Source organism: Psittacula echo (assembly GCF_963264785.1).
Source record: "Psittacula echo genome assembly, chromosome: 11".
In the NCBI taxonomy this organism is placed as follows: Eukaryota; Metazoa; Chordata; class Aves; order Psittaciformes; family Psittacidae; genus Psittacula; species Psittacula echo.
Window position 1 is genome coordinate 4,731,974 of NC_137746.1, and position 248,778 is coordinate 4,980,751.

At 44.1% G+C, this 248,778-nt stretch overlaps 5 protein-coding genes across 21 annotated transcripts; 1 reads left to right on the forward strand and 4 right to left on the reverse strand.

Moving 5' to 3' along the window:
• Positions 1–4,677: 4,677 nt before the first annotated feature.
• NME5 (NME/NM23 family member 5) lies at positions 4,678–11,491 on the reverse strand. Of its 2 annotated transcripts, none has more exons than XM_080627173.1 (6): positions 11,470–11,491; positions 10,295–10,461; positions 8,469–8,674; positions 8,037–8,137; positions 6,898–7,016; positions 4,678–4,846 (listed from the first exon to the last, which is right to left on the reverse strand). In XM_080627173.1, exons 2-6 carry the CDS (start codon positions 10,421–10,423, stop codon positions 4,760–4,762), a joined length of 642 nt encoding a protein of 213 aa, XP_080483299.1. In that variant the 5' UTR covers positions 10,424–10,461; positions 11,470–11,491; the 3' UTR covers positions 4,678–4,759. The 2 variants fall into 2 exon arrangements, with proteins under 2 accessions (XP_080483299.1, XP_080483298.1); XM_080627172.1 differs by having other exon boundaries at positions 11,284–11,470.
• A 7,315-nt stretch (positions 11,492–18,806) lies between these two features.
• On the forward strand, positions 18,807–49,799 carry HNRNPAB (heterogeneous nuclear ribonucleoprotein A/B). Of its 8 annotated transcripts, none has more exons than XM_080627204.1 (9): positions 18,807–19,812; positions 19,928–20,219; positions 23,246–23,414; positions 23,499–23,657; positions 24,023–24,154; positions 26,059–26,167; positions 26,261–26,413; positions 26,492–26,576; positions 49,516–49,799. In XM_080627204.1, exons 2-8 carry the CDS (start codon positions 19,966–19,968, stop codon positions 26,560–26,562), a joined length of 1,047 nt encoding a protein of 348 aa, XP_080483330.1. In that variant the 5' UTR covers positions 18,807–19,812; positions 19,928–19,965; the 3' UTR covers positions 26,563–26,576; positions 49,516–49,799. The 8 variants fall into 8 exon arrangements, with proteins under 8 accessions (XP_080483330.1, XP_080483328.1, XP_080483329.1 ...); XM_080627202.1 differs by lacking the exon at positions 49,516–49,799 and adding an exon at positions 45,232–45,675; XM_080627203.1 differs by lacking the exon at positions 49,516–49,799 and adding an exon at positions 26,832–29,045.
• Positions 29,184–44,956, reverse strand: LOC308225954 (5-phosphohydroxy-L-lysine phospho-lyase-like). Of its 4 annotated transcripts, XM_080627197.1 has the most exons (13): positions 37,823–44,954; positions 36,117–36,235; positions 35,139–35,298; positions 34,452–34,526; positions 33,561–33,648; positions 33,350–33,466; positions 33,056–33,138; positions 32,537–32,762; positions 32,130–32,284; positions 31,541–31,630; positions 31,199–31,329; positions 30,792–30,848; positions 29,184–29,370 (listed from the first exon to the last, which is right to left on the reverse strand). In XM_080627197.1, the coding sequence occupies exons 1-12, from the start codon at positions 37,879–37,881 to the stop codon at positions 30,796–30,798; spliced, it is 1,356 nt and encodes a 451-aa protein (XP_080483323.1). In that variant the 5' UTR covers positions 37,882–44,954; the 3' UTR covers positions 29,184–29,370; positions 30,792–30,795. The 4 variants fall into 4 exon arrangements, 3 of the variants coding, with proteins under 3 accessions (XP_080483323.1, XP_080483324.1, XP_080483325.1); XM_080627198.1 differs by lacking the exons at positions 29,184–29,370; positions 30,792–30,848 and having other exon boundaries at positions 31,196–31,329; positions 31,504–31,630; positions 37,823–44,955; XM_080627199.1 differs by lacking the exons at positions 29,184–29,370; positions 30,792–30,848; positions 31,199–31,329 and having other exon boundaries at positions 31,488–32,041; positions 37,823–44,956.
• LOC308226022 (uncharacterized protein) lies at positions 45,832–223,914 on the reverse strand (the record flags this gene model as incomplete). Its single annotated transcript, XM_080627309.1, is given in 35 exon segments — positions 45,832–48,749; positions 51,136–51,213; positions 52,724–52,810; positions 53,441–53,494; positions 53,995–54,021; positions 54,267–54,320; positions 54,410–54,481; positions 54,898–54,924; positions 55,675–55,716; positions 56,448–56,510; positions 56,861–56,950; positions 57,448–57,492; positions 57,744–57,797; positions 58,243–58,266; positions 58,757–58,834; positions 59,308–59,352; positions 60,519–60,581; positions 61,360–61,404; positions 62,547–62,573; positions 62,952–62,978; positions 63,458–63,493; positions 63,946–64,062; positions 65,247–65,318; positions 68,956–68,982; positions 69,685–69,711; positions 71,563–71,589; positions 89,111–89,154; positions 96,982–97,026; positions 218,769–218,838; positions 222,643–222,915; positions 222,918–222,979; positions 222,982–223,030; positions 223,033–223,079; positions 223,082–223,326; positions 223,856–223,914. Coding segments are annotated over 35 exon segments (2,253 nt in total). The 3' UTR covers positions 45,832–48,698.
• Positions 223,915–225,964: 2,050 nt separating this feature from the next.
• CLK4 (CDC like kinase 4) lies at positions 225,965–236,929 on the reverse strand. Of its 6 annotated transcripts, XM_080627439.1 has the most exons (15): positions 236,815–236,924; positions 235,426–235,634; positions 234,701–234,760; positions 233,883–234,040; positions 232,679–232,904; positions 231,422–231,512; positions 230,959–231,025; positions 229,505–229,621; positions 229,249–229,415; positions 229,045–229,139; positions 227,919–228,048; positions 227,506–227,588; positions 226,936–227,015; positions 226,396–226,483; positions 225,965–226,312 (listed from the first exon to the last, which is right to left on the reverse strand). In XM_080627439.1, exons 2-15 carry the CDS (start codon positions 235,462–235,464, stop codon positions 226,175–226,177), a joined length of 1,539 nt encoding a protein of 512 aa, XP_080483565.1. In that variant the 5' UTR covers positions 235,465–235,634; positions 236,815–236,924; the 3' UTR covers positions 225,965–226,174. The 6 variants fall into 6 exon arrangements, with proteins under 6 accessions (XP_080483565.1, XP_080483566.1, XP_080483567.1 ...); XM_080627440.1 differs by lacking the exon at positions 235,426–235,634 and having other exon boundaries at positions 236,815–236,929; XM_080627441.1 differs by lacking the exon at positions 235,426–235,634 and having other exon boundaries at positions 236,802–236,922.
• Positions 236,930–248,778: the final 11,849 nt, after the last annotated feature.

Below are 248,778 nucleotides of genomic sequence, written 5' to 3' on the forward strand. Positions count from 1 at the left end.
GCAATAAAAGGCTTCAGAACAGTCACAGATCCTGACTACATGAAGCTAATAATCATCACGATAAACTATCATTTACATGAATAGGAAACCGAATGGACATTTCATTTCCTACGCCTTTGTTGCTCCCATTCAGTTGCACCGATGGTGCTATTCAGGGGAACCAGCGTGGTGCCTGTTTACAAGAGAACTTTGCAAAACAAAGACAGTCACGGTCAAAACTTTGCTGGTCAATGCAGTATATTTACATGGAAGACCTCTGAAGAAATAGCAGGATTCTGAAATAGCCTCCTGGGACAGTTTAGTTGGAAGTAGAAAGCAGGAGGGAATGATCCCAGGGCTATCTGGGTGGGTGGTGGCCACAGAATAAAGCATCTGGTTTTCAAACAGAGGCTTGATCAAACTTTCCTCATCCAGGCAAAAAATACCATTGCAACTGCCTTAGAAAATGACAAGTAACAAAGTGCTCTGCATGCAGAACGTAGGATTGGCCCAGAGGAATCTGACACAGACTCTGTGCTTTCAATAGGAGCAGAGAATGTGCCATGCCAACATCCAACAATACATTTCAGACTATCTATAACATACCATGTGCGCAGCTCCCAGAGATGATCTGGTTTTACTTCTTTCTTTTAACCAGAGAATGAAATTGCTCTGAATTTACAATGAAGCAAACTGAAGGCCCAGTTGGAAGCACTGTTTCTAAGAAGATGCTGCTATGCCAGAGCTCTCCATGGCTCAGCTGCTAAATTACACATTATAAAAACAAGTAAGTGCAATTGAGAGACTGTGTTAATCTCAGAAGTTTAAACATCGCCCTGTAATGACTGCTTTATACTGCCCATAGTAAAGTACTTTATGGGGCATGCAGGAGGTTTATCCGCACGCGTGCGTTAAATACTGCTGGGAATTTTCCCACATGGAGGGACGAGGTCTGACACACAACTAACTGGTACAAGACATTGCAGTCATTCACACTGCAGCAGGAATGCCACCCAGTAAGGAAAGACTTTACAACACCTAAAAGAGATAAGAACCGACAGTCAGCATGGCAATAAGATGTTGCTTTTGGAAGTGCAGAATTCCCTACCCTGCCAATCAGCATGGATTCTGGGAAGGTAACAGAAAACCAACTGTCCCCTTGCAAGGAAATGAGAGCTTAGGTGTCAACTATAAATAGATGATAAAGAAGCATGGGTGATTTCAGAGTAGTTTACTAATGCCAAGAGTATTTAGAGCCAAATTAGGCTCTTGCACATAAAAATTCCCTGGGATTTAGAGTGAGTTCATATGTGATTTCTCTGACAGACTGCACTCAACTGGCTCTTGCCATTCTCTCTAACAATACAGAAGATACATCCAGGCTGGCTCAGAGACCCCAGGTGAGAAGACTCAAATAAAGTCTTAAATAAAGATGGCAAAGAAGTTACAGATGTGGTATCAGTGTCTTACTTTTTAAACAATGATGCCTCAGAAGAATGAATCAGGTGTCTCAGGGGACATATGATGCCACACAAGACAAATGCAAGCACCCAGCAAGGCACTACATGAAGTACTTTGTGTGAAAGCATCGCCTCCCTTGGCTGTAAAACACATGCAGTAAATTGAAGAGAATTCTTAATCCTTCAGTGTTATCATTATTACAGTATCATTCACTCACTTGTCTGGGAGCTGCCTTCTTCTCCCACCAACTGCTTTGCCTCACAACAATGCCTGGCTTCTGACTCAGAGGACCAACAATAGGCTCTCCCCTGAGCTTATGGCATCTCTTCCACCATGCCCTGGCAGGAGGCAGCATAACAATAATTTGATAGGCATCCTCCCAATGGGACTCAACACATCAGTCATGCTGCTGACACACTCCACACCCAGAGGAGCTCATCCAGACTGTGCGTGATTTCTAGGTACAGGCAGCTGCTCTTGATTTACCATCCAAAAGATATCAAGTTTTTCTATTTCACTAACAGCAGAACAAGAAAGTACCTGTTTTCTGTGAAAGCCCTTGTGACATTGCCACGCCGGTCTGAGCTCAGTCTGCTGGAGTAAAGCAAAGCAGAAGGTAATCAGCAGAGAGGACTGAAGTCCTATTTCTAATCCAGGAACAAACCCACTCACTGGCATGTAAAAGGAAAGGGTAATGTAAAAGCAATTGCACGTTACCTTTTTAAGATGTGTAAAGAGTCTCTTTCCAACACAATAATTACTCTTCAGGTTCTTTTTAGAAAGAAAATTGGAAAACCACAGCAGTTTCACAGGATCCACTGCTGTTGGGTAGCACCAACACCAAGCAACATATTCTGTCCAGAATTACACAAGTTATCTTAATCTGAGTGCTCTGATTTGATGAACTAAAATTAATGATGACCCTTGTGTCTCTGTAGAATCTGTCACTATAATGCAGCACTGAAAAAGAGAGTTTGAGTTACTCCTTCCCCTTATGTAGTGCCATGAGACAAACACCCATCAGTTTGTCACCAATGGACCAATTTGGTTAGGTAACTGTTGTTTAAAAATACCCAATAAAACTCAACAGCAAGGGAATTATTTTGACTCAACAGAGGCAGAAGACAGGTCACTCGTTCCCACAGGGAGCACCTTACCTTGCTGACACACCAAGTAGTAAGACAGCTTTGGAAACACAGATGAACTGAAAGCTGTGTTTTCTGTGATATGGATTTATAACACCAGCCAAGTTCATACCACTCTGGGCCAAATAAAAACCTAAAGACCAAAAGGAGTGTAAGCAGCATATCCTTCACCAGCCTCTCCACCGGTGCCACAGCTCCCCCAGGGGACCAGGCTGGTGTCCACTCTACATTCTCAGCACTGACCTGCTACATCCTACTTATTAGTGCAGGTTCCTCAGATCTCAGTTGTGAGATTTGCTGGATCAATACTTGTCCAGTGTACAGAGACAGGGAGTCTGGATGGCACCCAAGGGATGAAGGGATCTTCTCTCTTTCTACCCTCCCCTTGGAAAAATGGAAGTGAACACCAGTCAGCAACTGAAGGTGTCACCTCTAATATTGATCAAATCGACGACAGACATACACTTGAATGACTGAAACTTTATATTGTGAGGGTTATAAAGCTGCAACATCAGCTGCTTTTCCCTTTCTCCTACCCCTCCTGGTAAGGACACATACTCTCTGTGGAAGTTATGATCCTCTACCAATACAATATACTACAGGACTGTCACAAAAGCAAAACTGAAAACTCCAGCAGTAGCATAAAGGAGGTATTTATTGTTATCAGAATAAGAAAGCAAATGCCAAAGTAACTAACAAAGTACAGGAGAGTGTCTTGTGAATTCAACACATTTTAGTTTCTGGCATCTTCAAAAAAGAAATAAATGTCTTAGTTTGGCTGAAGGAAACCACAAAGTGCAACTGCCCTGGAATTGGGGCAATCAGATCCATACAGGGGCAATAATTACAGGCAAATTACTTCTAAACAGATCTGTTCACTGTATTTCTAGCCACCTCATATTGTTCTTTGTATCTGAGTGCTTGGGCTTTCTTTCTCCTTGTTAGGGCTTGGTACTGTAGGGACCAGTTTTCTGAGGTTTATTCTCTGGGCTGGCAATAGTGGTTTATTCTGCTGAGAAGATAAGCAATTAAGCACAGTTTAATGTTACAAATGATACATGTTTCTGGTAATTTCTCCAGCTGAGGAAGGATTTTTTGATGAAACAAATTATGGAAGTGCTTGTTTGTTTGGTATTAACCCAGCACACTGATGTTTCACATTTCAGAGCTGTGAAAATGACATTCTCCTCAGCCAAACCACAAGATGCAAAGCTTGAAGTTAACAGCAAAAATTAAAGCCCTACAAACCTTCCCCCAAAACACAGTCCAGTTACTTCAGAAAAGGTAATAGTGTGGGATTAACCCATTGCTGTTCAACAGCATGGCCTCTAACCCATTCCCTTGAAATTCTTAAAACGGAACGCACTAAAGTCAAGTGTGTGAACAACACAAGGAACACAACCGGAATCAGCAAAGCAAAAAGCACCATTCAGGTGAGATGTTCCAATTAAGCACCTTTCTTTCAGACAAATATTGGAAGACAGCATTAGTCCTTGACTAAAATACACCTTCATGTGGCTTCAAATGGAAATCAAAGACTGATTTATAATCACTATGCCTCTTGTCACCAAGATGGGAAAGGTACATTGAGTGGACCTTCAAATTACATTCTGACAAAATACATGAGGCTCAAGTGAATCCCCTTCAAGAGTGACCTTAGCTCCGTGATGCAATCAGCAATTAAGATACTAAAGCTGCTAATACACCTCCAGTAATTGTTTTCCAAGTCACATCCAAGCACCTCCCTTCACCATGGAATTGGTGTCTGCTAAAATAATGCCCAAACACAACTCCCAGTTTCCCAAAGCATGGGCCAGCTCTATGTAATTTGGGAATCTGCACTGGTGCAAGTGATTTTTGTTCTCCCCAAACAGCCAAACCAAGATAAATGGGGAGAATAGCCCCTAAGTCACACCTATTGAGATACCTGTCTTTTTCTAATCACCCCAAACCATAAATTTACCCTGTGATTCTACATTCACTTTGTCAATAGAAAAGAAACTACAACTGTTTACACCCTGGTTAAGTGTAAGGTTATTTATTCCAAGAAGACATGAGTAGTTGTGACAGCAACATTCACTTCAGATAATATTGATTACATAGCCAAGGGATACACTGAAAATTATAATATAGATCTGAAACTTGGAATGCTTAAGGTGGTTTCCACTGAGCTCTCATCCCTGATGCTTCTTCTCAGTGCCATGATGCTGTATCCTGGGTTTGTTAGGATTGTGTTCAATCAGCCAGTCAGCAAGCCAGATCTGTGGAACAAAACCCCAAACACTTTCAGTGTTCTGTTAAGTGTATGGGAGAATATTAAAAGCATTATTTGAAACCTGATCCAGAGACTCTCCTGCCATGCTGTGAAAGTGAGATTTTTCAGGAAAAATGGACACGAAAAATGGACACAAAAAATAACCTGGTTTTTCAAAGTGTTCTTTTAAATCCTCACAGCTTATATTGCTTTTGAACAATTCACACTGACCTTTAGAAAACTTCTCCTGGCAATGTCTATCTTTGTGTATGCATAAGAACACGTGATCCATACTTCAAATAACCTGGTAAACTCTATTTTGGACTGAGGCTGTACAATAGGCATGAAACTGCTTAATGAAATACTACTCCTGACAACACTTAGATACTTTAGCTAAGAATTAATAAATTAAAAGTGACAGCCTTTTGCACTGAAATCACCTTATAGTACCTAAAACATTAACCCCAAACATGGTTACTTCTTGAAAGTCATCTTTTAAGTTTTCCAGCACATTGTACTTACATAAGAATGTGCAAGGGAGGAATGGCCTAATTTCATCTGCCACTCCTGGCCTAGCTTTAGGCAAGATAACCCTTCACCTCCATTTCTCCACTTGTAAAGAGACGTTTTTAACACTTCCTTATTTACTTCACAAGGCTGTTGATGATTAGTTTCTGGAATGCTACTTCATAGCTTACTGTGAAGTGGAAGAACTGATAGGATAGTAGACCAGTAAGGTAAGCAATGCTCTCCTTTTATTACCAGGTACAAACACATAAGCCCAAAAGCCGTTAGAAGGACTATTTGGTGGTAAAAAAAAAAATCACCCCAAATTCAGCTACAATTGGTGTGGCCTTTGGGCAAATGGATGAATGAAAAGACTTCTTCATCTCTGCTTTCTAGATTTCTATGGTAACAGTGCCAGACATCCAGATCAAATGAACAGGTTATAAAGCTGGAACAATCGAAGTACATTTAATCTGACCTCATGTATATCACAAAGAAACACCCCTGAATTTCAGGCCTTTCTTCTGAAATGTATCTTGTAAAAAATGCAATGTTGATTAAAAACCTGATAATGAACTAGAATCCACCACAACTGCCAGTAAGTTGTCACACTGATGAGTTATCTACATTCTTAAAGAAGCATGAGTGTGAACGACTTGAACTTTAAGATGACAAAAAACCATTTACCATATTTTTCCAGATGAAAGAAAGCTAATTTTGTTTAGGGACTGATAAAAACACCAAACACCACCAAAACAACAGGAAATTAACTCTAGTCTTTCCACTAAGAACTGTAATTTGAATTACATCCATGGTTAAAAGGAATAATGTGTCAGAGGAGGGCAAGATGCATCAGTTTGATAACTGGAAAGGGGTCACAAAAAGACTGAAGAGTTTTCTGCACATCAGGTTGACTACATGAGATGGGTTTTACTTCAAAGAATCATAACTCATTTTCCTGTGGAACTGTGGAGCAACTCAAGTGAATGCTAATCAATGCTGCATATAATATATGAATATAAGTTATACATAGTCAAAATAATAGGTTATTCTAATGAAGGATTAATATAAAATAAGCACAATGATGCAATATAGACAGCCTTGCTAAGAACTCTATCGTATTTTACCCAACTGTGTAACTACTACCAGCGTGATTAGCATCTAGTCTCACTTAGCATCTACTGTATGAGAGTTATTTCATTTCAAACTCACCTCAGAAACAGCAAATTAAGTAAAAACTTCTACGTAACATCATATACATGCTTACCTTTCCAGCCATCTGTAACAACTACATGTTAGAAAGAGTTTTACAGAAACCACCCAAACCCCCTCTCCCCATCACTTCATAAGGCTGATTTCTTTTAGTGCTGGCCCTCATTTCATCTGTTAACAAACCAATCAATGTCTTGAAAGGCAAATCTTATTTGATCAGCTCATTAGCAGGTAGCTAAACCAGCATAAAAGAGTAGCTTTCCTATATACAGGGACTTTCCTAACACGAAGTAGGTGTATCAAAAAGCATACAGCACAACACTGATTTACTGTACATACCATTGGGTCTGCTGGTTTCTCTTTACACAGTGCAGTGAGCCCAGCTAGTAATGTGGGCTTTACATAAAAGTCCAAGTAATCCCTGGCTCTCTGTCCAGTTGGAACCGGCTCCACAATCACTGTAAGGAGCAACCACAGGTGTTGGGAAGCAGCTTGTAGAGCGATTAAAAAAGTCATTCTTTCAAAGGTTGTTTATATGCATGCTTCTGTTTTCCTTAATAAGTTAATAATACATAATGGTTTTTATAGCTTCTCCCACAACAAACTGCAAAGAAACTACCTAAACCCCTTTACAATGTTCCTGAGGTAATCTTACTAATTATAGCCAATTAGGAAAGAGAAGGAAATCAGATCATCAGGGGAAAACCTATATCCTTGAAGATGCACTGGGGGCAGGAGAGAAACAGTATATCCCGTGTTTAGTACTTCCTTCTTGCAGTATAAAGCTGGTTTCTGAAGACTCCTAAAAATCTCACCTGAAGTCCTGCTTTGTTGTTAGGGTGAGGAGAAGAGACACGGTTTATAATGGGTAAGGTTTGTAGGGAAGTGCAACATCTTATTAAGCTGATACACTTGACAAAACCCCAAGTTTTTTCTAGCAGTTTCCCCTGTATGATTCTGCCAAAGAGAAAAGGCATCATTCAACTCCCACATTACAAACAAGAGATCCTCTCCCAGCCCTTTAAGGTTTTATGACACATTTCTCTGGCAATTCCATATTAACTTTGGAATTGCACTATGAGGGCATCCAGGTTCTGTTGAACATGAATTACTCAGCCTGAGCCCAAAAAGAGTCAGTCTTCTCAAGCCAATAGATATCCCTGGGGGGATTGCCACAAGCATGTGCTAGAGTGTAACAGATTCCCCTTTCTTCTCATTTACCAGCTTTGCTCCAATTCCCAGACCACAGTTCAAAAAGTAGAAGCAATTCCTGTAACTACAATGGCTCTTCAGATATGTTTTGGTATGTCTTTCCTTAGCAGAAAAGCTTGTGCATAAAGACTCACGCATTCTCATAAACCAAACAAGCCCAACCTCTTCTAAATCCAATTGTATCTAGAGTCTAGGCAGAGACAAGTTGTAACAGGGAAGGACACTATCCTCCAAAAACTGGCAGTGTATCATTTGTACCATTTTACCTTCTGGAAACATGAATCTGATTTCTCTTTCTGCTGTGGCAATGCTGCGACTGCCATGAAGCCCATTCCTCAGGTCATCGGTCCCATAGATTGCTCTTAAGCTAAGAACAAGAAAAGTAACTGCTTGGTAGGCAACTGCAAATCCCTGCCAGGAGCATATAAAATCAATGTATATGGACTAATTGACAAGGCATAGGCTTGATCTTGGCTTTAAACAAAATAAGTAGCTATCTAAAATATATGTTTATGCACTCAGCATTCCCCATTAAATGGGGGAACTTTGCATACCAAAGAACAAAGGTGAAAAGCTTTGAGTCTGAAGTCACTTCAAATCTGTAACTCTAACATAAAAACAAAAAGGAGAGGAATTCTAGTCTCAACTGAGAGAATTACAAGATCCTGCTGGCTTCCCAAGGCCAATGCATGAGTTACCTGTGAGGGTGAGTTATCTTAGCTCTTATGCTGTTTGACGGTCCAAGCAGTTCTTTCCAGTATGAGACTGCACGATATCTGGCAAGAACCATAACAACTATTGGTCCAGAACTCATATAGGCTGTTAAATTAGGAAAAAACATTTTTCCATACTGGTCTGCATAAAAGTTGCTACATTGCTCTGGGCTTAGCTGCAGCTTTCGTTTCTAGAAAGTGGAGAAGAGAAACAAAGAATTAACACAGCCTTGCTAAATGAAGAGAGCTTGCTACCTCAGGTACAGTCCTGTACTGTGTCACATCTTCAAGCGCAGGAAAACAGGCACAGAACCATTTCCCAGCCTAATTTGATTCTCCAAGATCTGATCCTCATCAAGGCATAGAGTAACAAAGAGCAAGAGTTTTCCAAGTTAATTAAGCAGACAAACAGGCCGTTTGAATAAGGTGTGTTTTTAGCCTACGCAAACTACAGCATTTTATAACTGTTGGATGACTTAAAGCACAGTAAGGGCACCGTACAGAGAAAGTAAAGAGCATTACAAGGGCAGGATTTAATTATTTGCCTGCTCCAGCGTAATGTTCTACTTTTAAACCATTTTCGCTTCTGCCCACACTGGTAATTATGCAATTGTTCTATTTTTCAGGCTTTCTGAGTCTCACAATTGCTGCCTACCCACATGTGGCCAGGATTAGGACCAGGACTAGGTTTGGGAGGTTATCAGAAGGCACAGGGCAGTCAAGAAGAGAGAATTAAGAGAATTATTGTGAAGTTCATTCTTTGAGCCTGAACTTGTACAGCACAAGAGCACCACAAATTCTGATTCCTAATGACTTTGGTGCCAAAAGTCACTGCAGACGTCAGAAAATGCTATAAACACCTTGTCATTGAAAAAGAAAAAAATCCAAAAAGATCTCTGTTCTCTTATGTTTTGCAAAAATAAAAAAGGGAAGAAATTAAAAAAGAGGAATATGGAAAAAGGGAATTTGCAAGAATAAGAAAAAATACTGCATTTCCAGGTAAAAGAAAGGAAGGTGGAAAAGGAGGAGGGAAAAGGAAAAGGGGGGGTGAGAAGGGAGGAAAAAGGAGGGGGAGAAGGAAGGAAGGAAAGGGAGGGGGAAAAAAAGTGGAAAAAATGGAAGAAATGAAAGAATATGAAGTAATAAAAAAATGGTGAAAAATGGGAAAAGGGGTGCAAGAAAAAGGAAAAAGAAAGGAACATGGAAGAAAAAGAAGGAGGGGGAAAAGGAGGGGGAAAAGGAGGGGGAAAAGGAGGGGGAAAAGGAGGGGGAAAAGGAGGGGGAAAAGGAGGGGGAAAAGGAAAGACGGTGCTGCTGTGGGCAGTTACGGGCGAGGCCGGCGGCAGGCGCGGGGGCACAGCGCCCTCCAGCGGCCCGCCCGAGCAGGCAGTGCCCGAGCTCGGCACTGCCGAGCCCCGCCGAGCAGCGGGGAGCGCGTCCTGGCTGGCATCGGGCAGCGCAGGCGGGGCTTGGCCATACAGGACATATACACCGGAACAGTGACACAGAGTGGTCACAGCGCACCCGGCCAGCGGCTACGTCTATCAGGGCTCCAAGTGCCCACTTGCAAACCCACCATAGAGTCCACATCTCTGCTGCGTGTGTTTGCTAAAGCCGAGTTTGGTGACAAAGTCTGTGTTTTCTGTGTCAGCAAAAACATGGGTCTGGTCTGTCCCATTCCATGCGCCAGTAAAATGGAATCTGGCAGCAGTGGTTGATGATGTGAAAAACGTAAGTTCATTTTTAATTACTTGCTTAACTGCTATTGTTCTGACTTACAAAGCACAGTTATTTTCTCTAGAGCCTGTTACCTGAAGGATCATGAATCCCGACCTGAGAATGAGATCCTCTATTTCCTCTTCTTGATGAACAACATCTGGTTTGATGATGGCCAGAGTTCTTTCCACAAAAATCTGAGGTTCGGGCATTAACATCTGCATCTCGGCTTCTAAACGGGACTTTGTGTGCCCCTTTCACACTGCAACGACACCAGGTCAGGAGATTGGGAGTTTCACTGTGTAAGAGCACAGAGGGTCACTCCCACACCACAAAAGCCATGTGAGGTTTACTCTGTATTAGTTAGCTCTGTAGTTCCCACTCCCATTTCTCAGTGCAGAAGCACTTTGTGGAAAAGAAGCCAAAAGTTCAGTATTATTATAGTTATAATATATATTATATATTCAGTGTAAATTATAAGATGTAAACTGTTCCAACGTTTCACTAGGACAATACATGAGATAGATAGTGTTATCACTTCACCCTTGCTGTGCACATCCCCATCCACCAACTGTGTGTTCCAACCCCAAATCTGTGTTCTCTTGCATGCAGGTTGTGGTGTGGGATGTACTACCGAGAGCTAGTCCATCTGTAAGCCCCAGGGGACTTCTTAATTGCTATTTAATTCCTGTATTTATGGACTCAAATTCCAGTTTTCTGAGGCCATTAAGAAGCTATTGGAACACAGAATTGTTCTGTGACCAGCAGAACTAGCGCAGATGGGCTCCCTACGGACCTGCGAGCGCCTGTGACCTTCTCTTCCCCTCGTCTCTTTGCCTCCATGCTCCCGGCCCCACATCTCTCCCCACCTGCACCCCACAAGACACGGTACACAGCCATCCGCTGGCTCCCTGCTGCAGAAATCGATGTAATTACTCAGTTAAACCTCTCTGCCGGGTCGATCTTTCCTGTACCTGTACTTTGGAGACTCCCCGTTCTCTTTCAAATCTGGCTGAACAGACTGCAGCCTCCATCAGGGAGGAAAGATACAGAGAGGAACACAGCACCGCGTGGCTGCCTTTACCTGCGAACCGGGCTGAAGGCACCCACACCCGGAGCGCTGGGAGCACACGGACACCGGCGGCACACACAGCAGCAGAGACCCCAAGGAGCAGCTTCCTCTGCCCCGCTAGACCCCTCCCCGCCTGCCCTGAGGGAGCGCCGCCCGCTCGGTCCCCCCGCCCGGCCTAACCCGGGCCATGCCACGCACCTTCTCGCTCCGCCGCCGTTGCTAGGTGACGGCGGGGCCGGCGCCGGAGCGGCCACAAGATGGCCTCCGCGCCCCTCGCCTGTGCGCTGGGCAGGGGGAGGACCCAAGATGGCGGCTGGGGAGCTCCCGGCAGGAGGTTGCCGCGCTCGGGCAGATAACCGCGGGTCACATCTACGTGTTCATGGGCACCTTGTGGGTCACGGGAATAAGGAAGGGGGCAGCGGGAGAGCTATAAAGGCCATATTTCTCTATTTTGACAAAGCTTTATGTTGGTTTTACCTCACAGGGCTGCTGAGGGAGTCTCACAGCATATGTTCATAAGCTGAGGTAGTGCTATGTGTTGGAGAAAAGAATACGCACACAAGGCCTTCTTCGGGGCATTTAAATATTAATATTTATTGCAGCAGCGTGCCTGAGGTTTCCTGTTTAAGTGCTTGATTGACACCAGCAGGATCAGCATACAGCACACAGCCTTCTGGCACAGCAGACACACTAACAATCTACAGCTCTCCAATGTTGTTTTTCAGTGTTTTTTATTGATTTCTCTGTGTGTGTGTCTATCCAGAGCTACTTACCACAAAAACAAACATAATAAGTAAGAAACAGTTGCTGTTTTCCAGGTTAAACCATAATGAGGTGAACCACGGAGCTGGGGAAGCTTGGTTCCTGTGGATCTTCACCAGCCTCCACCACCATTGTGCCAATGTTTGCTCCCAGAACACTCCCTATTTCCCCAGCTTTCCAGGGCTGCTTCTACTTGGAGCAATTACAGTGAAGTCACCACACACCCTATGTGCTCATCCATGCCATAGCCGAGCCCGTGGCCTGTAATCCCAAGTGCTGGGTGCTCAGGTATGCCCAGCCCCGCTGCTGTCTGCTCTGTTTGCCGGGGCTGAACACGGGCCAGCTGGCCCTGCGCTATCGGGTGTGCAGCGGCACCGATAACTGCGCCACGCTCCTCCTCATCCCCTCCTAGTGCCCGTTTATCACAAGTCGAGGGATCCGAGGTGCTCCCGACACCTCTGGCCTGCTGCTGAACTCAAGTTCACCAATAAAACACAAGTTCACCAATAAACACAAGTATATCGGCTTCAAGTTTTACTGAACTCAGACTGAAAGTAAAGGAGAAAACCCCAAAACCCCCTCACTTTAAGAGCCACAGATGCTGACACTGTACCCTGGTTAGCAGAGGAAACAGCAAATGCTGTTTATAGTGTAAGAAGAATCCACTTTGCCTTTATCTTCTTCATGAGTAATGTAAATAATGTAAAAATAGAAACGAGAAAAGTATTTCCTTGCAGCCAGTTTGGAAAAAAATGGAAAACACTATTTCCTTGCATATTCCAGTTTGGAATATGTTTGAAATGCAAAGGCTGAAGTCTTTATTCGCATACCTTAAAGAACAACATAAAGGTCCTGAGTGCACAAGATGGAGTAATTCAGATGCAGACTTTGTTCACTGATACAGGCACTTGGTGTTTCTTCCAGCATTCTAAACACTGCAAGGACACAGAGATAATGGATAATATTTAAAAGTATTAAACAGAAAGGCTGATGGAAAGAGTTCACCATTTTGTTTTAGTTCAGTTCAGAGTTCATTTAGGAAGATGGTTTCATTTCAAGTCGATGAGCACCAGTCTGACAGCTTGGATTTTAATTCAAAGGCTTCCTCAGCCTGGATGAACGCTTCAGAATTGTGATTACATAAGAAATGCTCAATTTAATATCCGTGTAAAACACTGCTACCATTAATCTCCTGCATGTCTTTATAGTGGGCACGCTTTATTCAGCTAACCAAGCTAAGAAATCAATCTCTGCGTGCCCTCGGACACTGTAGCTTGGCCAAGAGCAGGGTCCTGTGCGCTGTGCCCCCACCACACGCCCTCGCTCTGTGTCAGAGTTTCTGCTCCTCGCTGTTTCCAGAAGCATTCCTGGAAGGCGGAGATTGTCTAATTTTAGTACCTCGGAGAATCCTGTGCTCTCCAATGAGCGGGCGGCTGCATCTGGAGCTGCAGCCAATTACACCGGGCTTCCTCCTGCTTCGCTTCCCACGATGGTTTAATAATGCAGCCTTGCAAATTTAAAGTGGCCCCGCACGTTAAGAGAAAATACCCTCATGTGTTCCCTAACAACGACACATCTTTTTACAGTTGTTGGATCTCAGAGGGTTCTTCTAAAGCCTCGGATTCCATAAACCTGACTTTACCACCCTATGTTAGCATCATTATCTTGGTTTTATTATCTTTATAGTGCTTGAAAAAACGTTTGTGTAACTCAAATGCTGGCCTGAGGCATCTTCCCTAACATCTGTAGGCCAGGGGTGTGCTTTTAAGAAAAGAAAGAATTAAAAAAAGGGTAAAATTATACTGACAATGAAAAGAACCATTACTGTTCTGAATACTTCTTAGGGCATAGCTTCGCTGCTGTATCTTATCTGTTAAGCTGTTTAACCAGCCTTGGTTGTCTCGCTTATTTTTAGCTGGCATGGAATATAACAACACTGAAAGACTGTGGCTGCAGGTGCATTTGCAGTCAAGTAACAGATAAGTAACTTTTGAAGGAGAAATATTACTCCAGAGCTTTGTACTCCAACACTGCAACAAGGAGGATAAACTAATGTCTGGTAGACTGGTCAAAAAAGGACAGAAAAACAGAATGATGAAAATAAGACTGAAGAAAAGCTAAAGAAGCAGTGCAAACTGGTTGCATTGATTAAAAATGCAGCTTGCACATCCTTTAGCTTTACTTGCATTTTGACATTAAGCACAGAAGAATGTATGTGCTTCAGCAGGAATTTATTAGCTATACATTTACCACACGCAACTTTAATCCACCACTGACTTCTTTGCTTCTGTCTCTGTGATAAACCATCACACCCACAGCATCAGCTTACCTTCAGCACTTGCTTCATCCATGCTTGCTTTTGCAGTGCAAAGTGTCTCTGGCGGAAACCCTGTCATCAAGCAAACTTCCTCTCCTGCAAGCCAGCTCACTCTTCCATTTCTGCCTTCTTACAGCTAAGCAATTCTACTGCAGCTCATCTTGCCCTCCTGTACTCCTAGCTAGCTTTGCATTGCTGCTGACTAACCCTTGGCAAGCCTCCCTTTCTGCTCCCCTCTGCTTCCTATTGCACCATTTTCTTTAAAGTTAAAATTAAACTACTCTCTTGATGGCTCCCCTTTCTACAAGTCTCTAAGTGGCAATAACAATAATATTATCTACACATCTTCTGTAACTCCATCACTTGCCTTATCAACCTCACTCTGTTTCATTTCCTGATTTTCCTCACACCCAGTCTTCCATTTGTTCACAGCTTTAGTCATTGAGTCTGCTCTGACTCCCCAGAACCCACACAGATATGCTGGTCTCTTTTACATATTAAGAAGAAAAAGCCAACAGAAACCAAATGCAGGCCTTCGGTAGAAGTGCCTCCTCTCAGCTTACTTTTACAAGTCTTCGAATTGTGTCTCGTCTGGTTCTGCACTAAATCCCCTTAAACTTCGTGTTGCTTCCTCCTGTCATTGGAAAGCTTCTCAACCCATCTTAAACAATCTCTTCTTTGGCGTTCAGTCACGTGTAGCATAGCCAGCTCATGTCTGATCTTCGCTTTTACAGTTATTCTTACCTATTGCTTCTCCAGTGACTGTTTCAGCTTGGCTTGTCAGTGCTTTCCCCTATGTTTTCTCCCGTTTTCTGCAAGAGCAGTGGTGAGCACTGATCCTGACTCTCCTCTCTTCCCTTCTAGCTCACAGCTCAACATCCTGATGCACAAATACAGGTGTTACTGCCTCCATTCAGGTGTCTCCATCGCAATTTAAAGTTCTGGCAGTGAGCATGTGTGAAACAAACCCTCTGCCTGTAAACCAACTACTATTCTACTGAGCTATTTTACAGCCCACTGTGCAAAGGAGCAGGTGGAACCTGACAGCCAGGAATGTGTTGTTTGAGCTCAGATTGCTCTGAACTGCTGTGGGAATCATAACCAGGGCGCGATCTTCGTTATTTATTGATGTGACTGGGAATCTTACTCAAGCTCTCCTCATCTCAGTTATTCTTGACATCCTTTTCTCTGGCCTCAACAGATAAAGAATTTGCTTCTGCTCACAAAGCTCTGCAACACCATTTTCTTATTTTTCCAGTGTTAGTTCACACCTTTCCAGAGCCAGTCCTCTCTATCACACACAAAACTGTTGCTCTTCAATTGCAAGCCCATTCACACGCTGTTCTGGTCCCAGGTACCTTTTGTTTCACACTGAAAGGCTATTTCCCACCAGCCTGTACAACTGAATCCCACTACTGCACTTTCAAATAGACTCTCCTGCTTTATCCCGCCTCACTGCACAGGCTCAGCTCTTGCTGAACACCTATAGAGGTTAGCATTTCAAACTGATTTTCTATAAAGCTCCTCCTCATCTGTATATAGGCATTCTGTATAGATACTGCATGTAGATATTAGGGGTTTACCTAACCTTTTGGAACAGCAACCATTGCACGCATTGGCTCTTTCATTGTTCCACATAATGTTTAACATAATACTAGCTTGGATTATCCCTGAGGCCACTAAGCTCAGAGATAAGTATTCAGTGTGATACTATCCACAATGAATAAATGAATGTGTGAATAAACCAATAACACCCTTTTATTTGGCAAATTGCAAGAGGCAATCAATTAAATAAGATTATTTGCTTTGTAAGTTATATTGTCAATGCTTCCTTAAATGCATCTTCTCATCATCTTAATTCCATGTAGCAAAAAGCATCCTTTTTACCATTCTTAGTTTCAGCTGTACCATTAAAATCAATGGGCTTACTTGCATAGTTATTAATAACATTTACTTATACTGTGCATAAAGACTATCTCAGCCAGAAGCTTCCTATAGCATGGCATTTTGTATATGGTCAGCAGCCTGTGACCTGACCATATGCAAGTAAAATTCAATTGAATTTCAGTCAACACCATGAATAATCATAGTAATTACAGGATTAAAAAAACGGCAGAATGATAGCTTTTTTTCTCAGCAGTAAATGTGTCACGTAAGGAGAATTACCACCCAAGCTGGTATGTGTATATTTTGCTTTGATTAACCACAGGCTTTGAGTAGGAAGTGAAATGCAAGGCCAGAACCCAAGTCACAATGCAGAGGAATTCTTTCGTTACCAGTGGCATGATGGGGCCTGGAGAGACAAATACTAATCCTAACAACACATATTCTCGTGTTTCTCAGTCTTCCATGTCTACCTTGTCACTCACGCCAGTCACAGTTTTCAAACCAGGCTGTTCAGCTAGTCTACAACTACTCTGATATCCTGCTGTTGGCTATGGGACATAGAAGGCATGAAACAGCTATTGTAATGGGACTGCTGGGAATCACAGAGAGCCCTAGGAACTGCTGTTTGGAATTGCCAAGATGAGAGATTGAGATGGACCTGACCAGGAGAAATGAGCAGCTGGAAAGAAGTACATCTTTAAAGAAAGCAGGAAAAGGATAACATGCTAAACGACCAATGCAAGGGCTCTGAAAGGGGAGACAGGTTGAAGAAATACAAGGGAGCTGTTTGGGGCTGTGAATCTTGCAGGGGAATTAAGTAATAAAGAGATCATCAAAAGCACATGGGTTACACCCATCAGCAGAGCCTAGTCTTACATGACAGACTCATACCAACTGCTGCCAAGTTTACTCTCAGGTGCTGGTCTATAAGCTTGTAACTTCATTGCAGATGTGTTTTGCAGTCATCTGACTCTGCTGCATACATAAAAACCTGCAGGAGGGTGGACAGAGCACAAGAGCAGTAGCATTTACTGCTTCAGCCAGCCCAGTTAGAGCAACCTGCAAATATCAGTTTGACCTTAGACTCCCTGTAGTGACTTAAGTGAAAGCGTGGCATTTTCCAACTGAAGCAGCTAACAGCACTGTGTAAATGAATACAGCTAGCTGACAGTAGCTTAGTTGTTTTTCATCACAAACTTTACCTTTTTGGTACAGACCTGAGAGGTTTACAGTTTCAGCCAAAGCTGCCTAAAAAATCAGAAGTTCTCTCACTGGATGCGGGGTAAGTTCCTCTGAGATGGTATAAATTAGGCTAAAGACTACCTTAGAAAAAAATCTTTGCCTTTAACATTTTATTTAAAGTTCAATGCAAGAAAAACAATTTAAAATACATCCTCATAAAGATGAGTATCTTTATCAGTAACAAATATACCTCATCCTGCAGACATTACAATTATCAGGTGTACTGGTTAGGTATTCTTTGTACTGTCTTTACTAGACCTGACCTCATACATTAGCCTGAAGAGCTGGTTGTAGAGCTTGTCCATAGCATGCCCTGTCCCTGTCAGCAGACCAGGCTGAGAAAAGCGTCTCTAAAGATAAAGTTCTGCACTATTGTAGCTTGGGCTGAAAGTGTGCAGGATTATTTTCAAATTAATATCCATTATCGATAGAGCATCTGATTGATACATCACGTGTCACACCAGGCTCACGTATTGTTGGGCACTTAAATTGCTATAATAGTTTTTCACTTCTGAGCAGTAAAAAGGTGGTGTGGGGGGGAAGATTTACAGAAGCAAATAGCCCTTATGGATGGGGATTTAAAATCCAGGTATTGTAAGAGAATCAGTTGTAATTCCAGTAACAAAAACAATGCAAGTCTTGGTGCTCATGTGCATGGGTCAAAGCAGAAAGCTCTGCTTGGACCAGATAAAGTGATGCTTGTGGCAAGCACTAAGTGAGAGTGGTTTGAAATTGGCTATTGTATTGAGGGGCTATTTTTTATACCACCTCCCAATAGTAAGAATAATTTCTGGTTTTCTCCCCACTTCCCCTTCACAGTTCTAGCTTAGGGTCTGAAGCAATGGAATGTTTTATTAAAGAAAGAAGGGAGGTTCAGACCTCTATCCTGTTGTTTTTAATGCTCATCTTTAATGCTCTGCTTATTGTAGTGCTACAAAGCTTACAAAACCAAACCTCATGTTCCCTGTTTGACCAAGTTCCTACTTCAGCAAATGAATCCTGGACAGGATAGAGCGTTCTAAAGGCGGTTCACTGAAGGACAGCCTGGATCCTAGGCCTAGACTTAACAACAAAATGTATTGCCACTTTATTTTTATTCACAAGTAGCTATGTGCACCCTTTCTAACTTGTAATAGCGATGAAATACATAAGTTGAGCCAGAGGAGATATCTGACAGAGTGTAGCAAGCAAGTAATGATGCATATATTCGTATGCTTCATTACCACATGTATTCATTACCACACAAAGTCAGGTAATAATGGTTACTTTTTGCCCACAAGCAAAAGGCTGAACTTTTTTTTTAAGGCTGTGTCAGTGAGCTTTGGCTGTCTATCTGTCCAAAACCCAAACTCTGTGCCTTTTACATGGACAAACAGGGTATTAGGAACACATACTGTATGAGGATTCAAAGTATGATTGCAAGCAGTCGCTTTCTGCACTCTTCATGCACAACTTTGCCAACAAGGCTGATACATCTGTGGGCAAAAGGAATTTAAGGCCTCGGCACACTCAGGGCACCAGCTCCGGAGTTATGTAATATCCAAACCTAAGTTTCCATTAAAAAAGAACAAAATTCTGGCCCTCTCAGTTGCAAAACCAGCAGAGCTGGAAACATTAAGTAAACCTCTCACACTGGAGTAACTGACTCAGTGTACATACCACACCTTGAGCTGAACCACTGTAAGTAAACACCGCGCTCAGCTCACTGCCGTGTTTCCACAACTTCACCGCACGGGACCGAACCGCGGTAGCGCGGCAGACTCCGGCTACAGCCCAGGCGCTGCACCTCACCGGTTGTGCTTCCCCCCTGTCACGGGTGTGGTGTTCGTGAAGCGCCTCATAGGCACGGTAACGTTCAGCGCGGCGATGCGGCGCCCGCCACACAGGGACAAGGCACGGCAGCTGCCGAGCCGGAGCTGCCCGGCGGCAAGAGCCCGACGGCCGGGCTGCTTCTCCCTATAACGGCCGGTACCGCCACCTCAGCGCCGGTGAACAGCCAACGCGCACCTCGCTTTCCCTCAGCCCAGTCCCGCGGGCCGCCATTCGCCTCATCCCGCCCGCCTCCCTCGGCAGAGCCAGTAGGAAGCGCCGAACGACGTGACAGATAGGCAACGGTCACCAACGAGGAAGCAGCTTATTGCTGTGTGGCTGAGGCTCCGGCGGTATAAAGGCGGCCACGCGTTAAGGCTCCGGGCTGGAGAGTACGTGTCTGAGGGGAGGAGGCGGCGGTGGGGAGCAACCGAGCGCCGCGGGGACGGGTGTCAGCCCCAGTGCGAGAGGGGGTTTTAAACCGATCCCGGCCGGACCGGATTTTACTGCGAGCGGGTTTTAAAGTGAGTACGGACGGGATGGCAGCGGAAAGGGGAGGGGCGGGACCGGACCGGATTAGACCGGCGCGGTGGGGGGGGAGCTCTTGGCTGACCCGCGGGCCGCGCTCCTCTCTTGCAGGCGCTTGTCGTCCCTCTCGCCTCTCCGGACGGGGCAACATGTCCGAAGCGGAGCAGCAGTTGGCGGCTGGTGCCACCCAGAACGGGCACGAAGCGGCCGAGAACGCCGGAGAGCAGCAGGCCGAAACCGGCGGGGCTCCGGCAGCGGCGGCGAGCACGGCGGTGGCGGCAGCGACAGCAGGAACGGCGGCAGCGGGAGCCGGGCCGGCAGCGGGAACAGCGGGAACGGCCGCCAGCCAGAATGGAGCGGAAGGCGACCAGATCAACGCCAGCAAGAACGAGGAGGATGCGGGGTAAGCGCCGCGCCGCCCTCGGCGCGCTGAGGCGGGAGCAGGCCGCGCCTCCCCGCTTCCCCCCCGGGCGCCATGTGCGGCTGCGGAGCGCGGCCGCTAGGCCCCGGCGGGGCCCTTGGTTGCGAGCGGAAGCGAAGCGGGCGGCTGGCGCAGCCCTGGGCCCTGCTCCGCCCGGCGGGGGAGGGCGGCGGGCGGCCCCGCTGCGGAGGGATCGGCGGGCGGTGAGCCGGCATCCTTGCAGCACCAGCGCTTCCTTTGTTCTGGAGCTGCCTTTTGTTGGCGCCATGTGGTGGCTGGGGGAGGGGCGGGGAGCGGGTTTGTTGCCGTCTCACGCTGTAAAATGGAAGGGGATTTACCTCCGCTCGCGTCGCCTCCTGCGTTTTCCTCCGCCTTTCCCTTTTTAACCAGAGGAGCGGATGGAAGGAGTTGCTTTCTGTCGGGGGAGGGATGGTGGTGTATGCTGGTTCAAACTTTATGAAGATTGCATGGCCGATCGCTACCGGCGTCGGTGTGAATGTGGTGTGTAATACGTATAAAACCCCAGTCCTGGCTTTGGAAGCCGGGGATGAGCTGAGTATTTTTGGAGGGAGTAAAGGGGATAATTACATGATTGAGACGATGCGAGGTGTATTTAAACCAGCAAGGGCTATTTTGGTGTACTTCTTTGCAGCGTTGTCAGAAAACGGCTTATCTCTTGCAGGCAATTCCTGGAGGAGTCAGTGTAGCTTTGCTGTGTTTTGGTAGAGGCATCCTTGTGTATTCTTTCCTGCTGTAGTTGGTCTGTTTGTGAGTGTATGTGCTTGTCTTTAAAATCACCTGCCTGTTTGTCAAGGAGGTCTTTGTTATTCAAGCTACCTCACGTATTTAATTGGAACTGCCTTTGTTATCTCAGGGCTATGAACCAGTGTGTCAGATCCCTCAGGTTCAACAGAGAGCTGAAGCCACAGTAGGGTAATAGATTTTGGCTGTAAGGGAAGGAATAAAGCTTGCACACGCTTTCTGTAAGCTAGAGCCGGATGTACCGTTTGCAGACACTAAAAGGATTGAGAAACAAATCTTTAAGCTCTGTGCCAATTTTGTTTACTTTTTTTGTGTTCTGCCCTGAAAAGTGGGCAGTACCGTTTCTTGAACAGGAGGCGACCATTTCAACTGCAGATCCATGTGCTAAAACAAGAGCTATCCAAGGCTAATGTCAGCACCCTGAACTCCGAGCATTTTGTTAAGAGCTGAAACGTGTGTTGATTTAGCTGCACTAATATGCTCTGGAAGAAAAGAGAAACTACACGTTAAGAGTGCAGATGTCCAGTCTGCATGGCCCCTGAAGGCCAAACCAAATGCTAGGAATTTGGCCTTAATTTTTAAAGGTCTGTGTTGTGTTATTTAAATATATGTAGGTGTCAGTCATTCCAATTACAAAACAAAGGACTGTAAATTATGAAGTGTCATATTTACCGCTGTGTTAAGAGGTGAATTTTGCATGTGGCAGTATCTGTGTGTACACAAGCCCAACCTGATGGTGTAAAGCTGCTAAAGCTGCTTCCAGACAAATTCCTGTCACCCCACAACCATTGTATTTCTGTTGATCATTCTGTAAGTGTAGTCAATAATGACAGGGGATGGAAAACCACTGTTGGGCTGTACAGATTATAGCAGCAGTGCTTGGTCAGAAAGCAAGCTGGTGTGATGAGACTGAATCTGTCAAGTTACCTTTCTTTCAGCTGTTATGGAAAGGTTTAGTGTATGGCGTTTCTCTGTTGTAACAGCTCAAGAAGCACACAGACTTAACTTGCACCTTACGTTTCATGCTGCACTTGACAGTTAAGCATGCACAGTTTGATTAGCCTACAAAGTGTATGGTGATATGGTTTCATTCAGTTTGAGGGGAAAAAAGGCAGAGAAACCCCAGGCAACCACATAGGTGTTTTTCTGATGTTGCCTTTTGAACATAAATGGATACTGGTTCTAGGAAATCAGTTACACATAAACACCAAACCCCCCCCTTCTTTTTTCTTTTTTTTAAACATAGACTAGCTTCTAAAATGCTGCTGGCTTCTAATGCCAAATCTAGGTTGCTTCTAAGCGGAGTAATGACAAACTGCTTTAGTCTATAAGTGTATAGTTAGGTAAAAAGGCTGGAATGCTTTTAAAAGCTTAGTTTGTTACCTTGGAAACTCTGAAAATAGAAAATACAGCTATGTTATTAATGTTTTAATTTGAAGTGAAGCATTTGAAAAGTGCCTTGCTGACTGATCTAAGTTTTGTTAACTTCACTTCTGTATTGCACTTCACTAGTGTTTAGTTATTTGAGCTGCTTTAGAGGATATGTGGGGGGAGAAAGTGGGCAGGGAAGTACTGTATTGGCCCCTCATGAGAGTAAAGACTAATAATTGAGATACTTCTGTAATACTGATGATGATAGAACTAGATTCATAAAGAAGCAGGAAGAAGTGCACAACAAGTAGTTCAGGCAGGTCCAAAGTCCCATCTGTTGTATGTGGCTGTTCCTGGAGACCATAGATACCTGGTTTAAATCTTGCAGGTGGTTGTTAGGACTAAAACTTTTACCACTATTTGTAAAAATCCTAGAAGAGCTCAAATATTTTGCTTTTGATGCCTTATTCTATTGTGAATGCTTTCAAAATAGTAGGAATGATCCTAGGTCCTTTCAGAAACTGAGTTGGCAGTACTTGATAATCAATACTGCTTTGATGCAAGTAACAGAATACTGGTGAAAGAATGTAAGTTATTGGCAAGGAATATTTTGAGTAATTTTTACTGTTCCTTGTAGCCTGCAACAAGCCTCGGTGCATTGTGTCATTTTCTCGTAAAGGAGGACACACACCCACCTTTGTGCACTCTCATAGTATCACTAGTTTTTGGCAAGATACAGAAGTGCTTAACTTTCAACAGCTGGTCCTGTTTCTGACAAGGCTGCTGAGGCGTGTACCACTGTGAGCATCTTGCTGCATGTGCTTTTTTGTAGTACTTCCTGAATCTAAACAGCTTTTCTCTCTTTGAAATTTCAGGAAGATGTTTGTTGGTGGCCTCAGCTGGGATACAAGCAAAAAAGACTTGAAAGATTACTTCACCAAATTTGGTGAGGTGACTGACTGTACAATAAAGATGGACCCTAACACAGGAAGATCCAGAGGGTTTGGATTTATTCTCTTCAAAGAACCTGGGAGTGTCGAAAAGGTGAATTAAAGCTTCTTATTTCAGATTCTTAACTTTTAGGGGAAGCTTTTCAACTTGAGTTAATCATACCAAACTATCTTTCAGGTTCTGGAACAGAAAGAACACAGGCTAGATGGACGACTAATTGACCCCAAGAAGGCCATGGCAATGAAAAAGGATCCAGTGAAGAAAATATTTGTTGGTGGACTGAACCCAGAAGCCACAGAAGAAAAAATCAGGGAATACTTTGGAGAGTTCGGAGAGGTGTGTAAGGTCATCTTACTAAACACTGAAACATCCAGTCTCCAGTTGCTGTTCAGTTTACTGGTAATTTGCAAGTGGCAGATTAACTTCAAATGTATTAAGGCTTCTGTAAGTGATCCAGATGTTTACCATCTTGAGAGCAAGGAATCTGGATGCTTCCATTGCTTATTAGATACACTTGTCTTAAAACATTTTATCAGAAACCTCTGATCTGAAAATAAATGTTAGTGTAGACAGACCATTGCAACTTTGGTGTTGCATAATATGCATAGATATGAAACTTAAAGAGTTTTACTGTCCCAAATGCTATGTACTTAACTGTTGTGCTAAAATACAAGTCTGAAAACAGTATTTCCTGTCTTCAGATTGAAGCAATTGAACTTCCAATGGATCCAAAGACCAACAAGAGGAGGGGGTTTGTCTTCATCACTTTCAAGGAAGAAGATCCAGTGAAGAAGGTTTTGGAGAAGAAATTTCATAACGTCAGTGGAAGCAAGGTAGAAACCTTGACTTGTAAATTTTTGCCCAAGTTATGAAGTGTAAATACGACGGCATCTGTAATCTGAAAAGGATTTTGTAGACCCCTGATCTCAAGGTACCAAAATTATGATCAGGACTGTTTGCCACAAACGGGTATTTTGCCCTAAATTCAGTCGCAGAGGCTATCAAGGTTCTTTGCCAGTGCTTGTGGCTTTAATACTTGCTATGTTCTAGGGGCTTTTGTACGTAAAGTATCTAATTACATTCATTAAGTACATGTGGAAAAAGTGGCTTATTTATATATCAGTCTAGCAGTGTAAGCTATTTGAACAGATGTATACCTGTGCATAAAGCACTTGCTTAAATTCAAGGCTTACAGACACTAACTTTGTAAGCAGCTGGCTGAAACAGGCTCTGTCCAACATGGGAGCACGTTCTCGTGTCTTCTCTCAGAAGCCCCCCACTGCAACCAAAACCGTGTCATATAAACCAGATACAAGGATGCAGAGTAAACATGTCTATGGCACTTTGTACCTGGTCAGCTGGTTATGTGAACTACAGTAAATGTGGTGGGAGATGCTCTGAACAGCTGACTTCTGTGGGACTAGCTAATAGAGACTCATGTGTCAGGCTAATAAGAGGACTAGAGGCAGATGATGTGTGCTGGCTGGAGGTGTCCTTTTTCCCTTGCTCCATAGTCAGTGACCATACACGAACTTGAAAACCCTACTAGAGCTGGTCATACTGACACAGTGACTTAGACTGCACTTAATGGTCTTGACGCAGCACAGAATAAACTTTGGCAAACTTAATGCACTGCTAGCTGTCAAGACACACAAAAAAGCAGCTTGTTTTCAGGACAGATGAATGCTCATGTGCCAAGAGAGTGGAAAACACATCTGTGTCTCATAACTGTGGCTTGTTTGTGTTATAGTGATAATGGAAAGAGCAGGTTACCTTAAAGCTGCGGTGAAGAACTCCAAGCCAGGCTTACTAGGGTGCTGCTGTCACAGGGAGTTGTTTGTTTCACAGCAGCAGTAGCATTCATCTCAGCCTGGGCAGATTCAGGAGCTAGGAAGCTTGCTGACAGTTTGAACTGCAGCTTGGGAACCTGTCTTGGAAATGTCATCATAAATCGCAGAATGAGTTGGGTTGGAAAGGACCTTAAAGCTCATCCAGTTCTAACCCCCTGCCACAGGCAGGGACATCTTCCACTAGAGCAGGTTGCTCCAAGCCCCATCCAACCTGGCCTTGAGCACTGCCAGGGATGGGGCAGCCACAGCTTCTCTGAGCAACCATTCTGTGTCAATTCTGTTCTTAGTATTTGATAAGTAATGATTTCAAGTGTTTGGTAGATGTACTGTAGTCCAGCACAGATGCTCAGTACATACAAAGGCTGCCAGGAAAACTGTTCTTGTGCATTTCTCGGAGCCTGGTTTATTCAGTGCAGCTCGGGTGGAGTGGTCCAACAGCAACAACCTTGTCTTGGAGGTTGTGCCAGGATAGTGGGCTTCTACAGGAGCAGTAGCAGTGCTGAGGTGGCCTTAGCACCTCTTCCATGGGGGACCTGATAGAAGAGAATAGGCAATACTAAAATACTCTGAAAGCAATGGCCTGCTTTGTATGGCCAGTGATGACGTACCTTTCTCTTCCATGGGGAAGCTGATGGTAGGAAATAGGTGGTATGAAATACTCTGAAAGGAGTTGCCTGCTTTGACTGGCTGACAGTGACTTACCTTTGCCCAGGTGGCACAATAGATCAGATGCTTCTGGGTTTGTGTTAGTCCTGCTCATGTGATGGGAAGCACAGCAAACATACCTCCTTTGCCTCCAGGGTAATCTCTGGCTTTCCTAGCTGGTTAGGTTGAGTACTGCTGCTATAAGAACAGCATACACACTCATCCCTGTTTCTTCTTTTCAGTGCGAGATTAAGGTAGCACAGCCAAAAGAAGTTTACCAGCAGCAACAGTTCAGTAGTGGTGGAGGAAGAGGTAGCTATGGAGGAAGAGGCAGAGGCGGAAGAGGCGGCGGTAAGTACCACACGCACTACTTTAGTATGGACACATTCTAAATAAGTTGTGTGTACTAAAATGGGATTTTGTGGATGGTTTTCCTTTCTATAGCTCAAAGTCAAAATTGGAATCAAGGTTATGGCAATTACTGGAACCAGGGTTATGGGAATCAAGGATACGGCTATCAGCAAGGTTATGGTGGCTATGGAGGCTATGATTATTCAGGATATGGGTATTATGGATATGGACCAGGCTATGATTACAGTAAGTAAAGAGAACTGTATTGGGTATAAGCAAGCATAACTAATTAGCAGTTTAATGCATTTGTTCTCTTGTTCATAGGTCAAGGCAGTGCAAATTATGGGAAGACACCAAGACGTGGTGGTCATCAGAATAACTACAAGCCATATTGATCAAACTTATTCAGGTATGCAGTGGCATGGTCTCTTTTGGAAAATGACTGCATAGGTTTTGTATACAATGCTGTAGATGGATACTTCAGTTCTGTACCAAATTTAACTTTACAATAAATTTCTATGGCCTGTTAAATGTGCATCTTACTTGGAAGAGCTCCCTGGAAATGTTTTACATGTTTAATACTTAAAGATAACTAGTTGTCTAGACAGTGTGGTGTGTAAATTTCAGCCTTGCTGAAGATATTAATTAATGATTTTATTAATAGGTTAAACTGAAACTGATTTTGAGGGTCTGCTTAAAGCTGCAGCTCTGCATCTAGGGACTGCCTCTTGGAGTTAACTATGGACTCTGCATTACTCCAGTTGTACAGAATGAGATGCATCTTAGGGAACCAGTGTCACTTTACACCTTTTTATTTTGTATTGTTTTTGTGTCATACATTTCCTGTAATGGAAGTGTTAATTTTACTGTACTTTTTGGTACCTTTTTGGAATCTAATGTATTGTAAGGTATTTTACATGTGTTCTGATTCACCATGACATGGATATTGAAGCTATCCTAGCTTTTGAAATAAAAAAGGCGTAATCTAGTGTCTTGTGCCATTCTTCAGCTTATGTATTAGTAAAACGCCAGCATCCTGTTCCCAGAACTTAGTTCATGGCAGTACCTTGATGGAGAGTTGTGGTTAAATGTTTTTAATCTTAAAACTAGAAGGCTGTATTGGTAGTTGTGCTCACTTGCAGTTAAGTGGCAGCTAAAAACTGCGGTCACTTCTGCCTGGAGGTTATAGAAGAGAGCTGAGGTGGAAAGCCCTAGCTGTTGTGGAGGCTGTGCTGGCAGCTTATGCTTTAGACAGGCACAGAGGCTCAGCATAACTGTGTTTAGTGTCTGCATTGTAGGCCTCTACTAGGAGGAGCCAGAGCTGTAGGTTTCAGGTAGGGCTTGAGAGTCCAGACAGCACTGCAGGAGGAAGTTGAGCTGTGCTAGCAGCTGGCTGCACTTCCTTCATGTTCACTGCCTTGAGTCCGAGACTTCTACAAGTTCTTAATTCTATGTTATACATTAACCTGCCTTGAAAGACAGGTTAGACATTAAATTACCAATGCAAAGTCTGAGTATCTGCAGCCTTTTTCTGTATCATAAAATGCTAAAAGAACTTCCACTAAAGTTGTGGGTAGAAAAACAACAAGATGTCTCTCAGAAAGAGATGAGTGACCAGCTCTAAATATGCATTCCTTTTTTGATTAGTTTACCACTATTTTAAGGCAATAACTATGATGTGATTTGCCCTTCTGGCTGCAGAATACTCCTAATCTCAGATTTATAAGTAAATAGCAAGTGCTGCTGCACAAAGTAAACTGCTGATCTTTAAGTAATCAATTTGATCTTTCTTTTTAAAGCTAAAACTGACAAATTTTTTTGCCATATGTTCTATTTGAATAAATGAGAACCAGAAGTGGAATCAAACCAAGACACTAAGACAAGGCACAAACAGATGTTACTAGTGACCTTTTCAGGTTTTTTTTTTAAACAGGGATGCAGCTATTCCTGCAGGGACTATAATATGCTGCTCCCTGCTGGCTGTCCTTAGAAGGAAAAACTTGCTGTATAGTTAAAAGTCCTTAAGACTCTTACAAGTCTATAAGACTTTTCTGGTGTTAAGTGGAAATCTGGAATATAAAACAGATGAATCAGATGTTAAATCTGACAGTTGGTATGACACCTTTACAGCTGGAGTATGCAACCAAATGCCCAACTAGCAAATAAAATTGCATACAACTGAAAGAAATGAGTACAGTATTTAAAAGTATTACTGTCTTAGGATGTAAAATTGAAATGCTTTACTCTATTGCATACTTTAACTTGTTTTCTTATGAAATAAGGGGTAGCAGAGTATTTTTCTAGCAAACAGTTTGCCCTCCAATGGGGAATGTGTACAGTATCAGGCCCATACTGCTGCAGTGTATTACCAATAGTCTGTCAGCTGACTGTTACTCTGGTGTTGTTGGAAGGAAGTATGTTCTCAAGTGATGCTTCCTTGGCAGGTGATGTGGCCTTAAGCAGAAATTGAGGATACTGGTACTTAAATGCAGAGCTGGCTTTCCCTATATCCTTGGCCTGAAAAGTTTGTGACACAACATGTAATTGCCTGGTGAAAGCAAGGGCTTGTACACAAGGTTGTTGCTTATGGCTGTAATGAACTCTTAATTTACTAATCTTGGAGATTTCTTGAGGGCAGAGTATTTTGTAAGAACCGGTTTGGGAGCCATGGCCCTCAGTCTGTTCCTCGTGCATTTGATGTTACGGATTTGAGTCTGAAGTTTGTGACTTAATCTGGTCACTGAGACTGTTGAATATTGTGTTGTTAGGGACCTTGTTCTGAAACTGGTTAGAGGAGCCTGGGCAGGACTGGGTGTACTGGCAGCTAGAATGGTGTTCGCTTAGGTAGCAGCAGATTTAAAGAGAGAACCCATTGGCTCATCTTCGTTTGCAAAACTCATAACCTGAGAGAGCATGAATTTAGAATATATAGTTTATAGCAGCTACTAGAAATACTTTCCTTTGTAATCACTTTTAGATATGCTGTTTTAAATAAAAGCCAATTCCACACTTCTGCCAGAGTTGAAACAAGCTCTTGCAAAATTTATTTCTCATAAAGCTTTTACTAATAACAAGATAACTGAAAATAACAAAGTTAAAGGTAACTTATCTGGTTTAAGACATGCTAGGATGAAGGTTAAATGTGAATATAGTTACAGTAGAATAGTGTTTCTTAGTAGATGATCTTGAACATTGTTTGAAACCTATGGAAAAAAATAAAGTTACGGGGTTTTGTTTTGGTAAAAGCATCATTAAATAACTTGGTCATTGCCTCATCTCGCTTACATTATATGTAAGTGTCCTACTAGTACTGTACTTAAGTAAGTAGGCTTTTTGTTTTCTTGGTTTCCTGTAGAAAATAAAGGCATTTTTTTTTGTGCTTAGTTTAGACTGCGGACAAGTACATAAAGTCATAGGTTTCTTAAGTTAAACTGGCACTGTTAAGTAATCTTTCTGTTCTCAAGAATAAGTAGTACCATCAGCTGTATGTCTTTCCATTAACTTGCTAAATAAAATATTAACACATTTTTTTTGTGCCTGCTATACTAATATTATAATGAACTAAAACCATGTTTCTCCATAGCTCAGGGTCTTGGCACTGTGAATCTAGTGTGGTGGTTGAGGCCACCAATGATAACATTGATTACAATCATTACATGAGGGTACATTCTCATCTAGGTGCCTAGAGTTTTGCTGGGCGCTTGGTTTAAGCACTGTTGGTTGCCTTTTAGTCAGAGTAGGTTGAAGTACTTCTACTACAGTGTGTTGTTATTGAGGTGTTAACTGTGCAAATGTGTACACTGTGCTCATGAGTGCGTGGCAGAATGAACTGCAGGTAGATGTTCTCTGTAAGCAAGCTATAGAGGGACCTCAACAGGTACTAAGACCTATGGGGCTTGGAAGATTTAACAGGACTCATGTCTTGCTGATACCCACAGACTTCTGAGTATAGGGGTAAAATGATGCTTAAGCAAGAGGTAACAGCCACGTATGTGAAATGATCCTATGAAGTAGTCAGAAATGCTCAAGAGAACAGAAGGCAATACTATTTCAAGTCACATGTTAAGTAAAACAGGAGCTGTAGTATTAAAAATACTGTTTATATTGCTCTTCATAGAGCTGTTAGCATAAGTAGAGGTTCCCAAATTGTGTCATGCAGAATGTACAGTGCTCCTGATGTCAAGGGCAGTTAAGGGGAGACTTGCTGAGAAGTAACTATGCAGCTGGAACAGCTTCTGTCTAGAGACTTGAGGAACTGAACAGCATAAAAGCTGTTTTTCATTTTGATGTGCATGTCATTTGCATGCCGGGGTTAAACCCAGTCACTCTTAAAGCTCCCCAGACAAGCAGAGCATGCTCTGGTTGTAGGCTTTTCTGGGACATGGTGGACCTAGCTCACAAACAAGTGAGTATGAACTATGTGTGTAGAAGTGTCAGAATGAGTTCCAGGTGTACACAAGTCTGCTCTGTGCTTCTGGATTGCCAGAAATTCCTGCAAACTTAAGTTCAAGTAAAAGCATTTCTAAGGATGCTTGTTCTTGCTCAGCTGCCAGTGACAATGCTTGTAAAGTTATATCTAGGAACCTTGGCTTTTAAATAGTGAAAGATAAATGTAGGTAAATACCTGCTCAGGTAGCACCAGTGGATGTTTTCTGTTGGTTCAGTTCTTCTTTTTCCATAGCTGGAGAGAGAAGAAGTAACAATTTAGCAAACTCATGACTGCAAAAACTTGTTTCTAACTTAGTTAATACTGAGTGTGCAGAAGTTGTATAAAACCCCAAGTGTCAAATGCGCAGAGGCAAAGCTATTTTAAAAGGCATGTGCATCTGTAGAGTGAATAGTTTTGACAAAGAACTTTAAACCAGAATAATTCAGAAGTGAAGGCTACGCTTGGATTGACCCAGATTAATTTTCCTATGTGGTCAGTATCTACCATCTTGGCTATTTTAGCATCTCTGAAAAGCAGGCTCAGCACTGACTTCAAGGCAGTCCAACAGCAACCCTCTATAAGGCGGTTTTGATCTGTATTACCTGTTAGTAGCTTGTCAATTGTGTCCACAACAAATCTTGCATCCTCCTTATTGAAGCACATTGGGGGCTTGAATTTAAGCACGTTTCTTCCTGGTCCATCTGTACTCAGTAGAATATATTCTTCCTTAAGTCTGGAAGGAAAATAGCAAGGAATTATGTTTGCCTTTGCATGTAGTTCAGAAAAACTCAGCATCAGCATGTGGCTGTCCAGACAATGCCGTTCTGCACTGACTGGTTTCTTTTTCAGCCAGTTGGCTATATGGTAACCATTGAGTGGCAAGATGACTTTATTACTGTGCGCTTGCCTTGCACATGGCAGAACTACACCATTGTCCTTTGCACCTTGTTATTAGATACTCTGCTTCGGCTGTGGCCGGGGTCCTTTCTGCTTGATCCTTGATTAAGTCCACTCCAATGAATAAGCCAGAGCCCCTTTAAAGGAAACAAAAATAGTCAAATCTGTGTCAAAGGAAGGGAAATGTATGTGAACTAAAAAAGGTTCTTGTGAGACCGGACCTTTACTGCATGAGAATTACCTGATGTTTGGCTAGTGATAGAAAGGATATTGCTGTTTTGAAGAAATGTAGTGATACAGCACAGACTTGTATCTGCTTAGAGTGGCAGTGCAGGATATGATGTTGAGCATATTTTCCATCCAGCTCATTAATTTTGTTCTTTGTGCACTTGAAGTAAGAGTTCAAACAGGGAAGTGAGTTCCTTTAGCAACTAATACATCAATAAAGCAGTACTGGCCCAGAGTGGTAGAGTAGATCAGGCTTTTGATAAGCTTCAGGTTGGTTTTAATCTCATGTACAGCAGGCTGTTGGATTTTTTCTGAAAACACTGATTTAATGAATATCTTAAAACCACATCAGTTTGAGTGTGAACCAAAGAAAAAAGCAGCCAAAAACTGTAAATAAGGTGCTGATACCTGACATCACCAATGATGGGATGCTTCATTTTCTGCTCCTTGAGTAGCTCCATCAGGAAGTTGCCTACTTCTGTGGCATGAGCCTGAAGGTGCTCCTTCTCAATCACATCTAACACAGCTAATCCAATCGCACATGAAACAGGGTTTCCTCCAAACTGAGCTCAGGAAAGGAATGGGCATAGCATGGAATGGGAAAAAAGATGCAAGTGTCACTGAGAGTGTGGCCTCAGTGATGTATGAGCATACTGCCATTTTTAGCAGATGGAGCCAGTAAATAGAAGGCTATGTACTAGACAGATAAAAATGATATGAACAGAAACCGAGTGATAAAGATTAATAAAAACTGCATGATTATCCCATTTTAATACTTAAGACTGCTGTAGCAAAGGAGAGTTTGAGCAACTTACTGTATTAAAATACTCAACTCCTGTGGCTGCAAATGCTTCTGCAATTTCTGTTGTTGTTGCTATGCAGGCAATAGGGTGCCCATTTCCTATTGGTTTCCCCATAGTGACAATATCAGGTACAAAGTCTTCTCCCTGCAGCTGGAATGCCCAAAAGTGCTTGCCAACCCTGCCAAAGCCCACTTGAATTTCATCAGCAATAAATATACCTCCTGCCTTGTGCACATGCCTGTAACATAAGAGATTTTGTTGTCTCTTAGAGCAAACAGAACATAGTATTTGCTGTTTAAAAACATACAGACAGCATAACTTTGCAAACTTAGAAGGAAACAAACTTGTACAGGCTTATATTCTATATTATGTATTTAAAAGCAGATTGTTGCCATACAAAGTTTACCTTCTAACATGAAGGCACAGACCATTTCCTGCCTATCAAGCTGTATGCTACAGCAGGCAGAGAAATTCTCTTATCTATAGGTCACAAGTATGTTAAATTTCAAAAGATAATGAATGACCACTTACTCTGCAGCCTTCTGAAAATACCCTGCTGGTGGAATAATTTGACCACCCACACTTGGCAGAGACTCAGCAAAAAATGCAGCAATCTGAAATGAGAAGTAGCATAGCCACAATACAGAAAGTTGTGGAAACTGTGTTAACAGCAAGCTCTTTGGCATTAGATGGTTCTTGCATTATTACGTGATCTTTCCTCTTTGACAAGTCTGTGCCACTTGGCTCAATAATCCTGAATGGCACTGGCAGGCAGCTGTGCTCAGTTCTAAGGCAAGACAAATGGTTAAGGAAATCACTTCTTACCTTTCTGCCTCTCTTCTGTGCTTGCTCAATAATATTTTTCACTTCATTAGCATAGGCTGTTACTGAATCTTCATGGTCTTCTCTGTAAAGTCCTCTGTATGTGTCTGGAACAGGAGCCTGTGCAAAGGAACAGTATCCTGTATTCAATATATCATAAATAAGACTTCATTAAATTGACAAGTAGTTGGTAATTATAGTGTGAAGTACATACCACGTGGACCCATTCCTTCTGTCCTTCTAGATTTCTGAATTTATATGGGCTTATGTCAATCAAGGATGTCAGATGTCCATGGTAAGCACTTAAAAAACAATTAGCAGAACTAAAGAGTAATTTCCTCAGTATCAAAGTGTTCTTTAGGATTAGCATTCCTGATAGCTCAAGAGTAGCTAGGCTCTCAGCTGGTGGGAGTACAATCACTGAAGATGAGAACACCTCTGCAGTTTCTATCAGTAAGCTTTAGTACTAGTTGGATTTCTTTGTGTACTGAATACAAGGGATGCAGAGGCACAGTACCCCTTAGCAGTGGTTTGCCAGGACCAGTGACTAGAATCACAGCAGTCATAAGTACTATTACAGGATTGCAGGACTGGAAGGGACATGTCTGTCCTACTTCTGAGTATCCTCCAAGAATGGAGTTTCCGGTGTCCCTTTGCATTCTGTTCTCGTGTTTGACTACCTCCATGGTAAAGGATTTTATTCCACTGTCTCATCATTAGAATGCCTTCAGATATCAACTTATATCAGTTGGGTTTTTTTCCTGTCACCATGTGTCTTCAGGTCTGGCTTCATTTTTCTGCTCCTTCCCACCAGGGAGTTGTAGCAGCAGTAAGATCTCTCTCTAAACATCTCTTGCAGCTGCACAAACCCTGTTTTCTTAACCTCTCAAGGCTGTGGCTCCCTACCCATTGTGGCAGGCCACTGCTGGCCACCTTCCAGTATGTCAGTGTCTGTCATGGACTGGAGAACCCAACCTCAGGGCTGGTCTTGCCCTTAACTTCCTGGTGACAGTCTTCCTACTACAGCAGGTTTCAGAAATGCTGTGACCACAGACCAGAACTGAGCTTTGTACCCCACAGTAGATAAAACTGTCAATATACTTACTGGTCTAAAACTATAACATCCTCATGTTTTGTGTACTGTCGTGCCAGTCTTAGAGCAAGATCATTGGCTTCAGACCTACAATTGAAAAAGTCAGTAAGTGTCTTATTGTGGTTGTCTGAGTTTGGAAATTCTAACCCCCCCGCGCAATGCTGTTTGTGTCTGCAAAGAACAGAACTCTATGCATGTTGCTCACAGATCTCCTAGTAGTCAGCACTAATTAGATAGGACTGTTCACCAGAACAGAATCCATCTTAAAAAGCTGGAGTACAGGAACTATGGAAAAAGACTTGTTTTAGCTGTAGGTCGCTTGGGAATATCTGCCCCCCAGCAGAAATATGCATTGCTACTAGAAGTAATTTCCAGTTCAGAAGACAAGTCAGACCAGAAGGTAATACAGTAAACATTTACATTATAAGGCATTGGATTATAAAACATTCTTAAATGAAGCACTAGTTTAGTTTCCTGATTGATAGACAGCTTACTAAATGTAAACTTTAGAGTCACTGATGTTCTCAAAAGGACCAACCACAGTTTCTGTGAACACAAAACCCCCAGACCATGGCTTTTGTCAGTATCTAGTCATCCCTATCAGATAGTGCAATTGGCTGTGGATAAGTGAGTGTTGTACTTGTCTGTATACACCTGGGGAGAACAAGGGATCAATTCTGACATAGCCAACTTACTTACCCAGAATTCAGAAAATAGAAGGTGCATAACTTCCCAGGCAGTGTTTTTGAAAGTCTCTCTGCATAATCGACCAAGTTGTCATGAAGATAACGGGAATTGGTATTTAACAGTTGACTTTGTTCATGTGCTGCTTTCACTATAGCAGGGTGACAATGTCCAACTGCAAGAGAGTGTGTTAGAATGATTTGAGACTTATTCCGTGTCACCCATGATGTTCATTCCCATATTAACTTAATGCTTATATTTCTGTAATAGTACAGAGGTATCAGTGAGGCATTAATAATGCTGTCAGCAGAAGCCAGTGGTAGCACACCTTGTAAGCTTCCTCTAAAAGGGCTTTTTCCCCCCCCTCAGAATGTTTGAAGTTGCCTGATAACTTTAAGGTTTGTAGTTGATACTGGAAATTGATATACTAGAACAAATAGTGTCTAATTTTGATATTTGGATCTAGGAATTTACACAATGTAGGGGTTTGGGAGTGTGTAGGTGAGCTTTACCATCAAAGGATTGTTAGCCCTGCTATGGCATTAGTGACAGCACTGACCCATTAGATATTTCAAATACAGTTGTGAAGTAGCAGCTACTTCCTAATGCACAGTTAAGGTCCCACACTGAGCAGTGGTCCTGTGACTGTTTGCTTAGCAGTAACTTTTACCAACCCAACAGAACAACAAGCTGTTCGTTAGCTTTACAGTTGGGGTGCTTTGCTTGAGCTTTCATGGAAAAACGCTGTAACTTTTGGCCAAGCACGTCTCTAGGAAGACAGAACAGGAAGTGAGTCTGGAAAGCACATTTGCACACTCAGAAAGTCAAATGTGAGCTGTGATTTCCCAGACTACAGGCTCTGGAAAGGTTTCTCCCACTTTTCCTATTTAAACAGACCTTCCCCCAACACAATGCAGTATTGGTAAAAAGTACTGATTGTGCCTTGCTGTGCTTAGAAAAACATGGTTTTAAATAACATGACTTTGAACTTACCATGAGCAACGTTGTTGATGCAGTCAAGGTATTGTCTTCCATTCTCATCATACATATACTGGCCTTTTGCCTTGACGATCTTCACAGGATTGTTAGAGAAGAACAGCTTGCAGGAAGAGCTGTGGCATTAGAAAGGAAAATAAATCTTAGTGAAGTCCAGAAGTTGCATAGTTTATTCCACTGGTAATATCTGCAGTTCAGTCAGTTAATGAAGGGAGAGATGTTGCCCCAGTTTGCCATCCTGATTCTGGCTCCTAAAGTTACATTGTGTTAGACTTACAGGGAAAAAACATGCTCCAGAACTGAAAAACCTTCACTAGGAATCTAGCCACAGCACTTGGCACCTACCTCTGTAGTTTTATCCAGTCTTAACTGTGGTTCCTTATGCTCTACGCTGTTTGCCCTTCATGTCTTGAAACCCTCTTGGCGTCTCTTTACCTTGTGATTGTTTATTATGTACTTGCCCAGGACCTGATTTCCTGGGTAGTGTGTTGCTGAGATTGTTGCATCTGTATAAAGCTTCACTAACCTTAGCTGAAACCTTGAGTGATTTTATAAGATTGGGTTTATTCAGTGTGTGTTTGTTTTGTTTCACTTCTTAGATAAGTTGCCAGATGAAATTGAGCCACGTGTCTGTCCAAGTCTGAGTTGCAGAGATTTGACTCTTAAAGGAGCAATGCCAAATGTTCATGCTTTGTTTAGTAAAAGATTGCTTATACAAAAATACAATAATTTGACCATAAATACAAAATCATGGTCAAATGAACACCAAAAGACAAGGATAAAATGAGAAACTGCTTCCCTGTCCCTCCTGTACAGGGATTCCTGTGCTTTCTGTGTGAGCTGGTAGTGGAATGGTGAAACAGTTGGGTTTTTGTGAGCTTGTCCTGACTCTTGAGAAGATGCTAAGGAAGCACATAGAGAGGCTGGGGCTTTCTTCCTGGTGCCAGGGCAAACCGGTGAGGAAAAGATGAAATACACAGAGTGGTGTTCTTCAGGTTTGTGCAATTGGCACAATTCTAATTCCAGCATTTACTTGCGGGCCAACTTCTGGATTCATAAAATACATAGAGATTAAAATAGCCCTGGTTTGGAATGCGTAAGGCACAATACGAAAGCATTCCCAGTTACATACAACAGTTCTGCTGCCGCTCCTGGTAGCAGTTCACACAACTAAATTCTTGAGGTCAGCTGAAGCAATACAAGCAATTAGAAGCTTGGAAAAGAGTCTTGTGCTTCATTCCATCACATGAGGCAGACACGTTGTTAATGTATCGCAGTTTTGGTGTAACAAAGTTTTCCGGAGTTCAGGGTGTAGCGCTGGGTAGGTTCAGCCCCATGTCTGCTCCCAGGAGCTGCTTTCTCAGCAGGTTAACGTTTAACCAGGCACGTTAGATAGCACACCAGTGTTCTCCTTCAGTTCCGTAACCCCCCCCTCCTTAAGAAGTGCTAATCGCTGTTAATTACACCAGTACCATCAGCCTTTGCACGCTAACAGCGCCGGCTGCCCCCGCCATGCTGCTGGGTTAACCTTAACCGGAGCTCGGTCGCTTCTCCCGGGGCGCAGTCCCGGTGAGCTCGGAGCAGCCGGGCTCGCCGCCACCGTGCGGGGGGCCGGGAGCAGCGGACCAGACCGGGCCCTGCAGCCCCGTCAGGCGGCGAGGCCCCTCACCCGGCGGTGCCGCGCTGCCCCCGGCAGCACTTACCCGATGAGCCGCCGCCGCAGGGCCAGGGTCTCGTCCCGGGGGCGCGGCTCCGGCCTCATGACGGCGATCGAGGCCTCGGCGGGGCCCGGACCAGACCGGAGCGGAGCCGCCTCCCTCGGCGGCGCCCGGGCTGGGGCGGAGCTCGGCGCGCCCCGCTGCGCCCCCTGCGGGCCGCGCTGAGCGCTGCCGTGAGAGGGCGTCAGTGCTGGGGCCGTGCGCTCCCTTATCGCAGCGGCCAGCCTTGGCCGCCCAGCCGCGCCCCGGTGACATCCCAGCCGCAGCTTGGGGCAGGCTGATTGCACAGGGAGGAGAGCAGGGGCTCGGTCACTCACCAGGCATTCAGGCTCCGCCGGCTGCGAGGCTGGACTCTTCGCTTATAGCATCAGGTCTCGTGACTTCACCTCCGAGATCCCATAGCACAAACAGGGGAGAAGCTGCGACCACTGAGGTCCTGGCATGGCAGTTTGCGTAGAAACTGGACCACAGGGTGTTGCACCACTGGGTGGTGATTGCAGCCCCAGCTCCCAAGCACCTCAGAGGAAGTAACATTTCTCTGGGCTCTTAAGGATCATTATTACAGCTGTATCATAACATTCTCTCCCTAGAAATACAGAATGATAACGTTTCGTTTACAGTTGAAAATAATTTGAGGTTGTAGCTGAGGTGTTACAACTGTAGGAATTTTTCAACGCCTACTTGTGTTGAAGTAAACTAAGTAAAAGTGAAACCAAATCATTGACAGCGTTGTAGAATCAAAGAATAATTAGGGTTGGAAAGGACCTTAAGATTATCTAGTTCCAACCCCCCTGCCATGGGCACATGTCACCCATGTACTCTGTGACATACAGGTAAGACTTGACTGACTACTTTCGAGCCAGTCCTAGGGCAGGAAATAGTTAGGATTAAAAGAGGAAACGCTATCAGAAGATTAGAATAATCATTTCCCTGTTCCTGTTTGTTTGGGAAATAGGAATAAAGAACCAGAACTGACATTCTGGGATGGGTTGAGTCCTCTGCCGCTGAGGGTCTTGTATCCCGTAACTGAGTTTATAAACTTAACAAGCTCCATTTTAAGAGATGCCGGATTTCTTTTTTCCTTCCAAGTACATGTTCACATTCCTTTGTTTTAAACTGACAACATCTGTTAACAAGACTCCAGAAAATGAAGCAAACCCTTTAAAACTACACACTTGGCAGACTGTGTTGCTGACTAAGTATAGCCACCAGTAATTATCTCTAGTTGCAGTTATTTGATAAACACAGGAGCAATTTAAACTTAGTGTAATATGAAGAACCCAGACCCAAATTGCTGGGCATTTAAAGTTAGATTGAACTCAGGAAGTTAAACAGTCTTTGCTTAAAAGTCAGGTTTTAAGTCACAAAAGACAGTGGAGCAAGAGTTAAGAATGACTGTTAATCTTTATTTTGAACTCTTGCCTGGTTAAGATACTTAGTAGCTATTTATAATAACAACCTGAACATTTACAATTTGGAAGTGTACTCTTGGTTACAAATGCAGAGTTCATTATACATATTCACAAATGGAAAAGCAATCTGTACAGAGAGACCATTCTTTAAAACCTAGTCTTTGCTTTCATTACAGAAAGTACAAAACATTTTTGGAGGTCTCAAGCTAATTCATGTACTGTCCATTACAGCTTTAAACTAGAAATACACAATGCAGTACTAACTAATACCATTTTAACATGTTAAAACAATGGCTAAGAAATACTGTTGTTAATGCCTTCATTTTTAAAGTAGTTGTTCCCCAAAGAAATGAGTAAATAGAATACTTCTCATGGCACATAACACGATTAAAAAAATCACAGGAGAGTTTGCAAATAGAGATGTTAAGTACATTTTCTGTATTCTTAATTTCTATATATATTTCTTCTCTTAAAGGTGATATATTTTACGGAGATTTAGTCAGCTTTATATAAAATACCATGTAAATACATTCAAAACAAAACCAATTTTCACAAGGTGTCCAAACTGCACACACACAAATAGCCTGTTCTCCTCTGAACAGCCTTACTGGAGTGATGCAACCATTCCCATAAATAAGGGACACTTGCATAACGTGGTAGAGGATTAAGCCCTATCAGCATCGTTTAGAAACAAATACAGATAAAAGCACACATTGCATGTATTTCTCTAAGCTGTATACAAACAAGTGAGATTTTCATTTAGGTTTTAGATACCAGCAGGTACAGTTTCATTATGTTGTTACAGAAATGCTAGTTTTAAAACATCCAAAGGAATTTAATGCAACAGAACAAATGATTGTCAGTTTTGAATGCAGTGTTTTGTGCTGAACATTCATCATATTGAGTGGGTTTTTTTTTTAAGATACAAGAAAAGAACCCCAAACAGTAACACAAAGAGTTGCTAGGTTATTAAATGGTCCATAAAGCTGCATTCTCCCTATGGAGCTCAACAGCAAACACAACAGAACTACAACCCTCATTCTAGCTGATGGCAGCTTACTACCGTTCCTGCTTAATTTGGCAGTTCAGTGGGTAACGTGGGTGCTTTGCAAAAGCAGGTCCTAGTTCTTTAATGTAGATGCAGAAATGCAAGTTTGATGTGCCCTCCTCACCAATACTTAATGAATTCGTGTAAAATGCACTTTTCAAAGTGAAGCATACAACACAGTGCTTAACAGCATATAAAAAAACCAGCAAGTGGTATTAGTGCTATTTACAGATACTTGGGACATCTCCATTGTAACTTTCTGTTCATTACAATGTAGGTTCCATAAGAAATCCCACACTGACACACAAGTGAACTGCCTGTTCCACAAAACCACACAACTATGAAGCAACTTCTACAGAATTCAGTGAACAGGGACAGATTGTTGTCCTGAGATGTAGGAAAACCACAAATGTTCATAATGCATTTCTTACTCCACTCTGTTATTAGTAATGCCACTTCTTATGCATTGAAAACTCATGTTTCCCAGCTTTCCTGTGGTTTTCCCCCCAGGCTCTCTACAGCACTATAGAGTCACACAATCTATTAAGTCCTTCTCCCATTCTTTTCTAAGTGACAGGTTTTCAGCACTTACTTTAGCTGCAGATTACACAACAGACATGTCTTTTTGTTGTGCCATCTAATGATACCACAACCATATGGAAAAGCTGCAGCAGTTCACCTGGGGACGTGACAATACTAGGAAGTAATTTTTAGCTTAAAATATGAGTAATAATAACGGAAAATGAAGTTTAGGAAATGGATTTTTTGCTCACTGGTTTGCTTCAGTCTGCAATAGGTTTCCCAGAGTGGAGCTGTGAAGTATTTCAAACTGTGTTAATTACAGGATTACAGTGAGGGACACAATTAAAAGGCAGGTAAATGACAGACTGGACTGTCCTGTAAGATTGCCAGGGTCAGTCAGTATAGAGATTGCCTTGGCAGGTTACAGTGTCTCAGGCCTCTTGACATATGTCCAGATACTTCACCCCTCACTTGAAAAGCTTCTCAGTTAAACAACTGGAAGGTTGTCTGTGCTATTAAGTATGTCAGCAGATACTGAACAGGTAAAACTTAGGAGCTTCAAATGAACTGAAGCAGTCCTGAGGTTTTTATTCCACCCTTGAACACCTATTGAAGATGCTCCTTGCTATGTTAGTGCGAGCTGGAACCAAATTCACTGATTTGAATTCAGCCAGATGCCTACAGTGTTTGTTCAGGATAAGTGGTTTGGGGACATGTCAGTGTTTATATTTTTATCATTTGTTATTATATTTTTGCATATCTTAAATACGTATCTGTTGTCTTTAAAGAACATAATTCAGAGCTTCCATACTTTGAAATGTAAAAGTGGAAACTTGACAGGTAACCTACTACAGATAGACTTTATTTGTATAACGCTTGTTATTGCAACAGTGGGACTAAGAAAACGCCACAGACGTGAGAATATGATGATACTTCCCAAGAAAGAAATACCAGATTTAGAAAAATACATTAAAGTTCTATCTATGCACTCCTGTTTTACAGATACCTTTTCAAACCAGGTAGTTCTGCAAAAGGTGTGACCACCGCTGTGTGTGCTGTCCATTAAGGGACAGTGTCACAACATTAAATCTGCATTAAATTTGTCCTGTAGTATAAAATGCGTTTGTCTCTTAAAAAAAGATCTCCTGCAGAGGGCAGCATTAAATCAGTATTCAGCGGCCAGGAAACCTAAGCTCTAACACTCCTTTATAACGCATATTAAACGTACAGGCTAATAAGGCACAGTTACAGTGGCCAAGGATGGTTATTTACTCTTATGATAAAGCTGGAAATTTCTGGCATCTTACTATTTTAATTAAGCTATGCATTACGGATGGGTGAGTTCTTTATTGTGGCCCAAGAGTCTGCTCTGTTTTGCTGACTGCAGAACCATATGCTACATATAAAAATTCATGGGTTCACTCTGAGCTGTGGGCTGGTGCAATAGTAAACACTGCAGACTGAAATCTCTGCTGGTGTAAATCTAGTTCACTGCTGCAGCCAACACATTTGTGCTTGGTTACAGCAGCTGAAACGGAACACTGAGATTTGCACATCGGGGGAGAGAAGAAAGGAGGCAAACTAGAACACAGGCTTTCTGGTGTGAAAGCCTTGGTCATCACAAACAGGCTTCCTGGGTTGTGGGTTGCTCTGACAACCTCCAAACCGCGAGTAATGACCTGCGTCATTCTCCATGGGTTGCTTTTTGTCATTGATTGGTAGCATGTCTTCAACTGCTGAAACCTCCAATGTGTTTTCACTGCTTTGCTCAAGGATTTTATATGCTGAATTACATGAAAATTGAAATTCTGTAATTATGAAATTACGGAAGACAAAAGCTCCCCTAAACATTTCACCTATTGGTTTCCTAAAAAGAAAACACATCGGGAAGTCTCTTATCATTAGAAGAAACAGTCTCATTTTTAAATACACAGGAGAAAAATCCATTTGGAAATAAATTCATCACCATTATATACACAGCAGGTGTAGAAGCAGTGTGTACAAAACAGCACCCCCGGAGAATAAAACAAAGCATATGGCAATATCTTGATTTGTTTTTTAACTAAAATCCCAGTACATTAAGGCTTGGAAACAGGTTCAGCTTGGAGTCAGACTGTGTTTTCTCTACCACCTGTTTCATAGCCCAGAGAAATATTCCTGAACTCCCTGGCCAAGCCCACCATTCAGCTGCAGATCTCCCCTGCCCCATCAGCCCAGGCCATATCAAGCTGCCAGCACATTTTCAGCACTGGAGTTACAGACATGGGAGTTATTTTCCCATGTTCCCTTCCCCACAAAAGCTTTGGGGAGCATTCCCGAAGCTGACATTTGGGAGCAGCATCACCTCTCCCACAGCACCGGAACCAGCCAGCAGCAGCCCTGGCGTAATGCATTTGCCTTGTACACAGAGCTTTGTAAATCAGAACCTTTTTGGAGGTTTCAAGTGAGTTCTTGTGCCCTCAGGATTCAAGCTTGGGCACTCTGCTTCCAAAATTGATTAGGTTGCAGGATGTTAGAGGATGTTGGTAGTAACTGGAAGGATGGTTGTTAGCTACAGTTTTAAATAGAACAAGCCTTAGAGAAAGCTGCTTGTCCTCTGCTCCTGGGCACAGGCAGACATGGTTATCTTTAACATAATGGCAACCACCGTGCTTTCATGGTCAGTTAAATTAGACTGAGGAATTTGGGTTTGTAAACTAGAAAACAAAGATAAAACACAAGTTTGGCTAGGCTTCACATTCTAAGATCAGTGACTTAAAGTGTGTTACCCAAAATGTCTATTGTTATGAAGGTAACATATACTTTAGTGACAAAGATAAATCAATTGCTCAGTCTCAGACTGACCTATATTTCACAAGCATTATTAGCAGCCTCCCTGTCTATCATCTTTACTGCTGCTGACATCTAGTGGCAACACTCCGCTGTATTTCTGAATTCCTGTAAAACAAGCTTACATTCTTTCAAACCAGAGCAGGGGGAGTAAAGCTTTCGTGGGGGGGAAAAAGGCTTTTAAGAGGCTGAGATAATCACTGAGTGTGACTGAGCCTGCCAGTACTACCTACGAGTAAAATTTATCTTTGTGAGCTATTTGCAAACTCAAAAGTATTCAGAAAGACCCACATAAACATTTTCATATGGAAGGAAAAAAGTGATCAACTGCTCTGGCGTGGATTTGCTGAGCAAAGCACATCTTCTTTTAACTCTTCCCAATAAGATCATCACTGAACAAACTACTCTTCTAAATACGCGTGTGTGGAAGGCACATGAAGTCTAAACAGATTTCCTTTTAGACTGCAATCGGTACAGAAGTCAACAGTGCCTCTAATGCAGTCTGTTGATGTGCACGGTACAATTCGTAAGGAACGCTCAGAAGAGTCAGAATATAAAGGCCAAACGCACCGGTCTCAGCTGAGAGATGGGAAGGACTTTGAGTGCAGATCACAGCAAAACTCCTTGTACCTTCTTGTGTTCCCAGGAGCTCTGCTTTCCACAGGTCTCAGCTGCATTGGCAATGGAAGGGGTTGCTGGAGTAGAAATATCATCAGCAGATCCTCAGAGATCTTCTGGTTAGTCCCTCGTAGCTGGAGTGGCAGTGGGTGTTTTGTACAGCAGGATCCATACCTGCCAGCATTTATGATGGAAATGACAGTGGCAGAAGTCCCGAGAAGCTACTGCACGCAGGCTGCAATGTGTGTGTGCAGGCAGACATCCTGAACACCAGAGTTGCTGCAGGTGTATAGATGGATCTCCTCTGTGCTGGACTCACCACGTGTGGGATGCAGAACAAACCAATGCAGAGAGGGCATTTTCCTGGGAATTTTGTAGGATAGTCACTAAAAGGTTTGGCAGCTGAGGTGATAGCACTGATGGGTATGGGCACCACAGGCAGTCCTGTACTAGGAAGTGAATTCCAGCCTTCCTCCTTGACCGGCATGGAAACGCTGTGAGTGGTCAGGCTGCAACCCCTTAACCCCCCAGTTAGGTTCAGTTGATGCAAAACGGGTTTTCTTCCTCCATCACAAACAAATGTCTTGGGTTCTGTGGCCGCAGAGGAGGCTCTGTGCTGGGAGGGGGACGGCTGCCGTGCAGAGCGGTGACAGCAATAGGTAAAGCACTACTCTGGTATTCTGTATCAATGTTTTGCAGGCCTGGCAGTGGTCACAGTTGATGCCTACAAGCACTGGATATTCCACAAGTTGAAGACGGAGTACTGACTTGTTTACCTGAAGATAATAGGACTTCGGGGTATTTCCTCAGAGAAAATATAAATTTTAATATAATTTCATAAGCTTTGGAGGTTAGCTTGTCTTGTAGCTTCAGTGATATCAAACTTCTTCAAGTAGGAGCTAGATAGAAAGCTGTTTAGTTTTTGCCAGCGTATGTAAAACAAGACTTTTCTATCTGCATTGTAGATTGTTTGTGGACACTTCCAGATTCTTGTGCTTTCTGCAGTCATTCTGGGGACTGAACTCTCATTGATACCCATAGAGGTTCCATCAACAGGACACGTGCAGGCATTTGAGTGTAGAAGCCCACAGCGTGGTTTGGAATAGTGAATTGCTTTTAGTTTGGAGGTGACTGGGGGAAGATGGGAAGAGCAACTGTACAGTAAGGGAACAATTACAGATCTTCTTCCCCGTGACATCAATGAGAGATTTGCCTTCAACCTTCCACAGAAGAAGATTTTTAGCTTTAATTTGGGACAGTAAAGGGGTTTTTCAAAAGCACTAAAAGACAGTGGGAGCTCGTTCAACTGCTCCTGATGCCTTTAAAAACCCCGCCACCAAAAGTGATAGCTGACAACATGAAATGGAAGTAAATAAAATGCATTTTCATTGCTGTTTTGAGTTACATAATTCTTGTTTCTTGATTTGTTAGTTGATCTGAATTTACATGGATTTCATCTACATGGTGGCCAAGAAAATGGTCAGTAACTGGTAAAGATGCAGAGTACAGCCACAAAGCAAGCAATGTGTAGGTGTAGGCACTAAGAGGGTAAAAAGACAGGTAAGAGAAGTTCACTGCCTACAGCCATAAGTCTTTTGTGTCCACATCTACCAATTTAGATGGCCTTTTCAGCATTTACCAGCAGATAACAGATGTTCCCAGATGACTTAAAGGCATTCAAAGACACATAGGACCCAGGCACAGATAAGAGCTCACAGACATCAGTCAAACGTCACTGCATGGAGCACTGAGCATGTTCCTGCTGCTCTTCACAACACAGAGCAAGAACTCCCTTAGCGCTAGGTCAGCTTGTGCAGACCCTGGATGAGTGCATCCTTCAAGTCCTTTCTGGCAGCAGCTCCGTAAGAGATGCAGCAGAAAAGGATCTGACAGAGGGTTCGGCTCTACTCAATGCGCCAGAAATTACTCCATTCTGTATTCTCTAAAACTCAGGCCACAGAGAGCCCTGATATCGTGATTGGGCCCTTAATTTCACCCCAAAACTCCCACACAGAGCCTAGCAACTTGTATTGGGCTAAAGTATTTCCTCCAGAAATGGGCTGTTAAATCAAAAAAGCATTAAAGTGATGGGGATTACATCACTGGTCTGGTGAGGATTAACCAGTCTCACCATTAAAAAGCCACGTCTGTCTGTATTTGATTTTTGTGTAGCTTTAGCTTCTATCCGTTGGATGGATATTTGTACATCTTTCCCTATTAAGTTTAAAAACTCATTAATAGAAAGCGTCTCCTCCCTTTAAAGGAATCTGGTTGCTTCTTGATCTTCGTTGTAAGCTGAACAGACTCTGCTGTCAGCTATTTTCCTCCCTGAAATAACTTTTTACAGCTCTTCACTGCACAATCTCTATTTTTTACAACATCTTTAAAAATGAACAGTGGAATAGTTGGCACATTTTTAATTGGATCTTATTTATGCCATATGCAGATACCAAAATCATAATCCTCTCTTCATTCATTACCCTGCTCTGCATGGGATGTGCCTGAGACAAGGTAACCTAAAGACAGAGGCTGAAAAAGGGGAGAAGAAAGAGGACAAGGGGGGGATTGCAGAGTTACTGAGTTTACAATTAAAACCATGTGAACCAAGAAAAAGCCAATGCAAATGAACCCTACAAACCAAACCAGTTAAATACTCCAAATTGCCATGTTTGGGGAGCCCCAAAAGCAACATTGTGTGCTCTGTTGTCTAAGAACAGAATAAAACAGAGCCCTCCCTGTCCTGCAGCTCCCTACACTGAAAGTACCACTGGGTTTTTGTGGTTTGGAATCCTGCGGTGAAGGGTTCTTGAGGAATTCAGGCTCTGCAGTAACCAAGCGCTGGCACATCTTCAGGCACAGATCCAGGATAGGACCCAGAGGTGCTTCCTCTTAATAAAAGCAAGCTTTTCTTGATAGTAGTGGAAGTAACCACAGGTAGTCGAGGTGGTTCCGTTTAGCCAAAGAATTGCTATTTCCATCCCACCAACAGCAGGTAGCAATGAGTGGAGCTTGGCTTTGTTTCCTCTGCAAGTTGCAAGTCCTTTTGGTTGACCAGGTGATACACAGCAGCTTCTCTTGCATTTTTAGGGCTGCAGCCTTTTTTTCTTCTTTGTTTTCAGCCAGGTTTTTTCACCCTTTTAATGTGCATGTGCAGTGCAAGTACAGAGTTGAGAGGCAAAAGAGGACAGGGATCTCTCCCTCTTTCATGTGATAAGGCACACGAGGCAACACACTGTCCAGTAGTATTAGTTCACACAGCAACACAGCAGTGAACACTGTTCATTCCCAGCTACTGTCAGTGGTACCTGTATCAAATCCTGATGTTATCATGTGTTATCTTATGGGTTTGGGAACTTTACAATATTTTCAGAGTCCAGCAATGACAGAATCCAGTATAAAAAAAGGTCAATATATTACTGTTGAAAGGTTTTTTTTTTCCTTTTTTTATACAAAAATTAAAAAGATCCAAATATATCACATTATTTACATACTGTGCTTCATGCTTAGAGATCACTGAAAAAGAACACACAGACAAACATTCTAATCAGAGGAACGCTCCAGTCATTACACTTAGGGATCTCATCGTTAGTATTATGAGGATTGGCATTCAGATTTCTTTTAATATTAACTTGACATCCACGTGGCTTACCACAGAAGTAAAACTTTTACATGGTAAGGGTGTGCTCAATTCTAACCAAGGGTTTGCATCCAGTTAGTAACATGCTTGCTGTTAATTCGAACTGTGCCCATATACTGCATGTTTGAAACTGGGTTAGTGTTTCCACTCAGCTTCACTGCCCTACCTTTGCTGGAGAATGAGGATACAGCCTCCTACAAGTCTGGATCAAGCCCTCATCTTACAGGGGGACGTGTCTCCTCATTCTGCCTTTATACTTGCAACCTCTGGCTGTTGTGGCTGTGTGAAATGGTAGGAACTCCCTGACCACCTGCACCCAGCTTCACTGAGTTGAGTACTGAAGCCATGTAGTGATGGTGGATTATAATTACAATGGCAGAAAAGTCTTTGTTTGGAAATAAATGTTTTGTAACCCTGCAACAAAGAGTTAATCCACTGTAAAAGTCTCAGCTAGAGGGTTTGGGCTAAGTCACACCAGCACATTTTGCGGAGTGATGCAGTCTTTGCATAAGTTTTTAAACTGCCTGGCCCATAATAAAAGCCTAACCTGAGCAAGCCTGGAAAAAAGGCATTGCTACCCGCAGTATCAACAAGAATGGATGTAATTTCTGGTTCCTAACACCAGCCTACAGCTGTGGGGAACAAGACATGAAGCTAGATGGAACCTTGCCTCTTCCAAGGCATGACATATGTCTGCCAAGCATGCAACGTGGTGCTTAAAGGATGTGCAGCAGTGCAAACAATCGCCATGCAGCAAACAAAATTACTCAGGACCTGCTCAAGGCTTTACAATTATTAGTACTGTACCTTATGCCAACATCCTGCTACTGGCAGTCCGTCTGGTCCCTGCAAAATTGAGAGTAGAGACTGAGTTTCCATTGACAGTGACTCAGGTGTCAGGACCCCAAAACCTGAAGCTCAGTCTTCCCCATGAAAGGTTTAGCAACACCATTAATTACCATGCAAAACCCATTTACTTATATGCACAGAAATAACTATGCAGGCAGCGTAACCCATGTATCACCACACAAAACCAAATACACCCCAGGGTAAGAAAAAAACAACCTACACTTGTTTTTTCCTTCAAACAGAAAGGAATATGTGAACAAATACAGAACTTTGGAAGCACAGTAAATTACCTTCATAATCTGCTTTATAAAATAGTGGGTTTTGCAATCAGACATATATGGAAAGCATGATGTGGAAATGTGGTTTTTTTGTTAATATGAGCTTTTTAGTTTGGGGCACTGATGTAATTTCTTTTCTGGATGATAGCCTTATTGTGTTAAATTCAATCCTGCAGTACTTAGTTCCTTTAAGAAATCTTGCTGAACTGATTGAGATGCCTATGGAAATGGTCATGGCTATGACCATTGACTATGGAAACTATTGAAATAAGTGGACTATGCAAAAGGATCCAAACTATTTGTGTTGTTCTGATGGAGATACAAGAAACATACAGAAATCAAAGCCAGAAGAGCTTACTTACCAGGAGGGAAACACTGAAAAGGAAGGAGCCCCTTAGAAGAGGAGCGGACTGTGTGTGACCAACTCTTTCAAGATACTTTAGCTGACTTGAGCTGCCTTTTCTGATGCTGGATTTTTTTTTAAGGCTCTTGGATCTCTGGTTGCATGAATTTCTGCATGTAGAGCTACAGAGAGCACACATGCACTGACCCTGCCCTCAGAGCCACCTCCAAGTTACCCAGGGGTGGAAGCCACGAGGGTGCGTGCGCAGCGGAGAGAACTGCCAGTGCAAATACAGGTCAAAACTGCATTTTTACATTTTTTACTGTAAATGTCAGTCATCACATTTTTTGTATTCTGTATTGATTTTATATGTAAAATAGCCTATGCCCAATAAAACAGATGCAGTGAGTAAGGTTACCCTCTCGATGCTCGGAGTGTAACAGGTCAAGTTATTTGCACATGCTTTCCTATAATGTTAGTAACACACGCACACATTTTTCTGCTGATACCAGTCATATTTGGGGTTGTAAGTAGTGCAACTTGTACATTTGTCAGAGGTGTCCGGGGTGAAGGGGACAAGGTGCAGAGCAGTAATTTGACCTAGAAAGGTCCTGACCTGTTAAAGCGTATCCTGATGCCAGTGGGCACAGGGCTGATTTCTGCCCTGGGCTTTTTCTGCCTCCCTTGCACTCAAAATGCTTGTGGCCATCACAGAAGTCCGCACTTTTCTACCATGCTGCACTTGAGTGATTCCAGAATGACTTGTCAACTTCAAAAGAGTTTTGCAACCTGTGTGTAAGGCTCATGCTCCTGGACTAAAAGCCATCACTGAGAACCCAGCAAGCCTCCACGCTACAGTGGGGTGGAGAATGAAGATGACACTCCCAGAGCCAACATGCAACTAATCCTCATGTGCATAAGCAGAAAGACATGCAAGTGCTTTACTAACTAATCATATAGTGGGCTGCATATTGGAGAAACCACCTACTGCAGTTTACAATGCCTTCAGCACTGATAGTTTTCTATATAGCTAAGATGGGAGATACTTGGTAAATAGAACATCTCTGGGGAGTAAATCCAAAGAGTTGAAGCAGGCCTGCTGCTAGTAATTGGGTTTCTTTGACACATACGAAAGTAATTTAACTTCTTGAAAGAGAGACAGCTTACTGCCCTTTTGTTTCTCTGAAGCCAACTGCAAATCATTGAACATGCAGCATTTTCCGTGGTCAATAAAATGAAACTAAAACAATGACCTCTTCTAACTCGTTGTGCAGAGCTCTCATGGGGAGCAGAGCATGAACTTCACTGCCTAACCACTGCCCTTCAACCTGAGCTACATGCTGACACCACAAATGCCCTTTAATGCTAGAGCAGTGACCCCTTTCTCTGCAGAATTAGCCATTCATTTCAGGAAAGCTTTTCAAAACCCAGCTGGGAGTCAGATTCCCAGCAGCACAGACACAAGGCAACCAAACTGGGCCATAGGTGCCAAGGGAAGTCAGAACTAACCGTTACCATAAAGGGCAAACATCCCCTAACGTGATCTCCCATTGCTTATATTCCTTATCTAAAGTAATCTTAGCTAAAAGGGAGAAGGCACATTGGCATCCTTCCCTGAATGCCCAAGTGAAACATCTTGGTCCAGCCCTGCTGCCTTACGTCCTTCCTCTCCCTGGAGGGATTCACTGTTTGGAACAGGGCTTGGCCACAGCAGAAACACACACGAGCCATGCAAGAAGAGGAAAGAGAGCAGATACTGTACCAAAGGGCAGGGCATGCTCACCCCATCCAGGCCTGGTAAACCTGGGTCCCTTGTGCAGCCTGCAATGCTGCGATCTGCCTGTTTGAAAACATAACTGCTTGTTGAGAGGGAGAAGGGACACGGGAGTTACTCAGACTCCAGTACTTTACACCTCTATTTCTGATGACACAGCAAGTCAGCAGAGGGGTTTATGGCAGGGAGTTCACAGACACGCAGAGCCTGTCATCTGGGAAAGATCTTCCATACACAAACCAGAGATTCACGTTTGTAACAGCGCAGTGAAAAGGATGAGGGTTAAATCATCCAACATGTTGAGGGAGGAAGGGTGATCCATCAGGAACAATAAGATTAATTGTAGTTCACATTCAATCTCAGAGCAAAATAAAGCATAGTGGCTGGAGGAGCTTTTTGCTGGGATAGTGGAGCTGTACAACAGCTTTGATGGACAAAACTGTGCTGACAGCGTGAGAAAAAGTCACTTTTAGACAAGAAATGGGGTTTTGGAGCCTGTTGGAGCAGGTATCTGGCACTACGAATTACGTGCCTCTGAACTAAGGTCCAACAGCCATATTTAAGGCCAGGTTGGATGAGGCTTGGAGCAACCTGCTTTAGTGGAAGGTGACCCTGCCCATTGCAGGGGGTTGGACCTGGATGAGCTGTAAGGTCCCTTCCAATGCAAACCATATGATTCCATGATTTAAGTAGTTTCCAGTTGATAAAAATCACTCTTTTCATCCTGCAGCCTCAAAGCATTTTAGGGAAAGGATCTCTCTGGTTTTAGTCATCCTATGAAAAGCAGTGATGGAGGAGGTAGATTTTACCAGGCCAAGTAACTTGTTACAAACTAGTACAGGCTTTTTTCTGGGCCCTGTCAAAGGAATGAGAGGTTCTGGAAGTGGACGTGAGAGATCCACCTTCCTTAGGCTCAAACACACAGGAGTTTCCTGGAAGGCCTCCCTGTGAACATGCTGCTTGGTGGTGCACCGGGATGTGTTCAGGAAGGGACAGGTCTGAGCCAGTCTCTTCTCCCAGAGGTACTTTCTGGCATCCTGGGGAGCTCCAGCCCATCCATCACTTGCCTTTGGCAGCACCAAGATGCCACCAACTCCGAACCGCATCCCCACACAGAACAGCGAGAGCCAGGCTCACCCCTCGCTTGGTTTTTGGAGACGAAGGGATGGAGCTGACCTTGCTTTCAAATTCCATCCACTGCACTGAGTTATTGCTTGCTTTCCAACGTACTCAAAAGCCAGGCCAGCAGCTTCACCAGGGCACACTATCTCCCGAAGAGCATTACTGAAGCCCATTGTTCCTGACTACAATAAGAAGGTCTTTATACAAAGATTCTTTCTTTTTACTGCTGTGGCTTGCTCCCATCTGGCCAGTGAGGAGCCCTTAGAGCGAGCAGGGAGCTTCCAGCAGTGCAGATAAACCATTAGGAAAAGTGAGAAAACAATAACCATCTGCTCTGATTTACTGCAGAATAAAGAACTAACCGAGCCCTCCCTCCCTTTCCCTGGCTGCAAACCCGCGCCTCCTTTCCCATCCCGGCAATGCGTGCTTAGGATGAGTGAAATAAAGGACGTACCACGGGGCAAGGCTGATCCAGTCCGGGGGGGCCTGGTTCCCCCTTCTGCCCTTTGGCTCCTTTTCTGCCCGGTATTCCTCGCTCACCCTGTTGGCACAGCAGGGAGGTATCAGGAGCAGGAAGGGAAACACCTTGGCTGCGAGTCACACAGCACTTGCAGAATCCCACCCCTCACCCGGAGTAGGGATGTTTGCACCCAGGTCACCACACCTGAGCAGTTAAATCACTGTGAACACCTGCAGTTAAAGCTAGGTGGAGATATTTTAATGGATAATTTGATAACAGAATGATTAAATGACTAGTTTCTGCTATCTGACAGTGGGAGCATCAGCTTCCAGCGCTGCCCTGTGCTCAGATGAGTTCCTGCCTCTGGCTGGGCATCTCTTTATTTGAGGATCCCTGGAACAAAGCCTTTGGCTGTGGTCCATTTTCAAGGTCTATAAACCCAAACTAGCAATTCTTTACAACCTGGAGCTGTCAGCGTGCTCCATTTCCCCACAATGGTTGTGCTGGAGGGGGACAGGATTGCAGAAAGCATTTCCTAATGGGTGGGAATTAACTGGATGCCCTGCCCTACAGTGGGACCATGCAAATACTTGTGCACAGAGAAGGCCTTACAGGGATGACCAAACACAGCCAGGCTGGAGAGGGAACCAGCACCCAGGGCAAGAGCATCATCCTGCCCCATGAGCATCTCTACAGCCAGAGCCCACTCACCTTCTCGCCTCTTTCACTTCGCTCTCCTTTCTCTCCTCTGAGACCTGGGAAACCCTGTCACAACCATTTTTAGGCAAAGAAGGGGAAGAAAAGAGGTTGCTGTGTTTAGTGTGTGAAACTAAACTTCCTCAGTTCAACATAAGCAATCTCCAGCAGCCAACCCGTCCTCCCATGGTGAAGAATATGATACTTTCTTCCTGATGACTTGATATGCCAGCAATTTCTAATGAAAGCTGGTGCTTTACCATATCCCAGTAACATTGCAGCTATTAGAGGGTCTCACTTCACTGAATCCAGTACAAGTATTCTCAATTGGAAAGGGAAGCCCCCACAGCATCTTTAGCTGAGCAGTTACTGCTGTGCAATGGAATAATCCATCAACTGCCCTCAAATAAGCCCTTTCCTACAGACATCATTCCGTAGGCACCATGTTTCAGGGATAGCAGCCTATAAAGGGTTAGATACATACTTGTCTAATAATCTCAAGCAGTTTGATGGCCTTTACCCATGTGTTCATGTTTCTACATAGCACAATGAATGTTTTCCATACTCACATCCAATCCTGGCTCCCCCGGCTTTCCCTGCAGTGGTAAAAATACAAGTTAAGACATGCTGTATCCAGTTTGGTTTTGCAGCAAGCTTATACCCAGTTAGTGAAATACAGTGCTCCTCAACAGCCCTTGGGGTTGAAGGGGAGCCCCTCACCACACATTGGGGTAGTGCTGGTAATCCCAGCTCTGGTGGGACCCAATATGGAAGGAATTTACAGCCCCTCTTTTAAGCTTACACCACAGCATCACTATTCCTTTCCCACACTGATAGTTACCTTCTCTCCTTTGGTACCGGGTAAACCGATGAGCCCTGGAGCACCCGGGAGACCCTTGGAGAAAGGAGATAACACAGCATTGGGATAGCTGCTTTACAGGGTTCTGTTGATGGCCAGGAAGGAGACACAGAAAAACAACTCACAGCGGGTCCAGTGTGGCCGTGGTCGCCCTTCTCACCACTGTCACCTTTTTCTCCCTTTGCACCATCCAAGCCCTGCAGAAATGAATTGGCATCAACCAAGATGACCTGGCAGCTCTGCCTCCCCATGCATCCACCACCTCCTGCCACATCTCGGGGGTGCTTACACCCGTGCTGCTGTTAATGCCTTCCTCTTGACTGCATCGTATAAGAAAACAGTTGTAAATACAGGTTTATGCTGTGGGTTTTGGAAGCCCTGACTTGCGTGTGCCAGTGGCTCCCAGGACTGTGCTGGAAGGAGGTTTAGGATTGTAAATGTGTTTGGAAGGAGAAGTGGCTTGTTTGCTGCAACGCCAAACTGCTCAACAGCGTAACCAAGGGATGTGTTGTCACAGAAACGTCAGTCCCCAGAGCTGACAGCCCTTTGTGAGCCTGTAAATAATGCACTGGCAGCCGGGAAACAGTGGGTGACATTTCATTTATTGACTTACTTTAGGCCCCTGGATTCCTGGAGGACCCTGCAGGAAAGACAATGGCGCATTTGAGCTAAAGACAATTTCAGAACCGAGCCCCAAAGGTTGCCTCCCAAACCATTTCTTGCTCAAATCATGGGCTGACAATGGCCAAATATTTCTTTTCAAGACAGGTGGCAAAAGACTCTGACGTCAAATCAGGGGGAAAGGGAGCTGGAAAAGAGCACTTTATGACAATAAAGCTCTGCAACATGAGCTGTGCTGAATGAAGTGACAGCAAGCTCTGGAGGGTGGCATCCTGCCACCATGGTCCTCCAAGCCTGGCACATCCTGGACTTCCCAATGCCCTTGACAGCTCCTCAGCCTTTTGGAGCATCATAGGTACCAAACACCTTAGATCTCTGCACCAAAACTGCTCCGCGTGTTCGTCACCACCCGCATCCTCTCCCACTGCAGTCGATGCCACAAAACTTAATGACTTGGGTAAATTTCTGGGAATACAGACACTATTGTGGCAGGGAACAGGGCTTCCCAGCACATAATGTTTTCTCTTTTCCCCATTCCAAGGAACAACTTGGTTATTTGCAAAATGTGCCCTAAACACGGATGTACTCTCCTAAATCAGGCGCTTCCAAAGACAACACATAATGCTGCAGCTCCTCCCTGATTTGATCCCGGACCTGCAGCAGCCCACAGTGATTAAACAGAGCAAAACACCCTCCTCCTTAACTAATCACTTGTGATAACACATCTGCAGCGATGCTCAATTGCACAAGGTGCTTCCCAGAGTCCTACCATAGGGCCAGGTAATCCAGGGGGTCCGGGCTCAGGTATGATCTGCAGAAGGGAATTAAACAGCGTGTGAATGGGACACAGAGACAAGATAGTTTGGGAATGCAAACCTCACGTGGCCCAGCATCGTGATTATTGCCCTCTGATTTAATAGCTTTAATCAAAATATCTGCTAATCACAGCTGCTTGTAGCACTAATAAATAAAGGAATCTTAATAAGCACATGGATCAAGCTGGCCTCTGGAATGAGAAGTGTGAGCCATGATACTCAGTGTATCTGCCAGCCACAGAATGGATGCAATGGAAAATGATGCCATTTTGTGCATGGACCAGAGGGAACCAGACTTTTTGGTTAAACCCCCAGAAAGCAGAACAAAATTGGAGCTCTTATGTCACTAAAATCTATCAAACCCCACCAGTCTGGCTTAAAAGGCATTAATAAGGGAAAAAGGATGCTGAAGTGCTGTAAAACTGCAAGGAACCCCGTTTGTTTTCAGAACAAAATGGAATTCCAACAGCAGCATCCAGTATCTCAACCATTAATTCAAAACCTGAAGTATCTTTGCAGTGCCAAGCGTGCAAAGTGTTCTTCCCACACAGATAAACCTCATTTAGACACATCTGGAAGTTCTTGTAGCAAAGTACAAGTTCTTGCAGTTGGGTTTTGCTCCCCTTCATTATGGGGATAGATGTGGGACTGGCATCTCCAGCCTGTACCCCCCCAACCTCCCCATACCCCACATTGTGGAATAGGCTTTAAGTTGCCCAGATCTTACATGATTGTTCTGCAAACACGGTGACCCGGTGTCCCCTTTGTCTCCTTTTGGTCCTTCTGCTCCCTAAAGGGTAGAAACGGAACACTGATGTGGCTTATCCCCCAGGAACACAAAAACAGGAGAGAAAATCACACTTGTCTTCCTCTAAACTCCAGCAAAGCTCATGTTCATCCCCAGCAGGCTTTAAGAAAGCATTTTCTTCTTACTACTTAGATAGGCTTAGATTCCCTTCTGAACAAGCTGTTACCACCATTAGCAAAGGAAATGCAAAGTTCCCGCATCCTCCAGTGCAGCAGTAATGTATGGACAGGCCACTGCATAACCCAGCAAACCCTGCCTTACCCTGAGCGCTTGCAGACATCAATACATAGAAGAACCAAGCAGAAGATACAGAGGGGCAGAGAGGGACGTACCGGTGGACCCGCTAAGCCTATTTCTCCCGTCTCTCCTTTCTGTCCCGTGATGCCCGCGCTGCCCTGGTCACCCTTCGCTCCTTTGGGACCCTGGAAGTTTACAGAAAACAACTCACTTAAAGGAAAACCATTTAGAAACCATTTAGAAACAGCCTTTCTGCTGCTTCTCCCCATATTGCAGCACCAGCTCACGAAAACATACTTCAACATTAAAACTTACATATGCCACTTCTGCAGGCGCAGCAGAATTTGGCTGGGCCATAGCAAGGACTGCAGCTGCTTAGGGTTGGGAGGGTTTACAACAGAGTTTGATGTGTCTGATGAACCACTCATAACAGGAGCCCCTCTAGCTTGGCAGATGTGGCCATGAGCAGCATCTGCATGCTCATAGCTGAGCACGGGGCCATAGGCAAAGGGTGGTTAATGTAAGGAGATGCAGCTGAACATTACGGGGCAGAGTTTGCTCTCGACAGGCTGAGATTTGCTTTTCATGCAACAGCTCTCACAGACACACAATAAACTCCTTTCTAACTCAGTTCCTTCAGTGAAACTTCAGGTTTCACTTGATCCGGCCATGCCCCACGCACCTTCTCACCATCCAGCCCAGGCGGACCCGGCAAGCCCAGCTCTCCCTGCAGAGACACAAAGAAAGGAGAGGCCGTGGTAAATGGAATCAGGGAATCATCTCGGGGAAGCATTTTGCAAGGAAACGAGCTGTTCACTTGTATCAGCAGTTGCGGGTTTGCCATTGCCAGGCTGGGGAGCAGAGGTAAGAATGCTTCATAGAATGGTTTGGCTTGGGAGACACTTGCTCCATGGAGAACCACTGATGACCGCATCCCTCTGTAGGAAACACTGCGTGCATGGCAGAGATTGGGCTCACCTTTGGACCTGGAGCGCCTTGGGGGCCCGGTGGCCCTGGGGGACCTGGCGAGCCCTGAAACACAGCAAACAAAATGGGGATGAGCACGATGAACATGGCACATTATCCTTGGATGAGCTGGGAGCATAACTTGGAACTTGTGAATTATCTCAAGCAGCAAAACCTCATGTTGTTGCTCACTGAAAACCAAACCAGCATCATCTCCTCAAGCACCTTTCCCGTGGCTGCACACTCCAATGACGTTTAATCACAGCAGAAGCCTTTGCAAAGCTGTGCCCATGAGACAGGTCAGTGCACAAACACTGCAAACAGCAGGAAAACGGGCATGTTAGTGAGCATCAGTGACGTGCCCTTTGGCAATCCCCACATGCAGAACACGGGAGAGGGGCTGGGCCCAGCACGTGAAGTCTCCAGACGTTTGATGGAGCCTCTCCAACCACTGCAATTCACAATGCCCACTCACAAAGCTGCATGCAGACACCTGGCAAACTGTAGTTACCATCACTTTGTGTATCCCTGCAGCCTGTTGTGAAACAATGAGAATGGGTCTCTAACATAACTGCATTGATTCTATTCAGCCTCTTCCATCATAATGAAAATAGCAGGGTGCTGCTGGGTCAGGCAGGTTAGGGCTCAGGCATCATTTCTCTTCCTCCCGCATCCCAACCACTGCTTGCAAACAAAACCACTCCAGAGGATGCTGAGGGAAAACCACAGCTCCACAATGTGCCATGGGAATAACAGCCCAGCCCCTGCAGTATTTGAGCTGTAATTTGGCTGCTCACATGCAGTGCATCAGTTGCTCACATGTCACAGGCTGTCAGGGGCTGCTTTTACCTGTAGAATATTAACTCACATCCCACAGCTGGATCCCACCATCCTGGTACCCAGCCTTGAGTTCCGTCACTGTTTTTCCTGGGACATCCTAAATATCCTCAGCCCCCAGATGAAATAAACTCCCGTCCTTCCCTATTAATCCACAGGAATCAGCATGGCCTTGGAGCAGGGCTTACCTTAAGAGCATCCAGGATTCGGCCATCGTAGTCGATCACTACAGTGTCACCCTGTTCCCCTTTCAGGCCGGGGGGACCCTGCAACCAGGACAAAGCCTATTTAGTTTTGCAGCATCTGGGAAGCGGGTGGAATGAAAGCAGAGACCTGATCCCCAGGGGTTGGGGATCACCTTAAAACACCATTGATTTAATCCATTCCTAGTCTGACAGCTCTAACTGCCATCCAACCAAACCTCACAAGGGCTTAATTCACTTAATGAAGACTTATGCTTGAACACTGCCAGGGATGGGGCAGCCACAGCCTCTCTGGGCACCTTGTGCCAGCGCCTCAGCACCTTCACAAGGAAAACTACTTCCTAATGTCTCCCATGGCAGTGTTCAGTACCTACAGATGGGGTGGTTTAAATAAGCACCATCTCTGTTTTCTAGCACTGAACTGATCCTGGAGCGATCCAGCCACAGACTAAGCAGAAAGAGGTGGTGGGGAACAGCTCAGGTCAAGGCAAATACACAATTCCAGACTGAAAAAGCAAAACCCTGAACATCCATACCCGGGGTCCGATGGAGCCAACTCCTCCCTTCTCACCAGGCTCACCCTGAAAAGCAAAATCACATTTTTGGGTCAAAGAGACCAAGGAAAACAGAGGAGATTTATCTTTAAAACACTGCAGCCACACGAGATGCCAAGGTATGTTTTAGATTAGGAAACGGAATGGCACCAACAGGGAGCCGCTTCGAGAAACAAAACCCAGATTTGAATTCAGAGCAATTCTATTTTGCATGAAACAACGCTGGTTTGAGCTACTTGACAGCAAGAAAACATCTCATTGCGGATGAGATGGAGAAGAGTGGCCTGCTCGGGGCTGAGCATCCTGTATCCCCATAAGGGTGATGTGCGGTGCTGCTCCCCAGCTCCGCTGTTTGCTCCGAGCGTGCCAAGCTCCAGCTCTTCTTGCTGAAGCTTCACACGGCTCCACCTTTGCTTTAGGCTGAATTCTGCATGTATGGAAAGTTTTAGCCAACACATTTAAACCATTTCTGAGGGTGAGTTTAAGGAAAAGGCTGTGCCAAATTCCCTCCCCCCCATTTGCTGGTCAAATTAAAGCACTCTTAAAAGTAGAGAATGGTATAAACAGAAAGATTCTCCATAGGAAAACTCCATTCAGCAAATACCATGAGGAACAAGCACTGCTAATGTGATTTTAGTGAAAACTCAATGGCTAAGGGTCACCTGAGCCCATGTTTCCTCATCATACACAGTTTCTTGCCCAACAAGGAGCCATGACTGATATAGAAACACATCCTGCTAAATAAGAAGCAGCTGAGGAGGGAACTAACAGCCCACAAACTCTGTCCAGGTCTCATCATCCCCACTTAACATACCAACATCTCCTATTGCATTGCTTGGCAGTAATGAAAGTCAATAGAACAGGATGGCATGTAAGCGCACTGGGCTTTGAAGTGATGCCGCAGCCATGAGTGCATTCGCATCCACATGTGAGCAGAGATTTAGCTCTCTTGGGGAAACCCAGGCAACTTAATGAAAAACAACTTAAAACCCCTGACACTGATCTCTGCTTGAATGCAGCTTTCATTGGATTGCCAGAAAAAGCTAAAATACTTCTTGACATCCCCCAGATTTCCTTCAGTTTGGGCACTTTGTGAGCCTTTCAGAGGCAAAGGCCTAAAATACCCCCCCATCTGAAACCCTGTGCCTCATCAGTGCTGTGCCCAGCTTCCTAGCTCATGGGCTTTTATTTACCTTGGGACCTGGCAAGCCATCTGTGCCATTCTCTCCTTTGGAACCAATGCTTCCTTTTTCTCCCTGAAAACAAGACAATTTGGACAAATGCTATAATGGGTAGGATGGAGAACAGATTTATTCAGGTCACAATTGTCTTGCTTTACCTTTACTTTCACATACATGGGTGAGCAAAGCTCTCCTTTTAGCCTGAAATACCTCACCTTGCCTGGGTGCAAAAGGGGAGGCTTTGAGATATAAATGAAGCTTTCAGCCTTAATGGCTATAGGTGGGATGTTCAGCCATAAAGTTAGCCCCAAAACCACACCCCACTGCACACACATCCCAAACCGCAGCTCCAGGCCAGCCCCAGCAACACTCCCCCATTTACTTCTGCAAGAGGAGCCTCTAAATGGCCATTCTCTGCCATAGCCAACAAGTTGCATTTACAGACTTCTTCTAGGAAGAGCTACAGTGGCAGAGGGTGCGTTATGCTTCTCTTTCTCACTTTCTTTTGTTCTTTCTTCATGTCACAGGATGGGTTGGGTTGGGAGAAACGTGTTCCTCAACCTGCCCCAGCTGTGACACTGTGCCAAGAAAACACATAGCAAAAGATGCTGTGAGGGTGGTGAAGCACTGGAATGGGTTGCCCAGGGAAGTTGTGAATGCTCCATCCCTGATGGTGTTCAAGGCCAGGTTGGATGAGGCCTTGGGTGCCATGGTTTAGTGTGAGGTGTCCCTGCCCATGGCAGGGGGTTGGAACTGGATGATCTTAAGGTCCTTTCCAGCCCTAACTATTCTATGATTCTATGATGCTATGCTGCCAAGCACATACATTAGATGGGCACAGTGCAGAACATACCTTAGGGCCCATAAGTCCTGGTTCCCCAGGGATCCCATCGTCACCCTGATGAAACAAAAAGTGAAACACAAAGAGCTTGTACACACTCATCATAGGATCCAACATCATTTGACCCCTCTTGGTGTTGCATGGACCTGAGACCCACTCAGGTCTGCAGGAGAAAGCTACAAGAAGGAGCCCAGGAAGCTCCAAGTGTGGTCCCCTGCTCCCACCCAGCTCTGTCTCCCCTGCTTCCATGGAGATGGATGGGATCTCCCAGAATTTCCTTACAGGCCCTGGGGAAGGTGCAATCCCATTTTTAATAGAAATCCGATATTTAATCCATTTAGGCTTTTTTTTGGTCCCAAAGACCTCCTGCAAGCTGCCACCCATCCTCATGGCCTTCATCAGCACGCCCATCTGCCAGGTTTCCTTGTTCCTCTCATCAACGCTTTATTGTTCTCTTGGAGTAAAACCGCTCCATAGGTGCTGAAGAGGTTAATTTTACTGTCCAGTTATGAATTTTTTTAGGCCAAATTCTAGCCTGGAAATCACCTATGGCCACATCTGTTTTGGGGCAAAGCAGTAAGAGGGAAAGGCTGGGCCCTGTCAGCGCTTCGCTTCAGTTAAAGGCAGTGATTTATCCATTGCTTGATGGCACCACCAGAAGAAAACGTGGAGAACTGGGGCATGCAAACCTCCTGCAGTCTTCAACACCCGACCCAAGCAGTGTGCCTGTCCTTAACAGAGCGCCAATCCTCATAAGGCTGAGGTGCTGTGTGATGATGTCTGCCCCAGGAACCTCAAACCCATCCAGGGAGCCCTGGGCAGAAAACAGTCCCCAGGCGCTTCGTGGTTCAGCTTGAGTTATTGGAGAGAAAGGGCTCAAGACCTACTGCTTTGTTTGGCATTTCTTGCTTCATTCTTTGTCTATTGGGCAGATGTGATTGCAGCTTCTGGCTGGCTTGTAATGAAAACCAGGCTGCAGGCACAGCCATGCCCATGCTTTGGGGTTGCTTAGGAGAGAAACCCCAGGGAACATAAGAAAAGGCTTGGTACGGACAGCCACAACCATGGATCTGTTGGTCTCTGGCAGCGGTTTCCTTAGTTGAGCACAGAGCAGAGCAAAAGGAAATAACAACAATTATATATGTAAATATATATATATAAAGCCAACAATTATATATATATATAAATCAGTATTTTACCTTTTTCCCTTGGACACCAGGCTCACCCTTCAACAGCAACACGCACAGAGGAGAAAAGTTTAGGGACATAACAGAAAATAAGCCAAATTGCACGGACAGTCAAAATCAATTATAGCACTAAAATACTTGGCTTGTGTTGATCACCTTGATCCCCCTCAAAATGCAACAAAGCACACTCCCACAGCACACCAGCTTCCAGCCCCCCCGCCTCCCTCCACTCGAGGTTTTAGCACAGGCAATGGTTGTGACACAGAGTAGGTGACGCATTAAGGCTCTGGCAGCTCAAAGACAATGGCTGATGCAGTACCTTAGAAGTTTTTGTATCTGATACATACTGATGAGTATGTTCAATATGTCAAGAATGCCTGTTAAAATCAGGCAGATGAGAAATTACTCATTACCCACCTTTGGTCCTGGAGGTCCCCTGGCACCCTGTTGAAAAGAAGAGCAGCTGTTTGACAATACAGTATACAGGATAAAAACATTCCCAACAGATGCCAACTTCTCATCTTCCCTTACAAATCCAGCCCTAAGTTCTCTGTCCTCCCAATAAATAACATATATTCTTTGCATCTTGTGTATTTTATGTATAATGGGCACATCTTTATCCAACTTAGACTGTAGTGAGGTGGAGTCACAATGCCAAGGTGCTGCAGAGGGGGAGAAGTGAGGATACAGGAGCAGCACATCCCTCCAGATGAGCCAAGGGGACAAAGACTGGTCTCTCTTCTCCCCACGGCACAGGTGCCCTTGGGCGTGCATCCATTTTAGTGCACCTGTAATTCCCCATGGGGTTTCTTTGTCCTCCTTCGGCAATGACACAAACCCACCTGCTGCAGTGAGCTGAAGAGGGATGTAAAGGGAGGGGGACAAGGGACATGCACACAAGGATGCTCCTGGGCAATACTAACCACAATGCCTTCCTCTCCTGGCTCGCCTTTGAGACCCTGCAAAATAGAAAGGCCAACACTGAAGCTGTTTTCCCAGCTCTCCAGAATGCGCATCCACAGTCGGAATGTTCAGCAACTTTATGTTTCAGCCTACTTTCTTTTATTAAACTGATTGCCAGTGATCAGGAGACTTGCAACAGGTCGTCCAATGGCTACAGATTGGGGAAAGAGATCTCTGGGCTCTCCCAGTTACAACCAACACCTGCAAATACATGCTCCAGGTCCAGCTCTTTGCTCCAAAACCAAAGATGGAATGACAGAATACCACCTCCTGCTCCCTTGGCCCCATGCCCCAAGGCTTTGTGGTATGAGCAGCATCAGCATGGCTCAGTCTGGGGACCCAGGGGTTGGGGTGGCATCACTGGGATAGGGGACACCCTTCACCCTCCTCTTCCTCACTGGGGCGGGCGCTGCCCGGCATGTGTTCACTGCGCATCTCCCGTCCTTACAAGGGGGCCTGGAGGTCCTCTTGGGCCATCTTTTCCCGTGTCACCAGGAGGCCCCCGGGCCCCTGGGGGTCCTGGCGGACCAGGGGGACCAGTGGCTCCATCTCGGCCTTGATCACCCTGGAAGAAGTTCACACAGACACGGTGAGGTGAAGCAGCGCCGGGAAGCGATGGTGGCAACACATGCACTGCATCCCTGGGCCATCAGCACTCTGACCAACGCTGTCATGGAGTTATAGCTTCCAATTGGGAAGGCTGGAAGTGAGCTCATGGCCAATTCGCACCCTTTGGGTCTGGCTTCTTAACCAGGATTTTGCTCAATGCCTTCCAGTGAGGTTTTAGCTCATTAAGTGCTTGCCCAGTGATTGTCTGCGTGGAAACTACTAGAAATAACCAGACTCAACAACATGCTGGCAGGGGGCATGCACACACTCCCACGGCTCAGTGCACCACACCAGAACACCCACAAGAATAAGTAGCACTTCAGTTGCATCCTTTAAATACAGCCAAGGTCATTTATGAACACTCAGCAAGGGTCACGCTCTGCATTGCCGGGGTGCAAAGCAAACAGCAGCTCATGTATCCATGTGTGATGGTGAAGGTTTAGTGGGTCTGGAGGGGTGCCCCCCATGGGGCTTCCACCACCCAGTTATCAGTTCCCAACCCACCCAGAGCTCTGGCTGGTTGCATCCATGCGGATGCACAATGGAAAGCCTCATGGAAAGGCCACCTCATAAATCTTCCAGCAACATCTGGAAGAGTCACCGCTGAGGCAGTAAGAGGACTGGGTTCAATATGTGGTCTGCCCTCAAACCGGGGACAAGTGTGGGACTTTTCACAAGTCCTTAAGTGACTTAGCAGCACAGATCCCACGGCCTTTCAACAGGATCCGTGCTCCTAAATCACTTGCTTAGTGGGGAAAAACAAAGCCCATTGCAAATGCTGAACACTGCATCCAATTATGTCAAGAGTCACTGAATTTTGCCTAATTATAACGTCACACTTAGAGTATGGAGATTCAGAGAACTCTAGTTTTAAGGCATTTTATTTTACCAGCACTGTTTGTATTAACATCCATAGGACATTGCTGCTTGATTCCCAATTCTCAAAGGACCAATACATCACTTTCATGTCTCTGCTTTGACAAAACTCCCCTTAAACTCCAATAGGGTTTCACTCGGGCACACTCCCAACAAGCGCTTCTGAACATCGCAGTAACAATAGTGCATTAGCAGCCAGAAAGAAGCAACGAAAGCAGCTCAAAGAATCACAGCAAACCAGCAGAGCACATTTGATAGGTCTACCTTAAGCACTCGCCGGCTAAAGACAAGCTGATCATTAGCCAGAAATCCATGACTGAGGTGAGGAAACACCATCTAACCGGGTAAAGTGGGAGGCAGAGGAGGAAAGAGCAAGAATGTAAGATGAAAGCACAAAAGAAAAGTGAGTTTTAAAGGCTGTAATAATAATATAACATTTTTTTCTCTGATAATTAATTGCTGCATGAGGAAAAATAGTGTAGGCAGCCAAGAGTGGCTGCTTTAACGTTCTGGATACACTGGAGCTTGGTAGTTAGTAAACAGAGGGGAAACAAGTATCTTTTCATTAGTTTACTGCACAATAGGACATTCAAAGCAGCTGGGGTACAGAGGATTCCCCTACCGCAGGGCTTGCTGCAGAATAAAGAGCATTATTCCAGTGGACCCCATAGGGATATATCCCAGCATTTCTCCTGAGACCAAATACTATCTTTTTTTTTCAGAGGCTAAAATGAATACTAATGTAATCCCCAGCCTGTAAAACGCAGATAAATCTCTCAGACTTATATGATGCAAAAACAATGCATTCTGACCATGTCAGTAGTCATTGCTATTGTTTTTTAGCCTTTCCACTTCTCTGTCTAGGGAGGAGGGACATTTCCTTTCTCAGGACACTGCTTGCATCTCCCTTTCCCCCCATCCATCCCTGCACACATCCACAGGAGGACCAAAGGGATGGTGCAAAGCCACAAGCAGCTCTGTGGGAACACAGAGCACATCCCCCATGAAGATTTTGGAAGGTTTCTAAGGAACAAACCTCTTATCCATTCATCCATGGACCTTTTAAACAGATACTCCTACACCTGAGTTTTGGGGTCCATATTGCACAGGCAAACCCACCTCCTGCCCAGCTCCCAGCACAAGCTCAGTAGCAGGCGTGCACAGGTACGTTGAGCATGGATGTTCTAACACAGCCATCTCAGAAAGGGAGGGGAAAAGCAGTCGCATGTTAAAAACTGATGAGCCCTGGCAAATAAACCCCTCCCAGTGATTTCTTTCAAGCCATTCTGGGAAGGAACAATGCTGAAATGCTCAGATTTAAAAGCCCAAGTTGATGGCACGCTGAAATGAATGGGGACACAGAGTCCTGGTGCTTGGCCAGATCTTCCAGATACAACAGAAACCAAAAAGGCTCTACTGGGAGCAAAGGGGTTTGTGGTAGACTCAAAGGACCGAGTTTTATGGCTTCTTATGTGCACAAAGATACACAAGAGCATTAAGTGGGATTTGCAGAAAAGACCAAGAAGTAAGACATGAGCTGAAGCCTTTTTCTTACCCCTCAGATTGCTGAACACCATCCAAGTAAACACTTTCCAAGCTCAGGGAGCAAGTCTGGTTTATAAACCAGTCCTTTTCATTAGCATAGCAATGTATTTGATTTCAGGAGAGGAGTACAAGCACAAGAGTCAGGGTACAGCCCCAGCCTTGGCAGCATCCTGCTTCAACTCCCTCTTTCCAACCTAGAGCAGAGGGAAGCTGTTCTTGGTGCCTCCTTTTGAACCCACTCACATGCACTTTGTCAGTGTCTGGTTGTGTTTATGGCCCATCCTGCCGAGGTGAGGCTGCACAACAGCTCTGCTGATGCCATTTGCAAGAGCTAGGGCTCAGTGCCTAAGACAACCCAATGTGAACTCTTCATTCAGCTCCCCAGAATCACCCTCCAACAAGCGCCATCAGGCCCACTCAACACGTGCAATGGTCTCTTTTTTGCCCATCCTGGTAGCAGGTCTTCATTAGGGACAGAAAGAGAAGCAGCGCAGACATGAGCACATTCAGTAGCTAGTCCCTGATTGCCTTCATCTCACTTCCACTGCGAGAAATCTGCCTCTGGCATCGTTCTCTTTTAATCCATCATTCCTAATGATAATATTTTTGTGCTCACTGACACACGTTATCCCCACTCCGCTGCCCATAGACACACATTTATGAGGGAGAGGGCGCTGGGTGTATCCCTGGTTATTTATCCTCCCATTGATGCGATGACTTGCTGCAACACATCCTTCAAAATCAGCTGAACAAAGCCAGCACTGAAACTTGAGGAAGAAGATAGATTACATTAAGAAATAAACCCCAATCTGGGCCAGATGGTATTAAGAAGTTTTGTATCCAATCCACAACCCTGTCGGCAGACATAAAGGATGCTATTTTCAAAGCCAGGCAGCAGTTTTCACACCTACTTGTGCATGGCCCTGCCAAGCTTGTGTCTTTCCCTTTCCTCCCAAGTTGTTTGAGCTTTCGTATTGCACTTGTGCAAAATGGCTTAAATAAACCTAAAAGTAATAAAGATCAGGAAGAAAACAAACCTGTATGTTTGTATTGGTAGGTTAACACATAGGACAAGTGTTACCTTGGGAGCTGGCACTTGCCCCTGTGTGTCCAGATGGAACCTGTCCCCCGAGCATCTCCTCCATCAGGAGGTGGGTTCCCACATCATCCAGCAGCACAGAGCACAGCAGCCTTGAGCAGCATCTCCTTTGGCAGCTCCTGAGTCACCAGCCCCAAAGTCATCCACAGCCCCAGCCAGGGAGTGAAAGCTCACACTGCTGTGCTGCTGAATCACCTCTTAAAGCCTTTTCTGAGTATGGGGTGGGCACTTGGGCAAGGTGGGGACTTTACACCAAGCCCCTCCTTAGCCATGCAGGGAATAAATCTATTGAGTTTTAGGGGCTCTCGGAGCCCAAGGGTGATGTTTCCAATTGTACCCAAGGCCGTTGGGAGCCGCTTCAGAAGTGACACCAACTTCAAACACTGACTTAGGAGCCCTTAGGGGAGAAAAGGAAAAGGACTCCAAGGCATCTCTGCCCGCATTAACCCCTGAGGTCCTGGCTGTGCTGCCAGAAAACGCATCCAAACCTTCCAACCGACCCTTGCGTGCCAACTCCAAATCTGGACTCTCCACGGGGACCATAGACCAGCATCTCAGCACATCCCCACTGTGGGGCTCCCAGCAGGAGCCCATAACTCACCTCCATTACTGTGACAGAGCCCACCTTGGAAATACCATGTACCTCATAGTGAGCCTTCTGTTTCATCCCCAGCATGGGAGACCTTGTGCTACTGCTGCCATCACCAGCACCACAGTGGGACCACAGGATAGCCATGTTTCTGTTGCGCCCCATGGGGATATATCCTGATACACTGCAGTAAATCTCAACTTCATGCAGCCCCAAGAGAGCCATTTCCACAAAGCTCCATTAATTTCCATATGTTATAGCCAAAACCCTTTTCCCTCATCATATAGTTACTTTAAACCCTTTCTTTTCCAAGGCAGCCTTTGGAATGCCACCACACTTCCAGGCGGGTAACTCATCCTACACAACACCATGCCGGGCCTTTCCTTGGGACACCAGGTCTTACCACCATGTCCTGGTGCTCTAACACCAACAAATGAGGAGCACAGATTCAAGAGGAACACGGAGCTTGTCTCTGACACTGGAAGGGGTAATTGGAGATACAGGAAAGTCCAGGAAAAGCAAAAACCTTCATGAAGTACCCAAAAGTCTTCAACTCTTGTTTCCCCCATGGTCAACGATAGGAAAACCACCAGAAAGAGCTCCAATGGCAAAATTAAACGTTTCCAGAACTCTCACCCTACCTCATTTTGCAGCGACAAAGCTGCACAAAGCCTTGTTTCGTGCAGTGACCAAACTCAACCAGATCTTGGTACAAATCAATGTGCTGTGTCACTACTTACCCTCGGGCCGATGTCCCCTGCTTCACCCTGTGCATCAGGCAAAACAGCAAGGGTCAGCTATTAGAGTTCAAATTGCAACCACAAAGGACCAAGCACAGGGTCAGCTGGATGCGGGAACAGCACAGAAAGGAAGTGGCAAGAGTCCTATTGCTTAATGCATTCAAAACCAGGGAGGAGAAGGGCTTGAGACAACACAATAGGAACGATTCTGGCCTGGCAGGCGATGAAACATAATAGATGAAAGATAATAAATCAGAAATAGCAGATGGCTTCCAACTCTAAGGCTCCCCTAGCAACTGCTTATGTCCTACACATGCGAGGATTAACTTCACTTTCAGTGCAGTAAGGACCTTCTTCGGCTGGTCTAGTTTCATGGGGATGACATGCAAACACAGAGCGATGGAGCCCACAGCCTTGCTCCTGGAGGAAGGCAAGAAGAGAGCTGTTTGCCACTCTCCTAACCCTTAAGGGGTTACCAGGAGCCCTACAGCACGGATGAGCTTTAAGGATATATTTATTCCTCCTACATTTCTGCAGTTCTTTCTGCCCTCCCCTTCCCGGGGTTTTTCCAAGACCAACCCGAGAACCCACTGCTGTGGCTGCACATCCCAACAAAACGCAGTGGTAATGTCATGCTGGTTTATTGGGGTAACCTGAACGGAAGGAATTACAGCAGGAGGAGGATCTAGAGCTGCTTCTGCAAAAGCCACACGTTAACGCAGTCTTTACCTTTTCCCCTTTTGGTCCTGGAGGTCCCTGGAAATACACGAGAGGGATCCAAGTTAAGCAATGGCAGAATAATCAATGCGCATAACATCGCTGCACTTATCAATGCACAAACTTGAGCCATGTTCGCTATCATTAGGTTATAGACGCTATGATTTCAAGCTATACACTGCTTCACATGAGTACCACACCACCAAAAAGCACCAGTGAGGTCCTGCCTGCTCTTGCCAGGACAGGGGACTGGAGAAGGACCAGGGCAGGGCAGGCAGCGTGACAGCCGCTCACAAACACATGACCCTAAATAGATGCAAGAGATTTCTTGAAGTATTAAATCACTTCTAGAAAAACACATGCTCAGCATATCATTACAACGATTATACATCTGTTTGAAATAAACAGGGAGGATGGGCTGCTTTCTTTGGCCTGTTGGTTGAAGACATAAGTCATCTTACCCCTAAGCAGCTTTCTGTAAGGCAGGCAGGCAGGCAGAGACACACTGCAGCCCCTAAGAGAAGCCACAGAGCAACGCTTTGATGTGCCTGCTCTGCATCCTCCTTCCAGCACAGAAAAACACCGAATCTTTGGGGTCAGCCCAATTCATGGTGTTTGCTGAAGCTAGACCTGGTGGGATGCAGTGGGGGAAAGTGAGCAGAGAGGCCGGCGGTGGCAGCATCTGCAACCCTGTGCAGCATCCCTCCCGCTGCTCGTTTGGCTCAGAGGCAAGGCTGCTGGCCCCTTACTGTCGTGGAAGAGATCACAAACAGTCTCGTCTGAGTTTGCTTTCTCGATGAGATGTTCCCTGCCTCTCACCCAGAGTCCCAGCGTGCACACACAACTCACAGCAGTCCACGTCTATGTGCCTGCCAAGGGCAGTGGGCACAGGAGCCTGCTGCTGCTGCTGGGGTTTGTGCTGCTCTCCCATCATGGGGCTTTGCTAATTCGAAGCCAAACCCTGAGCTCAGCAGCCTGAGCTGGACTTTTTGCCTTTCTAATGCTTTATTTCTAGGATTCTTCTCATTCATGTTTGTCACCTTCACAGATAGGATATAAAACCACCACAGCAATGTACAGCTACAGCAAAACACTCTGGAACTGGCTAGAAATAAGCACCTGCAGTAACTTTTTGATGGCAAAGCCTAAATGACTCCTGCCCCTGTGAAAATCACAGCTGGTTTAGGACCAGAGCTTGAAAAGATTTCATATGGTGCCCTCTAGTGAACGTGGTGGAAGAGTGGGATTTTGGCACAAAATAGAGATGTGACCTCCTGTAGCAACCATCCACCTGAAGGAATGGGAGCTGACAGGGGTAAAACGGGCATAAAACCAGAAAAGTCTGTGTTTCTTTAAAATAAGCCAGAAGAAAGAGTGGGGAACCCGAGTAACTGAAGGGCTTCTGAGCAAAAACGAAGTCAAGAAAACAGCTCATAAAGCAAAGTCTAGGCTGTTCCATGAAGTATTAGATGGACACGGAGCACTCCCAAGCAGTTCCCACCTGGGCTTCTCTGGGGGTGAATGGACCCAACTTGGGAACAATTACCTTTACGATAGTCCTTTGTAGTGCCAACGCATGCAACCATGATCACCGCCTGCTTCTTCCAAGGTGCTACTGGAGCTGATTTGCCCAATTTGGCCTGCTGCAAAGCCTCCACAAGCCAGGATGAACTGACAGGTAAAGCAAAGCTCACCTTGGGTTGTGCCAGCCCTGGCTCACGATATAAACTTGCTTGTGTTACAGACCATGGAATAATCTTCCTAAACACAATCTCGCCTCCTAAACAGTTACATGTGTAGTAACGAACAAGCAATAGCTGAGATTCAGCCTATGTATTGCACAGCAGTGTGAATAAAGACATGCTACATTTGGCACTCGGTGCTACTTACTGGTTTGCCATCCAAACCAAGAGGCCCCTGGAAAAGGAAGCAAAAGACAGTGTTATTAAAAACCAGAAACAGTAAAAAACCCCCACCATATTACAGACATAGCAATCAGTCATGCTCTGAAAGACGCTCTACTTGCTTATAGGACTATCTTTGGTTATATTACTTGTTACCTAATCCTTCATCCATGCAATCCAGCAGGAAGGTTTCACAGAAGTACAGTAAGAGGCGTCAATTTGCAGAGGATGAGGGAACGTGAAAGGAAGCGACAGGATTAGTGACAGGGACAAGGTGACACTGCTATGGCAATGAAATATGCCTGATTTGGTTAAACTGAGCCCATCCTGGGACTGACTCACATCAACCTCACACCTGAACTATTTGTGTTTTGCTAAAGGACCTGCTGAAACACTACCATTTTACCCAAGATATGGAGATCAGCCATCTCCCTCGGTTCATAGAGGTAAATCTCATTGATGGGTGTCTTGCTGCAGAGGAAGGAAGGGTGCATCTGCCCCTTAGGATGATACCCATGGGCTTGGCTCTCCTGCAGCGATACAAAGCTGGAAGCACACTTGTATCTGCAGGACCAAGCGCTTAGTTACTCAAGTTCTTACCCATGGCTCCCTTTCTAGGGCTGCTGCAGGGGTGCATGGCAAATCAACATGAAAAGTGGTTATTTCCCTACTATTTCCAGTATGTAAGCCCTTAACTAACATGAAGTCACTGAACCTGTTTGGCCATAGGAAACTTTGCTTTTGAGAAAGGATGCATGTGAGAAGAAGAAGCACAAGTGCTCTAAGGCCCATGGATGAGCCCAAAGCTACAGCTGGCACATGGGCACTTGGGGATGAAGAGGAGCACAAAACAGTGTAAATCCCAGAACTGCCCTTCCACCAACCCACAAACTGCCACCAGGAGCTTAAAACCTTTCCTCATTTAAATCCAAAGGCTCAGCCCTGCAAACCATTCCTGAAGAGACATGGCACGATGGTTGTGAGCCAGCAAAGCCCTCGGACAACTGCTTCCACCTCCACAACATATGCTCATGTGCAGATGTGCTGGGCTGAGACATCTTCCAACGTTACAGCCCCATAAACCAGGAGGACCCACCAAAGCAAATGTAGTTTGGACCATAGTATAACACAATGATAAAGCATCAGTGTTCTGTGTTTCTTAGGGAACTGATTAGGGTGAACCTTTTATAGTGTAGCTTAAATCTGGGATGGTAAAATCGAGCAAAAAGAAAAAGATGGGTAAGAGAAGCCCAATGACAGCATGAAAAATAACATCCTTCCAGCTTACAGTTCTGCCCATTGATAAGGAATAAAACAGTGTGCAGGGGCTGTGGTGACCAGGCTTAGGATACGAAACCCTGAGACACAGGGTTAGGAAAAACAGGTAAATCCAGGCAGCGGACTGCTGGGCAGGGCATCGGTACCTGTGTTACAGGGGCTGGGGGACCTGCATAAGAGATGTTCACCTGAAAATAAATAGGTATTTCTTCACACCCCCCAAGGTTTCTGAAGTGGCAGACATCAGTTATACTGTTCACATGGTGCGCGTTGTTTCTTATAAGGGACTGGCAATACACAACTGCTATGGAGCAGTAATGAATAACTGAATGAAGGCACATCCGTTAATGTGAAGTGTTACAGGTCATAACCAAGCTACTACTACTTCCCCTAACACCCTCTTGTACTTTATCTCACCCAAGTTCCTTATGCTATAACACCTGGGAAATGCAGCAGGCCCATGGAGCTTCTTCCTGAAACCATGATGGTTTGAGGCAATTCACCTGACGCAAGTCTCTGACCTCCAGAGGACAAGATGTGGGCCCTGAGCACAGAAATTAAGCACATTCGACTTCTCAAAGGAGTAGAATCCAGACTTTTTTAAATTTACAATGCCAATTCCTCAGCTTTTAGCTATTCTTGTATGGGTCCACAAAGGCACATCCAGAAGGAAAAACAATGGCCTATTCAAAGGATGTTTGTTTGAGGGAAAGCATTTAATGCTTGAGAGAAACAATACCCATTGGGCTTTCAAAGAGGCCCTTGGCTAGCTGTGCTGCTGAATGGACAAGACTAATTCAGACTTTTAAATGCCCTGTTAGTCTGGGCTGGAGATTTAATTGACTGAGCTCTACCTGCCCAGCCAAATGTCTACATGAGCAAAGGGAGGGTTTCCAGCCAAAGGACTGCACATGTAACATAGAAGAGAGCATCTGAAATCTGGGCTTCTGACTGCCTGCGACTGTCAGGAGTACGCATGTGTTGAGACTGTCATTGTCTTTCATTTGACTTCTGCTCCATGTCATTTTAATTAAAGATGAAGCAATCTTTAGTTTACTTGATAACTAAGAAACAGGAAAACAACGAGTAACCCCCTATTCCCCAAGTTAAAAACCTCCTCTAGAGAAGTTTGCATTTTGGGGGGCAGACAAAAATCACTTGCACAGAGTGTAAGAAAAAGGTGAGTTTTCTGGCCACCCCATTCCAGCATCACTGCGGCTTCACTCTGTGCTTTTTTGGCCAGGGATAAACTTCACTCATGCCTTAACCCCTTCTCAGTTACAAGCCTTTCGCTCCAAATCACACATAGTGACCACACTTGACATAATTAAATGCTTACTACATAGAGAGGGGATGAACTTTCTATTTAGAACAAACTTGATGCTTGAAGACAAGGCAGAGAGAAAATTCAATGAACTTCCCCCAAAACATGGTTCTGACTAAAGCCATCAGTGCACTCCAAGCAGGACAGAAATCCATCGATCCTGGGTGCTGTCAGGAAGATGACCCTGATATGGTCCCAGCCGACATCCTTCGGCGGTCATCAGAGCCCATTCCCAACTGGTAACCAACTCGGATCTCATTTTCTGACCATGCCAGAGCAGGAGGAACTGCGCTGAGTGGTAACTGCAATTACTCACCTTGGCTTTACACCTTACAAACTGTAACACAGGCAACATGGTGTTCCTGCAGGCAAAATGACCCAAACCATGGTGCATCCCCACTGCCATCGCCTGGGTGAGGACATTATTTATATAATGATATGTATTCTGATATACATTAATGGTGTATTATTTAACAATATATAGTTATATAATGTTGCTGAGAATACAGACACAGGTTGGATAAGACACTGGGGATAAGTGACATGCTCTTGCTGCACTCCTTGGTTTGGCCAAGCAACATTTCAGCTTCAGAGGAAGGGGTCACATTCAGATACGTTTCAAAACAGATTCTGATTTTGTTTCACAGTAGAAGCTCAGAAATCTTGGATCTAGCACCAAAATGTCACCTCTCATTCACCCAACACCAAGATCAGCTGAAGGCTTGGGAACAGTTCGAGTTCACCAAAATTGCAAGCTCCAATTCACATGCAAAAGCTCTTCTAATAAGTAATAAGCATTTTCCCTATACATCCCTCAGAGCAAGCTGGGGCAAGCCCAGCTAACTGGCCCTCTGCCTTCTTCTTCCAGTGCCATTACTGCTGCTGGCAGGGAGGTTCTTGCTTTAGCAGCATTACAGGAGTTTAAAGGGGAGGGAAACAGACATCATTAGGACAATCCCGAGTTGGGAAATCTTCCCTCATGGTTATTTTTAATGTTTCCTGCTCTGCTAAAAATTAGCGCAGGCGTCAGAAGGAGCCCTGCAGTCAAACTTGAACAGATTCAAAGGGCTGCCTTCAATCTCTGCCTCTGTGGTTTCAAGGGATGGTAAAATCTTACACTGGAGAAAGAGGAAAGCGTCAGAACAAAAGAGCATGGCGATATTCTATCATCCGGGCTGGAGGCAGGGAGCAGGGACTACCCTTTCCTATCGGCTACGCTGTAAATCATGGCCAGCGGGGCAGTGTCTGCTGGCCATGAGGCTCCTCAGCCTCTCCTTGTTATAGGAGAGAAAAGCTCTGGTGAAAGCTGTGGCCAAGCACGCGCTGCCAGAGCCATCACAAGGGAAGTGGAGAGAGGCAGCCAGGTTGCTGTGGCTCCTCCGAGCTTCCAAGAGGAAGGAAAAGGAGAGAAGAGGGATTGAGAAATGAAATGTGATTCCTCTGAACAGCAGCTGAGAGCCACTGGTGTGAACTGCAAATGAACTGAGTGCAAGAGATGTTCTGGATGTGACCTTGTCCCCAGCTACTGCTATCCCTTCCTCAAGTCGTCAATAGAAAAGGACCAGAAACCCTTATAAGTTTCCACTCCATTCAATAACACCTCTGCTACAGTCATCATCCACCCTCCCAAATAATAGCATTTAACTATCTGTGAAGAGACAGACTCCACGTATTAAATCAGTTATAGGAGGCATTATCCTGCACACACACTGACTGCAATGGCCCTGAGCCTGGACAAGTCTGTGGTGAGGGGTTCCACCAGCATCTGCCCTGAGCTCTGGGCTCCCCAAAGTGAGACCTCAAAATCGTGTCAGTCTGTGGCATGACACAGCATTGGAAATATTCCTACCAGAAGCTGTCTTATTTAAGCATTAAGATCATTATAATCACGATAGCTTCATGCTTAACTTTATATTGCATGGATGGTTTCACTGGACTGGGATTGCTGCACAGGAGAACAGCCATGCACTTAAAAGTATACATTTATTTTCCAGCATGAACATGATTAATAACAATCTTTTGTTCAGAATTTTCTGTTTCTTTGTTTGAAAAAAGTTATTTCAGTATTGTCCAACATAAATCCCCCTTCGGTCCATGACTGCATCCAAACCTGAAACCACGTTCTCATCACTGGGTGATGGGCTTTTCTTCATTAAACAAAAAAATCAGATCGCTCTCCAGTTCTATTATAGGCACAAAGCAGCCATGACTTTTTTTTAATGTTTGTAAGACTAATGGTTTTAATTTCAAAAATAATTTACATTTGTCATCAGTGGGTTTTCCTTCCATATGGAATTAGAGAATATTTGAAGAGGGAAGCTTGGCTAGCCTGGCTGTCGCGCAAGGGATACAGGTCTTTTAAACCTATTTTCTGGGTAAATCAGTAAAATGCCTTTTATTCCTCTTATTACTTTTCTTCTTTTCAAAACCACTAAAGAGCACAGAGCCCCAAAGCGAGCCCTGATAAATACCCAGTGGCCAGATTTGACAAGAAACCATTGACAAAACATTCACCAGTTTTCCATGGATTAAGCTTTAAATACATCCAACCTTTGTGATTTAGCTCATACCAGTTCACAATCACAAGCACCTCCAGCAGGTCAGGTCCCCCCCAGCCATGGCAGGAGGTAGCTCAGGGGCTGCTGCCACCCTGCATCCTAACAGAGGCTGACAGCAATGCACTGAGACCACATCACTCTGCACACAAGCACCAACTGATTTACAGTCTTCTCTGAGACAGCAGCAAGACATCATAGAAGTAAAGATAAGCCAGACATAGGTATTTATTTAGCCACTAAGTTGTATTCCTGGATCAAAAGCTACTTTAAATGTCAGTCATCACTAGCACATTTAGCATGAGGTAACAGAAATGAGTACTACCAATGGCAGCTCCTATTTGGGACAGCTCTGGATTCACAGCACAGCAGGAGGCACTTGTGTGACAAAAGATGTTGCTCATTGTTTTCATTCAGCTTCCCTCAATACACCAAACCCTACACATGGTATAGGCACAAGATGCAAGAGGGCTCTGAAACCCAGGCACAACCAATTCTGCCTGTATATGTGCATTACCCCATGTGCTGGGTATACACCACTTTGGGCACAATTCACTGCCATCGAGTTTTGGCAGTTTAATGAGAAACCATCATCTGGTTTGGTTTTCTATCCCCTCTAATCCATTTGCTGCCGCCATCCTGCACAGCCTCAGAGCTGGGGTAGAAAACCCTATTTCATTTTACAGGGGAGAACAATTACGTGTTCTCCAAAACCCATTCCCCTGCAAATCATAGCTCCATGAGTAACATCCAACCCCAGCCTTGTGGGGCATCCTGATGGGGCTGCTCTGGCCAGTGGGGTGAGCTGAGCTCCCCTTGCCCATGGCTGTGGTAGCTCTAAGCCCTCACCCATATTTCTTTCCAGAAAGGCCACCTAAGCACTCCCAAGGCATTACCCACAGCATCCTGTGGGGCTCAGCATCACCAAACTCCTATAGGTTCCTCTGAAGCATTTCTTTGGGGGGAACCATGTCCCCCAGCCTGAGCTGGCAGCAATAAACCCCCAGACAGAGGTGCCAGGCAAACAGCAGCAGCCTGATAAGAGCCAAGTGTTAATAAACCAGCCCAAACCCACAGATCTGTGCTCTGTTCAGGACAACGAGCTGTGCTCAGCCTGCTGGGCAGCCCTTGCCCATTCTCTGGTGGAAACGGAGCAGAAAGGAGCAGTAGTTTGCTAAAAGCTTCACCCATAATGCAAGCCAGACTGCGGGGCTCTGCAAGGAAGCAGCCACCTCGGAGGCTGGGCTGGTCCATGCCTGGCATCCAGTGGCCAAGCAGAGCCCATCTCCCTTCCATAGGGTACAAAAACTTGCAAGGATATCCGAAATCCTTGGGAAACAGAAACAAAGCCAGGAAAAGAGCCCGAAACCTTATCCTCACGGAAGAGCACTGGGCCCTGCTTATAATGCAGCCCCTCCTTTGCATCACCAGCATGGGCTTACCAGAGCTCTTCAGTTCTGAACCGCCTTCCTAGATGTATACATCCATCAGGGTTTCATTGTTGAGATAAGGGAGCTTTTCCCCTGCAGGAGCTGCCTCTTAACCAGAAGATGTGCCTTCTTCCATCTGTTCACAGAGCTCTCTCCTTGCTTTGCTGGATGACTTCCCAAAGATGCTCAAGGAAAGCACCTGGAAGCAAATCCAACACTGGTCCAAAGCAAATGCTGGGCTGGAGCTGTACGGATGCTGCTTGGGTTTGTGAGCAAGTTGACTTGGATATGCCACAACAGAGATGGTTTGTTCCTTCCTCCCAATGGAAACTGCTGAGATTCCTGGTCAGGCATGCCCGACCAGCTTATCTGCTGCTGAGCATCATTTCAGTAGCAGGAGCTCGCTCATCTGTGCATCACATTGCTCCAGCTTTCTTCCAAAACAACAAAGTGCTTTTACGGAAGAAAGAGTCCCCTGACTTGCCCCAAATTTCTGAGGTTTAAATGAGTTCCATGTGTTCTGAGCAATGGCTTGTTTCAAGCATTTGGTGCCCAATTGGGTTTTGGATTCTTATTTTTGACGTCCATCTATGCGAAAGAAGAAGGGCTCTGTGGTGGGGATGCAAGTTTGTAGTCAGTAAGCAATTGTTTTGGAAGAATATTGACATTTCAAGCAAAGACTTCAGCCTTTTATTGCCTTTATATTCATTCCCCACCAGTGCCATCCGCAGCTGATGGCTGCTGTTCTGATTACCTCTCTTTTGTGGTCAATGAGCAAACTCCTTGGTTTTTCTCAGTTTTCCCCTGCCTACAAGCCAAGCCTCAGCACCACGTGGCTGTGCCCAAATGCACTGGAAAGACAGATGCAGATCCACCAGCACTTGCACTCCAAGTGGGAAACTAGAAGGGAAGCAGCCAAGAAGCCAGAAACTAAATCTCTGCTTCAACCAGGCGTTGGACGGTCAAGGAGGTTTTCCATATTCCATCCTCACAGCCATCCTCATGGCCAAGCCTCCTCCCGCACGAGCCAGCTTGGGACAAGGTGGTAACTGAGCCCAAGTCACCCCTGAAAAGCCATACACAGCCCATAGTGTAAATCTGCCTGTGCAATATAGGCAGAGAAGTTCTTGCTGTTGTCATCAGCACCTTCACCAGACCCCTCTGCTCTCCCTGGCCAGCGACACTGGAACTGCAGCAGATACACAAATGCATCTGCAATTCCTCTACTGGGTGGGATATAAAAGACAACTTTTTATTTTCCCTGTGGAAGAATTACCTCTGAGTCAAGAGGAAAAAGTCAACTGCTGCCACGGAGAGCTGGTCTTTACAAAGTCATTGTTGTCTCCACATCAGAGAGCCAGTAAAACGGATGCAGCAGGAAAATACGCTGGGTCTGCTTTCCCTGATTAAGAGAGGTTTTCCCCTCTAGGCAAATAATTACGTGGATTGGCCACAAAACTGATATTAAAATAAAAGGAAAAAAGACTGGAACTACGAAGTTGGCCTTGTAAAATGAATGTTTTACTTCTGCCTTTTGGGCTCTTACTGGGAGAAGTATGCGTGCAAATGACTTCATTCACAGGAGATGCTCCTTGAAGTCTGAGTGTTTATGAGTAAAGATACTCACAAGAACAAAGGACTGGGCCCTAAACTACAGCCATGACCCTGATGAACGCACCTAAGGAAGCTCAATAGCCAGCTTACCAACAGAAGCCTTCCTTTTGAGGATGGATACCAATCACACGACACAGCATCTGAAAAGATCCAAGTCTAGCGATGCCAGACGTTAAATATGAGATATTCTTATTCTGTGCATGCACAACCAGCCAAAACACCCATGCAGCACACAGGCACTCCGTGTCCATGCATCAGCTACCACCCAGGGTCTGGAAAGCATCTGCCTGCTGTGAGAAAACAGAAGTTTGAGACCCACACGCTCTTCCCTACAGCCCATGGGATCTGACTCCATAGCATGGTTTCCCATATCTCACTTGGGATTTCTGGCAGCTTTCCTGAAGAGCTAAACCACTGCCTGTTGCTCTGGTTTGAGCATGGAATGATCTTGAGCTACCCATGGCTCCCTTCTGCACCCTTCCCAAGCTGCACTCAGTGTGCCCAAGCAGGACTTAGAGATTATTCCATAGATGGAGGCATCATCAAGGCCAATTCCAAGCTACTTCTACAGTTCTCCTGTAAAAGCTGTTTGTCATTAACATCGCATCTGTTTTTCTGCCGTTGCTGTTTCTCAAATGCTCAAGTGCTCTTCTTGGAGCTTTTTGGTAAACTCTGAAGGACCACAATGGGATGGAGGAACTGCCACCAGGAACAACAACCCTGGGCACGTGTTCCTTGTTTCCCATACATCGGCCGGACTGCACTCATAATATGTTTATGGATCACACACAAAAAGCTTGCACAGGCTTTCCTTTGCTGAGTTATCTGCACTCACTGAGATTCTGAACTGCTGAGGGGAGAAACCCCCAAACTCTGTTAGTTATGGCCAAGCTCTGGAGCTGCAACCAAAGTCACCGTTGCAGCGTGACTGTGACAGGGCTGTGAGTCAAGGAACCAACTTCCCTTCTGCATGTGGTCCCCTCCATTCCATCTCCAGACATCAGCTCAGAAAGAGACATTTGGCTTCACTTTACATCTTGAAAACTAATTAAAAGCAGAGTTTATGATCCTTACAAGTCAATTTCCAGCTATATGTATTACAGTGGATAACTGGATTTACAACACTGCAGCCAAAGGAAGATACCAGCTCACTGTGCAGGGCTGCCAGAATAAAGCTTCTGAAGATGCTGAGTTGCTTTGATCCAACAGCTCCTTAGCATGAGATGGACTCCATAACGTAACAGGCTGCACAAGAGTATTTCAATTTTGACTGAGCAATTATTCCCCCAAGGGCATGCCAGCACTAAGCAAAACCTGTGTTGTGCCTCTCCTTGACCATAATTCCATCAATTGATTAAATTGGTGTAGCTACCTATCATTAGAAAAGGATGCTATTACTCACTATTGAATTGTCTCGGGTAACAAGCCGCATTACTTCTAAGCAGGAAGAACTTAAAGCCTTTTCTCCCCACCTTCCCTAAAGGTTCCCATCATTGCAAGTGACTGTCAGGACCATGCCTGGGCTCTTTCAGGCAACACACGAGTGATTTGCAGAATTCAGAAGGCAAACATTGTACACCAGAGGAACAAAATGAACACCACTCTGCTCAGCTAAAAATAGATGCTAATATTCAAAGGAAAATGTATAAAATAGGAAACTACTCTGTTTCATATCATACTTCTTTTGCCTGCAAAGACTCTTCCCTGCTCTGCTTTTTATTAATGAAGACATGCACATGAAGTAATTCCTCTCATTAATCAACTTCATTCCTTAGGTTTCTTCCCACTTGAAGTGACAGTCCTGCATTCGGGATGTCACGTAGCGGAGTAGCAGAGGCAGATGAAACTCTCAAGAAACAGAGACTTTGGCTTCAAAAGGCATCTCCATGTAGATGGGAAGAGGGAAGAGAATGGGTTCTGGTGAACCGCAAATGCAGCATCTCAATGGGAAAGAGAAGAAATACGATGTAGGACAGCTGAGGAGTTGGAAGGCAAGGATAAACCATCCCCACATGGGGCAGGGGAAGGGACAGGGGCAAGGCTGCTACAAGCACCACCCAACCTTTGCTTCTCCCCTCCATTAAACAGCCACATAACATGAAGATCCTCCTGCACTGAAAGGTCAGCTGCAAAGCTTGGCTCTTCCATCTGCTCCTCATTTGCTCTTTTCCCCTCCAGCCCTGCTAACGTAAGCAGCTGAAAGCCCCGCTGCATCAGCCCTGTGCATTGCCAATCCCTCTGCTCCCCTCCTGGCTTTACGAGGACAAATGCCCCCCGACACGCTGACGCACTGACAGCACATCAAGTCAATGTGCTGCTGGTGCTGCCTGCCTCAGAAAGCACGGTTCGGGATAAATCCCAGGGGATCCCGGCCCCAGCGCCTGGCTCTGCCCAACAACAAACACATTTCCATCATTGCAGCGGCCACACATCTGCTTCTCCTCTGCTCCAGCTCGTGCAAAGCCGAGCTCAAGCTTTAGGGCTTTGGTTTGGTGATGGGTCGGGTGGTCTTTTGGCACAGGTTAAAGGTGTCATCCGGATTTTCCTCGTCAACCCCATCTAAAGGCCGCTGTCATCTCTTTGGGAAAGCTGGTGATGGGAAGCCACCAGCAGGGCACGAGCAGGGCATTGCAGACACAGCAACACCACCAGGCAGGGTGAACCAAAGGCAGATCAATTGCTCAGGATCTTGCCTGGAGAATTGTCATTTTCTCTCCTGAACTGCTCATTTTACAGCATTTTTACCACTGGTTTTTCCTTAGAGACCACTGCATCTCTAAGGGATCAGTAGAACCCTGTAACCAATCTGCAATTACCAATTATTCTGGGATGTCTGTATAAAGGAATTACTTACCCTGTGTTTTTCACTCACCAATGCTGCTGGTTCATCCCAGAACATTACACACCTATGTGTTAGTCCAGCCCATCACTGCCAACATAAAGAGCCAGAGGAACATCTGGCATGGCAAAGACTTGTGTATGGCAGCATGAGCTTAGGACTCATCATGGACATCAAAAAGCCTTTTCCCTTAAGCTGCCCCTGCTGTCAAAGAGTTCACACTAAACTGTCTCTGCAGTCTTTCTCCATCTATCAAATCTGGCTGAAATGGGCCAAGTTCAAAAGTTACTGGAAAGGAGGAGAGAAGACAGAGCCATGCAGCCCTTAGCCCATAGGAACCTAAACTGAAACTCCAGATGAGGTTTATGCCATGATCTGTGCCCAATGGGACGTCAAAACTAAGCCAAACAAGGCTGGAAAAGCAACAAACCCCAATATTCTTTATAGCTGTTACCATAATGTTTGTAGGATATGCCACAGGCCTAAAAATAGCAACTAAATCCTCTCTGGGGTTTAAAAAATAGTAATAAACCTGCAGAACTTCAAAAAGAAGAAACTGTTTCTGCTGTAAAGTTTTATTGTAGGGCACAACCCCCTCCTTTTAAGAAGTTAAGTATCGAAGTATTGAAAGCATCTTATAAAAGCCCTTTTCTCTTTGGGCCCCGTCTGCATAACTCTGGTTCACTTCATCCCTTTAAAGCTTCCACTGCTTGCAGTGCGGTTATACACCAGCAGCTCACAAATAAACTCAAAGGGCTGTTAGCCAAGCGATGTCCGTCTATCCCTGACACCAAACACCACTTAATATCCCCTTGCTGCTTCTGCATTTGCACCACATCCACCTCCTGAAACAGCTCAGAGTTTATCTGATCACCCTGAAGGGATCTAGGTAATTAAATTGATGTGAATACACAACTGGATGTAATAAAGCCTGTCCATATATATATATATATATATATAAAAAAGTATGGGTGTATATATATATATAAAATAAAGCCTGTCCACATACTCCTGCTCCGTAGGACTCTCAAGCCTGCTTTATGTTTAGTTACCCCCTCCTTCAGGTACACATATTGCTTTGGAATGCAGTTATCACCCTCCCGGTTAGATAAAGCTAATTAGAGTAGGCATAACCACGTAGATGCAGTAATTCAGTGTTTGCTGGGTTTGGCTCAGCCAGTTTTGCTCAGTCAGGAGTAAGACTGCAGGTCCTGGGGGAAGGAGAGAGGAGGTGACATTAAAGTCATCATCCCAGTGCGGATGTGGAAGCATCACTGCGAGTCCCTGACAGCATCCAGAAGAGCTGGAGCAGCACCAGAATCCTTCGTCAGGAGCTGGGCATGGTGCTGGTGGGTGATGCTCCATCCTAAGGAAGAGTCACTGTTTCCTCCCAGCAGAGCTCTAAAAGCCAGAAATGCAGCTAAACCACATGCACAAGCTTTGCCAGAGACCCAGAAAAGAAGGGGACAAACCTGTCACGGGCACTGCTAACCCAGCAGTGGTTAGCCACATCCTGCAGAAGAGGAAAGCTGCCCTAAAACTGCTATTAAAGAGCCCAATTGGAGCAAAGCCTTCCATCTTAATTCCTAATAAATCAAGCTTCTAATCTCCAGCAGACCACTCGCACAGGTACCGCCTGAGGGAGACAAACCCCCTGGAAACCAGCAGCCCTGCTCCCTCTCAGGCTTCCCGAGCTCTCCCTCACACTCAGCTGAATTTATTCACCTCAATTGATGGAGATCCAAGTACTTTTGTGTTACAGATGCAGCAGCAGCAGTGCCAGCTTGTTCTGCAAAATTAACCCCCTTCTGGGACTAGGGAAATGCTGCTGTTCTCCCCAGGGAGGCTCACAGGGATCAAGGGAAAGGAAAACTGAGAACAGGTCTATTTCCCTTCCAATCCTCATCCCTCAAGCTCAATCACACACAAAACCTCAATTGATGATTCTCTGGTTTATTCAATATTTTACCCAATATTATAATATTGGGTATTCAGGGGGACCAGGGCCTGAGGTGGCAGAGACAAGGAGTGAGTTTTCCTAACATTGCTCTTTTGGGGAAAAAGAAGAAAAAAGGGGGGGGGGCGGTGGTGGGAAAAGGCATTAACCACAAGAAGGAGGTGGCTAACTACTTCACTTTATAAATGGAATGAATGCCCCTTCCAGAGCATCAGGCAGCACAGGACTCACTGCACCCATTCAAAAAGCAGGAGGAGAGCTCAAAACGTGCTGTGAACACGGAGAATCTACACAGTGATTTTTTACCAACTCATTACACCAAGCTCATGCACAGGAGTTGCTCCCTGATGAGCCATTGAGCCCCTCAGAGCTGGAGCATCATGGCCATCCAAGGGCATTCATGGGGACTTTGGGAGTTGCCCATAGTTGCCCAGTTGGGATCTGGCCAGAACAAGGTCTCCCTCCTCCTCAGAGGCTTTAACAGCCCCAAGTTACCAGCTTTATTCACCTCCTCCTAACACAGTAACATCCCAGTGATGCCCATGGGCATGGGAAGGGCAGTGACTCCTGAATTACCCTTCCTGCTTGCCTCCCCAAAACCTCTCCTTGCCAACAGGTTCAGCAGGACACCTCTGCTCCCAAGGAAACATCTTTGGAGATGGGCAAATGAGCCGCTCTCTCAACACCCTTTCACCAGCATCCCCAAATTTGGCCACCTACTGCTATGAGTGCAACAAACCCCAAAGCCTTCGCTAACCTTGCAGTCAAGTGAACTCTTAGGCTAGAGTGTGAATAACACCATGAAAGGGCTCAAGTATTTCACCCCATAAACATTAATGGAGAATACTGCACAGGCTCCTATGTTTTAGGGCTAAATCCCTCAAAAGCTATCACTAATGAAGAGGGAGGGGAACAAAGAATCAAGAAAGGCAAAGAAAATCAAGTGTCATGGAAAAGATGGAGAGGACTGCAGAGTGCAGAGCAGGAGAGAATTAACATAAAAGGAATGGCAGAGTTACCGGGTAACCATCACGTCCTGACTGCCCCTGTGGTGGGGGAACAAGGGAGATAACAAGTCAGTCAATGCACCCGTAGCAGCATGACAACACATAGCAGGCAGGAGATAGGGCCATTGGCCATCTCTCCAGGGAGACCTTTTGGGGCAAATTTCCTACCAGGAAGGTCATGCCTATGGCATATTCCCCCCAGATTTCCATCAGTTACTTACCGAGGCTTCTGCCAGCTCACCCCATCCCTGCTGCCTGTGCTCAGTCCCTGCTGGCCCTGAAGCTATGGATGTGCACGGTATACGCTAGATCCTGGCCATAAACCTGCCCTGGGATGAGGTTCCAAGAGGTATGGGAACACCCAGGGGCTGGGAAGAGGCCGGGGAGGTGATGGTGCTGCTGAGCCAGCAGCCAGGGCAGCCCTTCTGCCCAGGAGCAATCACTGAGCTTCAAACTCCTATCCCAGCACTTGACTCAGTGAAGGCTTCCCGCACTCACATCCGTTAATTTCCTCACGGACGCAGCTCTCCCAGCTCACCTCTAAGCTTTGCTTTAGTTTGCAATGAGAAGCTGATGCTACGGGGAAAGACCTGACTGAAGTTGCTACTAACACCTGCAAGACCAGTGGAATAAACCACAACCCATTCAGGATATTTCACCTTTCCTGCTCTCCTCGGGGGGGGGGGGTCCCAGAGGCGTTTACAGCTCGAGCTGCCATTAAACATTCCGTGAGCTACAGCAGAGGAGCCTGCTGCAAGCCAGATTCCCGGGAAGGAGCTGTTAAGCATTAGTTGGTACACAAGTAGGCAGTAAAGCATGTATCTGGTACAGCAATGTCATCTGCTACCATAAACATAGGTTATGTCAGCATGCTGTGGATATACAGTCAGATTCATGCATCTCTTATGGCATGACATGGCTCTGGCAGCCCCCTTCCTACCACGCACAGGGGTTCTCCCTCTTGCTAAGTGCCCCTGCAGCTTTTAATGCCTCCTGCAGCACTACCGATTCAGCCAGAAACAACACTGCCTTCAACAACCACCTATTTAACAAATTACAGTCTTGGGATAAAGTGTACAGTGAGATTTTTATGGAGACGTATGGCACTGGAGCACACACAGATAAATAGGAAACACTTGTAACTCCCAGCCCTCGCTCGCTGGTGAGTTCCCCAGCCAGCATGCTAATACATAAAGTGTTAGTTAATATCTGGGACTGTAAATGTTTAATTACAGTCTGTGGTATGTCTATCCTCCAATTGTAGAAATTTTCTACCCAGCATGTGATTTTAATACCCTCCAAAACAGAGGGTTTATAGCACATCTGAGCAGAATACCCCTTCCCCACAGACAGGACCATCAATCATCCAACAGCCACAAATCCTGTCCCACAAATTCCAATAATTTCATACACACAACTAGCTTATGACAGCCAAAAAACCAAAATACCAGAACAACTGCTACTAGGGAACAAGGGAATTGAGGATAGAGCTTTAGCAGAGTGCAATGCTATACATGTAAGATGTAATCGATTCCTTATGGCCAAAATCAAGGCACAGAAGAAACTAATAGAGTTAAATACAGTCCTGTTGAAATAAAATAATATTGCGGTTCTGTGGGCTCTAGGAGTTGTATTATTATATATTATGTTAAAAGAAGTCTCTGGCAAACGCTGCTTCTGCTAAAAATGCAGGACTTAAATCAGGCTAAAGCAGGAGTTATCTTTTAAAGATGGGCAAGGGGAGAGGAGGCAAATCAAAAAGGTCTTGTTTATGTTAAACCTCCCCTGTGCTCCTGTTGCAACTCAACAGTGCCGTGGGAACCAGGAAATGAAACCAAGCAGAGTCAAAGAAATATGAATAGTGCACCATATGCTGCCGATGCCAAATCGCATCCAATAAAAGTGAGCAGGGAGCACACGTGAGGAAGCAGAACCCAGCCGGCTGCGGGTGGGCTGGAAACAGCCTCTGAGCGCGAGCAGAACCGAAATGGTTAAATAAAGACATTTGAAATAAGCCAAAGGGCTTTAATCAAGAGCAAAACGTCCCTTAAATGATGTGTATTTGGGGTTTTAAATAGGCAGTGTCCTCTTCACTTGTAACCTGCCACGGGCAATGGGAAGTCACCTCGCAATGGTGCTCCCGCAGTTATTCCCAAGTAATCACTGTTCGAAACCCCATGGAGTCACTTTTTCTCTGGGTTGGAGAGGCTGTGCTGCGGTTTTTAACTACAGAATATTTACAGGAAAATGAATTTATTGACAGGCACCATTTCTGAACAGTGATGAGCAAGAAAAATCCATTTGTCTGCATTTCTTGAGCCAGGGTCTTGGATTTATTGCTAACGCTGGGCACAACTTTTAGAGCAAAATTCACTCAAACCTCCTCAAAGGATGGTTGAGCCAAAGCTGTTAAATCTCAAAGTTTCCCCATTTGCTCCTTCAAAACCTGACAAAATAATTATTCTGCTTAAACTCCTCTTAGGTCTTTACATTAAAAAATGAACTTGCAATAGAAGCAAAAATTCTAAGGGCTGAAAGCCATTGACTAAACCCACAGGCAGAGCTGCCAACCCAAAAGAATCAAAGCCACTGCACTGCGAGAGCCCCTGTGCTTCACATGTCTTTCGTTGTCCCGCTTCGGATTTTAATGTGATTTCAGAACTGGAAAGGAATTAGCCCAGGCATAGTTAGGAAATTTATGTTTCCTGAAATGATCCCTTTTCAACCCAGGAAGAGAATGACATGAAGAAACATCTTAGTGCAATGATGGAGGACACATGTGGCTGCAAACAGCCTGCACCTCTCCTCATCCTCTGTGGGAAGGAAGGTAGAAAACCAGAAGCACATAATGCCCATAACTTCATATTTAACAATCTCTCAGCAGCTCATAGGGCACAAATGAATCTCTGCATTCTCAATCCAAAACCAGCAGGAGAACATCAGACTGGGACGTGGTGGTGGCACAGCCAAAGGCACGGCTGAACATTTGGAAGGAGGAGTTGACACATTTTCAACTATTACCCTTTCAAACAATGAATTCCCCATAAACTTTCTCATTGCATTGGTTGGAATGCTCGTTATTCTCCCCAAGACTTCAAAGAGAAATAAGCAAGCTATGGCTTTCCCTCTAGCCCCCTTTGTGAGCCTACTGAATCCAAACTGAATGATGGAAACACAACAGATAAGAAAAGCAAGAGAAAGCTTTAGAACCAATAAACCCGCTAACATGTTAAAGTATTAGTAAAGCACTTTCTGCTAACTGGAAGAGAGCTAAAGAACTCTTTAAAGGGAAAACTCTTATAACTGAGTATTTTCTGGGTTTAAGATTAGTGGAAGTCCCTCGGGGCAGCAAGTGAAACATTTTAAACCTTTTTTAACCCCTTTATTTGTCTACAAACATGAAAAGACAGCAACAAAAAGCCCAGCGGCATCTGGTACCAATTTTGCTTCCTGACACACCTCTACCAAATTATGCTGTGCTTTTGCAACGACACCGAAAGGCTGGGAAGGGGTGGAAGGGGAAGGCTTAGCTTTGTTGATCCAACAGTAAAATCCACGATACTTACTGCAGGTCCTGGAAAACAAAAGAAGAAACAAAGAAAACAAAAGTCACTTCATTACAAAGAAAAAGTATCACTTGATAAGACAGCACAAAGCAGGAACCAAAATCAGAACAATTCAGTACGTTTCAGTTCAATTCCAATGGGATGACTCCCCAGACAGACTTAACACCATCTGCATCCTCCCATTATGGGACCATCCCACCCGTGCTGCTGGCACAGCAGTACTTACAAGGGGTATAAAACACTCTTTTCCCCAGTGTGACTGTTCCCTTTCCGTACATGAAACCCTGGGCATGTCACAAGGCATCACCCATGTTCAGGGCCCAAGGCTTCATGTGCAGCCACAGAGCAGTGCCAGCAAGAAGCAAACACAGCTGGAATTTTACGAGCAAAAAGTGCATTTTCACCATGGAGCTTCTTCTTCAGTTTATGCAAGGGAAGCTGGAAATACACTTGCAAAAGCCAAAGGAGCAGTGCAGTGCCAGGGGCACCCAGCAAGGATGTTGCTACAGCTGCCACAGATCCCAGACATCACTGTCATTTGGTCCCCATCCCTCCCCTGACCTCAAAAGAAGTCACACAACCCCACAGTCCTGCTTCACCTCCATGTGGCCCCTGCTCAAGTGCTCTGCTGTGCTCAGAGAAGCACGCTGCCAGGGGGAAAAACCCATCACATCTACAATAGGCTTAGGGTACTGCTGCCACAGCCTGAAACCATGATTAATAGTAGTAATGAAAATAGTAAATCCCCCTGTATTCCCCTGTGGTGCAGGGATCTTCATTGCCTGCCACACTGATTTCTGCAATGTTCCCACCGCTCACCCAGGCTGGTGCTACACAGAGGTGAACACTGAGCCCCTAATCTAATGCAATCCACATTTCACTCCCGTTTGCAAGGCAGCCTATAGCTCTCTGTTTAGGGCTTCTTCATGCTCCATTTCCTGCCTGATCAAAACCAGAAACTAATCACAATTAGAAAAGAAAAAATGTGGGAAAAATTAAAATGGGGAGGGGGGAATAAATATCAGCTTGGTTCATCTTGTGTTATTCAAGAATATAAACCAAGAAGCATATTTCAAGCTAATGTCTTTTTGAGGTTTTCAAGATTTGTTTAAAAATTAAGACATTGAAAAGTTGAATAACAAAACCCAAGAAAAGCCTAAGAATAAAAACTGAAAGCAAGAAGCAAGTAACAACAGGCAGCGCCTGCAGCCAAGAATTAGCCCATTAACCTGCCTTCGTCAGCTTAACGTGGTCAGCTCTGCACACAACCACGGCCAAGCACCCAGCCAGCGTGCAGGGGAGGAGACAACCTCCAACTCTCCCTCCATGCCCAAAAGCCTGTTTTCCTTAGCACTAGAATTCACACGGGCTCTTAGCTCGCTTTCCTTCGTTTAATTTCTTATGAATGCAGAAGTCGGTGGCTCAACGCCGATTTATTAACTGAGAATCATAAACCTGATTTATTAACTCACTTATGGCAAGCCACCAACAAAACCCCTTTTGTACAAAAGTCAGAACTAAGTCTTAAATAAGAAGTGGTCAGGAAATTATTTTAATATGGGATTTCAATCATATACCAATTATAATCTCCTTGGAATTCAATGCCTTTTCTTATTCTCAGCTACTGCTTTCTCCCAGCACGTGCAGGCAAGTGCTCTTTTAAAACGCTTTCCTCTCACATACAGGAATCAAAGTTGGATGAGGGGGTTCTATATATATGCAACATAGGATGCTCTCCATCCACATCAGTGGAGTTACGTTCATCTTTAGCTGTGTCGTTGGCCAAATGGGGCTAAAGATATCCTCATCAAGGCATAAAGTTAGACCTTCTGAACTGATCTTTTCTCCTTCTGAGCACAACATGACTTTCTGGCTTGCTGAACATGTTTTTTCACAAGCCAAGCCACGAGACACTTGTTTCCTATGGAAGAAAGTCAAAGATTTTGCAAGCCAGTGATAAATCCCAAAGTTAATCACATACCAGGGGCTGCCCCTATGTGGCCATCTCCTTGATGTGGGCACATTGCACAAACAGACATGCTCTTCACAGAGAAATCTGACAGAATTTATTGCTAATAATTCTGACCAGTGAGAATCAGTTTGACAGCTTGAAAGGAACAATGAAACCACTTGGAAATTCTTATGGCAATGAGTAAAAGTTGGAAACAGCCTGTGTGCATTTAAAACTCCATCACGAATTAACTTGGGGGCTTTATTTCAGAAGGGAGAGGACAAAGGCAAAATAACCTGTAAACATTTTGGTCTATGACTGGTTTGCTCTAAACAAGGGAAACACGCTGTGCTTTTCCATGACCTGCAGCGTAAGTCACTGCTCTACTGTTATGAGTGAACCTCATACTTGAACCTTCAAGGGCATGGAGGTATTTGGAAACACCTAAAGATTCCTTAAGAACATGAACAGTTGTGCTAGCAGGAGATGAAAACCAAAACTCATTAAAAACAAATGACCCAGATTTCCCCATTGACTAGCTGGTGTTATTTCATACATCCAAAGATCTAGCAGGTCACAGTGGCATCATCCCCAGCAGCACACAAACAGATGGGAAATGACAAGTCACAGTCATCTATTTCCAGTACTTTTGCAGCTTGGGAATGTTGGAATAAGCTACCATTCCTCTTTAATCTGCAAATCATTTATCATGCAACCTTGCCATGACAGGAGAGAGCGTGGCCAGGCAGGAGAAACAAAACCAGCCCTTCCAACGGCTCAGGAGGAGTCAAAGGGGACTTTACTGCTGCCCTTATTGGGCAAAGGATCCATCCCTAAGGCAGCTACACACATATATGGCCAGATGAATACTTCAGAAAATGATGATTTAAAAACCACATGTAGATATACACATACACAATACATATATACATAGAGAGTTATTAATACAGGATGCTATATGGGGAATAACGTGGGCAATAAGGAAGGAGGACAACTGCTACCGTCATAAGAAGTCACAGAGATCAGTTCCGCGTTGGTCTGAATAAGAGTATTTGTCACTGGGGGCTGACCTTAATAATTCCTATCTGTGCCTCACCACTGGTGTGCACAGGGAACACTCTCTCCTAGCAGAGAGGCTCATTATTGAGAGCAAATGTGGGACAGATTAGCTCTTCCCCCCCCCAAAGTCAGTAGAAGCCAAAGCAATCTTGGGTATGAGGGTACAGAAGTACAATTCATCATGAGAAATACAGGAAACAATGAAAATCCCCAAATAAATACAAAGTTCTGCCTGATTTACCCACATATACACACACTTACTGAATAACTACAACTGTATATTTACACAGTCTCGTGGCTAAGGGGTTTGGAAGGGTCTTCATGTGTAAAATGCAGGGTTTAAGTATGTGCAGGGCTGGAAGAGAAATAACATTTCTCTGCATAGAAAATGCTTTGCTTTTTTCCTCAAAAAGAGTTTTAGATTCTTCCCTGTTCCAAACTTGGGCATTTCTATAAACAGAATAGCTATAAGAAAAAAACCAAAACCCCACAAACAATCAGAGCAAACCCAAACCCAACCAAAACCCAATCACACCCCACACAAAGCCCTCTTTGAATCACAAGTCTTAGAAGTTCAAACTAAAGGAACAGTTGTAGCGTAATCTAAGTTTGGAAACCAATATCAGGGGTGCAGAGCAGACGACTTTAATCCCATCTCAACCACCTCAAAACCTTTCCCGTGCAAGCGTTTTTGAGATGGAAAAGTTTTGTAAACAAAATCTTTTCTGCCAGAAAGAGCAATTTTGCCAAGTCAACATTTCCCAGTGAAAATGTCATCAAAATAAGCCCTCCTGGGACCACCTGTAAGGGTCCTTTTGTGCTTATTCCCTTCTGCTAATGCAGACAAGTGCTACCCAGCACTGGAGCCATCAGCTTTGGGTGTCTAGAACAAGCTGTGGCTTCATGTGGGGAGAGCAGGGACATACTCAGACTTCCTAAACTTCACATTTCAGGTGTATTTACTCCTGGTTTTTCTTTTTCCTTGAGGGATTTTGAAGTTCAGGTAGGTTTCTGGATCGATCTTCAAACCAGAAGAAGAAAGCAGCATGCCATTATGAGAGACATGAGCATCATCTCCCACTATCTAGTTGTGCAGAGACTTTAAACCAATACTTCAACTAAACACCCAAATCCTGGATCCCATTCATCCATCCTTCAGGAACACCCTGGTACGGATGGATCTTGGGAAACAGAAAAACATAAAGCCCTGGGAGGGCTGCATGGCCGTACCCTATCCTGCTCACCCAGCACCAGCTGGCAGCAAGACAGGAAGCAAAACCTCCCAGGTTCCTTGCTAAAAATCAGTGTTATTTCACAGACGCTCACTCCAGCAGTTGAACTGTGTCCTCACTGGGACAAATCACGTTGAATAAATAAGCTAACATGACATCACACATGATTTTGCCTTTGGCATGGGGAGAGAACTGTATCTGAGATGTGCAGGCTGGCTGTCGGGACCAACCACAACTGCTAGTGTTGCAAAACCTCCCAGCTTCATGCTCCGAAAAGGCTGCAAACCCCACATAAGGTTGTCTTAAAACGTAATTTTCTTTCTATATACCAGCTGCTTACATGGGTGAGTTCATCAGCGTGCTTGTAGTAAGCGTGGGTAAAGCCCTTCCCAAATCTTCATTCACAAAGTCAAGCTATGATGATGATGACATGGGTGAGCCCGAGTGGGTCTTCAGGGCTGTGCTTGCTTTCCAGCTGTGCGAGAAACCACTGATGCTCACAAGCAGGAATAAGAATGATGTGACTTGTGCATTGGTCCTGGCAGAAAGGGATGGAGCTGAAGCGAGTCCCGTGAGTGACAGCTCACCAAGGATGCTGCTAGTGTGAGTTTCCTCTCCTCATGATAGCAACAACAGAATAAATTGGTTCTTAAAAGTAATTTCTTCCACGCTGGTGGCACTCACTGACTGTCACTGCACTGGCTGAATCCCTGTGACCAGCTCTAGGACACATGTGCTGTTGTTTCTCTGACAGAGGAAGCAATTTCCATGGGACGAGATGATGACAAGAGCAAATAAAATGGGTCAGATGGAGCCTTTTGACTCAATTGCTCTCTGGTTTGTTTAGCTGGGCTGACAGCAGCAGAAATGCTCTCAAGGTACCTGGCCTAAGATCAAGGAAGAGATGACGGTGACATCCGTGCCACCACGGAAAGCTCAAGCTGCTACCAGAGCTATGGAGCCCAAGCAAAGACCGGGGTTTGAGGCAGCCCCCCCTGCCCACAGGCTCCCTGGGGAGGGGGAAAAGTTGCTGTATTTATCCTTCTCTACAACAAAATAAACCAAGCCAAGCCCAGAGGCAGGGCCCCGATGGGACTCACTGCTTGCCTTGTGGTGGTGGGGGGGATGAGGAGGCAGCAATGGTGGTTTAGCCCCACGTTTTAGGCAAGTGCTTTTTGAAGGACATAGAGCCAGGCTTTCCCCCTTTCCAAACAGCCTGAATAGTTGGTTTTCCCCTAAGAAATAGTTTAAAAACAAATCTTCTTTGGTACGGTGTCTTTCTACAGTAGAGAGCTGTTGTCTCAGCAGGCGTTCAGGATGATGAATTCTTAGTTTAGAGAAACAGAGCTGTTGGATTCATCTTTACTTTATCTGAATCCATCACAGCAAAAGAAAAAACAGTAAAATTCAGCCTTGGCTTCAATCAAGAGGAGGGTGTGATTTAAAAGGATCTCTTCAAAGCTTCTCTGCTTGCTTCTAAGAGCTCGCTATTGAAAGTCCCAATACGAATCAGAACAAAGTTTTTCAACATGACCATATCAACAACTGCCAGAAGAAACGCTCCCTTTGGCAGGGCTGAGACCAGCACTGAGCCTCTGGCTCTACAACAGCATTTGTCTGGAGGCTGTAAAGCAATAACCACGCAGAGTCCCTAGGGATGGACACTATGGTGTTATGCAAGCAAAGTTTTATTCACGTTTATCAGCTGCAGAGAAGGAACAAGGACCTGGTTTATGTGCGGTCAGGTTCTCAAACAAATACAGGAATATATATTCAAGCTATCTGAGAAAACAAACATCTGGCAGCTTGGCCAAAACCAATATACAGAGGGACGTCTGCTCTCCCCGTTCCTATCAGCAATGCAGCAGAGCAATCCGTGGGGCTGCATTGCGCTAGATGGATTTAACTGATGTGCCCCATTGAGAGTGCCTGTGTGTGCTCTTTGCATCTGCTGCAGTGCCCTTGATTTTCCTCTACAATTACAGAGAAGTTCAAAAAGATCATCAGTTGTTATTAATGATTGAGCTTTTTCTTCTTATAGTGCCTGTTTTCCTGCTGGGCCTGCATTGATTCCCTGGCAGCTTCCCTCTTTGTCAGAGGGATGCTCACGTCGCACTTGGTCACAAGAAAACATTGCTTTGCAGAAGCTCTTGCATAAAATAGGGAGAAGGGAGTGAAGGGCAAGGGCATACCCAAACTCAGCGCTACCTCCCAAAGTTTTGTATGGACCAGAGACACATCTTGGACAAAGTTTATGTAAACGTCTGCATATAAATCCCAGATTCCTTGGCTGACCTCACCAGCTGCCCTTGGTTGAATGCTGAACTCCACTGTGCTCCTTAAAGCCCTCAGAGACACTTGAAAGACAACAAACAAAAGAGAATCAAAGCTACCTGATGGCTATTCCTACAGCCCAGCTGCCAGGGAAAGGGGTTTAATGAAGCTGGCTGGGAAGCCATTAGCATCCCAAGTGCAATACTCATCCCTTGGCCATGAGTAATTCCTGATGCTTCAAGAGCTAAAGTATCTCAGAGAACACATAATGCACTGTGAAATACCATCAGTGGAAGAGAGGAGGGAAAGCCCTCCCTTCCACAGGGACCAGCCTGTGGTCCACAGCACAACCCCCTGATGACCCCAGAGTTAAAAGGAGTGTTTAAAGTACTGGTGATGAGAAAGTTATGGAGCCCTTTCTGAAAACCCAGCCATGTATTTGCTACAGTGACAGGCAGCAGAGAACAGCCTCCTCGCTAAGTAAAGATCTACATGGTCCCCATTCATTCTTTCAACATTCAAGAACCAAGGATCCAAGGAGTGTAAAATCCCATCTGCTGCTTTCCAACATGCAGGGGCGGCTGCAAAATCCATGTGGCTTTCTAGGTACATTCCTGCCTGTTTTCCTTAGAAAGAGCAATGCCGACCACATCTCTCCCCTCTCCAACAGCACTTCAGCCCTAACAGCAGAATGTAAACAGCACTTCTGCCCAGCTGAAATGGGATCTGTGCTTTCCCATTTCACAAGACAGGAAAAACAACAAAACCACCAGATACCAAAATGAGAGAGGCATAAAATTAAACAGCTCAAATAAAGATTCCCAGTGAGGTCTATCTGTGGTTTCACCTAGTTTGAGGGCACATCGAGCGCTCACGGGATGTGCCCAGGGCTGGTGGCTGAGGTCTGGTTATCCCCAGCTCTTAAACACCATCCATCACACACATGGGACCATCAGGCATTACATAGGCACATCCCACATGCAGGGAACAAGACAGACACGGCTGGGGGGTTTCTATGTTTGCATGCTAATTCACAGTCCCACCTCACTGTTGGATGGGATAACATGGGTCTGAATGCTAAGAGGGAGCAATAGGATAGATAAAATATGAAGCATCAGTGAATGTTCTGAGTTGGATTCTATTTGGGGTTTTTTTTGTGCTATAAAAACCTCTGTATCCAGCATGCAGGGCTGTGGGAAGCCCCTATTCCATGGCCCATCAGATGAAGGTGATCAGCATCATTACCAAAAGGCTCCCAACACAGCCCATTGACACCCATGGGGTACCCAGTGTCACCACTGGGGCAAGGTGATGCTTACCTGGTTCTCCACGCCGGCCGGGCTTCCCTCGCCTCCCCGGAGGGCCTGTGGAAAGCAGAGAGCAGAGGGTCAGTGATGCTCCATGGCAAGGGACCTGCCACGTGTCCTTCCCTTAGGATTCAGGTCGCTTTGCGCCCTCCACCCTTTCCCAACTCTCCCAAAATAGCAGCCTGTGCATTTAAATACCACTTTTTTCCCCCCCACAAAATGCATCATTTTGGTGAGAAAGCTGAGGCCCAAGCTCCGAAACAGGTTTTGAAGTTATTGGTGTTGCCCACTCACTAAAGGAAACCAGGTCTTCAATCCTCCAAAACGCCAGGAAAACCTATGCAGAGTGGCTGGCAGTGCATGCATGGTGCATACAGCAGCTACAGTCTTGCAAATCACAATGTTTAAAGTATTAAAATGAGGAACAGAAACATTTTGCTACCACTCCTTGAGCCAAGAAAAGTTTCTGTGCAGACTGCTAACACAGCAGAGATCTGATCATACAGTTTTAGACCTAGATCTTGGATATAAAACCTTCTTGCATTCCTACCTTTCTGGGTAGCAATGGCTAAGTGATCGACAAAAGACCACAAATGACAAAACACCTTCAATTAAGAAAAGGGCACTCAAGCAATGAACACAGACGCAGAACACTGCTCCAGCACATGTACAGCATCCTGGTCCCCAATAAAGCCATAACACCTTCATGCTGTCAGCTAACATATTGTAACCTCTCTGCCACTTTCTGTAGCAGGTCAGCCAGCTCCGGAGGAGTATTTGGTGGGTGACAGCAGTGTTAACAAAAAGCAGGAGCTCACTTTTCATCTGTGAAACTACAACTGCTCCCTCTCGTTTCTGCTGCCTTTTCTTTTTTAAAGCTTTAAGGGAAAAGGATGATAAACCAAGTGCATTCACTATTTCTGCACTCCTATCAAAGTTTCCCCTGCTTCATAAACATTCCTGTGCCCAAACGCGGAACTACATCTCCAGCCATGGCCTGGAGTTCTCCTCTGTCCAGTTACTGCACAGCACTGCCTCTCACTAGCACACCCATAGATCTCAAGCTCCAAGCCTCACTTGCTGCTCTTGCTATGAGGTTAGCAACATTTACTCCCTCCAACCTCAATTCAAGCTACTCTGGAGAGAAATCACAGCACCAACGAAGCACCCTGGAAGCCAGACTGAGCAATTAAAGCTAATCTACCTGTACCACCCTCTTGGCTAATTGTAATGGTCTGACCCCCAGACAGAGCCTGAGCCTCAGCAGTCTTCAGGCTCAGGGTGCAAGGGTCTGCTTTAAACACCAGCCTTGCCTAATCCTCTGGTGTCTTTTGATGGACCCCTCCTGGATGTGTTTAAGCTAGAGTGATGGTTTTGCTTTACCTCTTCTGCTAGCAGCAGTGAGAAAGCAAAGGGTTTCTTAGGGAGGAGGAAATGTCTTAATGAAGGTGTGGGAGAGAGAGGCCAAGTTTTTAGCTGAGTGACTGATGAGTTGGTAGCGATGCTCTTAGGCAATCTAGAGGAGGGCTGATATTGAAGGGCGAATGCACAGAGCTCCCACTTAAAGCTCAGGTTGGAGCCTTTCAAGTAAGAATGTGAGAAAGTAAAGATTCTGTATAAAAAGGAATTCAAACCTGATATATTAGTTTTTAATATTTAAGGGATTTCTTAACATTTCACACTAGAAAGGAAAAAAATACTATTGCCTACACTGGAACAAGTTGCCTGGAGCAGTTTGTGTATGTTTCATCCCTGGAAACACAAGATCAGGTTGGATGGGACTTTGAGCAACGTGATCTAGTTGAAGATGCCCCTGCTCATGGAAGGGGGTCTGGACTAGAAGAGCTTTAGAGGTCCCTTCCAACCGAAACCATTCTGTGGGTCTATTTTAATTCTTTCCCTACAGTCTTTAAGGAAATCTGCGAGATCAACGCTGAACATGGCATTACAAGCACAGCACTCCTGTGGCAAGTGTGAGACAAACCTAAGTTGAGAGAGGGAAATAATTAAAACCCCTTCTCATCTGTTTTATTTGTTGTTTTTATCTGAAAGCAACGGTATTTTGGAAACAGCATCACAAATCCTGCTGCCATTCAGCAGCTGAAAATGGAAACATCTCCAAGGAGAGAAAATTCTAGTGAGTGGGGATTCAAAGGAAGAACATCGCACCCAGTTATCCACTTCGGGCAGGACTTGCACATCACAGTCCTGCGATGCAGATGCGAGTGAGTAGGACAGAGACCTCCTGGCTTCTCATAGCAAGAGGACAGCATGCAGGAGTAACACAGGAGCTGTTAACACCATCTGCAACCTTGTTCTGTGCAGATGTGGTTAAGTCCATGGTCTGCACAATAGGAAATTATTATTGCAGCAATTTCTAGCCCATGTTAACTTTGGATGCTGCTAAAAGAGCCAGGCATAAAGTGAATCCATATTACACATCTTGTTTCCAACCCCCTTCCAACTACAAAGGAAATTAAGGAGGCCTGGGAATTCGTTTGAAGATAAATGCTCACTACTCTGTTATCTAATGACTCCATCTCCTAAAACCTTGCAGTTTGTTGCTTGTTCAATATAATTAAGATTTATGTTGCATTAATGTCAATTGAGTAATAGCTGAGCCTTTACCATGCCAGCTCTGCTGTATCAGTTCTGGGAGTTCTTTATTTACATTGTTATGGAAGACAGTTTTGGAGGGGGGAATTAATACAAAGCATAAACCAGTCTGTCTTTAAACAACTTGTCACGTTCAAGCTAAACAGCCTTAATCCAGGGCATAATGTGCAATTTGTGACAACACCGAAAGCTTTCCAGTAAGATGATAGATTTAGTAACCCAAAGACAAAGGAAGAGAATGAAATATATTGCTATTTGGAAGCATTATGAGGAAGAGCTGATGGGTGCATCTAAAGAATAGCTACTTAGAAACAAGGTAAAAAGTTCACAGTAAATAGACTCATTTGACTTCAGTGGCTGCTACCCAGAACAGCTCTGTCACCTACTGTGGGCAAACAAATGAAACATTAAAAATCAACATCACTTTATAGTTCACATGAAATATTGTCAAAACCCAATCCCATGTACTTGTCTACAGTATAGTAAGCTGCCCTTGTTTCAAGTAATTTACCCATTGCAAATTGAGTAGCTGCAAATCGGGTTGCTTGGTGAACACCATAATCCATCAATACCAGGAAAACAGGTCTATACCACTACGTATTGTGTGCTTAACATCTTCCTACCCCTTGTAATTAGATCAAATCTGGTCCTTGACTCATGTTCCCAGCCCTAGGAGGCTATGTTGCTGTCTCCTGTCCCTTCAGCTTGATGGGCAAATTGCTGCCTGCTTTACTGTTGGGCATAAGAATCAATGATCATCAAGGTTAAAGTGAGTTTAAAATGCCAGTAAGGAGTGCCTGATACCACAGCCCAGCAAAACCCCACTGAAGACAGCCAATGCTTTTTAACTGTTAAGCTAGTGAAGCACGTTTTCACCCAAGTACTTGTGGTACCAGGCTTGTGTTATCTTTTCACTTACACTTCTCCTACACATCACCCTTTTCCACCAAGAACACACATCCAGACATATTAACCATAAACCTCTTTATTCAAGCCATGTGCTGCTGAGGCTCTCAAGGACTCTTTTTCAAGTACATTGATACAAAAAAGTAGTTGGGAACAACATTCAAGTAAAACCCCTTTGCAAAGTGAGATGAAGACCTATCTTACCAGATATCTTTAAAGATTTCTTCTCCTCGCAAGCATGGCACATTGAGCTGATCATGTTATGACCTCAATCGTTATGGTTGAGCTTACTTTTAGGGCCTTGTTTTCTAGATGAACTCATATCTAACTCATCGTGGGATTAAGTTTTACACCATTATGGAGGGTCTCTCTGCTCACATGCTTGCACTCTTTTTTTTGTGATCTTGAAATGGTTTAGATACTGTTTCCCCTTCTTCCCTTTCAGTGTTTTTCAAGTTGCCTTCAATACATCGGTGTTCTTTCAGTTGAAAGCGAATCAACCAGAAGAATAGCTTGAACAAATTGGTTAGTTCAGCCGCTCTCAGAAAAGGGGAATTGTTTTGTTTCATATGGCTTCACTTAGAAGGCAGAGAACTTTGCAGCAGTGTACCACAGGGTCTGGTATTGAGCACGAGGAAACCACGGCCTCGGTCTAGCCGGCTGTTCCTGCACAAAGGCCAATTTACTTTCTTGTTCCCTAGGGAAAAGGTTTATGGTTCATGGGCAGAAGTCAGTTTCTGCGATGCTTGCTCAGCTGATACTCATCAGGTATTCAAGTTGGGCTGCAGGCTCCGAGACCACAGATCTAAGATTAAACAGTTTTGGGTCACAACACTTTGCGTGAACCTTTTTGGCTTTGGATTCCAATGGACCCAAAGATTCAAAGCACATACCAGATGCAGATTGGAAACACGCAGCACCTACAGCCTACAGAAGTTTTCCAAATAAAACAAAAAAATGTTATCTAGATTCATTTCAAATTTGGACCAAGTGCTCCAAAAGCTCTCTGAAATCCAGGGCTATGTTTTATGTTAGCAAAAAAACCACCCAGAATGCAACCCTCTGGTTGTTAGCTGGGGAAAGCTCTTTGCAGTTCAATACGTGATCGAGTTGCTTTCAAGTTACAGAACAAGCAATAAACTGTTTTCCTTATACCACACAGCCTTTCTGAGCAGGGATGCACACAAGCATCCTCCTCGCCATGTGCTGGGGAGATGTGCTCAACTGTGGGGAAGAAAACTCCTGCTGCAGGAACCAAACGAGAATATTATTATTGGAATAATGAAGGATGGTATTCAAGTTATCTTTTGGTTAAAGAACCTCAGGACCTCAGTGCTAAAAGTCCACAGCCTCAAATTCTTTACCTACAGCTGAGCTAAAATGAGGGGATTCAGTGAGGGAATGGGTTGAGGTGCACAAGTCTTAAACTGTCCTAACAGGATGCAGCAGAGCAAATCAGGTCCCACATCTTAACATCCACCAGCAACAATGAAACCTGCACACAAAGTATGTTGCCTTGAGATGACATGGTGTTTCAAGACCAGAGACAAATTTTGGGTGTTTTAAGTGTTCTTCCTAATGGTAGCAAGCTAAGACCCCTGTTCCCAAGGGTGGATGCTTGTTGCAAAGGAAAAACTAAGTATTCAAGATCATCCAGACAGTGAAATACATGCTGAATCCAAAGCACAGATTACATCCCATTTAAAACAACTGAGATGGTGCTGCTCACTCAATGCTCTCGATTTCCCTCCCACATCCCTAAATCATTTTTCCTCTTGTTTCCCACACCCAGAGACAGTTTGTTCAAACAGTCAAGTGCATACAGCTCTTTTGTTTAGTCACCAGGGCACGAAGATAAACTGAATTTGAGATATAAATTAAGAAGTGACTGGAATAAAGCCACAATTGCACTTACATCAAACATAGGATTCTTTTCCCCCCCCCTCTTGTTATGGCTGGTCTTACTCAGGCCATTTCCAGATAATACACCGGCACAGCTGCAGCACAGTGCAGGGCAGGAGCAGATGGATGCAGTATAGCCCCCTTCGTGTTTAAAACAAGAGGATGCATATTTTGGCTGCTGTGGGGCTGCTATATGCAAGGTAGAAAGGTTTTCATGGCAGATTTCAGTTTCCCACATCTGCATTGAGGCAGCTGCTTCAGTTTGAGCCCTGAATAGAGATAGTGAAGTGCCTGTGCACAGACACGCACACGTATTCGGCTTTGTGTTTCTTTATGAGAACAACAACCATTGCTCTGCTTTCTACCCATATGTTCCTACACACTTAAAACACTCAGGAAAGTTAAAAACACAGAAGCAAGTCACAGTTTCTTCTTTTCAAACTTACTGCTTAGGTAAATCAGGCATAGTTTTAACAGTGTGAATCTGGAAAATGAACAGAGACTCCTTTTTCTGCTACGGATATCTAGATATGCTAGTGATAGAGCTGAGGAACGGAAGTGATGCCAGACTGACACCAGTGACCTGTGATAGCAACTGACTACAAATTCATCGCCCTTATAGTACCTTCAGCACTAGATAACTTAAAGCATCACTGCCTGGATCAGACAAGTAAAAGGATACCCTCAAGGTCAAAGCATTTGCAAATGAGGCTTTTCCTGCTTAAATAATTGCTAACACAAAGCCATCTCCAGGAAGAAGTCACCAGTGACCAGGCTGCACAGTTATTCAGCAGAGGGAGAGAAGCATTGCTCTACTTGAGTCACTACATTTGCCCCTATGAAACACCAGCCTTTTTATAAGCAGAAGGAGCACATGCACACATTGGGAGTGCCTCTACAGCATGAGATAGTTCTACAGTCCTTGCAGAAATAAGACAATTTTCATTATTCCAAGAACTGCAGGACACTTCCATAAGGCAAGCAAGATAATGAAGCACTTATTGCTTCCTTTGGCCTTCAGTTACAATCTCACATTTAAACAAGTTTGACATGCTGGATTACAAAATCTCTCGTGAAACATTCAGATCTGACACAAAGCACTTGGGTTTTGATGAACTGCATTTTTGGAGCACGGAAGTACTCAAAGCTAATGGGTATTATCTACAATTAGAATTAGCCATTCCCGAGCCAGGATCCCACAGCAAAACCATAAGTTGTTCTTTGTCATTCAGTATTTAATATGCATAAAAAGAGAAGAGAAACCAGCAAGTCAAGACACTGAGAGCAGCTAAATAGTGGTTTCTTGTAGAACCAGAGAAGATCTCAGTAACTGTAGAGATGTGTATACATTAGAGACTTTAAGCAAAGAATCACATACTTTGTATTTATGTTATTCTTACACAAAGACATTTGTGGACATAGTCTACAGTTAATGCCCGTTTTGGCAGGATTTTCCACACTCATTGTTTCTCAGCTTCCTAAAAAGGAGCACGCAAGCATGTGCAAACCATAAAGCATAAGAGGGACTGGGCCAAGCCCATGCTAAGAGCAAGCCCACAGCCATCACACTAATATCACCAAGAGATTTCACTTCCATGTTACAAATGCAGTTTAATCAAAGATTTCCTGTTTCAAACCTCATCCAACACTGCACTATTACATGTCACAATTTCAGCAGCTTTAAAAAAGCTGTTGAATTCTTCCTCCTGTGATCTTCAAAAGACACATTTTTTTCTTGTTTCATCCTCTCTCCTCCCCAAGTTTTCTGCATACAGCAGGCGTTTCCTCCATCTCTTTTAGAGCTACCTTGTTTTCTATACGTTGCCCCAGAAGCAATGTCATCTTTATAAAGACAGAAGACCAGGAATAGCCTGTCAAATAAATACAAGCTTCTAGAGCTGTTTCTATTTCCATTACCTGCATTAACCCTTGAGCAAGGCTCCATGATGCTGTAGGCTTCAAAAGTCAGCAAAAGCACATCATAGTGACAAAACTCAAGCAAAACCCAAAATCCCTTCCATATGGGTTATATATGGGGACATAGTGCCATATCTAGGGATATTTTGCTCTACACAATGGTACCAGCAAACTACAACCAGCACACACACATCCAAGCAGATGTTGGTGATGGAAGAGAAACTGGAGAATACAGCATTAAGGATTTAAGTTTTGCTCCAAACCAAGCACAGCACCATTTGGTGTCTGTGTGCTCCTGGCCAAGTTCCACATAAACAAACAACGACTGGTTTTGCAAACCTAGTGATATTATGTTGGTTTAGCTTCCAAAAAGCTGCAGCCTCCAGTAATCGAGTTGGTGAGTGACAAACGAGCACTGATGAAGCCTTGCAAAATATAAGTAAAAGCTGTACAAACGAAGGAAGAATAAATCATATTTTATCACAATGACAGCAGTGTCATGCAAATAAACTGAAAGGGTAGATTTATATTAGATATAAGGAAGAAGTTCTTCCCTGTGAGGGTGCTGAGGCGCTGGCACAGGGTGCCCAGAGAAGCTGTGGCTGCCCCATCCCTGGCAGTGTTCAAGGCCAGGTTGGATGGGGCTTGGAGCAACCTGCTCTAGTGGAAGGACCATCTGCAAACCGCCAGTTGCTGACACAAGAGAAAATAAAGTCTCTTCTCCATGGAAAAGGACTTCCCCATTCCTCTCTTCTTCCTCTTGGCATAGCTGCTTAATGAGTTCCTTGAGCACGAATGGGGCATATGGCTTCAGGACTTACCTAATCACTCAGCATCACGTAGGACCTGGAAGCATGAACATGCACAGCTATCTCTGAAGCCAGGCAACCCCAGCTGGTGGTTTTGGGAGAGGACTTTGCGAGATGAGCTATGCTACAGCACAGACTAGTACATGAGGTGATTAGTGATTGTGTGTTACCCAATGTAATGTTTGTGCCATTCACAACACAAGATACATGATCTTTTTGACAGCATATTTTAAAGGAGACATGATTCAGCCATCAGGAACTTCATCCGCTCTCCCAGTAAATACGTCAGTGGAACAACATCAGGAGAGGTGCTCCGAGCAGTGCTGTTAAAATGCCACTCTGCGCACAGGAAAGGGCTATTACTAACGTCACTGTCACCTTGCAGAGATGGGGATTTGTCCCAGGATGGTGGCAACAGCTGCAAGATGATGCTTTTCACTGCCAGGAAAATATCTTCTAACTGGCCATTAGTGGGATATAAGAGCAACCGGCAGAAACACAGGTAAAAGCACTTTGTGAATTGAGTGGATGATTGAATAGATTCAAGGAGACAGACCAGGTAACCGCAGGGATTTTCCAGTTTTCTCTGCACACAGATTTTCATGCTGTGCTTATCCCATCAGTGCACCACCAACACTCAGCTCTGAAGGAGGGTCTCCTGCTCAGGCCGTGGTGGTCTCACAGCCAGCCCTTGGGAAGGAGGTTTCACATGGCAGAAAGGTATCCAGGGGAAAGCCTGGAGATCAGCTGATGGAGAGCGCAGTAGGAGGAGAAAAGAATGAGAATAGAAGATTTAAGGAAGAAAAGCAAAGTCAATCAAAAGCCAATTACACTAATGGCAAAAAAGAGTTTTCAGGTATAATAAAATACACAAATACACCCATATATCATGCTGGACTAGCCTTGCAAGGCGGTATTTTCCTACTTAAGATATAACCCGGAGAACTGGAGGTGAGAAATAAAGTCACAACCTTGTGGGGGCTTCCCATATCAGGATTGAAATTATAATGGAAAAAAAGGTCAAATAAAATTATTTCACTCCCAGAGCAGCAGAAACAATGTACTTTGTTCTCACAAATTGGGACCAGGTAGATTGGCACAAGGTCTTTGGCAAAGGAACAATTTAGCCTCAAATTTGAGACCAAAGCAATAGCATTAGATCACTTACTCAGACTTAAGTTGTGAGCAGCTGTTTGGCTTTTATTTCACACAAAAGCTTATACAGTAAAAGGAATTCCTGGCCCATATTCAAATGCTATATTTGCTCGTAGGCAGTGTTTCTCATTTTAGTCCTGATAATGCAATGAAATCAGTGATGAAAAATTTTTTACAGGAGAGATGCAGAGGAGAATAAAAAGTATTCTTTTTTTGAAGACTGAGGCTTTGTTGTTTCTTGAAATGTAATATTTAGACCTCGACTTTTCACCATGTTGAAGATTTAATCGCTGAGCTTCACCTCATTTTAACTGAGCATATAATTATAGGTACAATCATCATCTTTCCCTGATGACCTGGGGCAAACACCAGATTTGCTGTGTGTAACCAGTTTGTTTTCCCACCCATCACGATCCTTCCAACAAAGGAATATACGAAACCTTTATGAAAAATACAGTTTCCATTATATAGACAGAGCCAGTACGTGCTGCACTCATATTCACTCCATAGAAAGAATATGGTGTTTCCTGTAACAAGTGTGAATGATCAGAACAATCCTTTTTTACTGCCGTGCATCTGACCTACATCACACAGCTTCCAGCAGGAATAGGCTGAGGCAGTCGCAGTTATAATTGCTAGCTGAGGTTTAAATGGTCATTCTTCAGAGGTCTGATAAATAAAAGCAATTAATGACTAACTTAAGAGCAGCAATTGTGCCTCTAGTTAAAGAATTAGGCTTCCAACTACAATGTTAATCCATGTCAGGTCTGAAACCAATTAAGAAGCAGAAACACAACAGCTAATACAAAGCATCGATAAAAAAGAAATTAAAAGTAGAATAAAATCAAAGAACACCAGTACTTTCAGGCGGAGCCTCATGAAATATAAAAGGCTACCCTAGAGATTAATTACAACTGCCATCAGAAGGGCAAGACAACTCAAATCTAAGGTACTCAGTCAAAACTTCCCCCTTTGATCATGCCCAGTCCTAGGTGACCAGGCTGCAGAGATCACTGTCAGGGTCAAGGAGAGTTTGGTCTAGGCTTAGAACATGGTTACCAAGTATATGGTTAGCAATGAGACTCACTGTAAAACAGCTGTAGGAAAACCAGGGGGAAAAAAGCCCTGAAAAGGTATATTGGCATATATAGAAACACAGTTGAGATAGCAGAAAGCATGCTGATGTTTCTTTGGCATGCCGTGCCTCAGGGGTGGTTGGCACAAGGTGAGGAACAAGCGCAATTAATGCAATAGCACAAGCCAATACTCAGAAAAGTTGCAAAGAAAAACCCTTTCTACCATGTTTTGGGCCTGTTCTGGCCCAGAATTCAGTGGCAATGGTTGTTTTTTATTCAGGTGAGAAGAGGGGATGATATACTGCTCACACATCTGGGGAATGCTTCTTTAACAGCTTCATTTAAGACCAAAGTCTCCTCCTGGGCCAATGCGTTGCACCAAGCTGCTTACAAGCACGTGGCTTTCCAAGATGTGAGGTATACTGCAGAGCTCTGCAAGTGCACATTCAACTTACCAACTATCAAAATGACACCAAAATTTGTTTAACACTGTTCATTTGCTTACTCGATGCATCTTATTTGATGAATAGTTTGTTTTATTTGGCTGCGTCAGGATCACCAGCCTTGCAAACAGCTCAAAAAGCTGTAATAATGCGACTGACTTTGCTCAGCTGCTTCTTCCAGATGCTTAATTCGTTACCAAACAGCCAAATGCATCTTTCAGAGATACTTAGAGCCTTTTCAGCTCCAAAGTTTCAGTTGTGTATAAAGCAGTAGGTCTATAAATCTTCGGACATGACAGCTAAACACATTCATTCCCATTTTAAAGTAGAAAAAGGCAGGATTGATAGGACAGAAAGGCAGCAGTAAGAGATGCACAGTGATTGATCTTCTTTAATAGTGAAAAGCATCTCAAAGATGAAACACGAAGTTGAAATTATTTCTGACAATCCTGAAGGTGCAACTTTTTACCTCCAGATTTGTGAATTCCCATCGTCTGTGCATCGCAGAGATCAGCTGAACAACTGCTGCATTGCCAGTTTAACTTACCAAACAATATCCAGGAAAGGTTCAAAGGTTTAGCGGAGATGAGATATTGTTGTTCTTTAAACACTGAGATGAGATGAAAAGAAGGAGGCAATTACTCTGAGCAAAGCTATCCAATATGTTCCTAAGTTTGGATACTACCATCCATCGGTTTCCACTTGCATTTTAAAGTGTTCGAGAAAAACAGTGCAAAAGATGGTGGAAGGAGCAAACAGCCCAGAGAAATACAAAAGGGAAATACAAAGAGCATCCGACTTTCTTCTTGTTTGGTGTTAAAGACAAGTGCAACGGTGGGGTTGCATGGACTGAAACTGCAGATGTGCTGGCATGGGAGAGATGGTGCATCCTTTTGTCACAGTGAGGGACGAAAGGTTTGCAAAACAGAATTAACACGCAAGATTTCACTTCACAAATATGTCAATTTGCGACTTGATTGAACCATTTTATGAGCTATTTTGTCCATGGACCACGATTTTCCCAATTATATGCTCCAGGTACTGCATGAAGACTTTTGCTAACTCTCCAAGTCTATCTGGTTCTTGAAAGAGTAAAAAAAGGCAAGTCTCTCCCCAAAGCAGGGCAGCAGGGTTGGCCTTCATCTTTCATTGATTAATATACGATGCCTATTCCTCTATCTTGCCAAGTTTCTAACTAAAATCAGACCTGGATTTAAGATGCAACACAATAAGATGAATTCTGCTTTCAATTTTGCTTTCTGGAGTCCAGGATACACTTTTAAACTATTGATAGACTGGATGTAATTTCACCTGAGGATCTAAGAGTACTTCAAGTAGAAACCTTGAGAGTCCTGTCTGATTATAGATATATTGCCACTGATTTCTGAAATGGAGATAAATGAAGCCTTTGGAAGGGCACTTAGCCACATACCGAAGTGCAATGGATAGAAATTAACACTGAAAGCAGAATAAATGCTGGTCAGTCTACAGGATTATATTTTCCTCCCCACAGACACATATTTCCTAGCACATCTGACTCATTCCTCCACAAATTGGAGGAATTAAATTATTAATCAATATTCATAATCAGCCTTTTAACATTTAGTGCATCCACAGCTAAACACACAAGCAGTTTGTGTTACGGGATTTGGCGAGTACCAAGCAACGATGCCCTGTCTGAAAGCAAACGCAGATCCCAACATTTCTACTCATTGCGTGTTTTAAAACACATTTAAGGAATTCCCAGTCTTGGAGCACAAACACTTATAGCTCAAACAGGGTTTTATAGAAACTAAATACAGGTCTGTAGAATTAAACTAAGAACCTGTATAAAATAACATAAAAGGGTATTTCCTCCCTCGTCTAAATTTTTCAGCAGCCTCAGGATTCAGGAAGATCAGTTCTTGATATGGACTTTCCAGAGAATTATCGAGACCACAAAGCCAACGTAAATTCCATAAGCAGGGAACCCACTACAACCATGGCTAAAATTCATCCTAGACCAGGCTTCTGGCCAGGAGGGAGATGTTCCCTTGCCCTGAGGCAGAGCGGCAATAACCCGTGTTACCCAGGTGAAAGCAAGCTATGAAGAATGACATCTGGTTTCTGCACAACTTGGCTGTCAAACCTCCCTTTTGCTGATGTTTCTGTTTCTTATCTTTTTTGCTCATGTTTGGAGCTCAAACAAGTTCCAGCTGAGTGAAGGAGCCGGCTGCTGCGGGTGTCAGCCCCAATGGGCTCCCTGTGCCCCAGGTCCCAAGCAGGGAGAGGAACCCACCAAGCACCTTCCCCATGGGCTGATCTGGTGCCAGCACCCATTCCATGTAGGATGAGGCTCCCCTAACACTTGGCATCACTTCACCTCTGTTTTCCTCAAAAGTGACCCATAATTTTCCTCTTGGAGATGAAAAATATCTGATTATCAATCACAACTCTGTCTCTTCTTTCCTTCCCACAGCTCCCTAAACCCCTTCTGCTGCTGACAAAGGCCATTTCCCACCTTCATTTTTTTCTGGCAACTGTTGAATTATATATGTTTACGTTTGCTGCAAATTCCATGGAGTAAATTTTGCAAGCACCCTGCCTGAAATCCATATAATAATAAATCAGATCCTCCAAGAAACTGTGTCACTTGTATAAAACTGGAAAGGCTAAAAAGCCCTCGAATTATTACAGCTGCTCCCCTCCCCAGCAACTCCTCAGGCACCTTGGAAAACCGCTATTGCTCTGATTGACAGGGATACATTAAGAGCCCAATGCAAGCCAGCTGATTGACAAGCCCCTTTCCTTTTGTGTCTGATTGTGCTTGGTAAACCATTTAAAACATGTCAAACAAATACTGCAGTTCACCAGTTCCTTATGAAACTTCTGGCAGCTCCGATCCCTCCAGAGAAGGCAATTACCTTATTCATAGGGGCTGGGGAACAAACGCCAGATTTCTTTTCCATAATCATTTATTAAGTGTTCTCATATTGAAGGACTGACTTTGGTAAAAGAAATAAGATCCAGCCCTTGCTTGGATTGCTGCAAGAAAAAGTCACTTTGCAAAAGTAGGGCTCCCCAGGCCAGGCGCGAGCCAGCTCTTACTGAGCCTGTGTCCACTTGCTCAGGATCTGGTGGGAAACATTGAGGAAAAGTACCTTTACATTGGGGAAAAAAAGGAAAATGAAGTTCTGGGTCGTGGATATTCAGCATTTGACTCTGAGCATTTATTGTGCTATTACTGTTACAGCAACCAGGAGACTTATATGCTTTGTGAAGCACACGCATACAAGACTCACATTCCAAAGGCACTGCTGTTCCATATACATACAACAAAAATGAGCTTGAATACGAAACGGATGGGCGAAAGAAGAGGATAAACCCGAACGAGGGTATGACCAGAAATTTCACTTAACTCCAGCAGCAGTGACTCACTGGGGTGTAATTGTACCATTTTACAACCATGGAGGAGAAGTCACTCCAGTCATGTAGATGCCACCTTTTCATTTTTCAGATCACAAAAAGCACCTTTAACATTTCAGAGGCAGGAGTTTTGCCTGAAAAAGCCCATTTTGATGCTTACAGGAATGGTGATTTTCTGCCTTTTTTAATTGTTATTCTTTTTTTAAACTACAGCAGGAAATAACAAGAAACTCAAGTAAACTGGACACTTGACAATGCCTAGAAAATATTTACATTAATATAACTGCCCAAAGCAAACAAACAATTGCCAGAAACGCAACTTAAGTTGATGGAATAAGAAATAAACACAAGAATAATGGATGGGTTCAGCCTGGAACCTTCGTGCACATAGATCAAGCAGTCCCTTCTCCTCCAGCACCACTCCCTGGTCCTGCCTGATGGGCTCCACTGCAGATATGGCCCAGGGCCTATGTCAATGCCTTCATTTAAAACTTCAACACCTTAAAGCATTTACTCCTTCTTCCACTGGTTAGAGGAAGCAGTGATGGAGCTCATGGGGACACTGTAGGAGATTTGGTGCCCTAGACAATGTTATGGAAGTTATAAGCATTTCTAACTCCACAAAACTTTCTAATGGTTGGACTTGATGATCTTAAAGGTCTTTTCAAACCTACCTGATCCTATGAAAAATCTCAATTTTGAGCAGCTGCAAAAGCTTTGTTTCCTCATTTCCATGCAGCTGCACCAATGGCACTGGGGAAGATGCACCTTTTGTAGGGCCATGATGACCTGCAGCACAGGTCACCACTGAACTGACCTGCACAAAACCCAAAGGATTCATCCTCAACACACAAACCTGAACCTGTTTTAATGGATGCAGGACCACTGTGACAACCTGAGAAATGGCTGAGACACACTTTATTCATGAAGAAGCACCACTGGCAGCAGCCCTTGCCCAGCAGTTAGAGGCAATTAACACCCACACTGAGTGTAGCACAGACCAGCATCATCTCCGGTTTTAGCTTTTGTTGACAGTGGATGAGATCCAAATTTGTAGCTATGCATCCAGAACTTGCAGTTTGCATTTTGAGCCCGGGTGACTGCACCCTGCATTTAGGTTTAAACCCTGTTATTGGCACGTAGAGCAGCATGGCAAGAAGGAGAAGACCACCGAGCCACCACTCCGGATCCATCCCACATCCCAGCACTGAGCCCCCTGGCACAGTCCATCCAACAAACCAGAGAAACCCAAACACGAGGCCAAGGCCAGCTTTGTTTTGCTTGTGGTAGCTTCATACCACAAACTCATTCCACTTTTTGGTTTCGGTTTGCTGTCTTGTTCTGGAAGCTTTGAAGAAGCGGTGACATCTCAGATATGTGCTCTGCAAAACAGAGGAATTTCCACCTTGCTCAGGGTAAAAGCAGAGCCCTTTCAGCAAGTCACTCAGATTCTGTTGCCATGTGGAAGGAGCAAGAGCCGGCAGAAGAAATTAATTCAGCACATAAGGAACAAAGGATATCAGAACTGCCAAGAGAAACATTAACTTAGCTCAAATGTAAGCCTGTTTGACATTGGTTTAACCATATTCATTTGCATACAATGCACATGTTGCACAAAAGCAGGCGAACTCATGACACGGGGGATAATTTCACAAAGCAAACAACATCAGGGCACAAAAGTCAAGTTTTTTGTCGTTGGACTTCAGGTATTTGAGTCCCCCCCCGAAGCAAACACAACAGCATCAGGCAAGCCTGGAGCACTCTTGCCTTCCCGCCCAGCCCCAGTCAGAACCCCACGCTGAGCACAGACAGTAGCTTTGCCATCCATCTCTCCCCAGCTCCACAGGCTCCAAGCTCCTGAAAATACCACATCCCATTTGGAAGTGCCTAGGATGAAAGATACTTGACATATTTCCACTTGCACCCTTGTTTACAACAGTCCCAGACTCTCCGTTGTGCCACACTAATCCCTGGTTCAGCCATCCCCAACCTCTGCCTTTGCCGACTACCCCAACCCTGACCTGCTGAGCAACGAGGTTTAATCCTCCTCTGAAACACTTCCAAGCCAGACTGGAGCTGCCAAGAAAGCATCCACATTCCTCAGTTTCTATCACCCTTGACTATACACTTTGTTGGCTGAATTACCTTCACAGAAACATGTAAGTGTTCAAATACAACCGCATGTTCACCCTCACCTCCAGAGAAACCTGCTTTGCCCTACAGCCATCACTCCAGGGAGGCCTTTTCTCACCATGCATGAGAGATCTACACATTAATCCCACTAAACCAGCCCTTTTTAGCCAGACTAGAAGCAGAGACCATCCAAAACATGTTTTCCTGCATAAAAACAAAGACCTGTTTCTGCACATGGTCCACCACTTCCGTACAGGTCACTCCACATTTGCTCTAGATATTTCTAGAAGGGAGGGAAGCTTTTTTCAGCCCAATTGGAATTTGAACACATTGAGCATCCCATTTCATGCCCAGAAAAGAATTTTCAGTAGCTCAAGGCCAAATGAGTTCCCATTTTGACCAAACATTGGCAATAGTCCTCTATCTCTCCTTCTTTACACTCCTTAGACAAAGATGCTGAAGGAAAAGAGCCTGAATCTTCAAGGGATGCACAGCAACCCTCCGTACCTCCAAACAAGGATGGTTCCGAAGAAAGTCACATACAAACAACATCAGCAAAACTACCATAAGATTTAGCCTTCCACAGCATCCTAAACAGCTCTCTGCAGCAGAGTAAACAACTGTTCTGCTTGTTTTATGTCTAGTGACACATTTTATCCAAGAGATCTACAGTGGTGCTTCGTGGGAGGGAGGAGTAGTAGTGGGGAAGATGGGGAGAGGGCTGGGACCATGTTCTGCTAGAAAAAGCAGGGCCCCCGCTGTGCCCCAAATTGTGTATTTGGGTCTAAATGAAAGTTTGCCTTTTAAAGGTGGAAAAAGCTAGTTATTACTTAATACAAAAAAAGGCTGGGGACCATCATAGCGGTTTAAAATAACTTCGGAATCTTCAGGCTGCCTAGTGAAGAATGATGCCATTTCCAAACTCTGCCCTTAAAATTTCACTCTCTCCAAAAGAAAATACCTATTTTTTTCCCCTCAAACATCCAAGCCCTCCACATAAGGATCCCAACCTCACTAACTTGAGGGAGCACAGGTCGCTGCAGCCACGGGGTGCTCCGCACAACAGGAATTTATTCATGGCTCCAACAAGGGGTTCATCCCAACTGAACTGTCAGCATCTCCAGTCACCATTAAAATGAAATGTGCTCCTTCCTTTCTTGTGCCACACGCAACCTCTCCCACTAAGTTTCAAATTGCTTTTTAATCTAGTTATTAAACGAAGTGTCTTTTTTTATCTTCGAAGTTTTATTTGTTTATTTGTTTATGATTTCTTTTAGAGCCCATGTAAGAGGTCAAATACATTCCAGATGACATCCAGACTGTTCTGTATTCCAATTCTTGAAGTCTTTTCTTTAGGAATTAACTGAAAGGAGCACAGGATCATGGGAAAACCAAGATTTTAAAGCGCTCGAAGAAGTGGCATTAGTTTCAGCTTCCACTTCCAACAGCAGCACTGTCATGGCAGGATCTGTGCTGCACAATACCAATTTCTGTTGCTCAGCTTCATAAGCATCTTAAGTACGAGATTTAATGTTGGCTTTACCTTTATTTTTCAATGTGTCTTATAATACTCCCTTGTTCTTACAATGCCACAGACTAGAAATCATATGGGAACAGTAATTATATCCATCACAGCCAAAGGTATTTCCTGTTCAGCAGTGTGGACATGAGGTTGAGAACTCAAGCACTAACAAGCTACAACACACAAATGGCAACCACAAAGAGTACACATTTTATTGCTTAGTTTTAATGCTTACAATTCCTAATTTTTAAACTCCACCTTAGTCACTGGAAGTGATGCTTATGTTTTAGTCAGGGCTAGATTCCTGCTATTAGTCCTAATTAACCAATGTAACTGCCCAGAGGAGGCAAGATGTCTTATCTTGAAGCCAGTCAAGTTTCAGCCCATGACTTGTTATCTTTAACCTAAACCATTTGGCAATACGGGAGCATGGAGAGAAACACTCTTCCCATCAGGTCTCCTTGACCAGGAAGCTCAGTGGCCGACTGACCTTTAAGATTGCACCATGCATTTCAATACAACCCAGCTGAAGCTGATGGCCAAATGCTGGAGGCTTGGAAATAAACTATTAATTAAGAAAATGCCTTTTGCCTACTCCACTGCTCTGCCTGTGAACAGAGTACAAAGGTTTTTCCTTGTTCAGAACTGCTGGTTTCCCAGCATTCACAAATCCTGGCCTCAGCTGTAGTTACTTCAAAGGCAATAGATATGGTTCAGAGAGAAAACAAACTTGGAACGAAAGAAGATGCTGGCATTTCAGCAAAACACTGGCCACTGAGTGGGATCTCTGAATTAATGGTAATGGCTTCAAATTTATCTCCTTGCATCTTTTTGATGCATCCCATTATCTGCTGTGAATCTCTCCCCATGATAGCTGTCTCCACAGTCCTTGAAAATATAAAAACCAAATCAAACTGCTTTTTCCCTAGTCATGCAAATTATTAGACAAACAATTTGGATTTACAAGCTTTCATTTTAAGCAAAGAGTCATCATAAAATTAACACTGGCCTAAATTGGGTATATCAGAGATTCAAGGTGAACTCCTTCCAGTGCAAGGACACAGTGAGATACTGGAACACTGCAATGAGAGTCGCAGTGAGGCTTTGGCAGGGCAGCACCTCCTGACCTTACCAGGATGCACACAAGGCTTGGGCTTACCTTCATAGTGAAAATGGGTTTTTTTTAACCTAAACAGAGCTTGGGCTCATGCCTGGGTTTGTATTAGTGAACTCTATATTAAAGGAAATTTTTTACTGAATGTCCTTTCCAGTTCCTATTTGCTTTTTGATCCCTCAGGAGTGACAAATGTAACAGCACAGTGCAATCACCATATGAGCTTTGGACTTGCCTTTTGGTAAAGCATCTGTATGAACACAAGGGTAAAAGCACGCATTTTGGGTAATGTCTCCTCCTCTCTTGACTGCTGAAGTTTCAGCCTAATTGCATCCATATCTTATACCAGGGACATAACCAAGCAGCTAAGCTGGTGCCCTCCAAGTCTTTCATATCTCCAATAGCCCTAAGTTACTAAAGCCAACATTACAAGATTTAAGATAAGTCTTCAGATCACCCCAGCCAAGTATTTACAGTCTACTCATGAGATGAGTTCCAGCAATCTCAAATACTCCCTCCTGGGTTGTACAAATGACACAACCAAACCCTCCCTCTCCTGGGCTTTGGGTGGTCTGGTTCCATCCAGATGGGTGGGAGAAGAGATGATGCCCTGCAGGCCATGGTTCAGGAAAGGAAGGGGAGGATTACTGAGTGCTGTAACACCATTTGAGGATGTAGCTGTCACAGAAAGTTTGCCAAATTGCTCCACAATTGTATGTGGCAGATAGGAAAACTGATGGAGTCAAATATCTGCAAAGATTCATTTCCTGCTCTGTGGCACAGACGGTGCTGACTGGCCAGGTTCAGTGAAACAATGAGCACGTCAGCTAGATCATAAATTGCTTTAAATGCAAGAAAAATTACCTGTTGGCTGTTAAGGATTAATGCACGACGAGCTGTCTGGTGTGGAAACAAATTAATCACACACTGAAACGGATAGAGAGCTCAGAGCTTAGCGACGTGTCTGTATACACGCAGGCGCGAGGCGAAACTGAATTTCATCAAACTGGATGAATAGCCTGGAGCACAAGGCATCATTCTTGAGCCTTTCCCTGCTGAGCATTTTAAATAGGTAAATGGTATTTTCACTGCCGTCATGATGGAAGCCATTAACTTCAGCTTGCAGTTCCTAAGATGAAGGCTGATGGTGGGAAATCAAGATGCTATTACGTATAAGTTGAACTGAGATAATTTAGGGGTCAAAGCCTGAATTGCAGTATCCTCTTTGACTCATTTTATTCCTGTCAAACTAGCAATAACCAGTCAATTCCCCATTTGACTTGGAGAAGTACTATTTCAACTCATTTCAGTCATGACAACTACCTCTCTTCAAGCACTATGCAGTCACAGCCACAATTCTTGGCTCAGTTACCTCGATAATTCACAAAGCCCATAGTAGTGCATTACTCATTGCTTTGTGGCATTTTTAATCTGCCTCTGAACATATGATAGGTGCAGATATTAAACTGTTGTTTAATCACTGCTATTAAAAACTTATTCTATAGTTGTCAGCCACCTATAGAATAGTTGTAATAATACATAGAATAATATGCAATATTATATAGAATAATATATACAATAACTTGTAAGCCAGCAATAAGTTGTAAGCCAACTTATTCTACAGTTGTCAGTCACTTGTGTTTGACTGCAGTAAAAAGCATTACCTGTGCCAAATAAACATTTTACTTTAAAAATAAATATTTATAAACAACTTTTATTTTCAAGAAAGATTGAATCCAGCATTTAATGTTGAATTCTTGGAATTTCCATAGAGGTTTTCATGGAAAGAGATCAAAGAACATTTATGCAATATTCCTATTTTACAGGTGGGGAACACAACTCCTCAACATTTAAGACGCCAACCCAATAATAGCAGTTATGGCCAGAAATAAAGTTTTCTGGTTTCCAGGTCAAAAGGCAACACTCACCCTGGGTACAGTTGGAGTCTGAATACAGCTGGAGTGCTAGTACCGCTGTGTTCACACACATATTGGGTGCTCTGCTGCTGGCTAACTTTAAGAATCACTTAGATATTCCCTACCAATTAAATTCCAGGTACAACACATCTTGAAAGCAAGCAAATTACTCCTGTGGGTTGTGTTTTCTGCAACTACCTTTGCTTTTTATACTCTGATTGCTGAAAGCTAAGAGCAATAGTTTACAGGGAAAGAAAGTCTAACCTTCTTATATTTCATTCCCATCTATGTGAAAGAACTCTGTATCATTCTGCTGATTTGCAAGTGTCACGATGCCACTTCTGAAATTCAGAGCCTCTATAAGAGGCCAATATTGTTTTAGGCTGCACTTCTGCCATAAGAAACTGAGATGAGACAACCATCGCCTTGTCCAAAATACCAAGACCCAGACACTGGAGGAGAAAAGTGAGGGTGTTTTCCAGTGAATATTTTGACTTAGGAAGTAAAAAGCCAGGAATCCAACACAACTGTTTACTTTGTGATTGAAAACAGTACTAAACCGGTATTATGATGATAAAAACAGCTGAAAATGTTCCGAATTAAAAAATTAGTTTTCCCTTTTTTCTTTCAAATACAAAGTGTCCAAGGCAGAGAACGTTTTTATACAGACATCCTGCCCTAGTGGCTTCACTAGGTGGATGTGAAAGATTCCAGCAATTATCAACAGTATTCCAGGTATCCTAAGAGATAAGAGTCAAATGGAGCCACTGTTCAACGTCCTACCAGCAGAGACCCAGCCAGGCCCTTGCATTTGGCCATGCATCATGACAGACAGCACAGATCCCTGTTCCTACCATCATGGGTCATCCTTCCTCCAGCAAATCTAAGTTACTTTATGGAGCCATTTCTTGGGTCCACTGAACACCCTTAAAAAAAGCAGTCTTCAGAGAGAAAACTGAATTTGCTGTATCCCATCTTAGAGTACTGCTTATGAAGGAAAGTCATCCTTTCAACTAAAAACCAGAGCAGCACATGGGCTCTTTAGAGCTTTTTCATAAGATGACCACATTGAATTGATTTCAAGTATTAAGGCCCCAAATGCTTGGGCAGCAACATGCTTCCACATTTTTTCCTCCCTAGTAACAAAGATGGACGGTGACAAACATCCATTCTGCATGAGGGGCACGTTAAAAGAAAGAATATATCTGGAGTTAATTGAAACTTGTCTTCATACCAACGTGAAGCGATGCCTTGAGAACAGGACTCTTTACTACGAACAGTCTTTTTACCTTCAACTGATTATGGTTCCTTTGCTTTTTAAACACTAGCTTCAAGCCATATGTGTCTCCACATCAGCTTATCTGCTGCTTTCAACTTCTATCAGCCCTGGTTTTACTCAAAAGGGAAAGAATACAGAATGTTCTAGTTAAAGCCTATGTTTGAATATAATAAAACTATGCAAGCCCATTTCCATTTTCTGGTGTTTCCAACAAAAAGACCATCTGAGTTCATTAGGATGACAGTTTCTTGGCAATCAAGTCATTTTTCATTGTGTCTATAGGAACTTATTTCATTAATCCTTTGGCTCACTTACAGAACCCTGCACTTCGCACCAAACAAAAGGACCCACATTCTGTCATCAGGTCCACACCTTGGGCATCTTATTTTCACTTGTGTTGCTAGGGATGGTGGGACAAGGGAAAAAGTCAAGCAAGGGAAGATCTAAAAGCCAGCTTAAATAGGTCTTCAGCCTCACCTTCCCCTCTGCTTTCAAACTATTGACCCTACAAGGGCTGTATTTCCCCTCTGCTTTGGGTTTGGGTATTTTTGAGGTATTCAGGAATTACACATATACTTTCGCATTTACCCCTTTCTCCAATCATCCACCTTACAGTTATTTCAGAAAATTAAGCTGTAATCTTCTGCTAAGTGATAAGGAAAACTTTCTGGAGCCATCTCAAACAATTTACTTCATGAGCAGCTCTCTATGATTGTACAACTGCACATTTTGATGCTATTGCACATCCCTACCTATGCGAAGGGTCTATATCTTGGTGTAGTTTGGGAAAGGCTCAGTGCAGATATTAATGCATACATGTGCTCATTGTAGAACCAAGCCTTGCAGAAAGGAGGACTCCCCCTCCCAGCACCTAATTTGGACATTGAGGCAGCTCAAGGGCTCACACCACCTCCAGCATCCTCATCCAGAGATTTCCACTCAGCAGGATTCTGTAAGCAGCGCCCCTCTGCTTTTCCTGAGGCTCTAAACTTACGTTAACTTACACTCAAAACTGGAAAATCAAACACTCTGGATCCCTCCATCCTTTGGAAGCACACCCTGTCCTTGCCTTCCCGTCCTGGCCAGCAGCACAGCTCTGCCCCCCAGCAAAACTTACCAGCCCAGCCCACCCTGCTCGCCTCGCTGGAGTCACCTCTATTATTGTTCAGAGCTAATTAATTCATTTCCAGCCACAAAGAGCATAAAATCCAACAAAAGTGTTCAACTTCTGGTTTCTTTTGGTACCCTTTGAGAACCCCCATGGCCGTTTTGCCAGCCCTGAGGACAGCCCTGAACAGAGCAGGTCTGGGCTGCAAGGCTTGGTGACTCTGTTTTGCTGTGGCCCCTGGCTCACCCCCATTACTCCTTACCACCAAGTAAGTATTAAACCAGTAGGATGCCTTTGGAAACACATTTCAGCACAACATCTAACTTTAGCATGAGATCTAAGTAACTTCACAGCCTAACCTCCGGACTCTTCCTATATATGTGGGAATTCCTCCTTTCAGAAGAAAGGATGAAAATAATGGCTAAAACATTGAAAACTGATCTTGCTTTCACATCAGTGCCCATTCCCATCTGAACAAGGAATGCTACACATAGGAAAACCTGGTCTTAATGGCAACTGTCAACCCCCTGTCTCTGACACACCAAGCTAGGGATGAACTAATCCAACACAGAAGGACAGCAGCAAAACAAGGTCCTGCTACACGTTTGCTCAACAGAACATATGCCAGGAGCAACTTCAAAGTAAAACTCTCCTTGCACAACGCAGGCAGAGCCCAACCAACATCGTGATGACTCAAAATCCCAAGTGGCACCGTCTGAGTGCTCTCCCCAGGCTGGGAGGCTGGAAAGCCCTGCCCAGGACGTGGTGCCAGGCACGCATCGTACAAGACAGGCACAGCAAGGCTGGCCATGACAATGCAAGAGAGTTTGTGCATGTCCCCATCATCAATATGGAACAGCAAAGCTCAGTGCTTTTTCCATCAGCTGGTATAAATTCATCTCTAATTTATAATTTCATAAGCCAGGGGATCTCTGGGAAAAACAAAACTGACTTTTTGCATTATAAATACATTACCTGCTGCTCCTTGCTAGAGGGTACATCAGCACAGAACCAGGCAGCAGAAACCTCCTCAGATTTATTGGAAGAAAGCCTTTATATTCATAACTAATCTTGCACATTGAGCAAAATATACTCATAAAACTGCTCTTTGCCAAGCGTATCTGCTGAGACAGACATGTCCTGTCCGCTCCCTGACCACTAGACATGTGGGCACAGGCAATGAACCCTCTTCGGATGAGGTCTGAGCACATCACTTTTAGTCCCATGGCCATAAGACAACAGAAAAGGGATTCAATTTTCTTCCCTCGAGCTGGGAGGGAAACATCCCTTTCAAATTGTTATTGAAATAATAAAACATTTCAATAACCGTGCAGCTGCAGAGCAGCGCTGCTACAAGTACGCACCACGTTAAAAACCCTGGTAGAATTTTATGAGTCTGCTAAAAAACAGAACCCCAAATCCTCTGCAATTCCCAAACACGCAGACACGCATGCAGAGCCCCCCCAGCAGCAGCTGGCTTAAAAGAAGGAAAATCATACGGGTGGAAAAACTCCAGTCAATACCACCAGGACAGCTGAACACCCCTTTGCACTGATGTGCAACAGGCATTAGCGAACAGGGATGCCCATGGCCACTTTCAGTGTAAGAGGCACAAAATCTCTCAATTCCAAGTGCAGAGGGATGGCTTTTTTGGTTTTCTATAGGTGCATCCTAAAAGGAACAGCCCCAGCTTTGAGCATCAGGATACTCGGTGCTGCAGGAACCCACGAACAAAGACAGTCTTTGCCCCAGAGCCTTACACAGCTCCTTGTTTCATGAGACCTGTGCAAAGATGGAGGGGGGAGCAACCCTTCCTCCTCTATTTTAAAGACATACAAAATGAAATCCTCATTAGGACCAAGCGAGAATGGATTATTTATGCAGGAAACTGCCGGTGCCTCGGGACTCCTGCTGCAGGGAAGAGCTTTTCCAGCAGCTTTGCTTGGCCAGGATTTTGGATGCAGTTACTGTGGCAGGTCCTGACATCTGCTGTGCCTCCTCAGGGGAGCCTGCCCAGGAGGCAAGGAGCTGCAGATGCCCCTGCATCCTTCTACCAACTGGAAGATTTGAAACAAAAGAGAAAGGGTGGTCTCACCCTAGGGATTAACTGCAGCAGGGAGGTTTCCCCTACCCTGGTGTCAGAGGCGGGTGAAAGCGGGTAGATAACATTAACTCAATTGCAGTGATTTCTCAAATCATTACAGCCAATTGCAAAATAAGAGTTGAATCACCCTGGGGTGAAGCAGGAGGGTGGCCAGGGCCAAACACAGTTTTCACACTGTACCTATGCAGAGAAATCCTTCTCCATATACACAGTTAGCAGAGAAGTTCTGCCTGTAACTTCATTACTTGAGGGAGCAAAGAGAAACTGAGCGGAAGCGGGCTACAGGCCAGCACCAGGAGTCAATGAAGTTTTCATCACTTCCAGCCTAGAATCAGGAATTCTGCTTGTTGCAAGTACATGGAGATGCCCCGATGGAGGAGGTGGTGTGGGAGGAGGCTCGGGAATTGCTGGTACCTGCTGAATAAGGACACCCACACCACCCCTTTTGATCTGGAAATCCTCTGGCTTTGCAGTCGCCACATGTATTTTAGCAAAGCAACAGGAGTCTGTTTCCAGTTGCACTGCAAAGAGAGCCCTTCAGTGCTGGTTTCATAGAAATATGCCTGATACCTCCTCCACCATGTCTCGTACTGATCCAGCACAGCTGAGGTGCAGGCAGGACTGCAGAGACCTGGTGTGCTGGGAAGGAAATGAAAGAGACACAGAAAAAAACAGATTGTGCTTTTATTTAAAAGAAAAAAGTTCCCTATACAAACACACCACACACACACATTTTGCTGCAAGAAGTCATACCCTTGATCCAGTCAGAATTTGTAGCTGCAACAGTTTAGTCCACAGGACAAAGACTTTCATCTCACTGTTTTAAATAGGGGTTTCAACCTACCATGCACACCGTGACTGCTGCACAGCATTGCCAGATGATGAGCAGAATCTTACCATACGCTAAAATTCTCATGGGTTTGGGTAGGGCAGACGTGTCGCACAGATGCATGCGGAAGTAGTACCCACTCACCTGCATACACACACAGCTTTACACATCACACCTAGAAAACACAGTTATAGCTTAAGTAGATGTGCCAGTCTCTGCCTTTGCCTATAGTCATCCATGTCATCAAACCCCATGAGCAATAGATAAGCCACAGCATCTTTCCTGCTTTGCCTAAAGGAACAAAGGCCAATGTGAGACCTGAAGGCAGAGATGAGGACCACAGCACACTTTTGGACTCAGAGTCCTACTTTCAAACTCCAAGCAACTCACAGGGACTTAGATTCCCTATCTGGAGCCACGTGCAGGATGATGCTGAGAATACTGAGAACTTTCAATAAGATCTCCAACCACCGCTTCCAAGATGAAACTGAGTCACAGCAAATTCATTTCCTGGCACTATTTTGTGGGAAAATAATAGCATTTCCTTTCCAGTTTTATTGAAAAGTTCAAATTCAATAGCTACAAATAAACTAAAAACATCCACGGCTCTGGAAGAACCTGCATCTCCTCTGCCTTTATTACCCTTGAAGCAGTTTGTCTGCTTTGACAGTGATACGTATTTATAAAAACAAAAACACAACAAAAGAAGAAGAAGCCCAATGAAATGCAGTGATTTATGGTCCAAGTGAAGGTTCTACTTCAGATCTGTAAAACCTTTGCAGAAAGGTTCCTGCTTTGTCTCATTATTAAAACCCCACTAATGATCCACAGTTTATGTGACATTATTGTTTCAGGTGCTTTTCTCAGCAATCCATTAAGCATTAAATGCAATTTTAGTTAGCTCTTTAAAAAGTCAACATAATTTTCTTGTTCATCCCAATCTTCTCCCATTTTGCATTGTCAATCATCTATGTCTAATTCTTTTCAGCTGGAATATAAAAACATAATCTATTCTAGCATAATGACTGTAAGAAAACAGAACACAGCTCTGTTTTCTATTAGCTGACATTATAATTTATAATAGGGTGATAGAGTTCACCCCCCTACAGACACATGTGAACAACTGTAGGGGTTGAAGGAGGTACCTCTTTTACAGTGTGCAGGACAAATAAATGATGCAGAGCAACAGGCTCTTTTGACATCCAAAGGTGCCTCTGCCTTGTTTCTAAAAGCTTTAGAAACCTGTGGGACACCCATTTCCACCCCAAGCCACTCAACCTCTCCTGCTCTTGGGGCTGGGGTTCTGGGTGCAGACACAGCACCCCCCGCTCCCAGCTTTGCAGCATGTTTTGATGGCCACATTGCTCTGCTGCATGCCTTCCCCATGCCACCAACTAACCCATCATGGAACTACCCTGTGCTGCTCACTGCAGTGTACATGTCCTGCGTTGCCTCCTCATAGCAGGAACCAGCATTTATTCATTGCTGGTACCTAAGCAGACTTCAAGGGAAATGGCCAAACACATCCCACCTCTAATCCAACAAGCACTTCTGCAAAGCCAGCTTTGACCACCACTACTATCTTTCAAAGGCTTGCTTACTTTGTGCTTAAGACTTTGATAACCAGCTTCAAAGAGTTTAGAGCCTGGACCAACAACAGCATCTGTGGCCGTATTATCCAAACCATACTTAAAAAACAACCCCAAAGAACACCAAAACACACGAGCTGCTGCTTCTGAAGTCTCAAACTGGCTCTTGGGACATGCCCCAGGAGTATTTCACTGCCCATGAGCTTGGCCAATCCTGCACCTCATGAACTCTTCCAAGAGGTTGGAGGAGTCACCAGTGGAAGAAAAGCTTACAGTCACAAAAGCACCAAAATAGCTTGCTGATTTTACTAGCAGCAGGGAATAACTTCCCTCCCTCCCCCTTTTAAACCCTTTACTCATCACTGGCTATGTTCAGGTGAAGGTATTTCTAGTTTTTTCCACTTCAGAAGACATTGTTTCTGATTTCCTGCATTAGCCTTCATGCCAGCAGCTTTAAAAATATAAGAAACAGACCCCGTGTGTATATATATAGCATCCGGGGAGCAACATCTTGGACAAAGTCATTGAAATATCACTAACATGCCTCCGTTTTTATAGCCTTTGAAGATGTTTAGGCACTAACAGCAATCCAAGAAAGAAAGTTGCCAAGAAGTAAAGTCATTTTTATCTGGAAGAGGCGATCCTTTGTGTTTGACTTGCCCAGAAAACCACTCTCGTGGTATTCAACCTACTTCACAGAACCACCCTGGAGCGCAGAGAAAGTGTTTTCAAGAACACTTGGAAAACTTTCTGGTTTTAAAACAGAAGTAGAGCACTTCAGTAAGAGCTTATCACAAGACAAAGTCATGTTCCAGTAACGCTGCACGAAGTCACAGCCCATCATCACTGCATAGCACATAGTGGTGCTGCGTTCCCAGGACCACCCTCCACTGTGGGTGGTGAAACAACAGCCCTCATTGCACAAGCAGAAAAAGCATGCTGTTGGAAAGGCCATCAGCAAAACTGCAAATAGGGTGTATCAACCAACAACTTGATATAGGAAAAAGGTGTTCTATTAACAGCAGGGTTTGGGGATAAGGCTTCTGACTGAGAAGCATCAGATATTCACACCAGGGTGGCTGAATGGGAGGTGAATGGAAGTGAGAGAAGCAGCACTGTGATAATCTGATAAAACCTTGCCAGGAACCTCTGTGTTCACTGATTTTAGGCAACACCAGCCCCAAGAGAGATCAGCTCTGAAAGCTGACCCTCTAAGCTGGAGCTAACCTTTATAAAGGTCCCTGTATTGCTGTCAGTCCAGAGATGTCACAGAATGGTTTGGGTTGGAAGGGACCTTAAAGCTCATCTAGTTCCAACCCCCTGCCCACAGGCACCCTCCACTAGATGAGGCTGCTCAAAACTCCATCCAACCTGCCCTTTTTACTAGGTAAAGACATTAAAGCCAAGAAGCCACCTCGAGGGAGTGAAGGCGAGGAGCAGAGCCACTGGTTGGGATGTGATCCCATGCTGCCGCCTCGGCCGATCGCTTTCAAAGGGAATTCTATGGTTTTTATTGGGACATTCCAGGGGGGAAGGAGGCCGCTGCGAGAGCTGGGGCTGGCTCCCTGCCAGCCACATCAGCTGTAATCAGATTATACAGTAGTGGCTTCACAAAGCAGAAGCATGTTTATTATCAAGCCACTAACCAGACTGACATTAATTTGGTTGAAGCTAAGCTAAAACAGTCTTTCGGAATCATTTTCTGATTCAGATCACATTTACTTAGTCGATGTAAGTATTTTTTGCAAATTACACTTAGGGAAATGACGGTGGTTACAGCCTATTTTTCATGTGTGATTATACAAGTCAGTGCCTTTCTGACAAAGTTTCCACTTACTTAAGTTCCACTCTATTCAATTACTACTAAAAAAAATAAATCCAAGGGAACACTGTCCCTCAATGGGGGCACAGCACGCTGAGTGCCAATTTAAATACAGGCTTGAAATCTCTGTAAACCAGAGGAGCTTTTGGTTCTTATCAAGTGTGGACGTGTCCGGCCCTTATTTGTAGGCAGAACCTGAACAATATGTGAGCATTTTTGGCACCATCTGCTTAGTTTTATCCTCCTGGGGAAAAGCTCCTAAGACCCAACAATCACTAAAATAAGGATGCAAGTATAAATGTGCAGAAGTAGTGTCCCAGACCACTGTTGATGAAAGAATAGCAGCCTTGTCCCAAATAATACCCCAGATTTACCCTCCATAGCAATTTGTGCCATGCAGGTAGGCGTATGCACAGTAGCTCAGATCCTGCAAACCCACAGGCACAAGGAATGCGCAATAAGGAGCATAAGAACATCCAAATCTCCTCCAGAGCAGTGTGCACAGCACATAGATCCTGTCTTTGGACACAAGCCTGAAGGCTCGTTTCCCTCCTGTCTTCATGATGGATATGAAAAGCTAGTGGAAAAGAAGGAAAAAGCCGAATTTGAAACATAGGGAGTCCAAACCCTCCACTACCGTACCTCCGATGATCCCACTGAATACGATCTGCCTCACTCTGGCTCCACACATCTCCAGCCGATGCCATGCAATGGGTCTTCAACCCATTTCCGCCTATGGCAACATGAGTTTTTTTCTTTTAAAAAAGGTATTTTAGTGGCTATCTTGTGTAGAATAATGAATGTGCAAGCGATACGCGGGAGCAGCAGATGGGAAACCCCGCAGGTGTGGCTGGGAATAGCTGCACTGAACTCCAGCCAGAGGAATTTCCTTCAGCTCTGTTAAAGAGTCCCCTGCAACCTCAGCTGGACACCCTTTATGCTTTTATTTTCTATTCTAAGTTAACACAGACTTAAAGAAGTCCCAAGCTGCATTTCAGTAGCAAACCAATGACTCTCATACCGCTCGTTCACAGGCTGTGAAGTGTGTTAGGATGGACAGCAGTGCTGCAGGCAGCATGTTACCGGCTCTAACGTTTCCAGGCTTTCCCAACTCCATTGATCTCACTTCTCAAGCTCATACACACACTGAGGTTTAGAAAAAGCACACGTTGAACAAGAACAACTACAACTCACGTTAGACTCGCACTTCATCCTCACGTCCAGGTTGTTTCTGAGCAGTAGCTGGCCACAGATACCCTGATCCAGATGCACACAGCCGGCATTTGCCCAGCCTGGCACTGGGGTTTCCCACCAAAGGTTCTGCTTTTGGGATCTGACACATAAATTGAGTGCATGGTGCTTGCAAGGAGACATGAACGTAATGCTTTTGTCCATCTCCTGCAAAATTTCTGTTTACTTTCAGAACACTCAGCCATATATTAGAGACTATACATTCTTTAGGACACTGCGTATGAAGAGGCTGTTTGGGTATGGATTTATCCATTTAGGATATAGTTAGATGAAACCATTCTGTTACAAGGCTATCAGTGTCCAGTTCTTGCAGGCTTTGCAATTCCCAGTTTAATAGAGAGCAAACCACACAGTCCACAGGGTTCATCATTAGCGCAGCTCTGATGACATCCTAGAAACCAAAATATTGCAATAGGAAATACAAGCCACAAAAACACCCCAAAAACCCCTCATTGGCATATATCACACATCAATTAACAGAAAATATGAGCTGGAGTTTGTAACAAGGAGGAGAATGGAGATCCCAGTGCTAGCAAGGGAGTAGGGCTGCTTGCTAACTGACAGCTCCATCACTCCTGTCACCCGTTTTGGCTCTCCCAGTATTCTGAAAACAGATGTGAGCAAGCACTGCTCCAGCTGCAAGGGAGGCAGAAACCACAGGTACTATATGTAGTAGTACTATTTCAGGCTCACCAAGCACCTGAAGCCTTGCTCTGTGCACCACAAGATCCTGTGCTGGGCTGCAGGAGTCCCATAGCAAAGTGGGAATCAGATGCTCAGTACCCTGGGGAGCAGCACATCTTCCAGCTCCAAAGATTACACATGAATCAGCCAGCCCACACTGGTCCATGCTAAGAAACAAAACCAAACCAACAAAACCACCAACCACCTTTCCTCCTTTTGAAGGATGAAGGTAAGTTGTCTGCGAGGGACCAGACTTGTCTCCAGAGCAACTCCTCAGGAGCATCATCAGCCACAGGCTACGGTTCCATTAATAATCAAACTCTGCCTGGGTAATTTGGTCTGTTCTGGAAGAACAGCTCCATGTCTGGAACATGCTTTGACATAGACACTTCTCTCAGTGCCCATTAAGATGGTAATTGAAGTGGAATAAATATTTACAGACTAGAGTTAATTACAAGCTTAACCCCCCCCCCCCCCGGATGTTTCAGCCTGCAGAACTAAAGTCCTTGTGAAAGCAGAAAAGTAAATTCTTTCTGCTTATCTTGGTTTAAAGAAAGTCACACTGATTTCCTGCAAATTATTCCAGCAGATCAAAAAACAGATAACAAAGCAGCTATTAACAAAATAGATTTAGATAATAAAACAGCTTAGACTAAAACAAAACCCCAGGTCCACACACTTTGCAATATCTGCAGTAAAAGTCCCATGTTCATTACTGAAAATGGGAGTGATAGAGTCAGAGATTAGGGCAGTCAGGTGCCGGACTTGCCCCTAATGTCCTTGTTGCTGTGTGTGACATCTGGTCATCCAGCAAGGAAACACCAGGGACCATTTAGTTTCAATTCTGACCAACAGGACAGTGAGGGTTTGACAAGCTGCTGCAAAGGAGAGTGAAGTTCCCCGCAGGAGTTTGATGCCAGGAAACTTCAAACTGCAAAGATCCCTCTTTGGAGGGAGAGTGAATAATCTGCTATTGCAAAGGGGGCTGGGGGTAGGGGAAGAATAACAAATCAGGAGGGAAAAATGTACTGAGATATTTACACAGCTGGTTTTGCAGGACACAGCTTTTAAGATAGGCTGTTTTTCAAGCACCCAGTTCACAAAACAGTCCTAATCCATAAGCGGCATTTCCACTGCTGTGACAGAAACAGCTCAGTAAATCTGCACGGGCTGTACGTGACTTTGCTTTGCAATTCCCATTTCAAATCCAGGTGTGTCTTCAGAAGGACGTGATATTACCATCATCAAGCTAATGTTTGTAGATGCTTTCTGGAAATAGAGTATTTACAGCTTGCTCCAAATTATTTCTGCACATCCTCTCCAAAAAACCAAATTTCAAGTGAATTATCCTTCTTCAAAAGCTCAGTGGGATTTTCTGAGTGTTCATTTGCTAAGTGGCTCATTTAGAAGGTACTAAAAGGATTTAAAAGTTACTGAGTTATTTAAATGCAAGATTACACTGAAAATGCGGAACTAAAGTAATAAACTCGCATCTGAACTTACTTTTGTTCCCTGCAAATTAACGCCAGCACGATCACTGCCTTAGGGACATGGAAGTACAACAACATTGCAGCGTTTCTCACCCGCGCCTCAACCTGGTGAATGCACACCAGCTTCATTTCAAGGAGAGCTCTTTGGATCCACAGCAGTGTTCTCTAACTTGTCACACACCTTTCCTCAGTTGCTGTCAGGAAATACAGTAAAACCAAAGCAATTTAAGGTCTAGAGAGAAGCCTGGCTCGGTGTTGCCTTTTGAAGGTGGCTTTCAGCCTAAAAGCATTCTTAACCAGTGGGAGCGAAAGAGGAGCCAGACACCGGAGGTCCAGCTTTGGCCATGGGACCAAAGGAGCCTGCCACGCTTAGCCTGGAAAAACCAAAGACAGATGGGACAGATTGCTGTCTACAGACACGACAAGAGGGAGATACACCCAGTTTTGTTCTCAAAAAGCCGTATAAAGCAAGGACAGTGTTGGCAGAATCATAAACTAACCGTGAATAAACTGATGTTAACAATTAGAAGTTCTGTGACCACAGAAGATCTGAAATAGGTTTTGGACAGATGAGTACAGACCAAAAAAAAAAAGTGGTTTCAAGACAGAGCTTCACCAATATATAACCAGGATTAAACGAATCCGGTTATCCTGGGAAGCGCACTCGGGAGATTGATAATCCCCATGCTGTTTCCACCTTCCTGGAGCATCCTCTGAATGACACAAAGGGAGTTGAATCAAGACGTTCCCTGCAGGGAGTGTGTTGGGACAAACTTGATTGCCCACAGTCACCAGAGCTGAGCTGCATCAGCAGCTATAAAACCCCCAACTCCTCTTGGTAATTACACTCCGCATGTGTTACTGCTTCAGCACAGGAACTGCCTGTCTGATCAATGACAGCTTTTGCTGGATATCTTATTTAAACGATAGGCAGCGTCAGCTATTTGAGTACTCTCCAAATCTACTTGCAATCAGACTGCTGAAGGCAACCAGAATACATCAACACTTTGCTATTGCACCAGGAGGAGGATGCTGGCAGCATCTTCACAGCACGAGGCAGGTAAAGCAGAAGCTGTATGGGACAGACACTACCCAATGGATGTTCTCTCGCTATAGAGATACCTCTAACAGCTTCTCATTCTGTCTCCTACACATCAAGCCAAACAGGGCTTTTTGTACCGACAGCCCTTTCCATTTAGTGCATGCATGCATAAGGAGTTTCCTAAAGGTTAGTGCTCCTCTTTCTGCATTATAATTTAACATCAGAGATGCATACCAAACCAGAAGACCAGCCACCATTTGAAGGAGGTGTTTACAATAACATGACTGATTCCTTTCCAAGATATTACAGTTGCACGTCTCAAAAAGAAACCACAAGGGGAAGCAAATGAAGTGTAATACAGAAGGATTACTCAGGCATTCCATATCCTAGGTCTCCTCACTAAATTCAATCATCATTTCATAAAATATTGTGTTTAATATAAACTTGCTAAAGATAAAACCAGCAATCTGTTCCAATTTCTTTATCATATTTCATGACTTCACTGGTTTGGGGTGATAGAATGGGAAATACTCTGCTTTTAAAGCAAGTTTTCTTCTCCCCAGGCCTCTTCACATACTTTCAGGCTTGGATCACAAACACAATATAAATCAGCTGAAAAAAAGTCACAGACATTTTAAACCAACATGAAACATTAATGTATTTGTGTTTTTAAACACGCATTATCATCTGGAGCTGAAGTACCTGACAGAAGCGATTTAGACAACATAAGAGGAACAGACACTTCCATTTCATGCATGTCCATTCAAACTCATTAGTAAAAGATGAATAGATTTTTAATGTATGGCGTAATGGGATCGTTTGTTAGGGTTCTGGAACCCTGTTGAAAAGTTTATCGAAACAGCTATGGAAAGCTCAAGTTCTTGTAAATGGAAGGAACAGTCCTCCAAAGTGTAAGATAATGTATCAGAGCTTTAATAAGCTTTCCTCCTAAAACGTTGATTAGAGCAGACAATTATTTCTCTCACAGTTTAAAACCTTCACGCTGCTACATAAATGTTGATGCAGTGCCAAGAGCAGCATGGAAAGCCATTTTTGCTTTATTCACTTGAAAAGATCACATTTAGCTTCCACAGACCAAATCCAGTAAGTACAATAACTGTCTACATTGTCCTAAATTCAGCTTAAAACCAGTATGAGAGGAAGAAGGCTTGGGTTTTAAGCTTCACTTAGATTTGCCTGCGTTTCCTCGTGATACACAGGGGAGAAGTCACCCCCATCACCTTCCCAGAGCCACAGGCTTTACTCCAGTAAATACTTTACGAAGCCAGCAAAGGCAGATGTATACTGGGAAAGCTGGGACTTCATGGAAAAACATACAGAACTGGATCTATCTCCCCAGTTGGAAGCTTTTGCTGGGGAAAGATAGCATCTGTGGGCAAGGATTACTGACTAAATAACTTCTTGGTCTCAGAAAGACCATTAGAGTTAAGTATAGAATGGAATGTTTATCTTTTGGACACGTACAAGTTTTAATGCACTAAATATACAGCTGAAAGTAAAGAACTCTCCACAGACAGATTTCAGAGGTACAAGTCAAGTCCTACAGCTGGGACGGTTATATCAATATATACATTTTCTTTTGCCCCAAGTTGAGGTAGGGAAGAGACAGGATAAGATCTTTTGGATCTTGTTTTAACAGTAGGGATTTTGCTACTCCTAAACCAGATAAAGCTCCTTTCCACTGAAACCAGGCAACAGCTCTGTGAGAAGCCAGAAAGAAGAGGAGCTGCTGACCCAACCAGCACCACAGCCACACACAATGGGGCATAGAGAACCCTCCCCTCTAATAATACACGTGGGTAAAAACCAGTGAGAGAACCAGACTCAGTCATATTGTAGAAGTCAACAGAGCTATGCTGATATACACCAGCACAGGATCTGGACCTTATCTGGAGAGAAGTGCACATCACAACTAGCCTGCAGTTATTTTTACACCATGCAAAATGGAGAGGAAAGGATAGAAAACAAACTCATTCCCTAAGGACAAAACGCAGCTGGATGAACGTACATGATACTGATGCTAATGCATGGAAACATCTGGCCAAAATGGGAAGAAGGCAAATTTTCTCCCTCCACATTAACAGGAACACACTGAAACCTGACAATGACTCTGTCCTATGGAAATACCACAGCTCTTGTCATTCAGGCTTGAAATCCTAACATCAGCATCAGAGGGTGGAAAAACGACTCCACTACTTCTGCTTTCCATTGAAATAGACCAGTTTGCAACAAAAGGCAAGCGCTTGCATTTGTTTTCCTCGGTGTGTTTCCAATCACAGCAGTGTGTTTAAGTAGTCAGGCTGCATCCAAACCTTAAAGCTCAACAGTGCAGAGAAGGCAGATGACATCCTGATGGCAAAAGCAGCCTGTATAAATCATCCCCAAATGACAGTGTCATACATGGAGAGCTGCTTAATTTGGAATGTGCCAAACGGTGCTTTTCCTCATCTGGCATCATCTATACATCAGCCAACAATTCCTTTAGGGATTGTAATTCTTGCCATAGACAAATGTACAACAGATGCTGAAACAAACAATAAAATCTCCATAGAGGTAGCACAGCAGCCACTCCTGAAGTGAAAAGCAAACTTGCAAACAGCCACAAGCCCCTCTCAGTAGTCATCTGGCCACTAACCCCCTACACTGGCCAGCAGCTGGGCAAAGGGAGCAAGGAAGGATGAGTAAATGACTGAGAATTCGGACTCTGTAGAGCTCAAAGCTCCTGTTTCTGATTAGGACAGTTCCAGAATGATACTTATTAGAAGAGTAGAAATGCTAGAAGATTCTTTGTCCATTTTTCCAGCCCAAATGATACAGGACCGTTTTATGCCCACACTCACTCAATCAGGTGCTTTGCCCAGTTTAAAGTTATAAGCAGCAGCACCAACAGGGTTGAGTGAAAGAAAGCTTTATGCTTTATGCTACTGTGTTATCATTATGTTTTAGCACAGCTGTAAAGCAACCCTCTTAAGTAAGCAGCATCTATCACAACACATCTATATGATTTTAATCTGATCATCACCATCTTAAGCCAGTTTGTGCATTTTGCCTGCACTGTAGAAGTGACTGTAGAAGCTTTACAGCCTCTGCACCTATTAACAGGGAGACCAGCACTGAGAAATTACTGTGCTTATTTCCATATTTACACATATCCATGTGCTCAGTCCTTTGAGGACACATGTACTTTCATTTAAACCATCTCAGTATCCCATAGCCATACAGGAAACCACCTCCATATGCTAAAACAGAGTTAACAGTAATACCGAGGGACTATAGTCCTATATTTTTGTTTTCTGGTTTTCTTCAGAGAAATTAAGCCATTTTAGTATCAACCAGGAAGAGAACTTTCTTGCCTCTTACATATACAATTTAATTTATAGGACAGAGACTCAAGAAGCTGAGCAAGGGGTGAGGTACCTGCACTGGCAAGGGAAAACAGTGTCCAAAACCACCAGTCCCATGCACCAGTGATCTAGACAATCCAAGGTCAAGCACGTGCCCTATCCATGCATAGCCATAATGGCAAAAGAAGAGTGATGGCAGAGAACCACAAGCTGCACAGGGACAAGGGACACCATTACTGCCCCTGAATCCTGCCCAGCATTCTTGAACCTTTGGGTGCCAGACTGAACTTCTGATCTCAGATGAGCCACAACAACTATGATGACAGCAGATTGCCCCATGGATCACTGCAGTGGCACGCTGCATTTCAGTATTTGTTTGGGAATACTTTTGAAAGAAATAAATGTCTACCCATCTGTAGATCAAATGCATTATCTGATCCAGGGTGCTCCGTGTCCATAGACAGTTGTAAGAAGCTGTAGAAGCCTTATGGATACAAGACAGACTTGTACAGCATGCTCAGGAGTTAGTCACCTGTTGAGGAGTTTCATGGAGAACTTCTCTACAGCTGTTTCAAGATCTCCAGGTACTTCAAAGCTTGAATTGAGATTTGCTGCCCACTCAGAAGCCTGCTATCTTTGGCATCCTTCAAGATTGAAGAAACATCAGAGTTGGGCTATTTTTGATACTGGCTTTCCAATCTAATGTTAACAGCCAGCATCCACAAACTACATCCTGAAGCTCTTACTCAATCCCATGGAAAGTTTGCTGGAAGACTGAGTAAAGGGTACAGCATTATTGTCTTATTCTTAGGGAACACACAACAGCTGTACATCCAAACTTGATATTTTTACAAGCCAAAGAGCAATCACTCTTCTCTAAACCTTGGCATGTCTTTAGCTGGCTGTACAAAAGTTGCAGGGGGCATGAGTCAGCTTACAAACCCATAAAAACCTAATTATGGCTAATGATCATCCTTTTGTTTACACTGCACATAAAATGCAAACTGCTTCTGATACTCACCACAGGAGAAAGATTTGCCATCAATCTTGAAATGGTTTCTACCACACCAACAAAACTCGGAGTGGTCCATTTCAGATAGGACAGAACCCACACCACACAATAAAGCTTTTGCCTTATTTGCCAGAGTCTTGATTTCTTTCGCACAGTTACATTGGATGCTCTGGAGTTATTCTTGAAGTTAGAACAGAGCTCAAAAACCCACATAGTACAACTAAGTCCTGGTTTACAGAAAGGAACATGCAGCAGATCCTCTTACAGACTGCCGAGCAACCAACCAACTTCAGGCCATGCAGGGAACTGGCCTTCTGATCTTACACAGACCCAAGCAGTGCTGCAAATAGCATCCGGGACTCAGGCAGAGGACAGAGAGCAAAGGTTTAGGTAATCAGGGTTATAGCCATCACACCACCCTCTGAAGGAGAAGGCTGGGGAAGTGACCAGGGCTGATGGATCCCATGGATCCATCCAATCACAATCCCTTGTCACATGGACCCATTGCAATGGGGAAAGGAAAAGCAGCTAATTTTCCTTCTCACAAGAACTCGTGGCAGCTCTTTGATGTGCTTCAGTAGCTGTACCATGGTGAGCTGCAAAACACCTAACCAAAATTACATCAGGATCTATTTGCCCCAGAAAGAAACTATTTGCTGGTCCAAATTGGGCTGCAGGGAAGCGCAAAACACCAGTAAAGCAGCTACTGGCAGAGGTTTGTATTCCTCTCCTTTCCAGAAATAGGTTGGATTACTTTTCTTTTTAAAAACTAATTCCAAACCTGCTTGCACAAGTCTTGAAGTTAAAACCCTCCTCCCGTGAGCATGGTCTAGCTTGTATCTGAATGACTCTCAGCAAGTCTGCCAATGCAATAGTTCTTGGAAACCAGCACAAGCGCAGTCCAAAGTGAAATTGCTAAAAGGAATTCCATCAGATTTACGTACTGCTCATAAAACAAGCCCAGCAGTTGGCAAAAGCAGGAAGCTTTCCAGGTTAGCCCAATTCCTCCCATCCCAGTCTTCCACACTTCCTAAGTACAGGTGCCATGGTAAAAGCAGATGTGAGTGCTTTCATACAGCTGCTCAAACCAATGCTAAATAAGCTCATGCTTTTGCTGTTCATGCTCCCAAGCCCTGCCATGGCATCCCAACTATTGAAATCCCAGGACCAGCGGGGGCAGAAAGGACAAAGACAATTTATCCCCACAAAAATGTTAGTCTAAAATAAGCATCCTCAATAAGCGACCCTGTTGTCCATCAGTAACAGTTGTGCTACGTCAAGCCCATAAACAACAGACCTGGCTTTATTATTCTTAACACCCACGTTTTTCTCAGTAAGAACTGGTTGTGTTTTCTTCAGTGCTAGGCTGGGAATTCCAATAGCTGCTGCTGTTCAAATGAGAATAAAACAGGGAATATCTTCTGTAGAAACTGTCCTTCAGGACCATCACAAAAGCTGGCAGAGAAGCATTTACCCACTCTCTGCCCTCCCTTCTCTCCTCCCAGTTTGCTGTTCCCATTCACACGCGCCTATGCACAGACACCAGGCTAAGCAATGAGCTAAGAAACAAATGCAAAGGATCTAGTTACAAACAGGGAATAAAATACTCCAATGAGACACGATTATAAAACAAACAAACCTAACATTATCTCTGCATGAAAGAATAAAGAATTGCAAGGTATTACCAAGGGTTGCAACAGCTCAAGCAAAATTGAGCTCCTGAAAAGCAGCATTTCTCTTCCCAAAAATATTTTTATGAGAAAAGAGGAGGAAAAAAAAAAAACCCAAACAAACAAACAACAAAGATGACCCCTATGAGTATTAAATTTCTGGCACTGTACCATGAATTTCTAAGCCAGGGATTTCTCTAAAGGGTTTCTTAGTGCATCTTAGCAATTCATAGAGGAAGTGACCCTCTGGCACAAACACCCAGTTGTCTGGGCTTTGAAGTTGTGGGGGCTTCTTAAAAATGTCTGTATGACACTTACTCTGACATCCTGCCTCTGAACATCAGCTTTTGACCTTTCATCCCTAGAAAAAGCTTTCCAACTCCCAACCCTGCTTTACAAGAGATTAGTTTCTGTGCATTCACAGCAATATTCCAATTCCTAAGGCTTGAAAAGGAGAGGGAAGTGCTAACTCATCAGCCTTCTGCCACTCTTCCAGTGTTACACATTAACTGTGGTTGATATCCAGTTGTCTTTAAAATGAAAATAGACTGTGTAGGTCAGACATTAAATACCCAAGTGCCCTGACGGGAATAAATCACTGTAGAATTGTTTTCCTTTGGGCTTCCAACTGTTGGTTTTGAAGAGTCTTTTGGTCGAAAAAGAAAATACATCGGTGAAGTTCAAATGACACCATACAGGCAAACTGCCTTTACAAGACCTTGCGCTTAACCTAGTTACTAACCCTTAATTGTTTCATTTGTTTCTACATAAAAGCAAATGAGGAATTTGGTCTTGTAACTACGTTAACATCCAGTTACTACCCAAGTAACGCAAGACATTCATTGTTATCCAAAGTAACCACCATAGCAAGAGTAGGCTTGTGAGCAAACTGATGCTGCTTGAAAAATACCAGGACACAAGGGGAAAAAAAAGGTGCTGCAATATTAGTGGTATCTGAACCTCTGCTAAGCACGTAGGAGAAGGAAAATAAGTGTTTGCCTTCCAAGAAATTACTGAAGTAATAGATGATTCAGTAAGCAGAAAGGTAGGTTGTGTAATGCGAGATTTAACATGCTCTCCCTCCTTTGCCAAATTGTCACAATTACTTGAAGACTCATTTCCAGCAGAGGTTGTCTTGCCCTAGGTTAGGATTAAGGACAGACTGTGAATTCTCTCTACTTTAGCGTATTCTGGTTTAGACTTTATGGCACAGGTTGCTCAAAAGCAGAGGAACTCGCAACATTAGTAGGTGATTGCAGCTACAGTGAGTGGTTAATTTAAGTGTTAATTACCACTTGTAACACAAGCTAGGATCTTCACACACCTCTGAGGAACTGGAAACCTCACAATGGAGCATTTATGTGAGTTTTTTCACCCTTGGACAGCAACAGATTTGCAGAGAGATACTATAATCCATGCTGAAGTGCGGGATCACACAGTGATACCTGAACCCAGCTCTTCAAATTCCCAGCTCCATAGCACAGCCATGGAACCCTACCATTGCCCCCAGGCCGTCGTGATGCCACACATTCCCCAAATCCATTTCTGGAGAAATGGGAAGCTGACTAATTGCTGTTAAAAGGAAACATCGGAAATTGCCCATTGGTAACGTCAATAAGAGACATCATGCCCAAAAGCATGTCTGAATGCACACATGTGGGAATGACCTGCCTAGCTTCCCAGCCGGACCATAAATTACTTCTGTCCTAAGCCAAGAGAGTTGAGAAGGAGCAAGTTACTGGCAGCAAACCCTTATTATCAGGGGATCCAGCAAAGCCCTTTCTTCTCAAATTCCTATTGCTTTTGACTACTGAGTTTAAAGAGAAAAAACTTTCCAAGCCCAAGGAAATGGCACATTGGAGTGAAAATTCCTATCAAAACCCCAACAGTTTGGAGCTGGTACCATCTCTGCTCACTTGGAGAAGATCACTGAAGTAATCAGAAAAGTCAGCTAGAAAGTAATCTGAAGGGATATTTCTATTAGCTGTCAGCACAGCACCTCCACATCTCAATAAACTTCTGCCATGCAGATGGGAAGTCTCTTTCCTTTTCGTAGTGACTAATACTAGAAAAATCAACACAAGCATCCCTTGGGTATTTTCCTTTCAGAGGCTGCTCTTTGGCGTTTAGCACAGAGACAAGAAGCTGCATGAACTGCGCTGCCTAGATCCCCATGACCTCAGAGCATCACTGCTGGAGGTCCAGTTTCACCCATCTGATTTTTCAAGTCTCTGGATGCTTCCCAAAACTCAGGTCTTATTTCACATGCTGTGCTGCTCAGCTGCCTGCGTATAGTAGCCATCACACTCTTAATAACTTGAGGTTAGGGAATGTGTGCATGTATTTTAGTAGTACGGATGATTTGCACCATCAGAGACCAGTCACAAATATCAAAGATTAACCTTTTCTTAAACAAGTAACACATTTTCCCTCTAACACAAGTTTTGGTTGTTCCTTGTTAAGTAGCATTATCTTCCTCTTCTAAATAACTTGGGTTCATAGGCTTAAACATCATTACAAAGCAAAAGCCATTCCGCATTTCCCCCAAAGCCACCATTAACGCTTTTAAGCGGGATTAGACAAACCAGAGTGGAGTGCGCAGGTATCCGTGATAACACAGGAAAGACAATGACACAACAGCCCAGGGTTTTACAGTGGAGACCTAAATATGGTCTTTATTCATGTGTTTGTGTAGCAGATGCAATACCCCCGTGTCATTTTCAAAGAAGGCAGGTTTTAGTTCTTGGAAAGGGTGTATTAAGAGCACTATTAAAACTAGCTTCTTGTTTCTTTTTAGAGTTCAAATCACAGCTGAGGGGAGCTGCTAAGCTTTATTTCCCTCACCAGCAAAACTACAGCAGCTCAAAGCAGATGGAAATGCCCTCTGCAGTACTTGTGAGCTGCAGGACAGTGGATTTACTGCTTTGCAAAGCTAATTCCTACAGCTGCTTCCCAACACTCCAACTCCTCATTTCTGCTACACTGAAAACACCTGGTTGAGAAAGTACAACCCTGGGAGACCTGCTTGTAGATGTCAGTCTGGATTTACTCTGCTCAGCCCAAGAAGAAGGACCACAGAATTTCACATTAAAATGAGAGACATACTGCTCAAGCTCTGGTTTTGCTCTGACCAAAACCCAAATCAAGTTTCTTTTGGTTTAATCTGCAAGAAGAGAAAGTAAATTTTATATTCCCTATAGCAACATGCCTACAAATCATCGTATATGGCCAGGAACTGGTGTTAAGACCCACAGGAAAGGTCCTACCAGGCCAACACGAATAGCCACTAACCCCCTTGGGGTGCACCCAATGCAATGAGCTGCAGCAGGAAGCATGCACTTACACCAAGCTTTTTTCTCCCTCCTTCTTTCTGATACAGCACTACATACCTAGGACAAGCTTCTGCGCTTTGAACAGCAAAGTTCTTACAACACCATCCTTAACAGTTGGGCAAACACCCCAATGAAAAGAGCAAGTTCATGAAAACCAAGGAAAACTCCCAGCCTGGAGTCGCCATGCCGTCGCATCTCATCTCTCCCCCAGCACTGCCTCTTCTTGTGGGATAAATGACTGTATTTGTCTTAGGCAAGATTAACTTATTTAGATTTAGCTGCACAGCTGTCATAAATCAAAATGAAAGAAAAATATCTTAGGCATAATCTCTGTTTATCTGTTTCTGCCCATGTCTCTGATTTCTTCTTAGCTCCGCACTGGAACCCTCATAGGGTTTCCCATCGGCTGCGGCCGGTCTGTCTGCCAGCCGTGGCCCTATCCGACCGCACTGCCCACAGAGGGAATACTGCAACCCACGAGTGACTTTATTACAGAGGTCTGAGTGAGCACACTTGTCATCAGCCTCCTCAGACATCTGAAGGCTCCTTGCGGCTGCCTTTCATTGCACGTTAGCACATCAGGGCTAACATGAATCTGCCACGGCGTACCAGACGATAACACACAATGGTTCTTGTATGCACCCAGTGCGTTTTATCAAGCGACCTAACCTAATCCTCATGAAAACATTGGCTGATGAAGTATATTGGCGTCTACAAGATTTTTGTGGGCTGTTAAGCTGTTTTGTTCTGCATAGTTCTGCTTCCCCTCGCACACGAGCACTGCCAACACTGGCTCTTCATGGTGGCGTGGGCAGACAGAGCAGTTATTATGTGCTTTGCGAGGGCTCGTGTGGAGCCTTGGAGCTCATGGCATGTTGTGTGGGGGCCTCCCAGTGTGAAAACAGGATGGAGAGGTGCTCCTCTGTCTTTTGCAAGTATGCCACAACAATGTTCAATTTATCTGGAAAACCCACTCAACATGGGCTTAATGGTTTATGTGAATGTTGAAAGTCTCACAGTCAGACTCTCCCAACATTTTGGTGCTAGAGTGGTGCCAAACCCAAATCTAGAACCAATAATAAACCCCTCACTAAAGAGCATTGTATAAGAGCTCTATGAAATCCACAAATATCTGCCAAGATTCACACTATCACACTGCCAGTGAACCTCATAGACACATATGGTTTGTTTACCGTAGAATCATAGGATGATTTGGGTTGGAAGGAACCTTCAATCCAAGTTCCAACCCCTGCCACAAGCAGGGTCACCTTCCACTAGACCAGCTTGCTCCAAGCCCCTGTGTCCAACCTGGCCTTGAACATTGCCAGGGATGGGGCAGCCACAGCTTCTCTGGGTGAGCTTTCACCAGAGAACTTTTACTTGCACCTCCAATTTTAGCATTCCCTGGAATAGAGTTTCTGGATGACAAATTCACTGAAAGCTTATTACACTGCTGTAATATTTAGCCTGGACATGATTATATTCCTACATCAACTGCTCTAGGCAAAATCCAAAGTTTCTTCTTCAGAAGAAGAAAAAAGCTCACATTCTGCTCGTTCCCTCATCCCAATTATTCACAGCACACTTGGACATTACAACATTTTGGATTCAAAGGTAGATAAAAGCACTAAACAAGCTGTCCACTCCATCACAGACCTGTTCTACATCTCTCAAGTCATAAAACTGCCATCCAGAAGTGGGTGGGAGAGAAAAAAAAAAAAATCACTTTTTAATACAGACTTTACTTCAGGTGGTTTCAGGTGAATTATACCAAGCAAGCCCACAGCTGGGATGTTCTCCACACACACCCATCCTCTTTGCCTTTGGGGAGGTGACATGCTGTCCCCTAACTTGGCCAGTGCTTTCCGGCTAAACCCAAGCCAATCTAGAGCTGTTATTGTTGGGCTTCTGAGGCTGGAGGAAATGCTAACAAACAACAGCATTTCCAACTTGCTAGAGGTACAAAGCTCAACTTCTCTATCTTGGCTTTGTCACTTGTCTAGAACCAGCAAGGCTGAGGATGAATCAATTTCTCTCTATATAAAGGCACTTTGCCCAGAGGTCCTTCCCCTGCTTTTGGGAAGACCACGTGCTGGTGTCAGACCAGAGCCATGAACAACCCCCATGCATTTCAGTAATTACCCTGAGGCAGTGAAACAATTTCTGTGTTTTATAGATAGAAGACAATAGTTTGCCAAGCTTTGTTCACGCTGTGCTTGAGGTAGAAACCTCTGTCAGGTAGCACAACTCTGTCACCATTTATGCTTGTATTTACTACTGACCAACAGTAGGACATGAGCAGTAAAACAAACCCACAGGTGACTCATGTACGTAACAGCAAGATCAGAAGAGATGTGGAGAGCCCACAAAAGCCACGATGAAAGCTGGAGTGTTAATTGAAGAAGGAAAGAGCTCATCTCCTGTCCCATCCCAAGCTGCATGAATTCCACTTGAAAATTACATCCATCCTGCAGGCTTCTCCCCTGCAGTAATAGGTGTATAATTGTCAATTAACCAGGCTTTGAAATCATGGGGTTTTGACAAAGGGGTCTGGTTTTCCACACTGTGTGTGCAAGTATGCACAATAAGAACCAGACCCATCCTGGGTGGTATGGAGACAGTAAGCTCATCAGGCACAGCGTACTCTACCATATGAGACACTGTTTTATTTGATGCCAAAGAGGAAAAGGGGGTGGGAGGAAGGAGGAGATGTAGTGCGTTTTCTCCCTCCTCTCTCTGCCCAGGCACGATCCATTTCTGTAAACTCACAGTGGAGCCTGTTTCCACCCAAAGGGCACTCCTGCAGCTCTTAGACATATGTTCTATGTCTCAACAAAACATCATCAGAAGCAACTTACAGCAAACGCAACAGCCTGTTCTCCTGAAATCACTATTAGGAACATTATTGAAGGGGTTAAAAGTGATTGGTAGGGATCTTCTGATGCTCTACAGAACACATCTAAAAAAAGAAATCTTTAAAAATATGCACAAACCCTGTATTATAAAGTTATGTTCACAGTGAAGAACTGAATCACCAGAGCCAAAAAGCAGTGAGGAATTTTCTTCTCAGCATACTTTGACTGTAACATGTTTTACAACTGTTTGACCAACATCAAATTCAACAACACATCATTAATAGGATTTTTGTTCGGTTTCTACTCAGATGTTTTTCCTGTTTCAAATCTCTCCTTATAAATCTCGAATTAGATTTTATACAAGCGGATTTATCAACATTTAAAAGAAAATATGAGCATAGCTGATGCTTGAATTGATACACCATAAAAGTGCACCAGGATGTGTTTTTACCACTAACAGGATGTGAGTTAATGCATCCTAGCCCTACGCTACAGTTATTGCCAGGTAAGGCCAGTGCCATCATTCCTAGCAACTTCTTCAAAGGGAGAAAGAAAACAGAGAAGCAGGAAATAGAATATGTGAATAGAAAATACCTATATATTAGACAAAAGGTTGCAATCTAACAAGGCTGCAAACAAGGAAGAAAGTTCTCATTTTTGCTTTGCTCCCACCAGAAGCCAGGATGGCAACAGGTCACTCTTCAGTTCTGCAACCACAGTATTACCTTCTTACAGAGCAAAAGAGGTGAGGAGGAGGCTAAAGGAAACCTGAAAAGGACCTTGTAGTGAACTGGCCAAGCAGAGGTAGCACAAACACAAAGAGGACAACCATGACTCTGCGTGCTGCTACCTGACCCCCAGGAAAATGGAAAAGATAAAGTCTAGCTTGGCAGCCAGGAGAAACACCCCATCAGAAAGATGAATGAGCTCAGGACCAAGACTCAACTTTCTGAAAGCTCTCAAGCTGACGTATCCCCCAGCAGGAAACACAGGCAGCCCAGCACCATGCAGGGATGATGGATGGATCCTGTCCCTACACGGGGACTGTGAGAGGAGCAGCAGGGAAGACATGGAATTAAGGAACAGCAATAGGCACTATGTGTTGTACCTGCAGGTGATTGGTAGGGGGCCAGCATACATTGGAAACAACTTATTCTTACTATTCAACAGGGATCTAAGCACATGCTAATGAGGGCCTGGCCCTGAGCCCACTGCCAGGGAGGAACTGTAGATCAGTACAGCCAGCAGCCTCAGCAGGAGGAGAGCCATAGGAAAAGCCAGACAATGGGGAAAAACCAGTTTATCATTGCAGGGAAAAACTGGGAAAAAAAGAAGTCCCTATGCTGAGCATCCTGAAAGATGCAATTTGGTCATAGAATCATAGAACCAGCTAGGCTGGAAAAGGCTTTTAAGATCAAGTCAAATGATGAGACAAAGGAATCCCAGCTAATAAAGAAGTATCAGAAATACCCACCAAAACACACCAGATGAGGAAGGCAATGGGAGATGACATCTGGAATACATCTGACCTGTGCTAACCTTTTCACTTAGAGCCTGCCCCACCAGTTAACTCCCAGGATAAAGCAATGATGAGGCAGAAGGAGCCCTACAAGAAGATCAGCCACCCCAGCACTGAGCATCAAGGTTCTTGTGAGTGCTGGTGAGGGTGACTTGACTGTAACTTGTCTCCACCACGTAAATGTCACAAGTGAGAAGAGCCAGAGGAGGAAAACCCTAATAAAATATCAAGCCCTTGGTGTTACATTGACATAGGTGTAATTGCAAAAGGGCTATGTGAGCATTGAGGGAGAATAAGAGACAGCAACGCCTCAGCCCAACAACCCCTCTTTGTGGTCCGCTCCCCTCACAAACCTCCCCCAACACAAACCCATCCTAACAGCAAACAAATGAAAAACAAACTTGGACTCTCAAATGACTAATTTTAGTTTTGCATTTGTTCCTCTTTCTATTCCCTCCCCTAAAAAGAAAAAAGCTAAAGGAATAAGGCTGTAAGGTTAATGAAAGCAGCATGTGGATGCAATAAACCAACTGCAGAGCAACCTAAACACCCATGTGTAGCTGATCTGAATTATGTAAGGTTGGGGGTGATTCACAGCATGGCTCAGCTCCGGCTTTGCCACGCAGCTGCAACCACAGCCCACACGAGAAAGGGGCACGCAGCTGCATCCACAAGACCTTAGATGGCCATGCAGTAATGAAGAGCAAAACGCACCAATGTGCGGGTTTTTTCCCCTTGTTACTACTCACTCCCTTTCTGGACACTGCTTTTGGGATGTGCTTCCCATCCCTGATGACACCCTTTGCTGAGCCAAGAGCCCCAAGTCCAGCTGAGGAGCAGATATGCAGCTTTCCTTGGCAAAACTCCTTTTCCCTGTAAGATCCGACAGGGACCAGACACCCCCAACTTGCCGTGTGTCCTGGGTTCAGCAGTAGCAGTCAGTTTTTCTCCTTCTTAGTAGCTGGTGCAGCACTGTGTTTTTGACTTTTGGCCTGGGAAGAGCTGATAACAACTGATGTTTAGACTGACCAAGGACTTTGTGAGTCTCATGCTCTGCCAGGGAGGAGGAGGGGCCGGGAGGAAGCAGGGACAGGACGCCTGACCCAAACTAGCCAAAGAGGTATTCCATACCACAGCACGTCATGCCCGGGGATGTAACTGGGAGCTACCCGGAAGGGCACGTCCTCCTTTCGGTCGGGCTCTTTTCCGGCGAGCGGTATCATATTTTCTTCCCTTGTTATTTCTCTTATCATTATTATTATTGGTGGCAGCAGTAGTGATTTGTGTTATACCTGAGTTACTGGACTGCTCTTATCTCAACCCGTGGGAGTTACATTCTTTCGATTCTCCTCCCCATCCCTCTGGGGAGTGGGGGGGGGGGGGAAGTAGACTGCGTGGTTCTAATTTACAGCCGGGGCTTAAACCACGACACCGTGTCACGCTAAAGCAAAGGTATTTGCGTGTCTTGGGTCTTTGGATCGTTTTCCAGAGCCTCAACAAGAAAGCTGGCAGCGTGGTGGCACAGCCTCCTGCTCCATGAGTTGGAGAGGCTCAGCGAGATGGCAGCATGTCTGTGCTTCCAGGCGATGTGGGAGTATTTCCAATAGGAAAACCACAAAAAGAGTGCCTCTTCCCACAGGATACCCCAGTGCTAACAGTAATCTTTTAACAATTAAAAGCAAGCAGCTTCCAAATTGCCCCATACACGAGCCAGCTCTGCATTGGGCTGGTGTTTCTTAGATAAACTTGCTGTAGGTACAGCAGGTAAAGAACACTTCATCCCTTGGCGCTTCAGGTTTCGCAGTCCAGGCAGTGTTTCACATCCCACATAAAACACAAACACATTGTGCTTTAAGGAGATCAAATTTAGTAATTATAAACGCAGTATTCCAGCAACATTGAGATTCAGCTGGATTCATCTCTGCATTTCTAAACAATATGGGAATTATTGGCTTATTAATGCAATGGACATCTGTGTATTTTAACAAAGTTAATACAGCTCCAGCAATGACGACCATGACCACATCCCAGAAGGACTTGTGATCATTTCATAACTAAAATAAGCCATTGATTCGCCACATGGCCCAGGGCAGATTGCTGTGGACTTCCCTGGGCCTTTATTAACCCAGACAAAAATCTAGATAAAAGCAAGCTGAAAACCAGATGCTACTTCTCAGTTGGGTAAATCAAGTACAAGAACCTCAGTCACATCAGCACAGCTGAACAGTTACATCCATGAACAGGACTGGACAGAGTCCACCTCAACAAGCCCTCTTTCACCTATGGCTCCCTACCTCTCAAATGCATTCCCCTTTCCCTTTTTCTTCATAGCAGCAGGTTTGACATTTTCAGATGGTTTTTGTTTAGTATACAGGCAGCTGGTTGCATACAGCCATGGTTATTCCATGCAGCAACCACTTGAGCATGCAACAGGAGAAGCATTTTCTTAGGTGGCAGTGCTGTGATGGTACCTGATCAGGACCTGGACCAGACTAAGAGCACCTATTTCCACATTATTTCTAATAACCAAACCAGTTCCCAGGCCATTTCACCATAAGCAGACACTACTTATGCTGGCATTGCTGCTGCAAGAAGCATTGGTCAGACAACAGCCTGAAATAACTCCCTAATTCAGTAGGGAAACCAAGAGCAGACTTTGGCTCCTGCTTCTTCCAGCTCCTTTGTAGCACTGGATCCCAAAATGGAGCTAGGGATATGTTTCGAAGTTCTGAGGTTTTCATTGTTGTTGTCTTTTAAGCTCCAGTCTTGGAGTCTATTTGCAAAACCACAGACCAAATACAAGCCATTCCGCAGTCATGATACTCTGTGGCAAGATTAAAAAGTTTGGAAGGGCCTCTTGGTAAACTACGCACATAATATTTCAAAGCCACGTATAACTTCATTATGTAGTAAATCAAAATGACTTCAGCGTTTAGGCAGCACAATATTCCGTGGAAGAGGAGCATTTTTTTCTCAACGTTTGTCATATTACAGAATTTACAGTCATCCCAAACATGAAACACAGGCTGTAAGCACGCAAGTGGATCTGCAGCCTCAGTGTGTGCACAGAGCATCACCAGATGCAGAGATGCTCACGAGGAGAGCGGGGTTTCCTCACATGATGGATCATGCAGAGCTGGGGCCATGGCCAGCACTCCCCTACATACACCTGTGCTCCACCTCTCAAATGTTTTGCACTAAACTAAAATGTTTTGTCACTAAATAAGGCAGGAAATTAATGAGTTTAGTTTCTGTAAAGAGGGTCATTACAACATCCATGTATATAAAAAAAGATGCATTACATATATGGAAGAAACTCATTTGCACACACATACACAAACAAACTGCATCCATTTTATACACACACATACACAGATATATAAAGTCACATATGTATACCCAAAAAAAGCACGGCAGTGATATCTCATCACCTTCGCAATATCCTGTAGAGTGTAGATCTACTCAGGTTGAAGGGTGGTAGTGAATTAAAAGCCTTTCCAATTGACTTTTGGCTGACAATGATGGTGATACAACTCTTCGCCCATGAATTCCAAGCTCTTCCCTGTGAGGGTGCTGAGGCGCTGGCACAGGGTGCCCAGAGAAGCTGTGGCTGCCCCATCCCTGGCAGCGTTCAAGGCCAGGCTGGACAGGGCTTGGAGCAAGCTGCTCTAGTGGAAGGTGTCCCTGCCCACGGCACGGGTTGGAACTGGATGAGCTTTAAGGTCCCTTCCAACCCAAGTCATTCACATGCAGTATCAGTTTCTTTAAAGGTAGTTGTGTCAAGGACTTGTGCTGTGTCCTTTTCCACCAGCCCACACAAGCACTATCTTGCTCACGCAGGTGCCTGGACACTGTTAACAGAGCTCGACGCACAGAGGGAGATTAGCATGCTAAAACACGCATGGTTTAAAGATATGAAATGGCCTTTGTATCCTGCCTTACTGGGTCATTTCAACCCTGACCTTGGTCTGCTAGGACTTCTTAGAAACAGGACCTTCAAAACTAACTCAGAATTATTCCCTGGCTGGCTGCCAAAGACAACACCACCAAGGTACATTTATTGGCACAGCTTCTAGCAAGACCCTTGTAATTCCCCATACTGCAAATTCTCTATGGATGAAAAGGAAAACAAGTAGTAAACCCGTGCTTTATTCCTGAAAAAGTCCTTCTCGGAAAACTATTGTGCTTGGAGCTACGCCACTCGAATTCATCGCAGAGGAGAAGCTGTTTATTTGCACATCAAGTACGTCTTATTGTTTCTGGATGTCAGTATGTAAATTGTCAAGTACAAATTTATTTTTCCACTAGCTGAAGTTTTTCTCTGCTCTATAATTACCATAATCCAAGAAACGGCATGTGTTTCAAAGAGCTCCATTTTAGCATGCTACATTCGCATCTGATCAACAAATCTGATTAGAAGAGTCTCCTACTGGTATTTAGGATCTTACTTTCCAGTTGCCTCACAACAAACCTCTCCTTGGCTCCAAAAGGCATTTGACATCTCTTAAAGTCTTTATTGGAAGAGGACAGCAATTAATGACTACTAGTCTTTCTATACTGATCAAAACAGAGAAACATGCACGCATTTTGTCAATGGCACCACTCCAGTGCTCAGATTAATCAATTCCTGGAAAGCTTAAAAATGTCTCAACAGGGCACAGTTATCAGCTTAAAACAACGTGCATGAAGAGAAACTCAGTAAAATCAGAACTCCAAAGAGAAGCAAAAAAAGGAAGCTATCAAGAGGTGTCCAAATCAAAAAGCAATTACTCAGCTCCTTCAGGTGAGAGACTCTAGTGTTGGCAACAGCCCTGTCTGTTCAAAACATGGCTGCAACCAGAGCTGCTGTGCAGGGCATCCTCAGGAGGGAGGTGGGCAGCAACCATGGAGGCAGAGATGAGACCACATTAGCAGCATGTACCAAGAAGCCATCAGAAGAGGGCAGGAAATAGAAAACCTCTACAGTGACTCCCAGCAGGAGTGCCAAGGTGACTTGAGTAAGGAAGAAAGTTCAGAACAGCCTGACTCCGTGTTGCATAAGACCTGGGTTTACCCACTGCTGCTCTTCAGTAGCAATTTACTCACAGTTATGATGCTGTAGCCTTCAGTAAGCCATTTCTTTCTGTGCCTGTGCCTCTTAGAAGTGGTTTTGATTAGTTTAAATACTCATTTGTTCAGGACAAGACGTACCTTCCTACAGTTTGGGTTAGTATTTCAGCCTTTGTGGCTCTTAATGAAATGCTGCTGCTAATAATGAAAGGGTACCAGCATAAGGGATGGAGTCAATTTACTCCTCAGATGTCCTATTAGCCTCTTTCAGTAATCAAATAAAAGCTCGAGGCTGTACTTGTAACTGAGGAAGACCCAGTTATCCCCGGACAGGGCGCAAGTTTCTTTCAAGCTGTCATGTTTTACTATAAAAACAGTAAATAATTCATTCTGAAAATAATCACAACAAATGACTCCATGCCCTTCTAATACCCCAAAGATGTGGGTCTTAAGTTCTCACAGAAAGAAAACTGAAGAACTCAAATGCGATACCGGGTTTTAATACCAAAAATAGATAAAAAGAATAAAAGCACACAGCCTGGATTGACAGCTGTTTATCATTTAAAGCCCACATGATATTCTGCTTCCCTGCCCGTGAAACCAGACGCTACAGCTGGACTCAACACTGGGAAGAGCCAAGAAGTCTTAGATGCAGTTTAGCTTGGGTCCGATGGGATTTCTACTGGCCTACATGGGACAGGATAGCGGGGTATCTATTTCAAAATCAAAACCTGCTTATCAACAACAAAACCTCCACACTACTAGCAGCTAATAAGACCCCCTACAATATTAAATCTGGTGGGGAATCTGCTGTTGCATTTCAGTTCAGGCTTTAGCTGTATCTAAGCAGTGATCCACCAGATTTTTTTGTGATCTTCAAACTCATAACCATAATGCTTTGTGAAAGATTGCCCCAAAACTCGCATTCAAAAATCAACTACGAGATACATCTGCATACAAAAACACTTTCAAAGAATCCCTTTTGGTAACGAGAAGCAGAACTCTCATTTCACAGAACAGAATCAGGGATACGTTTAGGAAAGGTTTCCTTTTAGTTTACAAGTTTAAAACTAATTGACAGAAATCACTGCATGCTTTGGAATAACTAATGCCCCTGAGTCTCAGCACTTGCAGGCTAAAGTATTCCTTCTGTAAGTACTTATGCCAAGTCAATTTTGGATATTATAAAGTTGTTATGAAGTGTAAGTACTATGCAATATAAGCAAGACCTGAAGCTATAGCAAAAGAAATCAGGGCAAGGTTTTGCAATCAAGACTAGGGAACAAATAATTTGCTTTTCAGAGTTTTTCCTATATAGTCCCTGTGACCAGAGGCAAGGCTCAATGAGATCAATGCATGCATTAAAGGTAACTAGACCCAACTTCAGATTCAAGTCCTCACTTTAAGAGTAAGTTTGTCACCATCTGAAGCAAACTGAGGACAATTTCTTGAGTATTTTAGACTGCTGCCTGACATAAGTTGTTAAGAATGCTGTTGCAGAGGTAGAATTTCCCATAAAACCCTAAGCCCGAGTGCTACAACTCAGACTACATGTATGGGTTTGTGATGTTTTCTGCAACTTATGTCATACATTAGGGTTTGGCAGTAGCGTTACTTTCTTCTCATTTTCTGTTGTTCATTAAAACAAGTTGGGAACAGGGTTTAGGTTGTTCATGTCCCTGTGGCATAATTCTTTGCTTTAAATGCTTATCAGAAGGTGGGAAGTCAAGGGAATTAAAGCAAAGAGAAGCTCTGGTGATGAGAACAATGTTGTGTTTGGGGAAAACCATCTGTAAAGAAATAAGCCAGCAGATGTGTCAGGTGTGCTGAAGACAAAAGGCCAGACTGCTCCTCTCAGCCGCCAAGCATGTTTGCTCCTTAGGGGAATAGAACTGCAATAAAGAGAGGCAAAGCAGCAGATCTGGTGCCAATTCTTTGGGAGTTTCTGTCGACAACATCTGTGCTCATGTCAAGTGCTCAGATGATACCAAGATAAACTGGGCTCTCCCACAAATAGCAGTTTGTAAGAACTAGAAAGGAAACCTGGAACAGGGCTGAGAATTAGCATTAGAACTGCTTTAATCATCTCAGCTACAGAGCAAATACTGATCTACTTTTGCCCGTTCCTGTGCTGCCATGGTACAAAAAGCAGCTCATCACTGGACCCTGGGCTGCCAGCACCAGCACCTAGATGGAACTGTATTGTATTTCTGCCCTCAGCTACCCATTGATGGTAGCTCTAGGCCATGTGCTGTATCTTACTAGTCTCTTCCTTGAAGCTCAAAGTCATCATGCCATGGTTACTGCATGGAGACCTCACAGCAGCCTTCAAAGTATCTGAAGGGGGCCTACAAGGGTGCTGGAGAGGAACTCTTCATCAGGGACTGTAGTGACAGGACAAGGGGTAACGGGTTCAAACTTAAACAGGGGAAGTTTAGATTGGATATAAGGAAGAAATTCTTTACTGTGAGGGTGGTGAGGCACTGGAATGGGTTGCCCAGGGAAGCTGTGAATGCTCCATCCTTGGCGGTGTTCAAGGCCAGGTTGGACGAAGCCTTGGGTGCCGTGGTTTAGTGTGAGGTGTCCCTGCCCATGGCAGGGGGGTTGGAACTGGATGATCTTAAGGTCCTTTCCAACCCTAACTGTTCTGATTCTCTTTCAGGCTGCAGTCACCTCCCCAGGCCCTGCTGCCTCCAGACTCCTCTTCAAGCCATTTCCATGAAATCAAGGCAATTCTCAAGCACAGTTGCAACAGTTCAAATGGATCACATCATCCTCAGCCAGCCGAATGCCCATCACTCCCCATGTAAAATAGGGAAGAATTCAGCTCTGTTTATTTACAGACTTTGTACCAATATGGTATGAATCAGCAAGGGGAAGGGGCACACATTCCTAATTGCTCTGGGAATAGACTGGTTTGCTTACTCCAAAGGAAAGCAGAGAATTTATTTAATGCAATAGGTCAGTTGTGCAGTACTATGTCCCTGGGGAAAAATTCTTCTTTATCAAGCAGCAACAAAAATAAATAGATCTTTCTGTCCACCAGTCACTTAAAAGCGCTACAGCCCATCTGTACATGAAAGTAGATTTTAAGAGAGTTACCCATAATAAATTAAACTCCAGTTCCTCATTTAGGAAGTTATAGTCCCTATACCACAAAGAGATAATGGGAAATGAGACTACAAGAATGCACTATAAACCTAGAAAGACTTTTATCGAATCCTAAATTATAGGGAATATCTGCAAACTGTATCTCACTACATCATTAAAGCAAGCATTTGCTACTTTAATCTCTTCCTATCACAGCATGCCATCCATCAAAACTATGTCCCTACTTAGGAAACACAAGCAGTTTCAATTTGATTATTTAAATTAGGAGTACTAGGAAAACATCCACACTGAAAACAAAAATAGCCCAGACTACTTACCCGAAGCTCTTGTTAGGTTTTACAGCACTGGACAGAGATTCGAATGTTAAAGCCAACCCTGACTAACAGTCTGCTTAGAATTTATGGATATATTTCAACATGTTCATAGGAGAATGCATTATTGAATGTCACCAGAGAAAACATTTATTAGAATATGTTTGTTTTATGGATGAAATATGAGTAGAAATGCACTAAGGGAATTAATATGCAGCCATACAAAGACCTATAATTGTTCCTTTTGGAAGCATGAATGAAGAAACTCTTCACTGCTCCGAGCTTCAGGAATAACCCCAAATTCAAGAAAAATCCCCCGATTCTTGTATCTTTACCCTCAAACCCCAAATACAGCTCCCACACTTTGCCATTGATGACTCACAGCTTCCAAAAGCAGATGAAGCCCAAGAGATGGGGCTTAGGAAGCACGCAAACAAGTCCCCGATAACCCACAGGAAAGGAGATAACAGGGTTCAACCTAGACACCCTGGAGAAAGAAATAAGAGGAAGGTCTCTTTCAACACCACTCCCCAAATCACAAATTGCTCCATTTATCATCTCAGTGTCCTGGTGACAAAAGGTCTCAGCAAAACAACCAACCTCAGAAGCACTTCTTAAGGCAGTTTCTTCTTGAGGCTGGAGAGGCAGGAACGGGAGATGCAGACAGAGCCTGCCAAAAGGTGCCTGAAGTCCCATTGTGTGTTATGGGACTTTGCACCAGGGAAGACTTTACTTCAACCAGGTGAAGAGAGCCAGGAACTCACGACTGACTTCTCTTATCATGGAAACAGAATAAGTCATCACCCCCCTGCTCTGGCTGGGGAGACCATAGGCAAATCTGGTGAGCTCAGATGGTGATGAACTTCTCTGCTCAAGCAAGAAGTAGGAAGAACAGTTTCTATTGCTATTTCACTTCATCTTCACTTCAAAACCCATAAATCCAATGCTCCCACCACGCATTTTTCTTTAAGCCTCATTGCAAGTCTCAGCTAGCAAAGTGCTCCGAGACAGCTTTTACTTGCCAAGATTGGGAAGTCCCCATACCTCAAGCTGTCATTGCTTGGGAAAGTACAGCCGAAGTCATCTTCAGCTACATCTGGTCTCATATCAGCACAAGAAAGAACTTTCCTCCTTAGAAAACAGCCCCCAAAAGAGGCTTGTGTTTGGTACAAAAGGTTGGTGGGTTTCATTCCTGCAGGGAACCCTCAGTGGAGAGGAGATGCTCCTGGGAGGCAGTCAGGGTCAGTGCTGCATCTCCCCTGCCCAGGGCAGACCTCAATTAGTCATAATAAAAATCAGTGGGTTTTACAACCAAGGTGCCAGTACTACCATCATTTAAAACAATGATAACCCAAAGCTGCAGGACAATATCTCTTTGGTGGCGTTCAAATGATGTACCTGCTTTCAGACCCATTCATTTTTATGTGCTCATGTTGAAAGCGTGCCTCCTCCATCCTCAGAAGCAGCCACAGGGAAACACATCCAAGCAGAAAGCAAAAAGATACCATGTGGGGAACAACCCCTCACTGAGACCCTGACCCCACAGGGATCTCCCTAAATCTCCACCCTGACAGTAACAGCCACTTAGCAATCAACAAAGCTTTCAGCAAGAGTCAAACAAGCCCATAGAGTGACATATGATGGAAGGCTTACAGGAATGATTAACACAGCTTTTTGGTTATAGTGTTTTCATGTTTCAAGATAAGAGCAGGGAAAGAGGGCTGGAGATGACACTGCATCCCAAAGGGGAAACTAAGGCAGAGAGATTCATCCAGCTCAATCATGAGCTCATAATCCGTGGGCAGGAACCCAGGAATTCTCAGTCATGTTTATTATTCTCTGAATACTTTCTAATAAATTCCCTCTTTACTACAAAGCCTGCCTGATCCAACCGTACGCATTTACTCCGCATTCTCTCAAGTGGCTTACACACTGGCTCAGAAGAAGAAACAAGAATCCCACAGTGCTTTTTCAAGCAAAGCTGGATTCCCTGGTTGGATGCAATGGCAGATTTCTTTTCATTGCTCTCCAGATGGTCCTGATCCTGAAACCCACATCTATCAGACAGGCTCTCAGGTTTGTGGAGGGTCCATCCACCCAGCCAAACCACAGCGCAGTTGAGGGGCTGTTTGGCAGAGGAAAACCCTGATACCTTAGGGCAGAGATTGCCAAACAGAAGAGGGAAAAAAACCCAACTGTGCATAGTGTCAAAATTAAAAAGCAGCAGCAAAACACATGTTCTCAGCCCCATCAGTTCTAGAGCAAGTATATTGTCCTGTAAGCCAGCACTGCTACTTCTGTTCCAGGATGAATCTGTTATTAGCTTCACATAGCACGACTTATTCTTATACCCCTTCAAAGACATCTGCTGAGCAGCAAATTGAAGAAGAAACTCAAACCTGAGTACATAGAGAAGTCTGACAGACACCTGGCTTATAGGGACATCATTTTAACGTGCATAAAGGTTAGAACTAAAGCCATAACTCGCCTAGCACCTTACGCGTGAGAAATAACACATATAAATAACTACATGGCTGCAGTCTGTGAGGGTGTTTTGATCTCCCTGGGCTGACACAGAGCTTGTTGCTGCTGGAAAATCCCTCAGGATGTCCCAGCCCCTGCAAGGCTGCCCTGCCACAGAGGAGCGGGGCAAGGGGAATGGGTGATAGAAGACATCTAACAGAGCAGCACAGTGGTGGGGTGGGAGATGGCTGTAAGGGGATGCTCTCAGGAACTGGGGATAATCACTATTAATACACAAATGGGTACCTAAATGTGAAAACAAACAGGTTTAAATTGCCTCCCCGCACCCTTAAAATACTGTTTTAATTTTTTCTTCCTGGATAACCCACTCCAGCAATTATGCCTGGAGCGACTCAAATCAACAGTCTCTTACTGATTAAAATCAATAATCTTCTCCTTGAGAACTTCAGATATATTTTAGTACCCTTCACAAAACCATCACCATTTGTCCGTCACAGTAACAGCATTTGTGCTATGCTTCATTGCCAGGAGGACAAGATAGTCCAACACAACCCCACCAACTCCTAACTACTGCCTGTGGGGCTTATCTGTAGCAACTCCTATCAATGGAAAGGTACCTGTGGGACTTTCACAGGCTTTAGAAAAGCCTGTAGAAATGCACAACGCTGTTTCCCAGCAAAGGTCTGCTCCTGTTCCCAGTGGGCTGCTTGATGCTCAGCAATGGGTGTCATTAGGAGGCAGAGGATGTCCTGGTTTAGCAGTAGCAGTCATTTTTCTCCTTCTTAGTAGCTGGTGCAGCGCTGTGTTTTTGACTTTAGGCCTGGGACAGTACTGATAAAGCCGATGTTTTCAGTTGCTGGTCAGAATGTTTACTCTGACCAAGGACTTTGTGAGCCTCATGCTCTGCCAGGGAGGAGGGGAAGCCAGGAGGAAGCAGAGACAGGACACCTGACCCAAACTAGCCAAAGAGGTATTCCATACCACAGCACGTCATGCCCGGGGATGTAACTGAGAGTACCTGGAAGGGCTGGATCACGGCGAGGTGGGGGTGAGGTAGCGGTTGGTGAGCGGTTGTATTCTCTTCCCTTGTTATTTCCTTTATCATTATTACTATTGTTGGTAGCAGCAGTGATTTGTGTTATACCTTAGTTATTAAACTGTTCTTATCTCAACCCGTGGGAGTTGCATTCTTTTGATTCTCCTCCCCGTCCCTCCAGGAGCGGGTGGAAGGAAGGTGGGGGGGGAAGTGGACTGCGTGGCTCTGATTTACGGCCTGGGCTTAAACCACGACAGAGGAATATCTCAGGGCTGTGCCTTGCCAATCGCCATTTCATAGCACTGCTGGCAGATGCCAGGAATAAAAACCCTCAAAGCAAAAAAACCCCTCACATCTCAGCTCAACTGCACTCTTGGAAGAGCAAGACCATGTGTTGCTCACCTCAAGGTAAAGAAAAGAGGAAGCCTCAACTATTTAAGAGACTCAAAAATGTGGATGACAATCTTCAGTGCCACGTATTGCAGCAGAGGTCACTTCCTTCAAGCTAAAACAACATGTCAGTAGCTCTCCCTCCCCCTCCACCTCGCAACACTACTTAATGGATGAATCAAGGAGAGCAACCCCAAAGGGCAAACTTCTCTTAACCCCACAAAAGGCATGTGAACTAAGTAGTACAACACTTCTGGGATGCATTCAGCATGTCCTGGCCTTGGGCCCAGGAACATAAATCTATTCCCTATGCCGGATTGAGTTTGCTTCAGTCTTTCCATTGGATGCAGTCCAAAGCCCTGTCCATTCCTATGGCAGTGTCTCCACACCCCTCTGTCCACCCTTACATTATTCACCAGCCTGGTCAGCTACAGCTTCTTGATTACCCACAAATAAAGCTGAGGCCTCAGAGCTCATCATGCCCAGTTAGTAACCCATGAGGCATTGCCACCATTGGTCCAGAGAGCCTCTCACATATGGGGACTTCTCAGAACATCTTTAGCAAGGAGACCTCTTCAGCCCACGGCACCATCAATTATACTCAACAGCACTGGTAGCAGCAGGGGAAAAGGGATTTCTCAGGCAAGAGGAGCCTGAACTCACATTCGTGCAGACAGACTCATCATCCCCTTTTCTTGGGTTTCTTATAATAAGAGAAAATGTAAGCAAGACCCCAGAGGATCAAAAGACAAAGTGTCAGTGTCAGATGATTCATGACCGCCCAGTTCCTCTTCATTTCAAGAGTGACAAAGTAAAATAAATGAAATCCAGCTGACTAAAACAAGCCAACCTAATTCACGGATGAACCAGGAGAATCAAAAGCGTATGACAGTGTTAGCAGGAAAGCCTTCTTTTACATGCAACAGCCCTCACTGTGTAAATGGCCAATTAATTTATGGGAGCCAGATGTCCCTGTTTACGGCTGTTGTTTACCTTACTGCTCTGCCCTTTGATGGATTGATAGATGTCACCATCTTTCAGCAGCAGGGCCACTGCCTCCCAAGCAGAAAGCTTTTGCTATCCCAACCCTGGTAATTTTCCTTGTTCCCAAACTACATTCTCCTATTTCCAGACTTGGTTTGCAGTGAAACACGCTTCCCTTAGTAAATGAAACAAAAGATGATCCTCCTGCTTTTAACAGATTCTTGTATAGAAACCAAAACCAGACTCTCCCCCTATCAAGCTGGGCAGAGGCACTGGTTCCTGACACGCACACCACAGAGCTCCAGCACTGCTAATGCAAAATAGAACTCAATGCAGAAAAAAAGCTACCCCCAAGCATACTATTAATATTTAACAGCCAAAAAAGAGATGAACAGAACAAAGAAACTGGATATAGCCACATCACAGCATCAAGATAATAAACAGAGCAAAATGTTTTTAAAGATGAAATGCCAAAGTTCTGCAGAATCAGAAACCAGGTTTGTATTTGCAGTACGCTATGAAGCAAAACTGAAGTCTGAAGACAGCCGGAAAATTAAAGGAGGTTGATGGAGTTTAAAACTGTTCTAACCTGCTTGGTTAACGATTGAAATCCATAGATAAATGATGAATAAAATCAGCTTACAAAGTGTTTGAAATTAACAGATACAGTAAGAATGACCATATTCTGTGCTAACCATATTTAGCAACTCAGCAGTTCAACATGCAAAGTGAACTTGCTTGTGAGAGAAGCTGCCACAAATAGATCTCAACGTCCTTGTGCTCTATCCGAGCACACTGCCAGCTGCTCTGTGCATGCTCTCACACAGCAATGAAAAAGGAGTTCAAGACAAGGAAAACGTTATCTTGCACCCGTCAGAACAGACAGGACTTATCACATCAGTGATGGTGTCCATTGACACCTGAATGCTCATCTGCAGTGGATTTCCAAATCAAGATGCTGCTCCAGATTACATTTTGATAACGCCAGCACACAGCCAGGCACACAGCTCCCAGCTGGGCAGCCCCATCAGTGTCCCATTTAGTTACTGTCCATCCCTGACAAGGAACAAGATGTGGATTGAAGCTGAAATCCCACAGTCCTGGACCAGTAAAACATACTAAGTTCTCACTCCAAGAGGTTGCATGAGTCCCCTTTCTGTTTTGGAGGAAAAAGAGAAAGAAAAGAGCACCCAGCATTGATGCTCACATGTTCTCTAATTTTGTGGGGTTTCTTTTCTCTTTCCTCACATGTGGTTGTTCTGTTTGTTTACTGATGTTATCTATAGTGGTGCTACAACAGATTTTGATCTCAGATTCCTTTGCAATTGTCAAAACACCCACTTTGATGCAAGCACATCTAGGGAGGCTCTTTGGCGCCTTCACATCATTCTTGGAAACTTAAACACTTTAGGACACTGAAGTCCTAGATTTGAAGCATCCCCCATCTCCCTACCCCCAAATCACTGCAAAATTATTTACTGCAGCACATGCTATTCAATAGCAAAGGTAATCTCTTTTCAAAAGGCCAAGATTCTAAGTGCCTATGTATTTCATTAATTCATTTTTTCCAGTGGTCTTTGTAACAAACCAGCATTATTCATTACCAAATCTTGAGGCTTTTAGCTAACTTTTTTTGCCAAGATAAGCATTCTATCACTTCTAATCTGTTTGTAGTAACAGCTGATAAATTGAACAGGAACAAGAACTGAGCCTAATATTAATAAAAGAGCACTTGATAACAAGACCTCCATCAATCTGAGCAATGTTTCCACTTAAGACGGTGCAGTTCAGATAGGTCAGAGACCTAAGCCTTAGTATAACTTTACAAACCTGCTCACTTAGGTGGTGTTCACTTGGATTAACACAACCAGCCTAATTTCTCTGTATGATCAGAGTATTATTTAATACTCAAACCAATTTTCCCATTTCTTTTCTTTCCTTTCCTATTGCCATACATGGTGTTCTACAACTCCACAATCAGTATGAAGCACCAACTGCTATGAGAAGGAAATCTATGCTCCTTATTTCCCACAGTCTTCCAAGTTTGAAGATCAATATTCAATTTTTCTCTGTAGATATTCGTCTGTTCTGTCTTCAGTTTGAAATGTTCTCAGTGGTGAACATCTGTTAGAAAATCTCTGACAAAACCCCACTTAGTCTATGGCCCTTTAATCAAAGAAGGGTGAGGGCATTAAGAATTTAAAATAATATATCCAAGTTTAAACACAAATACATGTGTTTTCCATTTGAGAATGTGTGTTATTACATTCACATTCTGACCTGTTAAGTACACATGCTCTACCACAAGTCTCTCTGGAATTTTGGCAAGGACCAGCACTTATTTAATAAAAGGCCTTATTAATCGTAGGACTGTATCGTTGATACTTCGCATTTACACAGCACATTACGTTTTCAAAGCCGTCCAACATTAAGTAATTCAAACAGCCTGTATATTTGCATAGATGGATGCACACAACTGTAAAGGAAATTATGAAACGTGTTAGCATGTTTCTATCTGAAAGAAGTTATAAAAACTAAATTCTTGAGTAAATTGAAGATAGCTCACTATTCTTGGCACTACATTATGACAGAAAGCCTCGAACCACAGCAAAATTACTCCAGCACGTCTGATAAGGATTTGAGAGTAGGATTTCTCTCACCTGCCTTGACTTGCTTTTGAAGTAGAGTTTTTCCATTAGAGCTGGTCATCCCAAGCCCTTTAACAGTCAAAGTAAAGGATTGGTCACAACTCGTTTCCTTTTGATGCCAGCCTCAAGGGAGGTCTTCTGTTGGCAGAACAGCTGGCTTCTCACCATGGACTTTTAACTGGGTCTATCTGGTAGACTCATACACAGACAACGGGTACATTTTGGCATTCAACAGCGCAGATGAATTCAGCTTAGTGTCTGCCCACGTCTGGCATGGTTAATAGGGTAACATTAACTAGAAAGAGTAATGTAGCACACAAAAGGACTGAAGGCATTTTCATGTTAATGGACACCACTAGTAAAACCACACACAGCAAATTATTCTGACCTATCACTGGCATATGGCTACCTATAAACAAGGTTTTTTTGTCCCCTTCTGATATTCATGTGAGTTTTTAGAGGTCCAAAGACTAAATTGTCTGCAGGTACCTACACCAGTGGTTCTACATTTGGAAGTTCTTCCTTTACTTCGATATGACAAGTCTCCCCTTCACAAAGAAACAAGCAAGACCAATTCCTGGGTCAACATAAGAGATGTAAGAGCATTTGTCCGGCTACATGATGCTTGATTAAGACCAAGAAATCTCACCTGCAGCTGCCTGAATTTGAGAAATGGTTCCTTTTTACTCTACAAAGAATAAGACAATCAACCTACCAAAAAAAGCTTCCATGCAACTTCAGGCCCAGTAAAAAACCTAATATTTAGTTGGTCTGGGTTGCACAATCTCCAAAAAACCCAGCATCTACATAACTCAGCCTATGGACACGCTTCAGAGAAAAAAATGAAGGCTTAATTCTAATCAGAAAACCACTATTGGATTATTCTTAATGAAAAGAGAAGGGACAGTGAATACTCAAAACAACCACCTTGAAAGTTTGCTGACAAAATGGTTTTATTGAAGGACAGCTACTATTTCAGTGCCGCCTGCCTGTGTAGGCTGTGTAGCAGGAGCAAGGCGCTTGCTGTAAGCTCTTCCACAACTGTGCAGTGATTTGCCTGAGGTTTGGGGCTCACATGTCATCATAACAGCTGGTCTGCCAAACCCACAAATTCAGCTTTCGCTATGATGGGTTAAGATTGCATGCCATGAGTATGAACAGGATTTAAACCAAAAAAAGCAGCACTGGGAATGAGAGATCCAACTGTACTGCTGAGAGTATACAGCCATGGCGGGGAAAGAAAGCACTACATGGTTCTGCTGTTGTCAGTTTTGCTGATGAACATGACAACATTAGTAAGAAGTTAAAACACAAACATGTGTGCAATGACTCTTATTATTAACCCACGGCCAGTGGTGGTGATCAAGAGGATGGGTTTCCCTGGCTGAGGATCATCTCTTGCTTTGTGCACTTGTGCCAGCTCCTGTTTCTTGCTCCCATGGAAATCAGAACTGTAGGATTTGTGCTGAGGGGAACTGCATTTGCACTCTTTCCTGGCTAAGAACCCAAATCATGCCAACCAAACCAGCCAAGCGGTTCTCCTTGCTCTTGGGCAGGTACTTGAAAACACGCAAGTCCCATCTGTTTAACTGTTCCTTTCCGTTCCATAACTTACATCATCCTTTTCACCCTCCTCTGCACACTTAGGAGGTCCTCTATCTCCTTTTGGAGAAAGCAAAAGACACACATACTGCTTCAAGATGTAGGTGAGGCCTAAATTTCTCCCATCTTGCCCAGTAATTACTCGCTCCTCTCCCACATGCACTACTATTTATCCGCACCACATTTCGTCTGTCATTTTATCGCCTGGCATTCAAGCAGCTGCTGGGAAACGACAAGATACATGTGGTGTGTCCATGTTGTAATTACAAAACAACCCTCCAAACCCCATGTAGTGGAGTAAAACGCCAACTCAACCCCACCCAAGCTCTTCATAACACATGTTCGGCTTTGACCTCAAGGAAAGCTCCCTGGAGAGCTCATAACAGATATGTCCCACAGGCTTGTCCTGCTTCTATAGGAACTGCTTAGTCAAACAGCTCTCTGCACCTTTCAAGCTACTGTGACAGATATATCTTGAGAAGTTTGAGAGAGGCTGGTTAGAAAGAGACAAAGGAGGTGCAAAGATTGATCAGAACCACGTATTTCAAAAAGATACTTTAAATAAGCACAAATGAGATGATCATTTGGGAATGCTCTTAAGAGTTGTCTCTACAAAAGTTACCTCCTGGATGCATAAACATCATGCATCCAGGAGAATTTGTATATAGGCCTGGCCAGATCGCATCTGCGTCAGAAAATGTGCATTTATATGTGTTAAAAAAAGCCTTGAGAAAATTCCAACCTAAGAACGCAACTCGTGAGCAGTGATTTTGCAATATGATAAACCAAGTTATTCACACATCTCACTTTCTTTAAAGTCCACAGCTGGATTGTGCCCAACCAATACATTCTCTAAGAAGTTTGACTCTCTTTTCCCATCTTATTTCCAAGAAAAGCACACTCATCTTTCACCCACATCACACAGTTCCTCTACTTCACACCACAAGATTACAGTGGTTTACACTGAACGGGGATCTCTAACCTCCGCTTTTCAGTTTATCATCACAGGAACAGAAAGCAGCCTGCTTTCTACATGAGCCCATAGACCTCATTTCTCACTGTGGACGTGAAAGTGCACTTCAGAGCGACAAAATTCCTGCTACAAACCCCAACACCTGAACATTTGCAAAAGACTATATATATTATTATATATATATTCATATAGCTGAATCATGTTCTCAATTGGAAACAGAGCCCTAAGAAAATAAATACACATCTCAAAGTGTTTCTGCTTTTTTCCCTTTAAAAAAGGGTTTTCACAGACTCCCTAACCTTCAGATAGCCAACAGCATCTTGATGTCCTGATGATATTCATCATGGAGACACAAGTCTGAGAGCTTCACCACAACAACACCCCAGTGTGCTACTTGGATACTGCCATGAAGAGCACAGCTCCAAGGGAGGGACTGTCAGGCAGAGGTTTACAACAAGGTTTGACCCCAAGTCCCCAGGTCATATCATCATCATCTTCTCTTTTATGGAGACACGCTAGGATGTTAGTATATACCAAAACCTCCCTAATTACTGTGGTTTCCCTTTGGATAGTAATCAGGAAAATATACGAGTCCATGAAATCTAAATGGTAAACAACATGCAAGGGAAAAACAAAAAAACCTGGGAAAAGCACTAATATCCTTGCTCTTATTTGTGTATGTAAGAGCTTCCCTCTGGGACTAGAGCCTGGTAAAATTCCATGTTTACACTGCTTATGAAATTCAAGTATAGAGAGAACACATAATGGCACAGATTCCTTTAAAGATTTTATTGTTTTGAGTTCAGGTCTTGCAGAATTATGAAGGTCTTCCCAAGCAAAAGCTATAAAGGCTTTACAGCATCCTGGCTAGTCAGCATGTTTGGGTTTTATCTTCTTTCTAGCCTTGTTCTTCTGCTTCTCCCGCTTTGAAGTTTGTGCAGAAGAGAAATGTTTTGGTGCTTGATGGTACTGGTCAAGTACAATTTCTGCTGCATGCTGGTAACAAAACTCATTAACCATTTTATTAAAGGGAACCATATGTAAACCTAAGAATAACGATTAGAGCAGAATCATCCATCCCTCTATCTTGTCCACAGAAGAAAAGAGCTACTACTGACAACCTGCATCAAAATAAGATCTGTTTGGACTATGAAAGGAAATCTGCCAATACAGCTGCAGGAGCAGAATTATCCTGCTTTTACAGCACCAGCCACTTTCCCTGTGCAAACAAACACAGCCATCAAAGGCAGCCAACAGCTGAACGTGAAGCTTCACCCTATACAAAACATACAGCGCAGGAGATCTGGAGCTCCAAATTATACGTGACCACCTGTTTCTTGGGCAGACGTATCCCACATGGCACTCATAGCAGCGCACTCACATTGGGAATACTGTTTCATCGTCATGTGTGCCAGCCATAAATCAAAAGGAGCTCCTTTTAGTTAGTGGCGTTAGCACCGAGTGTTGCATTTACATCTGCAAACCACAAGAAAGTTGCAGTGCTAGCAGCACAGGAAAAAGAGAAGAGAGATTAAAACACGCAACATAACCTAATGGGCAAGTGTCAAGCCCTAAGATTGAATTACTCCTCTTGCTTTTGATCTGTTGCTTGTATTCACAGACCTCCCAGGTTATGGGGCTGTCACATCAAGAGAATGGAGAATGACAGCTGCAAACCTCATGCTGCCCGTCAAACCCAGCCCAGAGTCCAAGAGCCCATGAGAAGGACCTTCCTTATGTTTATTGCAACATTATTCTTCTCCCGAGTTTATTCTTCCAACTCCATGCATGTGTAATTGACCCCTCCACTGACTCTTAGCTACTCTGGAAAACTACAGCTGAGACCACGAACCACACAGATTATATTACAAGCACTTAAAATATCCTCTAAAGTAAAGCACAGTCCTGACTGCTTGTTTCATTCTTAAAGTCATTCTAATGCTCAGCAGTGGGAAGTCAATTAATGACAAGGAAGTATCACTGTACTCCAAGACAACAAACTGTTTCCTCTCTGATCCTTAAGGAATGACTGCTCTCCCCTCAGCTCTGAATGTCCTCAGGAGCTTCAATAACAAGGAGGCCTACAGAGTCTGCCCTGGCACTATGGAGCAGCAATGACAGCCATCACGCAGTTGTGGCAATGGCTTTCTAACCAGCTAAACACATGGAACCATTCCATGCCTCAAAACCAAGCAACAGAGGGAGAAGTACGTATCTCCTTTGGTGGTTTTCCTAGTACAAAACAATGTTTTCAGAGAAGAAAAAGCTATTCAATAGCTTTGGGAAGTGAGCACACAAGTGCCATCCATAAGGGGAATTCGTTCCTCTCTTTGAAAGTAAGGAGCTTATAGTGCTGGCCAGGCACATTTTATCCCTATTAGCAGCACTTGTATTTTTTGGCATTACTATGTTATCCCACCCCAGTCATGCACAAGAACCATGGCAAGTCCAGCACAAACACAGTGCAAAGGTAAAATCCCTTACCCAAAAAGCCGTCAATTTATAAGGAAACAGCCCAACCAAACCAGGACAGGAGAACAAAACCCCCTGATGATCAATGTACTATCAATGGTCCTAGCAGCCAAGACTCTTAATTCTAAAAACCTTGATACCTACAGAGAGATTTATGAGTGGGAATGTGGATGGGAACAATGAGATGGATTTGCAGATGCCTACGTGCAGCTCCCTCCAAAGCATGAAGGTGCTTGTTTGAAAAGATGTGAGAATTGAGCAACAGAAGAACTGGCACCAGCTCTGTGTTATTTTTGATGAAGATCAGTTGTTTTTCTACAACATTGCAACACTGAGGTAATGCAGAATGTGTTTGCTCTATGAGATTATTTTAGAACTCTACATCTGAAAGCTAACCATATATTTCTTTCTAAATACAAACAGAAATAAGCTTTTGCAGATGCTGACAATCAATTATAACTTGCTGTGTGAATCTGTGTTCAAATGACCTATAGGATCCAAAAAAGCAATAGCAGCATTAAAGGAAGAAGGGAAGAGCCAAGAGAACACTCTGCAAGGGTCCAAACCCAAGCACTGACTAACAGGGCAAAAAGCAATAGAGGAAGTGTGAAGTGAGCTGAGAAAATACAGGAAGAAAATGAAGCCATCATAAGCATTTCGTCTGGGTTTTTTCACCATGAACTATAGATATCACCATGCAGATGGAAGAGAACACCTTTCCCACTCCTTTTAAGGCCATGGAGCAGCTTAAACACATAATCTACTTTAAGAAGCATTCAGTACAAGGCCACAGGAATATTGGAGGAACCCCTTTGGAACTTCATAATTAAATAATAAAAATCCCATACAATTATTGTTGTATCCTGCATAAACTTCGGAGGTCAAAAAGTTACATCCCATTAAGGGAATGCTGCATAAGGCAGAAATGCATCTTGCCCTTCCAAAAAGCCAATGGGAGTTGGTCCGCTAGGGACTTGGAAAGTCTTCCTCTAAGATAAAGGAATGTCTAATTTGACAGAAAAGCCAAAACTGTTCTTATTAATTCTTAAGCTAATGGTTTACAAATGTCTATTTGCAATGTCTGAAGAGGCACATTGCACATGTGCAGCTTTTTGGTTTTTAAAGCCACACAACACTTCTTTATCCTAACGGATAAAGAAGGAACAAACTTCTTATAAAGAACCCCGAGATGGTTCCACATATTTTTTGCCTGAAACAAGTTAAGTAATTCAAGCCAGGAGAAAGACCTGCACAACAGATACCTGATCTATTACTCATAAAGGAATATTGAACAGAATTCTAATTGAAATACCCAAGAATTTACTTCCTTATTATTTAAACTCATGGGGAGACAATGCAATAAAGGAAAGAAAACTTAATTTCCCAATGTTTTTTTCTCCAGTAGTTCACTGGAGTTCTCCCAACATCATCAAGCATACGGTAACAGAGCTTCGTTATCACCCAGGGAAAAACATCCTCCTAAGGTAAAACACTCCAGGCTTCCATCTGTCAGCACCCACCATGCACCATGATGTGGGAGCAGGGGTGCAAAATAAACAAACAGTACCTATTTGCTGTTACTTATACTAAAGCAAAGCAAAAGCCCTGGACACCATTCCTCAGAGCATCTTTCAACTTGCATCCCTGCAAGGTAAGGATGGCTAAGCAACCCTGGCTATCTCCTGGGAGCAAAACAGCTGCAGTACATCAAAAAGATCACCTCTGGCCATGGCAGAAGATCATCCCTTTTCTCAGTCCACCCTTAATCTGAACATGCAGAGATGCCAAATAACAGCCAGTCATCTCACAAGGCACAGGCATGTAATCTGGGCAGGCTCTTTTGGGAACCCAAAAGGGGTTGAGCAGGCATTGAGAAGACAAACATCTGGCTGCAAACACTATGTGCAGCAGATGAGACACTGGATGGGACCAACCAGGAGCAGGGAGCTGTTGAAAAACAGCCATTCCCGTCCTTCAATTCCCCATTCCCAACCATGCGCTGCACATCCTTCCTGTTTCCCTTACACACAACCTGGCTTAAATGGCTTAAACTTGGACAGGAGATCACACGCCGGCACAGCACAGTGTGTAAATAAGGTTTAGCTTAAACTATAGCTCAGACTGAGAAAGAACACTTCCATTTCCCTTCTGTCATGCCCTGATGAACTGGGAATCCTTTGGGAAGCAGCTCATCTCTGGTGATGCTGTGGGCTGTGTTGCTCAACTCCGGAAAGCTTGCACAGAAAGTTTTGGGAAAGTGCTTATGAATAGCCTCTCATGCACTGAATAGCACCAGGAAGATACAAGAGGACACTCGTAGTTTGAGGCTCAAATTCTGGACAGCATCTTGCAGCTTTTGATGACAGCTGATGGGCAAAGTAATTAAGACAGCAACAAGCACACAGCTCCAAAGGTAATCCCTGTGGAGTTTTAACGAGCGATGCATTGTATTTCCTATAGCATCCACACAGCTCCTACCCAAAACACAGCACTGCACTCCATCCAGGTCAACACAAAGTTATATTCCCCTTTTGGAAGGGCCACAGGTTTATGGTTTTGGCTTGACAATGAACAATACTAACCTAAAAACCCTTCTAAGTGTAGGCAAAGCCATCTGCTTTTGTGCAGAATCCTGGAGAGTCACCGCAGGCTTTCAGCAGGCTGGTCCTTAGCACTCCCCAGGCACCCCTGACCTCTCAGCCCCTTCATTTCCTGCCCTGACTTCAGAGATAGCTGGCTTGAGAAAGCAGCAGGATGGGGAAGGAGGATAAAATAAGATTCCCAAAGCTGTGCTCCCTGGGAACCCCCAGCACGTGGCTCTGGCTCCCTGGGAAGCAGATTAACAAAGAAGTGCTGAGGGTCTTTGAGCTGATGTCTGCTAATTCTTGCACAAAACTGAACAGGGAAACAACAAAACCCAGAGAGGCAGCACGAGCAGGGGGCTGGCAGAGAGCAAGCAGCTTCCTTCCCTCAAAGCAAGGCCATGTGCTAAGGAAGGAAGCGTAGTGCTATGAAAAGTCCCCATCTAAAAAGGGCATGGGATGGCTGTGCAATTTTGTTTCCCCTCATTCATTAAGAGAGCACTCAAATACTCCAGCTAACGCACCACAGCAAGTGAAAATCCCATAAACACAAGAGCCAGTTTTACAGAGCAGGATTCCTGTGGAACAGGGTAAAGGCACAAGCACGCTGCGGTTGAGAAACAGAAACACACATCCCTATTATCTCCGGTATTTGCTACGAGGCATCCCAGCCTCGTAGCTCCAGTTCTTTAAGCACTGCAGACGTGTGCTACAAAGGGGTTGTCATGTTTTTCCCATGAGCACAAAGCATGGGGAAAGTCACCCCATGTGCTTGTCCCACTGATGCCACGCCACCGCCGATGTCCTGTTGGCTCAGTGCTAGCCGCACCAGGGGACCAACTCGAAGGCGTTCACCACTAGCAAGCTGTGCAGTCCCAGTCAAACACCAAGTGTTTTAGTTTTATCAGCATTAGTAATCACTATTGTTTTTCAACATCTCATGCTAGAATGGGAATTTTCTGCCCAAAGAGCAGTTCCTGGAAACCGGGCATTGCATAAAAATCCCATTTTCCACCAAAGAAAATTGAAGATTCCCATCCCCACACCCAAAGAAAGCTGGGAAAAAGAAGAACCTGAACACAACAGGGGACTGAACTTGAAAGCGTTTCAAAGATACGCTTGAACTGTGATGAAAGGCCACAATTTTAAGGTTTTGTGCTTATAAATTCCATTGTTAAAATCAAAGTCCTTCTTTGACATGCTAAAATTCAATTACAAGTATACAAATACTCATTTAATACATGACAAATACTAATTCTGCTCTGCAACCCTTGTGCATTTTTTCCAGTGTGGTGGGCTGACCCTGGCTGGACACCCACCAAAGCTGCTCCATCACTACCCCCAACTGGACAGGGAAGAAAGACATATGAAAGGCTTATGGGTTGAGATAAGGACAGGGAGAGATCATTCACCAGTTACTGTCATGGGCAAAACAGACTTGACTGGGGGAAATTAGCGTAAGTTATTACCAAAACAAATCAGAGTAGGATAATGAGAGTGAACCCCATTTTAAAGCACCCCATCCCTCCCTTATTCCTTTAATAATTAAAGCTATTGTTAGTTTTAATCCCAATTTTTCTACCTCCCCCTCCAGCACAGGAGGATGGGGAATGAGGGTTGTGGTCAGCTCATCACACATTGTCTCTGCTCTCATTCCTCCTTAGAGGACCCATTATACTCATTCCCTGCTCCAACATGGGGTCTCTCCTATTGGAGACACTCCTCCATGGACTCCTCCAATGTGAGCCCTTACCACAGGCTGCAGTTCTTCATGAACTGCTCCAGTGTGGGACCCTTCTGTTGGGTGCAGTCCTTCCAGTTAAATAGGAGGCACTAGGAATACAGAACCCATTTCATTATTTCCCTGCCTTCATTTCAGCTGAAAATGTGTAGTTTTTATTTTTCCTTTAAGCCTTTTCTTCAGGAAGAGGCAAGCAGAGCGTGTTTCCTTAGTGGTGCAGCATCACAAAACACAGGATGCCATCGGTGCATCACTTCATCCAGTGCTGCTGCCAAGCAATGGAGCGAAACCACTGGGCAATGAGATTAAACTTAATGAATCCCTTTGGGAGCTGGAGCCTGAACGTCCAACTTCATATACATGCCCTAAACCACCAGCCTCCTCCAGGATCAGGACAAACAGTCACCATTAAGGGCCATAAAGAGCTTCCTTTGCAGCAGAGCATTCACACACTCTGTGCAGATCAAACCAATTTTGTGCAGGCCACATCAAAATTATAACATAGAACTTTCCGTCTTTTAGCCCAAAACACAGGGAAGGACAGGAAATGCCGTACGAGCTCCAAACTCACCCTAGTTTAGGAAGAGACAGGAATCCTGACTCAAAGGCAAAAGGAAAAACAATTTTGCCATCCCTGGCATAGAGATTAAAGCCAGGACAAGAACCACTTGTGCTGTTCCCCGGCCCCACAGCACCCAACCTGCCCCAAACGCTCCCTGTGCTGAGGGGCTGGCTGGTCTGAAGCCTGAGAAGCCTTTAGAGGAGGATAGGGCCAAGGGAGAAAGAGCTGGTGACTGCAGGGCTCTGCCCTTCACCACGGAGAGGGCAGAGGAGCAAAGGGATGGGTTCCTCCTGCATGATGGGGAGGAAGTCTGCAATATGGGAAGGGACCACAGTGAGGAAGGGCAGCAAAGAGCCCTTTGGGACAACTGCATGGTGCTACACACATGGACAGTGCCACCCGTGGGTACACTGACCCTCTTCCAGCTGCAGACACAGACCTGACACAACTGCAGCCTCCCAACCCACTTGAGACATATCAGCAGACACACGGGTGCATTAAGCCCCATAAGCTTCTCTGCCACTATTTTACCCTAGACAAGACATTTCCTTCATTTAAAGCTTATAACTCTCCCATCAGCACAGCTTGGAATTGAGGAGTTTAGGAAGAAAAAGCAAGCAAGTTACATTCAGTGGGCAAAACAAAGGCAAAGCTCCAACCCGCTTCAGTGTCTAACATGCAAGTGTTAAAAGCATAAAAGTCCCTACAACTCCTGGCACCATGGTTTAGGGTTTTGCTTGTTTGTTTTGTAATAAAAAGTGTTAATTATTTGAATTGCTAGAAACAGTTCTGGGGTGTCACACGAGCCCCAGGCTGCTAACCAGTTACTATGTAGGTTGTAGTCAGCTTAATAACCAGCAACCAGTCCAAGACACATTGCCTTGCTGATGCTGATGACATGAGAAGAGACACTTCCAGTTCTGACACTCTGTGGGACTTCATCTTGTCTAATCCTTCCCAAATTAACTGCTTGTTTGTGCTCTGTGATTAGGTAAGACAGCAAGGGCCAACAAGGAAGAGTTTGAGAATCCACCAGAGCTGGTGACACTGAGCAAGATCTTTACCTTGTGTGATGCTTGTCCAAGTTTTACTGAGCTTGCTGCCACCGATACACCCAGAGGAATTCATGTTATCCCACTGCTGTACAGTGACTAGAGTAGAAACCGTACTGTAAACATGCTTGCTATGCAGAGTCATTGCTTGCTGTGTTTTGAGAACACAGCTTACCTTTGGGTAACTCCAAGCATAGGCTATGCACGAGGTCAGATCATCACTAGTGGATCAAACACAACTCGTTTCTTCCAAACTCTGAAACTCTGTTTCTTCTCAGAGTAGAGCTGAGCTAACTGGAGAGCAAACACAGCCATGAGTCCGGCTGGCACTCCTGCTCCAGGAATGTCTGTGGGCAGCAAGCACAATCCTTCCAAATTGCATTGCAGTGAAAAGCAAACACAACAATGAGGCAGTCCCCAGCCCTGCCATGCAATCGGTGCCAGGAGGCTCCTCGCTCAGACACAGCCCCACCAGCCATGGGACATGACGAGCACAAGGCTGTGTCGCAATGAGCTGCTTGGGCTTACACCAGCAGTGCTCCCATCCGAGAGATGATCCCATCAAATCCCAAATAGTGACTGGCACCTCGGATCATCCTTTGTGGAGCAACGCTCTCTTTTCCATGATTTCCCATTCCTTTCCAACCCTAACCGTTCTGATTCTATGACTCCATGGCAAGGGCATGAAGCAGCTGCTCCTGTCTTTAATCTCCTTCTCTCACCACAATACTGCTTAGTCAAGATTTCAGTATTTTTGACAATTCAATCACTTTCCATGCCAATGCCTCAAACAAAATAAGCAGAAACCTAAACAAGTGACTGAGACACAGGGCTGCTCTCAGCCAAGAAAAGCCTCCAAAGCCCAGTGCAGCAAAGATTTATTTGAAACAAAGCAAAGCAAAACAGAAGAAAAATCATTAGTAGTCACTCACAAAAGGTTCAGAGAACTTTACACAAAAGCCAAACTCAACCCGAAGCCGGCTCCTAATGACAGAAATTCCTGTAAAGAAAAGTTCTTTGAGCAAAGAGCAGAGAAGAAAGATTCCTGTGTCACTAAACCTCTTTCTGCAGCTTTTCACCAGTCAGAAAACACCTCATTAACAGTTAATGTCTACATAATGGCTCTATTTTACCACCACCTGATTTTTTTTAGGCTTACCCAGCCTTGTCAGTAGACACTGCAACTTAGACCACAGCACTGACTACATAACCTGTCTGTCAATATCCCCAGCTCAGGACCATTTAAACCCACCTCAGCCCTCAATTAACAGCCACTCATGTCCCACTTAAGGCTGAAGTTTACAGTTTATGATCAGATGTGTTTTATAGGGATTTAAAACACACTTAAAAAATAGGAGATAACAGATGCAGTTTATCTGTCAATAAACAACTAATAGAGCCTTTCACCTTTGAACGCTCTGCTTTCTGCAAGGATAGAATCAACTTCCATTGAATAACATGAAGTTTGTTGATTTTGTGCTTCTCTACTCATTTAAATCTTCCTTGCCATGCTTCTCTCCCGTAGGCACCGTGACATTCCCCAGTGGTGACAGGTTGTTATGTCACTGCAGCGTCTCACTTTTCACTCATAAAGTTCAAAAGCAGCAGCTGACACAAGCCGGGACACTTGTTCACTTCCCTCAGTTCAGTACAAGCTGCTTGCCCAACAAATTCCCCCAAGGTAATGTTGTTTAAGCTAAAGGACCAAATAAACTAATGAAAAGAGTGAGAAAGCTTAAAACCATGTGCACAGATTAAACCAAAAGCAATGGACAGAGATGCTTCCACACCATTCTGTTCCTAGCCAAACTTTTGCAGTGATTTGGGTCTATACAGGACATATGCATGGGAAAGGGACGGATCAAGCAGAGCTTTGTCACCAGTACCTGCATTTGATCTTTCCCTAAAGCCCGGGTATATATTGTTCTACTCCACACCCAAAACACACATGAAAAACTACAAGGCAGCTTCTGTGCAGCCGTGCAAGGAGCTTGTTCCCGTTAGCTCTCACGCTCAATCCACCAGGCTCCAGCGGTCTGAGTTTGCCAGATAAGCTTTGAGCAAGAATGTGAAGCCTGGGTGCTGCTCCAAACCCAAACCCGAGATCTCTGCTGCTGGCCCATCGCTGCTTGACTCGCACAGTCCATGATGGATGAGTTGCCACTGCTTGGAGTCTTACAAAGGAGATTAGATACCTCTCTAAAATGAGAGGGTTTAATCTGGTTTCTGGAAGAAATCCTGCAGTGGGGGGTATCAAACACAGACTTAACAATCCTCGTAATTCTTTCTGGCCTTAAAAAAGTCTAATCTGTAATATGGGGGTGTCAGGCAGCTCTTATTCAGAGCCAAGATCACAACCCTGTTGCTCCTATGCAAGCACATAAACCTACATAAAATCTCACAGGATTTAAAAGAAAAGGTGGGGGGATAAATAGGAACCCTTACACACACCTCTTCTTCTGCACAACTCGGGCAACACATTCCCCTATCCAACATCCCAAGGACACATTGACCTTCATTTGAAGATGACACCATGTTTTCAGAGATTACATATTATTCCGTAGTGTCAGATAAGAGACATTAAATATCAAATATACACATTACAGCTTGGCCTATTATTTCCCTAAAGTCACCGCTACACCAACACAAATGGTGCAACTGGATTATGAAGTTCTTCTCGGAACAAACCAAACTCGGCAAAGCCTGCATGATGTTGCAGAACATCTCCTCTTAACTGGTTAAAGATCCTCCAATTTGAGGGCTTTGTTCATCCCAATACTAATTTGAAACAAGAGTTTTCATTGAGATTGACACTTTGATGCAAACTGCTGTCATAACAGTGTTGTAAACTGGATGTCATCATAAAATAAAAGCTTCCCTTTGAGTTAATGTTTCCTTAGGATAGCTTGAAGTGCTCAGTCTTAATTAAAAGAGTCAATGCTTCTCATTATGTGCATTTCCAAATTACCCCCCACCCAACCCCTCTCAATTTACCATCTTTTGTAGGCCTTGATAATAGAAACATTTTAACCTGCCACACAGTCACAAATACCATCTATGTTCTGACAGCTGCTTCCTGAAGGGACAAGACATGGGACACTTTTGGTGTCTCCACCTCTGCACCAGTACAAAATCCTATTTGCTTTCCCCAACCATTTCATCCCCACAATCACAGCCACAGCCAGTCCAGGTCTAACAACCTTGACCCGTTATCAGAAACATGCCCATCACACACGTTCCTCCTCAACTCTGCAGGGAGGCACTGAGCAGCAGATGAACTGCATCAGGCCTTCCTCAACCCCTAGGGAACAGGAAAAAGGCTTTGGGATGATGAAACCCACTTGCTCTGTTATTTCAGCATAACTCTGATTTTGACATAACAAAGTGCAACCTTATTACTGAAGGTTTAATTATCTTAGTGCTTTTACAGCCTCGGAGTGTGTATTTATCTATCTAAATCTAAAAGTCTTAACACTACATAAAGGAGAAAGAAAGGCAGAAGACCACATCAAAGGGACTTCATTTTGCATTCATAACCAGGAGGACTAACACCACACATGCAAACAGCACCAAAGAAATTCATTGTGGAGATAAGGGTCCACACAAGGTGTCCTGGCACAAACACTGCCGCCTTTCCTCTCTTTCTAGGGGAAATCCCTCTTTCACAGCAAACAATGGGAGCTCTGGGACTCAGTGTGACCAGAGGAGCCAAATTTGCTGGGAGCACCCAGCAGGGCAGGGTATCAGCAATCCCATCCTCTATTTGCCAAGGTGCTCAAAAAACACTCCTCAGGGATTCCTGCTTATCCTGATAAGTGTGGATAGTGTGGCTTGCAAATGTGCTAAAGGCCTGTAACCCCTGCAGATTTCAGCCAAGCTCTAAGGTTCAGTGCCTTTGGGATAAGAAAAGCCACCAAAGCATTATGTATTTTAAAGCAGGCCTTCCATGTATCACACACATTGCATTCAGACCAAACCCTGTTCTCCAGCGTGCACAATTGTCTCTTCTAGAGAACATGAGCATTTTCAAACAGTCAGTCTTTTAAAGATGGGCCTTTGATCTTGTTCCGAGTTATTTATTGAGATTCACCCCAGAGAGCAGTAAAATGCATGGACTAGTGGGAGAAGGCAGATTTTACATTCTACCAGGCTTAACAGAGCAGAGAAAGCCATGCGCATTCTAAACCTGACAACTTGCGCCAGCTCTGTCAAAATGCAGTCATGCATTTTTGATCAGAAGAAGTCCAAAGCACTTCCAGCCACTTGGGATATCTCTGCATACTTCTCATCCCCTGTGCTCTCCTCTATTCACCTCCAACCCGCAGCAATATTAAATGCCAAGGGAAAGCATACACATGTATTATACGTAAATCCAAGCTGCTTAACTAAACCTGCTCCGTAACACAATTACACATGCTCTGCTTTTGCAAGACCAGAGACCCAAGCAGGGTATTACCTCTTCATTTACATTCAGCCCTAATCTAACATGTCATGCAAATGGCACAGGAGGCAAAACAAAACCAAAAAGCCTCCCAGCCCCTCTCTTACCCCTGAACTACCAGACCATCTGCAGTTTCAAAGAAATTCTAGCAAGCACAGCTCAACATCTGCACCCCATTAGGATCTAATTCGAAACAATTGCTATTCCCTATCTCTCTTGTTTTTCCTGGATAGAGCAGCTTTGATGTTTCCCAGTTCACAAAAATACATAAGAAATAAGCATTAAAACCTATCAAGTGGAAGGTAGGAATTCATTCACATGAACAACAGGTATCAGTGTTCAGCAATGAGAAACCAGACCCCCGAGCACTCACACCTCACCCAGACACAACTACTGTACGAAGCAGTCAGATGTTGCCTCAGTTCTTCATAACTATCATGATATGAGCAACCATAGCTTGTTTGAAGGGGACAGCCTCTTCCAGCCTGGAATTGGCAAAAGAGGATTCCCTGTTATCCCCGGGACAGCATCATCATGATTTGTTTTGCAAAACTTGGTGACAATTACAGGTTTGATTTGCTATAAGCAACCCCCTGCCACAGGCAGGGACACCTTCCACTAGAGCAGCTTGCTCCAAGCCCCTGTGTCCAACCTGGCCTTGAACACTGCCAGGGATGGGGCAGCCACAGCGTCTCTGGGCACCCTGTGCCAGCGCCTCAGCACCCTCACAGGGAAGAGCTTCTGCCTAAGAGCTCATCTCAATCTCCCCTCTGTCAGGTTAAAGCCATTCCTGCTTTTCCTATCACTACATCACACCTCAACTCTGACTTTGGATCTCTTACGAGGAGAGTTCTTTTCTGAATATACATTTTGCATAAGTTGCTCACTGACATTATAAAGCAATTAGATCAATATTAATTATTTTCAAGTTCAGTACAGTAGATGTCTGCTATTTTAATCAACAGGGCAATAGCTTTCCATTTCTTTACCCTACAAGAGAATATGAACGCGTTATGAAAAACCATCCATCAGCTTCCAAGTAATCCATGTAGTCTAAAAGCCGACATTCTCCCCATGTGTTTAATCCTACTCTGTGACTCATACATTTATTTTTGTTCTTATAATGAAATTATTATTACTGGAAAACTTCTCTTTGCTAAGTCAGTCTCTGTAGGTGCCACACATGAGTTAGAAAGCTTATGAAGTCAAAGAGGGCCTTTGGTTTGCAAGCAAAGTCAGCTGGTGACCAAATGGCACATGGAGTCTTTAAATGCAGATTTCATAAAACAAAGCAGTTGCTTGCCTCTGAAAAATGCTGCCCAAGCACAGGCTTCCTTAGATAACCCAGAGATGGCTGAAAGTGTATTTAGCATATGGGAATCCTCTGGTTTTTCATCGGAATATGAAAAAGACAGATTGATCCTCATACAACTGCGGAACGAAAGAAATAGAACTAAAGAGAAAAGTTCTAAGGCTCTGATGACCCAGAACAGATCAGCAAGGAAGCATCAGCCTCCCTCCAACCAGAAACAAAGGGTGATTAGTGCAGCAGCATCATGAGATACAAACCAATCTGTGTTCGGCTCTGACCATACCCCTCTCAAAGTCCCACCAGCACAGCCACTTCTCCACATTTCACATTGGAACAATTTGCAGATGAAGAGCTGGATGGGGAAACACCAATACATACCGGGGGAAACCAGCATCCTGCAATACTGCTGCTCCCCATAGACCATAGCAGATCCACTTTCCCTTATGCAAGCAGCCGTGGGAAGGCTTGAGGTCCACCAAGCCACAGCATTGCCCCGGAGCCCCTCATTACACCCTGACCTCCCCTAGCATTGAAAAAGGAAATGACCCTCTTGGTTTGCAGGCAAATCCATAAGGACAAGAGAAGTCCCTTTCTTATCAGAGCAGAGAGGGGGGCAAGTGGGTGCCCAGCTAGGGGGTCCCCCAGAAGGGGCTGAGCTCTTTGTATAGCAGCTCCTGTAGCCTCAACCCACACAACACTCTTAGTGGTCACGGAGATGTGGGAAGTGGGATGTGTTCCATGCTTGCCCCAGCTGATTTTGGCAGAGACCCAGAAAACGTAAAGAGTGGAGGAAAAGCAACTTAAGGAGATAAGCTTTGCAAGTAATTGGGAGATTTTCCACCAATTTGACCGACAGGGCACCAGGTCACGAGCAGATGTGACTTGCCAGTATTTTTCTAGCATCCTGTCACCCTCATTGCACACAGAGGCCCTTTTCTCAGAATTTTAGACTAAAGTACACAAACTAAAAGAGAAAAACCCCAAGTAACAGCATTTTGGATTAAACCCATCCCAGTCAGATGAATCCAGCATTCAGCTGCACATTGTGCTAGCAAATGTTTTCCTGAGTCGTAGGTTATAAATATTTACAATGTCTGCAGTAACAAATTGAGCTGTATACAGCTTTTCTGTTCACATCAGCAACAGCACCAAGTGCCAGGCACAAGAGCATGGACTTGCAGTAGTTTCAGCTTTTTCCCCCGTGGATGTTTCAACGCATTGTTTAACCTATGGGTTTCATCCCACACTGTCCCTGGAAAAGGTTCTGCTGCTTTGCTCCCAACTCCAGCTGCTTCTAACCCTGTGCTGGCCCATTGCTGTGTGACTGCACAGTGAACCAGAACAGAGACAGCATAGAGGTTACTGGGGACAAACAGAGAGAACAGGGTTGAGTTGAATCCACAAAGGTTTATGCCAGCAAAGGTGAGGAGATTGTAGAGGAATAAGAGCCAGCACAGGGTGGAAGAAGCTCTTTTGGTGGCAACATGAGTAGATCTGGTTCATGTTGCCTGGGAACATGCATTTTATGGCGAGGTCTCATGCTGTGTCTCAATGGATCCAAGAACAGGATTTCTCCAACAGACACCAAATGCATTGCTGGGGACAGATGGAAACTGTGCCTTTTGGTGGCAGCTTCCTTTTTGGTGGAGTTCATCGATTTGTTGCAGTGTGAATCCAGACTGGAGGCGTTCTCTTTCACTCATGGCCAATGCGCCTCTGTGCACGACACCGTAACATCTGTACACGCACATCTGCATGTGTAAACACATCTGCAGGAAAATAGACAAAGCTCGAATCCTGGCAGTTGCCTCAGAGTTGGTCTCCTTGGAAGGCTTCTTTCACACCAACATCTGAGCAGGATGCTCCACCTTGTCTTTCCTCCCCATAAACCCTTGGAACATGCAGAGGTCTAGGAAAACCCTCCAAACATGCTTTAAAATACATTTCTGAACTGCAGCCAAGATGAGGACAGATACCCCACGACACAATCACCACCACTGGTGCATGCCTAGAAGCAGGCAACTCAGCTCTACCCCTGCACAAATCCGGGGAGCCAGCATTTGCTGTGGCATCTGGTACATCTCCAGCTTGAACAAGCATCGAGACCAAGAGCACAGGCTATTCCCGCCTCAGATTCCCATGGTGAAAAGGCCTGCAACACTTATCAATGAGAGCTGCAAACTTCCAGGAAAGCCTGAGTGTTTCATGTGGTATTTCAGAGCAGGGACATTTTCAGTTTACATAAATAAAGCTGACAAACGACTGGATGGACTTCTGAAATCCCCCTGTAAACTAAATGAGGCAACTCAGCTTAGAAGTATCCCATAATTAAAAGCACTAGCAAACCAAGTCTCACGCACAGCTATAAACAAGCCTGAAGAAACAGCAGCTGCCAAGGAAAGACAATAAATAGTAAACTCCCACACACACACCTTAACCCTCCTTGCTCAGCCGCTTAGCATCTGCTCATCTTCTCTGCACTCCTCTTAGGAAAGATATTCGAGGGCAAGAACGGATCATTTTAGGACTCCTGTCACTTGAAGGCATTTTTCCAGTCATTGAGAGCACAAGGGAAGCCTTTTCCAATCACATTTTGCTCTCCTACAGCATGTAAACAGCAAACTTCTCCCCCATCTTCCTGCTGCTCAGAGAACCAACCTGCATCAAAGCCTGCAAAAGGGGCTGACAGTGCCTTGGACTGACCCAGCTACTCATCATGCTCAAGCGTGAGGATAAAGGCAAGTCCATGTCTTCCTCTTTGAGCTGCACTCAGGCATTGCATCAGCCTGCATAAACATGAAACTACATCCCCAGCATGAGTGGTAGGTGCTCACAGAAGGCCAGAGGGAGTTTAAAAGGCATACTCTGTTACAAGCAGTGATATTTACTCTTATTGAAATACTGAGAAAGGTTCATCAGTTATTCAAATAACACTTCTCATTTCCTCTCTAGAACATGGGAGCGAGATACTGGGACAGCTTCCCCTAAAAGACTCATAGCCCTGTGCTTGTCCCAGCCTGCTGACAGAGTGCAGTGTCTCATTCCCAAATTCACTACCTTCAATGGTTCCAATTATCATATTTCAAACAGCAGCAAAGCCACCGTGCATGATGCTATTGTCACGAATCTGTCAAATACAAGAGGAGCTTCCACAGAGACCAGACAGCACAAAGCCAAGTTTTTTTATCAGGAATGCGTTTCCAAGGTCCCGGAAATACAGACGTTTTCCTGATGTTTATGAACCCTCTGTGCACTGAGAAAGCTGTTGTAGTATAAGGTTTAGAGTGAGCGCTACTCTTCTCAGCAATGTCTTAAGTTATGCCCTTTGGGAACTGTGCGTGCCAGCAGATTTATCCTTTCATTTCTTAGAGGGTTTACTCTAAATCACAAGTCTGCTTGCAGCTGTCCTGAGCCATGCAGCCTAACTCTGAGGAAGCCAAGTGCCATATGAAGGCAGTGATACCAGGGCCACCAACTGCCTCCTGTTACCCACCTACACTCAGTTAAAAATAATAATGGTAAAAGCCATCTAAACATCCCTTTGTCCTCAGGCCTGAAATGGGATGCCAGCCACAAGCATCACCTTCCTCCGAGGAAAGCTGATCTTTCAGCTGGAGGCTGACTCACATGCGAGCTGTAAACAACTGTAATTTATTCTTCCCCCATAGCCATTTGTTCTCTCCATCTCGCATCGCTCTGCAGAGTTCAGCCACTCTCCTGGTCAACTGATGCTAGCTTTTGTGGGATTGTTGCAGTAGAGGAATCACTTTGCTTGAAACTACATCTATTACTGCAGCAGAGTTTCATCTATGCGCAAAACACTGCGCAGAGATATTGAGTGACATCTTTGAACCCACACTTCTTTTGCTTTATTGTCTTTAAAAAAAAGAAACAAAAAATATTGCATAAATCGCCCCTCCTCAATATCTTCCTTCTCCAAGAATTCCCTCACTATAGTTCCACATCACCTGGGAAATCCGCTCATCCCCAACACCTTTTGCAGCAATTCCATGATGTGCCAGAGGGATTTCCAGCACCAAAAATGCAGCAGCTCTACTGGCTTGACAGTTATTTGCCAACCTGAATCCAAAACCACTCCAGCTCTTTCCTTCAGCATTACAGCTGGCAGAGCTGTGTTCCCAATGAACCTCACACCTTCCATCCCGCTCTTTACTGGACATGTTATTGCACTGCTCTGACAGCACAGATACAGCGCTTTATGGCCACCCAGAGCACTGATCACCCAACACTGCAGTGACTGTTCAAGACCAAAAACATTAAGGTCACAAAGAAAAACCACTTCAGACTCAGGATATTCACAGCCACTCAAGAGCTGGGTGTGCAAGCAGCAGCACAGCCACGGTGGTGGTTCAGTACATCAGCGAGCTGAGGTCTCTGCAGGACTGAAGCACTCGTGTTCAAAAGCATGCTTTTTATAAGAATATCTGCTAAAGTAATGAAAAGATATTGCCTCTCCCCTGCAAAACATAAACCCGCACAACACGTTACTGGTATATGATGAATGAGCCTGTATTGTGAATCACACAGAGCCCATGTTATCCCAGGGAGAAATTCTCCACTCAATGAAGCTTGCACAAGCACAGCCTTAATTAACTCTGCTAAACTAATTTGTTATTAAAAAGCCCTGATCAGTGCTGTCAAGGCACAGGTTGGATTCTCAACACCATAGTCTCTAACAACAGACCTACAGGGCTTTAGCCATATGGTTTTATCTGTTCTGGCAGAGTCACTTTGGTGAGGGCGAGTGAGCCAGCCTCAGCCCAGAGGCTCTGGGTGGATTTGGCATCTGCTGCTTTGTTCAGCAGACTTTAGGTGTCACAAATGCAGTAACTGCAGGTTGGACTGTAGTGATAGGCCAAGCGGTAATGGGTTAAAACTTAAACAGGGGAAGTTTAGATTGGATCTAAGGAAGAAATTCTTTACTGTGAGGGTGCTGAGGCACTGGAATAGGTTGCCCAGGAAGTTGTGAATGCTCCATCCCTGGCGGTGTTCAAGGCCAGGTTGGACAGAGCCTTGGGTGGCATGGTTTAGTGTGAGGTGTCCCTGCCCATGGCAGGGGGGTTGGAACTGGATGATCTTAAGGTCCTTTCCCACCATAACTGTTCTATGATTCTATGGATGGGGCTTTGAGCATCCTGGTGTAGTGGAAGGTGTCCCTCTCATAGCAGGAGGTTGGAACAGGATGAGCTTTAAGGTTCCTTCTGACTCAAACCATTCCATTATTTTATGAATAAGAGGGTCTTGGTAATGACAAACACAAAGTACAATGTATTCAAGCTGAACAAGCTGTCCAGGAAGAGCTCTCTCAGGGACCCCTATTGGGAACTTGAGCTCTTCTGGCCATCCACAGCAGTTTTACAGCTCTGAACCCAAGTAAAGAGATGTAAATGTGACTCCTGAGCAAGCCAGAGCCTCCAGGACTGATGGCACCGATGTCATTGCCCACATCTCTATGCAGCACTTACTACACCAAAATATTTTTAATGGCAAGCATCCCTCTAAGTGGGTAAGAAAACTTTTATGGTCCTCATTACAGCACAAGTCTCCCCCCCCATTAACAAGCTGGATGTTCACTACCCTTTTAAGTCATGCCAAATCATAGAGTTTTAGCCTGTCACAGAAGTCTGATTCAGCCCCAATAGCCACCAGGCAGAGGAGTTGGGCTGCAGTGCCATTTGTTGGCTGGTTTGGAAAGTGCTTGCAATCAAATAAAAAACCTCAGGCTTATTTTAACATCAAAGCGACAACAGCCAGTACCTACGTCAAGCCATGCACCACAGTTGTGATCAACAAATTGAATGGTACAAGATTTTCTTTAATTTTCTTTCTTATAAATTAGGTTGACTGAAAGCAGAAGGAAGCAATGACTAATCCCCAAAATAAAAGAAAAACTTGGGTCAAAGCGACACTGGCAGAAGAAAAGCTCTTGAGGGACACAGTGATTTCAGCTCAGCAGCACTTGTGCTTATCCAGTTGTAAACCATCGTTTCAGATTTGGACAAACCCACAACTGTCCAGTTGAAAATATTTTGCTTCCTTAAGCTATTGACATTTAAATTCCTCGACCAGAGACATCTCTTTGTGAAAACAGAGTAGCAATGCAGGAACAACATCATCTGAACTCATATACTTTTAAATTGCCTGTTAAACCAACAGGGCAAGAGACGTGAATCCGAACAGACCTTAAGGAAGCAAACTGAAGTATTAATTCATGAGCTAGAACACAAGAAACTTTTCTGTGTTTGGTGTTTTTTCAAGTTATGAATGTGATTCCTCTCTCAGTACATAAAATGAGAGCCCAGCCTCAGGTTTTTATTGCAATCCTCCACCTGCCTCAAAAGGCATCATGGAAACTGCACTGATGGTGCCAGTTCAGAGATGAAAGGTGATGAGTTACTTACTCAGGATCCGCTTCTTCCACGTTCACTCTGAGCCCTCAACAGCCTAGTTGTCTTTTTACTGCCAAAATAAAGAGTTAAAAGACAGAGAACAAGCTTTGCACATGGCTCTGTCCTCATAATCTGCAACTACTTTTGTTTAAGAAGGAAACTCTATTTTTATTTGCCTGCATGTTTATGGTCAGCTCTCAAAGCCACAGATTAAAACCAAATCATTTACAGAACCCCAATACGGGCAGTCCATTCAGAAGTGCAAGTATCTTAAATGCCATCATTTCATGCCCTTACTGATCAGAGTAATTGTGCAAGATTCTTCACTATTTCTATGGGAATGATTTAGTTGTACATCTTCCTAGCTTTGGTTACTTGTGCCGCTCCTTGTTTCAGGCTCAAAAAGCATCATATACTCAATAGGCAAACACACATTTTGAAGCCAGGCACAATGGGCTTTGTACTTCTCAAGCATTAGTACTTTTTCCTGTAACAACAGCAAAATATTCAGTGCAACGAGTTCCTCCTTTCTGATGTCTCCATTTCCAAGGGAACACAGAAATAGCAACATTTTAAAGTATATGAGTCCAAGCAATGCATGTGAATGTAATTGCCGGGGCATTTTATGTGCTGCAAGGCTATATTGCACAATGATTGATTTCTTATGGCTGAAACTGTCATGTTCAGGCAACATTAAGCTTTGAGCCATGGTATTTAATCCGCAGTGTGTCACAAGATCTAGATTGAAGCAGACAAATGCATATTCTTTTCCAACCCTCCAAAAATTCAACAAAAGTATACCAATGGCATCAAATTAGGGAACCTGTGTATTAGCTTCGCTTACTTGGCTACAAAATACAACTAAACACATAACTCATTCTGGTTTGGGAGTCAGAGGAGATGAAATGCATAAGTCCCTATGGGAATTCATTACTCGAAAGCAACAAGGGGAGGATAACATTTTCCTCTCAGACCCCTGCAGAAGTTTGGGGCTGTGCTACACAGCTTAGGCTCCATGCCCCAAACTCCCATGGAGAGCTAGATATCACAACCAAAATCAGCTGAACAGGTTCAAAATAGCAAATTATCTACCTAACTATCAAATAAGCTTCCAGTGAAAGCACTGCCCAGTATAGCACAGGAAACCAGTTTCCATCCCATCCTAAACCAGGGATTGGAGACACCAGAGCTATGTTTGATGGTATGTTTCCAAGACCAACTTTGGTTCACAGCACACTTGGTAACATAATACAAGGGTTTTCTTTAGGGAACATGAAGGTTTTCTTTAGGGAACAGCTACTTTCCTCAGATTTCCAGGCTGTTTATGAACCTGAAAGACCAGGTTAACACTTCAATTGGCTCGTACAAGATTGAAACTGAAAACACTGAAGAAATATATAATCTAAAACTAGCAACAAGTCAAAGACGGAACACACAGCCTACACCAACACTGATGTACAGCTGGAGAAGAGACTGGAAAATGAGAGAACTCAATAACTGGCATTACCCAACCCTGAGAAACCCTTTCCTAGAGGGCATCAGTGGCTCTTGATGCCAACCAAGATGCCTCCTGTGTCTTAGTCCTCTGCAGAAATGCAAACCCTGAGGCCAAGACAGCAACCATTGGCTCAGCAAGGTCTCAGAGATGTCTCAAGAAGCAGATCCACATCACTCAATGCAGCGTCCATCTGCCACCATGTTCTGCATCTCTGTCAGTGTCCATCAGACCCCAAAATCTGGCTTAATTAAAATGCTCCTCTTTCACTCAAATAAAGCATATACCAACTTTCTCCTCAGGTTACCAATTTAAAGCATGAGATTAAAAAAAAGCCTCATAAAAAACTCTTCAATGTTGAAAGTGCCCAATGCTACATGGAGCAAGGGAAAGCAATTATCCATCAGTTTATTTAAACTTGTTCAGGGAAAATATTTAAGCAGGAATTTCACACAGAGATAAGTCACTCCGTAAGGCAAGAGGTTATAGCAAAGATATGAGCTATTGCATGTTTGCAGGCATAGGTTACAGCAGAGAGCAATAGGACTGGATAGCATTTCTGATTTAATCCCCTCTTCCAGTTGCAAATAACTTTATTAAACAAATTTTGCAGAGGACTAAAGTTTTTCATGCGTTACCTGAGCCCAAAGGCAGTTTTCCTTGTAAAACTTGAAGCAACGTTAAGTCAGAGTTATGAGTGCTAGAAAGTAAGGAAACACAGCCTAGGTTTTAGATAACCCATTGGTTAAAGGAAGGAAAAGAACTCCAAGCTGATGGGAAAAGTTATTCACAATTAGTTTCACTGAAAAAGCAGGATACTTCTGAACATATGGGCATCAGCATTTCCAACTTGGAGAGGGGGACTTCTGAGGTAGATAGTCCACACATAATGAAATAGGATCCTTAACTCATAGGCCTGGCAATCCAAGGGTTAAGTCCAGAAATTCCAATAGGAAAACCCTATATTTTGGTTTTCTCCAGCCTATATATTGAAATACGGAGAGAAAATAAAACCTTAAGATAACTAAAGCACACTGCATCAAGTAAGGACAAAGTTCAAAATGCTTGTTAAAAAAGAAAGGCAGTATCGCAGCACCAAAGCATTAAAGAAACCAGCATTTCAGGATAACTCTTAATTCCCCCCCCCCAATTTTATCTTCCTAATTAATATTTCACAACTTCCTTCCACACTGGCAAGCAGGAACCTGCCCTTCCCCACAGCTCCTGAGCCCCTTTCAGGAGATCTGTGAGAAAAATGCAATGGGGAAAGAAAAAGCTCCTTAGGAAAGCAAAGCAATGCTTTCACATGCATTTCTCCGCAGTTATTCCTCTTCTCCCAGCATTACAATGTAATTTCCTCTCCAAGGTATTCTTTATCGCTGGAGATTAAAGGCACATTCTGCGGCTGTTTGATTTGGCCTGTGCTCAGATAAACAAGTAAACTGCAGGAACGCAGGAGTCGACCATCAAGATCGGTTGGGTTGACGGCAAGCAGATAAAAAGCAGCAGGTCAGGGTCTGGTTTACTTCATTTTCTTACACATCCTTTTACCCAGCTACAGACAGGGCTCTGGGAGGAACTATTGCTCACTTACACAAAACTACCTTTTGTAATAAAGGAGTAATTAATTTTGGGGGGAAAAAGAAAGAAAATCACAGCTGAAGTGGCATTCAACAGCACCGGCTTTTGTAGCTGCTTTGTTGCTGGAAATAGCAAGAAAAAAGGAGGCTTTTCCACCAACAAGTTCACATCGCACAAAGTGATGATTTTTCCACCACTCTCTGCCTTCCTCACTTGCTCTAAAGAAGCAGCACATCAGTGTACTTGCTGCCTTTCCTGCCCTGAAATGACAGAATCAGCTAGGTTGGAAAAGACCTTTAAGATCATCAAAGTCCAGCAACATAAGATGCATTGGGAAAGACTGTGGAGAGCCAGCACGGGGAATAGCTGAGGTGCTGTATTTCTATGGATTTATATATCTTTATTTACTTATGTGTTTATATGCTCAGGCATTCAAATTTTGTTTCAAAGCAAAAGCCACCACTCCTGTGTGCAGAAACAAATCTGGAACAAGCCCCATTGCACCAGGCTCAACCTTGACTCCTTATCTGAGCCCTTAGCCTCCCAGACACCCATCTCTGTACGAGCTCAGCCTGCACAGTGCAGGCTTTGGGCGAAAAAGATCACCAAACACAACTACCATCTCCACCAGCCTCGAAGTTCCCTGCACAAGAGATGACCCTGATGCAATGTACATCTATGCCCCGTGCCTCCATCTCTCCATCGTACCCAGCTTAACTTCCACTACCTGCTATGTTAAACTAAACCAGACATCCTCACAGGTTACAAATCCAAGAAATAGGCGTTAAAACAACCCCAAACCTCAAGAAAACAATTTTACAACACAGAGCTGGGGAGCCAAGAACAGCAGCACTTGTTCTGCGTTGGGGAAGTTTTCTTCCTCTTACACCTAAACCAGCCAAGGTGACACACAGGCTGTTTCCACCCAGTTGTTCAGCACAAAACCAAGCCACTCGAAGCTCAAAGCTTCGCAGATTTGATCAGCTCTGGAGGATTAAACTTCCTGCATCTCCAAAGACAAGCATGGCAAGCTGCCCATGCCTGCAGAAGTTTGCCAAAAGGTATTTTAGGGCCATTTCCTAAATTAACTCCTTCATAGTTTTTTTTTCTTTCGGGTTTATTTGGGAAGGTTTTGTTGATTCCTCCCCCCCCCCCCCCCCCCCCCGTTTTTAATAAACCATTCAAGAAAGAGCTAGCAATAACCTTAATTTTAGGCTAGAAAAAACAATAAATGAAGCTCGTCTAGCAAGAAGTTAAAGCAAGGCATTCATGGAGCTTTATTGATGGTTAAAGATGTTCCGCTCAGCAGAGCCGAGGAAACATACAATATTGTTCTTAAAAGAGAACAGATTCAAGCTGAGCAAATAAAGCCTAAGAATTTGCACTTACCCTCATAAACAGTTTAACTGAGGTAGGAATAAGCACAGAAAGGGAAGGGAGATTTTTTAAAGGGATAAGAAACAAGAAAACTTCTTAATTCCTAGTGGATTTATTCAGTCTGTTGTTTAGTTGGAGCGTATCACAGCAGAATATGAGGACTTTGGGAAAGCAGAAAGAAACAGAGCTCTAAAAAATAGAGGTTTTGGTTTTATTATGGTGGTATTTGTGTGGAGAACTGGGCCAAGGGTAATAGAAGTTTAGAAGCAAGTCTTGGAGGGCAGAAGCTTATAGTTTTCCCTGCTGTACCATGAAACATTTACATAGAGCACAGGGTTGAGTTCTCAGCTCGTGGCAGATCTTAACACACTCCAAAAGGGAAGTTCTGCAGCAAACTGCCCACCGGCGTTATAGAAACCCCATTGCACAGAGCAGCTCCTGTGGTCTGCAGATGTGCTGCTGGTGGATGCAGCAAATTGAGGGGATTTGGTGTTAAATACACTCAGAAACATCAAAGCAACTCCTTCAGCCGGACCACAAGAACCAATACAGCTAGTAAATGTCACTTTAAACACACTGGTGCTATCAGTATTGGTGTGGGGTGCAATAATAAACTCAAATCCCACTTGTCCTGCCACCACCATCTACCCACAATAGAAGGAAACACAAGGCTAAGGATTAGCAGCTTGCAGGCTCTCGCTACTGGCATCCCATGGGGCATGGTTTTCACTGTCCTTTGTAACCAGTGTGATTTGTCCCCTTCTTTGCACCAAAACAAATCCTCATTACCTCTGGCACAGCAACACTTCTCCATCTCGCTTGAGACTGTTAATTGTGATAAGCAACCATCCACCTTTGGCACAAATGACTTGTAAGCACATTAAAACCACGCTTAATGTGTCACATCAGCAGCAAGGTTGCAGGGAAGGAAGGCAAGATGCCATCAAGTCACGCATCCATTAGAAGATGAGCGCGGAGCTGGAAGCACAGGCTGAAGAAGAAACTTCTTGTGCAGAAGGAACAGAATCAAGCCAGAAAGAATTTAAGAGAAAAGATAATTATAGGAGCATATGGGTAGGTCTTAATTCACTCTTTAAAATAGCTTCCATGGATGGTACCTTGAACACAAGTCAGGGAATGATGAATCACTGGGTTTTAACACCTCCATTAGCAGGTCCAAATGGTTCTACTGGAAACCCAGAGTTGCCCAATATCCAAACCTCGCCCATGACCATACGCTCTCCACCACATCTGAACGTGCATTATTTTGGCAAAAGGGCATATTTCATTTCACAAGTTAAAAGAAAAAAAAAATAATCACTTCTTTTGAAACCAGACCATAATAAAGTGAACGAGAAATACACAAGCAGCATGATGCTCATTTATTTCTTATATAGCCCAGAAGGAATGTAATTTAAAATGTGAACTTTGGCAATTCATCACACGGTCTTTCAGACTTCAGAATTTTCAAAGAAGAAACTAAAATGAGCAAGATGTTTAATGTTGAGAAATGCCTACCACAAACACCAGAGCTATCAGACATAAGCATGTTTGCCTTAAATGCACCAAGTTCAAGTGATCTCTGGTGAAGCTCTCCTGTCTTTGAGACGAGCAAGTCTGGCATGCGGCTATGAACGCATCCATGAAGTACTATTTATATCATCACATGTGATATTTCAACATAATTTATAATTATTATACAGAAGAGGCTTTTTTAATTAAAATATTTATAGACTGCAGGTGACAGCAGTCAAACTTGTTGGCTAGATTACAGCTATGCAAGACTTAAGAGTTAATGTGAACGCTTATGTTTGTTGCTACTCTGTTGGATAACCCTGAAGATTTGTGCTAAATATATAAGCATATGACTTATTTCTGCTGTTAACACAGCAATTTGATGCATAGAGCTTTTCATATGAGTGTCTTCACCTGGGTGCATCCTGGACCAGGTGTCCCCTGGATCAGGAGGGTATCAGGAGCATCCATCCCAAGCCAGAGCTCCTCCAGTCAGGAAGAGATGTGACAAACCGCTGCACAGATTTGTTTTTATGTTACCACTGATGGAAAAAGAGGGGCTTTGCCATAGGATATGCTGAAGTAACCAACAGGCCTGTTCACTGCTTATAGTTGAAATTAAGAGGCAACCTTGCCCTTCCTTATCTAGGCAGCAATTATTTCCTAATACAGGCAGCAGAGTCATGCCAATTTTGCCCTCTGGGCCTCACGAAGCACACAGCCTAATTCACATTATTCAGGAGCAGCCAAGCCAAAAATGTTTTAGAGGCAGAGATATTCTTATATCTGCTGTCATTAAGCAATTTCCTGTGGTATTTACAGAGTGGCTACAGGCTGCCAGCACAGCCATACCCCTCCCAGCCCCAAAGCTTTTCAAGGGGTGTTTTTTTACCTTCTTTAATGGGTTTTTTTCAGGACTAACAGTGACGTCCAAAGAACGGAGAAATCTGGCCAAGAAAGCACAACCCAAACCTGTCGCCAAAGGTGTTTGTGCTGCTGGCTCTGCAGGAGTCCAATGCCACATTACACTCATCTGCCCCAACAGAACAAAGAAATGAAAGGGATTTCTTATTTTACTCTTAAAAGTAACCTGCTTAAAAAAGATAACTAGCGCTACACTTACATCAAGCAAGCAACTGAATTCCTATTTCTCCTGTGATTTCCCCTAGCATCCCAATCTCAACTAAGCTTTCACGATTCCTGCAAGTCACCAGCCTATTTTACTTCACACCTTATCTGTCACTTCTCTGCAACTCTTTTGAATTACAGCTACACTGTTGTTTGCTTGCTGGGGATGGCAATATTTGACTCCAATATCACCTTCTGGGGAAAAAAGAAAGAAGTCAGCAGTGACTTGAAAACTTCATAGAATGGTTTGGGTTGGAAGGGACCTTAAAGGTCACGTTTCACAAATCTTGTGGCATTTTGGGTTCCTATTTACGTTCAAAATTAGCAATATTGGTTTTGCTATTGTAAGGCATACACATGTATCTCCAGCAAGGACCAAACTTCTCATGCAACTAAACAAGGCAGCTGAGAGGGTTAATTCAACATTACACCACTCATCATAAACTCCCACGCACACACCGACGACTTATTTTACAAGTTAAAATAAAAGAGAGATATTATAAGGGAGGAAAAAAACAGAAACCCCAAGCTAAGCACAAGTTGGATTGAATTAAAGTCAGCCTGAACTTAGCTGGTGACAACGTCTACGATGGGACTGAATTCATAAATGCCTCATGAAAATGGTAACATTTGAGCCAAGTTTGCAAGAGCATTGCTCCACAATGGAGCGTTTTTACCACTACAAACAAGCATAATTTCTCTCATTTCTCTACAAACCATCTATTTTTCTTTTGCTTTAAGAGACTAACAACCGTAGCTGGCATCGTTATATTCTCCACTTCATTTTGCTGCCAGAAGTGGTACTGAGGAAAAACCTCCCGATAAGGGCTTATTTTTACATCTTAAAAGAAGAAAGCCGAAGCATTTTCTCCCCATTAAGTGATCTTAAAATGGGGATCTGAACTGCTCTGGAAGCATTTATATAATTGAATTATAATTTGCTTCATTTAGGCTTGTGGTCTCTTGTGCACTGTCCAGTGCGCAAGTCAGGCATTTTGTACAATTCAATTATGAATATACCCAGGAACCTTTTAATCTCATATTAGGTTTCAGAATTGATTCCTGCTGTCAACATAGAGTCTCTGTGTTAGGCGAGTTCTCTCAAATCATATGCAAAGTCTAATAGTGAGTTCTTTCAGATGTTTATAGGCAAAAAAACAAAGGTACAATTAACTAACACAGAGGTTAAGCCAGATTTTAGGAACCAGATCATAATTACAACCATGGGCGTAAACCCACCCGTGTGTGCAGGGTAGGAATATTCAGACAGCAGCAATTTGTACTCATGACTCTTTCCCTACCACTTTTAAGGTTTTCCTTGGAAAAAGAATATATACACACTATTGAACTAAAAGGCATAATGTAGAGCATAATGAGTTTGTGCTGGGAAACACATCCTCTCCTACTAGAAAATGGAATATTTGTATTTTTAGTTACTGGACAAAATCCATAGTAGTACATCTGTTAAACAAACATCTTCAACTCTTGCCTAAAGTAATGGAAAATGTCATGCTCTGCTGATGGAGTAGTGTAGGCAACAAGCTCCTTTAAAAACTAAAACCAGGTGTTACCACTCCAGATTGCAGTGAGAATAAACCCTGCGCACATCAGTTTACAGAATCGGAGTGACTCACAGGGGTCCCTTTCCAGAGAGTCGCCATTTCTCCTGTTCTTTGGTCTGCCCAGAAGAGCTCCCTTCCACAGAAGCCCTCTCCTTCCCAAAATTATCTAAAGATCAGAGGCCGTGTTAATCAAAATGTTTTTATACAATTAAAATGGTTTCAGGACCAAAAGCATCGCCAGTGTTTTGAATTACCCATCAACTTCTCCATGGAATTTACTGATGCGTTGGGTTTCGCAGAAATCTTACCTTCTTAGGGAAAAATCAGGTCTATTTTCAAGTGACAAAATATCCTAAGTGCAGAGCAAAACATGGAACTAGCTTGGCAGTACCAAAGCTTCACAGGACTATTCTCCTACCCTTCAGGTAGGTATTAGAGATTCAGCAGATCAAAACCTGCTAATAACCATACTCACACAAACTCGTAGGTCTTCAAGGAGTCACATTGGATTTACTCTCCTGTAAATTGCAGCAATATTCTTCTCTGAATTCCCTCATCCCAATCTCTTGCAAAAACGCATACTTTTGGATAATACATTTCATAATGTAGAAAGTGGTTACAACTATACACTGCCTTACACAAGTTACACAGGTGCAATTTGCTCTGTGCAAGAGGACCAGCAAACTGAGATGGATGCCATGAGGAAAACAGGCAGACACACAGAACATTTGGTTTAACAAAAGCAGAGGCTTGTATACAGCAAATATCCACTTCAAATTCCAGATTTAGTAGAAAGACTGGTGCTCCATTTCCCTTTTGTTTTGATGGTTCATGTGCGTGCTTTCATGAAGCAGCATCCAGTTCTTCCTTGAAGGCTCTTTTAAAACAAGCCAGTGAGAAGGAAACCTCCGAACAGCTACCTATAGTGAACTTCCAGAGGCAAAACAACCATCAAACCAAGTTTTTCCTTGGGTGGGACCAAACAAGAAAAAGCTTTCCACCTTCCACACCATGTGTTGTGTGTTTAAAAAACAAGTAGTCATCTATGTTTTCAACACATGATATTCATAATCAGGCTACATCAGTTATAAATGCTCCTTCAGCCTAAACACATTTAAACAATGCTTTCACAAGAGACTTCAACTGCTGCAGCTTATCACAGTACAAAACACAGTAGCTCTATGGGGGTCTCCAGAGCTATAACAGTTTGTGATGTGCAAAAGGGGGGAAAACAAAACCAAAGCTCCTCCAGCATGGAGGGCTGCGCAGCCAGGCATGTGCAGGCACGAGTGAGAGCCTAATGGGTGACCTTGTATTCTCCCGCTGGCATTTGAGGATGTCCAAACACAGATGATGGATTTTACAATGCAGACTGTTAAATGTCACATCCTTCGACAGCGAGGCTTAGTCTTACAAACTAATACCATGACCCAGGGTGGTATGGGGTGGAGCAGCTAGAGGAGGACACCATATCCACTGTGGATTTATTGGTTTGCATTACTCAATAGCACAGCGTGGGCAGCTGATTGAGTGCAGCACTACTCCCCTCCGATGGGGCTGGCATGGTTGCAGATAGGGACTGGACCCAGCTTTGAGCCTCCCAAATCAAGCGGGATGTTGACCAAACCCTTCTGCACAGGCAGCTGGACAAGAGCCCCGCAGCAAGTCCATCCCAGCAATGTTTCTGTGATTCAAGGTTCTTTTAGGAAGAAACAATAGCAGCTCCAAGAGTTTAGACAAAGACTTTTCCTGGGGTAACAAACTGTTCCGCAGCCTTTTCTTAACAGACTGATTTAATGTGCCTCAAAGGCGCCTGTCCTTTAGCAAGCGTGCAGCCTCTGTCCTTGCAAAGGGGCAGGCCTGCTTAGAGATTTTTATTGCCATAAAGCAACTGTTCACTTTTGAAGTGTTTTTGCCACCCTATTACAGCCACAGGAGCTTCAACCAAACCAATAAAACATTTAACAGCACTTTTGGGATGCTCATCGCTCTGCCCAAGTGAGAGAAACTAGATGGCACAGCTGTTACTACAACACATCAGCTCATACTGCTGTAACCCCATTCAGGATTGTCCTGTGTTGCTCGTTTTGGAGACCTTATTCTCTGTGCTGACCTTACTAAGCCAAAATGTAATGATTTCTACGCCTGTATCTGTTGCTTAGAGCCGGACTAAATGAGTTCTTCACATCAGCAAGGCTTTAAGAACTTCTCCATATCCCATTATTATCTATTATCATTTATTATTACCAAAGTGCATGAAAATGAGCTACATAAAGGCTTACCTGGGGGTTCTGACTCAGTTTCATAGAATCATGTGTTGAAAATATAGATAACTTTTAAAGCAAAAAAAAAAAAAAAAGCTATGTATAGAGTAGAAACTAAAAATTTATAAGCAACAGACCTAAAAGCAAATATTTTGTGCATTTCCCATTGACTTCTAAATGTTGCATTCATTACAGCACCACTTCCTCTGTGGTTCACGACTTCTCACACGTAGGATGACAGACAGTGACCAAGACTGAAATAACACCAGAATTCATAGTGCTTTAAAAACCCATGTTCCACTTAGTGCCGCTTATGGCACCATTATTTTTGCCTAGAAGCTGGGTTAAACCTGATCTTTTAAAAACAGATTTGATATTACACACCTGATGTGCACAGCAAGGGACAAAGCAAAAGCAAAGAGGCAGGACAGGGCAGCTGGAGATGCCATGCAGTCCGCACTGGGAACAGGCAGCCAAGTGCTGCAGCACGCACCTTCCAAACGAGATCCAGATGAATTTCCTCCTGAGTGAATTCACCCAGCCCAAGAGGAGGTGCCAGCTCAAAGCACAAGTACATTAAAGCACGTTGCTTTTAAATATCATTACACTGTGAGTTAAAATGTACAAACAGAACCAGGACATCCACACGTGAATCTGACAGACTTTGTTATCCTTTCCTGCCGTTTATGATGAAAACTGATTTGTCAGTAGTTTCTATATTGCTGTATCAGGCAAGCAAATACCACGAAAAAGAGTCAAAACCACTTAATTAGTCACATTTCCTCTCAAACCTGCCTCAGCAACAATCAGGTGAATTGTACACCCCAAGGTCACTTTATTTCCAGGGTGCAATGGTCCTTAATAGAGGATCCTGGGTGCTGCGTATAAAACCCACATGTGCAACACTGCTGCAAAAGGAAGAAGAAATAACAATGCATACCTTGCCTCTCCTTAAACCACCCCCGCAGCCTGCAAACAGATTCCAGAGCCTGAAGATGATTCACTTTAATTACACCACAGGCTTTAGTGACAATTAAAATGATTCTATTGTCTTTTGCCTCAGGTTCAGAAACATCCCGGTGAGCTTTGAGCACATCTGCATTTCTAGGTTCATGCACAGCAGCCCAGTCCATCAAGCCAAGACCAAGAGGTTAGCAGAGAAGTTATCCCACAGGGCTTACATGGATTTTCCCTGTCCTCCTTCCCTCCATCCCAGGTGAGATTCCAGTGCCTCATGTGTGACGTTGGGATATCCCCTGTGCTTCCTAACTTTACAAAGACCATGGCCAGAGGCTACTGAGCACTCCCATGTTAACATTATCAAACAGCCAAGGGGAAAAAAGGAGAAAGCATCTGGAAAGTCTCTCACTCAAAGTGAATCATGCCCAGGCAATGGATGCTCTCTGCAAATGGGATCCAGTTGGCATCATACTGTAAAAGCATTCAGCGCTCATCATAAAAGTGGGTCATTCCAGAGGAAATGGACCTGTGATATCATCCATGTTTTACAGATGATCTGGATTTTTATCTAAGGGGAAAAAACCCACCAGGAAACATCTCCCCTTCCTAAGGATTCTGAATGTTTTTTGTTCAACAGTATTAGAGAGATGGGAGAAAAAGAGCTAAGCCACAACGATTTAATTCAAATCCTTATGTTATTCAAAAGCACATATTCAGAATTACCTGAAACTGAGTAAATTTCACAAGCAATTCAATACGAAGTCTAGCAACTGATTCAGAAAAATCATGATGAAATTCGAAACGTCCATTTCTTTTCTGGTTTGAGACAGAACTCCATGGGGGACAGAAAGAAAAGCCAATGCTGCCTGCCAGCAACTCGGTTACCTGCTGTTTGAGTGCAATATATCAAGAGATCTTACTCATATATGAAGAGCCCAGCATGATACCTACTGATTGCAAGCAAAACAAAGGCTCCCAAAGTGCTCTGTCTTACCCCAGCCTTCGAAACACAAGGTATTAATACACCAAGTGGGAGGATTTTGAGATGCCCGTTCACCGATTATCTACATTCAAGCATGTTTTAGCAAGGCACGTTAAGCCAACTCAAGCGTCACAACTCTATTTCTGCTGTAGGTGATGATGATACTGGATTCCAGAACAGCCAAACTGACATCACTTGTTAGGGGCATCAAAAAAACCCTGAAGAATAACCACATAAATCGGAGTCAAATACTTTTGATTTTTAGGTTTTAATGTACATAAAGATCTGATCTTTCCATTCACATGGGCGCCTGCTAAACGCACTGCCAAAAAGGCTATGAAGCTTACAGCTTTATGAGCAGACAGCCAACTACATGAAGTAGTATGTTAGAAATAAAGCCTTCCCATTTTCTTAATTAACTAAATCCTAATTTAGCTCCTAAAATGAACCACAGAGATAACTTCTGGTTGAGTTTTTTCCTGCAGTTGCTCTACAAAAATGAAGCCGATTTTGTATCATGTTGTTTTTTTCCCCATGTATAACTCAATTAGCATGAAAACCTGTAGGAAAACCACATCCTGATGTTTGCTGGCTGCAAGTGTACAAAATCACTTCCGTAGATCCCAAGTTGCTCTGGCCAGCAGAGCTGCCTGTCAGTTATTTCATAAGTGTACAGCATTCTGGCATCTCACAGGTTAGGGTTTTTAAAGACATCTGATTTACTTCAAGGTACCCTGAAGAGTCAGCCTAGCATGAAAACACATACACATTTCATGAAGGTCATTCAAAAGTAACATCTGCTATTGATTCAATCTGAAAATTCATCGCTAATCACTATAAACAGTTACATAAACATTCTTCTCACTAAGAAGTTACTCAAAAGGAGTAGACCCTTTGTATGCATAAAATAACTTTGTTATTCATCTCTTGATTACAGAAATAGGGAGGAAAAGGACTCTGGATGGAGAATTATTTTGGTCCTGTCAATACAATCATGACCAGGTCCCTCAAGTAGAGCTATCACTTTGCACTTGAACTTCCCCATCCAAACTGAAGTTTTCCAAGGCATTCAAGAGTGCATTGGTGAGCATCCCCCCACCTCCTTTTTCAACTCACTCTTCATAGGACAATTAAAAGCACAGCAGACACCAATATTCAGAGGGAGCTCTTCGGAGCAGCTCCAAGGAGGAGGAGGAAGGATTGTAAGGACAGATAAGTCACTTGCTTTGCAAATTGGCAACTGATCATTGAGGGAAGGAAGAACGGTTGCTACAGTGAGACCTTCCTGGAGATCAAAAGGCACTTCCCTGCAAACAGCTCCACCTGCTTTGCAGCTGAACGTATGAAACCTCCTCAGTGATTGTAGGAGCAAGGTGTTAACGTCTTCACAGCAGCTCTGCTGTGTTATGGCACAATAACAATAATAACACAATAACAATAATAACAATAATAACACAATAGTCTCAATCTGACTCACAAGTCCTAAGCAGCACTGTGCACCGGCCATACTACTGTGCCAGAACAGATTGATGCACATCTGACCTTCTGGTCCAGCCCCATCATCATCATCCTTTCTATCAAATACAGGGCTGTGTTTTGTCTCAATGGCTGAAGTACCTGCATTGTCACCCATTTCACTTCCAAGTTATCAAATTCCCTCTCTAGTACTGCACTTACTAAAGAGAAGCAACAGGGGGCTGGGGAAATAAAAGCTGTGCTAACGTAAACAGGGATGTTTTCAGGCTGAAACTATTCAGGCCATTTAGAGTTTTCCAAACAATCCCAAACCTTTTTCCAAGTGATTTTCCTCATGGTTAAGCAACAGATACACACATTAATTAAAGCATTCATTTAGCTCAGGTCAGAATTAGTTGAAGGCCTTTTGATGCTCAGAGGAAAAAGAAAACTGGAAATCATTCCAAGCAGAGAAAATTATTCACTCACTGGATTTCTTGCTACCTGTTGCTTCCTGCGCATAACTGCTTATAAACTGTCTTGAGATTTACACGTCCCAGTGCATTTCTGCAGCCCTTATAACAAGCCAGATGACTGCTTTTTCCTTCAGCTTTAGTGCTTCAGGAGATTATCATATGCACAGAGACCCTAACTCCTGGTTGTAGACCTTGCTGCGCCTCCCCAAAGCCCAGCGTGGAGACAGCCCAGGACTTTATTACATGGCTATTTAAGAACATTTGATCTCATCCCCCCAGTTACAAATCCCAATACACCCAAGTTCATAAAACACAGCCCAGTCTGAAATATTCAGGACTATCTCATAACACAAAGTAGACCTGATGCCTGCCTGTCACACTTACAGGTTATTACATCTCCGATGCTGAGCGTGCTTTGAGAAGAGGGCAGTAAGAAAGCAAGATTTTCTTGCTGAGTTTATGCCACTATTGAAATACTTTTTATGCACCTACCCAGCAGCCGATTCTCTCCCATTATTGAAAACAGCCTACCTCAAGCATCTCTCTAGAGGGAAGAGCATGTATTCTTCATGTTTTAATATGGCTATGCACATATACGTGTTCATTACATACACCCCACTCAAAGGCAACCCCATGTAAGGGGTGTGAGAATAACTGACTGCATTTTAAAGGCAGCAAAATCACTCCAGGCTAAGGAGTGCTATAACAAACTACTTACAGCAGAAATGCCTATGGTGTCTCTAAGCATCAGTGTGAAAACGCAGCCTGGCACAATTCTTTATGGAGAAGTGCACAGTAAACAACTGGGTTTAAAGATTTCAGGTATGTGAAAACACATTAATATGTCTGCCTGAAGGGTTCCAGGGGCAGCCATAAACACTGTGGACACGATAAACTCAATTAGCTCAGTAAACAAACAAGGCACTGATATATGTACTTAAACATTTCAGTGGCATGTTATCAGGTTTGGAGTCATACATCCTCCATTAACAAATACAGGTGGTTTTGCATGTAAAGATTCATGCTCTCATCTCTAAAGCCACAGTTACTGCAATTCCTCCACAGAAAAATCCATGCCCTTGGGAAAATCTCTTAATTATGCTTATGCAGCAGAGAGGGCCCAAAGCCAGCTCTGTCCACAGGCTCACGCACCAGTAAACTGAACTTCACAGGAACCTTTGCTAAAATGGTTATTTCCAATCCCTGCTCCCAGTAGGGATCTTGCCTTTGGCTTCCCATAGCAAGCATCAGCTGCCTGTCATGCTGTTAAGGGCTTCTGGCTGCAGGCAATCACTGCTGCTGTGCCCATAGCTCCTACTTAGGCAGGGCATATTAAACTCCATCACACTTGTTGCATTGGGGAAAAGACCCCATCATGCTCAACTGTACCAGTTTATCTGGCCTTTTCCATGAGTCACATGCCAGGCACTGCCACCAAATAGAGGATGCAACACAATCACTATTGCTGCTTTCAATAACCACAACACAAACTGCATTAGCACAAAGCTTTGATAAATACATCCTCCCCTTAATTCTGCCAATTCATTCACCTCACTGAGCTCAATTTAGTTATTGCTACTTGTATAACATTGCTGATGCATCTTACAGCACAGCATCTTCTGTGGAGGCCAAAGCAAGAGCCCCATGAAAGGCTTCTTATTCTAGTGGTATAGGAGATTGGGCATCCCTGCTCCCGTGAAACACAATCTGACTGACTGAAGCCAAAGTACACACTCTTCAAGCCACAAGTCAGTGCCAATATAAAAATCTCTCGTTTCGCAACCCCTCAAGCAGAACTTTATTAGGTCTAAACTACCTGTGTGAAATCCAACCACCATCCCATCAGGAAGCAGAATTTAATCCTCTCTTCCCAGCAAGTGGAAGAGTTGACATTTTCCTCAGCAGTCACATCTGTTTCAGAAACACATCTTAGGAAAAGCACAGCTGGACAGAGGTGAAAATGTGCATTTTCAGAGCAGAGCCTACTTGGTACGTGTAGCAAGGACAAAGTTCATTTCATCAACACAGCAACCCCAAGCAACCTTCCAGCTTTGAAGAAATTGAAGGCTTGATACAACAGCAATTTTAGATGTAGTCACCCAGGAAATAGGACATGGATGCACAGGTGGCCTTGGAAATTCAGACCTGGGGAGGCAAATGTTCTCCTGCTCCCAAACATGGGTCCATCAGTAGTCACCAGCGCACACTGATGTCCCGCACATCTCTGATTGCAAACTCCTGATTTGCAGAGGATGAACCAGCCAGGTTCATTAATTCCAACCACATTTCCGCACAAGGAACAACACACATGCATCTTTCCAGCTGAAGTCAACACTAAGTTGGGTTCAAACCGTTTCCAGCACCTCGCCCCACTTGGGGCATTGCTTCCCAAGGATGTTTGCACCCCTTCTTGCAGCCACATGCTTCAGCATGGGGAAAGGGGAAGGTGTGAAATTGTGCCCACAGAGGAAATCTCTTTTGCTCATCAAAGCTGGCAAAGGCATCGCTCCTTCCATGAGGGAATAAACCCACACAATCCCACGTAGGCAGTCGTTAAGGTGTACGTGTTCCACAGCAAGAGAGAAAGGGGTTTGTGTGTGCACAGCCAGAGCCTGAAGCCACCCAGGGCAGCTTCTGAGCTGCTTCTTTCTGTCCTTGCTCAAGGCACACACTGAAATATAACAACAATTAAAGAAAGAGAGCAGAAAGGTTCTTACTCGCTGGGTTAGGCACTGGCTGCTGAAATGCATGTTTGTCTCAGTTCAGGGCATGGAAAGATTCTGATTTTAAAAGGAATTAATCTGTTTAGCACAGGCTGTATTAATCAGGGTTTATTGCAGAGCTGTATTCTGTGCTAGCAAAACACCACCACATACTTATCAAATTTTAACCGTGATTATTGTGTTTTATTGTTTCATAAACTCTCAAAATGTCATGTCATGATCTATTTCGTCTCAGACTTCCCTTTCCATCTAGAAACCATTACATATGCTCCGCGGAGAAGCCAGCCCAGCTGCACATGTATGTACTGCAGGATCCTGTTTGCAATGAAAATTATCTGCAATTGATTCTCATGGAGCCCAATCTTCACAGGCATTCTGTGAAGCCAGAGCTAAATAACAAACAGCGCCTGTAAAAACCCATACATTCTCCTGCAGGCAAAAATAAGGGTGGGGGGAATACAATTAGTGTCCTAACAGCAATTCCAAGCTAATGGAAATCTGAGCCATCAGCACAGTGCCAGGGATGCTTCGCTGCAGTTTCAGCTGTTGGAGCTCTGTGGAGAGCCCAGCAATCCACAAAACCACCCCAAATTTAACTGGCACCAAAGGAAAGCTGCATGCTATAGAGCAGAAACAAGCCCTGGAGCAGTGCTAGTGCTTCTGCCTCCCTAAATAGCAATCAGTGCCGGTCCAAGTGCCCTCAAAGGGCTATAATGAACTCCCATATGCCAGAATGATGGTGGAGAACCTTCATGGGGGGCTAGCCATGCCAACAGAGGTCTGGAAACTCAATTTTATCCCTGTTTTCTAAGTCCTGCTACAGCAGCACCAAACTCCAGTGATGTTTCTTTGCTTCAGTACTTGAGCCCTCATGAATTCCAGACCCTCTCACTGTCCCATAAACTCATAGAATCTGGTCAACCTTTCTAAGCAAAGCATGACCTAGACTAGATGTCCTACCATCTGAATCCACCACTTCCCTGCGGAGATTATTCCAGTGCCTGCTTGTTCTCATGGTGAAAAGTTTTCCTTGTGTCCAGTTAGAATCTCCCCAAGATTAACTTGTGCCCATCATCCCTTGTCTTTTCCATATGACTCCTTGTAAAAGAGAGTCTCCATCCTTTTTGTAGCTACCCTTTAAATACTGGAATATGGTGATAACATCTCCCCTAAGCTTTCTTTTCCCTAGCCTTCAATGCCAAAAGCACCCAGGACGGAAACTGGTAAAACCAACCCGTGAACTGCATTAAACTCCATTTCCATGTCCCAGAGCAGAGGTCTCTACCAAGGGAGAGCCCCATTATGCACACACAGAGCCAGGACATTGCCATGGGGCAAGAAACAGCCACATGAGCTGCCTCCAACCTCCCCAACCAGGCTCCAGACACAGGGCGGATAGCTCCAGGGCTGGGCTGGCTCCTTTCGAGGAGCTTGGCCATTAGAGCAGACAGGCTCCAAAGAGCACCCAAACCCTACAGAATTGATTTTATGCATATTCTGAAGGTTTTTGTGCATATTTTCTGTCCTTCCTGGCAGCAGAGTGGATACAAAAGGAATGAAGTCCAGTGAGAGTTGCTAAACAGATGGGAAAAAGAAGCCCATCCCCTGCAAGAAAGCACGGCTGACTAAAACTCAAAGCAGCAGCGCTAAAACTGTAACATCCAGGCCAGTTTTGAGCACCAATGACGGGATCTCTGCCTCTCTGACCTTTCAGAAACCAAATGTCAAAAGCTTCCTACCTCTTCACAATACACAAGCTTACGTTCAAGAAGTGCTTCCATCCCATCTCCTCCACACTGCTGCTTGCGACACTTCCCAGGCTTTATAAAAAGCAGGATAAGAGCTCAATATTAGCTGATAAATTCTCAAACAATAGGGTTTACAAGTGCAAGAAACACTTCTTTCCCCCCCCTTCCTTTTAAACTTCTCTATTTGAAACAGTTTGCTGGGATTTCTGCCAGGATCTGGTGGAAAGTTTTCACATCTGGGCTGTACAATTAAAATGTCAAAGCCAAAGATTATTTAGTGTATTAAGAGGAAATCTAAAGAAAAGCCACACATTTTTAAGAGTCAGATTCTTTGCTGAATTATGCCAAGACTATTTCCTCATTCAGTGTGAGCCAATATTTCAGATACTATTACAACTACTACAAGGATCTTGCCAGTTTTTAAGCTTTTTGCCACTTTGCCCCTTTCCCATCTAAGATTTCTCCTTCAGCCCCACCAGCAGCAGCGCCTCGAGCATCCTTCAACACCACGTGCACCAGGGATGCACCAAGCGTGCCTCAAGCACATCCTTTGCTCTGCTGGGGTAGGGATTAGGATTCAGTAGGTGAATATCTGCATCAGATGGCAAAACATACCTGTGTTATTCAGCCACACTTCAATCACTAAGGCTGTGTTTCCTGAACTCTCAGTAACAACTTAGGATCCGAGTTATTGCCATGCAAAAGAAACAAGTTAAAGCTGCTCCTTGCAGCAGGTTCCCTTCCAAACCGAGCTATTCTGTTTCTATGATTTATTAATCTGGGAAGAGGGGGAAATAGGGACTAATCAATCCTGTCTGTCATTTTTCCCAATACTTCACCTGTCTTCCAGATATCTGTCCAACAAGAGACACTGCAACAACTGGACAGACGAATGCACACACAAGCCTAATAACAATCTCTACATCCTAATAAAAACCTTTCAATCCTAATAAAGAATAAATAAATCAGTTAACAATAATCAGAGCCAACACTGACCAGCTAAAGCTAGAACCAGGACTGACTGCAACCCAAGGATGGAAAGTTACATTCCCATTAGAAGCTACCTTAAAATCATAGCTGACTTGTTGCACACAGCAGCGAGACCTGGGATTAACTCAGTGTAAGGTGAAGCAAGGGTGAGTGTGAGCTGTGCTGGAGGTTTTTGGAGGAGAACAGGTTTGCTGACTAAATCAGTGTCTTTAAGCAACTTGCTGCAAAAATACATTGTCATATCCAGTTCAATCACCTCTTTTAAGAGGGAATTCAGCAGGTACAGCAGAGTGTACAGCAAGAGGAGATGAGAGAAAGGCTGGAACCGAGGAGCAGGCTCCCTTTCATGCCCAGGTGGTTTGTCTATGTTTGAATTACAGACTACGTCAGTCGCCTTCCCCCTGACCCAAATTGTGTCTTACCTAATGTGAAAGACATTTATGATGGAGATTCGTCTCCTCTTGGTTTTAATTATTCATACACAAATCCATTTTGGGAGAGTGGGAAGACCACGAAGGAAATGACATGTCAAGACACATAAATGGGTAAGGAAGACAAGTGAACCAAAGAGGGCTCCTTCAACCAAAAGTATCTGCAAACAACTAACTTCAGTTTGCTCTTCACAACTGAAGATGGATTATTTATAGATGAGAGCAGAAGAGTTGCATGTGAACAGAAATTACAGACTTAAATGATAACACACTAGCGATGCTCATGCATCTAGGCCGATCCCTAAAAAAAGAAGCAGACGTGGGACATGCTCATCCCCGATGTATTTTTACCTAGAGGAGCTGGGAGAAGCACACTTTTGGCTGCAGCTCTGCAGCTGATGAGAGCTCTGTGTGATGCTTGGCACTGGAAAGCTTCAGGCTCAGCCCCATTTTGTATCACTTATGGGTCCAACCAGCAAATCAGTTTCTACTGCTCAAAAACACAAACAAAAGAGCTTTTCTAGAGGAAAAAGAACATCCAGCAACATTTAGCTCTCTTGAAACTACCGGGAAGGACCCTTTTCCTGCAACAGTCCCACAGAGGTGTTCAGAACACAGACCTCCCATTCTCCCTCTCTGGAAATGACAGCCCCGATTAGGACTTGGCTGCACAAACCCGATGAAGCGAAACAAAAACATTTCACAGCCCACAGCATTCCTGGCTTCCCCTCAAAACGCTGGCAGCCGGGAGAGGTGCTGGGCTGAGCCTCCATCCCTTCATCTTCCTTCTTCCAGCTTTTGCACTTCAAGCTATCAGATAAGTACAAATTGCTTTTAACAGGCATTATTACTCAGCTCCTCAGGTGCTAACGGCTGTATCATCCACACACCCTGTCAGGGTGCCCTAATTTGAGTGGAAACAGCTTCAGTAAGTGGCCTTGATCAGAGGGGTCCCCATCAGTCTCCCAGGCAAGAGCTGTGTTTCAGCTGGCCCCGTTCATTAGGCTGCTCATTATTCCTTGGCAAGGGTACAGCCCCAAACAGAAGAGATTAATGGCTTAATCCCAGGGCCCCATTTTATATTAAGCCAGGCTATTGCTCTTAAACCTTGGTAGAGGATAGCAGAGGGTTTGGCACGAACTGCACAAAAGCTGGTACCCATCAACAGCGACCTCTGTGTCCCTCAACCCCACCAGCAGCCATGAGCTTGTGCTTTATAAGCATGGATGAGTAGCAGCAAGGCTATTAGCAGTGGCTGCCCACCATGAGGCAAGATGCCTTTCCAGATTGGGGCTTGATTTGGGGTTTTTGGGGGGTTCCTTTTCCCCTTTGCGTTCTGTAACACCCACCTCAGGCAGCATTTCCTTCATCCATAAAGGTTTTTCAGACTCCACCCTGCCCCACTATAGCCATCCCACAATCAATAGAAAGAAAAGCCCAAAGACAATAATGTGGTCACACAACCAAGTTGGAAAGGCTGCTACAGAGAGAAGCCAGTGAGTGTTCTTACTAACTTTCTCCCATTGCCTGGAAAAACTCATCTCTAGGAGTCATCTTCTTGGGATTACAACCCAGTATTTTATCTGCCATCCTCACACAAACCCCATGTTCTGCTGCAGCACGGCCAGCTCAGCCCCTGCTCTTCACTGAGACCCAACCTCCAGTGAACACAATGGAAACCCAGGATGAAGGATCCAAGGAGCAGCTATCTCCACCAGGTTTCTTGAGTATTCAGACTCCTTTTATCACAAACCAGCTGGGTTACAAGTAGTGGCTCACAGGGGTCTCCAGTGAAACCACTTGCTCAGGGTTGTAAGGGAACACACACAGGCTCTGCAGCTATTGCACAGTAAAAGCAATACTTTGCACAAGTAAAACACTGAAAAAACCCAACCAAATAAACCAGCCAGGAAGGTGAAGACCCTTCAGAAGCATCCTGTGATTTAATAACTTGAAGTTGAACCACTTCATGCTTCTATTAAAGATTTCTCCTTAAGGTGCACATTTATTAGACGTTTATCATGTTCACCAGTTGCAGCATGGCCTGCCCCAAACACACATCCAGCTCCAGAGGCAATGAGCTCAAATAGACTTCAAAATAACACACTTGTGCCCGCAGTCAGACCAAAAGCCCCCCTGGGGCAGGATACCACCTCCTGCAACAGAGAGGGCACAGAGAGCCTTACTACAGCCTCACCCCTCCAACATAAAAAACACAAAGGACTCCTCAAGACAGCCCCCGTGCTGCTTCAACAGCTACCCACAGACCAGACCTTACATGAGCTCCTCCACACACATGCATAGACATAAATATACACCCACTTACACTTTCCTGCCTGCTTGCAATGAGTTTCACTCCAGAACATCTCAATCTTGTACTTTGTCTAATAAATCTCAATCCCTGTACTTTAAAAACAAGGGGATTCAGGTATTTTAAAGCTACCCATATGTACTCCCAGAATGAAAAGCAACCCCAACTAACACCAACAATTACAAACTGTCCCTTTGCTGCACCTTCTCAAGAACTAAGAAATGGCAAATGCCGCCAGACTCACCTAAGCCACAGAGAGCTCAGAGCCATGTCCCACCATCCTGGAGCCTCATCTGTGCTGCTGGAACATACTACACAGGATCAACACATCCTCTTAAAAACCCACCAAGCCCATGCTCTGCTGAGGGGCAAGAAGCCTACAGACACAGCTGGAATGAGGCTGGTGCATCAGGAGCAGCAGCTGTGCAGTTATCAGCAGAACCAGGTGATAGCACTTGTCCTAAACAAGCTGCATGCACTGAGCAATGCTCCTCTCTGCAAGAAAAGTGGGAGCAGTCCCATTGCCTTTCCTGTTCTCCTCCCTGAGATACTCAGAGGGAGAGATGCTCCTGATGTCCCTCCTGGCTCCTCAGGAAAGGAGGCAGCAGTCAGTTTTGGGGTCAGTCCCCCAGGGATGAGCTCTTGGCACAGAGTCATCAGTCAGGGGTGATTTGGAGCAAAGAGGAGCAAAAACCAGCAATAAGCAAAGCCTGGAATAAAACCCAGTAAAAGAGGATGGTCATTTAGCCACCAGGGACAAGGAATGTGTTTGTTACTCCCTGCTCCTCTGTTTTCATTGTATTTTGCTTTGCCATTTAACAAGCACTAAAGAGTACATATACATATATATGGGATTATATATGGAATGGGAGATGAATATCTGTATATAAAACTCCTTCCTTATAAACACCACTATGGGGCTAAAGAGGAGGGGGGCAGTTCCTGGGGATTTGGAAAAGTCCACTGACTTGATGGGGTGCGAGGGATGGAGAAGGGGTCCCCTTGTTAATTCAAAGAAGGGAGGTTTGGGGGTTTTCCTTGCTAAATCCCAAGTCCCTGCTTTAACACAACACAGCCTCCCCTTCCCTGCTTTTGTGGGCTTTTTGTTTGTGTGTGTGTGTAAAAGCAGAGAAGCCTGGCTTTTATCAAAGGCTTCAATGTGTCTTTGTGTCGCTATAACCAAGGGGAACCAAACCAAGGGGGGTGGTTGTGCTGCTGCTCCTCCAGATACTCCAGACCTCCTCTGTCTGCCTGATCATCCCCAGCACTGCCGCCTGTCTTCGGCACCGAGTGCCCAGGGATGCTGAGAGGCACTGATGCTCTCTGACCTTACGTCTGTGAGAAGAAACAGTGTAAAGATTGTGACTCTTTTCACTCTGAAAATGAGATGGAGTTCCTAAAAGTCTGGCTTAATGCGCAGTAAAGCAACCCCCAAGGAGATAAAATACAGTGCTTTCATCCTTTAAGTCAAAGTGGTATAAACTCCTAAGTCAGAGTTGAACACCCTTTCCTGGGAAGTTTAATCATATATTTGGAATTAAAATAAGACTTTTATACAGTCCTCATCTGCAAAATGGATAGATGCAAATAAAATTATTAAACCAGAAGAAAATACGGCAGAAAAGCAAAGCCCATGCAACTTCTGGCCAGGATCAGGGCTTCTCTGCCTTTGCACCACACTCCACCATGCCAAGGATGAGGGCAAGGGCAGACCCACACACAGCAGTCACCCTAACAGGGAGGATGACCCCAAATGCAAGCCCTCCAGTGCTGAGCTGGAAAAGCTGTGGTTTAGGATGCAAGGCTTAGGACAAAACTATAAAGAAGCAAAAGCACACAAGAAGTTCTTGCATCCATGACACAGACGAACATCATCATCCGCACCAACAGCACACAACCCACTACCAACAGAATGCTTCCCATCTCATTCCACTCCAATAAATAACCAGACAAGCCAAAAGCAGCTGCCAGTAGCCCAAAAGCCAGGCTTTCTCTTCAGAAATGGGACATACATTCCTTACAGTTCCCTATCAGGACCCACTTTTGCAATTAAAATGGTCCTGATTGCTCAGAGAGCCTCTGCACAACACAGTTGAACATATTTGAATGTTTGCACAATAGGGACTCAAAAGCAGCATTATTTGGTAGTAGTTACTGCCAAAGCTTCCCAAAATATGCAGCAGATCAGATCAATACCAACTGTTCCCATTTTCCAGACAGATCTGCTGGGGAAGAGAAAAATCTGTTCAACATCTCATCCAAGCTCTTCAGCCTCAGCAGTGAAGCAGCACAAACCCGCTCGATCCTCCTGCACCAAGCGCGCCGCACGCTGGAGTAGCATGAACAGGGATGGCTCAGAGACAGCACAAAATGGGGAGAAAACCCAGACAAACTCGAGCCAGAAGGAAGCACTTCCAGATGTCCTGCACTGATAGACCTCATCTCTAGCAGTGGGGTTTTTTAGAAGCCTGACCACAAGCACGCAGATGGTTGGGAACTCCGTCGAACCTATTTAATGTTCTCTGTAAATACTTTCCTCCCCATGTCATACTTCCTGAGAAGATGCCCAAGAGACTGGAGCATGAGGGGTATAATTTCTATGTGGTGCATAGAGATTGAGTTGAAGAGGTCCACCCATGTGCTGCTCGTACAGCCAATGACCATGGTCATGCTACAAAGAGCCAGAAGCCAAAGAAGAAACGCAGGGTTTCTTTCAAGTACATAGGAAACATGAACTGTGGGCTGGAGCCGAGTCCACCACTTGAGTTGTCTTGATATAACTGGTCCCAGTCAACTGGCACCAAAGGGACTTTCTGACGAAAGTGACATGGGGTCAGTGGCTTTTGCCATGGGGTCACTCAAGGGGATTAAAGAGTGGTTTGCGTCTTACAGCCCAGGTAAAAACTGGCTTTTCTTGGCCTCAATCTCGCCATGATTGCAGTCAGTTTGCAAAAATAAACCATAAAGGCAGACGCCGCTCAGTAGGAGCCAAGTTCTCTTAATGTCTTCAATAAATAATTACATAAATAGACCCAGTTTAAAAGAGTGCCAGAAACATGAACAACAGCTTCAAATGCAATCAACGCAGCCTCAGATCCCTGCTCCAACCATACAACATGAATGCGAGGCCTTTCACAAATACATCCCCAACTCCAGTTTGTAGGAAAAGGTGGATTTCTGCCTCCAACTAGCAGTTAACCCATGGAATCCACTCCATGAGTCCCCTGGCTCCGCTCAATTCATCCTGCATACGCAGTTTTCTCTATAGGTCATATTAAACACAGCAAACGAGCAGATGCTGGGTAGGCAGGGGGACATTCAGGACCCGCCATCCCCTGCATTTCCAGCAGCTCTTTGCTCATACAAAAGGCCATGGGCTCAATCTCTCTGCCGCAGGGATGAAACCCAAGAAGCACGATGGATTTGCAGAGGCCGCCAAGCCCGAGCACTCAGGAGTATCTTGGCACCGGCGTATCTTCTGCCATGTGATAAAACAAAGCCCGATGGTGACAAACGAAGAGCAGGTGGAGGTTTAATTAGGTCCCTAACCCATGTGAGCACAACCTGCAAGGCTGCATAGCGCAAAGGCTTGCACCCACCACGCTCGTGCTTGGGGTGCTGCAGAGATGATCGCCTCCCCACAGGGCTGGATGCTGCCTGATGGGATTACCATGGGCTCATAGCTGGGAAATGATGACAATTATTGTCCCTCGGGTCCGATTTAGACAAGCAGAGAGAATTCCAGCCTTTTCACTGCCTGATTGACCAAGGCAGGACAGGTGCAATTAAAATAAGATCAGCAATTGAATCTGTCTCCTCATGCTGCTTCTCCTTGCAGCGTGTCGCCACGAGGACCTGTCACTCAGACACTGGTGTATCTTGTCCATGCGCATGGCATGGTCAGTTCAATGGTCGGCTTTCGCACATCCAGCACCCCAAGGACACCACTGCAGCAATGCTGCCTCAAGACTCCTCACAACCACAGATGGACAAACCCATGGCCAAGTCCTCCATCCTGGCTGCTTTTAAAACAGGTTTTCAGTGATTTCCTGCAGTCAGACTGGCTTTATGAAGAATGAAGGTGCAGAAGTACTCGGTCACACTGCTGAAGGAGAGCTGCCACCCCTTTAACACATAAAATCACAAACTGGTTTGGATTGGAAGGGACCTTAAAATCCAGTTCCAGCCCCCTGCCATGGCCAGGTTCACCTTCCAACCTGCTAGGAGCAGGCTGCTCCTAGCCCCTAGTTTCTGGTCTAGTCCTAGTTTCTGCTCTTTGAATGGCAAAACAGGTGATAACACCAGGTTTATGGATAGTCCAGGACTTCTCAAGGGGGAAGTCAAAGGCAGAGGTTGGTGGGGCTGTTTTTCCAGCCTTTCTCTGGGCTGGTGATCCCTGAAAAAGGCCATGAGATGTTATTTAATAGTACCTGTTGAGGAATGAAGTGACACCCACCCAGTGCAGCAAGAGCAGAAGCTTAACAGTGGTACAGCCCCTCTGCTGTGGTCGGATTTTGCCTGCTGCTATCTACACGCTCCCAGCCACGTGCTTAGATGATCATGCTTACTATGCAGTGTGTATCCATGCAATGCACGTCATGAACCACCAGCCTGGAGCTTCTTGGTGACAGAGAAATAAGGCAGCTCTTGCTTCAGGAATACATCAGTAGTTGCTGACTGCCCAAAAATCATTTCTGTGCTAAAACCTGCTTCTATCAACGCTGCATGAATGATAACATCAACCTAAAGCATGCTGGGTTTGAAGCACATTCCCATCCTGTTACACCCAGGATGGACAGGAGATGACAGCACCACCAGCTCAATGGGATGGAGACACAGCAGGTACCATGCCAAGCACAGTCTATTTTCAATAATCAAAGCCAAGTCTTTGCTCACGTGGGTGACATTAATCCATCAATGGACAAGAAAGGGGAGGAAACCAACCGGAAGCTGATGGGAAACTCCCAGGTGAGTCAGTCCATGAGCATTGAACCAACCTGCTCCAGAGCCTCCTCTCTGGAAAGGCAGCACTGAAGGGGCTGGCAGCAGAAAATATCTGCCTAGATAAATAACTTCATATGTTGAGGCGCAGATAAAGTTGCACAGAGCCTCTCGCAGGGGATATGGCCATCAGGTTTATTTTTGTAGTTTTCATTACCCTCAAAATAACTTGGACAGACTCAGAAAAAATAAATTTTCATTGATGTCACCAGTTTTAATTAATTTTTGCTGAAGTGGTCTCGAGATGAATGCTGCTGGGAAAGGGCTGGTTCCTGATGCACTGCTCTGGGCCTCCGTGTTCAAACACAGGAGCTGCACCAAATGCCACCAGGATAAATCCCGCCACGGGCTCACTGGGAGATGGCTCCAGCCCATCTTCCTGCTCTGGTGGTTTTGAGGCCAGACTGGCTTTTAGCTCCCGTCTCTGACTCCGTGTCAGAGGCGCTGCCAGCTCTGGGAATAACACTGGTACCACGCTATTTCCTGCCTCAGAAAGTCCTGGCCACATCCCGCATCTAATGTCACGTCGGTAGGACGTTAAATGTCACTGGCGGCTGACACAGCAGCTGATCTGGCAGGGTGTTGTCTGCGTGGGTGCTGAGCAGAGGATTTGCCTTCCCTTGGACACCAGCACGCTGGGGAGCTCGGTTTGAAGCAGCCCCCAGATTCCCAGCCTCAGACCTCCCCTTTGCTGCACATCTGGTTGTCCCCTCCACCACCATGAGCTCCTTGGCAGGGGTAAGGAGCAGTGCCAACAGTGTCTTTGCAATAGAGAAAAGCAAACCAGTGTGAGCAGAAGCCCCTCTGGCACTGCCACCACATACCTGGCTGCTACCACCAACCCTCCCTGGACACACAGCACGCCATCAGAAAATCCTTCCTCTGCTTTCAAGAGGGACTCTGGGCTCCTTCCCCCTTGCTGGCTGGCACCCTGAAGTGCACAACACACACATGAGCCAAGCCAAGCAAGACTCCCTCTCCTCCGTTTATTTCCATCTATTGCAACCACTCAAGAAAACAACCCCCTAACCCTTAATGTTCCATCAATGGAGAGTCCTGAAGCCACGAAACAACTCGCTAAGCAGAGCTTCAAGGTTCCCAAGGATGAGATGGGGGCCCACCACTCTGCGGCGGCAGCTTTCCAGGACCTTCCGTGTGAGAAGATGGAGGGTATCCGTGCCCATCCCAGGTAGCTCCCGGGAGAAGGCGGCTGTCGGCTCCTGCACATGTGGTGTGCAGACACAGCTCCAGATGTCCTCGGGGCCTTCCACAAATATCCAAAAGGGACTGGGAAATGGTCGCCAGGAAGGAGCTGATGGACAGTAGCCAGCAGTGATTTCTGTGCTCAAAGAGCGCTTTCCCAATAGCTGCTAGGATCTGCCATCAGATTGGGTTTCTGAAGGGGTAAGACTCGAAAACACATCGAACACAAAGTAAGTGCCTGCATTTAAATGGCACCATTTGTCTAAAGTCCATCCCAGCCAGTTGTTCTTCGTTATTTAGATGCTTTAGTGCTTGGCTTCTGGCTCATTTCTTACAATCCTGGCACAGGTTTTTCCGTGCAGGAGAGAATTCCGATTGCGTTTGTAACTTCAGTGCAAGAAAAATCCCTGTTTATCCTAAGGCTGTCGTTCTAATATCTGAGCCTCCTGCGGGGAAAGTCAGACTGAGAAAGTAAACCGTGCTGAAGCAAAGTGACTGGTGGGGTATGAGAAACTGAGGCAAGGAGGGTTTAGGAAACATTTGATGTTGTAAAGCTCTTTGTCTCATTCTAAATCATGGAGATTACAGAAAAATTCTGAGTTTTAATGGGTTTAGTAGGCAGAATAATATCTCTTCGAGATGACAGGAATACTTCAGATGTTTAATGTCTATAAACACAAAGCAACCCAGAAAAGCAGAGATCATCACTAATTTATCAAAGAAACACTTTCATTTGATATTTTCCCCCATCTATTTAACTATCCTGAAGGCCTCATGGTTCACAAACACAGCACTACAGAGCCAGGTACTGAAGATGCAAGGAGAGAGCAATAATGGAGAGCTGCTATCACACAAGGGTGCGAAACAAAGAGCTGGTGCTACCAGAGCTCAGCACATCCCATTTGGCTGCTGGAAAACATCTGCCATTTGTCAGGACTACAAAGCAAGCAGAGCCCTCTCCTCCTTGATCTCCAGCAATTAGGGGAATTCTGTTGTGCTAATTACCTGGGGAGACAACCCAGGGAGAAGGCAGATAGCGAATGACACTTGGAGACAACATTTACACCAGCAAAACTTAGGCAGACATTGCAAGTCGCTGGGAACCACAGAGAGTACAGAGCCAGACTCCAGCGAGCTGGAGAAAGCTGATCCCCGTGCATGAAGTTTGGCTAAAAATTGTAAATAAACACTTAAAATAATAATATTGTCCTAAAATATAAATCAAAATAAGCACAGCAAGAGAGCCTCTGCTGTTGCTGAGTCTGCAGGCGCAGGGAGGGTTTGAAAGGCTCGCCTTCCCCCAGTACACATGGTTTGAATTGCCGAGCCATGGAGCAATCGGCCGTCCTGCAGTACCACTCCGCTCTTCCCGCTGCCAAGCCATTATTGGGAAATACTTGTCACATATGAACTGGAACATCAGGTTACACTGAACGTTTTCACACTGTTTTGTAATACATACGTACGTTCAAAAGCACACAACACCATCTCAGTGCCAGAACAAGATGGAGAGAGGAATACGCGTAATCCGGCAGCCGGGAAACTCAGAGTTAAGGCTCCGGAGCGCAAAGCCTGTGGAGGTACCGCACAATAAAGAGGCACAGGGGAACACAACGCACACATTGAAATACACAGTGAGAGCTGGAGATTTTCACACCCTCAGTCTGCAACACAGCAAGGACCAGCTGCTGGGCAGGCTGTTTTCTATGGACCAGGTTTGGTTTAAGCCTTCTCTAACTGGATTTAAGAAGATTTGCTCTCAGGCATCCAGCACCTTGAGCTCTTGATGGACCTCCTCACAGACCCTATGGCAAATACTGTATTTAACAGGAATCTTTCGCACCAGATTTTGAAAGTCTGAGCTTAAAAACACAGGGGGGAAAATGAAAGTCTCCTTAAAAATTAGATAGAAAAAGGCAGCCAGAACACAGCCACACAACTGAAAAACAAAGTGTTTGGAAGCATGGAGGTTTAGTCCTGCTTTCAACCCACCTCCAAGTGCTGCCCTAAATGCCACATAAACAAGTGCTCCTGCACCTGCTGCATTTTATCTTGCAGCAAAGCCCATGAGGATCTCACCAGAGAAAGAAGCTGAAGAGATGGGGACGAGGGGCCTCCCTGCAGAACATTACAGGCCTGGGATGGACAATAATAAAAGTATTGGGCTGCTGTTTCACAGTGAGCCAACATATGGGGACAGCCTGTGCTGGGCCTGCCTGGCGCCAGCAGCACGCAACCACTGCGGCCCCACCCCACATAGCTGGAGGGACCAAAAGGCCACCTTCGTCACTGGAACGGAGTCACCAACCTGCCCATCACAGCATCACCAAACCATCACGGCACCACCAAACCATCACGGCACCACCAAACCGCCCATCACAGCATCACCAAACCATCACAGCATCACCAAACCATCACGGCACCACCAAACCGCCCATCACAGCATCACCAAACCATCACAGCATCACCAACCAGCCCATCACAGCATCACCAACCTGCCCATTACAGCACCACCAACCTGTCCATTACAGCACCACCAACCTGCCCATCACAGCATCTCCAACCTGCCCATCACAGCATCTCCAACCTGCCCATCACAGCATCTCCAAACCACTCATCACAGCATCACCAAACCATCACGGTACCACCAACCTGCCCATCACAGCACCACCAACCTGCCCACCACAGCATCACCAAACCATCACAGCATCACCAACCTGCCCATCACAGCATCACCAAACTACCCATCACAGCATTTCAGAGCCCAAACCACACTGGTCCAGCTGCCCAAACCTCCCAAAGGACACTTCCCTTTTCTTCAGACACAGAAATGTCCAAACTGCAAAAGAATCAAAGTGACACCAACTTGTTGTCATCATCCCCCCATCGCTTTGGTTGGATAAATAAAGCTAAGTAAGTCAACTCAAAGCAGCACACAGATGCTGAGAACAACTGCGGAGACACCTTCCTGCAGCATGTCCAGTGTCAGAGCCAGAGGAGTGATTTTGTTCAGGTTTTTTACCAATTATGATTATTTTCCACGAGGGTCAGGATGTCTCCATGGCCTTGATACAACAGCCTGGCCCCCTCTGCTGGCCACCAACCCCTGTGGTGCCACCAGCCCTGGGCCCCCCAGCTTAGCCCCAAAAAGCGCTCAGGGTCCCATTTTTGAAGTCAAGCTACTTTATGACAACCCAGCTGAGCCCTGTAGCCACTGACTGCAGAGCACAAAGCACAAAAGGGGTCAGTTTTGTTTTCATTTTTCTAGGGAAAGAGCTTATTTTGTTTGTGTGTTTTACAAACACTGATTTAGGGCTTTGCTGCAGTTGAAATAATTTAAGCCTTATTTAACTTAATTGGACCTTAGTCATCTGGTCCCAAACTGCTTTTAATGCCTTAATTTTATCAAGGCAGGTCCCCTAACAGCAGCCCTCACCCCCTCAAACCCCAACAAACCTCCACAGTGACTCGCTTCAAGGAAAAATAATGGGTCTTGTTCAAAACAAGGCCAGCCCTGAGCACACGGTTTGCTGCTACCACTGCCATGGGTTTGCAGGGCACCAAGTTCCCCTATTCCCAAAGAGGTACCAAGGGAGGGACCACTGGCATGATGCTGCAGACAGCATCACCATCAACAGCTCTTTGGTTGGCTTGCTTTAAATCCAGTAATAGAAAAGAACTCTTCAGCTTAGTAGGGTTTCTGGAAGAGGAAAGCCCCCCAGCCCAGGTGTTTAGGATACTCACCAGCTTCCAGCTGCCCATGCCTGCTCCCTGCCTCCCCCTGCCCATGGGCAATGCTTGCAGGATCTCCCTACCTCCCAGTCTCCTCAAGGGGAGAAATTTCCTTTCACCAGGGCCTGCTTTTTCAGTGCATGGACACAAATTGAAGCTTAGTTCTTAGTTTTCATTCTGTTGTAGCTCTGCACCAAATGCCACTGAGGACCACGAGCTCTCAGGATGTTTCTGGACCAAGCTCTTTAACTGCAGACCAGAAAGGCAATTCAGCCTTCTTCAAGAGAAAGAGGAAAAGAAACACAGGTAAAGATCCTTTGATTTGCTCAGAAATAGCTGAAAGGCTTCACAACAGCTCAGCAGCACACCCTCACCTTAGCACAGCACTTGGCTCCCCATCGGTGGTAGCCAGAAGCAGTCACCGGTGCCATGTTTCTTACCCATGGGCAATCACTCCTCCTTCCAATTACTTTGACATTCGTTCCTAATGACTGTAATGAGTACTTCGGCAGCACATGAGAAAGCCTTCCCCCTCCTCTCTTGTCCTCATCTCTCAAACACAACAACCAACAAACCCAGTGACCCGGAACAGAACTGGGACTTTCCTGGCCACAAAGGAGCCTCTTCAATCCCAATTGCTTTCTGCAGAGCAAAGGAAAAGCCTCTTGACCACTTAAGCACATCAGTAGCACCCTGGCTGCACTGACAGGAGCAAGATGCAGGAGCAGAGCCCCGTGAGGCTGACGACAGACTTGGCTGGGTCTGTGCATCAGAAGGAAGAAAACTGATTTGACCACTGGTGTTGGAAGAGCTGAAAACAAGCATGGTTTGTGTCTCAGCTGATGGGTTTGGATACAGGCATACAGGACACCCATAGGAGCCTTTCAGTAGAAAACTGAAGCAGCACATTGAAGAGCATCAATACTGAAATGTTGCCAAGGTTCTTATGGGGGAAAATGTCCATCTTTTTGTCCTGTGTGTACAAACTAACGCTGTGTGTTATGGTAGGATCCATATCCAGAGCGGCAGGAAAAACTGAGACTGCCCATTTGCCTATTATGCTTTTACATGCAGCATTTATGATTTGCTTATTCCTTTAAAACCAGAACTGAACTATGCTGCTTGCAAGGCTCTGTAACAGGCCTGTGCACTCTCCCCCATCAAAGCACTGCACATCTTTTACCCATCTTTCACTGCTTCAGTGGAAAAAGAAAGGGCTTGAAGTGCCTCAGCCTGAAGCCATTCATGCCCTTGGGTATGACAGCACAGCACTTAACACAGCATTTCGATAAACGAGATTCCTTTACAAACTAATCTAAGCTGTTTATTGTTTCCAAGGAGCATGCACTTCCACAGCAGAACAGGAAGTCTTGACAGTTTAAGAAGTTCATTAAACTCTGGGAGGAAATTTAAACAATCAGTGTCAGCTTTCCTGCAGCAAGGCAGCGCCGGGGCAAGGCAGAGAGGCTGCAGCTTTTAATTATCACACTTGCATTAAGCTCCAGTGATTTTGTTACTACTTCTAAATCGTTTTGGCCCAACACCCAGGGCTCACAACTGAGTGAAGCTATTCGCTCTTTTATTCTTATAGCCAAATGTCGCTTTGGTCCAAACCTCAAACTCCTTTATCTGTAAACAGGCCAAAGGAAGGCAATGGAAGACGTTAACAGTCCCAAGCTAAAGAGAGTGCTTCAGCTTGGAAAGAAACACTTCTTAATGTATTTTGCTTGATAGGGAGGGTTATATAAAACGAGGGAGGAGGAGCTCAGTGGTGTTGATCCAGTGAGCAGGCAGCTCTTGGGCAGTCTGGTGCTGGCTGTGCTGGTGTGTTTGCACCTACCTGGGGGGCACATGCAGTCTGATGGAGCCTCTCTCGCCGTCCGCAGCTTTGCCAGTCCTTCACCCAGTTTCTGTTTGGAGAAGGAATGAAAAAAACCATTTAGAGAACATATTATATCTAAATGTGGACTGTGCGTGCATGCCAACATCCAGCATGCTTCCTTCCACTGAGGGGTAATGGTTTCATCCTGTTGCGTTCAGCCTTTTTGGATAACGCCCCATGCTATGGCAGTACACGAGAGAGTAAATGTTTCTCAGCAAGTGATCAGTCTATAGCCCTTGCACAGGGCAGGCAGAGACTGCACAGATCAAAAGTCCCTTGAGCTGAGCACCATGGGCTGGATTCATCCTGACACACGTCCCGTGTTCAGATGGCAGCATCGTCTCAACGTGTTTGGTGGCAGGATCAGGCAAAGCCCTGCTGCAACCAACAGTGAAGCTGGTTCCAAACAGCCAGGAGTTTACGTACAAGGGTGATATTTGCACAGCAGATGTGGCCTGATTCAGCTGATTTTATACTTAAAATTCAAGCCATGTGCAGTGTAACTGGTTTCTTTAGGGGAGGGATGAGGAGGTGAAGGACAGTGCCAGTGACACTGGGGTGCTCGCACACCCCCAAGTCAACCCAAAGCCCAGTGCTTCCATTCCCAGGGTGAAGAACCCACCAGTGAGAACCAGAAAACCTCTAAATTCACAAACCTAAAGCACCGTCTACGTGGCATATTGCAGACAGATGTGAGTGCTCTGCCTGCTCTCTAAGCCAACCGAAATGTTCGTGCCTGCATTTAGGACACTGCCAAGCCTGAGGTAATGAGCCCTGATGACAGGTAGGTTGTATTAGCTCAGGCTTGGTGCTTCCTGGCTGGGGCAGCCCAGCAAGGGTGGGAACATCTCATCTTCACCCACAGCCTCTCTCTATCCTCCAGGAATGCCATGTCTCACCTATTTGCCAAGAGAGAAACCAATAACCTGATAACCGGAGTCCCCGCGTGTCCAAGAGAGAAAGCTCCAAGTACTTACTGAATTCAGGGTGTTCAGACCTGACTTTTATACAGTTGACGACCCACTCTATGTTTGAACACTGTGGACTGTTCTGGAATTAGGCTACGTGTGAATTAGGTTCTTTTCCTTTTATTCTGGGGATTTAATGGGTTTATGGGTTGTTGAAATCCCAGGCATTCCTCTCTAGCTGCTCAGATGTGATGCTAAGAGGTCCTGAAGGTATCGACACCGTTTCATAGCACCTGATAGAGGAGTTGCCCTATGATAATACCAAAATGATCCGGCTGCCTCCTGTGAAACATCAGCTTTCCTTGAGGAAAAGTGTCAAGGAAGCATCTGCAGAGACTTTTCTGACAGCCACCTGCAGTCTGAATGTTAGAAAGATGCTCAATTTTGATCTGCTTAAAGTAATTTGGATGATGAGGGTGCTTGAGGAAATGTAAATGAGCTCTTCTATCCTTTTGAGTTCAGCAGGCACCCCTGGGAATAGGAGATCTGAATCCCGGAGCGAGTCCTCTGTTCTCCCATTGAATTCTTCTTGTCATGAAACTGATTAATCTGGACACTGTCTGCCTATTGCGGACAATAAATCCCTTGGGAACGAAACAGTCCAGCTTTGTTTACAACAACTGGATGCTTCTATAATCCTCCCGTTAACATTCTCCCTCCCATACGAAAACGACACACTCCGAACTGGGGCTTCGATGTAGAGCAAGTGGAGATGCTACCATGTTCAGACCATGCTGTTGGAAATGTTTCGGAGGGCATCAAAGCAGGACCCTGCAGCATGTCCCATGAAAGGAACAGCCAAGGAAGGGCAAGGCCCCACCACATTATAATCAGCAATTTCTCAGATGCCTTTCACAGGGCCAGAAATGAAATCCAAATTGCCTTTCATTGCCTTAACTACACACTCACCCGTTATTATTTCCTATCCTCCTTTACTTGCCACACATCTAAACAACACTAAAAGAAACAGAGCCAGCATGTTGGCGTTGTATTTGCTGCTTTTTATATACAGCTCTGCCATAAATTACGCCAGCAAACCCCTAGACTGGCAGATGGGGTAATGCTTTTGGGGCAGTGACAGAGAACAAAGTATGCTGGGTCATGCACAGAGAGCGTATGGGGCTTTGGTTTCACTTTTGAAATGTTGTGGCAAACTTCAAAGGAGGCCCAACACAGAACTGAACAGAGAAGCTGACCCCAGGCACCAGTTGATGCTCATGATGATGGAAATACTCCCTCGCTCTCCAGAAACTCTTAAGCACAGAAAGAAGTCGCCCAATGAGCGAGGAGTCTTATGAAACAGAGAAGGGTTTGGTCAAGAGACAGGAGCTTTCTGAAACATTACCATACATGAAGAGGTTCATTTAAAACGACTATTAATAGACAGCACAATCACTACCGCTCATTCCTTGAATCTGTTACTCGTTTCAAGGTTTGCTTTCAGTATTGACAAAACATTGGTCATACAAAGCATTTCAACAAGCTCCCTCTTGCATTAGAAACCCAATTATGCGGTTTTGCTCTGTTTTCCCCTGTATAATCTCCATCTGAGCATTCCCAGCACAAAACAAGCTTTCCACACTTAACTAAATCTCAGCAAGAGGTTGCACATGATCTTAGGCAGTGCCACAGAAACCATTCCCATTGCTAAGCACATTTATTGGAGTAATTGGAACAGAACAACTGCCACGACTGGCAGGCTAATTCCTGCCCGGAGAGAAGACGTTAACTGGGCTGTGATCACGCCTGGTGGGCTCTCCCCTAGTCTGGTATTCAGGGGGTTCACAAATACACTTCTTAACATTCCCCTGTTACCCAGGCACAGCAATGGAACCAGGCTCCAGGTGAGTGAATGCTCCCACCGTCAGCCGGACAGCAAGAGGCAGGATGAGGGCTTGTCCCACCAGCGCTGCCTCCATCCATCCCCCGCGCAGCCCCAGAGGTGCTCACAGCTGGAAGGCGCTGCTGACAAACACGTGTTTGCCCGGTGGGGGCTCCATGGCTGTGATGCAGCTCCGTGTTCTGCACCCCAGTCAGGCCGTTAACAAATCCCAGTGTAAAACCTTCCCCAGGTGTCAGGATCGATCGCAGCGGAGCGCCCCGCGGCAGCCCCGTAGCCGTGCTGTGCTTTATGAACTCCTGTTTACACAAGTCCGGCAAACCAACTGTGGGATCTTCGAGCATTTCCTATGGGAGCCCTCCCCGCGCTCCCTGCCTGTGGAAAGCCCCAAACCTACACACCAGAGTCTGGGGAAAAATGTAACCCTGGGATCAAGTGTAACTTCTCCCGGAGATATGGTTTAGTTATGGCAAAGGGCACCAGTGTGGATAACCGTTCTCCAAGTGGGAGAAATCTTTCAGCACAGAAATCTTTATTGGATAATCTCTGAAACCCCTGGGGTTGAAAGTGAAGAAACTAGTTGCTCATCTTCTCTACCTGCCAAAAACTAGACCAGCACTGCTGGAGCACACGATACTCTGTGAGAGGCTGTCCAGATAACAAGGATCGTGTTTGCAAATTTCTATCTAGGAAATAATAGTCCATTGCATTAGAAGGTAAATAGGATTTAGGTACTCGGGTTATCTTTGCCAGTGAATAGAACGAGGGACAAAGTCGCGTGTCCTCGAACATAAATCGTAGCCTTTCTATCTGGGCCGGTTTCGCTCTTAAATCCTAAGGGCTCTACCACGCCTCGCCCGTAACGGGCACGGCAGCGAAGAGGGGCGAAGTTTGGCTGAAAGGAGCAAGTTTTCCCGAGGGGAAACAGAGGCCGGGACCCACAGAGCGAGCCGAGGCTTCCTCGCAGCGCCCTGCCCAAGCGTCCGTCCCCGGTCCTGTGCCGCGGCTCCGCGGCGGGACTCACCTCTCGGAAGAGCTGCTCCACGCGGGGCTGCAGCGCGTCCAGCAGCGGCCCGGGTCCGCGCTCCTCCAGGGCTGCCAGCCGGCCCTGCAGCTCCGCCGTCTTGGCGCCCAGCAGCAGGCACACGGCCACGGCGGTGAGCGAGAGGAGCAGGCAGAGGGCGGAGGTGGCGGTGCCCGCCGCGGCTCCGCTGCCCGCACTCATCGCGCCGCTGCGCGGGGTCCCGCTCGGCTGCCGCCCGCCTGCCCCCGCCGGCGCATCCAGCGCCTGCCCTGCGCGCTGCGCGCCGCGGAAGTGGGGCCGGCAGCTGCGGAACCACCGCTCTCCTCCGCGAGCCTCACCAGCCCCGGGTCTTAAACGGAGGAAGCGGGGGGTGGTGGCTCCCCCGCCGCCTCCCCCCCGCGCTGGGGAAGGGGGGATGCTCCGAGCGCGGCCCGCCGCCCTCCATCGGGGATTACGCGGAGCAGATCCCACCCCTCTGCTCGGCCCCCCCGCGAGGAGCGCTCCTTCCCCCCTGCTCCCCGCCCTCCCTTCGCCGAGGGTCCCGGCGGTGCCCTGCGGGCGGCCCCGAGACCTGGGGGCTCCGCTCCAGCCGCCGAGCCGGGCGGCAGCCGCGGGCTCGGAGCGGGCGCCCTCCAGCGGGGCCGCAGCGGATACCCCCGGGCAGAGCCGCGGACGGGCCCCTCGCTCCCAACGAGCACGACCCGCAAGAGGCGTCAAGCGATAGGGATCCTTGTGCTGCCTGAGCACAGCCCTGATTTGGCCCGGAGAAGGGACTTCATGGCCAATCCCAGCAGGTCGTCACCGGAGTTAGCAGATCCAAGTGCCACATCTGCCTTAGGGAGCCTCTGAATAAGAGAAACAATGCTCATATACGAGCACGAAGCACCCCAGACTTTGCCAACCACCCCTGCCTTTTCCTTGCTGTTACAGATTTCATCACGTCAGCTCTGAGCTTGCCTATAAAACAGCCCCAGATAACTTAATGCCTGTCTAGACTGTGCACATGGTACACAAATCCAAACAGCCTTTGCCTCCTAGCCCAAGACCCTGCTCTTCTTCTAGGAGTAATTCTTTTAGAATAGATGAGTGAAGCCTAGGACAGTTAGAAAATGGTACCAGTGCATGATCTAGTAAGCGCATCAACAAAATGTACCTATGTACCTGGACTGCCAGGGTGCACATCACAAGGTGGTTTTTTGACAGCCACTATTACCAAACCAGTGAGCCAGGCACATCTGTATCCTTTGCTGACAACCATTTCCTGCTCTCCATGGGCCCGAGGATCAAAGAAAACTCCAGGTTTTCATGAGCAGCCTCTTCCTTACCTTCCCACACCCCCCCCCCCCCATGAGCCTGCTGACTTCACTTACAAGCCCTGTGAGTTTGATTGCACGCACACAGTAGCATCGCTTGGTGGGAGCTTCTGTGGAGTAAAGCCTGGTCTGCTCACTCAGAACAGCTTTATTTTGTCCCATCACCGTGTTTAGTGAAATGTGTAACTGGTGTGCTATGGAGGTGGGAGGCGTTGGTGTGGCTGAACTGTTCTTGGATTTACAGACCATGTTTGCAATGTACAATAGCTAAAAATCTGAAGTGTAGAGAAAGATGCAAAAGGACCCTGTAATTATTTACCAGCAGCTATAAGGAGTTAGAACTAGCTTCATCCAAACACGAAAAGATTACAAACTACCCCCATTATACATACATGTTAAGACAATGGGAGGTGCATGGGTAAAGATTCCTTCTAAGAGAAGGAATGAATTTAAGCAGGTTTTTATAATGCATAATTGTTGTAGCACATATCTCCTTTAGCAAGTGCCATGCATTTTAATACCTACACTACCCAAGGCTACAAGTACTCCTGAAGCATGAGTACGCAGTCCTACCCTTACTAATTCTGACAAACTGTTTTATAGTTACAGTTTAATAGTTACAGCAGCATATAAACTTTTTCCCCCATCTGCCTTTGATTTGTGTTGCTTAACTGATAGGCTCAGCCAAGCCCTTGCTTTGTCTCTGAAGGTGTGGGATGGGAAATAATAGGGGCAGAAGCAAGGGAAAGAATTCACTCCTGTCCTCAATCTCTTCACTGAGCTGGATAGTACCAACCATTATGTTTCCTGTCATGCAGAGTAGAAACAATGATGTGAACATCAACATCCTAGGAAGGAGGGTGTCTATTATGAGATAATCAAGCACAGGAGGGGGCAGCGCCTACAGAAGATAAGCTTTCAAAGCTTGCCCCAGCTCTACTCAACCCCCAATATGCATGTCTGGAGCCTCTTGCAAATTAAGCCGCCTCCACATCAGTGAAACAAGGACATCAGCTTAAAATCTTACCCCACATCAAGACTTAGCAAGCACAAAACCTGAAGCCAAGACTCCTGTGGAGCTGAAACAATTTAGTGTTTCCTCCCTTAAGAAAGACTTACATGGTGAGGTCAGGACTGAAAATAAATTGCCGAAACTTACTGCACCTACAGCCAGCCTGAACGAACCCTAGAAGCTTCCCTCCTGCTCAGCAAGGCAACTCTACATGTCGAATGGATTACAAGTGCTGATCAAGACTAGGAAAGCATCAACTTGAACACGGACAAGCAAAAACTACTGAAGTGCATCAACTGGGCTTAAAAAGCAGTACCCTTCTCCTCTCAACACCTGAGTTCAGGAGTCACAGCTGAACCTGTCCCCCTCCTTCCCATTTCTAGTCCAATGACAGTGTTTCTCCATTGACAAGATTACTCAATTTGTTGGTAGAGAAATCAAGCTTCACAGAGATATGTATTTGAAGACTTTGGAATGATCTTGTTACTACTGCAGGAGGAGGGCCTCAATATGTGACAATCTGTGGCACACAGTTATTTCTCCGCATTTTTCTTCAGGGGCAGTACAGCTCCTCTAAAACTCTTCATTAAATTGCTTACCTTTAATGAATTAACACAATACTGAAAATACGAAATTTTACTTTTCAGATCTTGACAAAAAAATTACCTGTATACTTAACACTGGAAGCATCGACAAGCTTCCAGAGACAAATCAGCCAGAGCAACACACACTCTTTGACAGAAGGTGACCTATCCATAGAAGAGATCCCTACTGAGAATACACACCACCAGTATTTCAGAATGCTATCACAACATACTATACAGCATGATTAGATAGCCCAAGCCCTTCAAATCTCAAATCTTTTCTCCATGATTAAATGGAAGATAGTTCCAATTACTGAATGCTTCAGAACTAGCACAGGCTTCTCACCTGAAGTCAGATGTTCAACAAACCCTATCCGCGAAGGAAGAGGGGTTACAGCTTCAGAGAGAAAAGCTTTTAAAAATGAAAATTACTTTTATTTTTCACTTACCCATAAGACTACAACTGCTCAACAAGGTAAACATAACAGTTATACAAAACATATGGCATTATTTACAGACTTAACTGTACAAAATAATTTAACGCTTACAAAAGTTTCATGCAACCTCTGTTGACTGACACAGTCTAGGAAATCTCCTTGAAGAAGCATAAAAGATCTTTGAATTTACTTATTTAATGGTTCGAAAAAAGGATGCTGCAAAGCTTCATCAAGAGTAATTCTTTTGGCTGGATCGTATTCCAGCATCCTGCGAACAAGGTCAAAGAGTCTTTGATGATCTGTGTCTTGGCAATGCATGAATTCCTGAAAGAAAATAAAAGGAAGTATTTTAAAGAGATCTTTCACAATCATGAATTTAACAAAGTAATGAAAGTGTTGTCTCCTACCTTTAAAGGCTTACAGCGTCTCCTAACGTAGCGTCCTGCAGAGCTGTGTTCATCCCAGTCCAACTGGTCATGGTGGAAATAATGCTTCCTGCAGAACAAAAGAAGTAATGTTAAGATAATGTTAGTGCACTAAGTGAAGGCAGATGCTTTTCTCAGAAGTTCTGAAACACCATGGAAGTTCCTGCACACTCCTTTACATTTGAGACCTAACATTTCTTTATTTATTCAGAGCTGTTATTTTTATGTTACCATTGTCAGATTATTTAGAAAACAAGAGATGGATGCTTTCAGGTGTTCCACTGAACATTCCCAAACATCTTTAAAGAGCAGCACTTAAGACTAAAGCCAGAAGAGAGGACTACTGTCAACTATTTAATTCACTTAAATCTGACCAATTTCTTGCAATAGACTTAATAGGTAAAATGCAGCCTGGATGTCTCTTTGTTGATCTTTAGAATCGCATAGCTAACAATGAAAACTTTAAGATTTCTCTTTGAATAATAAAATACTAGGAAACCTACTTCTTCAGTAATAACTTACCTGGATTTCTTGATCATGTGAGCTGGCAGAGGCCCTAGTATTCTTTCCATCATAGCCAAGTGCTCTTTACTATCATGTGTCTGTGTGGAAAAAGCAACAAATGCATTTAACACGTTTCTACTCTCAGGTAACAAGTCGTCTAAAGGCAAGTTGTTTGCCAGAATACTGTCAGAGCCTCTTTATACATTAATGCCTTAAATTATTACAAATAAGATTATGCAATGCAGCTTGTTATATAGCACACTCTACAGTTAAGATGCCCCATGAACAAGAGTTCATAAACCAAGTTTTGTATGAGTTTGTTTTCTTTACTCTTAATTTCAGCATTATCTTCAGACTCTATACAGGCTTTATCATCCAGAAAGCCAAAACAGATCACCTTAAATAGCCTGAAGGATACATCCAAGACATCACATCTTCGTATATGCCTACTGTCTTTACAATCGTATCTATCTAATCCTTTAAAAGCCTGTAAGGTTATGCCTTTTACAGCAACAGTTAAGTACATGTCATTAAACAATCAAAATAAGCACTCTAACAAAAACATTCAGTTTAACTCTATGCACATACCTGGAACACTGTGAATCCCAGGTAATACTCAATCAGAATGCAACCAATACTCCAAACATCACAAGGCTGTGACCATCCCAGCGCTGCAAAATAGCCAAAGTTTATGTTTTACTGTTTAATATATTCTCAAAACCTGTAATCCACCAAGCAAATGCCCTGTTTCCATGCATTTACTGATATCTATTTCCACCCCCCTCCATACCTCTCCCCAAACCCTGGTGGGAGAAAGTGGGTAAATGAACATGTCTGGACTTCTGTTTTGAGAGTTTTTACTGTTTACGCTCAAGATTTCCAACACCACCATGCATGAGAGGTGACTGAATTACCAGAACCATGAGCAACTACTCCAGTTTACGGAATAAACACATCTGAATGAACTGTAATTGTGAGAAGATTAAAAAGTCTCTACTGACCTAAAATAACCTCAGGAGCTCTATAATGTCTTGTAGACACTAATGTACTGTGATGTTCATCATCAAAAGTTGCACTTCCAAAATCAACGACTTTGATGTCTGTGTTTTTCAAAGTGCGTTCATCTCGCTTCTGCAAGAAATTCAAAATGCTGTCAGTATTTAAAAGCATGCTTAGCCAAAAGCTATTCATCACATTATCTTCAAAATTCCAATTAACATTAAATGCTAAAAGTTAAACCTATGTAGTAAAACACTCCTTCAAAATACATCAGTTCCTATTCAGCTCAAGCTGCAAGGAGGAGGAGGAGCTGGTAACAAAGTGATTTAATCTGAATACTTCAAACAGCTGAGTAAAAACCTTTCCCCAAGTTAACTCCTCTCCTCTATTGTTAACCTGCAAGTTAACTTCAGTTAGCTGTTCTCTCTTTCCTGCCTTTTTCTGTCTGTTGGTGCATATCCTCGTTTATATAATTTTAGCTCTAAAATAAGAAAATAAAATCAAGCCTTATGCATAGACTAGAAGCAATGAAGTCCATGCTGCTTTTCTGTCTCTGAGTTTTTATACGTCAAAACAAGAACAACATGAACTTTAATTCCTGCCAGCGCTCAAAACGATTTGCAGACAAGTTCTCACCCTAAGGTTGTGTCTTAGTGTTTTCTTAGACTTACAAGACACTGGTGAGAGCAGTCCTATTTGGGGCCTGTGTAACTGTAACACTACCCAATGATAAGTATCACATGTTGATGACAAACAGAAAATTCATCTTAGCTGTTAAGTCAAGGACTGCAAAACTGACAGGAACTTCAGCCTCCAGGGTAACCACATAAAAAGGAAGATCTGACATCAAATGGCTTAAGAAATATGAAGGGAAAAAACCTGGCTAAATTCAAAGCCATTAACACAATGCTCCCTATGAATGCCAGACCTTCATTAAACAGCAAAGAACTTAACTATAGTGACCAGATGAAAAACAGAAAGACAGTACCTCTCAAAGACCACAAAACCCCTCAAACTGCAGGAAAACAAACTCTATCACTCAACATTTCTACACGTGTTTCTTAGAGAAGTTCAGATCAAGACAGAAGTAGTCCAATTCAAGTTGGGGGAAACAAAGAACAAACTTACCATTTTGGCATTGTACTTCACTATGTAATCAGACTCCACAAACAAGATGTTCTCAGGTTTTAAATCTGTATGAGTTAGTTTATTATGGTGTAAAACTACAAGGAAAAAGAACAGTATACCAAAATTAATATGTAATTTCCTAAAGGAAAACAAACAAAAAAAACACCCCCAAATATATTTGATAGAGTTCTGAGTTTTACTTACAGTTAATAGACTGGCAAATCTGATAAGCCATATTTCTGATGTCATTAATATGAAACGGCAGAAAGCTGTTTTCCTTAATGAAGTCATAAGTACTAAGTCCCAGTAGTTCAAATACAATACAAACATGGCCATGGTGATCAAACCATTCCAACATTTGGACGCAGCGGCTTAAAAAGAATAAAAAGAAAACTCAATTTATGAAATAATTATCTTCTGCAAATCCTTAGTATGCTGAGTATTCCAATTTCATACTTACAAAGTGCTGCTTGGATCCATGGTGTTCAAGTGTTCCAACACCTGTATTTCTGAACGGGCTGCCTCTCGGTATCTACCAACATTTTTCACAATTTTAACTGCTACGTGCATTCCTCTCCTTCAAGAGAAAGGAAAGCATCACAAACAATCAATTACTGTTAAATACCTACAACCCAGGAAGACTAAAGGTCAGAGAGAATTATGAGTTGGATATGGGGAATTTAACTAAAGCACACTGCACTCAACTAGAATTGCTTTTACAAAGAAAACACAGTATCAATCCTTCCTTTGTCAAATACTGATAGTATATGCCACATTAAGTGCATAGCCTTCTTATCTAAGGTAGAATAAACGTGAGGAATCCAGCTACAAGGTTACTTATGAATGTATCAAAGTTCTCATTTGAGGTTAAGTACTGAAAAAATGTGAGATTTTTTTCCTGCAACTTGCACAACTTGTTCTGGCTCTTTTCCAGTGCTCCTATGGAACCAGGGGAACTGAATCAATTCTGAAGTTGAGATTCTGAGTATTCTGTACCAGTAAAAACTAACCTGCAGTCAGTGTAACATTCAAACAGCTAAGTCTATTACTTGAACGGAACACAGATATACATAGTTCATTCCATTCAATTCACTCTCAAACTTTAAATGTCTCTGTAGAGCTATTTAGATTCTAACAACTTGAGAGCACTGTCTGTCCTTACAACAGGATCTCAAGCTCCTGAACACTTGTGAAATGACAGATCAACTAACCAAAGGCAGAGGAAAAAAAACACTAGAACCACGGCACAGAACTGCAGATATATAACACATAGCTAAAACAATGAGTTTTACCAACTATTTAAAACTTCTAGCACATAGTGCAGTACTGTGCATTCAGGAAACTTCAAAGGATAATTCTGACTGAGGAAAGAAATTTACAGCTCAACCAATTCTAAGCAACTGCTTTCAAGAAACTGCTGTCACTAAGAATCAAAAATACTTTTGCAGCATCTCACTGCACTATCTTCTGAAGGTCAGTCTCCCAAATCAATTCTAAAGCCTTTATATACCCTCACATTCTCTAGTTATGGCAACAGCACTTGTAGAACAGAAAAACATGATGAAGCAAAACATAGTTCTCTCTCTTCAAAAAGAGCAGATGACATCTTAGTAATTAGCAGTTTGCATCATGCGGTTACACAGTTTGGGGGGAGGGGGGAAATATTGTTATAAGCCTTACAAAGAGCAACAGAAGAAGCAAAAAACATTTATAGTATTGGAAGAGATGACTGAAGAGCCTTAAAAAAGCTTACAAGGTAGTTCTCAGAAACAGAATAATTTCCTTCTTAAATATACTGCAACACTTCATCTGAATTGCAACTTTCCTTCAAAGAAAATATCTCTGAGCCTTAACTTCTGAGCTAAGAAGCATCTTTTGTCATGAGATCCCCTTATAGAGATAACCAACACTTACATATCATGATCTATACACTCCACTACTTTTCCAAAAGCTCCTTCTCCTAAAGTCGCAACAATTTCATCTACAAAGAACAAACACAAGTTAGAATTATAAAACTACTTCAACAACAATGAACATTATTAATGTAGATTTAAAAATGTGCCATTACAAAAGCATAATTACTTTAAATCTCAGCATCTGAATGCATTATCTTAGTGGAACAGGTGTCATGAAAACAGTTAGCAAAAAAAAAATACCTATCTCTTGTTCTAATCTCAAGATTCATTTACTAATTGGAACTTTCTGAACACAGTATTTAAATTCTATAGAAAAGAAGATATGCAAAAAAACAAAAAAGCACAAAAAAAACAGAACAAAAGAGCAATGAAGATTTCTTTAGCCCCCCTCCTCTGACATACTATACTAAACAGATTTTTTGCTGAAAAGTTTTTTAAAAGTGTTGAAAAATGTTCTATACATCTTGCTCTTAGAACGTCTCCACTTTCACAGATCAGGTGACCCTCCTCATCATCCTCTACACTCCTGGATCTTTTCCTTCGGTGACTCTTCTGGAAACGGCACCAAGATCGTCCAGCCAATCAATATATCAGAGTGAATTCAGGGCAGAATACGCAATTCATTCAGCGGGGAGATATTCAGGCATTCAGTTACACACCAGGCCACGAACAGTTGGCAGGAGCAATTTCAAATTCAGTCCCCAGAAATTCACAGGGCACAGTTTATGTTACAGAAGAAAAACATGGCAAGGAACAGATTTTCAGATAAATACTTAAAGTGATAAAAGCAACAGAAAAAACAACACAATTTTGTTTTTCAAACAGTGGCTTAATTGAAGACAGATTAAGACTGCAACATTGCTATTACTAATACTCTGCTAGCAAATAGCAAAAACCAGCATTTATTTACATATCTAAGCTTACAATCAGGTGAAATGTTTCTATTATTAGAACATACACTTCATGTAATCTAAATATAAAAAACTACCAAGTAATTTTACTTCCCTCATGTTTCGAGAGAGAAGAAAAATTACTCTGAAGTCTTTAATTTGCACTGTATAATCCAAAACAATTTGCTGTTGCTATTACAGAAATGGGACAGAAACCACCTGGAGCTGAAGATGTATCACTGGGCAACACGTCAATAATGAGAAATTCAGAGAGCATGCCTTCAAAGAAGGCAAGCAGCAAGCTTATCCCATCTTCAGTAAGACATTAGCGACTATTGGCCAGGAACATGGCTTATCAAAGTTAGCTGGAATCAGGTGCAGAATTGTTCTTATCAATTTACCAGACATGCAGCTTTCATACTTCCAATTACGCTAACATTAAAAAGGCATGTCACTTCAATTACTTTTAGTAATAGGATGGATGGCACCTCAGTCTACCTGAAATAACATAATTCACTATGCTCTAAAACTCGAAAGTTGACAATCGTACTTTGAAATAGGATAGTTACCTGTCTTCAACTTTGAAACAGCATTTTCCAGATTAATCCCAGTGTATAACTAGTACTGATGATAATCCCACCCCCCAACCCAACACTTGTTCAAAACTGTCAATTAAGAATATACTCGTGCTCACAAATGGACTCAACTACAAATTCCTTTTTAATAATATTTCTTAAAACACTGTGATCAGGAACTGTAGTTCTAGCACTCACTTAAGAAGTCTATTACCGCTAATTCATTAATAATAAAGTTAAAAATTACTCATACCGAATGCGATTGGTGACTGGAGCAATGATGTCTCTTATGCTTCCTTTTATGACTACTTTTCCTGCTCCGACCAGAGGATTTGCTATAGTGATGATGGTGACTCTTTTCATAGTCTCTGTGATAATGCCTGTGGTCATATACTTCACAGAAGTCATTTCTGTATTCCTCAACATATCTCCGGTCATGATGGTCTCTTTCATTTATGGCTCTATCGTCCAAATAATGACTGAAAATATATTTTAAGTGAATGTTCTCCACTTCCAAAACTTGAGGTTCCAACAAGATAAGTGACTTGAGCCGAGTTACAGAGTTAAATAGTATGTCTTTACACCAAAAATGTTTTCTAATTGACTCCCTCCCCAAAAATCGTGAAGCTTTTGATGTTACTTTATTAGGAGTCTAACAACATTGTCAGTCTCAAATACATAGCAGCCATCCACATGAACAATATATCATGTCCACAGTATATAATGTTTGCACAGTACGCAAGGAACTTGGACTCAGAAAGAAGCAACACTTTCTAAAATATACTAAGGAACTCTGTTACAATCTCCAAAGTCATAGGATAAAACACTCTTTGTACAGCAATAATCTCCTTCTATGCTTTCAAAGTGTTAAAAATAAAACCTGGAGACTGAAAGAAGTAGAACTGTTCTTAGTGCTCTGGAGTAAACATTAAAAACCTGAGTATCTGGAACAAGGATATTCTGCACAGAAAAATAACCTTTAAGAAAGCCACTGAGGCAAAGAGCAATTAAAAGAATTCCATCGAATCTTATCAATGAAAAAAACACAACAGGAAAACGCATCTTTCCAGTGAAAGCAGTATGGGAGAAAAAGCAAAACAGCTCCAAATTAGTAAGCGAAACTTGTACTTACCATTGTATTAAACGATTAAACAAACCTTATCTCCCTTTTGTTCACATTAAGCAAATGAACAGGCACAGTTTTTACTTGAAATTTAATACTGGATATATTCAATATCGATACCTAACTGACAGCAGTGAAACAAACTAGGAACATTTACTTGTTTTATTAAAGAATACCTATTCAATGGTTCAGGTACCGTGGTAACAAAACCAACTATCTCTTGTCTTACGTGAACCAAACCTTAAGGAACTGCCAACTCTGGGCACTCAAAAACTCTTATCTTGAAAATGGCACGATAAGAAACATTAGTGCTACTCAATCCAGAGTCTTATACCTTTCTGAAATGTGATTTGGTTTATAGTGCTTGCTTTCTCGTCCACTGCTCTGGGACCTTTTCCTGCGCTTCCGGCTGCTGCTGTGCTTCCTTTGATCCCAGCTCTTTCTGTCCTCCCATTCGGGACAATGGGATTGTTTTGAATGCCGCATTTGCCACTGGAAAGAAACATATGAAGAAAACCACAAAAAACCCAAACCATTAAACTGGTTTTTGTAAATGCAAGTAGAGTACATCAACTGTACTATATAGTGCATAAACTACAGTAGTTGGATTAAATATGACAGAACTATAAAGAACCATTTCCTAAAATAAGTCTTCTTGCTCAGATTCCTCCACATACGATTTTGGTTTGGTGAGTAGACGTCGTATTCCTAACACTGACACGCTGTTACGAAACTCAAATCAAGATTAAATAGGCCAACTCATCTTCACTTAATAGCTTCAAACATGTCATTAAAGCCTGTTTCAAATAAACTCTCAAGTGACTAAACAGAATCATTTCCTTCATCTTCTGTTGGAGAGAGACCTTACTCTTCAAACATCCTCTCCAATGACACCTGGATTCGTATGACAATGTATCTAAGTTATTACCTGGAAGTATGTACAATCAGTCTAACAACTTCTCTCAGAAATCTGTTTACAGGTCACTGTTAAACAGACACTTTTGAAAGTTCTAGCAACAATCACAGCGAACTCTGTTATATTAACACAGAACCTGGAGTACTGTGAACCAAGCCATGATTTTTGAACCCTACTAACATGCAAGTACGTGGGCATTTTACAATTCAGCTAACGCACTAAAGACAAAAACCCACCAGCTTCTGTTGCTGGATGTTATATGCAGGAATTCTCTGTTCAAACAGGTACATGCACAACTGAAAAGGAAAAAAAAAAAAGTAAATACAGAGCTGTAAAATTAAGAGTGTAACAAAACCAATCATTATTTGTTACTCTGGCAGGAGTTTTTTGAAAACAAGAATAAGCTTACATATCTATTTCAGTATATTCTGAAGAATGAACTTACACAAGACAAGTACACGTTTCTACAGTCACTGGACACTGTAATTGGGGTTTTTTTTTAGTGCTACCTTTGTTTCTAAATTACTTTTCTTATTGTGTAAATTTACGTAGAACTACTGGTCTCCTCCATTACCAACTGGAGGTATTATGATGGAAACTTTCAGAACATGGTAATGGCAAGGCCGTTCTGAAAGAGAGATTTTGTAATACTTCTGTGATACCTGTGACAGGCTGGTAGTTAAAAAAAGATCATGAGACAACTGCACCAATGTTTCTTACAGAAATCTGTTTTTAAAATTGAAATATAATGCAAACAAAGTGGCAAACTGTGCAAAAACAGGTGACTGGCACACCCTTCAGGTGAGTCACAATGTAGGTCTTAAAAAAATTTTATTCCCTTATGATACATTAAAAAGAAGTACAAATAATAAATTTGATAAAAGAAATAAAAACCAAATGGCAGACAAAAATGCCTGAAGAAGGAAGACAAAATTAAAACCCATTAGTGTTTCATTTATACCTCTAAATTTCTTCTCTTCTTATACAGCTCCAAAGCCATTTTCCTCTGTTTTCAACCTACGTAACTCAAATTTTACAGCATATCCAGGTTTCAGTTTTTCTACTTTTGAGGCGAAGAGCTCCCCATTCAGTTATAGGTAAGTTGAGGATTTTACTTATGATTGCCTTTTTTCCTTCACCATTTGGCTGAAGGCAGGCTGCACTAAGGCTCTAAAATGGACAAATACCTAAATTAAATCATCAAAGTGTTCTGCAGAAGAGAGCTTGGGGGTGGGAACATGGACATCTGACACAGAAAACTAGAAACAAAGGTTTAGTTGAAGACTAACTTCACTACACTCTAGTGTAGAGAATTACTGGGATAAAGATAGAAATTGCAAATTCTGTCCCTAAACAAGCCAAGTAAATGCAAATAAGGAAGAAATTGTTAAATTGGTCTGTGGAAAACCAAAGTAGTGACATTTTACAGTAAGAGCTACCTTAAACTTTTTGACTATTATGCACTCCCTGTAAATTTATGCACCGAAGACTTATGTAATACTGGCAGCGGACATAAACATATGCATTCCTATAGCATGCCGTCCTAATCAATATCACAGGCCGTTTTCACTCCCACATTTTGCCACGAGGCTTCCCAATTAAGAGCCGCGGACCCTTTGTAAAAGATCCATGCGCAAAGCCCCTCAGGAAGGCCACAAAAGCCCTACCACAATCTGCCTCCACAGCAATTTCTAGATGTCTCTCGTAGAAAACTTGGCAGGCTGTACGGATCGGAGGAACGCAAAGGTTTTAATCCTCCGAGATCACCAAAGTCCACCCGGCCAGGCCGATCTAAGCGTCTGGGGTACAGACGCGCAGGCCCTAGAGAAGACATCCACCACCTCAACCCACGGCCGTCGGTGTGGAAGTGGACTTCGTGGCCGTGGATTGGGGTTAATAGGTGTCTTCTACCAGCCTCGAGAGGCCTCTGGCGCCATGGGGGGGAAGCCTCCTCTCCGCCGCCATCTAGGTAAGCGCTAGACGCCTCTGTGTAGGCCGCGCTGCATAACTGACCCGCACAGACCCCACCACGACCGTGCCCATCGCAGCTCTGCCCCCGCCAACCCCCTCCACGCCTCCCCAGAGGCCCTCTCCGCCACGGAAGACCTCATCGGGGGCTTCGCTACCGCGAATCCTTACCCCACCTTAACACCTCCTCCATCAACCTCTCACTCAGGGCTCTACGCTTATGGCCCCCAGGCCGCAGAGACAACGCAAGCGGCCTCCTCTCACCAACTCTCTAAGCCCCCTCCGCTTCCCTGCTGCTTAGCCCCCCCAGAAACGGAAAAAAAAGACAGAAAAAAGTTAAATGCAAAGAGCCAAAGGGAGAAGATTCACCTCCACCACTTACAGCTGACACAAACGCGAGGGACCGAGCCCCGTGTCCGCCCTGCGCGCACAAACAAAATGGCGACCGCGCCCGACCGCCGAGAAACTGCTTCCCCCTCACCTCCCTCTCTCTCTCTCTCGCGGCTTCGGTGCGACGTGACGTCAGACGCAGAGAACGTCAGGCGGACGTAGAACAAAGGCCGCCCCCTAGCGGGGGGGGGAAGGGGGAGAGGAGGCTCCGCCCTTGAGGCGGGGCGGCTGCGGCTGTCATGGCGGGCGATCCGAGGGGATCGGACTAGAGGCTTGGACCTGGTCTTGGGCTTTATTTTTCGCCGCGCCCCTCTCTGAGGCAGCCCCAAATGAACTGTGGCTGTGTGGGGCGAGCACCCAAACTCATGCAGGCGATCAGGCAGCTGTTCAGCGGCTACCACAGACTTGCGAGGCATCCCTCCTGTGGATGTGGATGTCTCCAAGTGCATGGAGCGGCCCAGGAATCACACTTCTAATTAATTCATAAACTCACCGAACGTTTCATTTAAGCAGTTTGGTGCCCAGGTTGGTTCCACTGTTAGGCCTTGCTTTGTGCTTGCAATGTTAAGATCAGCTCACAGGTTAAGGCCCTGGGAAGCCAGTCCTGAGTGATGCTAAGAGGCTGTACGGTATAGACCATGTCAAATCAATTACCTGTCCAAGTCAGCAACTTGAACCTGCCACCACTGCCGTGAGTAATTGCTCTGAGCACTAAAAAGAGAGGATGTGCATTGCAGACTGCAAATAAAGCCATGTTTTCTAGTCCTGGGACAGGCCCCGAGACACCACAGTGCTGCCTGGCCTGGCTGCCTGTGAGTTATGCTGCTGGTGCCATTCCTGATTCATAGCCTTAGAAATGTACTGTGGTGAATCAAGCTTAGCCATGTGCTTCCAGCACGGACAAATAACTTCCTTGCTCCAAGAAAACCAAACTGGTGCCACAGGTCTTAATTAATAGAGTACTATACAGTGGAATTAAGGCAGTCCTCTACGGTAGAATAGTATTATTACTCTGGCAATCATTCAGACAGAGAATATTATAAGCCCAAAGAGATTAAAGTAAATTTAAAGATCTTGGTAAAGAAAAACAAACCCAAAACGAGGGGAAGGTGGAACTGACACACAAGCTTCAAATGTATTAACTCACAATGTTTTACGTGGGGAAATTGCAAATCTCTGGAGGTTGGTGGATAAATTGAAGCATTCCCAAACTCAGTGACTCCCAGAATAATTTTAGCAAGTTTTACCTTGAATACAGCAAAATCTTACAACTGAGGCAAACCCCAGAATATCTAAGGCATGGTGTCCTTTTTATCTAACAATGCCGGTGTCTTTTTAATGTCAGTCCCCCAAAGTTTTTAGAAACAGTACTAAGATGAAGATGTATTTGTTTTTATGGTTTTAAAATTTTAATTAAGATTTCTTTGCCAGTGAGCTTAAGAATTTAAACATTGTTTGCACTAGAGTGAAAATCCTGTTTCTCTTGTTGGGTTCATTTGTTTGGGTTTTTTTAAGAGAGAAACTAATAGGGAGCATTAACAACTCTCTATAGCCACATGCTTTTAGAAAGCCTCTTTCCTCAGAGTCCTTATCCTATTCCAAATCCGTCAATGCCCAGTGCAGCTTTGGTGCCGGTGGTTTACTATTTCTCATTAGCCTGTAAATGGTTGGTTATTATTCATATAATAGCAATAACATCTGCAAAGAATCAAGAGTTTTCCCAGTATTCACTGCCTGAGGAATTCTCTGCAAGCAGCAGAAAAAAGGTGGACGAATAAAACTGTATCCACAATAAGCATGTACATGTGAATATGTATGCAGAAGTGTTGTGAACATACACAAATAACCTGTTGACCTGACCATTTGGGGAAATCCCATTTAATGGGAAAAAATAAGCTAATGTTGAAAAGACTTTCCAGAACTGACTACCTTGAAGCAGGAAAATTCTGATTCTAGGGTGTTTTGGTTCTCTCCTGTCAGGAAGAAGGATCTTCAGCCTGGAGTAAAGGAGGTGGAAGTAAGTACTGTCCATTATGAAAATACAATGAATGGGAGCTAGTAAGAAACTATTGTTTTCAGTCAGAGGTTTTCAGCTGACAGTTGAAAGAGAAACAAATCTATCACAAGTTAAGAACGATTAGTTTTTCATTTTGAACCTTTCTGAAGAAGTGGTGTATAAAGGTTGTACCGCCTTCACATCAAACATACATAAAGTGAACTAAAGAAATTCACTCTGAAGCAAAAGCCTTACAGCAGGTTTGATAGAAAGTAGCCTCTATGGACAGATTGCAAAGTGGTTTCAGCTATTGCTGTTTGTGCTGAACAAAGTGCTTTCAAAATACTATAGTATTTCAAATTTCAAAAATACTATAGTATTTTTGAAAGGAAAAACATTGAAAGGAAAACATTGGAAAGGAAAACACATTGAAAGGAAAAGCAGTGTTGAAAGAAGTTAATTATCCTTCCTGTTCAGGAGATGGCAGTGGAGACCCAGCAGTGGAGAAATGTCAGCTGGAATTTAAATGGTGTTTCAGAGAAGGATAAAATCAGGAGAAATCCACTGGCCATGACCGGGTTATGTAGTGCAAGCAAAGCAACAGCCCGTCTAGAAGTGGTAATTCTTAAGATAGGAATACTCTAATGGTAAAGAATCAAATTAGACAAATTTACAAAACTGGGAAGGAAACTCATTTGAGTGTAGTTACAGCTACTTCTGCTGTCAACCCTTATGGTATTTACTTTTGTTTATGTGAGGCATTTCCTTGTTTAATTAGACTTTACAACACCAAATGTATGCACAACTTGAGAGAATAACACAAAATGCAGCTATGGTTTAGATTGCTTTGTACAGCAGAATATGCTACAATTCAGTGTAATTATCCTGGTGGGACACATTTGTGCATGTATGAAAAGCTACATTCAAAACATTTGCTTCAAAATGCAATTTTTGGACGGTCCCTCTTTCAAATGCTTTACAACAGGAGGTGATCCATCCTCAGAGCAGCTATTCAGGAGATGTAAATCTCATTGGGTTTCCTTATTGTTCAGATACAAAATTTAAAGCAGGGGTTGTCTGCCTTGCCCAAAGCCTCAGAAAGACTCAAAGGCAGAGCCAAAAATTCCTGGCTTCCAGTACTTCTAGTGCTGTGCTTGCTTTCTCTTAATTAAAACTGTATTGGTTTTGTTTTTCCTCCGTCTGGTTAGCATCAGAGAGCGATTGATGAGGAGTTGTGCTTTGCCTTTAGCTGTTTATGGATTTCTACAGTTCCATGGTTTGGGTTTTGTACTGATGGAGACAATTTCATGGATCCCCCTCAATTGGGTGGTACCAGCTATAGCTTTGCTTGGGAGCTCAGGGGCAGAGTAATGACAATACTCTCTGTTCATAAGGGACTGAATGGGATGGAAAAAACACCAAGAGCATTTCTGAGATGTGTCAGGGAAAATATAAACTATAACTACTGATCAAGTGAGCCAGTGTCCTACATTCATAGAATCATAGAATAGTTAGGGTTGGAAAGGACCTTAAGATCATCTAGTTCCAACCCCCCTGCCATGGGCAGGGACACCTCACACTAAACCATGTCACCCAAGGCCTCATCCAACCTGGCCTTGAACACTGCCAAGGATGGAGCATTCACAGCCTCCCTGGACAACCCATTCCAGTGCCTCACATTGTTGTGGCATATGTAAATTCAGAGCGATAACAGGAGCTCAGATGAGTGGATCAGCAGAAAAGCAAAGCGAGAACCCACTGACACTATTTCCACTCCATGAAAGTTTATTTTTGAAAAGGATTCATTTTAAAACAGGTTGGATTTTTTTTTCTTTTTTTTCAGGTTATGCACTAGAATAGAAACATGCAAATATCCAGCCAGCTCAGAAAGAACAAAATATGGTTATGGCTCAGGGACCCATTTTCCTTGTTAGTGACTTATTGGACTATTCCTTAGAAAAGCAGTGACCCAGAAACCTTGTATGAGCATGGGCACCTGTGTTCATCCACACGTGCATTGGTGAGAAGTTGTGGTCAAACACAATGGTTCTCTGTGAGGTATGACCGGTACCAGGCTGGAACAGCCCACGCTGCCCTTGGCATGTTTGTACTCTGTATTAAGAAATGAAGGGCAATCAGAACCCTGTGCCTTAAAGGACTGGCAGAGTGCCACTCAAGCAAGGTAAAGTTTTCTCTCCAGTGTTTTTATACACGGTGTGATTGTCCAGCTGGGATCACCTCAGGCTGAGCTGACCTGATCCATTCCATTCTTCTGCAAGGCTCACAGGGACTGCTCAAACTTGGATTTTTCTCACTGCCTGTTGTGGCACAGCTGAGCCTTGTGAGGATTGAAATGTTGTGGCCTAATAAAAACTTGGGGGCTTGACACAGGGAAGCCTGAATAAGCCACAGTTTACAGGAAATTCAGCCAGATGGCTTAACAGTCCATTTTGGCAAGAGCTCTGATGCCGTGAGTAGGAACACTGCTGAGAAAGGAAGTTGCACATCACAGTTCTGCAAGCTTTGGAGTCAGTGTCATTACTTACATAGAGCGGAAGTCCACACTGGGCAACAGCAGGCAGGGCCAGGCTGTGCTAAACAGGAGTACCATACTCACAAGAAGCAATTTGGTGCAGACACCTAATGTTACATCAAAGAAACTCCAACACTTACACAAGTTTCATCTCTTAGCCTCTTCCTTCTTTATTAAAACAAAATCAAGCTACTTGAAGCAAGCATGTCTCTTACTGTACATAATGTCTGGATTGGATCTCCCATCTCTGTAGAAGCTCTCAGTTTACTGCAATACAAATAATAAACAATAAACATCAGTTCTACCATGGAGTTTTGTAGGAACAGACTAAAAATACTCAGGCCCAGTCTCAGCTTTTTCCTCTCATTATGAAGTTTTGAGTCTGTGACTCCTATTTGTGAAAATACTGTGGAACTAAGAGAATTTGTCTCTTCCTTGCAGTGTACGTGCAGTACAATGTTCTGAATCTGTAAGGATGAGGAGAGAAGCACTGAAGTGGACACAAGAGGAAGAACAGGAACCACAGTACTTTTGTACCTACACACAAAGTCATGAATTGCCGTGCAGAGTCTGGGACATCTTTGTGTCTTTGGAGTTTCAAAGGAACCTGAGTTTCTTTACAGCCTATTCTGTAGGTGTGTAGTTGTTGAAATCTCTACTGCAAATAAAACTGAAGAACAAAATCCACACAAATGAGCCTTTTTCTTTTTCTTTTAATTATTATTCTTATTCGACACTCACATTACAAAATTTAGAAACCATAGACAGTTCAGGCAAACTGTTAAAACACAGTATAAATTAGGGGGGTTTAATATATAAATTCTATACATAGGTAAGTTAGCTTGAACATGACTGACAAAAGGATTTCATAACAACCTTACCACAACTGTATAAAAAGGCATGGGAATAGGATGGGCACTATAACCATGAATGCAGGTTAAGACATTTTCCACGACAGCTATAAAGAGTAACAATGACCATGCTATTCTCGCAGTGTTTATGTGGGGTACAGTATGCATATTACCATTAACATCTTGCAAGATCTATGTACAGTCACAAAATCATAACAGCCACTTTCAAGTAACTTTACTGTTTCCTGCCTGTGCAATTAATAAAGTATCGGTATTCGTTCTGAGGACTTCTAACAAAGCTACATGGTTTGAGTATTATGGATGGTAGAGAGATTTCAATTTAACCTGAAAATGCTGATCATAACATGAAATTGCTTAAGTTAAAGAAAAAGACACAGGAAAAGCACAGCTCCTCATTACTTTCACTCAGATAATCAGTATATACCAGTCTTTCAATCCATATTTATTTTCTAGCTTGATTCTTTTAAAGAAACTACAATGTTAATTTAGTTGCCCTTTTTCTAAGCACAGTTGTAAAAACGAATTACACCAGAAGGAATGTAAAACTAAGACCTGGATAGCTTTATGGGATAATGTTTAGAAAGGACGTGCTTCCCAGGCAAGCCTGGGCATGTCATTCAACCTTTGAATTTCTCAATCTGCAAACAAGGGCAGTTCCACTTACCCCTTTTTACTCTGTGCCTTCAGGTCTGTGACTAAATGCTTTAGAATAGTATGTTATTGGAGTTTAGGTGGAAGACAGCTGGTACTGTCACTGTAAGTGAAAAAATTCAGCTATCTGATTTCTCACCTTTATAAGCTGATGAACACTCACTAAGAGTTCTGAAATTCAGGGGATCATTTATTTCCCATCTCTGTTGCGTACTAGCAATGGTCTTTTTACAGACAGACTCCTAAGGGAACTACTTGAATTGTACTTTGAAACAGTCAAATTTAATAGCTCTGTGTGCGCATCTTTCACTATGTTTTAATAATTAGGAGGATTCTGTTGGAACAACTCCTAGTTCAAGGCAAAGACAGACTGTAAGTGATAACCCAACTTGGGCTGTTATGGAAATACATACGATGTCACCAGTCCAGACTACAACCCCTGTTTCTCAACTCTGTTTACCCACGGGCCAGACATCAAGAAAGCACCGTATGTTCTGTTGTTTCTAAAAGACTGGCATTTTATAAGCAGAATTAAATAGCAAAAGCAATGATGTAGTACTGACCATTAACAGTTCACTGAGGAAGTCACATTTCTCTCAAAGGTAGCTGGACTATGAAATTTTCTGATCAGAAGTCCATTAAGTGGGCTTGCACATTTTAGAAGGAAGTTTCCTGTACAGGTATTACTTACAGGACTCATGACCTCTGAATTATAAGTCTTCTGCATCCAGGGCAGCCTGGGACCAATTAGCAGTTAGTCCAGGTTAGCAGTTTCAGGGCCACAGGGATGAAGTGAGAAGGACTCCTGTTTTATTATGGCAGCTCTGGAGTATGAACATAGAGCCCTTGTACGGGAAAGAATTAGAAAAATGTTCTTACGGCATTTTGCAAGAGCTGTTTATGGAGCAAAATACCTCCTCTGGGGGGAAAGTCATCAAAGGAAGAAAGAGCAGCCTAAGCCACTCTGAATTTATAGCACTGCAGTCTGCATCTGGCCACAGTGCAAGGCCTAGAGAGGGGTTACTCATACTTAGCTTTCTTCCTAGCTGACCTTACAGCCTGAGTTTCAGTGTCTTGCACCTGCACAGAGCATATGAAATACCACCCATATGAGCTATTATCTTCTTATCTACATCTTGCATAATGCAAAAATGCAGGATGTGATGCCTTGTATGAGCATTAGCTTAATGGATTTAGTATTTTCTGCATATCTGAAAATATGCAGAAAGAATTGTAAAAGAAATGAATACAGAACAGACCAGCCTCCAGATCTGATCTATTAGGAAATGGGACATGTTCCTGTCTCCTCTGCTCAGCTCAGAGCAAAGCTGCTCCACAGAGCAGCTCACAGTGGCTGCAGGGAAGGGGACACATTCCAGGGTAGTGTGCCCTCTTTCCAACATACTCAACACTAAAACAAAAGTACTGGTACACCTTTGTGTATCAGTATTTCACTGTATTCCCTCTTGCCTTAGCCTGCCCAGCAGCCATTGATATTAATAGGAAGATATGCACAGGTATCTTGTTCCACTCTGCTGCCATGCTGTGAAATATGAAAGTTAACAACCATCAAGGTATTTCTCGTAATTTTAAGTGCTTATTCTTCCATGTTGCTTAGATCTTAAAATCTCTGTGAACCAGGTAACAAATTCTTCACTGTTTCACTCCTCTAGAGGATTAAAAGAATTTTCTTGTAATAATCCTCTTGGATGGATAGGGAAGCAGGCTGTGCCCCAGGTGAACTTCCTACCTTTCAAAAGGGATGTGTCCCAGCATCAGAAAACTCAGACTTGCAGGCTCAGATACGAATTTGCATGTCAGCTTTGTACAGGATCTCTGCATCCTGCTGTTAGTGTACGTGCTGCCATACAGACAACAGATATATGTGTGTCACAGTTCAGTAATGCCCTGCACCAACTACTGAGGTAATTTCACTCCATGGATAGTGTTAAAAAGGACAAAGAAAAGAAAGTCTTTAGTTCACAGCTAAGCCTTCAAGCAGTGACAAAGGGGCTTTTCCCTGTTTCCTCGTCACTCCATTCTAATCCCATTCTGCAGTTACAACAATAGAAATAATCAGTTCACAATCAAAGGGGGTTCAATTTCCAAGGAAAGAGACACCTGAGACAGAAAGTCTAATTTCTACCAGTCTAAAAAGACAAAAAGGCTCTTAGAGCCAGACAGTCAAATTTTGCTTACAGACGTGAATGAATTCATTGGATCAGATTTAGTCCTTGAATTTGCTGCTGAAACTTCAACAGCATCAAAGAAAGCTTTTGCTAAGGCTGGATTTTCACTCTACTCAGTGCACCTGCTCATCTGAGAGTTGCACCTGCCTCAAAAGAAAGGCCAGGGACTATAGCAGTTGTCAATGCAAATTAATCCCTATGAATAACTTAAAACTGTAGTTAACAATTGCAGGACTGCTCCAAAGCCCATAAAAATCAACTGGTGCTTTTCCTCTGGCACATCAGCCATATTCTATGGAACACAGCCATTGTTAGGCCAGACATGGTTAACTCTATAACATCTTTACACTGATATGCATAACTATCTTTTCTACTAACATGTCTTTTTATTGATAACTCCAGTGACATATTCAGTAATCTAAGCTCTGTTCTAAACCGGATTTACAGCCATGTGCAAACCAGTGCTCATGTGCTTTAAGAAAAGGTGCGTAAATTATTGCAATAAACCATGACAAAGTAACCAAGGTTATCAGTAAGGGACTAACTTGATTTTAAGTGAGTGATTATCTTATCACCACTGAACACATCATGAAACATCTTCAAGCTGAGAAAAATATCTCTATGCTTACATTGCTTCTTATTTGAAGTGCTTGAGCAGCTGTGTTCACACTTTGATAAGTGCCATCACTGCAGTGGCTGGGATCACAGTTTGCTTCCAGACCTCCATGTTCTCTATCCACACAGGGAACTTCCAGCCAGCTGCATGATAGGATTGTGTTCACAGCCTAACAGAGGGAATAATGACAGGCTAAACTTGGTGTACTTCTGGTGCACAGGGTTCTTGTGTGCTAGATTCATTCCAAGAGGTTTTAGCCCTCAAAATTCCATCACGTCCAGCAGGCCTACATCCACCCACTTTTAATTAAGTAGTGCGATTGATGCTGCTATGAAAATGAGGGCCAGATTGTATGAAGAAGTGGCTTTTGAAAGGCATTGAGCAAGTTCATCTACTGACTTCAACACAAGCTGAAGGCACACAACTCCCTCATTGTTCTTCACCAGGCTTTTTATCTAGACCCATGTTGCAGAATGGCACACTCTAGAAATGAAAAATAGGACTTTTGCTACGACTCTGATTACACTAAAGTGTAGGAGCAGAAGTGATTTCATGTATTTGGGTCTTTTAAAATATTGCTGTGCACACAGAAGCAAAGTTAATGCTTCTGAAGGACTCTGTGTCATATAGTCACATCTTACTAGCTTAGGGTTTTGGTACTAACACTACAGACCTATAGGTTCAGTTCTGCTCAGCTCTCTGTGCAGCATTACTTTAAGCAGCTGTCAACAAGGCGAATCCACTGAAAAAAGTGGAATTAGGAAGCTATGACATTGCCAGTAGTAACTTGTCTAGATGTTAGTCTAATGACTACATGCTTTACGGTGCTTGGTTTGAAGTGATACTGCTTTCTTTTCAGCACAGGAGGAGTTCTGTGCACATTTATAGCAAGAAAACACTAATTATTGGGGTGCTTTTCCTCATTGTTCTGTAATGTTAATACATTTTGGGAAGAAATTTATTCCTCAAGTTGTCCTCCTTTGTTTTCAGTTGTACTCACACTTTAAAACCTGTTGGTGAAGCAAGGCTCTAACCACCCTCCTGTCTGGAACTATACACCCTAGTTAGGCCAACTATGAATTACAGAACCAACTGACAGCTATAACCTAAGGCTTACATTGTATTTGCATCAATAGGATTTTAGCTGTGAAATTTTGTGAAGACAAGCTATGATTCCTAAAGCCTGTTTTTTAGGAGTGCTGTCTTCTCAGTTTAAGTTGCTCTGTACTCTCACATCCAAGTCATTTACAACAAGCAGCCAGTGTCTCTGGAAATACTACAGATCAGTATCACACGCCTCTTTAAAGCAATAACTGATTTGATACTCCCCAAATGATGTTTAGCACCTCTGAAGAAAAGATCTTTTAAATATGTGACTACATAAAGGCTTAAATGTAATTTAGTGCTTCTGACAGTCCCACTAGGCCCTTAATACGCACCTAAATCTGACCTTTATGCTTCCATTTTAAGCACTGAGGTTTGAAAGTTTTGGACTATGAAAGTGGTTTAGTTTGCAACAGTGTTAAACTTTGTGAGACCTAATTTAACTCATCCTTACGAAATTGCCCAAATTAATGGAAACTGCCCAAGAATGTAAAGTATTATCTGGAGCAATCACATTTTGATTCACCCTCAGGTGTTACAATCTCAGCTGTACCAGAATCTACTGGCACATGAGAAAAGAAATGAGGATTAGCATTTTAAAAAGCAGGTCTTAAGAAAGGGTCCATCCACCTACATTGGGTTTCAGGTGAGTAAACCAACATTTCCACTATGAAGTCACACTGTGCCTGTTAAAAAAGATGCAGATGTTAAGATAAAATGACCATTTAGCAAACACACTTAATGATGTCTATATATTTATGGTTATTGCTCTGGGTTTGGTTGGAATTTGACAGGCTTTTAATGGCATCATTTTGGAAATGGTTCTGCTTGAAGGAATGGCTCTGTATGTATAGATCATGTATAGCTCTCAGCTCATGTGCAAAAATTAACAAACAGCATATTAACAGTGTCACTGGAATAGTGATCATTCCCTGGCTAGAATGATGTTGTACCATCCTTACACTTAGTTCTTCCATACAAGGCTCCAATAAACACAGGACATTTTTGTGTTCCCCTTGCTTAAATTCATGCGCTGATAGACCTATACAAGAAGGAGAACTGAAATCCTACGTATGCAAATCTAGACGCCATCCTGCTCATCTCAGTAATTACAAGAGCAGTGGATTCCAAGTGGCCATGGCCCAGACTGTACAGGTTTTCACAGCTCATAACCCAACCTAAGAACTGCAGTGCAGCCACTGCAGACCTTTAGTGTATCACCTAGAGCGTGTCTCAGGCTGCTGCACTCCCGATCAGCTCAATCATCAGAGCTGCCCTCAAACACTAGCTCAGAAATGCCTCATGTTTCAAAAGCTCAGGCCTCACTCCTGAGGCCTGGCAGAGGGCAGGAACTGTTCCAGTTTTCTGTCTTAAAGACATTGCCAGGTTTTGTGAGCAGCCTGATTCCTCAAAACACTACAGCCGCTTGGAATCACTCCGTATTGAAGTGAACTATTGCCAGTTGCAAAGACAGGGTTACATCCTCCTGTTGTAGACAGAGAAAGACTGGAGCATCTGAAAAGGCCAGCATCAAGTCAGTAATAAAATGCAAAGTTCAACATCATGTGGCATTTAGGTTTCATTTTAAGCTTTCTGAAGTCTTTTCTGGGGCAGGTAGGAACAGTCCTTCCACATACGAACAAATAGTCTACTGTCAGGCCTTAGTTTTGAATCCAATATCCATATAGTTCATTATCATTTAATAGATATCACAGTAGCACCTTGATTATTGTACAACTTTAAACACAAAATGTAGGTCCTACTTTGTATTATCTGTAAGAAAATGGTGAACATGGTTTAGATCCTAAATATAAGAGAGAAAAATAGTTACCTGCTCATGAATGACAAATTCTTTAGTGCATTCATTCTAGTCTGAAACCCTTTATCTTCTTAAAGCATACCATGTAGTTCCCAAATTCAGAGCAATTATCCCCCTCTCCCTATCCTCTTAGGATCATGTTCCAGAATAAACAGCACTGAATTAATTGGAACCTG

Coding starts and splice junctions, on each gene's coding strand:
- NME5 (XM_080627173.1), bottom strand. CDS start 10,423: ATGCAGATGTTAATGCCCGAACCTCAGATTTTTGTGGAAAGAACTCTG. Junction 8,675..10,294: donor CGGGATTCATGATCCTTCAG/GTAACAGGCTCT, acceptor TCCACTTTCTAG/AAACGAAAGCTGCAGCTAAG. Junction 7,017..8,036: donor CAGATTCATGTTTCCAGAAG/GTAAAATGGTAC, acceptor TGCTCCTTACAG/TGATTGTGGAGCCGGTTCCA.
- HNRNPAB (XM_080627204.1), top strand. CDS start 19,966: ATGTCCGAAGCGGAGCAGCAGTTGGCGGCTGGTGCCACCCAGAACGGG. Junction 26,168..26,260: donor CAGAGGCGGAAGAGGCGGCG/GTAAGTACCACA, acceptor TCCTTTCTATAG/CTCAAAGTCAAAATTGGAAT. Junction 26,414..26,491: donor TGGACCAGGCTATGATTACA/GTAAGTAAAGAG, acceptor TCTTGTTCATAG/GTCAAGGCAGTGCAAATTAT.
- LOC308225954 (XM_080627197.1), bottom strand. CDS start 37,881: ATGAGGCCGGAGCCGCGCCCCCGGGACGAGACCCTGGCCCTGCGGCGG. Junction 33,649..34,451: donor GATGTTATAGTTTTAGACCA/GTAAGTATATTG, acceptor TTGTTTTTTAAG/TGCTTACCATGGACATCTGA. Junction 30,849..31,198: donor AATTGACAAGCTACTAACAG/GTAATACAGATC, acceptor TTCTCTCTCCAG/CTATGGAAAAAGAAGAACTG.
- CLK4 (XM_080627439.1), bottom strand. CDS start 235,464: ATGGCTTTGGAGCTGTATAAGAAGAGAAGAAATTTAGAG. Junction 229,140..229,248: donor GATTTGCCAGTCTATTAACT/GTAAGTAAAACT, acceptor TTTTCCTTGTAG/TTTTACACCATAATAAACTA. Junction 226,313..226,395: donor GACGCTGTAAGCCTTTAAAG/GTAGGAGACAAC, acceptor ATTTTCTTTCAG/GAATTCATGCATTGCCAAGA.